The sequence below is a fragment of the Lynx rufus genome, unplaced genomic scaffold, assembly GCF_022079265.1.
Source record: "Lynx rufus isolate CCGP_SWC_20201006 ecotype Redwood Valley unplaced genomic scaffold, mLynRuf1.p SCAF_11, whole genome shotgun sequence".
Taxonomy (NCBI): domain Eukaryota; kingdom Metazoa; phylum Chordata; class Mammalia; order Carnivora; family Felidae; genus Lynx; species Lynx rufus.
This window is the reverse complement of record NW_025814825.1, coordinates 41578146-41865400: the sequence shown is the minus strand read 5'-3', so window position 1 is coordinate 41865400 and position 287255 is coordinate 41578146. Positions and strand designations below refer to the sequence as shown.

Sequence of the window (287255 nt, the reverse complement as noted above, 5' to 3'; positions counted from 1 at the left end):
TGTCTGTACTGTTCTTCTACTACATATGTAGTGATGTCTATTAGTTGAAGGTAGAAGATAATTCCAGAGCAATAACTAAAGAAATAACGGTATAATACACCAATAATGGAGACAAAATGGAATTATGAAAAATAGTCAATCCAAAGGAAAGCAGGGAGACAAGAACAAAGCAACAGAGGATATGGGACAATATGAATTTTTTTTTTTTTTTTTTTTTTTTTTTTAGAAAGAGAGAGAGTGCAAACAGGGAAAGGGGCAGAGGTCGGGGAGAGAGAGAGAGAGAGAGAGAGGGAGGAAGGGAGGGAGGGAGAGAATCTTAAGCAGGCCCCATGCTCAGCACGGCTCACAATTTGGGGCTCGATCCCATGACCCTGGGATCATGACCTGAGCCGAAATCAAGAGTTCAACGCTCAACCTACTGAGCCACCTAGGCACTCCGTTTGGCTTTTTAGTTGTGCTTTCTTTTATTATACTTCTAGTGATTACTGCAGAGATTATAATATGCATCACTCACTACACAAGCTTATCTCTATTTCCCCTACTTTGATATTCAATCCTAGCAGTTTGATGTATATCCTGCTACATCTTTTTTCCTTACTGTATTCATTTTAACAGCTGGGTCATATTCCATTGTATGTATATTATCTTAAGATTGTATTTTTAAGTAATCTCTGCACTCAACAAGAGGTTTGAACTTGAAACTCTGAAATCAAGAGTCACATGTTCAGGGTGCCTGGGAGGCTCAGTCAGTTAAGCATCTGACTCTTGATTTTTGGATCAGGTCATGATCTCACAGTTCATGAATTCGAGCCCTGCATCAGGCTCTGTGCCGGCAGGGCAGAGCCTGCTTGGGATTCTTTCTCTCTCTCCCTCTCTGTCTCTCCCTCCCCTGCTTGCGCTCTCTTTCTCTCTCTCAAAATAAATAAATAAACATCTAGAAAATTTTTAAAGAAAAAAAAAAGTCACATGTTCTACCGAGTGAGCCAGCCAGGAGCCCCTTAATGTTGCTGAAATAAACCACAATTCAAAAATTTTTGAAACATGACTTTTGGCATTTACTAAGACATCTGCATACAGAAAGAAGTGAGAGGAGCTTCTACCAGTAAGAATCCGGGTGGTATTTCACCTCAGTTCTTAACACATTGGTTTTATGGGTTCTCTTATACAGGAGTCAACTCAAGACCTGCTGCCTTCGCAATTTTTGCAGAAACCATTTTGGAATCTACAGGCAAAGAAGGCCCTTGTCCACACAATAAACACATTTCAAAATATTGAAAAGGTTGTATCTACTTTGAAAATGGCAGGGGGTACTAATACTAATTAAGATAAAATATATGTTTGAAAAATGCTCCAAATACACATTTTGAAAACAAGTGGAGTCACAGTAAGCAAGGCAAAGTATACATCTGAAAGGGATTCAAATATTTATTTGAAAACAAAGGGAGTAGTAGTCATACCGTACTCAGAGTGTTTAACCTTTTGGATATGTGACTTAGAGTTCCTTTGATTAAGGAACTGGTAGATTTCCCTCTCCAGAGACTGATATAGCCATAGGTTCCCCACCATCCACTTATGAGTCACATTTAGAACAACACCCAAATCTCCAAGCTTTGATTCCAGGATCTCCCTCTATTGTTATTTCTCTAAGGGTCCTTAGAGGTGGGGGTGGAGATATTTATTATTGAGACCATCAGAACAGCTGCCAACAGCTCTGCAAGCCATCAGCTTTCATTTCTACTGCTATTGAGGTCTGCTGGCTATTGCTCTGCTGGCTGCTGTCACCCTGTTGCCCACATTGCTGCCAATTAATCATGATGGAGCTTAGGCTGCTGCTGACCTTTTCTTTTCTTCAGTGTCATGGCTGCCTGCCTGGCCACTACCTCAGCAGCTGCAGTTGCAGCCAACCATTAGTGCTCAAAGTTCTCTGGACAAAGGGATCGTTCCTCTTTCACAACCAGAGGGGATTCTCACAGCAGAGATGTCGAGCTCCTAAGACTCAGGTCATTCCTTGACACTATAGATCCCTCCTTCACTGAAGAGACTTTCTGAGACTATCAGAAAGTGGTCAGGATTCCTGACCATCAGAGGCCCATAAAGTTTAGAAACACCAGTAAAGAGACATATCATCAAGGACATCTTGAATCATAAAATAAAAATACTGGGGCGCCTGGGTGGCGCAGTCGGTTAAGCGTCCGACTTCAGCCAGGTCACGATCTTGCGGTCCGTGAGTTCGAGCCCCGCGTCAGGCTCTGGGCTGATGGCTCAGAGCCTGGAGCCTGTTTCTGATTCTGTGTCTCCCTCTCTCTCTGCCCCTCCCCCGTTCATGCTCTGTCTCTCTCTGTCCCAAAAATAAATAAACGTTGAAAAAAAAATTTTTTTTTAAAAATACTATTATCTAGGGGCAACTGGGTGGCTCAGTCAGTTGCATGTCCAACTCTTTTTTTTTTTAGCTTATTTATTTTAGAGAGACACAGAAATCAGGGGAGGGGCAGAGAGAGAAGGAACCCCAAACAGGCTCCACACTGCCAACACGGAATCTGACACAAGGCTCAAACTCACGAATCATGGGATCATGACCTGAGCCAAAATCAAGAGTTGGATGTTTAACCGACGGAATCACCAGGCACCCGTGAGTGTCCGACTCTCGATCTTGGCTCAGGTCATGATCCCAGGGTCATGGGATCAAGCCCCATGTCAGGCTTGACACTGAGCATGGAACCTGCTTGATTCTCTCTCTCCTTTTGCCCCTCTCCCCCACCTGCGCTCGCTCTCTCTCTCTCTCTCTCTCTCAAAAAACCAAAACTATTATCTATGTTTCCAGACTTTGTGGATATTCTGTATACAGACTAGAACAACTGCTCTCAACAAAATCCAGGTATGCTGTTTGGTCCAGCCCACTCCAGCAGATTCTAGCTAATGGTCTATCTTTCAAGGTTTCCAATGATTCTGACATTTTCAGAAACCCTTAGGCCATATGGTAGCACACATTTTTAATTCTATTTTTTTTAAATTTTTTTTTAACGTTTTTTTATTTTTGAGACAGAGAGAGACAGAGCATGAACGGGGGAGGGTCAGAGAGAGGGAGACACAATCTGAAACAGGCTCCAGGCTCTGAGTTGTCAACACAGAGCCCGACGCGGGGCTTGAACTCATGGACTGCGAGATCATGACCCGAGCTGAAGTCGGCCACTCAACCTACTAAGCCACCCAGGCGTCCCACACATTTTGAATTCTAAATATGGGCCAAGTTCCAGTTTTTGCCTCACATGGACTCCTAGACCTCCTCCATACCTGTTTCAGTATCTGTCAATACATGACCCTTTATTTTTTTATTTATTTATTTTTTTTTTTAAATTTTTTTTTTCAACGTTTATTTATTTTTGGGACAGAGAGAGACAGAGCATGAACGGGGGAGGGGCAGAGAGAGAGGGAGACACAGAATCGGAAACAGGCTCCAGGCTCTGAGCCATCAGCCCAGAGCCCGACGCGGGGCTCGAACTCACGGACCGCGAGATCGTGACCTGGCTGAAGTCGGATGCTTAACCGACTGCGCCATCCAGGCGCCCCAATACATGACCCTTTAAAGTGCTATAGTATTGGGGTGCCTGGGTGGCTCAGTCGGTTAAGCGTCCAACTTCGGCTCAGGTCATGATCTTACAGTTGCTGAGTTCAGCCCCGCATAGGACTCTGCGCTGACAGCTGGAGCCTGGAGCCTGCTTCGGATTCTGTGTCTGCTTCTCTCTCTAACCCTCTCCCACTCGTGCTCTGTCTCTCTCTCTCAAAACTAAATAATAAACATTAAAAATTTTTTAAAAATTAAAAAAATGAAGCGCTATAGTATTGTTGAGAGTTGGTCTGCAGTAAGCACACTCTAGGGGGCAGTGTTGTATCGCTACACTCCAGCCTCATAATGTCTCCTCTTTAACCCAGCCAAAATATTATTGTAGTATTATTATACACATAAGTAAACTAATAATTAACAATAAACATTGTTTTAAAGATTGGCTTGAAAACCCTTCAGAAGCATTAAACACTGGAAATATTACAATGTTCCTTCCTATCCCTGTATAAAAAATAAAAATAAAAATAATACCAATGCTAAATTAAGTGTAAGAAATTCCAGCAAAGTTGATTTTTCTCGACGATTTACTCAATGCCATTTTAGAATACCAACTCTTAAGGAGTGTCCACCTGGCTCAGTCAGCAGAGCATGCGACTCTCGATCTCAGGGTTGTGGGTTCAAGCCCCATATTGGGTGTAGAGATTATTTAAAATAAAATCTTTTAAAAATGGAATACCAAATATCAAATTATTTCAAGAAAGATTTTATTTTTCTACTCTTACTCTGTTGGTATGCTAAGTAAGTACTTAGTGTCCCCTCTGTCAGTGTTGACTCTTGTAAATGTATAATTTTCCACTTGTGTAATTCTCTAGAATACCTCTCCCTAAAAATAGAATTATTCAAAGGGCATAACATTTAAAATTTCAAAAAATATTGCCAAATTGTCCTCCTTGAGAAGTGCACCAATTTGGGGGCGCCTGGGTGGCTCAGTCAGTTAAGTGTCTAACTTTGGCTCAGGTCATAATCTCACGGTTTGTGGGTTTGAGCCCCACATCAGGCTCTACACTGACAGCTCAGAGCTTGGAGCCTGCTTCAGACTCTGTGTCTCCCTCTCTCTCTGCCCCTCCCCTGCTTGCACTGTCTCTCTCTCTCAAAACTAAATATTAAAAAAAAAAAAAAAGTGCACCAATTTGTACATTTACCAACGATACGTAAAAATGCCTATTTCCTCACTCCCTTACTGGATTTCATTAATCTTCTATGTCTTTGCCAAATATTAGATAAACATGACCTCTGTCATATGTGTCAATTTATATTATTTAAGCATTAGTGTAGTTGACCTTCTTTCTATATTGGCTACTTTAATCTCATTTTCTGCAATCTATTCATGTCTTTCACCCAATTTTTTATAGGGTTGTTTTATTTTCTTTTTAAGATGTCTTTGTGTAATAGGGAAATTGCTCTTTGTCATATTTTGCACATATCCTTCTCATATGTCTTCTTCTCTCTTTTGAGTTTTTCCCCCTAGAAAGATGTGCTACATTTTTCTGTAGTAAAATATTTTTCCTTCTCGTGGCTTATGGGTTTGCTTAGAAAGGTTTTTTGCCATTCTAATATTATGAAAAGTATTTCATGTTTTATATCTAAACCTTAGCTCCATCTGAGGTGGTTTTGAGGGGTGTTTTGGGGGGTAATCCTTTTTTTTTCTTTTTTGGGTGAAAAAAAGTGAGGTGGTCCTTCGTACTTCACTGGTAGTTATATAAGATGGTGCAGCCACTTTGAAAAACAGTCTGGCAGTTCCTCAGTATGTTAAACAGAGAGTTACGATATGACCCAGCAATCTGACTCCTAAGTATATTACCATGATAAACGAAAACTTAACAATCTGATATGATCCAGCTACAGCACATCACTGCATAAATTATGAGGAATTACAAGAAAAAGAAAATATTCATTATCTTAATTGTGGTAATGGTTTCACAGGTGTAAACACTTGTCAAACCTCATAAAATTTACACCTAAAATACATGCAGTTCAAGGTGCCTGGGTGGTTCAGTCAGTTGGGCATCCAACTTCGGCTCAGGTCATGATCTCATGGTTCATGAGTTTGAGCCCCACATCAGGCTCTATGCTGACAGCCAGGAGCCTGGAGCTTGCTTCTGACTCTTTTTCTCCCTCACCTTCTCTGCCCCTCCCCCACTTGTGCTCTGTCTCTGTCTCTCAAAAACAAATAAGCATTAAAAATTTTTTTTAAATATGTGCAGTTCATTTTATGTCAATTATACCTTAATAAAACTGTGGGGAAAAGATAACTATTTAAAGCAAAGTAATAAGAATGTATTTTTGGTTTTATAATGTGTTGAAGTAAAATGTATGACAACAATAACAAAGAATGGAGTGTGAAAAATGGAAGGCTTTTATGTTACACATAAAGTGTTATATTGTTTAAAGGTAGACAGTGATCAGTTAAAGATGCATACTATATTGCTAGAACAAACATAAAAGTACAATGCAGAGCTATAACAAATAAGCCAATAGTGGAAGATAAAATGGAATAACAAAAAGAAGAAAAACAGATGCAGAAAACAGAAAATACAGTCAAATAATAGATTTTAACCTAATAATTCCATTAAATATAAATGGTCTAAACACTTCAGTTAAAAGGCAGATATTATCAGACTAGATTTTAAAAAACAAGGCTATGCTGCTTTTGAGAAATCTACTTTAAATATAACGACAGAAGTGAAAAGTAAAAGGATGGAAAGAGGTAATACTATTCAAATGCTAGTAAGAAAAAAGTTAGAATGGCTATACTGATAACAGAAAAAGCAGACTTCAGAACAAGCAATATTATCAAAGATAATGAGGCCTATTTCACAAACCATCTTAAATGTGTAGGTACCCAAGAAGTGAGCTTCAAAATACATGAAGAAAAAGCTAAGAGAACAGAAAGAAAAAAAAAAAATAGACAAACCCATCATCACAGTTGTTTTTTTAAGTTTATTTATTTATTTTGAGAGAGACAGAGTACAAGCAGGGGAAGGGCAGAGAGAGAAGGACAGAGGATCTGAAGCAGGCTCTGTGCTAACAGCAGAGATCCCGATGTGGGGCTCAAATCATGAACTGCGAGATCATGACCTGTGCCAAAGTCAGATGATTAACTGATTGAGCCACCCAGGTGCCCCTCAATAGTTATTTCAATATGCCTCTCTTGGTAATTGAACAAGTAGACAGTAAATCAGCAAAGATGTAGAAGACTTAAACAATCCTATCAACCAACTTTCCCTAGTTGACATTTATAGAACATTCCACTAACAACAGCAAAATACACATTCTTTTCAAATGCACATGCAACAGTCACCAAGACAGACCATATGCTGGGCCATAACACAATCTCTATAAATATAGAAGGACTAAAAAATCAAAATCATGTAAACTATACACCTAAACAAGGAAAACAAATAATAAAGCTCTTAGAAGATAATACAGAATATCTTTATTACCTCAGAATAAAGAAATTTTCTTGAACAAACAAAAAGCACTAATTTTAAAAGAAAATATTAATAAATATATCAGTTAGAAGTCCAACAAGAGGGGCGCCTGGCTGGCGCAGTCGGTTAAGCGTCCGACTTCAGCCAGGTCACGATCTCACGGTCCGTGAGTTCGAGCCCCGCGTCAGGCTCTGGGCTGATGGCTCGGAGCCTAGAGCCTGTTTCCCATTCTGTGTCTCCCTCTCTCTCTGCCCCTCCCCCGTTCATGCTCTGTCTCTCTCTGTCCCAAAAATAAAATAAACGTTGAAAAAAAAAAAAAATTAAAAAAAAAAAAAAAAAAAGAAGTCCAACAAGAACTGATGACACACTCATATTAAAATGGTCTGAGGGGGGCACCTGGGTGGCGCAGTCGGTTAAGCGTCCGACTTCAGCCAGGTCACGATCTCGCGGTCCGTGAGTTCGAGCCCCGCGTCAGGCTCTGGGCTGATGGCTCAGAGCCTGGAGCCTGTTTCCAATTCTGTGTCTCCCTCTCTCTCTGCCCCTCCCCCGTTCATGCTCTGTCTCTCTCTGTCCCAAAAATAAATAAACGTTGAAAAAAAAATTTTTTTAAATAAAAATGGTCTGAGGGGCACCTGGGTGGCTCAGTTGGTTGAGCGACCAACTCTTGATTTTGACTGGGGTCATGATCTCACAATTCATGAGACAAAGCCATGTGTTGGGCTCTGTACTGGCATCGTGGAGCCTGCTTGGGATTGTCTCTCCCCTAGTTCTCTGCTCTCCCCCCACCTCAAAATAAATAAACATTGAATAAAATAAAATAAAATAAAAATAAAACAAAATGGTCTCAGAAAAGGTCCTTTATATTTAAAAAGATTACTTAAAGTAGTGTAGGTATAGGAGAATTTAAGACAGTGCTTTGGGAGCTACAGGCAGCAGGATGTTACCACACTTGGGCAAAAGCAGTGAGCGTAAGGAGCAGATTCATGTTCCCTGAGGAAAAAGTATGCAGAAGAGACTGCCTAAAGGAAAGCAGTGATTTTTCATTTAGGACAAAGGAAGTTGGGGGTAGGAGAAATAAATACCTATTCTCATTTTCCACCTTCTTATGATATCCTGCTGGAACACTCCATTGGACCAAACTGAAACAGAAGCCAAAGGGCACAGAGCCCAATGATGTCGTTCCTAAAGGTCAACCTCCCCAGGCAGAGAGCCAGTGGAGAAAGGTGGAAAGTGTATATGGAGGGGCAAATGGAAGATTTTGACGAGTAAGAAAAAAAAGTAAGCTTTCTGTTAGACAAAAAATACAATAAAGAAAGTACAGCAAGACACAGAACTGGACAGGATAGTTACGCAGTATAAAAACAACAAAGGAATTGTATCCAAAATACATAAAGAACCTCTACAAATCAGAAAGAGACAGACAATGCAATTTTTAAAAATGGGCAAAAGACTTAAGCAGACACCTTCAGAAGAGGAAATCCAAACACTCAGGTGAATTTGAAAAGGTGTTCAACTTCATTAGTGGTCAGGAAAATCCAAATTAAAATTACAATAAGATAACATTCTATCCAGAAGCTGGGGCTGGGGCTTGATTTAAATAACTTACCTAGAGGGGAGAATGTGGAACAAGAATACTCCTGAGCTGCTGGCAGTAGTGTAAATTAGTAAATATCTTTGGAAAACTGGCATTATCTAGAAGATTGAAGATGCACTTTACGATCAGCACTTTCCCTTCTGGTTTTAAACTCAAGAGAACTCTCACACATGTACACCAGTAGACATTTATAAGACTGTTCAGAGCAGCACTGCATTGGATTGACAGGCAGCCTGAATGCCTGTCAATAAGTGAATAAACAAGTGAATTAATAAAGAAATGTAAGTATCCAGGGGACTATTATATACACATCAGTGAAATAAGCAAGTCACAGGAGAATAGAGTATGGTACATTTACATAAAAGTTTTAAGTGTATAAAAAAGACTATATATTCTTTAGAGATTGATATATATCAATATATACCTCTGTGTCAGGTGTTAACCCTTTATTTGTTGGATTATGGGACAGTCTGGGAGAGGTAGTGTGTGTGTGTGTCCCTAGATAAGGATATATCGAGAGCTCTAGAGAGGTAGTGAGTTGCCCAAAGTTACCTGTGAGTCCAAGACAGGGAGGAGCTAGAATCTAGGACTCCACGGTCCTGCTCCAATGCCCTTCTTACCACATTGCTGTCTCAAAACTATTCATTGATGAGCTTCAATTTTGTATCCTCAGCCCTGACCCCTCCACCAAGCTCTAGTAGCATAAATTTTCACTGACTTCTCAACGTTTCGCTTAGATGTGTCAAAAAAAAAAAAAAAAAACCCACTTTAAATTAACATATCCCCAAATAAACTTTTCCATTTTTTCCTATCCCAATGAATAGTGCCACCATTCATCCAGTTCTTGGGAAAAAAATGTCTAAAGAGTCACTCTTAATACCTTGCTCTTCCTCACTGCTCCCCTACCCCCACCCCACCAACCAAGTTTTAATTTTTTTTCTTTTTTTTTAATTTATTTTTTAAATCATTCTCAAATCCACCTACCTCTATCCATATTCTTTCTACCACTTCAATTCAGGTGACCAAAATGATCTCTCACCTGGCCTACTGTAGTAGCCTAACTGATCTCAAAATATCCACTCCAGACCCCTTCAGTCTATTCTCACAGCAGGCAGATAAAGTTTTGCAGCATGCAAATCTGATCATGTCACCAGCCTATAACAACATTCAGTGATACAGACAGGATATTTAATATCAACTGATTACTATACTGATAATTCTTTTAGATCCAGTAACAGAAATGCTTTTTTTGTTTGCTTTCTTTAAGGCTTTAAGCTTTGAGATACATATGTAAATTATTAATGGATGCAATTAAGGTCTTTTTTTTTTACTTCAAAACAGTCTAATGGGAAGTGGTAAGGAAAGGTATGGGTTTGGGTATTAGAGATTCAAAAAGACAGACCATGGATTGATAAGAGCTGAATGGGAAGATGGAGGTTTATTATACTATTCTCTCCACTTTGGTATTTGAAATTTTCCCTAATAAAAAGTTTTTATTTTTTTTATTTTCTGTAATATTTACTTATTTTTGAGAAAGAGAGAGTGTGCGCATGGGAGTGGGAGAGAAGCAGAGAGAGGAAGACAGAGAGGATCTGCAGTGGGCTCCACACTGACAGCAGAGAGCTGTGGGGCTTGAACTCATGAACGGTGAGATCGCGACCTGAGCTGAAGTCGAACGCTTAACCAACTGAGCCACCCAGGCTCCCCTCCCTAGTAAAAAAAAAAATTTTAACACATACATATATACAACTGCTCCATAACTGAATATGTCCCCCTAAAATTCATATGTTGAAGTCCAATAGTATGAGGAGGCAGGGCCTTTGGGAAGTATGAGGAGGCAGGGCCTTTAGAGGAGGTCGTTGAGAGTGGAGCCTCCATGATGGGATTAGTGTTCTTATAAGAAGACCAGAGAGCTTGTTCTCTCCCTCCCCACCATGAGAGGACACAGCAAAAAGCCATCTGCAAGCCCGGGAGAGAGCTCTCACGAGGAATCAAATACATCTTGATTTTGGCCTTCCCAGCCCAGAGAACTGTGAGAGATAAGTTTGTTGCTTAAGCAACCCAGTCTATGGTATTTTGTTACAGCAGCCAAGCTAAGACACATACTCTTCAATAGCTTCCTATTGTCTTCAGAATACAGACCAAAACCTTAAGTATGCCTTACAAAGGCTCTGCATGCTCTGATCCCCATGTACTTCTCTAGTCTCATCATCCACTGCTCTCCTCCTCATTCCGCATAGACCTTTCAGATTGGGGTCTCCATCATGCTCCCTCTCACCAAAAGGCCTTTACGTATGCTATTCCCTTTAACTGGAAAAAATATCCAGCCTTACTCATGCTACACTTCCACCTTCACCTAATTAACTCTCACCATCAAACCTTGACTGAAACATCACTTCCTCAGTAAAGATTTCTATTACTGTGTTGATACAGTTTATACCTTCTTATGTCAATCTAATTAATTGTTCTCCCTTTTACTCTCAAAAGCATCCCAGTTTAAATGATAAATTACATGGTCACCCTACCTGTGAGGAAGTCCCACCACCGCATGTGTCAGCTGTCCGTTGCATGGTCTCATAGCTCTTTGCACACTGCCTTCATTAGGTTTATATTTATACATTTACTTGTGATGATTAATATCTTTGCCCCTCATGAGCCTGGGTAACCTTTGGTCACTGGGACTGTGTCTTGTTTTTTTGTTCATTCGTGATCGTGTCCTCATCATCTCTCACACAGAATAATATATTATGTGCTTGGTACGTAGTAAGCACTCATAATTGCTGAATGGATGAATTTCTATGTCTGCAAGGTTAATTTATTGAAATATTCTGTACTCTACCCACCTTTCAACCCACTCACAAGGTGAAAGCCTGGCATTTGTTCTCCTCAATTCTGAGCTCCATAAGAGGATTATGCTAGGAGAGAAGGAGAGACAGGGGAGACAGAGGAAGAGTGCCAGGGCATCTGAGTTCTCAGGCCTAGGAAGGACATAGGTCTGAAGTTTCCATAAGCAGTGGGGACCTGTAGCTAGCATCCCTTTTGAAAACCTGAGGGGAAGGCTGAGGGCTTCACAGTGAACATCAGGGTTCCTTTATAAGCCATGTTGCCTGCTGCTAGCTTTAAGGTTAACAGGTAATCTCTCATAGATAACCAGAACGGACTAGAGACCAGAGAGCCTCCCCTCCCCACTCTCCAGAACCAAAGGTCTTCAAATGAGGGCCTGTCTCATTAATTTCTGTATCCAAAGGTTGACAGCAGGTCCTGAGTCTGTTGAATATAACTGGAATAAGGATACCAAGCTTCAGCTAATCTAGTCCAGCAGCCAACAGCAGGCAAGAGCCCCATCTACTGGCCTCTTTAGTAGCTGCAGACAGTTTAAGCAGACTCCGCAGGGAGCAGGGGATGAGAGCTCAGGGATCTGTCGGAACTTGGCTTTCCTGGCAGTTGTGCTAGTACCAGGAGCATTGCACTGAACTGTACCCATTCCCTAACATACACGGGTGGACCAAATAAAGTACTAACTCCTGATCTGGGTACAAAAAACCATTGCTGTTGAACCCTCCATCAGACTTAGCATTATCTACCCCCTACCTCCCACATACCCTACACTTGCTCCATCCTAAAGTCCCTCTTCTCCCACTAGAAAAATTTCTTCTTAGGAAGCCTGGGTGGCTCAGTCAGCTAAGCGTCCAACTCTTGATTTCAACTCAGGTCATGATCTTGAGGTTCGTGGGATCAAGCCCCACATCGGGCTCCGTGCGGACAGTGCAGAGTCTGCTTGGGGCTCTCTCTCTCTCTCCCTCTCCCCTGCTCACACTCTTTCTCTTTCAAGAATAAACCATAAAAAAAATTTCTTCTTTCTTACACGGCATGTGCCTTCCTTGCATCTGGCAAACTGCTACTCTCCTCCGAATCCTGGGCCAATGCCAGCAAAATCTTTCCTTGCTTGTCCCCTTTGGGGTGCTACTCTGGCCCTTGGTGACAGGACTCAGCATGGTGTGCAGAACTGTTCCTATATCCAACTTCCCCCATTAGACACTGAGCTCTAAAAGTATTCTATGGCTAGTAAAACATAGATACTCAAACAATGTTGAATACAGGTAGATATTCAGAAACACAGAGATCTGGGTTCTTAATGTGCCACAAGTTGCAGTTTTATCAACCCTAAGCAAATCACCTGATACTCAGCTGTTTCCTAGTGGTTCTCAACTAGGGGAAATTTTGTTTCCCAGGGGACATCTGGCAATATCAGGACCATTTTTGGTTGTCCAAAGTGGGAGATGCTACTGACATTTAGTGGGTAGAAGCCAGGGATGTTGCTACACATACTACAAAGCACAGGATATTCCTTCACAACACAGAATTATCTGGTCCAAAATGGTAAAGGTGCTGAAGCTGAAAAACCTTGATCTAACAAGGTTGGGTTGCAGTAAGGGTATAACCTGTAAAGCACAAACCTACAAGTTGTTGGAAAGTCTCCTACCTTTTGGCTATATGAAGTAAGTACACTGTAGAGGGGTGTAAACCATCACGTGTGTGATTCACTGAATTTATGGATTTCAGCAACAGCGACAGAACACATTAGCATTGGGTGGGAATTCTAGATCCCTCACAAAACTAAGGTTTCTAAGAAATAGGACCAATTCTGCATATCAATATTTGGCATCATGAATGAAGATACTAAACAGACAAACATCAAAGAACAAAAAAACATTGCCTGGATATAACCAATAACCTAAGAAATGATCCAAGACTTTGTTCAAATGGTATGTTGCACATCACAAAGACACCAAAGAATATCATTCCCCAAATACCCTTTTATTGTGCAAGTGGCAGTCAAAGAGTCCTTACAATGTGCCAGGGACTGTGCTAGGTGCTTTAGTTAAATCCTCAGTCCTTACAACAGTCCTCTAGGGTCATCAGATGTTATAGATGAGATGAGAAAATACTCTCATTTTTAAATATGAGAAAGTAGGGGCGCCTGGGTGGCTCAGTCAGTTGAGCGTCCGACTTCAGCCCAGGTCACGATCTCACAGTTTGTGGGTTCAAGCCCCACGTCGGGCTCTGTGCTGACAGCTTAGAGCCTGCAGCCTGCTTCGGATTCTGTGTCTCCCTCTCTCTCTGCCCCTCCCCAGCTCATGCTCGCACTCTGTCTCTGTCAAAAATAAACTTAAAAAAAAAAATTAAATATGAGAAAGTAGACTCAGAGAGGTTAAGCAGTCTTTCTTGTAAATGCTGTGTTAGACAATTTGCTAAACTGCCTCATTTGTGTAACACGTTAGCTGTACACACATACACACACACATCAGGTTGAGATTTGCATGGCCCTAAGGGGAAAGGAGGTCTACTAAGTTAAAAGAGCAAACAAGGCTAGGAAGGGTTGTATTTACAAAACGCAAAATAAATAAACCACAAATTTAAACAGTAAACAATAAGCTGGGGCACATGGCTGGCTCAGTCAGAAGAGCATGCAACTCCTGATCTCAGGGTCATGAGTTCAAGCCCCATGCTAGTATAGAAAATACTTAAATCAATAAAAACTTAAAAAAAAACCAATATACTTATAAATTATTCATCTATTTTAAGGAGAAAAATTAATGGATATATATTATATTATAAGATGAAAATACTTGAAAAAAATGTTTAATCTGTGATTAAGGGCCACTATCTTTAATATATCAAGGGCACTTACAAATCATTAAGAAAAAGATAAATAACCCAATTAAATCAGGAAACAGAGTTGGTCACACTTCATAGAAAAAAAATACAAATGACTGAATGTGTAAGACGAATGCAAAGTAAGTAATGGAACAAATAAATAAAATGTGGCATATACATATAATGAAATATCATGCAGCTTTGAAAAAAATCCTGTCATATGCTACAACATGGATAAACCTGGAGCACATTATACTAAGTGAAATAAGCCAGTCACAAAAAGAAAAATACTGAGACACCTGGGTGGCTCAGTCGGTTGAATATCTAACTTCAGCTCAGGTCATGATCTCATGGTTCGTGAGTTCGAGCCCCAGGTCAGGCTCTGTGCTGACAGCTTAGAGCCTGGAACCTGCTTTAGATTCTGTGTTTTTGTTTCTCTCTGCCCATCCCCTGCTCATGATCTGTTTCTCTCTCTCTCTCTCAAAGGTAAACACTTTTAAAAATTTTTTTTAAAAAAGAAAAAAAATACTGTATGATCCCACCCCTATGAATTATCTAAAGTAGTCAAAATCATAGAAGGTAGAAAGATGGTTACCAAAGGTTGCAAGAAATTAGTGTTTAATGGCTATAATTTCAGTTTTGCAAGATGAGTAAGTTCTAGACACCTGTTGCACAACAATATCAATATACTGAACACTACTAACTATTCACTTAAAAATGGTTAAGAGTGGGGGCACCTGGGTGGCTCAGTCAATGCGCATCCAACTTCAGCTCAGGTCACAGTCTCACAGCTTATGAGTTCGAGCCCCATGTCGGGCTCTGTGCTGATAGCTCAGAGCCTGGAGCCTGCTTCAGATTCTGTGTCTCCCTCTCCCTCTGCCCTTTCCCCACTTGTGCATTCTCTCTCCCTCCCTCTCTCTCAAGAATGAATAAACACTTAAAAAAGGTTAAGACTGGAGGCTAGCATTACCCTGATATCAAAACCAGACAAACACTACCAAAAAAAGGAAATTACAGGCTAATACCCCTGATGAACATAGATGTAAAAATCTTCAACAACATATCAGCAAACTGAATTCAGGAATACATTAAAAGGATCATATACCACGATCAATTGGGATTATTCCAGGATTGCAAAAATCATTCAATATCTGCAAAGCAATGAACATGATACAAATTAAAGAAATGAAGAATAAAAATCATACGATCATCTCCATAGATTCACAAAAATCATTTGAAAAAATTCAACATCAATTTATGATAAAAATTCTCCCCAAAGTGGGTAAAGTGGGAATATACCTAAAATAATAAAGGTCATATATGACAAATCAACAGCTAACATCATACTCAACGGTGAAAGGCTGAAAGTTTTTTCTCTAAGATCAGGAACTAGACAGTAATGTCCAGTCTTGCCACTTTTATTCAACATAGTACTGGAAGTCCAAGCTACAGCAATCAGAAAAGAAAACGATATAAAAGGCAACTATCATTAAGAAAAAGTAAAACTGTCACTATTTGCAGATGATATGATATTATATATAGAAAATCCTGAAGCTATCCAAGAAACTATTGGAACTAATAACTGAATTCAGTAAGTTGTAGAATACAAAATTAATACACAGAAATCTGTTGTATGTCTATACACTAATAACCAACACCCAGACAGAGAATTAGAAAACAATCCCATTTACTACCAAAAAGAATAAACTACCCAGGAATAAATTTAATTGAGGAGGTGAAAGGTATGTACTCTGAAAACTGTAAGACATTGATGAAAGAAACTGAAGATGACACAAATAAATGGAAAGATATACCATCTCATGGACTGGAAGAATACTTAAAATGTCCACACTACACAAAGCAATCTACAGATTCCAAAGCAATCCCAAAACACCAACAACAGGTTGTAGAGATTATTTCTTAAAAAGTCTTTTAAAAAAACACATCGGCAGTTGGGTGGATCAGTCAGTTAAGCGTCCTACTTCAGCTCAGGTCATGCTCTCATGGTTCATGAGTTCAAGCCTGACATTCGAGCTCCGAGCTGACAGTGTGGAGCTTGCTTGGGATTCTCTCTCTATCCCTCTCTCTCTGGCCCCTCACTCACTCGCACCCACCCTCTCAAAAACGAAACACACACACACACACACACACACACCCCAATATTTTTCACAGAAATAGAACAAATAATAAATAATCCTGGGGCGCTTGGGTGGCTCAGTCGGTTAAGCATCTGACTTCGTCATGATTCAGGTCATGCTCTCATGGTTCGTGAGTTCAAGTCCCATGTCAGGTTCTGTGCTGACAGCTCAGAGCCTGGAGCCTACTTCAGATTCTTTGTCTTCCCTCTCTCTGCCCCTCCCCTGCTCATGCTCTTTCTCTGTCTCTCAAAAATGAATAAACGTTAGAAAAAAAAATTTTTTTTTAAAGAACAATCCTAAAATTTGTATGAAACCACAAAAGACCCTGAGCAGCCAAAGCAATCTTGAAAAAGAAAAACAAAGTATGGAAGTAACACACTCCCAGATTCCAAAGCTACAATAATCAAAATAGTACAGCACTGGCACGAAAACAAATACATAGATCAATGGAAGAGAACTGAGATCCCAGAAATAAACCCACATTTCTATGGCAAATTAGCCTATGACAAAGGAGATAAGAATAGAAAATGAGGAAGAGAGTCTCTTCAATAAATGGTGCTGGGAAAACTGAACAGCTACAAGCAAAAGAATGAAACTGGGCCACTTTCTTATGCTACATAAAAAAATAAACCCTTAGTGGATTAAAAACCTAAATGTAGGGGCACATGGGTGGTCTGTCGGTTAAGCATCTGACTTTGGCTCAGGTCATAATCTCATGGTTCGTGGGTCTGAGCCCCACATTGGGCTCTGTGCTGACAGCTCAGAGCCTGGAGCCTGCTTCAGATTCTGTGTCTCCCTCTCTCTCTGCCCCTCCCCTGCTTGCACGTGCCCTCTCTCTCTCTCTCTCTCTCTCTCAAAAAAAAACATAAAAAACATTAAAAAAAAAAAAACCCACAAAACTAAATGTAAAACCTGAGACTATATAACTCCTGAAAGAAAACACAGGCAATAAATTCTTGGACTTTGGTCTTAACAATATAGATTTTTAAAAATTTTTTACATTTATTTATTTATTTTTGAGAGACAGAGCACAAGTGGGGGAGGGGCAGAGAGAGAGAGAGAGAGACAGACAGACAGACAGACAGAATCCGAAGCAGGCTCCAGGCTCTGAGCTGTGAGCACAGAGCCCAACGCAGGGCTTGAACTCACAAACCGTGAGATCATGACCTGAGCCGAAGTTGGACATTTAACCGATGGAGCCACCCAGGCGCCCCTGGTCTTAACAATATTTTTATGGGGGCTTGGTCTCCTCAGGCAAGGGCAACAAAAAGAAGGAAGGAAGGAAGGAAGGAAGGAAGGAAGGAAGGAAGGAAAGAAAGGGGAGGGAGGGAAGGAAGGGAGAAAGAAAGAAAAGAAAGAAAGAGGGAAAGAAAGAGAGAAGGAGTGAGAGAGGGAGAAAGAAAGAGTGAGAGAGGGAGAAAGGAAGGAAGGAAGGGAGGGAATGAGAGAGGGAGAAAGAAAGAAAGAAAGAAAGAAAGAAAGAAAGAAAGAAAGAAAGAAAGAAAAAGAAAGAAGACCTAAAAAGCTTTTGCACAGCAAAGAAAACCATCAACAAAACAAAAAGGCAACCTACTGAATGGGAGAAGATATTTGCAAATGATAAGCTCAATAAGGCGTTAATATCTAAAACATATAAAGAACTCATACAGCTCAACACCAAAAAAATCAAACAATGGGCAGAGGACCTGAACAGATATTCTTTCAAAAAAGACATACAAAGGGCCAACAGACACACGAAGATGCTCAACATCACTCATCAGGGAAATGCAAATCAAAACCACAATGAGGGATCACTCCACACTTGTCCAAATGGCTAGTATCAAAAATAACAACTGTTGAGGCGCCTGGGTGGCTCAGTCAGTTAAGTGTGATTCTTGATTTAGGCTCAGATCATGATTTCATGGTTTGTGGGTTCCAGCCCCATGTTGGAGCAGTATGGAGCCTGCCTGAAATTCTGTCTCCCTCTCTCTCCCCTTCCCCTGTTCTATTACTCTCTCTCAAAAATAAATAAACATTAAAAAAAAAACAAAAAAAACTGTTGGCAAGGATATGGAGAAGAGGGCACCCTCATGTACTGTTGATGGGAAGGTAATTAATTGGTGTAGCCACTATGGAAAACAGCATGGAGGTTCCTCAAAATATTCAAAACAGAAATTCCAGGGGCACCTGGCTGGCTGTCAGAAGAGCATGCGGCTCTTGATCTCAGGGTCAGGAGTTTGAGTCCCACATTGGGTAGAAAGAAAGATCACTCAGAAATAAAAAAAAATTTTAAGTGGCACCTGAGTGTCTCAGTCAGTTAAATACCCAACTCTTGATCTTGGCTCAGGTCACAATCTCACAGTTTGTGAGTTTGAGCCCTGCATCAAGCTCTGAGCCAACAGCACGGAGCCTGCTTGGAATTTTCTCCCCTCTCTCTGCTCTTACCCCACTTGTGCATGCTCTCTCTCTCTCTCAAGGCAAATAGATAAACTTCAAAAAAAAATTTTTTTTTCATAAATCTGGGGCGCCTGGGTGGCTCAGTCAGTTAAGTGTCTGACTCTTGGTTTCGGCTCAGGTCATGATCTCACAGGTCTCACGGGTTCAAGCCCTGCATCGGGTTCTGTGCTAGCAGCACAGAGCCTGCTTGGGATTCTCTGTCTTCCTCTCTCTCTATCCCTTCTCCACTTGCTCTGTCTCTCTCAAAATAAAATAAACTTAAAAAAAATAAATCCTAAAAAATAAAATCTAATATAGAAATTCCATTATGATCCAGCAATTCCACTTCTGGTATTTATGAAAAGAAAACAAGAACACTAATTCAAAAGGATACATGCACCCCATGTTTACTGCAAAAGTTACAATAGCCAAGATAGGAAACAACCCAAGTATTTGCTGACTAATGGATAAAGATGTAGCGTGTGTGTATATACACAATATGTGTATATACACTCAGTTGTAAGAAAAGAATATGATCTTGCTATTTGCAACAACATGGATTGACCTAGAGGATATTATGCTAAGTGAAATAAGTCACAGAGAGAAAGACAAACACTGTATGATTTCACTCACATGTAGAATCTAAAAAACAAGCCACAAAACAGGAAGACTCAAAAATACAGGGAACACTGGTGGCTGCCAGAATGAAGAGGAGTGGGGAGATGGGTGAAATAGGAAGGGGATTAAGTGGTACAAGCTTCCAGTTACAAGAATGTGAAGTATAGCATAAGGAATATAGCCAATAATACTATAATAAATGTATGGTGACAAATGGTAACTAGAGTTGTGATCGTTTCATAATGTATACAAATATAATGTATATAAACATCGAATCTCTATGTTGTACACCGGAAACTAATATTGTATGTTAACTATACTTCAATTAAAAAAACAATTAAGGGGCGCCCAAATGGCTCAGTTGGTTAAGCGTCTGGCTCTTGATTTCAGCTTGTCACGGTCTCGCAGTTTGTGGCATTGAGCCCTGCGCCCAGCTGAGCTCTGGAGTGAGCAGCCTGCTTGGGATTCTCTCTTCTGCCCCTCCTGTGTGTGCACATGCTCTCTCATAATAAATAAAAGCTTAAAATATATGTGTGTATGTATATATATAAAATGTGTGTGTGTATATACACACACACACACACACACACACACACACACACACACACACACACACACACACGTTATTCGTGTAGAGCAGCAGGTGCCATGGCTGGCCACAAATGTGGCAAGAAATCCCTGAAGCAGAAGAAGGTGCAGGAGATGGGAGGAAGATAAGGTTTGGAAGCAAAAACACAAAGAGAAGAAAACTTGAGCTAAAAGTGCAAGCTGTGGGGAAAGTCCTCCTGGCCATAGGTGGAATTAAGAAATGTGGCAAGAAGTAAGCTCTTCCTTGTGCCTGGGGCAATGGTGATCCTTAATTCCATTTGTCTTTCCTGTCATAGCATCTGTTGCTATCTATAGTTAGAATGAAGAGTTGTCTTAGATCCTGTTATACATTTAAGAATAAACTCTTGTAGGGGTGCCTGGGTGGCTCAGTCAATTGAGCCTTTGACTCTTGATTTCAACTCAGGTCATGATCCCAGGGTTGTGGGATCAAGCCCTGCAACCCTGTATCCAGCTCCACAATTAGCGTGGAGCTTGCTTAAGATTCTCTCTCCCACCCTCTCCCCTCTCCCTGGCTTGTGCACACTCTCTAAAATAGAATAAAATAGGGGCGCCTGGGTGGCTCAGTCGGTTAAATGTCCAAATTTGGCTCAGGTCATTATCTCATAGCTCGTGGGTTCAAGCCCCACATTGGGCTCTGTGCTGACAGCTGAAGAGCCTGGAGTATGCTTTGGGTTGTGTCTCCCTCTCTCTCTGCCCTCACTCTGCTCGGGCTCTTTCTCTTAAAAATAAAATAAACATTAAAAAAAATTTCTTTTTAATAGAATAAAATAAACTCTTGTAATATCCACTGTGTAGGGTCTCTGGCTGGCTCAGTCCATTGAGCATGTGGCTGTTGATCTTGGGGTCATGAATTCAAGTCCCACTTTGTGGGTAGAGTTTACTTAAAAAAAAAAAAAAAGAAAAAAGAAAAAAAAAGGCACCTGGTGGCTCAGATGGTTAAGCATCTGACATTGGCTCAGATCATGATCTCCTCATGGTTCATGAGTTCAAGTCCCGCACTGGGTGAGCATGAACCCTCACTTCAGGTGAACACAGCCCTGCTTTGGGTAAACAAGAGCCCTACTTCAGTTGAGCCCAGCTTCTCTCTCCCTCAAACAAACAAACAAAAACTACTGCGGGTCTATCTGTAATAGCAAATTACTGAAAAAATCTAAACATCTACCAGTAAGTTACCGGTTTGAATAGCATTCTATTTCCATACAATGGAGTACCATGCAGTCATTAAAAATGAGCTGTTATGAAATGAACTCCAAAGTTATGAAACACTGCATATAGCAAGCTACCCCATTTGTGTAAGGGAAAAAATGAGTGGATGCACGTAACAGTACATTCAGAGAAACTATGGAGAAGACACAGAATCAAGTCCCAAGAGCTAGGGCTAAGAGGGAAATTTAAACTTCACTTTATGCTATTAGATATAACAAGCATATTTGAAAATGGATGCATGAGAGGAATGAAAAAATACCAATTCTCTTAAACAGCTTAGAGTAGTGGTTTTCAATCTCAGCCGCTCATTAGCATCACCTATGAGTTTTAAAGAATATTCTAACACCCAGGCCCCACCAGAAAACACCAGGATCTCACTCAGCTAGTCTGGGATAAGCCCTTGAGTATCACTGTTAAAAGTCCCCAGATGATTCCAATTTTCAGCCACTGTTATGAAATCACGGATTTAGACCAGGAGTTAGCAAACTTTGTCCAGAGGACCAAACAGTAAATATCATAGGTTTTGTGGGCCATATAGAGTCAGCCTCATATTCTTTCAAGCACTTATAAAATGTAAAAATCATTCTTAGCACCTAAACATTACCAAAAAAGGCCATGGGCTGAACTCACCCATAGGCCATTTTGCCAACCCCCTATTAGACTATGCATAGCCTGGGCTATTTTGCCTGGAAAAGGCACCATGACACAAGGTATGGACAAAAGTGAACAATAAAAGTCACTGCCAAGAAGGTTCTACAATGAAGTCACAAGTCTTCATTCCAGCCCTCTAACTGGCCCCCAAATTCTGGTTTGAGTAGGTGGGAGGGCTCTGGACTCAATAAAAAACTCCCAAGACACATTATAAACCAGCCAGTTTATTATTTTGTAGTAAGATGTGTAACTTTTACCATGCAGACTGATGTACCTATGTCAGCATGAACAGCGTATGTTCTTCCTAGAGGCAGTTACAGGGAAAACCAAGTAATTATCAAGTTACTTGGCAAGTGTGGAATCCAAACAAGGGGAGGCTAAACTTAAAACCTACACCTCCCTCATCCACGAAGCTAGAGCACACTTTCCCACCAAAGGAACAGCTCAGACTCGTTTGCTGTTGTCTCTTTCCTCCCCATCCTGCTCTGGCTAATAAGCACGGTCATCTCCAACAGCTTTACGATAAGCTAGCTTGGCCTCGGGAGTCTTCTTTCTGCTCACTGGTTTTTATCATTCTCTCCACTGTTACTGACAGTTAAGGTTCTGAAAGGGGCACATCAATTGCTCCCATGTTCCAACTACAAGACACCATAATCTTGTTAGGATGCGTACCAACCAACCCCACCCCACGTTAAGTCTTACCACCTAATATGCTTTATAAAGGTTCATCCTAGTTCCATTAGCACATACACAGGTTACCTATAAATTCACCTGACTAATGTAACCTAATTCCTACTGAAGACTGAGAATTTTAATTATAGCTTTTATTCTTTCGTTTCGATCAGATTTCCAACCATGTAGGAGTTAATGAAATCAATTTTGTGTCACCACTGTTACCAAGACAGAAATACCAAGCGATGTGTACTTTTCAGATTAAATTAATGTCATTTTGTTCTGTAAAATGTAAAAACCAAGACGCACTCCTCAACTTAGTACTATTAAGGGTCATCAAAAAAAGCCTTTGAACAATAGAAAAGTTTTATGTTTTCAAATTGAAAAACTAAACATGTATTGCAAACATTAGGTAATGTTAAAATTACAGAAAACAAAATATTCAGACTAACCCCACAGCATTCACACTACAACAGAACTGTGTCTGCCAACAAAAGTGAATTTTACCCCAAAAAGTAGTTAAGTCCATGCTCGCTGAAAACATCAGTCCTAGACCCCATGAATGGGGATGAACTACACACTGCATGCTTACCAAACATATACACATTAATCATTCTTAACTGCCTCTTCCCAGAGCACTGAGGGGTAGGACGGATGAAATGTGGACCCGTGTACTCACACAGGCAGAATTCTTCAATTATAAAAACTCGTACATGTGACCCTCACTATGTTTTAGGCAATAGCTAAGATTTTATCTGTGGGAACCCACCTCTGAAAATCACAACAAAAATCTATAGGAAATGATTTAATATAAAATATACAAATTTCTCAGTATGAGGACTTCCAGAGAACAGGGAGAAGGGAATGACAACAAAAAAAATTTTTTTTTTCTTAAAAAAAAAACACTCCTCTTATGTTGTCCTTACTACTCAACACTCAAAAACAAATCTGTACAAAACTACAGACACAGAAAAGGACCAGAGAAGTTGTGACAATGCAAAGTCTTCGGACCTATTCTAAACTGCTGTCCTCACCAAGACCCTTCCTTAAGAGAGCTGATAGTTCCCAGGTCCACTGGGGAAAGCAAGTGGTCTCCAATCATCACCCTACTTCGCCACAAATGGCCCCAGGTCATTCGCTGTCAAACTTAATGGAATTGACCTGGACAGAGATGGAGCCTCCCCGGTAGCTGCCACGCTTCTTCTTGGTTTTTTCATGCCGAAACGATTTGCCTTTGGTGAACTTCAGAACCTGATTGGCTCGCTCCCCCCAGTCTCCAGCTGCACCCCGCTGGTAAGCAAAGAGAAGTGGTTAATACACAGAAGGACAATAACAAGGCCCTGTTACTTTCTTCTCTTTGCTCAAGGCAACCTGAACCCAGAGAGCTTCCCACCAACCTAAACCAAAATGCTGTCCTCTCTTCCACCCATTCCCCTCAAGAATAGCCAACACCTGCACCCCCCTCACCTTGGCATCAAAGGAGTTGTCTGCCACTCGAGCATCTACCTCGATTTCCTCCTCCCTGATCCTTCGGAATGGTGATGATGCCCTTTTTTCTCCCTGGAGAAGAATGAAGTAAGAAACTAAACATGTTCTGTCATGTAACAGAAAAGCCCTCCTCAGCTACACATAGGAGCATTTGGGGCAGGCCAGGCAGAGAGTTGTCAAGATGATCCCAGATTTTTCTTTCTACTCTTTAAAAGCGGACTCCTGAGAAAGAAATAAGATAACTTACTTTCTTCCTTTTTGGAAACGTGTTGGGGGTCTGGGGCTTTATCTTCTTGGCTTGAGGAGTCTCTGCCTCCTTGGCAGCCTCATTCTGCTTCCGCTTCTTTCCTGAACCTACAAAACAGCCAGACTCAGGAGACCAGTTTCCTATTCCTCCTCCCAAGTTCCCACGCACTTAATGCATACAACTGGAAGCCTGATCGTAGGCCTCCTCTCCCTGTCCCATCCCCCAAAAGTATATCCCACCCAATTCTTTGGATATGGACCTGGCTTAGAAACTGCAGTTGTCTTTTTCTTTTCTTCTTCCTCATTGCTGTCCTTGTCTGCTTTTCCATTCTGGGTAGTCAGTGCAGAGGTCCCATTGGTCTTCAGCACTTGTGGTCTTATACTGCCTTTGCCCTTAGGCTTCTCCTCCTCCTCCTCCTCACTGGAATCATCAGAGGAAGAGCTGCTACTCTCAGCCTTTGCTTTCTTTGTGGCGGCTGGCTTGGAAAAGACTACCACTCCCGCTGTCTTCTGTGGCTTCTTTTTAACTGGGGATTTTGATATCTTCTCTTCCTTCTCTTCCTCACTGCTAGAGCTGTCTGAATCAGAGCTGCTGTCCCTACCACCCTGAGAGGACTGTTTGGCAGCCGGAGATGGAGCTGCTTTGGCCATTGCCTTTGACTTGGGGGTGGCCACAGTCTTCTTCGTCTTCTCCTCTTCACTAGAACTGCTCTCCTCCTCACTGGAGCTGCTATCAGCCTTTCTGGTCAGAGGCTTCTGGACAGTGCCTGCAGCTTGCTTGGGAGCTGTGGCTAATTTAGCTGCAGGTTGCTTGGGAGTGGCAGCTGGCTTACTTGGGAGATTCTTGGTGGTACCAGTTGACTTGGGAGAAGCTTCATTCTCAGAACTGTCAGAGTCTAGACAGAGAAGACAGAATAAAGTCAAATCGAAGGGAGCCCCTGGAGTCCCCACTGCCCTGATGGCCTCCATATGCTTCACCTGAGCTGTCTGAAGAGCTCTCTGATGCCTTCTTTGCTGGAGCTGGCTTAATGGTTGCTTTAGAGATGACTGTCTTAGCTGGGGGTTTCTTTTCTTCTTCAGAACTCGAATCTGGAGAGAACCTATGGCATTAGGCTGGGACCGGAGTCCCGACCCAATCAAAGGCAATAAAAAGAAGGATGCAAAGACCCACACAGCCCTGTTTGTCCTGCTTCAGCGAAAAGCAAAAGAGACAGAGGTATTTTTGTCTTCCATATTCCTCATGTAGCTTCCCAGACCCAGTCTCCACAGGTGGGGACTCACCAGACTCATCACTGCTGTCCTCACTGCTCTCTACAGGCTCTTTCTTCTCTGCAGCTTTCTTGGGAGCCTGGGTTCCCAGGGACTTCTTGGATAGGGCAGCAGAAGGTGGGGGGACTGAACTATAGGGACCTGTTTAAGAAAGACAGTGTCATGGTTTTAATGTACATATAATAATTCTTTGATTCTGCTCCCTTCTAGAAATGGAGCTTAATTCCTCTTCCTTTGAGTGTGGGCTAAAATTAGTGAGTCATTTCTAACCAAAAGAATATGGCAGAGATGATGGCATATCGTTTCTGCATCTGGGTTGTAAAAAGCAATGCAGATTTCTCTGGGAGAAGCGAGCTGTCATGTCAAGCAGTTCTAAGGAGAGGTCCATGTGGTGACTGCAGAGATCCTCCTGCAGTTGGATCTGGTCACAGTCATGCAGCTTGAATCCCCAGGTCCAGTTACCTGGTTTTTTCTTTATGGGTTTTTTCTGCTCCTCCTCCTCTTCACTTGAGGAGTCCTCGCTACTGGAACTCTTTTGGGTAGGGGTGGCTGCTGCTTTCACTGGAGCCTTGACCACAACTTGCTTTTTAGGTACAGTCTGCATTATACAGAGAAAGTCAGTTACCACAGGAAAATGCTGGTCCAACCAATCCTGCCAGGAAATGGAGAAACCCCCACCCCCGTGCCCAGTCCTCTGGTAGAAGTTATGGCCCAAACCTTCTTAGGTATGGCTGCTGCCTCCTCCTCCTCTGAGTCATCACTACTGCTGCTGCTGCTGCTGCTGCTCTTACTACTGGCTGCTTTGCCATTGGCTATTTTAGGTGCCACCCGAGCTGGTGTACCTAAGAAGGGAAAAAAAAAAGCGTTAAGAAGTATCAAGCCTGGGGGCGCCTGGGTGGCTCAGTCGGTTGGGTGTCAGACTTCAGCTCAGGTCATGATCTCACAGTCCGGGAGCTTGAGCCCCACGTCAGGCTCTGTGCTGACAGCTCAGAGCCTGGAACCTGCTTCGGATTCTGTGTCTCCCTCTCTCTCTGCCCCTTCCCTCCTCATGCTATCTCAAAAATAAATAAAACCATTAAAAAAAAAGAAGAAGAAGTATCAAGCCTGTAAGGGACCACAGAAACCTGTAGCTCAGAACTTAGGAGTCTACCAGTCCTCTTGCCTTTAGAGCAGGCATGAGGGGGACTGCTGTGGCTAACTATCAAAGGATGACTTTCCTGACTAATTTCAAGAATAAAACTATCTTTAAGATAATGATATAATGTAAATAATTCAAATATGCTCTATGAGATCTTTCATTCCAACTTCCATTCAGAGAAGCTCCTATAAATCATAACCTGTCACCATGAGAGAACTACAGAAGTTTAAACTCTCACATGCCCTATGGAGTGAATGCACAGGAGAAATAACGGTAGTGAAAAGGACAAAGGATAGAGATAGAAATGGTCATTACAGAATGGGATCTATGAGAATATAAATCGTCTATGAAATCGACAAGAATGGCAAATGGATACCATTCTTAAAAAGTTTTCCTTACCGTAAGCTATCTCTAATACCTAACTCCTAATTACGTAATCTTCACTTATTAATAAAAAGCTTCTTAAAAAAAAGACACTAATTTTATACCTAATTGTAAACTTTGTCAGAAATCTTGTTTTCTACTTGTTAAGCTGAACATAATTTTTGGATAATGTTTAAACATTACTTTTCATACTTGAAATAAACATTTATTTAAAAAAAAAAAAAAGACACTAATCAATACCTCTAGTTCAACAACCACTACCATTTCACTCCTGTGCTGAATGAACAATTTTGAAAACATGCTTATTTTTTTTTTAATTTTTTTTTTTAATGCTTATTTATTTTTGAGAATGACAGGGAGCGCAAGCGGGGAAGGGGAAGAGAGAGAGGAGGAACAGAAGATCTGAGGCTCATGCTGACAGCAGTGAGCCCAATGTGGGGCTCGAACTCATGAACCATGAGGTCATGACCTGAGCTGAAGTCGGACACTTAACCAACTGAGCCACTCAGGTGCCCCCTGAATAAGCAATTTTAATACCAGTCCCCACAGCAACCCCAGACTGGGCTTTTGGGAACAGTAATAGTACCTGATTTGGCTGAGGCTTTAGCTTGAGCCTTAGCTGCCACAGGTGTTGTCTTTGGCTTCTGGTTCTTTGGTGCCTCATCTTCTGAGCTTGAGTCTGAATCAGAATCAGAGCTCTTGGCCTTCTTAGGAGGAGCTTTGACTGCCTTGGGTTGGGGCTTAACTCCCTTCTGTGAGAAAACACACAATAAGGGGGAGAATCAGCAAACTTCTGGTACCCAAAGTACATCCTAAGGTAGAAACCATCCTAGACTATTTTTTAGGGGCTAACAGAACAATAAAAGCAAGGGGAAGTTAAACAAGAAAGCATCTGGGAGTGGCTGGCTGGTTTAGTTGGTAGAGCATGCAACTCTTGATCTCAGGATCATGGGTTCGAGCACCATGTGTGGTACAGAGTTTACTTAGAGAAAGACAGAAACAGAAAAAAAAGAAAGAAAGCAAGCAAGCATCTGAGAAGAGCACCAAACTCTTCATAAGAAACAAAATATCAGCCCTGTCCCTGCCATTCCCTGCTTAGAGCTCCCAACACCTACCTACAAAACAGACTCTTACTCTTGGGAGTCTTAGTATCCCAGAGAAACCTAATATCACCTGGGAAAACAAAACGGGTTCCTCTAGATTAAGAGTACAATTTCAACCTCGCATATCCTTTCCAAACTTCATACTTCTATCACCTCTCTCAAAGTCCTCAGATTTTCTTCTCCATGGTCATTTGTTATATACCACTGCCATCCCTTGGTTCCAAGCTATAAGCCACTTTTTCTAATTCCTTAAGCAATCTCTTTCCTCCCCCAAGTTGCAAACCTGAACAGGCTTTTTCTTCTTGTCCTCCTCCTCCTCATCACTGGATTCTTCACTGCTGCTGCTCTCTGTTGCTTCAGCTGAAGCCTTTCCACCATGCTGAGGCAGACTGGCCCGCTTGGCAGGTACAACTGAACAAAAGCACAGACCCCAGTGAAAATCAGCCATGGGTACTGGCAGGCTACAAATCCCTTTCTGGGAACCACTAACCCCAACTACCTGCCCACCCTTACCAGCTTTCTTAGCTGGAGGCCCTTGGGTTTCTTCCTCCTCACTGCTGTCCTCACTGCTGTCACTGGATGAAGTCTTCTTCTTAGCCTTCTTAGTCACTGGTCCGTTTACCTGTAACTTCCGCTTTGGGGCCTTGGTGGACCTGCTGAAGTAGATGAGGCTAACCTTTGAGGGCTCAGGACCTTCTCACACCAAGGAACACAGCCCAACCCCTTGGGGGGAAAAATAGCCACAGTGGTACAGGGAAGACTTACTTGAGCCAGAAGCTGTAGATGTCCAAGAGGGAAGAGGCGTTGGCGTCCTGTTGGGTCTAGAGAAGAAAAAAGAAAGGTCAATAAGAAAATTTTATCCTGGTTGTTCTAGGGAAAATTAGATCTTATTTTATTCTCTCATTAAAAGTAGCCAGTTTTATGGGGCGCCTGGGTGGCGCAGTCGGTTAAGCGTCCGACTTCAGCCAGGTCACGATCTCGCGGTCTGTGAGTTCGAGCCCCGCGTCGGGCTCTGGGCTGATGGCTCGGAGCCTGGAGCCTGTTTCCGATTCTGTGTCTCCCTCTCTCTCTGCCCCTCCCCCGTTCATGCTCTGTCTCTCTCTGTCCCAAAAATAAAAATAAACGTTGGAAAAATAAAAAAATAAAAAAATAAATAAAAGTAGCCAGTTTTATATCTGCTACATTTGCTGTCAATGTTACACCTTTGGAAGACTTCTCCGACTTGCTTAAATTAAGAGAACAATAGCCTGTTTATGTACTCCCCCAATTTTTGACATCAAAAGCTTGGGTTACTCCTGTATATAGTTTTTGGCACCATCTATTCCCAGTCAGTCCTATTTATCACAGTTTTTAAGAAAATGTGCATTCCCTTTATTTTAGCAATGCATTGCCTAGAAATATATCCTTACCCATGAAACAAGAACACAAACATTAATACGAGAGAGGGTTTGCTGCAATGTGGTTTATAATACCAAATCACTGGAACCCAGCTTCCAAAACTGGTTAAAAAGCTAAGCTATATACTCAATACAAAATTCCATTCAGCTATTAATTACATTGATATAGATTATTAGTTGATGCAATAAAAAAAACATAATGGCAGGACATTACAGTATCAATTAAGAGTATAGGCTCAGAATCAGACGAGTACAGGTATGAAACTCACCTCTATCTGTTACTACTGTGTGACTCTGAGCAGATTATTTAATCTTTCTGAGACTGTTTTCTTCACTATAACATGAAGATAATACTATACATCTTATTAAGTGGTTTAGAGAATTAGAGATAGCATACGTAAAGGACTTAGTATCTGGAAACACCATGTAGCACTTAGTAAGCCATCCAACAAGGATTAGTTTTTGTCACATAAAAGAATCCTGATTCTCAAAGGCCCAATTCCACCCAGCCCCTTGTGGAAACACTTTCTGCAGCCTCCCTAACAGTCAATTCAAAAACTGTTCCAATATGAGGGGTGCCTGGGTGGCTCAGTCGGTTAAGCATCGGACTTCAGCTCAGGTCATGATCTCACAGTCTGTGAGTCCAAGCCCTGCATCGGGCTCTGTGCTGACAGCTCAAAGCCTGGAGCCTGCTTCAGATTCTTTGTCTTCCTCTCTCTCTGCCCCTCCCCCATGCTCTCACACTCTCCCAAAAATAAACACTAAAAAAATAAAATAAAATAAATTTTTTAAAAGTTCCAATATGAAAGCAGTTGTAGGAGATCACATGGCAGGCTGTCCCAGCTTAAAGAAGTCATTTCTAAAGCTGATTTGGTTCTGTTCTTGTGCAGCCTGATTCTGCCACAAAGAAACCTATCTTCTTAGTCAAAGGCTAAGAACACTATCAAAGACTACTACACTCTACTCTCATGTTTGCTCTTCTTGAAAAGGAGATTCCAAACCTTTCACCTCCCTAGCCACCTTCTCTTTACATGTGTTTAAAACATCCTTAATTAACGTAACTATCATAACAGCTTTCGCTCATTGATGCTTCCTGAGCATCAGGCACCTAGATTGTCACTTCATATTTATCATGTTACTAAAATTCACAAAAATCCTATAAAGTGGATGATGACATTCCCCATAGGAATAGAAACCGAATCAGAGAGATTGGGCAAGCTGCTCAGGTTATACATCCTAAAAAGTGACAGAGCCTGGTCCCAAATCTAAATGTGCCTGATTCCACAAGTCGAAGATCCAAGACCACTGCTTGCTAGGGCTTTGATGCTCAGTTCTGCTTCAATATACCTTAAAGCAGAACCATGCCTCTACTCTCATTTTGTTCTTTACTAACGAAAAATCCCATCCTTCATTTATATATAAAAGCAATTTTATCATGGAGTCCCGGGTAAATTCTGAGAGTTATGGTCAAGTCACGCTTTGCATCAGCCAGCGTAAAACCCAAAGGAGAAACCAAGAGCCCCCAATGCCTCCGGTAGGACACCACGCTCCCTCCTCGCCGCACTCCGCCAGCCACGTGACCTGGGCCACGAGGATCCCACGCTGCTGTCGTTGCACCGCTCACCAGAAAAAAGCAACAAGACTCTGCGCTATCTACTGAGACCTCGTGGGAGACCAGGTGCGGAGACTCTAGGCTCTAGGCTCTCGGCTCACCGCCAGGAGCTCAGCACAAAGGGTCCGCAGATACTGCACTGGCAGACCTCAGAGACCTCCGTACCCGGAAACCTGAACCTGTCAGGGCCCGAAGCCCTGTGGTCATCCCACCCCAGCCTTTGCCCCAAGCCCGCACTCACAGCGCCTGTTGCCTTGGCGAATTTATTGGCCACCTCCGTCAGCTGGTTATCGCGCAAAAAGCCGAGCACGAGCGGATACAGGTCGCTGGGAACCACGCGGCGCAAGCCGGCGTCCGCCATCCTCCGGGCAATACGCGTCACTACCGTTGCTGACGCGCACAACGCAGGAACTCGGGAACCCGGCGGAATGACGGCGGATCCGTTGTGACGTCATCGCGCGGCGCGGGGGCACAGCGGAAGGGGCGGGCACTCCCCACAGGGCAGTTCCGCCTCCACTTTGGAGGCAGGATCGAGGCGAAATCTGTAAGGTCTTTCCGGTGCCACAAGTGTCGCCATCTTGGTAAGGGCGGAGCCCTTCGTCCGCCACCTTGTGAGGCGGAGCCCTGACGTCACGTGTCCCGCCCTCGGTAGTGGCGGGAAATCTCCAGCCTTCCCGCGCTCTGCTAGAGACACTTTTTTTCAGAGCTTTGGTTTCCGGAGCCGCAGCTGGGATTCGCATTCCAGAGTGAGCCGGGAGGCTTGAGCGGTCCTTGGACTCTCTAGACTAGGGTCACAGGATCTCCCAATCACTACCGTTCGCACGGCCAGAGAATTCCCACCCTTCATCTTCCCTGTCTCCACTAAGCAGAAGAGGCCGTTAGATACCACCCCAGCCCCTGTACTCCCACCTCAAATACAGAGGATCCTTCATTTTATCCACGGTAATAGAGGGACGATTCCCCAAAAATGCCCCTACCTCATGATTTGCCCATGAGACAACCCCTTCCTCTCTTACATATTCATTCAGCATTAGGTCAGCTCCATGAAATGTAAAGCCATTGCACCAACCCTGAGCAATACAGCAGCAGCAATGTCTTCAAATCTATAATCCTGGAAATAATCCTCCTACCTCCCGAGTCACAGTTCACACCTGAACTCTCCCTGTGGGAGAACTAGAAAACCCTCCCAAGTGTCTGTCATGATATTCAAAAATCAATGCCCAGGCCGGCCAAGTTAATTCCAAGTTTTATCACATTTCAGTTCACATTAGCAGACATCAATCCCTTTACCCACTACCCTTTGACTACTTCCCATTAATAAACCTTCTGAAGGGTAAGGACCCACTTTCTCAGGGGACCCATGTCTCCTTTGCTTTTCTCAAAATAGGCACTCTGCTAACAGATATAACTCCTACAACTCCCTCTTTCCCAGAGGTCTGTCCACATGCATGTGTTCTTCTGAGTACCTCTTGTGTACCAAGCGTGCTCAAGCTAAAATGGTACATGTACACAGAAGTTTCTGTTTAGAGATCCTTCATTTGGAACAACTGCAAACTTCCTCCAGGTTCTTGATGGTGAAATCCCTTCCTTGAGACTGCAGCATCAGCATCCCTTTGTTTGAAATGCAGAATCTCAGGCTCCACCCCAGAAGTCAGAATCTACATTCTGAAGAGATCCCTTTTAAAGTTTGAGAAACACTGCCCTAGAAGACTGATTTCACAGACAACACAACCTGAGGAGACAAGTATCAAGTCCAATAGGATTCTGCATCAAACCAAAGAGGGGTCCTAGGAACTAAATGGAGGTAAGCACGTCCCTGATTGTATTCAGATTGGAAAAGTGAGTATGTCTGGCACTAGCACCATTGAAAGAAGCACAACAGCACTTGGAAATTGTTTGTAGTTCGTGTTTATTGGTCTGCATAGTGCCTTAGAACTTCCAAACACAGGGGAACCCCTCAGCCCCAAGTTAACTTGTTTCAATGCCTGTTATAAAAAAACAAATAACCCTTCAAAAATCTGATTTAACACATTTTTTATTTCACTTTTTTCCATTTCTTTATAAAACAGTCATCTCACTAGCAGCTCTCTCCCCTAAATTGGGGGAGGGGAGGGTGGAGGAGGTTGGACACCTCCAAAGAAAGAGGGAAGGGGGAGAAGGGCCCAGGGTTACCTCCTGAGGTTCTTCTGGGCCTGTTTCAACAATGTGTCAAAGTCAAGAGAATCAAATTTGCTCTTTACAGGAGCAGGGTCAAAGTCTTCCCGGTTGGAGTCTATAAAAATAGAGACAGACATCAAGGTCTCTGACAATACTTCCCAATCACAGGGTCCTCAAATGGCCAGCCTCCTCCCACCCCAATAATGGATGGAATAACATCAATCACCCTGGTTTTAAGTAAATAAGACTAAAGAGCCCCCATTTCTCCTCTCATCCCACCCCCTTTGTGTTCTTTGTGTGTCACATAGAGACAAGTCTACCTAGCTCCACTCTCAAAAGGTTGGAAACCCTTCTGGGGACAATATGAAGTATACCAAAGCCTCGGGGTCTCCTCCACTCACCAAGATCAGAATAGCTTCTCTTGCAGAACTGCCTGCGGCCCCCAAAGCAGAGATCAAAGGGCTGCTCATCTGCCTGCCTTAGCTTGTGGCCACTCTCGATGGCTGCAAATGCCTCTTCAGCATAGCGGTAAGTGACGAAGCCGTAGTTGTCACTGGTGAGGAAGGTGAGGCAGAGGCTGGGATGGCTATTTAGGCACTTGCCAAGGAGAAGAGATACTTCCCAGGGTAGAGAGAGACTCGGGTAGTTCTTCTTCCCCAAATGGCCAACCCTCTGACTAGGAGTGAAGGTGTCATCCTACATTGCCTAACACACCAGAGGAAGGAAGGGGGAAAGACAAAGCAGCATCAAGGTAGACAAATGGGGTGGAAAGGACATTCTGACCTATAGGTCCAACCTTACCCTTGGACACGGAAGTGGATAGTGCACTCCTCAATCTCTCCAAAAACAGAGAACCTCTGTTTCAATTCTGACCGAGTCATGCGGCCAGGTATCTTCCCAATGAAGACCACTCTTCTCTCCTCCTATGTTGAGACAAGGAAAATTGACACTCCATGAGCCAAGGCCACTGCTGCAGAAGGCTCTCCAAGCTCATGGCTCAGGGGCAAGCCCCATCCTCCCAGGACCTATTCCTCTACTCACTATTGCACGCTCCTTCTGCAGCACTCTCTGCCTTTGGTAATGGTCATGTGAACGATAAGAGCTGTACCTGACATGAAAAGAAGGTGCCATCAGCCCTCCAGACATTAGACAACTCAGGTCTCAGAACTCTCAAATTTGGGATTTGCATCCCAGATACACAGACTCCCTGATCACACACTCACCTCCGCCTCCTGTCACTTCTCCGGCGGGGGGATGGGGAGCGGGACCGGCTTCGGGAACTGGATGACGAAGATGAGGAAGATGAGGAAGATGAGGAGGAGGACGAGGAAGAGCATCTTCGGGAACGTCCAGAAGAACTGCAACTGGATCTAGAGAATAAAGAGGCATGCAGGAATGCTGGGAGTGGTGCAGATATATTCTGCTTACCTCACCTTGGCCCCAACCTTGCCTCCCTGTCCGGAAGCTCAGGACCAAAGGCAAAGCAGAGGAAAAGAGATCTAGAAGAACTCCACAGATGACCAAACTGAGCCCTCATGAATTTTAGGTGTTTTTGGAATGTTTTAGAGTGTTCTCACACAGATCATAGTTATTTTCAACTATGCAATTAACAACAAAAACGTTTAACAAGTCAAAGAAAAATAAATGGAGACTTGGGAATAAAGGGCTGGGTCCTAGGTCTAGCTGGGGATGCCAGGCCTGGGTCTCTGGGTTCCTGCTCCCCTAACATGTCTCATAGCAGTACTGTGACCAGGATGTAAAAAGGAGGTGACTTGCTAGACATGGAGTAGAGCTCATTTCTTAAGAGGTCATTCTGGCTCAGGGGCACCTGGGTGGCTCAGACGGTTAAGCGTCCCACTTCAGCCAGGTCATGATCTCACGGTTAGTGAGGCTGAGCGCCACATTGGGCTCTGTGCTGACAGCTCAGAGCCTGGAACCTGCTTTGGATTCTGTGTCTCCCTCTCTCTGCCCCTCCCCCACTCGTGCTCTGTCTTGGCTCTCAGAAAATGAATAAACATTAAAAAAAATTTTTTTTAAAAGAGATTATTCTGGTTTAAAAACAAAAAATTATTCATGGATTAAGTAGGAAAATCTTGGTCTTTAACTGAGAAAAAGGTATTGCCAGAAAACGTATGAGGCCACAGTGACAACCAAAGGAACTGCCCAGACTCTTTCCTGGACAGATGATTAGAAGAGCTGCCATTAACAAGCTACTTATCCCACCTTCCAACATCCCACAAGAAAAGAGCAGAAGTGAGGACTGATAAAGTATGTAAAGGATCAAATACGGGCGAGACGCAAGCCTAATGGTCTCCCCAAGGCAGGGGTCAAGGAAGCAGCAGACCTCGGTGATCCCCAAACTCAAACAGGGTATAGAAGCTAAATTCTCACAGCTTGCCTCCTTCAATAATCCAGTAAAGGGGGAGAAGACAAAAGCCAAGGACAGAAGTAGAAGCCTTAATGCCTGAAAGCATCAAGCTCAATGTGCAAAAGCTTTCTAAGTAAACCAGAGGAGAGCCCATGGACTTCCTAAATGAAGAGGACCTAACAGGCCATCAGAGCTCACCTTCGCCACCTCTTGTGTGGGGGGGAGAGGGACCGGGACCGGGACCGGGACCGGGATGAGGAAGACGACGATGAGGATGAGGAGGAAGATGCTTCGCTGGTCCGGTTGGACCCAGAGCTGATAGAACGGCTGCTGCGGCCACGGCAGCCCTGCCAGCCCCGGCTTGGGGGGCTAGCCGACCTGCAGGCTTTTCGGTAACAGCGCACCGACCGCTGCTTGGCTGAGGGCTCAGGGGGAGTCCTAGTGTTCATGTCATTCCGGCAAGGTGAGGCCTCAGGGGAGAGCAAGGCGGATGGGGCAAGGCAAGTTGCTGGGGCATCTGCCTGCTCACTGCTAGTCCTGTGATCAAGTGGCTCCTGGGAGGCAGCTGTGCGTGGGGGCAGGGGGGCGGCCAGGCCCAGGGACAAGACGGGTTTGATGGTGATGTCCTGATGGCGTTTGACGTTCCATCGGGAGCCCACCTCTGGAATGACTAAGGCAGGCGTCTTTTTGGGGGGAGTCCTGCTCCGGACACAATAGTCATGGTCCCCAGAGCCCACATGGACTGGACTAGGGCCATGGACCCCTTCTTGGAGGCAGGCTGCAGCTGGATGTTTGGCCTCTGTAACTCCTTCAGGCTTCAGGGTTCCCTCCTGGGCGGTGGACTTAGGAGATTTGGCTTTGGCCAGCAGTGAAACAGCAGCCAGGGGCTTCCATAATTGGTGGGGAGGGGTGGCTGGTGGGGTGAGCCCTGTGAGGGGAGGGAGGATGGAGATAGCAGGATGAGATCCGATTCTACACTTCCAGGGGCTCCAGAGACCCCCACCTCATGTCACAAAGTACACCAAAGGTCAACAGCCCAACTTCTCCCACTATTGCAACTATTCCTTCCCCCAAGTTCCCCATCTTGGGGACCAAGCAATATAAACCCAGACAGCTAGCGTCCTCCTGAACCCCTCAGCCTCTCACTGCCCAAACCTAGTTAGTGACCAGCTCCTATATGGTCTACCTCTCCATTCTTAGACCCAGCCCTCCCCCTACACTGCCTGGGCTGCATCTGCCTGGACTCCTGTAATCACCTTCCAATGATCTCCTGCCTGGGGCTTCATGCCCATCCACCTGTTTTCTACATTCCTGCTACAGGGAACACCCCATAACCAATTGCTTCTTCAATGCAAAGATAAAGTCCAAACAGCTTAACACGGCATTCAAAGTTCCCTTCATCTGACTTCCTACTTAACACTTCAGCTTTATCTCTTGCTTTAGTTCTGCCCACCACCCTCATCAGCCACTACACTCCAGTCAAACCAAACAACTCATAATTCCCCAAAACATACCAGGCTGGTTTCATTTCTTCAGTTCTCCAGCAGCTCCATCTCCCTAGAATGCCCCATCCCCTAAATCTAATTGGTATTAGTGATCTTCTCAAACCTCTGCCTCAGGGATAACACCAACTGTACATGACCCTCCCCTGACTGACCCATTTCAGATCCCACTATAAACCACAAAGGCTCCTTTAACATACGATCTCTGATACTCAACATGCTCGTTTATACATCTGCTCCCTGGACTGTGAGAATCTCAAGGATGAGGATCAGATCTCTGTATTCCCAACAACTACACACACCCAGTGCAGGGCAGACACTACAAACATTCGCTGCATAAACTAATCAAAGGCAGAATTCCCCACCCTGAACCCACCTGCCACGTTGGCCAGTTCTGGGGCTTGTAACCGGTCTAGGGGCCTCTTCTCCTGGGGAGTGTCAACGTTGCTGGCGGGGGAAAAGGGAAAGCCTGGTTCATTGCCTCCTCAACATCTTGTATGTTTTCCTCATAAAGCAACAGGAGAGGGGTGTGTGCAGAGAAGAATAGGATACACAAACTGCCCCTATCATTCTCCTCCAGCACAAATGCGATCTTACTGACTGAATGTAGTTTGGGTCTCAGCTCAGCTCTGTCCAATTCTAGGAGGCAGGCTGGCTATGACCTTAAATACCCCCCACCTCCTTTAAGCCAGGAGACTTGCCTGCCTAGCTCAAACCAACCCAAAATCAACATGGATGGGAATATGCTTGGCAGAACAGGATAGGGTACTATGAACATGAAAAATGAAAAAAGGCCTCTCAGTGCTGGAAGACTGAGGAACAAGGAGGTCCAGGGTACTTCGTCCAAGGAGTCAGGAGAGCCCTAGCCACCAACATCTTACCCCACTTGATCTTTTATCATCACTAGTGTTGAGCAAGCTTAACACTTGATAAAAGGAAGGAAAGAAATCCCCAAAGGCACAATTTGCCAGAAGACAAAAGGCAACTCCAGGACATCTGGAATCCCAGACTGGAATCAGCCAGAGGATGGTACACACCCTCCTACCTACCACCCAAGACAGTGCCCAGTAGTGATGAGCTGAGGAGGGGAGGGGGAAACAGGGAAAGACTCTAAAGCTGACTAAAAGCCCTGTAACAGAGGCATCCAGTTGACGGTCCTGAAGCACCGGCCGGCTGCTGACCAACAGCTGTAGGGTAACTCGCTCATATGTCTCCATACTCACCCTGAGTTTCCTACAGCCAAGCTGTCAGCAGGAGCCGGGGGAGGGCACTCCTTTTTGGCTGCAAAGAAACCAAATTAGTTAAAAGGCCAACCAGATGTTCCAGATTGAGGAGGCACAGAAGGGCTGGCTTTGAGACCCAAAGAAGAAAAATCCACTTTGTGTACATATTTCACTGGACTCTCCCCAGAGAGATCCATTCTCTTCTAGTAGGTACCCAGGTACTATTTTTAATCATGTTTCTGCTCAGAAGTATCTGTTAACTTCCCAATGAATCTGAGATAGAGTCCAAACTTCTAAGACTAGCGTTCAAGGTTCTATATGACCTAACTTCCCAGTCTTGGTCTATTCTGGTTCTACACTTATACCATATTACATTTTTCCTTGTATTGTAGATAACTTGTTACTAACTCAGGGGACATTTATGTAATTTTCCTCCCCTATTAGACCATAAGCTCCTTACAAACAGGACATAGTATCCTCCAGAGCACCTAGATCCTTGCTTTGTACTGAGTAAGCTCAGCTATCCACTGTCTTCCAAACATACAATCCTTATACTTCTGCCTTTATTCACTACACACGCATCCTGTATTTCAGAGCCCAGCCCAAGAGCCAGTTTTCTAGAAAAATGTCCCCAACCAACCCAACCCACCAGGACCTCCACATCCAACTACTCTTTATAATTCTTGCCATGCTTACTGCCACCTGTCCCTGGCTTAGACTGTATTGTCCATGAACCTGGTCTTCCCCTTGCAATCAGATTGAAAATACTTCTCTGGGACTGAGACCGCCCCTCCACCGTTCCCTTCCTTCCACCTAAGCAACTACAGGGCTGGGCCCAAATAAAGCATCAATAAAAAGGGGTTACAGCATAGCTACCTAGGTGCCCTCACCTTCAGATTTCTCAAACTGCTCCAGCAGACTGGACAGGTCCGATGCCTCAATTCCTGTGGAAGTACACAACACAGGATTGGAATCCAGCCCCTATCGACTGAGTGCCCAGGTCCTGGAATTCCCAAGTCATCTCCCAAATCAATTCCCTTGATGCTGTCCCTAACCACTGTACTAAGCAAACCAAGGCAGCAACACAAAGCAGAAATCAAACAAACCCAGAGCTCTGTCTCTCAAGAACCCTCCAAAAAAACAAAGAACCCTCCAAACAAATCTGACAAAGACCAGTCCCTATGAGAGTGGTTTATCGTGTTCTATGGAGGACACTCCCCATCCAACCCCCATGCCTTTCACATCAACTAAACCATGTGGCACTTACCAATCTCACTGATGAAAGCCTGTACCACGTCCTCAGGGCCTTGAGTCCGTGGGGTAGGCAGGAAGGAGAGTTTCCTTAGACGGGCTGGGTGGACAGCAGGCACCTTAGTTACAGTGCTCTGCTTTGGCGTGGGTGTAGGAACAACCTTGGTAACAGGAGAGGGGGGCTTCTCCCTGGGCCTTGTCTCCTGGATCTCAGGCTTTAGCCTCTCTGATGGAGGCTCCTCAACATCCACACTCTCAGCAGACAAACACGGTGGAGCCTTAATCTGGGGGCTTTGCATTGGGGAGGACACCTTAGGTTTCAGATGAGGAGACACAGGCACTGACTTGACTTCCACCTTGGTGGGCTCCACCTTGGTGGGCTCTATCTGCAAAGCTCCCTGGCCAGTTGACCCAAGACTGAGAGGAGGAGCCATTGGCACAGAAAGTACACTTTCAGGAGGGCCAGCTGGGATGCCACTGGGCTCCACCTTGGGTGGGAGAGCAGCTCTCCCAACAGATGCCAGAGGCAAAGGAGGTGGTGGCATAGAAGGCCAGAATGGAGGGTGTTGCAGCCCTGGGCCCCATCCCAAGGGCCCATAGGCACAGCTGGAGCTGTAAGGTGGGACTGGGGCTGGAGGGGGTACCCAAGGCACATTGCAAGTGGGGGGCACAGCATAGGTGCCAGGAGTACCAGATACTAGGGGCACTGTTGGTGGCGGGGGGAGGCATGGATAGCCAGAAGGGGACACAGGGGGATAACAAGGCCAGGGTGGCACAGGAGCATAATGAGTATAGGGATCAGGTGGCACTGGTCCCATAGACACTGGAAGACTGGGAGGCTGCAAGGGAGGTGGGGGCAGACTGGGGATCCCTTGCCCACCTGTAGGAAGGGGCATCATGGGAGTCATGCCTAGCCCACCTGGGGGAAAAGGCAAAGCAGTGGGCATTGTGGAGGGCATGGACTGCACAGTAGGAGGTGGAGGTCTTGCTGGTAGTGGCATCTCTTGGGATGGCACCTGTTCAGTGGGAGTTGAGGCCACAGGTTTGCTTGCAGGTGGCTCAGGACTAGGAGAAGCAGGGCTGGGACCCATAGGCACAAAGCAAGCCTCAGGAGGAACCTCAGGGCTTCTCTGCAGAGTTGTCTTCTTGGCTGGGGCTGGTGGGATGACAAGACAAGGGATGTCTGCCAGCCCTGTGGGGGTCTCTGGGAGACTAGGCCACTTCCCAGCTGGGGGCTGGGGACTCCTCTCTTCTGCATCTGCTTGGCGCTGCTGCCTTCGTCGCCGGTACTCTGATAGGCTAAGAGGCCGAGGTCTGGCTTCCTGGGTTGTGGCACTGGTACTACTTTCTACCTTCAAAGGACCCACAACCTCCCGGACTTCGGGGATGATGGCCTTTAGGGGGTCCAAGGACTCTGACTCCAGAAGTAACTGGGGAGCTGGACTCCCCTGGACTGAAGACACTGCACCACGTCTGGGATCAGATGGCCTAGATTTAACTAGCACAGGATCAACTGGAGCCAGGTCACTGGGAAGAGAGTCAACTGGTGCTGAGTCGGCTGGGACAGGGTCACCTGGTGGCAAGTCATCTGAGATGGGAACAACCACTGTAGGGTCAATTTCTGCTGAGTCAGCCAGGACTGGGTCAGCTGGGAGAGGGTCAACCAGCTCTGAGTTGGCTGAAGCAAAGTCAACCAATGCAGGATCAACAGGTACGGGGTCAGCTTGAACAGGGTTAACTGCAGTGGGATCAGTTTCAACAGAGTCAAGTGGCATGGGGTCAGCTGGAGCAGAATCAACCAGTGAGAGAGGAGTTGGAACAGGGTTAGCGTGGATGCTGTCTACCAGGTTGGAATAAAGGTCTAGAGGATCTTCTTTAGCAGCACTAGCTTGTCCAGCACTACTCTCCAAGTTCCCAGAGCTAGGTTTCTCCAAGGCAGCTGCCCAGGCCCGAGCCCAAGCCCGGGGCTTCCCTCTACTACGGGGAGGTGCGACCTCTCTTTTAAGTTCCTCCTGAGGCAAATTTCCTGCCTGTGAAGTTATCTCTGTGGCCACAGTAGATTGCCCACGAGAAGATGACCTCAGCCTCCTGGCATAGCCTTCTGTACAGGCTGCTGGCTGCTCTTTGCTCTTCTTCCTCCTGCCCTTTCGAGCTCTCTGGGAACTCAGCATTGTGTTGGCTGGTGGGTTCTGAGACTCCTTGGGCATCATTGGTTCCATGACCTCCTTGGGCTCTAACAAGCAGACTGACTCCAGCTTTTCCTCTGACAACCCCTCTTTCTGAGGGCAGAGGTTTTCCTTGGGCACAGCAGCCTCTGTCTCTGACTCTAGTGTAGGCATGAGTAGCTTCAAAGCTGGACTGGCCTCTAGTGAGTCATCCAGAAGCACAGGCTGGGGTCCAGTAGGAATCTTCCGTACCACAACTGGGATCTCCAGGTCATTGCCAGCTGTGGCTGCCTGGCCCACAATCTCTAGCACCACACAATCCTCAGGCAGTGTCAAATCATCCGGCTGCTCCTGAAGCTCATCCTCGAGTGATGTCAGGTGGGTGAGGTTGGGCAAGCAGTATGGATGCATGGCCCGCACCAGCTCACTCAAGGAGGAGATGCTCTCGTCGCCAGCTGCCTGCACTGCCATCTCTGCTGCTGCTGTTTTATCTTCCTCCTCCGGGCAGGCCAGGTGCATAGGGAAGTCTGGAATACTGCTCACAGAGTTGTCGAGCTCCCCAGCAAGCATCTGGCCACTAAAGCTGGCCACCTCCTCCTCTTCTTCCCCATCGCTACGCTGCTGGGGAGGAGGGGATTGGCCCCAGCGGGCTCTTGATCTTGAGGGTCTCCAGCTAGGAAGCTTAGGGAAGGAAGTCTCTAAGAAGGAGGGTGGGGAGAAGTCCCAAGGGGGATCTGAGAGGGACATCTCAACCTGCAGAAGAGAAAAGAAGCTACAGATGTTTTCGCCAAGGATATATTTTTCCAGGCCTGTCCCCACATACCTCTCCCTCCTGGGAGTCTCCGAGGCTCCCTAGGTCAGGCTTACCCCACTCACTCTATTACTGCCTGTGCTGGGCCCCAGTGGGTCAACTGGGGTGATGAGGTCACGTTCTGGAGGTGTCCGGGAGAGGGTGAGCAGCTTGTGCAGCTGACAGGGAGAAAAAGACCTGAGATGAGTTTGTGCTTCACAACTATTTAAGTAGGCCCACAGTCATGGTTCTAACATTTGCACCAACCACATACCCTCTTCCCCTGGTCCCACACTCACAGAGGAGCCCTCCCGAGGTGACACAAGCAGTTCTGAGTCAGGAATGCTGTCAAACGGAGACAGGTTCTCGGAATCTGCATTGTCCAAGATCTCTGTCAGAGCTGTGAGCAGTGACACTTCATTCTGGTCCTCCAGAGATAACCTGCTCTGCTCCAGAAAGACAAAAGGAAGTTCCTACCATTATTCCTAATGGCCTACTGGCCACTCAGAATGACTGCAAGCCAAGAGAATCAGCCTCTCAGGCTCAGTTCAGCTCAATTTGCTAGAGTGCCAGGAGGCATGGGCTCTAATCTCATTCATTACCATCTCCCACCCCTCTAATGCCAACAGAGGCCTGTCAGAATTGATACTTAGGCTTATGTTTCACATATTCCTTCCACCCCTAGATGTGGGATGCTCAGCAGACAACCCTCGGCTAGGCTGGAATTGAACTCAAAACACAGATGGGAACCCCCCTGGACATGTAAGTTGGGGGCCCATGCAGGACTACAGTCCAAGCCTGCCAGGGCATGTTCACATGGGATATAATCTGGCAGCTTGTAGCCCAATTCTCCTGGAGAAATGAGAAACACACTTCAAGGACTCAGTTTGGGTATCCAGGAGCCAAGATCCTGGGAAAGCAGAGCCACCGGGCCATAGCCTCCAATGCAAAGCTCCCACCTGAAGACCTCCAAACCCAGTCCCAGCTCACCTCCCCAAGGCTCCCAAAATCTTCAATGAGTGAGATGAGGGAGGCATCCATGTAGCTCTGCATGGTCCCCAGCAGTGTCTCATCCTGCAGTATCAGCTCCTCCATCTCCAGGTCCTTGTCCCTCAGACAGGGGCCAAGCCGAGACAGACTGACAAAACCAGAATCGTCCCCTTCTTCATGCAGCAGCACCTGAGGCAAACAGGACAGTCAGAAGGGTGTAAAGTCTGCAGAGCACGGGGCACCTAGGGCAGCTGAATGATATGCTCTGTAAACCAGGTGCCCAAGCTTCCACCAATGGCCCCAGACTCAGCAGGAGCCCCAACAAAGCCAAACCTCTGGACTTGCTGGGCAGAGAGAAGTACAACCCACGAAACAAAGCCCCAGTCAGGATGGCAGTGTTCATGGATCTTCTGGGCAAAAAAAAAAAAAAAAAAAAAAAAGTCTGGACTCCATCCAGAAACAGTTGGAGCCACTGAAGATCACTAAACCAGGGAGTAAAAACATCAGAAAGAACAAGATTTTTCAGAAGAGTCAAACAGTCTGAGGGGTACACCAAAAGAGTGGTGGTCAGCAAACAGGCAATTTCAGCTCCAACCACCTTCCCTCTCCCAAATCCTGCCTAGGCCTCTCTTCTCTGCTTAGCTCAAACCCTACCTTCTTCAAGATAACTCAGGCTTCCCCAATCCATGCTGATCTCTCCTCACACCCCTGAATTCATTCAGGTTTCTGTACCAGTGGCAATCACATCTTGTCCCCTCTCCACCGCATGATAGTCCTAGCATCATTACTAAAACTAAATTCTAAGTTCCTTTGGGGCAAAATAATCCTTTGTACGATACTAGCCTATATCCTTCTTTGATCTTGGAAGGGTTTAAACTGTTCTTATACTTCCTAATTATTCGTGATGCCTAGCACCATGTCTTATACACAGCTGTGATTCACACTTAATTCACACTTTTATTTTGAAGGCCCTACAGTGTGCCACTGAACCTCTCAATGGTAGTCCCAAAGGAAAAGTCTCCTCCCTACTCCTACCACGTGAGAGCATAAGAAGAGAAAGCTTGATTCCTTGAGTCAGTACATGGAAAAGCCGCACCCCACTACTTGCCTGGGAACCAGCAACATCTTCAGCCTTGTCAGGCAGGGAGCCACCCGCCCAGGCCTGTCAAGAGTGTGGGTGTGGGCAGAGCCAGAAGTAGCTGGAATGGGACTGGCAAGGCCAGAGGCCAAAGCCAGGGGTATCTCCACTATAGGAAACAGATGATGGAAAGACTGAATAGAAACAAATACAAGCCTCCCTCCCCCACTCAGCAAAGGGAAACTCTGCACCTCTTTCAAGAGAAAACAAAAAACAAAAACACAGGTGTGACTATACCCTCTAAACCCACCCCCCTAACCAAGGTGAGGAGTTCAAATGCCCAGAGAGGAAAGGCTAGATACACTTTAGGAGACCAAGTCCAGAGAGGAAGTGAAAGGTGGCAGGTTTTAGGCACTAACTCCTCCCAGACCTTCACAATCCTATAATTACAACCAACAGCTGAATAGCACCTGGCTCAGCAAACACTCCTCCTGGGTGAGCAAGGAGACTGCATCTCAACTTGCCCTGCCACCTACCTGACCCAGCCACCAGGCCAGAATCTTTAAGACAATGCCCAGCTCTGGGAACCACTCACCACCTCCATCAGGCAGGTACTAGAGCCCTAGTCAGAGACACCCCTCTCTTCACCTGACAGCACCTATCCCTCAATCCTCACACAGCACAGCTCCCAGATACCAAGATCATCTAGCAGAGAAACCCATCTGGCTTTCTCACATCCAGTCTTGTCCCTACAGGGTTCAAAAACAACTACAAGTTATTAAGAATACACATCTGATTACTTTGAGACTCTTCCTAAACCCTTCCAATAGCAGCTTACTGCTCTTAGCATTAGGTTTAAACTCCTTAATATGTCTTACAGGGGTCCTGATCTTCCCTACTAGGCTCTTCTCCAGTATGTCCTCTCTTACTACTGTGCCTCTCTCTCTATGCATCAGCCATACAGGTTTCTGTTTCTTTAATAAGCCATATTGAAGCCTCCCACTTCAAGGCCTTTCCATACTATTTCCTCTGATGAAAACTTCCCTCCCTCACCTCAACTTAAAATATCCCTTCCCAGACTTCACAATATAGATTACTACTGCTGGTTATATAATCCCAAATATGCTGCACTTTTCCTTTTGTGCCACTTATCATTTATTTATTGCCTATCACGATAAAACTGGATGATACTGGAGAACACGGGCCATGTGTGGTTTTACCACAGCATCCCTTGTGTCTGAATACAGTATCTCAATAAATAGTTGGTTGACTAGCTTTCACATGCCCATCTTTTGGGGGGAGGACGTAAGGGAAGAGATATACATAATCTCTCCATGAGACCATCTCCAACCACCAATAACCATCTAATTTGGACTACAGCTGGATCGTGGATCCTTCCTGCCTCTCCTCCAAAAGGTGGGCAGCTCCCAAGCTACGTCCCCAGAATCATGGGCCCGAACTGGTTGGCTGGAACTGACATTACCTGGTAGCCTGCGGCCCAATTCCCACCTAAAACCAAAACAAAAAAACCCAAAAGCTTTCAAGGACTCCACTTAATTGCTTAAGAGAGATAATAACCTTTCAGACTGAGTCCAGCCCACTGGCAACTTTTAAGAAGCCCTCTGCAGAGGAGTGTGATAACACTTTCTCAGTATGGAGAACTGAAGGCCAAGCCAATAGAATCTGACAGAAAGAAACCACCTTTGTCCAATAAATGTTCAACTAGTGGTGAATAGCTCTCAAACGGCCTCTAACTTTTCCCCATCCCCAGCAAAATTCCAAAGAGCCTTAAATACAGACCACCTCAATTTTTTGTGTGTCAATAAAAGAAGCAGGCCTTAGCCGCCGCCTCAAAAGAGACGCTGGAGGAAAAAGTGGGGGAAGGAGAAAGGATTCTCTTTACCTTACTTAGGCTTATCCCATGTATATGTTGACACTCCCCATGCCCCTTGTATCAGGAATGAAGCAGGTCCGAAAGCAACCAAAACGCCAGTGTCCATGACTCACAACCCACCACAAGCCGGTCAGACAGAAGCCGCCACAAGCTTACTTCACAGCCCTTCAACCTCAGCCTTCTACACTGCCCAACACACTCTAACATCCACAGGGAACTGACTCCCCGCACATCTGGAGAGTCCTTCACCATCCCCTGTCGAGAGGCGCCGTGGACCAATGCACGAGAAAAAAAACTCCTCCAAGGCTCTGAGCAAAGTTTACTCTAGCAGCCCCTACCTTCCTTCCCAGCCAGGGGCCCCCCCAGCCCCGCCGGAGATGGCGGGACGGGCTGAGACACACCCAGTTCCCAGCAGTGCGGCTCCAACGCCGATACGAGATGCCGGGCAGCCTGGAGCGGGAGCCACGTGGACATCCCCTCCCCGCCCCCACGTGGACCCGAGGGCCACCCCCCCACCAGAAGCCCAACCCACGTGGGTGCCAGGGCCGCCTAGAGGGGGAGGGGAAGCCGACAAGTTCTCCCGGGAAAATTGCTCCCCCCGCCATCCCACGTGGCTCCGAAAAGGCATTGCGGCGCGGTGCTAGGGGCACCCCCACTCGGCATCCTTAGAGGAAGGTCTTAGTCCACGATTCCAAGTCCGAATCCCTGACTCCCCACCACGGGCCGTTTCCAACACCCGACTATGCCCCTCCAGCATTCCGGAGGAATGGCCATGGGGACCCCGCCTCTGCCTGCATCCCTCCAGCAAACAGCCCAGGTCCATTCAGCCCAACCTGTCTTCCGCAGCCACCCGCATAGCCTCCCGAGCGCTTCCTCCCTTTCCTGTGGCGTCCACGTGTCATCGCCCGGCACACGCTGCTTTGCTGCCAGCCGCGGGCCGCCAGCCAGCCTCTCACCTGCTCCCCACCACTCACAGCGCCCACAGTCCCATACGGCGCTTGGCTTCGACTCCCCCAACTGCTGCCGCGCACTCCACCCCCGGGGTCGGGCCCGGGGCCCCCACTTGGTGACGGCGCGACTCCGTCTCTCCGTCCCCGGCGCGCCGCCATCTTGGCCCCTGAACACCCAGCGCAGCTCTGGTCGCCGGCACCGCCTCGCCCAGCAGATTGTGGGAAAGGAACTACAATTCCCGGAAGACACTGCAAGACTGCGGATCCCAAAAGGCCTTGCGGCAAGACCCACTCGCACCTGGGAAGAGGGCCCTGGCCTCGCAAGGGAGCCTGGGAGTAGTAGTTGCTTTAAGGGGAGCCCAGCGGCACGTGCTACAGACCTACTGTCATGCTTAATTTTGTGTTCCGCTGGGGGGAACCTAGTTGGGGAGCGCGAGGTAATAAGAGGAGAGTTACCATTTGCGCATCTCTTTATTGTCCTAATTTGTCCAACTGTCGGAACGCCGTCTTTATCTGACGTTCTATAATGCGGTACTTTCCTTTCCCCTTAGACCAAGTGGGCCTGTGTTTTGAAACAGCACCCTCTAGTGGGCACCCGCACTCCCGGAACTAATCTTCACCTAATCTGCGCCACTCCTGCTAGTTTAATCTTTTTTTTTTATTTTTAATTTCTGGTTTCATTAGGAAATGAAATAATTAACACACATCACTGTATAACTTTAAGGCATATGCTATATGATTGTTTGATTTACATGTACTGTGATTACCACCATACGTTCAGCTAACCCATCTTCGTATATAGATAAAATAAAAAAAATTTCCCCTTGTGATGAGATTTCCTTTTTAACAACTTTCCTATATACCATACAGCAGTGTTAGTTATGTAATGTTGCATATTACATACCTACTACTAATAACTGGAAGTTTGTAGAGTTTAATCTTAAAACACCGCGTTCGAGGGATCTCCTTAGGGCTTCTCAGAAACCCACACTGGCACCTCATTGCCAAATGTATTTCCCGCTGCTGCACTTTATCTTGTTGTCCTCCAAAGACAACTGGTGTTCTCCTACCTTTGTTTTTCTGTTTGGAATATTCGAACTTGGAAATATCTTTCATGCCCTCTTTTATCTAGGAAAGCTTTTTTGATCATTGCAATCAACCATGGTCCCTCTGTATATTTTCTACAGTCCATCACTATCACTGCTATTCATTCGTCATTTCAAAGATTTTTCTTATTGTTTTCTTTTTAAAAAAAAGTTTTCTACTCAAGTGTAAAAATAATTTCAAATAGTGCAAAACTATATATAAAATTATATTAAAAATTACACTTGGCAAATTCCAGTTCTCCCCAGATTTGACCCTTGTTGCTTTTGGTGTGTATTCATCCAGACTTTTTCTATGCATGTAAAAATATATATGGACACACACTGATCTTTTTTTGTTGTTGTTCAAAAATGTGACCCTTATGGGGCACTAGGGTGGATCAGTCGGTTGTGTCTGACTTTGGCTCAGGTCATGATCTCAGGATTCCTGAGTTTGAGCCCCATGTCAGGCTCTGTGCTGACAGCTCAGAGCCTGGAGCCTGCTTCGGATTCTGTGTCTCCTTTCTCTCTGCCCCTCTGCCGCTTGCACTCTTCTCTCTCTCCCTCTCAAAAATAAATAAACATTAAAAAAAAAAAAAGTGACATTTCTGGGAGCACCTGGGTAGCTTAGTCATTAAGCATATGACTTCGACTCAGGTCATGATCTCACGGTTCCTGAGTTCAAGCCCCATATGGGCCTCCCTGGGGACAGTGCAGAGCCTGCTGGAGATTCCCTCTCTTTCCCTCTCCCTCCCTGCCCTGCCCCTGCTCATTCTCTCTCTCAAAAATAAATAAAAATAAACATTAAAATGGGAATGCAAGCTGGTGCAACCACTCTGGAAAACAATATGGAGTTTCCTCAAAAAACTAAAAATAGAACTACCCTAGGACCCAGCAATTGCACTAATAGGCATTTATCCACGGGATACAGGTGTGCTGTTTTGAAGGGACACATGCACCCCCATGTTTATAGCAGCACTATCAACAATAGCCAAAGTATGGAAAGAGCCCAAATGTCCATCGATGGATAAATGGATAAAGAAGATGTGGTATATATATGCAATGGAGTATTATTCGGCAATCAAAAAGAATGAAATCTTGCCATTTGCAACTACATGGATGGAACTGGAGGGTATTATACTAAGTGAAATTAGTCAGAGAAAGACAAAAATCATATTACTTCACTCATGTGAGGACTTTAAGAGACAAAACAGATGAACATAAGGGAAGGGAAACAAAAATAATACAAAAACAGGGAGGAGGACAAAACAGAAAAGACTCATAAATATGGGGAACAAACGGGGTTACTGGAGGGGTTGTGGGAAGGGGGATTGGCTAAATGGGTAAGGGGCATTAAGGAATCTACTCCTGAAATCATTGTTTCACTATATGCTAACTAATTTGGATGTAAATTTTTAAAAATAAAAAATAAAATTAAAAAAATAATAATAAACATTAAAAAAAAAATGTGACCATTCTAGGGGCACCTGGCTGGCTCAGTCAGTAGAGCATATGACCCTTGGTCTCAGGGTTGAAAGTTTGAGCCCCACACTGGGTGTAGAGATTACTTAAAAATTAAAGAAAAAATCTCGGGGCACCTGGGTGGCCCAGTTGGTTAAACCTCTAACTTTGACACAGGTCATGATCTCAGGGTTCGTGGGTTCAAGCTCTGTGTAAGGCTCTGTGCTGACAGCTCAAAGCCTGGAGCCTGCTTTAGATTCTGTGTCTCCCTCTCTCTCTCCCCCTCCCCTGTTCACACTCTCTCTCACTCTCTCTCTCTCTGTCTCTCAAAAGTAAATAAACATTAAAAACAATTTTTTTTAAGAATAAATCTTTACAAAAAATGTGACCATTCCATACATATGGTTCTACAACTTGCTTTTTTTCATATAACACTATAATAGTCTTTACTGAGATCTTACTTACTGATACTTTAGTAAGTATCCATTCTATTATATGACTATACTAATATTTAAGTTATTTCCAATTTTTTACTATTAAAAATTAATTTTTTTTAATTTAAATCTTAGTTAATGTACAGTGCAATATTGGTTTCAGGAGTAGAATTCAGTGATTCATCATTTACATACAACACCCAGAGCTTGTTACAAGTGCCCTCCTTTGTACCCATCACCCATGTAGCCCACCTCCCACCCACCTCCCTCCATCAACTCATAGTTTGTTCTCTATCATTAAGAGTCTCTTGTGGTTTAGGGCACTGGGGTGGTTCAGTTGGTTAAGCATCCAACTCTTGGTTTGGGCTCAGGTCATGATCTCACAGTTCATGGGATCGGGTCCTGAGATGGGCTCTGCACTGACAAGGGTGGAACCTGCTTAGGATTCTCCCTCTCTGTCTCTCTCTCTCTCTCTCTCTCTCTCTCTCTGCCTCTCCCCACTCGCACTCTCTCTTTCCCTCTCAAAATAAATAAACATTAAAAAAATCATTAAAAAAGAGTCTCTTGTGGTTTATTTCCCTCTCTTCCCTCATTTCCCAATGTTCATCTGTTTTGTTTCTTAAATGCCACATACGAGTGAAGTCATATGGTATTTGCCTTTCTCTGACTGACTTATTTCGCTTAGTATAATACATTCTAGCTTCATCCATGTCATTGCAAATGGCAACATTTAATTATTTTTAATGACTAATAATTATATATATGTGTGTGTGTATATATGTGTGTGTGTGTGTGACATCTTCTTTATCCATTCATCAGTCAATGGACTTTTGGAAAAACTGAATTACAGTGAACAGGTGTACCTGGGTGGCTCAGTCAGTTAAGCATCCGACTTCAGCTCAGGTCATGATCTCAAAGTTTGTGAGTTCAAGCCCCGCATTGGGCTCTCCACTGTCAGTGTGGAGCCCACTTCAGATCCTCTGTCCCACTCTCTCTCTGCCCCTCCCCTGCTTGCATGTGCTCTCTCTCTCTCACACACAAAAATAAACAATAAAACATTTTTTAAAAAGTTATAGTGAACATTCTGGTACATGTGTACATGTATCTTTGCACTTTTTTACACTTTTCCTATGGGATAGTTTCCTTGAAATAAGATTGCTGAATTAAAGGAGGTATACATTTGCAATTTCAGTGGATAGTGCCAAACTGCCTTTTAGGAAGGCTGCATCAATATACATTCTCACACACACACACAGACACACACACACACACACACACACACACACACAAAATTCATGAGAGGGGAGGCCTCTGTTATAGGCTTTATTTTTTTTTTTAAGTTTATGTATTTATTTTGAGAGAGACAGAGAGAGAGAGAGAGAGAGGGAGAGAGAGAGAGAGAGATTGAGCATGAGTGGGGAGGGGCAGAGAGAGAGAGAGGGAGAGAAAGAGAATCCTAAGCAGGTTCTGAGCCATCAACACAGAGCCCATTGTGGGGCTTGAACTCATGAACCGTGAGATCATGGCCTGGGCCCAAACCAAGAGTCGGACACTTAACCCACTGAGCCACCCGAGTGCCCTTCCCATATAGGCTTTAAAAGCCATAAATTCATGGGGCGCTGATTTTGGCTCAGGTCATGATCTCATGGTTTGTGAGTTTGAGCCCTACATGGGCTGTCTGCTGTAGGCACAGAGCTTACTTTGGATCCTCTGTCCCTCTTTTGCTCTGCCCCTCCCCCACAATCTCTCCCTCTCTCTCTCTCTCTCCCCCTTCCCTCCCTCAAAAATAAACATTTTTAAAAGCCATAAACTCAGAAACTGAATCTTTTCACATTTTTTTCATAAAATAGTCAAATGAGGGCAACAATAAATTTTATTTGCAATAAATCTGGGAATAACTTGCCTATAAGAAATTATTAACAACCAATACAGGATGGTACAATACTTCCCCTATGGAAGAAACATATTCTAAGAGATGCCCTGCACATACTGGCCATTTGGGTTCTAATTATGGTTATTACTTCGGTGACTGGGCTTTGGGAAGAAGATGAATGTTAAAGCAGAAAATTGTGCCATTTTTGCTTTTTTACCATCTAATGAAACAATCTATTCATATAAGTATGATGTCTGCGTGGAATCTACTAAAAAAACAAGTATGTCTTTGGATCTCCAATGACACCTAGACGGGCATGTCATGGTTGATTCCTTGGCAGGTACATTTCTAAGAGCCATAAAAAACCTCAGGGGCACCTGGCTGGCTCAGTTGATAGGGCATACATAGGACCCTTGATCTTGGGGTTGTGTGCTCAATGAGCCCCATGCTGGAGGTATAGACAGTACTTCAAAAAATTTTGTTTATAAATTTAAAAAAAAAAAAAAAGGAAAATCTCAGAAACATAAGCCATCAAACTCTGGGCACCTCTAATCACGTATCCTTGCCTGACTCCATGCTCACCAAAGACTCACCTGGTAATAGTAACTGACTTCCCATATCATTTTCTATGTTGAGAAAGCGTGTTGATCAAGTGAGACAAAACGTCCAGTTTGCATGACGTATTTTTCAGTGAGAATTAACAAATCAGCACTCCGGTTTATTTATTATTGAGTGCCTACTATGTGCCAGGCACTGTTTTAGGCACTGGAGATACAGCAAGACAAAACAGACCAAATAAACAAAAACAAAAACCCTCCCTAGTGGTGCTCAAATTCTACTGGGGAGATAATCTGCAAGTAAATAAAGAATCAAAATAATATCGGCCATAAATGCTATCAGAAAATAAACAAGTTGGAGAGTGTAAACGGTAGTCGGAAACAATTTCATATGGTGTGAACAGGTAAGGCCTCCGAGGAGATGTTTGAAGTAAGACCAGAAGCACAGGGAGGACCTAGCAATTCAAAGAGTATATGTTGGGGCAGCTGGGTGGTTCAGTTAAGTGTCTAACTCTTAATTTTGGCTCAGATCATGATCTCACAGTTCTTGAAATCTAGCCCCACAATGGGCTCTGCGTTGAGCAAGGAGCCTACATGGGATTCTCTCCCCCACCCCGCCGCCCCTCCCCTGCTTGCACTCTCTCTGTCTCTCTCAAAATAAATAAATAAACTTAGAAAAATAAATAAAAGCAAAGAGCAGCAAAAAGAACAGTCAGTGCATAGGTTCTGAAGTGGAAATCCATTTGTTGTGTTCAAAAGGAAGACTAGTTTAACTAAAGTATTCCAGAGAAGAATGAGAGTAGTACCTAGAAAGTGTTTCTTATGTATTTAATTTGTATGATTCAGTCTCCTGAAACTGATGTATCCTGATTCACTGCCTAAATTGGATCTCTAGGTCTGCAACATTGAAGACCAGACCTCGTATGATCAGAAACCCTCACATGGCTCCCAATAATCTCTACCTCTTATTATTCGCACTCTTATTAGCCCCACCCCCAAATCCTAGCAGGCAGGGTTTATCTATGTGACCAATAACACAAAGCAGACATGATGATATATCACCTCTGAGATTAGGTAACAAAAAGACTGAGGCTTTCAAGCCAGGGGCTCTTGTCTGTCTCCCTCTCTTTCTCTTTCTCTCATCTCTTACTCTAGTAAAACTAATGTGCCATGTTGTGCCTATGGAGAGCCCGCATGGCAAAAAATTAAAGCTTCTGTCCAACAGCCGTCGAAGAACTGAGGCCTGCCAACAACCATCGCAGTGAACTTGGAAGCAGATTCTCCAGCCCCAGTCAAACCTTGCAGACATGGACAACAGCTTAACTTATCTTGTGAGAACCCCTAAGTCGAAACACCAACTAAGCCACTTCTGTGTTCCTGACCCTCAGACACTGAGTGAAATAGTAAAAGTCTATTGCCTTAAAATGTTAAACTTGAGGGTAACTTGTTACACAGCATTAGATAATTAATATACCTGGATTGCAGATATTCTGCTAGGGAGCCGCAACCCTTCAGGCACTATCTCTTTTAGCACTTAATTTTTAGTCCCCCAAACCCAGTTTTGAGGAATGGTTTACACTCTTTAGCTTGCTGTCACATATCACCTATCATCGAATCCTTGCAATATCCCCAGAAGAATTAGAAAAGCAAAGATTAGGGGCACTGTGGTGGCTCAGTTGGTTGAGCGTTGGACTTCAGCTCAGGTCACGATCTCACAGTTTGTGAGTTTGAGCCCCGCATCAGGCTCTGTGCTGACAGCTCAGAGCCTGGAGTCTGCATCAGATTCTGTGTGTGTGTGTCTCTCCCTGCCCCTTTCCTGCTTGTGCTCTGTCTCTCTCTCAAAAATAAATAAACATCGGGGCGCCTGGGTGGCTCAGTCGGTTAGGCGGCCGACTTCGGCTCAGGTAATGATCTCGCGGTCCGTGAGTTCAAGCCCCGCATCGGGCTCTGTGTTGACAGCTCTGAGCCTGGAGCCTGTTTCAGATTCTGTGTCTCCCTCTCTCTGACCCTCCCCCATTCATGCTCTGTCACTCTCTGTCTCAAAAATAAATAAACGTTAAAAAACAAACAAATAAATAAATAAACATTAAACAAAAAATTTAAGAAAAGCAAAGATTACTATCCCCCTTTCTACTGAGGAAGGAATTGAGGCTAAGGAAGGGTTGATTCATTTTCATAGAGACACACAGTGAGCAAATTATTGTTTTCTTTGCCTCATTGGTTCCATCACTGTACTAAGCAGTTGCTTATGGAAAGAGAAATAAATGAATAAGTTTCATCCACTTGGTGGGAATGTTCTGAAGGCCAGGGGCCCTTTTAGGAAAAAAAAAAAATTATTCCCAAATACTGGCATGCATAAGAATCACCAGAGAAACTTCTTTAAAATGCAGGCTCTCGTAGGGGCACCTGGGTGGTTAAGCACAGAGCCTGATGTAGGGCCCCAACTCAAGAACCTCAAGATCATGACCTGAGCCAAAATCGAGAGTTGGGTGCTTAACTGACTGAACCACCCAAGTGCCCTAAGATTTTACTTTTAAGTAGTCTCTACACCCAAATTGACCTTATAATCCCCAAATCAAGAGTTGTATACTCTAATGACTGGGGCAGCTAGGCGCCCCTTCCTGAGAGTTTTTTGCACACTTTAAGAAACTCCTTTGGCAGAGAAAGAAGTGGTGGTTGTACATGGTGATGGTGATAATGATGGTAAATGGAGAACAGGGAAAGGAGTCATGTGTTGGGGCAGGTAAATCCTGTCAAAATTCTTATAATCATTCAACAAAGTTATAGGACACACAGTAGGTTCTAGGCACTCTGTTTTAGATGCTAGGGCTATAGTCATCAATAAGATATATATCATCTACCATCTCAGTGGAAAGAGAAAATTCATCCTTGAAATAGAGTGATGCCAATAATATTTGTGGATGTTTCAGGGGTAAAGAAATGTGGGAGAAAATAGAGTAGGCCGAGGTCTGTTAGAAATAAGCCCGTCAACCCAATCAAAGAAGGGACACAGAGACTCAGAACACAGTGAAGGGGGGCTTTAATCAACATTCTTGCACGAGTGGGTGTCTGATGGACAGGCACATTCAGGGCAGTTACAGCAGACAATTTATCTCCTAGCATGCAAGTCCTTTCCCTGGTTCCTCATTGGCTGAGTACTACAGAGGTTACAGCCTTACCCAGATGTCACCTATGCCCATGTAAGGCAAAAAGTAGTCTGACTGGAACAAATGTGCATTCCCTGAGGTCACACAGAGACTTTCAGTCCCTCCTCCTTTTGGCGCATGCTCATTGCAAAGCCCATGAAAATAAGCCAGGGAAATGGAGAGGGGAAGAAAAACTAGGCAGTGAAGTGTTTAAGGGTTTGGGACTCCATCGTGGGGGGGAGGTGGGGGGTTTCGTACGTATTTCCAACAGGTGGTAAACCTATTAATTAGACAGCACAGTTTTTATTTGGTATTTCTGAAAATGAATCATCTCCTTTACTTCTCACCAGTCAAGGTCAGGAGAGGGACTTGCGTGGGACAGGTTCTAGGAGCCAGAAGAAGCAGAAGCCCACCTCTCTCTGGGAACAAGCTTACCCAGTTGCTTCTGCTGCTTGTCTCTCTGTGGGGCTCCTCTCCCCCTTTCCTCACCTCACCTCTCTCCTCAGTACCTCCTACTTCACTTCATCCCCTGTGTCTATAGTTCATCTTGCACTAATGACTGGTATTAAAAAATACTGGAATGCTACTGAATTGTTCACTTTAAAATGATTAATTTGTATCATGTAATTTCACCTCAAAAAAAAAAAAAAAAGTTAGGTGCTCATATTCATCCATCCAAATCAGCTAAGCCTGCCATCCTCCAGGACATGTCATTAAATTAAAGACCTTCCACAGCTATAACTTCTCTTCCTATTTTTGCCTTCACCACAGTTCCCAAAGCTGCTCCAAAGATGTTCTCTCCTTCCCCAGGTCTGGTCCATACTAGAAGACAGGAGGAAGAGCACTAGGTTGAGTACTTGTTGACTGTGTGACCTTGCACAAGATACTTAACCTACCTAAGCTTGGTTCCTCAAGGACTTAAACCATTTACTTTAATCACTCATTCAAAAGCACTGAGATGATATTTCCTTAAAGAAAACAGGGCCACTAGATCAGCTGGGATGGGAGTGGGAGGGGTTCCTTCCCAGGGGAGGTGAAGCTAGAAACTGAGGTTTAAAGGAGGCATTAATTAATTAGTAGGCAAAGAAGAGGGAGAAGAGTGTTTTACAGACAAGTTCAAATTTATAAATCTGAATTTCAGTTTTCTTGCTCGTCAATGGAGGTAATAACATCTTCCTCCAAAGGTCGTTATGAAAAGTAAATGAGATCTCAGGTTTGTGAAAAACTTAGCACGGTGCCTGTTACACTGTATGCTCAACAAATGCTGTTTTTGCTTCTTCCTTGACTTCCAACTTGCATTGTGTAATCTAGAAGGGAACCTCAGATTCAGAGGAGGCAAAGTCCCCTATAGGGTGGGTTGCAAGCCCCTTTGTCCACCCAAGTGATTGGTGATCACCTTGGAATCTGGTTAAGCTAGTTGTTTGGAATGAGTGGCCTCAGGGGTAAGTGGTCACAGGATTGGGGGAAGGCAACTTCATGGACAGTAGAGAATGAAAGGGGTCAAAGCAGACAGCCCCTCTTCTCCACACTAGCTCTAATCCTTCAGCCAATCCAGACCACTATTGACACTCTTGAAATAACAGATAACCTCATAGAAAGTAGGAAGGAGCTAACATATATTGAGAACTGACTACACGGCTGGCATGAGGCTAGGTGACTGGGCATACGTGTCTAGTGATTCTCACCAAGCTGCAGGTACCAATTACAGACGTTAAAGCCAGAGCTCAGAGTAGGGAAGTCAGTTGTCTCAGGTCATTTGCTCTGTAATTCAAATCTAGGTATCCCAAATTCCAGGCATGGGTTCTGTTGCTTTTGGTTCTCCTTAATCCTTCTAGTGCTGACCTCTGCCCGGGGGAATGTGAGGAGGAAGTGGACAGAGGCAGGGGATGATGCCAAACAAAATACCTGTATAAGTATGGATGGCTTCAGTCAGGTCCCCCTGCAGCCCCTGAGGTAAGGGAATACACAGCGTGGATGAGAATGCTGGAGTTAAGAGTGTGGCTGTGCTCCCAGCTCCCTTGCCCCATCTTCTCCTAAGCATATGGAGGGGGTCCAAGCATCTCTGGGTAGGCTGTCTTTTCAATCCCCAGACTATGCATCTGTCCATCATTTCGTGCTCCCTCAGCAAAAGCAAAGATAGAGAGAAGGGGTCTCACACTTAAACCTTAAACCTTCACATCTTAACAGCTGGTCAAGCCAGCTGTGCAAACTTTGGGCAGGAGTGGGGGCCATCAAGCCCCCCCCCGCCCCCACCAAGTAATGAAGAGGAGGGGGACCCCCTACCCAGTCTGGGCCAGATGCCCTAGAAAGGGGACACCAGCCCAGGTCCAGAGTGTCTACTCCTTGGAGCCAACCTTGAAACTTAAGCTGGCAGCTGGGGACCCCCCAGAAGGGAGAGGGGCCAGCTCTTTCTTCCAGACAGCTCCCTTCCCCTCCCTCTTCCCTGCTAATAGGTATTTCCTGTTTATGAGGCAGCTAAGGCTGGGCTTTTGGGAAGGGATGGTGATGGAGGCTCTCCCCGCCCCCCTCTCCTTCCTAGGGCTGGGCTGGGGAGTCCTTGAGGAGTGCCTGAAGGTTGGGAGGCTCCTCCCTGGGGAAGGAGTGTTCCTTACATTGACCATCCAGATCATCTTTCCTCCTACCCCCTACCAACCCCGCAGCCCCTACGGGTAGGGGGCACTGGAGGGGTCTGCTTCCTGTTGTCTCCAGTCTCGAGGCCCTCAAAGGAGAGAAGCTTGCATGCGAGGGGGAGTTGGGGGAGGCCGAGACTGGATGGAAAAAGGGGGAAGGGAGGAGAGCGTTTTGACTGATGAGTCAGAGCCCGCAAGGGGGAAGGATGGCCTGCAGATTACCCCCTCCCCAGACCAACCTGACGGTCATTCCACTGCCCTCCTCCCCCCAGCAAAACGCAGATCTCAGCCCTAGGGCAGGGGAGGGCGGGGACCATACTTAATTAACCCTTTTGGTTCTAGTTCTAACTGGTTTAGCAGGCAAGGGAGGGGTGGTTAATTTAGGGAGGAGGTGAGTTGGGTTGCTACGGGAATTAGGATAGTGCTTTCCCCGCCCAGGTTGGGGTGGGGGGCACATGATAAAGGCCCTCCGGAGTAAAACGGTAATCTCAGCAGAGAGCTTGGGCGGGGGTCGGCAGTCCCTTTTCCCTCCCAGAGCGTGGCCGGGGTGGAGGGAGAGCTACACCTCAGGCCCACCCTGGCTCCGCCTCCCCCAGTCCCAGCTCCCGCTCCCGCTCCGGCTCAGCTACGCTCCCAACTCGGAGGCACCCGGAGGACGGACACCGAGTGTGAGGCTTCGCCTCTCATTCCTCCCACCGCCCTCCCCCTCTGGGGTCTCTGCCTCCGTCTCCTTTTTTAAAAGCTGCGTCACATGCATGCCGTTCCACGAACGCTCCCGGCCCCTTGCCGCCCGCCCGCCGCGCGGCGCACGCACGTCGTCGCTCGCTGCGCGCTCGCCCGGGTCACTTTGACACGGCTCTCCCCTCCCACTAGCAGGCAATTAGCATATTAATAAAGCCCAGCCCAGCCCGGCTGGGGCTGGAGAGCGGGCGCCTACGAGAGCTAGTGCGCGAGCGAACGCGGGAGGGAAAGGGGGGCGAGCGGCGGCGGCGTTGGCGGCGGGGAGGGCGGCGGGAGCGCACAGACACGCACACGCACACGCGCACACACGGACACACACTCCGGGGACGCACACCCGCGCGCGCACACGCAGAGGCAGCTCGCCTTCCTGCCTGGCTTCCTTCCTGTCTGCTCCGCGCCTGACAGGCCCCTCGCTGCAGCCGGGGGCCGCCCGCACCGGGCCGAGGCCGGGCCGGGCCGGCGGCGAGGGCAGCGGGGCCGCGGGCGGCGGCGGCGGCTCATGCCCGGCCTGTCCCCGAGCGGGGCGGGCACCGTGACTCGGCTGGGCCCCCAGCGGCGGGCGATGTGAAGATGTCAGTGGGCTGTGCCTGTCCTGGTGAGTGGGGCGCGCGGTCGCCCGGCCCCTCCCTCCCTAGCCCTCTCGGCAGATCCCTCACCCCTTGTTTGGCATGAACTTGTGTGGGGGGCGTCGATGGCACGGCGGAGGTCGGGGGCTCTGAGGGGTATAGCGGGCCTTAGTCCGGGGGAGGGTTCTCCCCAACTGCAAATGCGCAGCAGCATAGAGGCAGGGGAGGGGGTGCTAGTGGAGGGGGGGAGAGAAAGAGAGCGAGAGAGTGTGAGTGTGAGTGTGTGTGTGTGTGTGTGTGTGTGTGTGTTTTGGTGGGGGAGGCTAATTGAGGAGGGGTTTGGGGGGCTGAAATTCCCAGAATTCCAGGGTGTTAGCCAATCAGAAGTGAGTTTGGACTTTTGACCCCCCCCCTCAGGTCACCATAGAGTTTTGATTGGCTGGTTTGGGTTGCCCCCCCCTTCTTGCTGCCTATTCGCTTTTACATATCCTGTGATACCCCCCTCAGGGCTCTTTCTGAGGACTGTTTTTGGGAGGAGGGGTTGGTTGGGGCCCATCTTGCTCCCCTCCAAATTTTCCTGCCTGTTGCCAGGGAAGGTTAGCCCTCCTGAGGGACGTGAGGTACTCTGGGGAGGGGGGGGGGCTCAGATAATTGGGCCCTCAGGTCTGGCGTCTCCACCGTAGTGGGAGGGGGAAATGTGGCAGCTCCAGCAAGTTAGGAAATAAAGTGGTTTGTGGGAATTGAGTTGAGGGGAGCAGTACTTGACCTAAAAGTGAGAACTTGGGACAGGACTTAGGCCCAGATCCCCATCTCCCCAAAACGTTTACCAGCTCTTGCTAGTGACAGCCTGGGTCTGAGTTCTTTCCTGGGGAAGGAGAAGGTTGTACCTCACTGCCAGGAGAAAAGAGGGAGGCTATGTGACTGGAGAGGTGGTCTTCAGAGGGCCCCCAAACACTGTCTATCCCCATTCTCAGGACTCTGGGTTCTTGCATTATGTTCAGGACCCCCTCTTGTCCCAGGCTGGAGTTAGCTTTATTCTGAAAGTCAGGTGTCCCAGGATCTAGCCTGGTTTGGATCCTTTGCTTCTCCACATGCCTTTTCTCTGGGAGCCTCATACTCCACAACTGAACCCTTGCCACACACACACACACACACACACACACACACACACACACACACACCCGTCCCCAAGGGAAGCTGCCAGTGCGGAAGCTTCCTTGAAAATCATGTGACACAGGCCAAGCTGGGCTGGGCACACATTTAAAGTGCCTGCTGAGGCTGATGTTTAAGGGGCATGGGGCCCAGAGGTAGGGCTAGTAGAGTCTGAGGATCCTGGAGTCTCTGGGTGTGGGAACCCCTGACTCCTGCTTGTAGAGGGTGGGGAGGGGAGGAAAGGGAAGAGCTTGCCAAGCTGGAATCCTGCCTGGCACCATCATTCCTTCTCATACCAGCTTGGTGTGGATGTTTGTATGTGTATTTTCTTTATAATTGCCCTATGCTGGGCACCCCTTCAGATCCTTCCATGCTCGGAGTCCTCCTCATGGCCTTCATCCTCCATTACCACACATAAACATAGCAGAAACTAAGGCTGTGAACAAGCTAGAGGCCTGAGTCTTAAATTTTGATTCTTAGTTCCTACAAATGGTGGGTAGGAGATGGGTATGGAAGGGTTGTCAGGTTGGAGGTAGATAAGAGGTTGTTCCTGAAGTTGGGGCAGGGTGCCTGGGTACAGTAGGAGAAAGGATAAAGTTTCTCCCTCATTTTCTTTGGGAGCGGCATGGGGACAGGAAGAGGACCCATGCACAGAGATGTGCGTGAGGAGGGACAGCTTCAATCAGTGCCTCAAAACACATGTTCCTTTTGTGTGTCTGGGTGGCGTGGCTAGAGGAGAGGGGGCAAAAGATGGTTAAGAGTGGGGTCTTTTTTCCTTAATATGAAGAAGTCTTATGGGTTAATGCCACTGAGAATGGATGGAGGTTAGACTTCAAGGAGAACCAAATGGGGAGGGGACTGAGAGTGGCCTGGGGGTGGGGAATGTTAGGAGTTGGGAGTGAGGGAGGGGACCAGACTGGATGGATGGGTGGGAGCACATGGTTGAATACAAGGGCATCCTGGCAGCATGTACAGTACAGGCCCAAAGATCCACCCCCCAACTTGAGCAGGCCTGGGGTGGGGGCCGAGGCGCCCTGGCAGGCCGCCTGCCTGCTGCCTGCCTGCCTGTCTGAGTCTCTCCTTTGTGCTCTGCTGTCTCCCGGCTCCTCCTCCTCCCCCAGCCCAGCAGAGACAGCACATGCCCCACACATGTGACTGAAGGAAGCCAGAGCATACGCAGACCCACACACATGCACACACGGAAGGAAACACCACAAGATACACACGCACACACACACACAGACACACACAGACACACACACACAGACACACACACATATATACCCCCAGCTCCCATAGTGCTCCTGGGGTAGGTAATAGCTCCTGAAGCTTTGGTCAGGAGCAGGGAGAACCTCTGCTAAGGGGCATCACCCAGGCACGGCAGGTTGCTGAGGGGACCAGGGCCTGTCTGGGGCAGCATGTGGCTCAGAAGGGTTAAGGCAGGGAGGAGTAGGGGGAGGGGAGGAGGCAGCAGTGGTGGCGGCTGGGAGCCAGGAGAGGAGGATGGCAGAGCGCCAGGCCAACGGGAGGCCGGGCACAGACAAAGGAAGGGGGGCAGGCACACTGGAGGCCTGGGTCAGGGAGCCCCAGGGGCCCGGGCAGGGGGCAGTGCTGGTACCTTATCCTGTGGGTTGGGGCAGGCTGCTGCCCTTCAGAGTTCCCACCTCCAGGAGGGGTACTCTTCCTCTTCGCTCTTTCATCACCTTTGTTATTCTTTGCTGCTCTGCTTTCTCCCCACTGCCCCCCCATCCCCTCCCCTCCCTGCTCCACCAATTTTAGGGCCATCTAACTCAGACTTGCTTTCTTTAGTTGTACCTCTTCTGCTCCTGTGCAAATGGAGGAATTAAGTCAGAAATGAGAGAGGAGCAGCCTTGCTAGAAAAGGGGAACCAGAAGAAGGGCCCCGTTTTGAATGATGTGCCAGAGTCTTGATACATCTTGGTATTTAGGGGCCCTTCCTTCTGAAATTTGAGGAGACAAACTGGGGGTTCTGAGCTCTAGACTGGGGGCAGAAGCCCGAGCACACGCCCATCCCTCTTTCCCGTGTAGACAGTCATTTGGGGCTTGGAGTGGCCATTCCTTGGAGGGGGAAGGGAGTAGGAATGGTTGCAGTGCCCCAGGGCTGGGCTTGTATGAGTGGGGTTAGAAGGCCAGGGTTCCAGCTCAGGCCCTCCTGTCTCACTATAATCTGTTCGAGTGAGCATAATATTTGGCCCTGTATTCAGTAAGAATCTCTTGAGGTATGGCCTACGAATGAACTTTGGAAAGTTTAAAGGCATGAAACAAACAACAGGAATTGTCCCGTAAGTGGAGGATAAGTGTAGTCATCCTAGAGTTGTGCTGTAAATTTGGGACTCAGTGGAATATTTCAGTTCCTGGTGGTTTCAATTCTGGGCAGAATGTTGCAGGGTCTGGCTGAATGTTATAGATTTCAGTATGTTTGTGAAAGCTGGAGCATATCATATGGCTAGACTGTGATGGAGAATGGTGTGCAGGTTTCAGGGAGGGTGGTTTATGGGGTTAGTCTCTGGGTAACAAATGGCCAGGGTGTGCACATAATAGTCTGTCACAGGTTCTGGAGGTATAATGCAGTTTGGGTGTGTGTATTGGGGTCCAAGGGCATGTGTCACAGGTCCCAGTGTGTAAAGAAGTCAAAGTATGTCATAGGCTATGTGTGTGTCCTGGGTTTGGGTTTATCTTGCATTTGAGGTATGTCGCAGGTTGAAGTGTGTATTAGGGACTGATTTATGTAAAAGTAAAATGAGTTTTTTACGTGAGGAGAATGTTCACAGAGCCAGATGCAATATTATTGCACAACCAGTGTGTCTATCATGAGAAACCTTGTCATGGGGCTGTGTGAATGTGGTTGGCATGGCAAGGTGGGGCATAGGGAACAGAGACTCAAATTGCAAAGAAGTAGGAAGGCTGTATGGCTGCACCCCCTCGTGTGTTGTGTGCTGTGGTGTGTGTGTGTTTCCTTTTTCCTATGTGTCCAGGTAGTAGACCTGGACCACTACCCAAGTTTTGGAAACACCTCCTCTCTTGGGAATTCCCCCCCTTGCATTGGAGAACATGCTTTACTTCAGTAACCACATACCTTTTTTTTTCCCCTGGGATGGTGGGAGGATTCAGCAGCAGACGAGGCCCTTTCTGGGGACCCTTGGATGGGCAAATTTGCCTTCCCCAGTTCTGACAGTGCCTCTTTCCCCTGCACCCACCTGACTCTTATGGTGGGGGTTAGGGAAGGGGGCTAGGAACTTAGCTGGGTTGAGGGCAGGGAGCCTGGAGTGCCCCCCTCCCTGCAATCACTGTTTACAGGTTGAAGCAGAGTGTGGCTCTGTCAAAAATAACCCCTTGGAGGTTTCCCCCAGCTGCTCTGGGATTTCACCAGGGGCTGAAGCCCAGGGTGGCAGCTCAGGCCAACCTTCAACCCCAGAGATCACAGGGGAGAGGAAGAGAGATTTGGGGGACATTGGGGAAGCAGTTTGAAGATACTGGGAGTCTCCAGGGAGGAGAGCACTCCTCTCCATCCCTGTCAGTGGCTCCAGCCCTCCTGCTCACCCCTGAGCACCAAGCTTGGGGCTGGGATGGGGGCATTTCAATTCCTGGCCCCACACACCTCCCCTCCATCCAGGTCTCTCCCCAGGCCCAATCTGTTCTGTCTCCATCTCTCCCTCCCTTCTCTCTCGATCTCTGTCTCTCTTTTGTTTTTCTCAGCAGTCCTCCCTGCCTGCCTCCGTCTCTCCCTCCCTCCCTCTCTCTCTCTCCCTCTTCCTCTTTCCTCGCAGGGAGGGGGCGGGGCCAGTGGGGGCAGCTCCACCCTCCGCCCGCCCTGGGGCCTCATTCTGAGAGAGGCTCGGAGAGCGGAGAGCGAGCGGGGAGGGAGGGCTAGAAAGGGAGAAAAGGCAGGGAGCCGGCGGGCGCTGCGTGTGTCTGTGCGTGTGCAAGTGTGAGTGAGTGTGAGTGCTGGGCCCTGTCTCTCCTGGTGCCCTGGCGGAGGGGCCTGGTGGCCTGGGGAGGGCGGGCGGGCTGCTTGGAGGCAGAGGCAGCGAGAGGCGGCGGCGGGGAGAGCCGAAGAGGAGGAGGAGGAGAGAGGAAAGAGCGGAGCAGCCATTGTTGAGGGAAACCTTGCAAACAAAGAAGGCTCCGGACTCCCCGCGGCCCCCCGCCCCCCAGGCCGGCCCCCTGGCCCCTAGCCCCCGGCCCAGTGGCCATTGTAACTTTCCCCCGGGGCTGTGGCCGCCGCGGGGCGGGCCGAGGCTGTGTGTGCGAGTCTTTGTGCGGCCCGCGGAGTGGAGCTCTCAGCCAGGCCTGCCTGTCCCACTTGGGACATGAGCGGCTGAAGTTGGCCCCCTCAGCCCTCACCCCTGCCAGGGCTCCGCTGGGCTTCCAGCCACTCCCCGCACCTCTCTTGGCCCCCTCAGTTCTCCCAGGTAAGTCTGGGCACCGTGCAAGCCTGTTGGGGGTGGGCGGAAGATCCTGGGTCTGGCCCAGGCCTGGTATGCTAGCTGGGGCAGAGGTGCCCCAGCTCAGAGAGGCCAGGGCTCTCAGGCTTGCTGACCTGTGGTCAGCCCCCAAAGGAAGGGGGCCTGCCCTCAGGTCAGGCTGGTTACCATGGAAATGCTCAGCTGGAGGTGCCCCCCTCAGCCCCAGGATGCAGCTTCCATCCTGAGAAACTTTACTAGTTCTGGGCTCTTCCTCTCTTCTCCCTCCTCCTAAGGGCTCCCAGATTGCTTGGGGATGGGGGGGTGTATGTGTGACTCCGAGGCTGATGACACATCCCCTTCACCCCCACCCCCACCTTGCTCTCTCTACCCCTGTTGCTGGGGACAGGCAGTAACAGGGACAGATGGTCTGGGTGATGTTCCCTCCCCTTCTCTTCTCACTCCCAAGCCCTTGTGCTGGGGCTACTGGGAGTTGCTATGGCTCTGGAGAGATGCTGAGTTTGTGTCCATTCACTGGAGGTATAAATAGAGGCCTCAGAGCTTCAGGCTTTAGCTCTTCAGAGCTGTTCCCCAGCCCCAGGCAATGTTTGTCAGGTCTCTGGTGAGAGAAATTGAAGCTCTGAAACTTTTTTCAGAATCAGAGAGGAACCCAGGTGTGCTTCCTCCCTTCTGAGGGTCCTGAGCTGACACATTTCTTCAGATAGCCCTGAGACTGTGGGGCAGGGCCAGTGATGCCTTTAGGGAAAGGATGGCTTCCTTAGGGGGCAAGGGCAAGGTCTGGTAATCTAGACTCTTGGGTTCATTGACTAGACCCAGCCTCTGGTAGACTTTGGGAGTTTGGGCTTCCTATGTGGCCTTAGTATACCTGTCTGTGGAGTGGGGAGACTTGGAGCTGGGTGGCACTGTCTCTTTCCTAAGGATACAGGCTCCTCAGTCCAAACTGGCATGTGAAGGTTGTGTGTGCTGTGCTGGGAGCATGTGGATGTGGCCTGCGAGAGAGCATGAACGGGGCAAGGGCCTGTTGCAGCCACCCTGATCTTGCCTGGGGCTGCTGGGTTCCAGCTCTTGGTAGGCATGTTGGAACGAGCTGAGGGTGGAAGCCTGCTAGGCAGGATGAGGCACACGCGTGTGCAGGCACACACAAGCTTTGAGTCTTGGCACCTTCAGGAACTGTGTAGTGTAAGCCCCTCTGGGACCCTCCGTTTGCCCATATTGTGAGGAGGGGGCCCTGGAGAGATAATTAAATGATGTGTGTTGGCACAGGGTCTTCCTTTGTCTCTTTCCCCTAAGGAACAAAATAGATTTTGTATTTAATTTGGGGAGGGGGCTTAGATACGGCCAATATGGCTGCCCTTCAAATGCAAACAAGTTTTGGGGTGGCTAGGAAGCACCTATGACTGGGTTTAGAACCTTTGGTGCTGTGTCTCAGTTTCCCTTCCTATCTGGTTGGGAGGGGGAAAATAGAATTGTAGGGGTGCCTGGCTCGTACCCAACTATGAATGTAATACTTCTTCTAGTCAGGAAATAGTATACCAGGAACAGTGTGCTGCTCATTGAGGTGGAGAGGTGACACATGTGCACATACACAGAGACACGTGAGCAGAGACCCCTGTCTAGTTAACCACTTGCCTCCTAGACTAAGCCCCCTGGAGCCTAGATTTCCTCCTTTCGAGACCTAGGTTTGTAAGTAGAGTGGAATCCATTGGAGGCCTGTCTATCTCCCTCCCCCACTGCAAGTCTCAGAAGTGAGAGGAGGTTGAGGCTTTGGGTTTCTGGTTTGGAGACAATACTAGACCCATGGTAGCTGTGGGGGAGGGGGCTGGGCTGATAAGGGAGTGGCCGTTGGTGGGGGAGGCAGAAGGCCCAACTGGTTATCTGGTGGGAGGCACCCAGCAGGCACCCACTCCCCTTTATCTTTCTATCCCCTGCCCTCCTGAGACCCTGGGGGTGGAGGAGGGGCAGGGAGTTGGCAAAATCCCGGTTCCGGTTCCGTTCCCCAAGCTTGGTCTCCAGAGGGCATTAGAGGGGTGGAAATACTATAGGATATGGGAATCAGATCTGGGCTCAAGTCCTAGCTCTGCCAATTGCTACCTCTGTGATCTTGGCAAGTCCCCTCGAGCTTTCCGTTGCCTCATCTGTAAAATGGGGATTTTATAGTTGACCCTGCTACCTCACAAGGTTGTTGTGATGAGTGAACAATACTAGGTGGATGTAAAGGGAATTTATCAAAATTAAATTCTAATGTTTGGATATTCATTTATTCTATGGTGTTGACATTTCTTTGCTGCTTCAATTCTATCATCCAGGGCTCAGCACATGAAGAAATGGGGTCTTGGGTATTAGGGCTGAGTACTTCTAGTTTCATAATAAAATAAAATTGGAGGCAGATTTAGAAGCAGAGGTAGGTGTTCCATAGGGTAGTCCCCCTCCCCTAGTCCACCCACTTTGGGTGCTCTGGAAGACCAGTCCCTTTCCACACAATCTAGTAGACTTCCAGGAAAGCTCCCTGGGACTCAGGGCACCACTTCTCTTTTTCCCTTCTAGGTTGTTCCTCAAAGTCATTCAAGCTGTACTCGCCGAAGGAGCCCCCGAACGGCAACGCCTTCCCTCCTTTCCATCCCGGCACCATGCTAGATCGGGATGTGGGGTGAGTCTTATCTACTTCCCATCCCTTCTCCAGATGGGATCCTGCCTGAAAGGGGGAGGGAGTGACACCCCCAATAATTCCTGTCTTCCACTCCCATTCTCATAGCCTCTTCCCTTACACAGCCCAACTCCCATGTACCCGCCTACATATCTGGAGCCCGGGATTGGGTAAGTGGAGTCCAGTGAGGAGGGAGGTGCTTTCCATTACATGGGGGAAGGCAGAAGTGGGGGTGGGGTGGAGTGGGGAGACCCTCTTTCTACTGACCTCCCTTCTTCACTTTTCCCAGGAGGCACACACCATATGGCAACCAAACTGACTACAGAATATTCGAGCTTAACAAACGGCTTCAAAACTGGACAGAGGTATGGCTAGGGGAAAGCGGCTGGGAAGGGGGAGGGCCGTCTGGGAACCCCTGGGATGTCTTCTGACATACACACACAAACACATCTTCCTGTGCTCCTTAGGAGTGTGACAATCTCTGGTGGGATGCTTTCACAACTGAGTTCTTTGAGGATGATGCCATGTTAACCATCACTTTCTGCCTGGAGGATGGACCAAAGAGATATAGTGAGTGGCCTTTGGGGGTCCTGCTGGTTCTGCTATGAGAGCATATACTTCCTATGTCCTTCTAAGGACTGGGAGTAGGTATTTGTCTCCGGGGATCTGTCTTGGCAGTTAGGGCATCTGCCTGACCCTCTTACAAGTCCTTCTGTTCTAATGAGTTTGTCCCATCTCTACAGCCATTGGCCGGACCTTGATCCCACGCTATTTCCGCAGCATCTTTGAAGGGGGTGCTACGGAACTGTACTATGTGCTTAAGCACCCCAAGGAGGCATTCCACAGCAACTTTGTGTCCCTTGACTGTGACCAAGGCAGCATGGTGACGCAGCATGGCAAACCCATGTTCACCCAGGTCAGCAACCCAGCTGGATGTGGAATACTGAAGCACCTGGGTTTGATTCCCCTCCTTTCTCCCAAAATGTACTCAGCTGTTCCCTAGGGAGGCAAAAGGGGAAGTGGCAAGACCAGAAGGGAGGGGCAGGCATGGTGCAACATCCATCAGATGCTTACTAAGTTTGTACATGACAGTTTTCTGGGCTGCAGGGGCACACCAGTGAATGAGAGCCTGCCCTCATAGAGTTTATAGCAGATGAGTGTATCACTAGCTACTTGGGAAGAGGACAAGGGTCTGTTAAGCATTTCCACTTTGTGTGTGTATGTGTGTAAGGGCCAGGGGTGTGACAGGTAGATGAGGGAATGGTCTTTGTCAGTTATGCACCCAGATTTATGTGCAAGTGGCAGAAGTGTGTTCAGTGGGAGAGTTGTGAGCAAACGGGAGAGCAGGTATATTTTCAGGCACGTGGGGAGAGGGCAGAGATGTGACAAGCTTGTCTCCAGGTGTGTGTGGAGGGCCGGTTGTACCTAGAGTTCATGTTTGACGACATGATGCGGATAAAGACGTGGCACTTCAGCATCCGGCAGCACCGAGAGCTCATCCCCCGCAGCATCCTTGCCATGCATGTGAGTTGTGGGCAAGACCCAAAATGCAAGGGTGAGGGCAGGCAGTGGGAAGAATGGATGGAATAAGGTCTGCCATTTCCTGACAGTGACCTCAGACAGAGGGTTAGAGTATCTCCATCTGAAAAATGGGTTTCATAACAGCCCCTCTTCTCTCTCTGGAGTGTCATGAGGCTCAGTGATAGGGCAGGTGAGCAGATGCAACCCAGGTTCTAGTCTTTTTCTCCCCATCTAGGCCCAGGACCCCCAGATGTTGGATCAGCTCTCCAAAAATATCACCCGGTGTGGGTTGTCCAATTCCACTCTCAACTACCTCCGAGTGAGTCCTTGATCACCCAGTTTCTGCCCCATCCCATTTGGAGTCAGCTCCATGTCTCTCTCCTGACAAGCCACCTCCTCATCTCCCCCCAGCTCTGTGTGATACTCGAGCCCATGCAGGAGCTCATGTCCCGCCACAAGACCTACAGCCTCAGCCCCCGTGACTGCCTCAAGACCTGCCTTTTCCAGAAGTGGCAGCGCATGGTAGCACCCCCCGGTGAGTGCCTTGCACCTGCACCTGCTCTAACCAGGATCTGATGAAGCTCCCCAACGCTCTCTCTCTGTCTCCTCATGAAGCCCCTTTCTCACTCCTGGGTCTGCAAGATTGGGATCAGGGTAGGCTCAGGCTCCTTAGGAGCCAGAATGGGGAACAAGGGACCCAGGGCCTTGCCCTTCCTGAGTCTCCTTTTCCTTGGCACAGCGGAGCCCGCGCGGCAGCAGCCCAGCAAACGGCGGAAACGAAAGATGTCAGGGGGCAGCACCATGAGCTCGGGGGGTGGCAACACCAACAACAGCAACAGCAAGAAGAAAAGCCCAGCCAGCACCTTCGCCCTCTCCAGCCAGGTACCTGTAAGCATCTCGGCTTTCTTCTCTCTTCTGGGCTGCCCTACTGCTGACCCCTGACCCCTGACCCTGTCCCAGCCTGAGCTCACTAGCAGGCATAGAAGCAAAAACAGTTTTTCCTGGTGTAATGTGCCAGCATGAGCTGGCTCCTGTCACTGATGAGAGTCCTTGTCAGTCAAATGCCATGGTTGTGATCACAGACTCAGACAGAACATAGGACATAAAGGGACAGAGACAGCCATGAGAACATTTGGGTGTTCAGGATAGACAGCTTAGGGGCACACATACCATCAGAGACCCACACACTCACACTGACAGAGGGACACAAATTTGAACGTGTGCGAATCTAGAATACACATATGTACATGCACACGCTTTCCCCATTGGTGTTTTTCTTTTTTTTTTCTTTTAATCTGCTCCCTCCCTATTATATGTGGACAGAAGTTTAGGAGCCCCCCTGAAGTTTGGGGGAGATGAACTAGGGAGCTAGGGGAGTAGATTGACTTCTAGAATCTAGTACGTGTGGGTCAAAGCCTGTGATGCTCTGCAGTCCTTCAGTGGGAAGGATTCCAGGGGCTGAGGGTGTCAGAGGATTTGGGGTTTTAAACTTGGGTATGAGAAGGGGTTGGGGGTGTTGAGTTTCCTGGGTGGGTATTGGGGCTCTGGGGGTATCTGCTGCCCTGGGCCGGGCGAGCCCCTGCCCCGATTATGTTTGGGGACCTCCGCCACTCTCAGGATGTGATGGTGGTGGGGGAGCCCACCCTGATGGGCGGGGAGTTCGGGGACGAGGACGAGAGGCTCATCACCCGGCTGGAGAACACCCAGTTTGACGCGGCCAACGGCATTGACGACGAGGACAGCTTTAACAACTCCCCCGCCCTGGGCGCCAACAGCCCCTGGAACAGCAAGCCTCCATCCAGCCAAGAAAGCAAATCGGAGAACCCCACGTCACAGGCCTCCCAGTAAAGGCCTTTCCATGGCCACCCAGCACTCTGCCTGCCTGCCCCACCCCTCGCAGCCCCAGGGAGCAGAAGACAGAATGAAGAGACTGAGCATCTAAAATGGGCAGCCTCCATCCACCCACTTCAGGGAGGAACTGGACTCGCTGGGGGCAGGTGCCAAGATTTGCCCCCCAGTGGCCCTGGGCTGGGCCTGGCCTCTGCAGAGCCTTTTTGGGGGAAGGGGGTACTCATGTGGATGCCTACATGGACCCTGGGCCTCTGAGAAATGTCCTGATCACCCCCCAGGGCATTTGCATCCATCCTCACCCCAGGTTCTGGGTTCCCAATCCTCCTGACTTCACCCCCTTCAAGCCTGGGGTTGTCTATTCCACAGCCCTTAGGGACTTAAAATTATGGGGCTTGGTTGAGTGCCCCTTTCCTAAACCTTCCCCTAGGTGGCTGGTAGTAGAGGGGTGAACCTCTGGCTCCTCCCTGCAGCCACCTATCCCAGCTCCCAAGTTTTTTAAAAAATAATATTATTAAAAATGTAAGTTTAAAAAAAAAAGTCACACATGTACCCCCTCTTCCCCTTATTGAAAGTCCAGCTACCTCCCTACTCCAGGCAAATCCGGGGCTTAGGGCCCACGTGGAGGTGAGTGTGGGGTGTGGGGGGGTATGCATTAACATTTTATACAGTTTGAGAGCTTCAGACCAAGGAGATACTTTGCCATCTCTCTTCCCTTTTCCTCTGGGTGACTGGAGTTGGGGAAGGCATGCCTTGGGGTAGGGGGCCGTTGATGGCCTCACCTTTGTGACAACCCCCTGCTGTTGTCTCTGTCTTCCCATCCTCCAGGACTCTGGCCTGCCCTCCTAGTGCTTGTGACTCCCTCCCAGCCCCATCCCCCTCCCCCATGGTGTGTATATTCTTTACAAGTCCTCCACTAGAGCAGCTGTCTTGGATGGGGGGAAGGGAGGCTCCCTCCCTTAGGAAGTGTGGAGGGAAGGGAGCAACCTTGTTTGTTGCTGTTTTTTTTGTTTTGTCTCAGTTGGGCAGGCATGGGATGGAGGGGGAGGGGCTCGTCCACTCTCTCCAGCACTCTCTTTCCCCAACTCCTCAAACTGTGTATCTGGTCCTCCCCTGTCCTCCACAGAGGGGAAGGAGCCACTGAGGATGGCCCAGCTCTAAGCCCACCTGGGAGCAATAGACCTGTGTCCCCCAGCTGAAGTAAAGGTCTTCATCTCCAATATCCCTTCCATCCCTTTCCTCATAGAAGGGAGTGGGGAAGCAGCCAGGATCCTCAGCTCTATTTCACAGTTGGACACACGGATGCTCTGGGCCCAGGGTGAGGCCAGGAGCAGGGTCCCGTGGGTCTGGGCCCAGCTCTGTGGCTTCGCTGCCTTTTCCTGTGGCCAGTTCCAGAAGTGTTAGCACCACCTCTCTCCCCACTCTTCCTTCTGGATTCTCGGGTCCCCCACACCCAGTTTCCTTAACTCCAGCTGCCACTGTTGGAAGGGTATTGTGTCAGGAGCTGAGGGGTGGGGTGGGGAAGATGGATGTCCCACCCCCAAATGTAATGCCTTTTTTTTTTTTTTTTTTTTTTTTTTTTTTTTTGGGCCATTTGAGTCATGTATGGTACCGATCAATAAAGAGACTTTTTGGTTTGAGAGTGTCTTGGTTGGTCATTGCTGCCTAATAACTACTAAGTTCCAGGCAGTCTTTTCTCCCTCCTTCATGCAGTCCCTTAGGGACCATGACTGGTCCCTAAGACCAGTCATTGGAAAGGAGGTAGGAATTAAGCTTGTGGATCCCCCTTCAGTCTCATCTCACAATGCCCCTCACTCTTCCACCGTTGCTCCTCCTGTCCCAGGCTGGCCCTGTCTCCCTCAAAAGTTGACTTTTCCACCTCTGGGGCTGTTGTTCCTTGCCCCTAACCGTCCTGGCTGCCAGACAGGTGGCCCTGAGGCAGGGTTCCTGGGATAGAAGGCCTTGGATCAGGCTTTTGGAGGGGGAGGGATCCTTGCGGAGGAGGGCGCTTGGGTTTGAGGAGCTTTGGGTGGTTAGAATGACTGGGAGACTTGGTCCTATTTTTGATAGATTCCTGCCCCTATCCAGCCTCCAGCCTCCTGCTCCTATCGGGCCCAGCCCAGCTGAGCTGTCTGAACTAGGATTCCCTGGTGTTAGGTCTTGGGTGGGGAAGTAAGAGTAGCTTGATTGATTGTACCCTTGCTGACTTTGGGTGGGGACACAGGAGGATGCCTGAAAACGGTTGCTAGGAGGCAGCCTGAAGTTCCTTAGGTGGAAGGAAGAATAGGGTGCTTTCCAGATTCCTTTCCAGGTGTTTACTCCCCCGGCCCCAAGTCCCCTCCTCTCCCACCACTAAAGAAGATTGGCAAGACAGGGAAACCCTGCTGTGGATTGGGGACGGGATCTTAGCACCTACCAAATCCCCCTATCCAGACTCCCATTTTCATCCCAGGGAGGGGAATTGGGCCTTTCAGACTATTCCCCCACTAAATTCTCTGGATTTGAAGCAAGTCCTCATAGATGTGTACCTCTACCCTCACCTCCCCAGCTGGCAGGAAGAAACCAGAGGAAAGGACTACATGGCCCATTCCACCCCTCTCCAATCCATATGGTTACCTTGGCCCTGCCCTGCTGCCAGCCCAGCTCCTCATTGCCCATTGCCTTAGGACCCCAAAGGCTTGCATTTGTGCACATGCCCACTTCACTCCTCTGCAGGCCTGACCTGATGGAAGGACATTGACCAGCCCGCTGCTACCACCAACTTACCCTGGGAGTGCTAGGTAACCCCTACCTGTGGTGTGTCTGCTTTTGTAACTAGGTGTACATCTGGCTTTCTTGCCTGAGTGTGTGCCAGGGTATGTATGTGACTGGGCTGGGAGAGGGCTTGGATATGGGTGTGTAAGGAAGCATTGCATGTGTGAATATGTATGTCGGCTTGTCTATGCATTTGTTTGTGGGATGTGTCTTGGTGGATTCATTAATTCAGCTAATATTCATTGAGCCCTCTCTAGGTGCAAGGCCAAACTTTAGGTACTAGAGAGATGGTGCTGAACAAAGCAGAAAGGTGTGACTACTGGGTGTGAATGAGAGGCTACAAGTACATAAATAAGAATATGTTGTTGAATGTGTGGCTTGGCGGTATTGTGTTGGGTTATGGGGTTGCTGGGCCAGGAATTGTGTGACAAGGTTCATATCCTGTATGTGTGGCGTGTGTGGGTGTGTGGGTGTTTGTGTTTTGGAAGAGGCAGTGTTCTAGCGAAAAGGTAGATTGTCAGGCCTGGACTCTGCCCTGCTTGGTGGAAGGGAGTGAGTCAGAGAGACAGGGGAACCCACTTTTTAAACTCAGGAAGCATAGTGGCCAGCGACTTCCTCTGGAGCCCCAGATCTGGCTCCTCCCTGTTTGCCTCAGCAGCCCCTCTGGGGAAGACCTTGGTCTGGAGGAATTGCTAGGGTTGGGGAAGGAAAAGGCCCTTTAAGGCCCAGCCTCAGGTCCCAGCATGATCCTGAAAAATTTGTTTCAGCCCAACTGTGTACCCCAGCCAGCCCCAATGCAGACACAGGCCCTCAACCCTGAGACCCCCTAGCTCAGCCTGAGCCCAGCTTCCTCCCCATGTTTCCTATTCTAACTCAATCCAACCTGACCTCCAGCCCCTTTGTTAGGAGTTCCAGCACAATCTCCAGTACCTCTTTTATACTCTTAGCCCAGTCCAGCCTGACCTCTAACCCCTTCCCCAAAGGTAAGATTCCAGCCCAGCCAGCCCTGTCTGGTTCCATCTAACCCCAGATCCCTTCCCATAAAGTGAAAAGCTCTTAAACTGTTCCCCTAGGGCCTTCCCTAACCTTTATTTCACAAAATAGGGCCTTATCTTAGGGACTGTAGAAGTTCAGGTGAGGGTACAGGATTGGAACTACAGCCTGGATGAAGAAGGGATGAGCAGGGAAAGCAGGCAAAGGAATTACAAAAAGTGCTGAGAATGGCCCAGGAGTGTTCTGGGCCAGGCTGAAAGGAAAGGGATATGTAAGAAGTTTTGATTCAGCAGCCCCCTAGTTCCAAGCTGAACTTCAACGATGCTGGGTTTGACCACTGATGGTCCCAGCTCCCCAGTATCCAGAATATTTACGACTCTCTACCGTGTGGCCACAGCCTCATCTCTCAGGACTCAATTCTGAGGCTCCTCCCCACCTCCCAACCCCACCCTGAGGTCTTTGACAAAGCAGAACAGGAAAGGAGTGGAAGCCTACTCACCTGCAGTTCTTAGACTGGGGAGTGGGGGAAGCTGGATAGGAATGGAAGCTGCCCCACATCTCTAGGTTCCTACTCCAGCCTTGGGAATGGTCCATTTTCCCACCAATTCCGGGACCCTTTTCCTGAAGTAGCCAAACCCTGGATTACTCCCCTCCCTGCTGCCCCACCGGCTCACTTCTGCAGGAGGAGAACCTAGAGACTGTCTCTGGAGAAAAGACCCCACAGAGAGGATTGAGGTAGAAGAATCTTTTCCCCATTGCTCCCAAACAAGTAAGTCTGTCTGGAGAAGGTAAGCATAATTTCTCCCCTTTTCCTTTAAAGATGTCAGATGCACAGAGTTAGATTAATCATGACTTTGGTTCATGACACATTCTTTTCATTTCTTCATGCACAAGACACATTTATTTATTTAGAACACTGTCCTCAAAACTCATCACACGAAAGTGAAGACCTTGGCAATAACTGAAATCTGTGGTCCATCCCCATCCCACTCCCCTCCCCTCCCATCATTCTGTCATTCTTTTATCCTTTTTATATATTTATCTTCACTATACATACAGATTTCCCCCACTATCTGAAAGTAGAGCATTCCTATGAAACCTGTAACATGAAATGGTGTAAAGCAAAGAAGCAATTACCATTAATTTATATGGAAAACATTTTGAGCATTCCCAGACTCAGAAAATAAGACTCACACTCAGGCTTTTCTGATACCCCAGGACACATCTTGCTAAGGGACGCACAAAATAGAGATAAAGCACAAATGCTCAGACACAGTTCAAACCTGTGGAGGTTTGGTGCAGAGATGCTGAGTGTCGTTCCCAGGAACCGAGCTTCTTGGTGGGGCCACTCTTGTTGCTCTGGGTGTGTGTTGCCTCTGTAATGGCTTACTGCAAAACAAACGCTGAACTCTCTTTTTTCCTTTTTTCATAAAAGTGAAAATCTTCTTCAGATTTTTTTGTTATTGAAAATAGGTCCTAATGTAGGTCTTTCATAAAAGCGAAGTGGTATAACATGAACTTTTTTTTTTAACATGAACTTTTGAAAATCGGGCAATACTTGTATTCCTAAAACTTTTTTTTTTTAATGTTAGGTTTTTTTTTTAACTTATTATAAGGAAATACTCCTATATATAATTTTTGGCAGCTTATTATTTTTACATAGTATTATATTGTAAGGTTCCTATTATGTATTGCTGCGGTTCGTCTTGAGGTCTGTGTAATATTCTATGGTAGGACTATACCACAGGTCTTCATTCTTCTGTCACTGGACATTTGGGTTGTTTCTAGGATTTTACTATCATGAAGAGCACTTCTATGAATGTTTTTGTTCCTATTTTCTTTTTTTTTTAATTTTTTCTAATATTTATTCATTTTTGAGAGAGAGAGAGAGAGAGAGCACAAGCAGGGGAGGGGCAGAGAGAGAGGGAGACACAGAGTCTGAAACAGACTCCAGCTCTGGGCTGTCAGCACAGAGCCCGACATGGGGCCTGAACCCACGAACCATGAGATTATGACCTGAGCTGAAGTCCAGATGCCCAACCAACTGAGCCACCCAGGTGCCCCTATTTTCTATTGTACATGTGAAGAGTTTTTCCTGGTTATATATTTAGATATGATCTCTGCAAACTCCTGTTTGCAACTCTGAAGCCTATGTCTGAGTGCTTTCACTATGGCAGAGGGTCTAAGGTTAACTTGGATTAAAGTTCAAGTATGTGTTGAGTACCTGCTATATAAACCACTTTGTCTATTTCTTCATTCAGCAGTCAAGATGCTGTTGAGCATCTACAACATGCCGGGAACTAGAGATAGAACAGTGAACAAGACAACTTAGCACATAAAGTTGAGCGAGGAAACATTTTTAAAAAATTTTTTAATATTTATTTATTTATTTATTTTATTTTTTTAATGTTTATTTATTTTTGAGACAGAGAGAGACAGAGCATGAATGGGGGAGGGGCAGAGAGAGAGGGAGACACAGAATCGGAAGCAGGCTCCAGGCTCTGAGCCATCAGCCCAGAGTCTGATGCGGGGCTCGAACTCACGAACCGTGAGATCGTGACCTGAGCTGAAGTCGGACGCTCAACCGATTGAGCCAGCCAGGTGCCCCATTATTTATTTATTTTTGAGAGAGAGATTGACAGAGCATGAGCAGGGGAGAGGCAAAGAGAGAGAGGGAGACATAGAATCCGAAGCAGGCTCCAGGCTCTGAGCTGCCAGCGCAGAGGCTGACACGGGCCTCGAACTCACACATCGCGAGATCATGACCTGAGCGAAGTCGGATGCTTAACCAACTGAACCACCCAAGCACTCCGAGTGAGGAAACATATTAAACAAAAGTTCACATATATATGCAGTTACAATTTATGATATAACTGAACAGAGCAGGATAAATACATAATAGGGAGGCCCGATTTAAACTGGTGTTAGGGAAGTCTTCTCCAAATTCTATCAGCTAATACGTGAAGGACGAGGAAGACTTCACCAGGTGAAGAGCGTAGGGAAGAGGATTTCAGATAGAGGAAACAGGTTCTGATGCTGAAAGTGCTTGGCAGGTTGGAAGAATAGAACACCAGTGGGTTCTGAGTCTAGTTAGCAAGGGGAAATGGTCACAAGAGAGAGGCTAGGGCCATATGGGACAATACCGTGGTGTCCACGACAATGATGATGACGACAACGACGACGACGATGATAGCAGTTAACGTCCATTGTGTACCAGGTATTGTGAGAAATCCCTTCTATCAGTGATCTCATTAAAAGCTAACCACAATTCTGTGTTTAGGCACTGTTGTTATCTCCCATTAACAGGAGAACTCTAAGAGCCAGAAACTAAGGGGGAAAACTAAGGGCCAGGAGAAGCCAATGAACTTGCCCAAGATCATAGAGTCAGCAAGGATTTTGAATTTCATCTAAATGTAATGGGAAGTGAATGTAAATGTCAGTGAAGGTCAGTAAAGCAGGTCATAATTAAGACCTGGTCCCTGCCCTCCAGAAACTCCCAGAGCAGGGGAAAGTTAGACCTTGCCATAATATGAGTAAAAAGCCCACATCAGGGAGCAGAATTACAAACCTACAAAGTGCTATAAAGACCTATAAGGAGAGAAATTTGTTTTGACCTAAGAGATCTGGAAAGACTTCTTGCTAAAGGCGAAATTGGTTGTGATTGTTGAAGGGAGGTGGACCTGTGGCAGGTGATTTTGGTGAGGACCTACAGACATTCTAAATTGAGGGAAGATACTGAAGCAGGAGGGTCTAGGGAGAAGACAACTAAGCAAGTTAAGTAGGTCTGTAGCAGCAAAGGAGGCACTGTGGCCGTTTGCAGTGTCGAGAAAAGGAGTAGTGTGTACTTTGGGGGATGGCAGAGAAGGCATCAGCAAGACTGCCCTCCAAGTCTTCTTAAATTGTAGAGAGTTTTGAATGACAGGCTGAGAAGTTTGACTTAATTTTATTGGAGTGGGAAGCCACCAACAGTTTTTGAGCAGAGAAGTGACCTAGTTAGATCTATTTTTTAAAAAGATTAGTTTGGGCATGGTGTATAGGACTAGAGAAGGGGAACCACTTAGGAGGCAATGAAGTCCATACAACTTAGAAACTTAGCTAGCAACTTAGAAAACCAAAACGAAAAGATCCCAACTTATCATAAAATTAAAGATTAAATAATTAAATGCAAGCAAATAAAATTAGAAGAAAATAGATGAAATGGTATTCATTAGCCTTCTAAGAGTATGTGTGGGGAGGATAAACTTGCAAGTTTAAATACCACAGAAATCAGAAAGGAAAAGAGTGAATTTCACCTCAATATAAAAAAGAAAAAACAAATGCACTCAAGAGTAATCAATTACAAATTTTTTAATTTATTAAAAAAAATTTTTTAATGTTTATTTTTGAGAGAGAGAGAGACAGACAGAGCACAAGCGGGGGAGGGGCAGAGAGAGAAGGAGATGCAAAATCCCAAGCAGGCTCCAGGCTCTGAGCTGTCAGCACAGAGCCTGACGTGGAGCTCAAACTCACAAGCTGTGAGATCATGACCTGAGCCAAAGTCGTACACTTAACTGACTGAGCCACCCAGGCGCCCCTGATTTATTTTTTTAAATAAACTCTACCACCAATATGGGGCTTGAACTCATGACCCCGAGACCAAGAGTCCAATGCTCCACTGACTGAGCCAGCCTGGCGTCCCAAGAGTGATCAATTTGACTACATACAGACTAAATTTACAACTTTGGTATGTGTGTGTATAAATAAAAAGCAAACTAGATTCCTTTCTCCCCCTCCTCCATGCAAAAAAAGCAGATACTCTGGAAAATCTATATTTATGCACTATTATACAAATTATACATATTTATGCATATTATGCAAACATGATGAGTTATAACTTTTTGTATAACTAATTAATGCAAAATAAGTTAAAGAAAAAGAGGCTTCTCAATAGATAAGTAGGTAAAGGACAATTTCAGAGGAGGAAGTATGAAGACTAAACCTCGTAGAAATATAGTAGAGACAGGATGCCTGCCTGAGTGGCTCGGTTGGTTGAGCATCCATTCTTGATTTTGGCTCAGGTCATGATCTCAGGGTCTTGGGATCCAGCCCTGTGTCAGTCTCCACACTGAGTGTGGAGCCCGCTTAAGATTCTCTCTCTCTCTCTCTCTCTCTCTCTCTCTCTCTCTCTTTGGGACGCCTGGGTGGTTCAGTTAAGTGTCTAACTCTGGATTTCGGCTCAGGTCACAATCTCATGGTTTATAAGTTCGGGCTCTGCTCTGACAGTATGGAGTCTGCTTGGGATGCTCTCTCCCCCTCTCTCTGCCCTTCCCTCCCTCCCTCTCTCTCAAAATAAATAAATAAGCTTAAAAATAAATATAGTACGGGCACCTGGCTGGCCTAGTCAGAAGAGCATGTGACTCTTGATCTCCGGGTCATGAATTCAAGCGCCACATAGAGTGTAGAGATTACTTAAATAAGTAAAATTAAAAAAAGAAGAAGAAATATAGCAATCAAATAAATGTGTATTAAAATAATATGGCTCTTTTTTGTCTATTAAACTAATGAAGGTGTTTTTCCTGGTACATTAAAACAAAGTATATCTGTATCTATATAGATATATATGTATATAACAGCTTTATTGAGACATAATTTAAAAAATTTTTTTCAATTTTTTTTTTACATTTATTTATTTTTGAGAGACAAAGAGACAGAGCACAAGTGGGGGAGGGGCAGAGAGAGAGAGAAGGAGACACAGAATCCGAAGCAGGCTCCAGGCTCTGAGCTGTCAGCACAGAGCCCAATGTGGGGCTGGAACTCACAAATCATGAGATCATGACTTGAGCTGAAGTCGGATGCCTAACCGACTGAGCTGTCCAGGTGCCCCTAAAAATATTTTTAATGTTTATTTATTTTTGAGACAGAGAGCATGAGCAAGGGAGAAGCAGAGAGAGAGGGAGACACAGAATCTGAAGCAGGTTCCAGGCTCTGAGCTGTCAGCACAGAGCCAGACGCAGGGCTCGAACTCATCAACTGCAAGATCATGACCTGAGCTGAAGTCAGACACTTAACCAACTGAGCCACCCAGGCACCCTATTTTTTGTTTTTTAAATGTTTCTTTATTTTTGAGAGAGAGAGAATATGCACAAGTGGGGGAGGTGCAGAGAGAGGGGGGCAGAGGATTTGAAGTAGGCTCCTCACTGACAGCAGAGAGCCCAACATGGGGTTCAAATTCACGAACTGTGAGATCATGACCTGAGCCGAAGTTGGACACTCAGCCAACTGAGCCACCCAGGCACCCCACGATTCACCGATTTAAAGTGTGTAATTCAGGGGCGCCTGGGTGGCTCAGTTGATTAAGTGTCCAACTCTTGATTTTGACTCAGGTCGTGATCTCATGGGTTCATGAGGTTGAGCCCCGCATTGGGCTCTGTGCTAACAGCCTGGAGCCTGCTTGCCATTCTCTCTCTCTCCCTCTCCCTCTACCCCTCTCCTGCACATGCTCTCTCGCTTTCAAAATAAATAAATAAACTTTAAAGTGTATAATTCAGTGGATTTTAGTATATTCATAGTGTTGTACAACCAGCACCACAGCGATATTTTAAAACATCTTCATCACTCCAAAAAGAAAACCATACCCATTAGTAGTCACTCAGCATATCCTGCCCACTATTCCAGCTGCAGGCAACTACTGATCTACTTTATGTCTTTATAAATTTGCCTATTCTGGTCGTGTCGTATAAGTGGAATTATACAATATATAGTCTTTTGTGACTAGCCTCCATCACTTAGCATGTTTTCAAGATTCACCCATATTGTAGCATGTACCAGAATTCCATTTCTTATTATTGCTGAGTAATATTCCATTGTATGGATATACTACATTTTATTTATCCATTTATCAGCTGATGGACATTTGGGTTGTTTTCACTTTTTGGCTACTATGAATAATGTTGCTGTGAACATCCATGTACACATATTTGTGTAGACACATATTTTGATTTCTCTTGAGCATATACCTAGGAGTGGAATTGCTGGGTCGTATGGTAAATCTATGTTTAACCTTTGAGTACCTGCCAGATTGCTTTCCGAAGTGGCTGTGCCATTTTACATTCCCATCAGCAACGTATGAAAGCTCAAATTTCTCTATATTCTCCTCAACACTTGTTAATTTTGTCTTTTTAATTATAGCCATCCTGGAGTGTGCTCAGTGGTATCTTACTGTACTTTTGATTTGCATTTCCCTGGGTGACTGATGATGCATCTATCTTGTCATTCTTGCTAGCCATAGGTACATCTTCTTTGGAGAAATATCTATTCATACCTTTTGCCCATTTTTAATTGAGTTGTTTTTCTATTATTGAGTTTTAAGAGTTCTTTATATAGTCTGGACACAAGTCTTTTTCAAGATATATGATTTACAAATATTTTCTCCCATTCTGGGGGTTGTCTTTTCACTTTTTTTTTCTCAATATTTTTCTTTATTTTTGGGAGAGCACAAGCGTGGGGGACGGCAGACAGAGGGGGACAGAGGATCAGAAGCAGGCTCTGCGCTGATAGGCTGACAGCAGACAGCCAGACACGGGGCTCAAACTCATGAACTGCAAGATCATGATCTGAGCTGAAGTCAGATGCTCAACAGGCTGAGCCACCCAGGTGCCCCTCGCTTTTTTGAGGGTGTCTTTTGAAGCACAAGTTGTATACCTTGATGAAATCCAAATGATCATTTTTTGTTTACTGTTGCTTGTGTTTTTGGTGTGCTTGGTAAATTTTGTATTGAAGTATAACATACAGAAAAGTACACATATCATACACGTACAATTTGACAATCTTCTCAAACTGCGCACACTCTGTAACCAGCGCTGAGAGCGAGAAGTAGAACATTACCGACACCCCAGAAGCCTTCCTCATGACCCTTCTCTTCCAAGGGTAACCACTGTACTGATTGTTAACCCCATGACTGGTTTTGCCTGTTTTTAAAGTACATAAATGGGATCATATGAAAGAAGAAAAGATGTTCAACAGTCTTAATGCTGGGAAAGATGTGAAGAGACTAGAATATCATACACTTTGAGTGAGCTAATCTCCCAGAAAAGCAACTTGTGTTAATGTGCACATCATTTGACCCATTAATTCCATTTCTGGGAACCACAGCATCACTTGTAATACAGAAAATTGGGAAACTTCAGACAGTGATGGGTAGGAGAATGGCTTGGTTAACTCAGACATCCTAATAGTGGAATGCAACACAGCCATCAGAATTATGTTTACCAATAGGTTAAAAGAATGTGAAAAAAAAAACCCCACTTATGATAAATGTTAACTGAAAAAGTAGGATAAAAACTAGTGGCTATAATTATGTAAAAAGGCCTATGCCTTGGAAAAACACATGGGAAGAATGTACAATGGTCGTAATAAGATGATTGGATTCTTTATTAAAAAATGTATTTTTTAATGTTTATTTATTTTGAGAGAGAGAGAGAGCACAAGCAGTAGAGGGGGAGAGAGAGAATCCCAAGCAGGTTCTGTGTTGTCAGCCCCCCAGGCACCCCACATGAACCAGGAGATCATGACCTAAGCCAAAATCAAGAGTTAGACACTTAACTGACTGAGATACCCAGGCACCCCAAGATGATTGGATTCTAGCTGAATTTTCCTTCTCTTTGCTGTTTTTCAAATTTCCTTTAATGTACTCATGCTACCTTTCTAACTACACTAACCACAAAAGAGACAGAATCCTGGTGGGAAGTAACAAAGACCTGATTAGAGCTGAATTAGGGCACCTGTGGTAGGACTGGGGCAAGAAGGAGGAGAATAGATACAGTGTGGCTGCTCACTAAATATGGGGAGTGATGAGTGGGAAGGATGGAAGGCAACTGTTGAGGTTTGGAGGAACTGAGAGGACACAGGTATCAGGAAGTAAAACAGGGATCCTTGGAGTAAACACACCACAGTGGTTCAGAGCATGGGCTTTTGCTATAGTTGCCGCTGTTTTGGATCCTTGCCCATCCACTTATAGGTAACCGAACTGAACAAGTTATTTAACCTCTTGGAGCCTGTTCCCTCATGTCTAAAATGGGCATCATAACAGCACCTCTTAGAGGATTGTTAGGGGGATGAATTGACAAGAGAGTTTAGAAAATGCCTGGTACACAGTAAGCTTTCAATAAAGATGAGCCATTTGATATGCCCAGAAGTCTGGGAGATTGGGGGTGAGGATGGGTGGGTAGTGGCTAGGACTTCTCTGTCCCCATCACCCGTCAGATCAGACATAGTCCCTCCACTTTCCCTCTCCCAGCTAGCTCATTGCCAGGAGGTTGCCCTAGAGGATGCTTCGAGGCCCACAGAAGTGGGAATGGATGGGACCCTGAAATGGGACACGTGGGAGGACTGGAATAGAGGATAGTAGAGTTGGGAACTAGGAAATTGTGAATTACATTGGATAGTCTAGCAACAAAGCAGCAGGGTTCTGGAGCACCCCACAATCCCATGTCAGGGCATTAGGATGCTTTCTGGATGGTGTAAGGAAGGAGCACGAGGCAGACTGTCCCCTCTTTCCTCAACAGGTGCTGGCTAATTGGGTCCATTCTGCCTCATCACTCTGCCTCCTCCCCCACCTAGACCTAAACTTGCTGACAGCATAAAAAACAAGGACAGCCAGTGGGACATCTACAGGAAGATAAAGGGAGCTCTGGCCTCCAGAGGCCTCCCCTGCCACCGCCCTTCCCTGCCCTGCACACACAGGACGTAGGACTATGAGGAGCTACCCAGATGTCTGGCTGAAGTCTCAGACCACATTCCCTCCTATCTTTCTCCCAGGTCTTGAAATCTGAGGCTGGCTACATAACTGGGCCTGGCATTTGCCTTCATCTCCAGTCGGGTGCTCTTCCTATCTGATTTCAGCTTGTCTGGCTGCTCTGTGAGTTCTGCAGGGCTGTTTGTTCTATCAGTCCCGTTCCCAGCACCACCTGCCTGCCTGCTTCCTGGTGGCCATGACCATACTCCTTTTGCTTGTTGCCCTTCCCTTACCCAGTGTCCACCTCTCCTATCCAAAAGCTGGTCCCTGAGGCCAGAAGCCACCTCTGGTCTCCTCAGAGAGATCCCATCCTAACCCGTGACTCTGCCATACCTTGTGCAATTTGCTCCTCACTTTGACTATCTGGGCCTCATTCCTCCAAGAACCACCCACTTTCATTACCCAGAGCTCCCCAAACCCAACTCCTGCCCATGCCCTGGTTCTTCTCATTTGCCCGTGACCCTTTTCCATTTTCCTTCATCCCTGACTCCCCATCTCCACCCTTCCCCTCCTAACTCCCTCACCTCCACCTATCTTCTACCCCATTCTCCTCTCCTGATTCTCTGAACCTCTCTGCATTATGACCTGGCCTTGAGTTCTCTTCCCCTTGTCCTCCTGCCTTATCTCCCCAGGGGCCAGAACATCTGCAGCTTCATAAGCAATAGGCAGCTGCATGAGGTCATTTCCTACGGTGGCTACTCCCTCAGAAATAACATGTAAAACCTTCCCTCCTCCCCAAGTCCATCCTCCAGACTCAACTCTCCCTCTCCCTCCATCCCTGAGAGTTTCCCTTGGTGTCCCAGACTCAGATCCCATCCCCATTCCAGAATCCCAGCCTCCTGGAGAGCCTCATCACACTCAGATTCCAGGCATCACAGTCACAGATGTAAGACCCCAGCCCATCCAATCTCATTTCTCTGTCCCTTTCCCCTAGGGATCATTTTTGGTCAGGGAAACGCTTTCCCTCAAACTTCTCCTTATTCTTGGTATCCTGATCTTACTCCTTTTACCTCCTAGGACATGGATATAAACACTTTCTATGGATGGGATCTCATCAGAAAAGTCCAATCCAACCTACTAGGCAAAGTGGAGGCAGCCTGCAGTGGAACTAGGAGGGTTGAGGAGTTCTAGTGGTGTGCTATCATCCTGTCGCCCCGAGACTTCAGGTCCTTGCTGGGGGATCAACATTAGATTACCCTCCATGGTCATCTTCATTAAGTGTTTTTTTGTTTTATTTTGTTTTGTTTTGTTTTGTTTGTTTTTCAACCCCACCAAGCAATTCTGACACCAGCTGGGTGTCCTACAGTTCAACTCAATTCCGATGCCATCTCGCTGAAGATAGTATCAGATCCCACAGATTAAGGGTTTGGTCCCACAAGACTGCCCCCCACTTCAGACACCAGGCAAAAGTCTAGGTTGTTAACCTGTGCTTCTGATGGACTGGCTATACTTAATGTATTTTATTTTATCTTAAAATAAGCTCTTCACCCAGCATGGGACTTGAACTCATAACCCTGAGATCAAGAGTTGTATGCTCTGTGGACTGAGCCAGCCAGGCCCTCCCATCCTTTTTTTTTTTTTTTTTTAATACCTAGAAGACTAAATATAAATTGGATATTCCCATGATCCTCTCTCCAGTTTGACTAATTTGCGAGAGTGGCACACAGGAAACCAGTTTACTTACTAGATTACCAGTTTATTGCAAAGGATATTAAAGGATATGAATGAACAGCCAGATAAAGAGACACATAGGACAAAGTCCAGAATAGTCTGGAACACAAGAACTCTGTCCCTGTGGAGTTTGGAGTACATCACCTTCCTGGCACAAAGATGCATTCCAGTTCACCAAACTAAAAGTAATGGAGGCTTCATTACTGAGGTGTGATTGATTAAATCATTGGCCATTGGTGACTGATTCAACCTCCAGTTCCTCATCCTCCTCTAGTGGTGGTGGTGGTGGTGGGGGGAGGTGGGGGGGGGAGACCGAAAGTGCCAACCTCCAGTCACTTGGCTGGTTCACCTGGCAACCAGCCCTCAGCCTTAGGTACTTTCCAGAAGTCACCGCATTAACATAAACTCAGGTGTAGTTGAAAGAGGTTTGTTATGAATCTCAAGACACATTTACTGCTCTTTATCACTTAGGAAATTCCAAGAGTTTTAGGAGCTCTGTGCCAGAAATGGGGACAAAGACCAACTATATATTTCTTTTTATATATTAGATTATCAGAGCATCAAAAGCTGGTGCTGGAATCCTTGTTTGAGCTGATTGAAAATGAGAGGGACGGGTTTGGGGAGTGGCTGTGAGTGGGTGAGTGACCCAAAGCAGACTCAGGAAAAAGAAGGCCCACACTGGTGACAGTCAGGACACCCTAGCTGGAAGAACAAATGCTTGGGAGGGAGGCATAGCTATTAGGTTTGAATCTTGCTGTAACCACAATGGAGCTGCACCATGGGCTTTAACTGAGGGCCAGTACAGCTATGTGCACTGAGCAGAGAGCCATTCCGTTTTATTTTAAATTAATTAATTAAAAATGTTTTCATTTATTTTTGAAAGAACGCTTGAGTGGGGGAGGGGCAGAGAGACAGGGGGACAGAGGATCCAAAGTGGGTGCTGCCCTCACAGCAGTGAGCCCAATGAGGGACTCACACTCATGAACTCATGAACTGTGAGATCATGACCTGAACTGAAGTTGGATGCTCAACCAACTGAGCCACCCAGGCACCCCATGAGCCATTCCATTTTAAATAACTGGCAGGGCGAGAAGGAAGATGGCATCATACTAAGTGTGAGTTCATTGATTCAAGCATTTTCCACACAATATGGACCCTAAAAGCAAGCCAAATTTCAAATCTGGTGCTTAAGCTTTGAAGCAGCAATTGGTTCCAAACTAGCTGAGGGGGACTTATTGAGAGGTTGGCTTTATTTTATGGATGATTTAAGGAATTTTCATGTTTTAACTATATTCAATTTTTGACCAATACATTGACTTTAGAACCTAACCCCTTTGTATGATACAATTCTGCTGTACTTTGTGAACTTTTCTCAGTCACTTAACCTCCAAGCCTCAGTTTCCTTCTGTGTAAAACAGAGTTAGAGAAATTGACCTTAGAGATCCCTGAGTTTCCTAACTATGAGTACCCTCCAAGTGCTATGTATAGAATTTACAATTTACAGTAGTTTTTGCCACATTCATTCTCTCTTTTAATCCTCAAAACTATCCTATAAGGCAGATACCATTACTTTTCCTATTTTGTGGCTGAGGAAGTTGAGGCTCAGAGAGGTTATAAAAGTTATTTAGGGTTACACACACAGGCAATAGGTGGTGAAGGCAGGATTAAATCCCTGTGAGTCTCCACAAGGAGACTCCAGGGAATCTCCAGGTACACTTCAAACAGTTAAGAGTGCATGAAAGGGTAGAGGAATGCCACAAATCTGAGTGGGCAGGCAGGCTCTCTTGAAGGTCAGGTCTAATTAAAATGGAGGGATGTAATTTTACATGTACCTGTTTTGGTTTGCATATCTCAATGCTCTTAGTCTTTTGTTCATACACCTTAGGGACTTCTTCCCCACGTCCAAAGTTAAAATTCTGCTGCTAGGGCATTCCACTCATGGCTGGGGGATCCTATCCTGGAGCTGAAAGGGGTTACCCACATCCCTGGGGGAAGAGGAAGGGCACTGGCCTAAAGCCTGCAGACCCGTCTCCTTTATAGTCCTGGCTCTTGCTTATTATCCAGGGATCCAGCTTGCCAGTTTTGCAGCTTAGTTTTCTCATCTGTAATGTGGGCACCATAACCCCTGTCCTGTGGGCTTTAGATGTTAGGGACATGAGATGAAGTGACTGATAGGGAGGTCCTTTGACACGTGAAATGCTCTCCCATTTTGTGTGTGTGTGTGTGTGTGTGTGTGTGTGTGTGTGTGTGTGTGTGTGTTTGCGCACTGGGAAGGGTGGAAGTTATCCAAGGAGTCCCCAGGATTGTGGCCTCAGCTTGGCCTGGCAGAGCAGTGCCTTCCTGGGCGGAGGTCAAAGCCAGGTCCTTTTCCCACGGTCAACACCAAGGCCTGGGTCCTCTTTGTTGTTCCTGGCTCCTCTCCTAGCAACCAAAGTTTCAAAGAAGGTTCTGCAGAGCAATGGGGACCTTGTCTCTTAGCTTCCTAAGAAGAGGGACCAGTTGGACTAAGAGTTCAGATCCTGGGCAGCAGCATTAGACCACCTTGGGCAAGTGCAGGGAGCAGCTCTGCCAGCAAGTCAAGTTCATGGCCTAAGGCTTGACCTCAGCCTTAGCCTGGTGAGGAGTCTCCTGCAATTATCTCCCTTTCTTGCTGTCATGATTCTGACACAAAAAGGATAGCCTCCACCCAAATTATACACCTCATCCTTAGGGAGACCTGATCTCATCCTTTGGATGTATATTAACTTTCTAGAGTTGCTGTAACAAATTCACCATAAACTTCGTTGCTTAAAACAACAGGAATTTATTCTCTCACAGTTCTAGAGGCCAGAAGTTCAAAATCAAGGTGTCCACAGGGTTGGTTTGTTCTGGAGGCTCTAAGGGAGAATCTGTCCCATGCCTCTTTCCTAGCTTCTGGTGGCTGGGAACAATCCTTGGTGTCCTTTGGCTTGTAGACCTATTACTCTGATCTCCGCATTTGTCTTCACATAGGCTTCTCCTTGTCTATCTCTGTGGTTTCTCCTTTTCTGTCTTAGAAGCCTACTTCCTCTTGGATTTAGGGCCTATCCTGGCCTAGGATGATCTCCTTTTGAGATCCTTACCTTAACTACATCTGCAAGGACACTTATTCCAAATAAGATCACATTCCGAGGTTCTCAATAGATGTATCTTTTGGGGACCAGGGTTCGACACAATGCAAGTGCCTCCAATTTAATTTCTCTGAAAGGAGAAATCTGTCTCTACTTTAAGAAGCTCCTTTATGATGGTAAAGACCTTTAATTCCCAGCCTGGTCCCCACAGAGCCTTTAAATTGAAACAGGTGTACAAATGCTGGTGGGCAGGGAAGGGTCAGCATCAGCGGAATCCAGACCGTTGTTCTCTATAGAACAGAATGAAGGCATTGTGTCCAGTTCATGTCAGGATTTGGAGTGGGGAGGGCAGAGGAGTTTCGGCCTCAAAGGCTAGTGAGGCAAGCAGGGTGCCTGGTTCCAGTTTTGCCTACTCCCGTTTGTCTTCTGCTAGCTCCCAGATGTTAATGAATAACATTGTTAAACACTTTTTTGAAAATGAACCCCCATATGATCATAAAGTGGGACTGAGAGGTGTTTCACTATGCTAGGGAAGCCATCAGGGTGAAGCCCCCAGAAGGGTCCTTTTTTGAATCCTAAGCTAGCTCTCTAAGCTCTGTATTCTCTTTTCTTGCAAGGGCCTAACAATTCAGATTCTCTCTCTCTCTCTCTCTCTCTCTCTCTCTCTCTCTCTCTCTCTCTCTCTCTCTCTCTCTCTCTCAGGATTCTCTTCCTGAACCAGGAGCCATGCAAGGCTTGTTCATCCTTCATGCCCACTTTCTTCCCTCCTACAGGCTGGAAGAGCCTCAGCCTGCCGACTGTCTACCCATTCTCCAGGCTTCTCACGCCTCTAGAGCGGACGCTGAGTGGGGCACCACACTCATTGCTTCCCCTGTTAACATCTCTCTAAAGACAATTGCACGGCATCTTCCTTCTAAATGTTGTATGGTTGATCCTGTGGGGAAAGAGACCCAATGCTACCAAGTTATCAGTCTGGGGAAGGTTTGAAACTTTCAGAAACCTGGAGAACTTCTCTAGCCCTGGTCCACAGAATGAAAGGGCAGCCAGCAGCCTGGCTCTGTCTCCTCTCCTCTTAGGTCAGCTTGAAGATATCGACCAGGGCAACCACTCCGTTTTCTCCTTACCTCTGAGATGGCTGAAACTGAGCATCTCCCAATTGTTATTCTCACTTCTGTTTCCTCAGTCTCATGCAGGAACAGCCCCCTTAGGGAAAGATTTTTAAAAGAGCCACTAAGCACAAGGGATCTCATTCTGAGGAGGTCCTAGTAGGGTCAACTCCTAATTCCCCCTTTCCTAGAATTAGTCACGTGGATTTGGAATCAGAGAAACTTGGAATACCGTTAGGGGACCCACAGTTTCTCTGTAGCATCCCAGAAATAGTGGACAAGGAGTCACAGACATTGTGGCAGATGTGGAATGGGCTACCCCCACTCCGGCTCCAGATCCTACTGTTGTACCACCACCCCATTTGTGAATACCCAGCTGGAGGATATTGGGACATCAACAGAGTTTATTATACAGAGGATTTACTGCATTCAATTTTGAAGAATTTCAGGGCGCTGGTGGAATCAGTGGGTTTGACCATCAGTATACACAAGCTTAAAATCCATGACTTTGAGAGACTGAGGAATGATGTGAGTGAGACATGTGAGGAACGGAAAGGGGTGGCCAGGGCTTGACAGGGTGGTGATGGAGAATAGAAGCTGGGGGACAGAGCTGGGAAGGACAGAGCAGACTTAGGACTGAGAGTTGCTCTCCTTTTGCTATCTTGATGGCTCCTTGGCTGTCCCCACCCACATGACCCCTTGAGCTCTGCTTCCAAAATACTGTTCACAGGAGAAGAAATGGATTGACCACAGATTCTCTTCCTGGCTTTCGCTCATGCCGAGCACAGGAACCCTGTTTGAGTTAAGGGTCTGACTGCTGATAATTAAGCGGATGATGGACAAGACTAACAGGAACAACAAATATGGAATCAAGAGCCTACTCCTACCTTCAGTTAAACTTGTCATTAAAACAAAACATACAACCCCTCAAGGTCTCAGAAATATCTAGGGTCACCTGAGAAGGTGCTGCATTCTGCAAGGAAAAACTTTCATTGGAGAAACCACAAAATTCTAGGAAATCCAACCCATGTTTGCCACGCTGTCTGAGTGTCCTCTAGTTTGATCCCTTTTGGCCATACACTTCCAAACTTTCTACTTTGGAGCCATTCCATCTCCTCTTCTGAAGCAGCCCTTCCCTTATACCCTGTAAAGGCCACCTTATGTCCTTCCCTTTCCCGACATTTACATGGGAGACCTACTTGCTGGGGAACTCTCTAGGGCCTGATCAGTATAATAGATGGGGAAAGTGGGTCACTGATGTATCCTTTCTCCCTCTGCTAAGCTCCTCATAAATTTTGTATCTCACACTAACCCTCCACTATCCCTAAAGGGGTCATGAGAACAGTGAGCCAATCTAGGTAGTGATGAGTGGTCACTTGATTTGGACAATGGTCCCCTTTGGACAATGATTTCAGTTACATCCAGGTCAGTGTCCTGGGCCAAGGCCAGCACACTGACCTGGCTCTGGATCCTGTCTGCCCCTCTAACTCCTCTCAGCCTTTCATTCCTTTCCCCCACTGTAGCCTTCCAATCCCAGCATCAAGGCTCTGTCCACCTCTGCTGGGGAAACCCTGTCCTTTCATTTCAAGGCTCCAGGCTGCTCCTGGAGCCAGCATAGGGCTGTTTCTGGAAGCAATGTCCACTTCTCCCCATTTTTCCTCACTACAAACCAAAGATAATAGAGACTTTGGGATCACTTCATGTCACTTTGGAATCAGGTTGCTGAAGCCTGAAGACCTGAGACTTATGAAAGACCTGGGCAGTCTGCTCCTCCAGAACCTTCAGCTGGGGGGCTGGGGGCGGGCAGGATGAGGTGGGCCATCCTCATTGGAGAAGGTCACCCTCTCATTCCCCTTCCCTGGCTCATCCCAGCCTCTCCCTTTTTCCTTTATTTACCAGATAATGGAAAACTCAGAGATCAGACCTAGACCAGCTGTCTTGCTGGCTCTACACTTTGGTTATAATTCTGGCAAGGGGCTCCAGGAGACGCCCCTAACTGCCTCTTCCTCAATCCTCACACCATTCACACTGAGAGCTTCCTCTGCTCCCCAGAGTAAGTGCATTTCCCTGCCTCTCCCAGGCCTCTTTCCTCATTCACATCTGTCTGTCTCCTGGTCCAATCCCATCCTCCAGTCCCACCCTCTTGCTCATCTCTCTGACTGTCTCTCCTTATCTTTGTTCTTGCTCCAAAGCAGAGACTTCAGAGCCAGACCCAGGCCTTCCCTCTGGCAATTAGAGGAAAAGCTGTTCCAAGACTTCTACCTACAACTGGTGAGTGACTCTGGCCACTCAGCCATGATCTCACGGCCTGATTCAGCCACCTTCCCCACCTGAATTTTGGTTACTGACAGAAATGGGGACCCATGGGGGTAACAATGTAAGTAAGTAAGCACAGTATGCAATTCACACCATCTATTAGCTATGAAATTGTGATTCTTGAAAAAGTTTTTATTTGGGGAGATTCACCTCCATTTCACATTTTGTGCATAAAGTAAAACTATTGATTCTGAATAAGGCCTGACATCTTATTCCTATATTTCAAATTCATATAAAATATAACCTTACTGTGCTTTCCCAGGAAACTCTGCTGTGTCTTCAACTTCCTCCCCAGTTGGACTAAATTATCCAGGTCAGGCTGGCAGTGTTCCAATCCTAGAGAGGAAGCATTCTGGCAACTCAGGACCTCTTCTGAATGATACTATCCTATTACAAGTCCAAGGTAGTCCTTTCTCCTTCCATGATTTTGCTCCCTGAATTCTACCCTGATCTTCTCGTCCTTCTCCTTCTTAATTTACCACCTCCAGAGGCTTCCTTAGTCCTTAGTCAACAAATGGGCAAGCGTGTGCATGTTTGAAGGTAATGAGGAGGAGATGGCGATGATAAGAGTAACCACCAGGGGGAGCCTGTGCCTAAGAAGACACTTGACTAGAGGCATAAGGGGGCCACTCAGGACTTTTCTTCCCTTTTTTCCAGAGCAGTAAAGCTGCCAGGCATTCCAGCTTGAGGGGAGGGGGTGGGGGGTGGGGGGGCTCCCTATGGACCTGGGGGTCCAGAGCTGCCCCCTTCTCATTCTCTGACTCCCTCTCTTTCCCTGACCACGCAGAGAATTGTGAACCAAATTCTGGTACATCTGCACATTTCCTAAGGACAAGTTCCCTGATGGCCATGTTCAATGTGGGAATTAATCCTCAGTTGTTGTTTTTTTTTTTTTTTTTTTTTTTACCTTACCCTACAACCCCCACCAGTCCCTGTCACCCATCCCTCCCTGAAAACCTCACTGACCCAGGCTTTCCCACTACCTTCCTTTCTTGGTTTAGGGATCAGGGGGCCCTGGGTAATACAGTGACGTCCATTCCTTCCACCTTCACCCCAACTCCCAAGATAGGCCTGGTTCAGTGACTCCCCCCACCCCCACCCCACACGGCCCTATTGCCCCAGGTAGTCTTATTCTTCCTTCAGATCCAGCTGACCTATTTCCATCAATTTCAGGTCTGGGTCAACCAAACAGTGAGTCTGGCCTATGGGAAGAAGGGAAGAAAGTCAGAGAATCCCTAAAGGCTATAAACTAATCCCTTCTCACCCTAGGCCATAGGGACCAGTCAGTTCCTGCATCTATAATCAAAGTTACTATGCCCCTGGTACTGTGATGCATGCTGAGGATACAAAAATACAAATAACCATGGTCTTGGCCTTCTAGGAACTTATATACTAATCAGGGAGACAAACAATTAACTAGGAAATCACAAGATAGTTTGATAAATGCTGTTTTAGAAGTATGTACCAAGAACTGTGGGGGAACAGGAGAAGGTGCAACTAAATCTATCAGGGGTAAGTAGAGAAGTCTTAGGAGATGGGGTGACATTCGAAGCATATGTTAAAGGGTTTAGGCGAGGCAGAGAAGAGAGTGAAAAACTTGGTAAGCACGAGACAGAGTGAAGGGGAATTTGGTGAGTTCAAGGAACTACAAATAGTTCAAAGCATAATATATTCTTCAGAGAGTGGGAGGAGGAAATGACTGGAGAGAAGGCTGGAAGGAGAGGCAAGGCCAGTTGTGAAGAAAGAGATGTGTTTGGCCTTTACATTGAATATTGAGCTTGATTAGATTTGCTTGTTATAGTACTCTGGACAAGCAAGGTTAGATTTGAGGAGACAGGGACACCACCTTGAAACCCACTGTTTTTTTTTTTTTTTTTTTTTAATTTTAAGTTTATTTATTTATTTTGAGAGAGAGAGAGGTGGAGAGAGAGGGAAAGGTAGAATCCCAAGCAAGCTCCACGCTGTCAGTGCAGAGCCCAACAACTCAGGGCTCGAACTCACCAATAGTAAGATTGTGACCTAAGCTGAAACCAAGAGTTGGACGCCTAACCAAGTGAGCCACCCAAGTGCCCCTGGAACCCACTGTTAACAGTCTCAGTGACAGGTGGCCAGGACCAGGCCTAGGGCTAGACTAGTATATGGGAGGAAAGCTGGAGTGGTTTGGACACTGGCTCACCCTAGACATGAGGTCCAATTTCCTACAGGTCACATGGAGAAGGAGGGGTGGGGCTCTGGTCTCTGGCTTTTGTTGGCTGGAGAAGACGATGGTCGCTCTAGTCCTGTGGTCCGTCATTGGTGGCATAGAACCTGTAGTCTGTGTTCAAACAGTGGATCCCCTGGTGAGGGAGGGGAGGTATGGGGCTGGGGCTGGGAATATGGGTAGGCAGTAGGGAGATGAACAAGGGATTGGTCCCCATACATAAACAGATAGAGGAGCCTGAGGCTTTGCTTTCTTTCCTTTGCCCAGACTGCATTCTGGTCTTGCTTACCTTTACCTTCACCTTCAATCTTTCTAGGGGCTACTGCCAAGTGAATGTCAGAGATCTCCAAAGGTGAGGCATCCCTGTGGAAATGCTCCTACCCTTGGTTTAGGGTCCTATCCCTCACCTACCCAGGGACCTCAGGCCCTCCTGCCTCCTCCTGTCTAGGGGCTATGGACCTGGGACCTTGTCCACTGCTCAAAACCTTTAGCCCTAGAACTACCCTCTTTACCTAGATGCCCAAGATCAAAGACTTCACTCTTAGATCTCCCATTTCCCCAGGTCCCAACATCCTGTTCAGGGATCTTCTCTATCTCTGGCCCTAGAACACTCCCTACCCACCAAAGACCTCAGACTTGGGATCTCCATGTACCTATTCAGAGTCCTCTTACTCAGGAAGACCACACTGGGTCGTCTCTCTGATGACCTTCTCACACACTCCACCAGAACCCACACGATGATATCTACATCCCTAAGCTATTCTCCAAAGTCCTGACACATGGTTTGGGATCACTTGCCCCTCCTACAAAGACAACAGCAAATAAGTGCCCGGTCTGTAAGAGCAGGTGAAATTTTCCATCTAAGCCTACTTTTCCCCTAGGAGTTTCCAGGCTGGGTAGTTCCCTACCTGAAGGCTCTTCTTGTGGGTGGCCCTGAGGAACTTCCTTGAGTCATACAACTCCAATGAAAAATCTGGTCCCCTTTTTCTGTCCATACCCCCAGGGGCCTACTAAGTATAATTCCTTCTCCTCTGAGCATGGATACCCAAGCCAAATCTTAAGCTGAGAAGAAACAACCATGAGTCAGCAGGATTGTGAATACAAAACAGATTCCCGCTTTTGTCCATTTCCAGCTTCTCTCTGGGGATCCAGAATGGGTCCGGCTTCAAAACGTAGAAGAGGAGGAGGAGCCCCTCCCAAGCAGGAAGGGGCTGAAGTAGAGGCCAAGGATGACCAGTCCCCAGTTCTGGGCCTCTGGGAAGAGCAGTGGCTTAAGGGCCAGTAGCTTGAGTCCTGATATTGGTAGACAACCTTGCTTGAGGGTTAGGACAAAGGCCATCCAAGTCCTTGGATGAGGCAAAGGTATTATTCCTAGGCTTTAATGAGGCTGAGGAGCCATCTCAGGACTTGGCCATGCAGATGCATCACCTCAGGACTTCCATGAAGCTGAAGAGTATCAGTAGCCCTGGATAAGCCTGAGGGGCTGACCCCTTCCCAGAGAGACTGGGGAACCGTCCTTAATCCCATATGAGCCTAAGAGCAGAATCTAAGCTGTAGGTCTCAGCTGAGGACAAAGCTGATGGCAGTCCTTACCTTGGTCCCAAGCCTTGGACAAGGGATGGCTGGGGGCCCAGGAATGATGGTGAGTAAGCACCCAGCACCCAGGGGCCTACCCTAAGCCCAGAACCAGGCTGAGGGGTCACTTGGGTTCAAGTGGGGTTGGGGCAAAGACCTCTAGGGAGGTGGTCTTACTGACTAAATCCAGATAACAGATATCTGTGCTGGAGATGCTCTTGTTTCTCTGCTTAGGGAGTCAGCACCAATGTGGGGCCCTCCAAGCAACCCCACTTCAATGCCTCTTGTTACTAGGCCAAAGGGCTCTGCAGGTAACTCTGTTGTCTGTGGCAAATCTTCCTCCCAACCAGGGGCTGCTCCAGGAATCCTGGGGGAGACAGGCATGGGCCCAGAGCCCATCACAGTTCCTACTTGGTTTCAGAAATCTTGGGGAAAGAAAGGGCACAGTTCTGCAGATCCCCGTCCTCACAACAGGTGAGACAGCTAGCATTGAGCCAAAAATGACAAGTGCATTCAAGCCCAAGCAGGTAGCAGCTACTGGATTGTATGGTGAGGTGATTCAAGTCTTAGAGTTGCTACTTTCTAGTTGACTGACCTTGGTCAAGTAATCTTTCTAAACCTTTATTTCTTCACTTGTAAAATGGGGTTACTATTAGTACTTTTCTGATGAGGTTATTAGAAGCATTAAATGAGGGACTTTTAAAATGTTTATTTATGTTGAGAGAGAGAGTGAAAGAGGGAGAAAGAAAGTGAGCAGGGGAGGGGCAGAGAGAGGGAGAGAGAGAATCCCAAGCAGGCTTCATGCTGTCAGTGCAGAGCCTGACCTGGGGCTCGATATCAGGAATTGTGAGACTATGACCTGGACTAAAATCAAGAGTCAGATGCTCAACTGACTGAGCCACCCACATGCCCCAAATGAGGGACTTTTTAAAGACCAATAGAGTGCCTGGCATATATTAAGTACTCATAAATGTTAATTACTTCCATTAATGGAAGTGACCAGTTTAGCCAACAAATTCAAATTCAACCACTCCCTCCATTACCCACAGCCCTCAGATATTCAAAAACATACAAACTGTGTGTATATTTCTAGAGTGTTTTCCAACACCAACAACAAATTCTCTGTGGACTCCAATTGGGTGTCCTACATGTCAATTCAATTCTGACACTAACTACCTGGAGTTAGCACAGAACCCACAGATTAAGGGCTTAGTCCCATAAGACTGCCCCCACTTCAAATGCCAGTTGCAAGTCACTGGTACTTTCCATGCTATAAATTGGTTTGACAATTTGCTACAATGGCTCACAGAATTCAGGGCAATACTTTAATTACGTTTACTAGTTTATTACAAAGGATACAACTCAGGGGTGCCTGGATGGCTGAGTTGGTTAAGCATCTGACTTTGGCTCAGGACACGATCTCACGTTTCGTGGGTTCAAGCCCCATGTCCGGCTCTGTGCTAACAGCTCAGAGCCTGGAGCCTGCTTTGGATTCTGTGTCTCCCTTTGTCTCTGTCCCTCCCCCACTCATGCTCTGTCTCTGCCTCTCAAAAATAAATAAACATAAAAAAAAAGAATAAAACTCCTCAAAACGCAAAGGATATAACTTAGGAATAGCCAGATGGAAGAGATGCATAGGGCAAAGTACAGGGTGGGAGTATGTGTGTGTGCAGCTCCCAGGCCCTCTCTGAGTAAGTCACCCTCCCAGCACCTTAATGTGCTTTACCAAATTTCCTCATTCAGGATTTTTATGGATTTCAATCTCTAGCCCCACTCCCCTCCCAGGATGTTGGGGATGGGGCTGAAAGTGCCAACCCTCTCATCACTTGGGTCTTTCAGGTGACCAGTCCCATCCTTAGGCTGGGTATCCCCACCCTAAATTACCTCATTAGCATATGTGCAGGTGTGATCTAAAAAGGCTCCTTATGAATAACAAAAGACTCTGCTATCACTTAGGAAATTCCAAGGGTCTTAGACGCTTAGACAATATTTAATACATATATATATTATGTATATATTTTTTAATTGTTCCAGAAGAGAAGAGTATTATTGCACGCAGAACTCCCACCCTGGTCCCCGCCAACTCCTAGGCACCTTCCCGACTGCTGTGTCCTAGAAATAATTTTTAGCCTGTGTCAGTCACACAGAGGCCCTGTCCAGATGGTGCCCAGGCCTCCAAGACTGGGTGGTCTGATGTCTGGAGGGTAGTCATGGGTCCCCGAGGTGGGGTGGGGGGTGGAGTGCCCGGGTCGCATAGGATGTCCTCATACAGGCTTAGAACCGGGCCCAAGGGCCGTCCTTGAGCCCCAGTCTGCTCCAGCAGGGCTCTGAGCAACCCCACAGTGAGAGGGGGCTCTGTCCCAGGCTTAGGGAATGGGGTGGGGGGCTCCAACTCATCTGGGAGGTGTGTCCGTATTAGAAGCAGGAGCTCTGCTGGAGTTAGGTCTGGTGGGCATAGGCGGCGAAGGTGGGGGAGATAAGCATCAAGTCGGCGGTGCCGGGCAAATTCGGCCAACAGCAGTTTGAAGATCTCGCTTCGAAGCAGGGGGCTGGAGGGGCCAAGGGCCAGGCCTGCCTCCAGGGCCCGCTGCCACTGCTCCTTTTGCACCAGCTGGCCCACAGCTTGGAGCACAGCTTTGGGCCGCCCACTGCCCAAGAGCAGCTCCAGCTCCAGGGCCTCAGACCTGGTCTCCTCCTCACCCAGTACTGCCAGGGCTCGGCGATACAGGGGCAACCCTGGGCCCCCTGCTCCCCAGCCCGGCCCACCCTGCTGCTGTGCCAACTCCACAAAGGGTGGCAGCCATCGAGGCTCCAGCCGGCAGAGGCACTGGCACAGGAGTTCAAAGAGGGGCAGTATCCCATTGGGGGGTTCCTTTCCAGCTGAAGTACCCCCCAGTACCTTCTTCCACACATCAGGGGGAGCATGGGACCTCAGCCTGCCATTCCCATCTGGCTGGAGCTGCAGGGCCCTGAGGACTGCACCCCAGGCTGCTGTAGGAAGGGCTTGGAAAACAGTGTTGAGCTGGACCAGCTGGTCTCCCATCAACTCGGTCCTCAGCAAACGTGCCACTTCGTGCTCTGCCAGCTCAGTCCAGCCAGCCTCCTCATCATCCCCAGCCACCAGGTGGGCTTTGAGCTGATCTAAGGCCCGGTAATCTCGAAGCTCAGCCCTCAGTGTGGTCACTAGTGTAGATGGGGACACATGTCCCTGGAGAATGGAGGCCAGGGCCTGAGGCGCCCGGAATGTGCTGTTGTGTTTCAGTTCCTCTGGGGTAAGCTGGGCACCCCGTAGGCTCCGCCGCTGGTAGTACTCGCAGGCCTCCTCAAACACCAGGTCTTCAGCTGAAGGCACTTCAAGGCCCTGTGGGGCTTCCCAGCCTACTCGAAACAAACCCAAGGCTGAAAGCAAACGAAGACCCCCTCGGGTCTCCAACTCTTCCTCATCCTCCATGCCAGGGGCTGGGGGTGCCAGTAAATGTACTCGGTCTGTACTTAGGACCTTTCTCTCCAGCAGCTGCCCGCTGCCCATGTCCAGCAGTTCCAACGTGGAGCCCAGCACACAGGCCAGAGTACCATGAAATGTTCCCAGTGCTGCAGACCCTGCCAGGCCTACAGGTGCCTCCTGCAGCGTGCCTACAGTCCGGGTACCACCATGGGTCTGCACCAGGCTCACAGTGCCCCTGAAGTCAAGCAATAGCAGGCCCTGGGGAGTTGGGGCCCAGGTATGTACAGTCAATGGCTTCATGGGAGACAGCAGCCCAGGAAGGCCTCGGAGCAGTGTCCGGAAGTCCCATGTGTCCCCTCGTACGGGATTCAGGCTCTTACAGTGGGAGAGGCCAAGACATGGGGCAACCACCATCACCTTGCCCTTGCCTGGGCTCCAAGTGAGCAGAATATGACCCACACCAGGCCAGGTGGTGGCAGTGGGCACCAGGAAGAGGTCCTTGCGGGAGGCCAGCAGCCCAAAAGAGGGGCAGTGGTGCAGCAAGACATGTGTGCGGCCCAGGTTGGTGCCGCCCTCTCCGTTGGGCTCCAGGGTTCGGAAGCACACGCAATGGCTGAAAGCAGCAGGCGGTCCCAGCTGGCCCTCCGCGCCAGCCTGACGCTCCTCGCACCACACCAGGCGGCCTCGGAGCACCGCTACGGCCACCACACAGGCTCCACCGGCTGGACACAGCTCGGTACTCCTCAGCAGCCGCCAGCCAGGCCCCACCCCGGCGCCCCACACCTCGGCTAGGCCACTCTCCCACACCAGGACCAGCGCCGGTCGCGCCGGCCACGGCAGGAAGAAGGCGTCTAGCGGTGAGGGGTGGCCAGCGGGCCAGGCACGCTCCAGCTCCGCGTCGGAGCCACGCACCGCCACCAGCAGCTGTGGGCACGGCGCCCCCGGGGATCGGAGGAGCAGCAGGTGGCGGCCGTCTGGGCTGCAGCGGACTTTTACGGCTGGGTCCGCGGCCAGCAACTCCCGGAGCCGGGCCGCGCCGCTAAAGTGGCTGAGATCCGAAAGCTGGCGCAGAGTCCCCATACGCTTCATGGTGCCGCCGGTGCCGGAGCACGCCCGGGCCTGGCCGCCCCGTGGGGCGAGGCTCGGCGCTCGGTCCGGGTTCCCGGGGGAGACAGAGCCGGGCTGAGACTTCCGTCCCCCGTCGATGAGGTGGGCCGACGCCAGGCCTGAGAGGCGGCTCCACACCGCCCCACCAGGCTAGCTCATGGCTCCACCCCGTTCACGCCCCGGCGGCGCGACCCCGCCCGCCAGGGGAGGAGCCACGGGAGTCTCGCGGGAGGGGGCGGGGGGGGGGGGGAATGAGGCTCCCGAGCACCCAAGGGTCTCAGTGCGTCCGTCCTTGTCAGCCCTACGCAAGCTCGTTGAGTCGGGATGTAGGCCCAATGCCCCAGGCCCCAAGAAGCCAAGAGCCTTACTCAGGAATCTCCCAGTCTGAGCCCTGAAGTGAACATGTCATACTCCCAAGGCTTTTCTTCCCCCCCAAGCCTCTCTCTCACCCCAACTCCTTAATTTAGTTAGTCATGAAATTTTTATTGAGCACCTACTAAGTGCCCAGCTGACTAGATAGCCTTGAACCAAACAAAACTCCAACCTCACGGAATTGACAATCTAGTGGAAAATAATAACAGTTTAATACTTCTATGGCACTTGCTGTGTAACTCCCCCACCAACCCCCACCCAGCAACAAGCCCCTAGCACAGATACGGAAAATGAAGCACAGAGAGATTAAGGAAACTGACCAAGCTCTCACAGCTATTCACTGGGTGGAGGTAAAGGTGGGATTTCAACCACAAGCAATCTGAATCCTGAGTCCTTGCACCATACCTCTTTACTATATCAACAATTTATCACCCAAACTAAGAATTTGCTAAAAATCAAAATTAAAATATACTTAAAAAATTTTTTTAATGTTTAATTTTGAGAGAGAGACCGAGCATGAGCGGGGGAGGGGCAGAGAGAGAGGGAGACACAGAATCCCAAGCAGGCTCCAGGCTCTGAGCTGTCAGCACAGAGTCGTAGGCGGGGCTCCACCTCACAAACCAGGTCATGAGATCATGACCTGAAGTTGGTCGCTTAATTGACCGAGCCACCCAGACGCCCCAAAACATACTTTAGAGGCACCGAGTGTATGTAATTTCTCTAGCAACACCTACACATTGATATGCAGGGGTCCTTTCCACCCCTGACTGCCTTCTCAGATGATGTGGTATTCCCCCTCCCTCCAAGTCCAGTCCCTCCTCATGAGTCTGCTTCTCCCTCCTTCCCCCAACAACTTCAGTGAGAATTTGCATCAGCCTCATTCTGTCCTCTTGCTCTCAGCATAGAAACACTCTCCAGTCTGCCCTGTCTTAGAACTCACTCTTTCATCCTCGTCTCCCCACTACCACTACCACAGTGGCTTCCTCTCCTTTTCCCTTCAATCAAGTTTCTTGCAAAGATCCTCTAGCATTTGCTGCCTCCACTCTCTCTCCTTCTATTCATTCCTCAAACCACTACTTATCTGAAGTAGATTTTCCTGATGTCTTCAAGGATATTTTTATTTCCTTTTCTAAGAAGCTTGACAACCTCCTTGATAGTCCCTCCTGTGATTTCCGTGGCATCTTTCTCCTGTTATTTTCCTCTTTTTTAGATAGTACTTGGTTCATCAATAAATGTTGGTATTTAAACTCTATTATGGGCCTGATCTCTCTCTCTCTCTCTTTTTTCTCTCTCATTCTTTCTTTTTGTTGTCCTCTTCTTAGCCCATTCCTTTCTCATGGTTTGAACAATTACTACTAAGTTAATGGCTCAAAAATATTTATCTACAGTAGATATGTCTGCTGAGCTCCAGTAAAGGGTACCCACATGTCTACTAAATATCTCTGGTTGAATGTCTCACGGCATTTCAATCTCAACATGTCATAAACATCACCTTCCTCCCCAATTTGTCCTCCTCCATTTGTTTCTAGTTGTCACAGGATTTATTTCATCTTTGTATCCTCACTTTTAGACATGAGCCTGGCACAGAGAAAGACTTCAATAGATGTTTGGTGAAGGAATGAATAAGCTTGAGTGGCCACATGTCTGTGTGTGTGATATCACTGAGGAAACTTTTGGCTAAGAGTTACAGAATAGTTACAGAATAGGCCCTCTTAAGAAAAGTGAAATTTATTCGAACATAAGGGAGGAGAAGGCTTGGAAAATGAGCAGGAAGCAAGATACTCTTTGAAGGCTGAGAAATAGGAAGCACGACTGTTTTTCAGCAGGAATCATCTGGCCAGGGTATACTTGTTATGAATAAATTTTGACCATCCCTTCATTTTTGCATCTTTTGGCCAAGAGTCAAAACCTTGGAGGCTGCACCTAGTGGTCAAAGTCAGGTCATATGAACTCACTTACTTTGGCTGCTCAAGGTCTGGTTTTCTACCAAGAATATACCCAAAGGAAGAGGCCCTCAGAATATGAGAGGAAGGGTTCAAGGCTGGATAATCAAAACAATATGACATAGGCCTTTTACTATCCCTGTTTTTTAGATAGGAAACAAAGGTTTATTTATTTATTTAAGTATATTTATTTTTAGTAATTGCTACACTCAATGTAGGGTTTGAACTCACCACCCAAGATCAAGAGTCTCATGCTCTTCCGACTGAGCCAGCCAGGCACCCTGTAACTAAGGTTTAAAGAGCTCAAGTAATTGTCCAAAGACATACAGCAAATAGGTAGCAGTTTTAGGATTCATTCTCACAGTATTCCAGAGGTTGTACTCTTACCTACTCAGTGTATGGCCTTCTAAACTTAACCCTTGTCTGAATCTGTATTTAAATTTTTTTTTCAACGTTTATTTATTTTTGGGACAGAGAGAGACAGAGCATGAACGGGGGAGGGGCAGAGAGAGAGGGAGACACAGGATCGGAAACAGGCTCCAGGCTCTGAGCAGTCAGCACAGAGCCCGACGCGGGGCTCGAACTCACGGACCGCGAGATCGTGACCTGGCTGAAGTCGGACGCTTAACCGACTGCGCCACCCAGGCGCCCCTGAATCTGTATTTAATTAACTTCTTTGACATAGGCATGGACAGTGTGTTATGTTGCTTCACCTTTATACCCTCTCCTCTAAGACTTGGCCCCATCTTCACCTTCCCCCAGGAAGCCTCCAGAGATTGACATGGAATTTTCCCTTCTCTGAATTTTCAGGGCATTTACAACTTGAGCCTTCCTAAGCCTGCCCTTGATAACTCACTGTCTGATTATTTTATTTATTTATTTATTTATTTATTTATTTATTTATTTATTTATTTAAAATGCTTATTTTTGAGAGAGCACAAGCAGGAGAGGGGCAGAGAAAGAGGGAGAGAGAGAGAATCCCAAGCAGGTTCTGTGTTATCAGCAGGCAGCCCAAAGCAAGGCTTGATCCTGGGAACCTTGAGATCATGACAAGGCTTGATCCTGGGAACCTTGAGATCATGACCTGAGCTGAAAGGAAGAGTCAGATGCTTAACCCACTGAGCCACCCAGGTGCCCCAGCAGCTATCTTTTTTTAAATTTTCCATTTTGTACAGAGAAAATTGAGACTCAGAGGAGTTACTTGCCCAGTTAACCCATGTTACTTTGAACACACTAGGCACAAAATACTGTTTGTTGAATGGATTTGTTTCCAATTTTTCATTTACAAACTTGCCATAACCATCTTGGAACATATATCTTTATTCCTATAAATGGAATTGCCGAGTTCAGAGTCCAATGTATTTAAAAAGTATGTATGTATATTTCTCCCATATTTGAAAATCTGCTATTGCAGCTTGTATCCAGTAGACTCTCAATAGATGTTTCTTTGGCTAATTTATTTCTCGCGGTGCATTTCGGGAGTTGTAGTCTTTGCGATGATTGCTGGGAACCATGGTCTGAGCCAGGCTCAGGAAACGGGCGTGGACGTACCTATCACACAGCGGGTTTTAGGACCCGGCGGGGCACCGTGGGCCGGGGGAAGGGTCGGGGGAGGTCGGGAGCGCGTCCGTGAGCCGAGAGTAACAGCGGCGTCGGTGGCGTCGGGAGCGAGCGGGTCCGGGAGCGGCGCGGGTGGTGGAGGAGGAGCCCGGGGCTCGGTAAGCGGCGCCGGCCCGGGCCGGTCCCCGAACCTGACCAACCCCTGCAGCTCCTGTCGGACTAGGCCTTGGCCCCGAGGCGGCTCTGGGGGCGGGGCCTGCGCTCGCCTTGGGGACGAAGGTGGTGGCGGGGGGCGGGTGGGAGGGGGAGGGCAGCTGCTGAGGCGGGCCGAGTTTGCGTGCGGCTAGGAGGCTGGGCCCGGGCGGCGGAGGGGGCTGGAAGCGGCTCGCTCCTCCAGCGGCTGGTCCCTCGGACCTTCCGGTGCCGGTCACGGCCCTCCCACTCCCTGCTGGGTCCTCCTAGCTGCCGAGATGCTGACCTTTGACCCGAGCGTGGGGCTGATCCTGCCGCCTCAAGCTGCCTCCAGAGCCTCTCCCACTCAGCTTGTCCCCACTCGAGGGAGGCCTTCTGCCCAGCCCAGCCTGGCCCTGGGATGAGGGCCCTTGGACAGGACCTCTGAGAAGGGTTAGAGGCAGGCCCGGTTGTCCTGGAAGGCCCCTCATCCTGCCCCTTTTTTCAGTCTCTGACGGGCTGCAGTCCACCTTACACCCAGAATCAATGAAGCGACCGTGTTTTCTCAGGGTTACTTGGTGCAGCCTGGGAGATGAACCTGTTCCCAGGCAGGCGTGGGGAAGAAATAAATAGAGGAAAAGAAGCAGGTTCTCTGAGGAAGGAGAGCTATCAGAAGCCAGGGAATGCTGCCTTTGGAGACTGGGGAAGTGCGAACTTGGGCCAGACTGAAAAATGTTTCTGGATCATCAGACCTTCCCCATTTCTTTCTCTCCAGAAAAAGTTTTGAGCTTAGTGAGGACGGTTTCTTTGCTATTCTGAGTTCCCAGTGACTTTGTAAACCAGGACAAGTATGGTTTGTGTTCCTGTCTTAAGCACAAGTTAATGGAATTATTTTGGGTGTGTCTTCAGCTGGATTTGTGTGCACAGTATTTTCCTAGGGGAAAGTTTTTGGGATATCAAGTCTATCAGTCTAGGGAAAGGTGGATCCTTCTTGTTAGGATTGTAAAGGGGGGATTCCCACTCTTCTTAGTCAATTGGGAAGCATTTATGACTTTTTTTTTTTTTTTTAAAGTAGGCTCCAGGCCCAGCTCAGAGCCAAAGCTGGGGCTTGAACTCAGGACCCTGAGATTGAGACCTGAGCTGAAATCAAGAGTCTGACCCTTAACTATCTGAGCCACCCAGGTGCCCCAAGACTATTTCATTGGATGTTTAGGCATTATAATTCACTCATTCATTCAACGTTTGTGTAATAGAATTTTTAAAAACCCTTGAAAACTCAAAGCAGTTGTGACAATTGGAATCTCACATAGAGTCAAGTTCAGAAAGCATAAAACTTGGGGAAAACAGCCAATCACAAATTGGTCCAGGATTTATGAAGGTGAACTGTTTATTCAACACACATTTATTGAGTAGATACTATGTAACTGGCCCTGTGGTTAGAAATAGGAGTATCTTTTCTCAAGGACATCAGAGAAACATTCATATGAAAATTATAGTGCACTGTTACATATCCATATAAAGAAATTTATACAGTGTGAGGGGAATATTGCCATTGTGTGGGAGAGTCAAGGATATTTTTGCAAGGAGGAGTTACTTTAGTTGGGTTTTGAAGGATGAGTAGGAGCTTGTACAAATAAGGTGTTCCAGTTCAAGAGCACAGCATGCACAAAGGCATGGTGAAAGTGTGACGACAAGAAATAACATGATGTTTAAGTATTAGAAATTTGTCCTAAGCGGGATGTTTGGTGGGGAACTTGCCATGAGGTAAGACTGAAAGGAGAGTAGGGAGCCATTGGAGTTATTTATGTTAGGGAGTGACAGATGTATGAATTAAAGTAATGAGAAATGTGTCCGTGAACTAGTTACCTAGAGTCTGAATAAAGTGTGGCATTGGGAACGAAGAGGAGAGGTATGGATTTTACAAATATTTCTGAGATATGCAACATAACTTAGTGACTAGGGAGAGAGTAGGCTAAGGTTTGTAATTTGAGAGATTGGGTGAATGGGCATTTCACTGACCAGGATGTGGATTAGAAAAAGTAGAGCAAATTTTTAAGGGTTGGGGTGACTATGGAAACAGGTATAGGGGGGATATCTGGTTTGTTGAGATCAAGTTGTTTGTGGGGTGTGCACACGGAAGTGTTAGGAGACAGCTGGAAGTAAGGAGGCCCGGCGAGCTTAATATCTTGGCCATAGCTCTCTGTAGGTGAGGCCATATATGAAAAAAATCCTGGGGAAAATGATGTCTATTTTGTTTGTTGATAAGGAAGAATTGGAATCTGCACTTCTTCCATTCAGCAGTGAGCTTCTCAAGGCAGGTACCATAACTTAGTAATTTTGGGTCCCCTTTTTGTCTCATACTTTACCTGTACCATTATTAGGTCTTGATAAATGTTAGTTATTAAGCCAGCAAGAAATCCGTTTACTGAGTAAGGTTGCAGTTACCTGTTGGGTTTTAAGAAGATTATGAGAGTCTGTCTTAGAATGTTCGTTTTATACTTAGGTGGTATTCATGAGGCTTGTATGGTTGAACAGGAAAGGAAATGAAGAAGATATGAGTGACGTGCTGCTTGAGGAGGTTCAGGGCTTGAACAGGAGATGGACAGTATTAATTTACAGGAGGCTCCAGCTCATTGAGAAGAGGTTCTTACAATGAATTCTCATTCTGGGAGATGTCAGAAAAATGTGATTTTCAGTCAAAGTTTCCCGAAAGCCTGTCAGTTTGGAGTTGGGTCCTCCTTATGAAGGTGCAAGCGTGTTCCTTCTTGTATAAAATAATTTGAAAGGGAACCTGAGGTAGTCATATTTATTTAAACCTCTTCATCTGTATTATTAGTTTGTGCAAGTAGGCAGACTCAGTAAATTCATTTGGGACCAGACTGAATTCTCTTCTGTGAAGCTACTTCTCACCTCTAGTGGATGCAGACAGTGGCTGATACCTAGAGTAAGGATTGGGAAATTCCTGTTTTTGCCATTTGCTGCTTAGTCTTAGGAAAGTCCCTGAATTACTTCCACTTTCCTTTTTCCTTTTCTTTTCTTTTAAACATTTTTTTAAATGTTCACTTATTTTTGAGGGAGAGACAGGGCGCAAGTGGGTGAGGGGCAGAGAAAGAGGGAAACACAGAATCTGAAGCAGGCTCCAGGCTCTGAGCTGTCAGGACAGAGCCCGATGTGGGGCTCGAACTCCCAAACTGCAAGATCATGACCTGAGCCGAAGTCAGATGCTCAACTGACTGAGCCACCCAGGTGCCCCCACCCCTTTATGTATGTATGTATGTATGTATGTATGTATGTATTTTTGAGAGAGAGAGAGAGCGCGCGCTCGAGAGAGCACGCATGAGCAGGGGAGGGGCAGGAGAGAGGGAGACACAATCTGAAGTAGGCTTCAGGCTCCGAACTGTCAGCATCGAGCCCAGTGCGGGGCTTGAACTCACCAACGGTGAGATCATGACCTGAGCCGAAGTTGGTCGCTTAACTGACTGAGCCACCCGGGCGCCCCTATTTCTACTTTCAAGTGTAAGCTAAACACCCATTCTGAGGTGAGCCCTGTAGAGCACATGCAAGATGTGAATGCTGCCCCATAGTGGCTCATGTACCTACTGAATCAGGCTGGTTCTTTCCTAGTAGAAAATAGGGATGATGCTTGTCAGACAATGTCCTGACTTGACTGACTTTTCTTGGATAAGGTGGGAACGTTGATATTATGGATATCAGTTTGGAGTTTCCGCAGAACTTTAACTGAATCTGGATTTTGAGTATTCCGTTAGTCAACACCTGATTTTTTGCACTACTGGGATATTCTGCTAGGACAAAGGACTACCAGAGAAGGATTTAGTGTCTTTACCACTTTCTATAGCTGTTTTACTTTGGCAAGTGAAATCTTCATTGTCAAATTATGGTAATTAAGTACCTACTACAATAGTACCTATCTACTTTAAGGGATTAAATAAAGTATATTTAAAGCACTGAGAACAGTGCCAACTATATAGTCAGTATTCAGTAGTGTTATTTATCATATATCACCTTGATTGGAAGGCTGTGCTCTGAAAGATTTGGAGGAATGAGTGATGAGTTCCCTCCCCAGGACTTCATAAAAGAAAAGTGATAGCCTGAGGGGATGGTGGCCTATCCTTTAGCTCTCCATGAAGAAATTCAAAGAGGTGGCTTCATGAGTGCAGACCTCACTCTGTTTCTGTTTTGGAGATAAGAGAGACTTGGAGTGACTAGCACTAAAAATCCATTAAAATGGAAAGGCATTATATGCTTCAGAGACAGTCTGTGGGGTGGAATTGGGGGAACCAGTGTCCCATGCTATGAGAGAAGCTGTGGCGAGGAACCACGTGGAACAGTAGGATGTGAATCCAGCAAGTGAACTAAATCCTCGGTCCTTCAGAAAGAAAGAGGCATGTTAGGAACTGGTTTGAGAAGGTAAGGGTTGGAGTTTGAAGTAGAAATCCTCTACATTTTCTTAAATGTTTATAGTGCTAGTATTTACCTTTAAGGAGTGTGGTATGCCTTTCGGAAGAATTTAGGGAGCAGATAACTTCTGCCTAGGGATTAGACACACACACATATACATACGCGTACACACACATGTATACCCATGCTTCTGGAGAAATTGTGGACTTTTAGGAGAGCCAGGGTGGGAGACTATATTTCTGGTTTTATAAACATACTGCTTCTTGTGTATTGAGTGAATGGCCAGTGATCAGACAATGATAATATTTGACTCAGCTAGCCACAGCTTCTGGGGAGACAGGATTTTTATCTCCTTCACTTGAAGCATTTTAGATTACTGTAGTCAGTGTGTCTTGTAGTGATCTATCACAGATGGACAAACTGGGGCTGAGGTCCTAAGGGAGGGGATGCCATTGGTGAGTTAGTGTGGGGAGAATGAGCTGGGAGTAGGTGAGGGCTGCTCCAGTGCCTTTTCTAGAGGTGACAAGTTTTATTCATCCTCTCAGAATGGTCCTATGTTTAGATGTTCCTTTCAAAGCATTTGATGAGTTTCAACGCTTTGATGAGTACTTCTCAAACTTTAGTGAGTATCAGAATTACTTGGGATAAAGTTTTTCAACCTTATTAACTTTCACATATTGAGCCAGATAATTCTTTGTTGTGAGGACTGTCCAGTGCGTTGTAGAATGTTAGCTTTCCCCTACCTAGTAGATGATAGTAGTATCTCCTTTCCCAGTTGTGACAGACAAAAATGTTTCCAGTCATTAATTTCCCCTGGAAGGCAAAATTGCCACAGTTGACAACCACTGACCTGGGGTGATAATTAAAAATGTAGACCCCCTTGGGGCGCCTGGGTGGCGCAGTCGGTTGGGCGTCCGACTTCGGCCAGGTCACGATCTCGCGGTCCGTGAGTTCGAGCCCCGCGTCGGGCTCTGGGCTGATGGCTCAGAGCCTGGAGCCTGTTTCCGATTCTGTGTCTCCCTCTCTCTCTGCCCCTCCCCCGTTCATGCTCTGTCTCTCTCTGTCCCAAAAATAAATAAACGTTGAAAAAAAAAAATGTAGACCCCTAGTGTCAACTGTACTAAAAAAAAAAAAAAAATCTAGACCCCTAGTCCTTATCTTGAAAAGTCTGTTTCAGTAGTGGGAAAAGGGAGCTTAGGGATCTACATTTTCAGGAGGCACCTCAGGAGGTTCTGAAACAAGTGATCACAGCTCAGTGGTAGCAAAGTATAATCTAATCGTTCCTAAGCTGAGAGCTGTATAGATTTATACTTGACTTGCTCTGCATTTCATCTTTCTGTCTTACCTTACTGTATCTTTCCGTTCATTATCAAATTTTGGTGGAGAATTATCCTTAGAGCACTGACTAAGCTCAATTAAAATTTTATCAGGGCGCCTGGGTGGCTCATTCAGTTACGTGTCCCAACTTCAGCTCAGGTCATGATCTTGCAGCTTGTGAGTTTGAGCCCCGAATTGAGCTCTGTGCTGACAGCTCAGAGCCTGGAGCCTGCTACCAATTCTGTGCCTCCCTCTTTCTCTCTCTGCCCCTTTCCCACTTGTGCTCTCTCTCTCTCTCTCTCAAAAATAAACATTAAAAAAGTTATTATCAATTAAATCTTTTTGTGGATATTACTGAGTTTTAGCTGTTTTTTTTTTCTATTACCATATTGGATACATCTATCAACTTTACTAGACAGATTCCTTTCCAGTGTTTTCTTCCAAGTTTTTCTACCATTCCATTCATTTGTATGTCTTTTTCACTTTACCATTATCAATATTTATATACAATATATATATATATATATATATATATATATGCATGTGTCAGACACATGCATATGTATCTTTTACTACTTACGGTGGCACTTCTACCCATTGGCAAACTAGAGTGTTGAAACTCAAGATATCTGGACATCCTAAAGTTTGTTCATTGAGAACTGGCCTGGAACCTCATCTCAGTTTCTCTGCAGATCCTCAGCTTTGTTTATATATAGGTTACACCACTTCTGCCCACTCTTCTGCCTTTTGAGAGACAGAGTAGCATAGTGTTTAAGAGCAGGGATTCTAACATGTGGCTGAGTTTGAGTCCCTACTCTCACACTGGCAAGTTTTTTTTTTTTTGTTATTTTGTTTGTTTGTTTGTTTGTTTTTGTAACCATTTTATGCTTTAGTTTTCTTATGGTAAAGTTCCAGGATCATAGGTCTGTGAGGATAAAACCAATTAATGTATACAAAGTGCTTATAACAGTGCCTGGTGCATAGTAAATGTTAAGCAAATGTTAATGTTTTGGTTGTTATTTTTGATTAGTGTCCTGAGTGTGCAAGTTGAGGTCCCTGCTAGTTCCAGTGTTTTGCATGGGTGCTGTTAATTTTCATATACATATGATCGCACAGACTTTTTAAAAAATTATTATATGTTTATTTTTAAAAAATATTTTTTAAAGTTTTTTAAAAATTTATTTTGAGAGAGAGAGAGAGAGAGAGAGAGTGCAAGTGCGTGGGGGAGGAACAGAGAGAGAGAGAGAGAGAGAGAGAGAGAGAGAGAGAGAGAATTCCAAGCAGGCTCTGTGCTGTCAGTGCAGAGCCTAATGTGGGGCTCCATCCCACAATTGTGAGATCATGACCTGAACTAAAGTCAAGAGTTGGGGGCATTTAACTGACTGAGCCAGCCAGGGGCCCCCAGACGTTTTTTTTTTAGCTCAAGGAATAGCTTACGTAATGGAAAGTGTACAACTTGATGATTTTCTTTCTTTTCTTTGTGTGACCTCCGCTCTGATCAAGATAGAGCACATTTTCTGGGGCGCCTGGGTGGCGCAGTCGGTTGAGCGTCCGACTTCAGCCAGGTCACGATCTCGCGGTCCGTGAGTAGGAGCCCCGCGTCGGGCTCTGGGCTGATGGCTCAGAGCCTGGAGCCTGTTTCCGATTCTGTGTCTCCCTCTCTCTCTGCCCCTCCCCCGTTCATGCTCTGTCTCTCTCTGTCCCAAAAATAAATAAAAACGTTGAAAAAAAAAAAAGAGCACATTTTCAGCACCTGAGTAGGCTTCCTTGTGCCACTTCCTCCCATTCATCTCCCCACTAGAGGTAACCACTGTTCTGACCTCTGTCACCATGGATTAATTTTGCTGTCTTTGAACTTCATATAAATAGAATCATTTGTTTGTACTCTTTTCTTTCAGAGGTTTTTATTCAACATCTGTGAAAGCGATCAATATTTTTTCAGTAATTTGTTCTTTTAAATTTCTGGGTAGTACCCTGTTCTACAAATAAATTATAATCTTCACATTCTGCTGATGGACATTTGAATTCTTTTTTATGTATGGAAAAAACTCACAAAAACACAAAATACCCACTTCAGAAACCTTTCAACATTTCAAAAAAGAAATGTTTATTATAATCTAGGCATTTTGGCTCTTCTGTTCCTCGAACACGCCAAGTATGTTCAAATCTTGGAGACTTTGCATTTGCCATTCCCTCTATGCCTTTCCCTCTAGCACTTTTGCCAAGACTTTCATGTGGCTGTTTCCTTCCTGTTATTTTGGTTCCAGCCCACATATTACTTGTCATAGAGGCCTTTAATCTCTCAGTCTAATGTAGTCCCCCTATATAGTTTGTCTTCAAGGTACTTATCACTTGTTTGTTATCTTTTCCCCACTCTAGAATGAAAACTCTGAAAGCAGAAATCTTGTCTGTCATGTTAACTTCTGTATCCCTAGTGCTTGGTACCAAAAAGGTGCTCAACAGATATTTGTAGAATGAATGAATGCCTGATCTGTGCATATGTTTTTTCTTTCTAGAAGATGGGCACATTGGTTTTTATTCATTTTTTTTCTCCTTTCCTTTTTCCTTTTCTCTCTCCTTTTTCTTTTCTTATGTACTGGTTGAAATGTTGTAGGATGTTTACCTCAGCATCTACCTATAGGTGGTGTTTTGGAGCTTCACTCACCAGTGAAGAGAGGGTGATACTTGCTAACAGTCCATTACCAGTATGAACCTAGAACCCCAGTCCATTAAATTTGGAAGCCTATAGAGAACTGTTCCATGGCCTCCCCCCGGCCCCCGGGTTTATTGAATTGAGATATAATTGATATATTATTGAGGTTATAATTAATATATAACATCGATATATAATTTTAAAGTGCACAGTGTGATGATTGGATACACATATACATTGTGAAATGATTGCCATGATAAGGTTAATTAAAACATTCATGCATAAGGCACCTGGATGGCCCAGTCAGTTGAGCGTCTGACTTCAGCTCAGGTTATGATTTCATGGCTCGTGAGTTCTAGCTCTGCGTTGGGCTCTGTGCTGCGAGCACAGAGCCTGGAGCCTGCTTCAGTTCCTGTGTCTCCATCTCTCTCTGCCCCTCTGCTGCTGCTGCTGCTGCTCTCTCTCTCTCTCTCTCAAAAGTAAATAAACATTAAAATTAAAAAAAAAGCACCATTCATCTATCATCTCACATAGGCATATTCATGTTGTTGCAAATGGCAGGATTTCCTTCCTTTTTTGTAGCTGAATGATATTCCATTTTATGTGTATACCACATTTTCTTTATCCATTCATTTATTGATAAGACTCTTAGGTTGTTTCCATAGCTTGACTATTGTGAATAATGCTGCAGTGAACATGGGGATGCCGGTATCTCTTTAATGACACAGTGATTTCATTTCCTTTGGATATATACACAGAAGTGTGATTGCTGGATCATATCATAGTTTTATTTTTAATATTTTGAGGAACCTCTATACTGTTTTCTGTAGTGGCTGCACTGATTTACATTCCCAACACTGTACAGAGGTTCCCTTTTCTGAACACACTTGCCAGTGCTGCTTTTTACAGATTGGCAAATTGAAGCCCAGGGAAGGAAAGGAAATTAAAGTTTATAGAATGAGTGTATAAGAATTGGGGCTAAAACTCAAGACATTTTGCTGTTATTTAGTATTTTTTAAACTTTTTTTTAATGTTTATTTTTGAGAGAGAGAGAGTGTGACAGAATGGGAGTGGGGTAGAGTGCCTTTCTCTCAGGCAGAGAAAGAGGGAGACACGGAATCTGAAGCAGGCTCCAGGCTCCGAGCTGTCAGCGCAGAGCCTGACGTGGGGCTCGAACTCACCAACTGCAAGATTATGACCAAGCCGAAGTCGGATGCCCATGCCCCAACCGACTGAGCCACCCAGGCGCCCCAAGCTGTTTTGTTTTTAGATTTTTTCCAGTTTTATTGAAAAATAACTGACATACATCAGTATAAAAGGCGTAACAGCATGATGGTTTAAAAAAAAATTTTTTTTTTAATCTTTATTTATTTTTGAAAGAGAGACGGAATGTGAGCAGGGGAGGAGCAGGGAGAGAGAGGGAGACACAGAATCCAAAGCAGGCTCCAGGCTCCGAGCTGTCAGTATAGAGCCCAACACGGGGCTCGAACTCATGAACTGTGAGATCATGACTTGAGCTGAAGTCAGACACTCAACCCTCAACCGACTGAGCCACCCAGGCACCCCTGTGGTTTTATTTACATGTATTGTGAATTGATTACCTCGGTTTCATTAGCCTCTGTCATCTCATGTAGATACAATACCAAGACTTTTGATAGATTAACTCTGGAAACTCTCTGGAAATTAGAGTGAATTTCTTTTAAATTAATTTTCTGCTACTAGAGTTGGCATGTATTGTGCTCAAGAAGACAGTAAAGTCAATGAATAACTAACTTGCTTAGTGTAACTAGCATTTCTTGTGTATTAGGCATTGGCAGAGTTTGGCTTTAGGTTTTAAAATCTTGATATTTGGTTGTTTTACCCTGAAGGGATATGAAATGATGTGCATTTAAGACAGTCGTGGCTGGATTGCCTTAAGATAGAATTCTTAAAAAGTTGTATGACTTGAGTCTTTCAGAGAGAAGTTGTTCTGTGGGTCATGGGATTGGCAGTCCCTGAGGTTTAGTAATAAAAGACTTCATTGATATACCATTTACTGTTGGGTTGGGGGATTTGAAACCATTCCTAAGTTTGATGGTAAGTGAAATTAGGATTGATATGTTGCCTTATTCTTTTTTATATTTTGCCTATTATATCTTATTTCTGAGAAACTATGTTAAAGCCTAAGATGGCATTTCTGTGGGATTACAGTGGCTTTGCTGTATTTACTGCTTTGCCAGAAATTTAAAAGCCCGGATCAACAGAGGTCATAGTGTAGTCGCAGAATGCTTTTATTCCTTCCTCATGATGCCATAGCATTTTCTTTGTACTTTTACTCTGTTTCGCATGATTCGCCTAGTGCTGTGGGGTTATCATGTGTCTGATGTGTCTGTCTCTGCCAATCGATTGAAAGATCCTAGAGGATCAGCTCTGTAGTTTCATTTTTGTAACCCCATAGTGCCTAAATTAGTGTCTTAACCACATTTAGATTTTTTTGTTGTTTTTTTTTTTTAAGTTTATTTATTTTGAGAGAGAGAAAAAACGCGAGTCAGGGAGGGGCAGAGAGGGAGAGGGAGGGAGAATCCAAGACAGGCTCCACGCTGTTAGCACAGAGCTTGACGTGGAGCTTGAACCCATGAATGGTGAGATCTTGACCTGAGCTGAAGTTGGATGCTTAACCGACTGAGCCACCCATGTGCCCCTAGGTGTTTCTTATGTGTTTGTGGTATTTCAGTGATGCTGAGAGAATTATTCAATGATATGTCTAGTCCAGGGCCTTGTTTTACTTGTAAGGAAACTGGGAAACACAGTGACTTGCTCCATTTCATCTAGGTGGTTGGAACCTAGCGTTCCAGTCTCAGTTTTGCTGGTTGGTTGGTCCATAATGCCTTGCTGCTCCTTAGCTGCTAGTGGTTTTCTACAAACAGGAGGGGTTTTCTACAAAAGGGAGAAAAACCCTGAGAAGACATAAATAAATTACACTCACATTACGGATGTGTTCTACCAGTCAGATATTTTACTTTCAAATTTAAGAGCAGAGGCTTAATTTCTGAAATCCCCCCCCCAAAAAAACTTTGTAATACAGAGTTCTACACTTCTCTCAGTCCTCAACCCTAGAAGCAATTTTTTTCTATGTTCCATGGGTTAGAAGTGCTGGCAGGAGAAGGAGACTCTTGTCAGTTTCCAGTCACACTTCAGGCACCTTGGGTGGTAAATTCCAATTGTCTGTGATGGTGACAGAGAGTAATGAGACAAGGCTCTTGGCTGAATTCTCCCCCCTGCTCCAAATGAGGAAGAGTGATGAAAAGAATTTAACTTCTTAGGAAATCTGGTACTTTGGATGGAATTGTTTTTCCCTCCTCTCCTATTCCCTTTTGCTTATTAGAAAGTATTGATTCTGAAATAGAGAAAGTGAGTTTATTAGATTTGGGGTGGACATTGATTAGCTGTAACCCAATTATAAATCCTCAGAGGGGCATGTTTGTAAACAGGTGCTTCTCACACCCAGAAACCAGTGGTTCCTGCTATTCCCGCTAATCAACTGGTTGAAGCTGAACACATGAAAGGTCTATATCTACTAAGTTTAGAATTGCATTGCTTTTGATTTATTTTAATAGGATCTTGCTGATTTCCAATTTATTTTCCCCCGATAAGGACATCTTCCTCTTGACAACCTATTTAAAAGACACAAGAATGTTTTGAACAGAGGCTGTATTTCATGCTTTAAGGTAAAGCCATGATCAATATAGTATAAATTGCCCCAAAGAATCTTCTCTCTCTCTCTTTTTTGGTTGTTGTTGTTGTTAGTTTTTTTTTTTTTCCTTCAGTTTTCTCTGGACCATAGTGCTTATAAAAAAAAGGATAAGATGTGCCAAAGATGCTGGATATCTAGTTGGAGAAATTTTCTGTGCCTTGTGTTTTTTGTGCTCAAAGGTAAATCTCCTTTTTGGCTATATATATTAGAGAAAGGCCATGTCTGAGATACAGTCTTTTAGGTGTTGGATGCATCTCTTCCTTAAATAAAATTTTGATTTTGATTTGAAACATAGCACATATTTTCCAAAAGTCACTGAACAAAATTAATTTTGTTCTGCTGCTTTGGGTTTGTCTGGAAGTAAAATCAGCCTTCTTGCTACTGCCCACACTTGCCATTGGATGAGATTAAGTTTCACAACTAGAGCCTAGAATTTAAGAGAGAGACAGGAATTTTGTCAACAGTAGAAAGAATCTGGGAAGTGAGGGGAAATGTGTAAATCCACAGTGGAGACCTGTGGGATTTCAAGTTCTCCCTTGTAAAAACTTGAAATTCCTTTAAACAAGATGGGGAAATTGGGCGTGATTCATGGAATTGCTTCTGTAAAAGAATTGAAAAATACTTTGAAGTTTGATCTGTAATAGTGTTATATATATAATTAGATTTGACAGAAGTAGATTGTTATATTTGGTTATTTTGAAATCAGATTTAATTTTTGTCCTTATAACTGCTATTTTCTGCCTTGGGTCTCTTTCCAGAGGAATTTCTGAAGACAGTCAAGTGCAGTGTGATTTATGAGGCAGTGAAGGCCAAGTACTTTGCAGTGCTGAGGACTTACTTACTTTGGGGAAATCAATGGAGCACATCAGTCTGCAGCACACTTCCTGCCTTAATGGTCCTGAGCTCAATCAATACTTGTAATTTAACTTCACCATCAGTCTGTGGGCAATGTGTGCTTTGTAGCCTTCCTTCCATCAACCTCAGATATATGGCCAGATCTATTCTAGTTGGAGCTAGTTACACTTTCTTTCCTGGTTTTGGATCTGGTGTAAGCCTTGTCCACTGGCAGGTTTTAAAGATGTAAAATGTGTTTTGCTGTAGGCCAAGCAATGATTTAAGCCTTGAAATTACCTGGTCAGGGGATGGGGTGTTGGACAGATGCACAAGATCTATTACATGGTTTATCATTTTTTTCTTTTTCTTAGAAAAGTTCCCATTGAGAGCTTTTCAACAGACCATCCAGCATCTTGGAGAGCATTTGAGCACTGACTGTGGCTTTCTTTTCACAGATTCTCTAACCATGGCACAGGTGGAGAAAAGAGGGGGTTTGCTCCGGAAATCTTCAGCTTCCAAAAAACCACTGAAGGAAAAAGTGGTGCTGATGTATGATGAGATCTTCATGGTAAGGCCTGGAGCTCTGACAATTCTGCACAGATTGACTCCTTACTTTCTTGTACCAAAATGAGAAATAAGCTCACCTCTGCCTGCTACCTTCTAGTTCTTTAGAGGGAGAATGAGGGTGAGGATGAGAGTGAGCTCTCTCCTGGTGGAGATTATGATCATGTATTAATTTATATGTATTGTTGTTATGTTGTTCTTACAGATTATTGCCATGAGCCAGGTAAAACAATTGAAAGGAGGGAGGAAACCTCGGGAACTTTTTTTTCTGAATATCTTTTTTTTTTTTAATGTTTATTTATTTTGAGAGAGAGAGTGTGTGAGTGGGGGAGGACCAGAGAGAGGGAGAGGGAGAATCCAAAGAAGGCTCCACGCTGTCAGTGTAGAGCCTGATGCGGGGCCTGAACCCACAAACCATGAGATCGTGACCTGAGCTGAAATCAAGAGTCAGACGCTTAACCGACTGAACCACCTAGGCACCCATTTTTTCTGAATATCTTTAAGAAACTTGTCACCCGTATGACCCAACTTACAGACTCTTCTATCCTAAATATTCCTTGAAGTTCCTTTTGGTCCTAGAATTCTATGATTCTAAAAGATGAACTGTTCTTTCTCTCTCAATCTCTCTCTCAAAATGAATAAACTTAAAAAAAAAAAGATGAACTGTTACATTTCATCTCAAGTACCTAGTGGACAGAACAATTGCTTAGTCTCTCTCATTGTCCAACTCTATAAGATAACTGATGAATTATTAGTGACTAGGTGGAAGATTTCTTTGGGTCTTCATAACTGCTGATTGACCATGATCCAAGCCTTTGTTTTAAAATTTACCCTGTCAGGGAAGGTGAGAGTAAATTAGATACTCTGCAGGGGTACTTACCTTCTGAAATTCTGATCATAGCTAGCATATGTAAAACAGAATAATACTTCTAAAAAGAGTTACTAAGTATTGAATTTTTACTATGTGCCTGGCATTATTCTAAGTGCATTACTAAGTTCATTATCTCTAATTCTGACAAGAATGCTGCAAGAGTGCTATGTTTTCACATATACTATGTAAAAGAGCATTTCACAGATGAGGAAACTAGGGGTCACAGCTGGAAGGTGATGGAGCCATGGTTTGAACCCTAGTGTTTGACTCTAGGGCCCTTACTTGTTCAACTTTGTCACATGGCCCAGAATAAATAATGTGATCAAGTAAAACATCTAACTCTTGGGAAACCTTAGAGACAGTTTGATATGCACAAAATTAATACAGAATTGCGCAGATCAGCACAGTATGGAGCAAATGAGTGGGTACTTGGGTCCTGTTAGAGCTCTCTCTATATGAAGTAGGGTTGGCATACATAGAATTGTTGATTGCGTGAGCTTTGAGGATGGGAAGTGCCAACACCATGAGTAGTCTGAGTTTCATATATAGATAGCAAAATGACATCACTGAAGTGTGAGAGGCAGTGTGTGACCCCTCCTAGGAGAAGGGGATGGAAAGAAATCACTAAATGAGAACCTTATGAGAATGCCAGAAATGTTGCTTCTCTGTGTCATTCTTAGTTAAAAGTCCAGAAGAGATTCCTGGTATGGTATTTTCTTAATAGATCAAGAGTTCGTAACTAATGAATATATTAGTTGGTAGTAATTTTAAAAGGTCAACTTATGGGTGATAGTGGGCGATTGATCTACTGGTTTTATGTCATTAGTTTTCCTTTAAAGTTGAGGTTCTCTTTTTCTTATTTTGCTCCTGAACCAGAAGCCTCTGACTCTTTAGAACTTCTGTTTGAAAATTATTGCTAAGAAATTTTGGATTTTAGCACTATACTTTTGTTAACCTTTTGGACCAATTTGAATTAAGGAAGACCATATTACAAGCTCTGTACAGTGGACTAAATGCATACAGGAGGGCAAGTAGAAGCAGTCAGCACAAGATGTTGTAAAACCATGTGGTATTGCTGATGTGATTCAGGTTCTGGATCCTGTATGGGTGTAAGTAACTTAACTTTGTGGATCCTCTTTTCTAAAAGGAGGATACAGATAGTATCTACTATACCTGGCTCTCTGGGCCATTGTGTTTCATTTATGTGAAAGGGCTTTGCAGAACATACAGATGCGATAGGGACATCATAATGTGACTATATTAATCAGTTGGTTAGGTTTACTTCTTGCTAGAAGAGAAAGATTTGGGGGGAGACTCTTTGAGCCATTATTTAACTTCTGGCACACAAATATATATCTATGCACAGTATCTTCCATTTGGGGGAAAAAAACCTCCAAAACTGTTGTTCCCTATTATAGCAGTTTAGAATGACCAAGCATTTTCAAAGTTAATTTTGAAAGATAAGGTTGATTATGTGTAAGTGACCCTTTCAGATGTGTTCTTAATGCTTTGGTGTTAGCTGGGGACATTGAACTGCTTATTTTCTGATTTCAGACAGAGGACCCCAGTAAGTGCAGTCCACGATTTTGGGAGGAGCTCTTCCTTATGAAGGTAAACTTGATGGTATCTCTGGATTTTCCTGCTAACGAAATTGCCTTCTCCTGTGTTCTACATGCGACACTAAAATGCACTCACATTAAATACAGTACACTGAAAACGTTACTAAAAATAATATCCCTGTTGTTCCCTTGGTAGGTGAATTTAGAGTACCTAGAAGGCAAGCTGGAATCTCTTGATGGTGAGGAGTTAATGAAGATCAAGGACAATATTAATTGCTTATTTCAACACTGTATCCAAGCTCTGGGAGAGGAACATCCAATTCGAGTTGTCAATGCACTACAGGTATATAGCTGGGTGACTGGGGAAGTCCTGTTTAATAGGGGAAAGGAGTTATAATACATCTGTTGGGACCTGAGGAACCTAAAATTGCCCTTAGGTATGAAGTTTTTTTTTTCCCCTTTAAATAATAAACATCTATGCCATGTTTGTTGAGCCAGCTTCCTGGCTAAACAAATTGACACTTATACTAGTCATCTTGTTCATTGTATGATTTGATCTAAAGCCAAGACAGATGGACAGAATTCTTGATTATTTGAGGAAAGGAAACTATGAGGTAGGGATAGTTAGTCTAGCAAAAATCAGAAGAGATTTAAAAAAAAATTTTTTTTTAATTTTCGAGAGAGCGAGAGAGCATGAACGGGGGGGAGGGGCAGGGAGAGAGAGAGAGAGAGAGAGAGAGAGAGAGAGAGAATTTTAAGCAGGCTCCACACTCAGCACAGAGCCTGATGAGGGGCTTGACTTCATGACCCTGGGATCACAACCTGAGCCAAAATCAAGAGTCGGACACTCAACTGACTGAGCCACCCAGGCACCCCCAGAAGAGATTATTCTTAAAACAGTATTTTCTCACTAGATCAGGAGTTCTTAATTTGAGGTGTCAGAGGGTCCTTAACCACTGAAGTTATATGTAATATTTTAGGTGTATGTGGCTATTTTTTTCTGAAAAGAGAGCTTCCATCAGATTCTCAAAAGGGTCTGTAACTCAGAAAACGTTAAGAATCATTGTTCTTAACCCTAAGTCACATATTCATGGGAAAGACGCACTGAGTAATTATTTCTTGAATGACTGTTATGTGCCAAGCATTGGGATAATGGGGATACATTACAGGTTTATTGAGACCAAAGACTTTGTTAGTTTCATTCAGTACTTTGTTCCTAGTGTATAGTACAGTGCCTGGCAAGTAGGACTTTAGAAGTAAATTTTTATTGAATGAATCATGGGCAAAATTTCTAAGTTTATAGTCCAGTAACTCCGGTGCATCTTAGATCAGGCTGAGTAGCTAGGGCAGTGATTGACAAGCTTAGAATATGAAGAATCCATGACAACATAAAGGATTTTATTGGAAATTTTGATATTATTTTTTTATTTTAGAGAAAGAGAGCATGCGGGTGGAGGAGAGAGGCAGAGTGAGAGAAAGAGAATCTTAAGCAGTCTCCCTACTAAGCACAGAGCCCGATGTGGGGCTCAATCCCATGACCCTGGGATCATGACCTGAGCTGAAATCAAGAGTTGGATGCTCAACCAACTAAGACACCCAGGCACCCCTGGAACTTTTGATAGATTGGGTTTAAGTTTCTAACTTTCTAGTTGGGCAAATCACTTTGTGAGCCCCAGTTTTCTCATCTGTAGATTGTAGAAATTACCTGTTGAGCTGATGTCCCAGAAAGAAGGGCCATGTTTACCCTGTAGTTGTGTTAACAAAGTTAACAGTAGATTCTGCATTTTGGGTATTGCAGTTGTAGGGGTTCACTGAAAGCTGAAATGAAAGTTGGAAATTGTACTTCCTATAATTACAGTAGCTCACTGTGGAGGCATGAATGGTAAACTGTTTTTAGTTCAGTGGAAGTAAATTGACATTAAGTCACTTGGTAACCCATAAAAATATAGTATATTATTAAAATGGCTGATACTTGTTGAGCTTTAAAAAGTTTCAGGCACTATTCTTAGAGCATTAATAAAGTTCCAGGGACTATTCCAAGTGTTTTAATTCTCATAGTTCTCACAACATCCCTATGAGATGGGTGCTATTATTGTCATTCCCATTTTATAGATGAGAAAACTGAGGCACTGAAAAGTTAACTAACTTGTCCAGGTTCACACAGCTAGTCAGTAGTGAATGGAGATTATAATGAATTTAAGATTTTTTTTTCATGTTTATTTATTTATTTTGAAAGAGAGAGCAAGCGAGCGAGCACGAGCAGGGGAGTGGCAGAGAGAGAGAGAGAGGGAGAGAATCCCAAGCAGGCTTCACGCTGTCAGCGCAGAGCTCAACGCGGGGCTCGATCTCACGAACTGCAAGATCATGACCTGAGCCAAAATCAAGAGCCAGTCGCTCAACTGACAGAGCCTCCCAGGCGCCCCATGAATTTAAGATTTGAAGCAACTGGTTATTATCATACGGACCAAAATAACTTTTGTAGTTATTAAAAAATACTAAGAATTATAAGCTAAAATGTAAATACGGTAATGAATTTTAAGTAAAGGAAAAAAGCTCCACCAATCCCATGACTCAAGCTCAAGAACTGTTGTTATTTTTGAATTCACCTTCCAGTCTTTGTCTGCAATGCAATTTTTGAAAAGAGGATGACTAAAGAACAACAACAAAAAAGATGGCAACAATTTCAAGTGCTGTTCCTCTTTTGATGTCTGGATTTTGCACGTAGTAAGACTCCGACTGTTTTGAAGCTTAGACTGATAGAGCAATTGAATGTCAGCTGTGTAAGGAGGAGGTTCTGAGGTGGCAATGTGAGGCGACAGATCCAGTGCCCTTCACGTTTTGAGACTTCCTTTCTACAAAAGAATTCTTTCTCTAATCTCTGCAGACCTTGTGTGCACTCATTCGAGGAGTCCATCAAAAGAATAAATCTACCTCTGGGTTTGACATCATCAACATGCTGATGGGCTTTGACAAGGCAGAGTTGTGCATGAAGGTGAGGCGTAAGTTGTAGATGTGCTTGTGGATGGCTGCTTCTGACAGCTGTTTGTGGATACCATCTGCAGACAGTTAATGTACTAGAAGATTTGCACTCAGGTGGATAGAAATGGTTGAATTTGTTCTTGAATTTGGATATTTTTGTTTTACAAATTTGTTTATCTGAATAGAGGAAGATTTGAAATTCAAATTTGAAGTATCCTTCCCCTGCAGGATAAAGACTGAGCAGTTTATTTTATGATTTGTATCATGTGCTCATACGTTCTTAAAAACACTTATGAACTCAAATAATATATAACAAGGGTAATGTAATATACAGGGGTAACTTTAGTTCTAAACTTAAGTTTTCTTATTTACATAATGGCTTTACCAGAATTTTTATTTCTACTGTTTGACACTTTTAAAGTAATAGCTTTATTGATAGATAGTTCACATATACAATTCACCCTTTTAAAGTATGTAATTCAGTGGTTTTTTGTTTTAAGATTTTATATTTAAGTAATCTCTATATCCAACACCATGGGGCTCAAACTCACAACCCTGAGATCAAGAGTCACATGCTTTACTGACTGAGCCAGCCAGGCACCCCTCATTGAGTGGTTTTTAGTATATTCACTGTTAATTTTGGAACATTTTTATCACTCCAAAAAGAATACATGTTCCCATTAGCAGTCATTCTCCATTCCCCGTTCTCTCTAGCCCCTGGCAACCATTAATCTGCTTTATGTCTTTATTGGTTTACCTATTCTGGACATCTCATCTAAATGGAATCATACGTGGTCTTCTGTGTCTAGCTTCTTGCACTTAGCATAATGTTTTCAGGGTCCAACCGTGTTGTGGCATGTGTCAGTGCTTCATTCCTTTTTATGGCTGATACTTCATTTTATGAATGTACCACATCAAATTTATTCATTCATCAGTTGATAGACGTGGGATATTTCAGTATTTTGGCTATTATCAATAATGCTGCTGTGAACATTCATGAACAAGATTTTGTGTGGATGTATGTTTTCAATTCTCTTGGGTATATACATAGGAGGAGAATTGTTGGGTCATATGGTAACTCTATGTTTAATATTTCAAGGAGCTTCCAAACTGTTTTCCAAAGTTAGTATACCATTTTACATTTCCATCAGCAGTGTATAAGCATTCCAGTTTTTCCACATCCTCATCAACAATTGTTTTTGTCTCTCATATATATATGTGTATATATATATGTATATATATATTTTTGGGGGGGGTAGAAATATTTATTCAAATCCTTTGCCCATTTCTAGATTGAGTTATTTGTTTTATATTGTTGAGTTGTAGGAGTTCTTTATATATTTTGGATAGAAGTCCCTTATCAGATATCTGATTTGTAATGTTTGACACTATCTTGAGTGAATGTTGTTTATAATATGAACTTTGAAGAACTAGTCTTCTGTCATTCTCTGAATTTGAAATAATCTATGTGACAAAGAATCCTTATAGCGATCAGATTATTTTTTACAAGTTATGAATATATAGTTGTAAGTACATGAAGACTTAGTACTTGGAGTCAGTTTTCCAAGCCTCTACTGCTCCTATGTATATATCATGGTAAAATCTCAGATCTCGCTCTCATTCTTGTAGTTCTCACTATTGTCTATATGCTGCCGATTACTAAGTCTCTATTGTTAGTCTTAACATCCCCTCATGAGGCTCAGAGTTGTATACTCTGTAAGCAGTTGCTGAATTTACCCACTCATACATCCCTAAAGTACCTCTTGCTTGACATCTACAAAATGGAACTCCTTATTTTCCCTTCATCTGTTCTTCCTCATTCATTCCCTGTTAGAATGGGCTCTCCTGTCATCTCAGTCACCCAAGCCAAAAGCTGGAGTCATCCTTGACTCTTCCTCTCATCTTTCATATCCAGATGATCACCATGTTCATCTAATTTTGCCTCAGTTCATATTTTTCATACCTGTCTTTGCTTTTTTTCCCCTACTGCCAGTGTCCCCATTATCTCTCACCAGAACCATTTCAGTGATGCCTTCATTCATTCTTTTGACAAATGTTGGTTAGGCTCCAATGTGCCAGGCACAGGGGATACACAGGCAAATAAGACATGGCAGCTTCTTCAGAAAATTGCTAGATTAGTCCTCATTTGTCTCCCTCCCTTCAGGCTTACCATCTTTAAATCTGTCATCCACACTGATACCACAGTGATGTATCTTACACTCAAATCTCTGCTGCTTAAAACCCTTCATTAGTTTCCCATCAATAACAGGATAAAGACCAAACTCCCTAGTTAGCTTTATATAGCTTTCATGACCTGCTCCCTATTTATTTCTCTAGTCTCTCTCACCACTGTGTTTCCCTCTGTACTTTCATAGTAATAAACTACTTGTGTTCCAACTCCACACCCAGGGCCGTTTCATTCCTCATGTGTCTTTGATCATGCTATTGCCTGTCTAGAATTCTTTTCCTCATCAAGTTTTAATTAACTCCTACTGATTTTCCAAAATATAACCCACCCCTTAGGAGTCTTGGAATAGGTGACTTCTGAGATAATTCCCCTTTTCCATGTATATTTCTGTCATAGTAACCATTCAATTAAAACTGCTTATTTTTCTCTTCCAGTAGACTAAAAATGCCTTGAGAGCAGAGGCCATTATCTAATTTTTCTTCTTGAATTCTTTGAAAGCACAATATTTAGCATATAGTAGACCTTCACCATATATTTGTTGAATTGAAGTAACTAATTTTGAACCTTCACTTGAGCTTTCAGCATGCTAAATCCTATTCTTCATTCATTCTCCTCCTTCATTTAATGTAAAATATTTCTTTTCTTATTCCTTCTGTTGTAGCGTGTGAGGGTTTCATCTTTTGATTACATTGGGTCTGAGAGCTGGTTGTTAGTACAAGTGATATACTCCAGTCACATTGTCTAGTAGAATCGACCAAGGTGGACACAGCTAGTTTTGTTGGATAGTGTATACGGCCAGTGATGGCTAGTAGTGATATTGTCTCTTTGTTGTTTATTCAGTGTGCCTCCATCAAATGATATATTTTATCAGATAGTGAAACTTATCTATAGTTATTTGACCATTATTAATCTTTTTTAACCATTATTGGTCTTTAACCACTTTTTTTAACCACTTATTTTTTCCTAATGTAATTGAATTAATTTAATTGAATTAGTTTATTGTTTTTAATTTATTATTCAACCACTGTTATTAGCCTTTAAAAAATTTACTTCTATTAAACATTTTTAAAAATTTTTAGATTATTTTTGAGAGAGAGAGAGAGAGAGAGAGAGAGAGAGAGAGAGAGACAGTGTGCAGGCAGGAGAGGGGCAGAGAAAGAGAGGGAAACAGAATCCGAAGCAGGCTCCAGGCTCTGAGCTGTCAGCACAGAGCCCAACACAGGGCTCAAACCCATCTACCATGAGATCATGACCTGAGCCAAAGCTGGATGCTTAACTACTGAGCCACTCAGGCACCCTTACTTCATTCTATTCTAAAGGTCGTGAGAATGATAGGTTGCAAACATTCTTTTGATGAAGTAGTGAATTCTTTATTATTCTGTGCTGTTGTTCTAAAGCATTTTTCCCCAAATAGCTACACTTTGAAGTCTTACTTTTCTTTGTCTGATCTTGCAAGGCCTAGGCCTGAAGGAGTGATATGGTTGCTTCATTGAATGTTGTACACATTACCCTGTGTAACATAAATCCAGAGTTGGACAGAGACACAGTAGAGACATTACTTGGTATGTTTTAATACTTAATGGATCTCTTTCTCAGAACTTGATGGAGAGTTTGGATTCATTGCTTTGTGCAGAAGGTTCTGAAAGTCTGAAGAGTTTATGTCTGAAACTTCTCCTTTGCTTAGTGACCGTAAGTGACCCATTTATATGTTTCTCTATCAAGGGTATTACAGTAGGAGCAAGCTTATTTGAATGCTTGAGCCCAAAGTTAGAAAGGAAAAGAGGAAAAAAAAATTCTCTGCTGGGGCATCATATCACTCCATTGCATGTGAATGTGTAGAAGGAAGTTAGATGAATGGGCTTTCACTTCCTGGAAGCTGCTCTTTGCAACCATTGGCATTTTTAGCCTATGGGATACATGATATTTCTCACTTTAGAGGTACTACCCCTGCAGAATTCTTGTCTTCTGAATTGTCAGATTTGCTCTTCTCATCAGGTCTCATTTGGAAACAGTTTTTGTGATTCTGAATAGTTATTTGTTCTGATTTTGACATAACTGGAAGCTGGCCCGTACCTTCTAGTGGGAGGAGGGTGGGGTGTTGTTCATTTACTTCAAGTAATTCCTTTTCCCTGCCATCACTCAAAGTCTTCTGGATCATAAACTTCTTTCTGTGCATTTGAGGAATGAAACCCCCCCCAAAACTGAAGTAAATGCTTAAGTGAGGGTGTGAGAGAAACAGTACATTCAGAGATTTGGGGAGTTTTAATTTGCTCATTTCTTACCCTTCTAGTGTCTGACTATTAAGGCTCTGGCAGCTTCAGAGGTGCTTATTAAAAGTCTACTAAGTATCTAGTAGAATGTTTTAACATTTCTGATTCTCTTAGCGGGGGAGGAGTTATACTTGAGATAGTAGAGTGCCTCAGTAATAGCCTTTTATTTATTTTTTTTAATTTTTTTTTCAACGTTTTTATTTATTTTTGGGACAGAGAGAGACAGAGCATGAACGGGGGAGGGGCAGAGAGAGAGGGAGACACAGAATCGGAAACAGGCTCCAGGCTCTGAGCCATCAGCCCAGAGCCCGACGCGGGGCTCGAACTCACGGACCGCGAGATCGTGACCTGGCTGAAGTCGGACGCTTAACCGACTGCGCCACCCAGGCGCCCCAGTAATAGCCTTTTAAAAAAATATTTATCTTAGAGAGAGAGAGAGAGAGAGAGAGAGAGAACCAACGTGGGAGGGGCAGAGGGAGGGGAGGACAGAGGATCTGAAACGGGCTCTATGCTGACAGCAGCGAGCAATGTGGAGCTTGAACCCCTGAATCATAAGATCATGACCTGAGCCAAAGTCAGATGCTTAACCGACTGAGCCATGCAGGCACCCCTAAAAAGCCTTTTATTGCATTTAGGTGACAGATAACATCAGCCAGAACACTATCCTAGAGTATGTGATGATCAACAGCATATTTGAAGCAATTTTACAGGTAGGTCATTTCCCCCATCCTCTCTTTCTCTTTTGGGTAAACCGCCTCCTCAAATCTTCTCTGTCAGCATTCCTAGGAACTAGGAGTTAGCACTCATGCATTTCTGGTTCATGTTACAGATACTCTCCCACCCCCCAAGTCGCAGGGAGCATGGGTATGATGCTGTTGTCCTCTTGGCTTTGTTGGTGAATTACAGAAAATATGAGGTGAGTGGACCCCTTAATGGACACTTAAAATCTTTCTATAATCTTCCTAAGTGTGGCCACTCCTAGAGGACTTTAACATAGAAGACATGTTCTTGGTAAATGGTATATAGATTAACTTTGATTAACCAAATTCTAAAACTTCTATATTAAATGCTTGGGGCAGAGGGTATAGCCATTTAAAGGAATCCCGTGGTACAACTTCTAATAAAGTGAGTGAATATCCCTTAATGTAGTGGTTCCCAAACCTAGTTTATCATTGGAATCACCTAGGAACTTTTCAAAAAGAAGTAATTTCTGGGCTTTACTCTGGACACACTGAATCCAAATCTCTTGGAGGTAGGAACTGGGAATCTGTTGTTGTTGTTGTTGTTCGTGGTGGTGGTGGTTGTTTTTTATTCTCCTGTTGAGTATGATGATTAGCCAGGATTGGGAACCACTGACCTAACACATCTGTTTTGAAAGATTGGACTTTTGTATGTTGGATTTCCTTAATGCGGTCCACTTGTGTAAGTATCACTGTTGGCCTGGGAACTCTTTTTGATTTTAATGGAGAATTGAAGACAGAGCCTTACTCATGTCAGTTCTGGAATTCTCTTTGTTCCTGAGTTAATCAGGGACAGATTTACAAGGTTTTGAGATGAAGAGCAGAACTCAGAGATTTGTATTTGATTTTATGCCTCTACTTGATTCTTCTTAAAAGGGAGAACACACAGAAAAGGAAGGTGGGGCTCACGGAAGACCAGGGGCCTCACTGGGGATTGCTGTGGAGGGATAGGGAGCATTAGGCACTGGGCTCTGGACACTAGGGGTTGAACCCAGAATCCAGGAGCTGCCTTGAAGTAACCTGACTTTCTTCACTTAGCGAGTAGCAGTGCTATGAGAAATGAGCCAGCTGGAGGGAGGCTTTTCATTTGTGAGCTGCTGGATCCTCAGTCAATGATTTTCTTTTAAGATTTCTTTTCTTGTAATTTAATTTTTAAAAATGTTAATTTTTAATTTATTTTTAATGTTTATTTTTGAGAGAAAGAGAGAGGGAGAGAGAGATAGAGCACAAATGGGGGAGGGGCAGAGAGAGAGGGAGACACAGAATCTGAAGCAGGCTCCAGGCCCTGAGCTATCAGCACAGAGCCCAACACGCGGCTCAAATCCACGGACCACGAGATCATGACTTGAGCCGAAGTTGGATGCCCAACTGACTGAGCCACCCAGGTGCCCCTTAAATGTTTGTTTATTTTTGAGAGAGAGAGTGTATGTACGGGAGAAAGGGAGAGGGGCAGAGGAGAGAGAATCTTAAGCAGGCTTCATGCTCAGTTCAGCACGGAGACTGAGGTGGGGCTTGATCCTCATGATTGGGAGATCATGATCTGAGCCGAAATCAAGAGTCAGACACTTAACTGACTGAGCCACCCAGGCGCCCTTAAAATTTTTTATTTTTAAGTAGTCTCTACCCCAGCGTGGGGCTCAAACTCACACCACTGAGATCAAGAGTCACATGCTTCATCAACTGAGCCAGCCATGTGCCCCACTTAGTGATTTCTGAGATGGTTCTTAGTCAAGTCAAGAGTGATGGGTAACAAAATCTGGAGCTTATTCTTATAAGGAGAAGTATGGAAGAAGGGGAGGCTGTGAGAAAGGAATACTTAAAGAGGGACTGGAATATGTGGAGCAATGTTGCTGTGTTAGGGATCCCAGGAGTTGATTGCTTTAATTTTCTTGGAGTAACTTACAAATGGTGTGTGGAGCTACTAATAAATATGTAATGTATCACCAACACCTGTTTTACTGGTGATCTGGGGGGGTTGGCATGGTAGCCATTTTGATCTCTGTCATGTGTAAAAGCCACTGTGGCCTTATTACAATAGCAAGAGAAGTAACTGAGGAAAAATGCTGGAGATAGTTAATGAAAGTTGAGTTGTACGTTATAGGAAAGTGCCCTCATCAGTAATGAATATTTTCCGAACATTCTGCTGGATGCAGGCCAATCTGAGGCAATGGCTTGGTTTCTCTAAATGTGAACTGAACCCTGGTTCAGCCCAGTAGGGCTCTTTGAAATGTCAGCCTGAAAAATTAGACAGGGACAAGGAACTAGAGAAAATCATATTTCTGGAGTGAGGTATGCATCTCTAGTCTGTCAGAAGCCTCAGAAGAATTAGTATAGTAGGCAAGGGCAAGCTAGTGGGCATAATTTATCTGGGCTTTGCAGCTTTTGATAGAAGTCACTCATCAGAAACCATTAAGGAAACCTAGTGACCATGGAGCAGGAAGGTTTTTGACAGGCACATGAGGAATTCCAGATGAACATAGCAAAACCAAAAGCTGGTAAAATTTTATGCAAACTAGTATGAGAGGATGCATGCTGGGGAGGACAGATTCTAGCTACCACCACAATCCATCCCATGATGGATAGGGAAAGTTGCAACCTTTTAGCAAGGTGCAGAGGGCTCCAGGGAGACTGGGCACCCACCTAAATGCAGAGAAGGCAGATAAGGTTGTTGGACTTAAGGAATGGAAGTGATGGAAAAGACATCATGTAGTAAATGTAAATAATTCTTCATCACCTGAAATAGTGCATTCCATTTTTGTTATTTCATCTAAGGGGATAGAAGAGATTCCTCCCCCCCCCCCCCACAAAAGCCAATGAAAAATGATGGGTATGGTTTAGATCAAATAAAGGCAGAATCCTATTAGAGTGATCCTGTATAGGCTCACAGAGTTTGTAATTCTGTCTTGTGGATGAGAAGTAGATTGCTTTCAGTTTAAAAAACGTGACCAGCACAACAGGCATATAGTGTTAAGGAAAATCAGTATCCGGTAGAATAGAAATTTTCACAGCATTAAGATCCTGGCCTTCTCAGTTTCCCCAGTCTCCTGTAATGACGTGACTCATTCCCCAGTTGGACATGATGTTTCCCAGAAATTACAGACTTGTTTATTGTCCAGTTGCAAATTGATCCTTCTTGTTTTCTTTTTTTTCTTAAAGAGTTTTCCTTCAAACATGATAAAAATGTTGAAGAAGCAAATACATAGTTACCGATCATGTAGCCCTCACCGTATGCTAGATACTATGCTAAGGATTTTACATGTCTTAATTCATTTTGAAGTCTTATGGCAACCCTGAGAAAGAAAATATTGTCCCCATTTTGAAGATGAGGAAGTTGAGCTTAGGTTAATAAAGGTGCCTAACTTGTCACAATTAGTAAGTAGAGGAGCTAGAACCCAAACCTTTGCTTTTAGCCACCTTCCCTTTTCCTCAACTGCTAAAGATAGGTTGTTCTTGGTAATCAGATGATCTTTATTATTACCTAAAACTGGACTTTTGGGATGGTGAGTGACAAGGACGTTTTAAAGATTATGCCAAGAAACAGTGGCCTGCTCCTTCTAGTGTTGTTCTCTTCATTGTGGCATCTCTAAGTCAGCCTACTGCCAATTTCTTTTCCAAGGACCCACTTGCATTGGACCTTGTCTGACATCTGCAGCATCAGCAGGATTTGACTACTGGTTATAGGAAGCAGTGTAGAGAGCCTTCCTCTTTCAGATCAAGTGGCAAATGGAGTGGATTTTACCTCCTTGGGTTGTGTTGTAGAAAACATTGTAAACATTTGGGCTCTTAAAAAAGTAAAGCTGTCTCTTTTTCTATTGCCAGTTGACATTCAAAAGATACCCTCAGAAACTTGATTAAATAAAGTCTATGTGGGGGGTTTCCAAGTTTCTTAGTGATGAGTTTTCTTGGGTGCTGTAGAAACTACCAATATTGTTCTTTGCTTCCCTTGGGTTAAAATTGGTGGCTGATCTAGGTGAGGTCTTTCCTTACATCCCTTGTGTGGGATGTTTTTAAGGTGAGCAGGTCATTGGTTTTCATTCCACTGGTAGGATATGGCCCAACTGCATAATGAGTTTAAATATATGTCCATTTCCATATGCTGCCCAGCTGAGATTGGGTCTGGGAAAACTCAAGAAATCTTCCAATGTTGTAAGTGATGGGACAATCATTAAATCCCAGTGTTCTGACCAGATTGTAGTTTGGGTAATTACATCTTTTTTTTCAGTTCCCCTGCAGTGTTATTTGGGTATCAGATCCATAAATGGCCTCTCTGGCTGTTAAGCAGCTGCCACTTTCCACCCCCAAGGTGGCTTTGTTCTACGGGTGGGTGAATCAGTCCTTGCATATAGTTTGTGGAATGGTTAGGGAGCCTTTGGGATGAGACTGTAAGTTAACAACTTATACATCTGTGCCTTATGGCAAAGAAGCTTTTATGTTCCCCCAAGACTGCTGTCCCTGTGGACTCAGATTATTGGTAGGATAGGACGAAATGAGTTTTGTGGAGTGTTCACTTCTTAGAAATAAGTAAGATGGAAAGATGGGAGAAGTGGCAGACATAGGCCTGGACCGATCCAGCCTAGAGGAAAATGCAAGTAGAACAGAACTGGTGTGTGTGTGTGTGTGTGTGTGTGTGTGTGTGTGTGTGGTGATTGCCCATGCACACAGAGAGATTTACTGGAAATGGGGGGAGTCAGTTGGCAGAATGGGTTTGATCTGGGTATTAGGAGCATCACTATAGAGAGAGGGCCTTATAGAACCATTTTTGTTAACACTTTGTTAAATAACTAATGGGTTATTAACTAAGTCAACTCACCTTGAATCTCTTCTCTTATTTAACAGTCTGTGAATCCTTATATTGTGAAGCTGTCTATTGTGGATGATGAGGCTACGCTCAATGTGAGTATCTAGATCCTTGTATGTTGTTTTAAGTACTTATGTTTGTTTAAGTACTTGATATTTAGAACAGAGAGCAGAGAGCTATTGTGTTAATTTCATCTGGCTATAAAGAGGGAATCGGTCTTTTCCTTTTAGAGCATCAGTGTGACTATTTTATTGTCTTTAATCTTCTCATCATGGAAGGAAGGTGTGAAGAGACATTTGTTTGCTAATCATGATGAAATGGTTGGTTATGTTTCATGTTACAGTGTGCTGAGGTTGATGATCCTATAGAGTCAGTAAGTTACATTCCCAAGAATAAGAAGGCTTAGATGATATATCAAATCACCACGATGTATATACTTTAGATATCTTACAATTTTGTATGTCAGTAAAGATGAAATAAAAAAAAAAAAAGACACGGTGAGGCTTAGAAGACTAACTGATGGGAGATCCCTTCTTGTAGAACTAGCTAGATGGCATTTGCAGCCCAACTTGGTGAAGCTGAAGCATGGAGGATGGTCTCTGTATCTGTTACATATGTCCTTGAAAGTTTGGGATCGAATATCTGATCTCTGACTAAGGGAGGAAGAAGATGACCAGGTGTCAGGCATATTGCCCTCTTCATTCTTCTAATTTATCTTATGAAAAAAAACACACATGATTCATCCCATGGCCTTACTTGATCTTTGTGTCATGTTTATTAGCGGGTTCTAAAGGGAAAGTGGGTAAGAAGATGGATGCATCTTCCTGGTACCTTCCTGTTTTCCTGTGGCCTGAAAGAGAGTGGCTTGTCTCTAAGCACCTTCATTTAGCGTGAGACTCATTGTCGCTCTTACTGTGACTGTTCTAGAGACATAAGAGCTTTTTGTTTGAAGATTCTAACTTTGTCTTATCTTTTGAGGTGAAAATGATCCCAGTGAAATTGTCAGTGATCTGGGCTGGTCTGTTTTGTGCCCCCCACCTCCTTGTTACTCTATTAAAGTAACATTAAGATAGTTAGATTAGGAAAATCTGGACCCCAGGACTGTATTTAGTGTTTTCCCTGGCCTGGCATCACCACCAGCTCCTTATTTCACCTGTGCTATCCTTTTTCTTTCTAGGGAATGGGACTTGTGATTGCCCAGGCTTTATCTGAGTATAATAGGTAAGTCCACTGTTCCAGAAGGGAAGGGTCTAATTTTCATTTGAATTGGTTGAGTAGAAAACAGGTTTGCTCCAGTGCTTGGGTGAATTTCCCTTACCTATCCTAGAAGAGTATTCTTAGATTTAGCTTCTGGTAGACATATTTGCTCTAAGCTCAGCGTGATGGCCTTAGCAAAGGTTGTTTCTTTTTCTTTCTTTCTTTCTTTCTTTCTTTCTTTCTTTCTTTCTTTCTTTCGTTCGTTCGTTCGTTCTTTCTTTCTTTCTTTTCTTTCTTTCTTTTCTTTCTTTCTTTTCTTTCTTTCTTTTCTTTCCTTCCTTCCTTCCTTCCTTCCTTCTTTCTTTCTCTTTCCCTCCCTCCTTCCCTCCCTCCCTTCCTCCCTCCCTCCCTCCCTCCCTTCCTTCCTTCCTCCCTCCCTTCCTCCCTTCCTCCCTCCCTTCCTTCCTTCCTTCCTTCCTTCCTTCCTTCCTTCCTTCTTTCTCTCTTTCTCTTTCCCTCCCTCCTTCCCTCCCTCCCTCCCTCCCTCCCTTCCTTCCTTCCTCCCTTCCTTCCTTCCTTCCTTCTTTTTGAGAGACAGAGCATGAGCAAGGGAGGGGCAGAGTGGGAAAGAGAGAGAATCCCAAGCAGGCTCTGCACTTCAGTCCAGAGCCTGACATGGGGCTCAAACTCACAAACCATGAGATAGTGACCTGAGTTGAGACCCAACACTCAGACGCTTAACTGACGAACCACTCAGGTGCCCCAGCAGGAGTTGTTTCTAATACCAGGGGGAAAGTAGCCACCAGGTTAGTGTCATCTTTTATTTAAGCAATTAGACACATTTCTTTTTTTTTTTTTGCAACCTTTGGTATTTTATTGCAGGGTATTTTAACTTGTTTTCCAGCCACAAGCAGGCTCTTCCATTTAGCGCGATGCATCATACAAGTCATTTTCTATGTAAAAAAGGTTACGAAGCACCACTTTTTTGTACACTTAAAAAACAAATAAAAGGAGAAAACATATTGAATTAGCTCTAGTTTGGTGGATACTTCTTTTTCATCAGGAATCAACCGCAGCTTCCCAGAGTCCCTGTCTTTTCTGAGGGCTCTCTTCATTGATGCTTGTTTTCCCTTTTGCTTTGGATGAAGAAGGATCTGGTATTCAGTGAATGGAAACCAGAAGTGTTCCTAATCCTGGCAAGGGCCAGGCAGTATCTTTCTTGTTCCTCTCCAGACTTTGCTCACACACAATTGGATGTGGAATTTCAAATCTGCCCCATCTCCACAAATAGTTTAGCTCACAGATTTCCCTCCTCTTCCTTCAAAAACAAACAAGATTTTCACTCTACAGCCTTAAAGTAATTTCACTGTTACACTTTTCAAGTAATAGTCTGTTTGGGAAATAACTGGATCAGCCATATGTTAGAGCAGTTTCACACGTTTGCAGCTTGCTTTCTGCCTCTCTCCCAAAGTAGCCAGGCATTTTGATACATTCTGCCTCAAGAGCAGAGGCATGCATGCCTCTTAGCTTGCAGGGGAGACTGGAGTGGCTACATTGTCATAATGCTTTTGTTTTCTGGAGTCACTGAATTCAAAGAGTGCCCTGCCCTGATTATCTAAAATGCCAAGGATGGAGACATACTTGATAAATAATACTAAAGTTGAATTTAGTTATTTTTGTTCAGGCAATATAAAGACAAGGAAGAAGAACACCAGAGTGGTTTTTTCTCTGCTTTAACAAATATGGTAAGTCCGACTTGTTTTTTCTGTCTTGCTCAGCAGTCTTAAGGCATCTGCAGGGGTAGACAAATCTGTACTTAGAAGTTCAAATGTTTGAGATGATGGCATGATGAGGGGAGAGTGGCTCAGAGCAGAGTTTTGAATGTTTATCTTTGAGAGAGAGAGAGCGGGTGCAAGCAGGGGGAGGGGCAGAAAAAGGAAAGAGAGAGAGAATCTTAAGCAGACTCGAAGCTGTCAGTGAGAAGCCTGTTGCGGGGCTTTATCCCATGAACCATGACATCATGACCTTAGTGGAAATCAAGAGTTGGACGCTTAACCAACTGAGCCACCCAGAAGTCCCAAAGAACAGATATTTTTGAGAGCTGTATCTCTTTTATTGATTCCTAAATCCAAGTGAGATAAGGAAAGGAGAGCTCCGATTGCTCTGGGATTGATTTTTTTCAAATTAATTAATTCAGTTTTATAAAAGCTAAAAAAGGGTACACATTAAGCCAGACTTTTGCTTCCTGAAGAGCTGGCTATGTTTGAGGACTGACCCTACAGAATATTGAATAGGAAAGTTTAGATCTGAGCCCAGCCCCGAGTGCCCCTTGGCTGTCTGCTGTGGCCACTTGATCCCTCATAGCTGGTCCTGGAGTTGAGGGATTGATGCAGTGGATTTGACCCACTTATCTAAAGATTTAATGGACTGAGAGGTCCATAGTTTTGGAAAGTTACTGGTCCATTTTGCAAGACTTCTGAATAAGGTTTCTCAACCTTGGCACCATAGTCATTTTGGGCCAGGTAACCTGGGACTAATATTTTTTTATTTTATTTTATTTTATTTTATTTTATTTTATTTTATTTTATTTTATTTTATTTTATTTTATTTTATTTATTTTATTTTATTTTTTAATTTACATCCAAGTTAGCATATAGTGCAACAATGATTTCAGGAGTAGATTCCTTAACGCCCCTTACCCATGTAGCCCATCCCCCTCTCCCACAACCCCTACAGCAACCCTCTGTTTGTTCTCTGTATTTAAGAGTCTCTTATGTTTTTGTCCCCCTCCCTGTTTTTATATTATTTTTGCTTCCCTTCCCTTATGTTCATCTGTTTTGTATCTTAAAGTACTCATGTGAGTGAAGTCATATGATATTTGTCTTTCTCTGACTGACTAATTTTGCTTAGCATAATACCCTCTAGTTCTATCCACATAATTGCGAATGGCTGGGACTAATTTTGTTTTTAAATTTTTTTTTAAATTAATTTATTTATTTTTGAGAGACAGAATGAGACTTATAGCACAAGGGAGGGAGGGGGCAGAGAGAGAAGGAGACACAGAATCTGAAGCAGGCTCCAGACTCCGAGCAAGTGCTCAGCACAGAGCCCGACACGGGGCTCAAACCCACGAACCATGAGATCATGACCTGAGCCGAAGTTGGTTACTTAACCTACTGAGCCACCCAGGTGCTCCTGCTGGGACTAATTTTTAAGAGATAAATCTCGCAGGTCTTAGAATCTAGGCAGATTTAGAAAGTCTTTCTTCTTGGACATTAGTATTCAAGTGATCAGCTGTAGGGCAAGACAGTTTTTGAGTTCACTGCAAAAAATAATCATCCATCTATCCCCGAAAAGGCAGCTTTTTCCCCTCAATGCCTGTCATCTTCCCTTCTTCTTTCTACTCTCAGAAAAGGATCTGGTAAGCTCTTTAACTCTGAAGCATAAGTGAATAAAGTTTCTCAGAGGTCAGAGCAATATGAGCACTGTGTTGGTATTTGGTTAAATGAATTGGATATAATTATACTGCTCCCAGGGATCCTGGCCTTTTAGCCAGGAAGGAAAAGTTTTGTATGAAACAAAGGAAGTTTGAGCTGCATAGTTTGGGAGCATCAGTAGGCAGATGGAAAAGTATTTTTAGAGGGATGGGCATCTTTCTCAGTGCCTCTGATATCACACATATTGGAGATAGCCTACTCCATTTACTTCTTTGGCTGCCCTGCCTACAACACAGACTAAAGATTTTATGATCTGAAAGTGGGTCTCACATAGACATTTCTGGTCTGAAACCCAAATATTCCTCCGAAGATGGCTCTATGTTGGATGAAATCAGTGTGCTTTCTGTGGTGTTCTTTATAAGTTAGTTTCTGACTTCAAATAAACAACTTTTGGGAAAGATGCAGTGTGACAAGGAGGTCTAGGTTACCATTTACTTGCTGTCAGCGGTTACTGAACTTACACATTGAAGAGAGAGCTGGACCAAAGTCCTGATTGTTCTGTTTTAAGGCCCCTTAAGGAAAGACAATTTAGTGGAGTTCTTGTGATTCTTTGAAGATCTTTAAAGTGGGCTGGTTTTCGTCTGTAGGATGGGTGGGCCAGTTCCCTGTTACCTCAGGCTGCAAGCAGCTTGTCCTTTCACTGATTTAAAGGCTTCACCGGCACAGAGCCCCTTTCACATTTCCCTGCTATAAATCTGCAATTCCTCTTTCCTTCCACAGGTGGGCAGCATGTTCATAGCAGATGCCCATGAGAAAATCTCAGTACAGTAAGTGGCTGACATTTCTTGTGCGGTGACTTGAACTCTAGTGTGGGCTATCTGGCTGGATAGGAGTGTGAAACGTTACCTCTTGTTAATCTTTTATGGATTCAAACTTTTATGGTGATTTATAAGATGTTTCTTGGGTTGTAAACAATAATGGACCCTTAGAAACCACTCCGTTGGACATGTCTGTTGAGCCCTAAGAAGCTGAAAAATGGTTCTCAGCTGTCTCTGGAATGAAATGAAGGGGGGCTAGGTGTCTGAGCCAGTTAAGGACTTAACTGAATTGGGGTAGAAAAATGAGAAGGAAAGTAGGGAATGAAGTGAATAAGAACTAGTCCTAAGGAATTAAAATTAAAGCCCTGACTCCTTGCCTCTATACCCTTTACATAAACCCAACAAGGAAATAAAGGGAACATTAGAAACTCAAAGGGATTGATAATGAGGAACTTGGGTGAAATTTCATCTTGTTGGTCATAGTGTTTTAACTCTTCCACTATAAGAGCCTCTCCAGTTTGTTCTCTTTGTTTTCTTTCTTTAGAACCAATGAGGCCATCCTTCTGGCACTTTATGAAGCTGTTCATTTAAATCGCAACTTCATCACAGTGTTAGCCCAGGTGGGTTATATTAAAAACTCCAATCCTTCTTCTCCCTGAATTTCATACAGATTCACTCCATTGAAAAGCCTCGCTGGCTCTGCCCGTTTAACCCCTGCTTTGTATTGGTAAGTGGTAGTAACAAAGAGTTGCATTAGTTGCCTCTGTATCGGGTTGTCCTCAATTATGTATGTTTCTATCTAGTGCTGAAGCGGGTCTGATAGTATGCAAAGTCAATGGTTTTGACCAGTCTACTAATTCATTTGACCAGTTTACTGATTCTGTTAACCAAGACAAGTTGAGATTACTTCATTTTGCTCACTGGCAATTCCCATATGGATTTTCATGTCAGGCTTTCTGCTTCCTAAACCACTGTGGAATTGCAACTAGAGATAAAAGAGGCCAAGTCACTTGTCTTATTATTTCACCAGTTTCCCGAGTACAAAAGTAAAAAGTATCGTATCTAGCATAAGGCTAGCTGTTAGGAGAAAAAATGGTCTATGCGTATTGAAAGCAGGAAGTCACAGGATCCTGAGTGCTAGGTCACTTCCTAGCTTGGGATGTCTTCGGTAGTTGGTAGAGAGGGACTAAAACAGGCCAGGAGCTCAAGTGCTGGCCATGAAAGGTGTCTTTAAAAATTGATAAAGTGTTTGTATCTTAGAGTCAGAATGTTTAAAATATGTATGCAGGTTTCTTTTAAAAGAACGTTTGTTTATGTTTATGCTTTTTTCTGTTTCAAAGGGCAGATGTGTATGGATGGAATCACTGATGGAGTTTTATTTAACAACAACAACAAAAAGAGGCCATGCTTAAAAAGTAGTGTGCTGGTTTAGGCTCTGCCTATGAGGACACTTATTATTTATCAAGACTGAGAACATGAGAGATTTTATCCACCATTCTCATTATGTTTGTCTGCTGTCTGGTGTCTGTCACTGATGTTAAAGGAGGGATGAGGAAGGTGAAAGGCTGGAAAAGCTGTTGGGGAGGAGAAGGGAATAGCTGCCACTCAGCTTAATTCTCAAGAGCTAATGTGACAGAGGTGGCTAAGGAAGGTCAGGGACAGAGGAGTCATCTGTTTGGGTCCCAGTGGATGTCTCCCCCATGTCTCTGCTTCCACACTGTACACTCTTATTGGTTGTGGAACAGGGAGACTGCTGTCTGCTAGCTCTTTTTATAACACCTCTTATCCACTTGCTTCGCCTGTACTTACTTGTCAACGGTGTGGTCATCAAGACAGCCTATGTATGTGTTTTAGGTTGATCTGATGAGAGGAGTCCTTTCCCAGGTTCAGTTAGGACTGTAGATGCCCTCTTTTTGGTAGAATAATCTCAGGTATTTGTTTACCCCAGTTTTTTATTTGCATGGTTCTGCAGAAAACTTATGTAATGGGAACTTAGTTGCTTTAAAGAAAACTTGCCCACAGAGCTTCTTATTAGAATTTAGCAAGCATCAACGGGAATCACGTTCTCACGGGAACTCAATGCAGACGCGGTCCCTCCTCAGTGAGCATTCCATCTAATTATGACGCCAGGAATACCAGAAAGACTGTTGTGGGGAGGCTACTCAGAACTAGGTTATGTCTTTTCTTACCTGCTTCTTTTCTCTTTCAGAGTCATCCAGAGATGGGCTTGGTGACAACCCCTGTCAGTCCTGCTCCGACAACCCCAGCCACACCACTTGGGACCACACCACCCTCCTCTGATGGTAAACCCACCACCTCATGTTTTCTTGATTAGTACGATCTTGAATCTTTCAGGGTGAGTGTAGCTGTGTTGAACAAAGAACACAGTTGTTAATTCTTTCACTTAAGAAATTGTCTGAGGTGATATCCTTTAGGACTTCTGAAGCTCCAGTGGAAATTTTGGAAAAGATAGTCAGGTGCTTTTCTCTGTGTTAGAAGCCTGTCCTCAGGAAATGGTTGTAGAATCATGGAGTGCTAGATCTGAAAGGGACCTCTGAGGTCAGTGATGCCTGTCTTGCCAAACTCTCAGGATACTTGTGAGGCTCTGATGAGATAGTTTATGAAGGTCTCTCTGAAATAAATGTAAGATAGTAATGTTATCTCATGTTACCATTGGTCAAATGAGGGAATTGAGGCCAGAGAAATAAATCGTTCACCTACTGTTAGTGAGAGTTGAGACTAAGATCCAGGACATGGGTCAGGGCAGGGACCATGTCTGTTTTGTTCACTATTGTCTGACCAGTGTAGTGCCTGGCATGGTCACTACGTAGTAAATATTAGTTGAATACATGCATGAGAAAGTGAACCCTCAGATATTACATACTGATATGTGTCTGCCAGCACTCACAGGGGGAAAATATCAAGTTTTGAGTGTATTATAATTGGAATTTGGTGGGTATTTAAGACTTCTACCCTTAACCCCCCCCACCCCCCACCCCACGCACGCACACAAATTTCCACTTTATAAATTTTATGGCTGGAACTTAAGAAAAAGGTAGCAGGAAAGAAGTCATGAATTTTGCCCAATAAGCTTTGTTGTCACCTGAGTGTGTTTGATAGAGTACATTAACCTAAAAATAATCTTTGTTTAATACTTGATGTTTTACCTGAAATGTTTACTGAATTTTGGGTAAAGAAATATAGGAAATCCAACTTTGATCCTTTCTCTGTGCCTCTCTACTGTCTGTACGAGAAATGATCTTGTTTGATCTGCCTTTTCTCCTTGAAATTTTCATATAGCACCTGTGGCAGTAGCATTTCAAGGTAGTAAAAGTGGTGTTGGTACAGAAGAGTGTCAGGAAGGTGCCATTCGTACTCAGGTCTATGGTAGCAAGTTGGATCTGTTTGGAACTGAAAGCCAAATTCCAAAATATCTTAGTGAGAAGGAGCAAGTAGTAAGGATTGCTTACTTGTCTTTGCTTTTTCAGGTCACTGAATAATCCAATGGAAATACTGTTCTTTCTCTTTAAGGACGAAGCCTGCCTGGTTACCATGGATATCAAAAGCCATATATATATATATATATATATATATATATATATATATATATATATATCCATATATCTGAATTCCATGTGATGTTGGGGTTTGGATGCTTCAGAGAACTGCCTTTCAAACTGTTCATTGTGAACATTCCACCCACACACTTGATTATGCAATGGCAGGATTTGTGCTTACTTACCTACAACCAGTTGAGCTTTTATTTTTTCTAGTGGGAAGATGGAGTCAGCCCACTTTCAAATGACTGTCTCCCTTGTCAGAGGCTGCTGGGAAGAATTATGAAGCCAAAGATCAAGGAATAACTCTTCCTTAAGAAGGGGATTTTAATTTATGAGGGATTTTATTCTATTTCTTCTATTTTGTCCTTTTTCCTCTCTCCTAACTCATTTCCTATCTATAGGGATCCTAAGCGTTATAACCTTGTTTCCAGGTTTTTGTCTTTAATTATGTATAGTGGTGCTCAGTGGCCCAGTTATATTTAAAGGTATGTCACTGAAGCCATTATTTTTAAAAGCCAGGAGTTTAGATGTAACATTTGTTCCCAGCTCAGACTTGACATTTGACAACTCAGCCTTGGCATGAGAGGACTTTCTGGTAAACTAAAAATACATATACTTCTATATTTCTGCATATTACATAAGACATTTTTCCAGTTACTGCTGTGTGTGAGTGGGGAAAAAAGTCCCACTTACCAGTTAGATTCCTCTTTGTATTGACAAAGGAATGATTATGGGCTCTGAGCTTCAAAATAGGCTTGTAGTAGTAGTCTCAGGTCATTAACCCATAACGTGAATTAAGACCTTTTAGTATTTGAACATAAAAATATATTTGTCTTTTATTAGTTTTGGGAGGCTGAACTGTGGGAAAACAGCCAAGGATTGGACATGCTAATTTCTTCTCATAAGGCTTTCTGTTGTGCTTGCTGTGTGTTATGGAACCATTATATGCAAATGTTTCCCATTGTTAATAAATGTTCTCAGCATACATCATAATAACTCCAGAAGGATCCACTATGGTTGTGAATACATATTATGAGTAATATCCCAAATTCAGCTGAGTCTTCACAGCTGAAAATACTGCAGAAAGCTATAGATTTTCTAGCTTGTCTGAGCCATCATGAGCCTCCTTTTGCTTTTATATTATGTCTTAGTGTAAAAACAGTTAACAAGATGTCTAAGTCTAATTTAAAGTCTTAGAAACTTGATATATCTGCATTAAGACTGTTCTCGGGCCATCTGACTGGCTCAGTTGATAGAGCATGAGACTCTTGATCTCAGGGTTTTGAGTTCAAGCCCCACATTGGATGTGGAGCCTACTTTAAAAAAAAAACAAAAAACAAAAACAGAAAGACGATTCTGTGTGGGTTAGCCCTGGTTTGGTCCCTCATTGTTCATTACATCTGTGGCTCAGAGAGTGGGGACAAGGGGTAATTTCTCTTGGAAATAATAAGTAGCTGGGTGTATAAGACTCAGTTTCCAGGCTATCCCAATCAATAGCGTCCACCTGTTTTCAGTATTTCAGTATTCCTTTTCAGGTTCCGTTTCGGGGGGCCGGGGCAGGGGAAGAGATTAAGGAGTAGAATTTGCATGTAATTCTGTCTTAACTTTTTTCCCTTCCATCTTGGGTATTTCTAGCCTAAAGTCTTATTCTTAAAACTGAGCAAGATTTCTCCTTATTAGGAATGAATTGTCATTTATTTTAAGCAGGAGACTCATCAAAGCAAGGCTCATTTATATTCAATACAGATCTTTCCCTTAGGTACAAATCAGAGTGCCTTTAAGAAGGGCCCTGAACACTTTTGGGTTACTTGATGCTAAAAGCAGAATCAAAAGACCCTTTTTAGGATGTTGGGAGAAAAGCACTGTTCCCGGAGACCTGCTCTCCTATATTACAGGAAAGGTATTGGTCTTGGGACCAATCATGGGAGTAGGAAGGGCCCTAGAGGCCTAGGAACAGTAGCTAAGGGTTTAATGCGAAACACTTGGTCCTCCCTCTTTTGTGGAAAAAGTTTATTTGGTGATTTTTTGTCTGCTGGCAAATTGGCTATGTAAGTAGAAGTCTTAGACTATGTTATAGGCTAAATACATTTCATCTCTTCTATTCCAGTTATAAGTTCTGTGGAACTCCCACTGGATGCAGATGTACAGACCAGTAATCTACTCATAACCTTCTTAAAGTACAGCTCGATTGTCATGCAGGACACCAAAGGTAAGGCAGGCTACTTCGGGGGCTCAGGAAGCAGGAGGTGTGGCAGGCAGCTACTTAGCTAGAATCAAGGGGCAGCATTAATACTTTGAAACTTTGGATGAACTGTTGGGGCCTCCTGTACAGGGTGATGGTCCTGATTACTGGAAAACAGTGATTTCTCACTGCCAGATGGCAATTAGGTGGTGTTGGGAAAACCTGGAGCTGGAGGGGGAGTACTTCAAAAATAGAACAGGAAAAAAAAATTGGTCTTTACAAAAACTAGCAAGTGATTTTAGCAGATTTTGGTAAGTAGATGCAAAGTCTATTGTGTGGGAAGGGGAGGGATTAGCATGCATCAGGGACTTCCCTTTTGAGGACAAGAATTGGAAGCATCAGCTTGTGGTGAGAATTCGTGGACTATTGTACTGAGTACCGTAGGAAGAGGTGAGATTGAGAAGGACAGTGTTCCTTAACACTTAAAACAGAAGTGTCCTTACCCATCTAGAGATGTAGAGTGGAAGCAGGAGGGGAGTGGCTGTTGGAAAAGTTTGAGTTTGTTGTCTCTGGTCTCCTGTTCTTCATCTGTTACATCTATAGTCTTTTAACTGGTAGTAGGGAAGGGTAATAGTTGGGCTAGGCGTGAGAGGAGATTGGGAGGAAACCCAGCAGATTCTATCCAGTATGTATCTCAGTCCGCTCTGAGCGGAGCGGCAGAGATGGTTGGTGGGCCTCTGAGACTCAGCAGGTGAGATATGGCAGGCCAGGATAACAAGATTTTTGTGTATTTATGTTTCCTGGGGCCCTGGCTTCTCCTTTGTAGAGGGAGATAACCTCTTCCTTTCTCTAGAAATGTCATAGCAACCACAGAAAAGACTGTATAGATGGGACCCTGCAAATGAACTTGTAGCTTTGCTTGCTATGTAACAGTGAACTGAGGCCTGTGGAACTTACTTTCAGCTCTAATGATTTTATAAACTTCTTTGTCCTGGTCACTTCGTCGTACATAAAATAGAAGGCAAAGTTGAGGGCAGATTAATGGTAGCATGGGTGGTCTCAGGCTGTCTCTCTGAACTCAGGCTGGGATTGGTCTTTGCCAACAGTCAGCCTAAATATGGCAAGGGGCAGTGTTAGGTATGGTGGAGAATTAACGTCAAACATGGCTCCTGTGAGGCTGAGGGAGTGAGGAACAGAAGAAGAAAAATGTCTCCTGTGCTACATTGGCCCAGCTCTTGCTATGTGTTAATCCCCTGACCTTCTGTATGCCCTGACTGATAGGATCTCATTATGATTTTAGGAGCAATAGAAGCAACTTTGTCTTGGCTCTGCTCTGTCCCCCTATCCAGATATTAGCTCTTTCTTCTTTATTATATATTATTTGATACCTATAAAAAGATACTTCTTATATGTATGAATATTAAATTATGAGGCTTATAGTAAGCATAACAAATAGCACAAGTTATGAAGCATAATAAAACAAACATATATAAACCTGCTACTCAACCTGAAGAAATCATGCTTTTGAAGCTACCTGTGTGTCCTCTACCCAGTTGTTCCTCTCCTCTCCATTCTCCAAAATTTTATCATCTTTGATTCAGCTCTGCTTTCAAAGCCTTTTTCTCCTGAGGTTCTTCTAATTTGGGGTATTGTTACCTTGAAGGAGTATCTGATTAATCTTAAAAATAGACGTTAGGCGGGGCATGCCAGGGTGGCTCAGTCAGTTGAGCATCCAACTCTTGATTTCGGCTCAGGTCATGGTCCCAGGGTTGTGGGATCGAGCCCCACCTTGGGGTCTGCACTGGGCATGGAGCCTGATTAAGATTCTGTCTCTCCCTCTGCCCCTCCCAATCGCCCTCTGCCCCCTGCCACCTTCCTTTGCCTCTCCCCTGCTCGTGCACATGTGCTCTTACTCTCTAAGATAAAAATAGACAGTAGGCAAAAATATTAAAAATATATATGTGTATCTAAAATGTATATGTGTATATATGTATATCTATGCAGACTTTAAAGTTGATTCACCAAAATTTTACCAGTTAGGACAAATGGGTGGGGTGATTAAACTTGTTTTTTGTTGTCCTTTTTTTGTGCTTTTCTGAGTTAAAAAAGTTTATAATGAAATATGCCTTCGTTTTGTATTCAGAAACACTTTTTTTTTCTTAAGTGGAGAGATAGCTGCAGGCTTTTTTTACAGGAGTTGCTTATCAGCTTTTGAGGAAAGGGAGGATAGTGCCAGAGAAATTGCAGATAAGTAGAAGAGTCTCATGAATCTAGTTTTGCACAGGCGGGGGCATTTCTCTTCTGGCTGCCTAGGAACTCTGATGTAAGCTCTGGGGAATGTCAGGTAAGTATTATTACTGTATTTGCATTGTCTATGAGAAGAGATGAATGTATTTCTGGACTACAACCCCCATTATGCCTTCTAATTGTCAGGTTTTTGTTGATTTTATCTTTGAGGCAGTAGCAGGTTAATGTCAGGGTGAGTTCTCTTAGCTCATTTCTATAGCACTGTAATCTGTTAATAGATCTTCTCTCGGAATGGACTTCAATCCGGGTCCTGTTAAAGCTAATTTGAGACATCATGAACCATTGTCCTTTTTGGATATTCTGGCATGAACCCTCTTTTTGCTTCCATTTCACCTCCTCACCCACAAAGATCTTGGAAAGTAAATAAGCTTTCATGGTTCTGGTAATTGGCAGTGATGGAGTAGCTCTTTCTTGGTCATTTGTGTGGGCCTAGAGCCCTGCTGTTGACGTTACCTTCTTTTTTATTTTTATTTTTATTTTTATTTAAAAAAAAAAATTTTTTTTAACGTTTATTTATTTTTGAGACAGGGAGAGACAGAGCATGAACGGGGGAGGGTCAGAGAGAGAGGGAGACACAGAATCTGAAACAGGCTCCAGGCTCTGAGCTGTCAGCACAGAGCCTGACGCGGGGCTTGAACTCACGGACCGTGAGATCATGACCTGAGCCGAAGTCGGACGCTAAACAGACCGAGCCACCCAGGCGCCCCAGTTACCTTCTTTTTTAATAACTAGAATGTGGGTCCTGGGAGACCAGGGACCTTTGTTTAGTTCAGTGCTGTATCTGTAATGCCTAGCACAGTGCCTGCCACATAGTAGGTACTAAGTAAATATTTGTAGAATGAATAACTTTGGCAGGAAGGAAAGAAAAGTGATGAAGAGTTCACAGCTTTTCTGGTCATAAATAGTGTGCACAGTACAAGGAAAGGCATGGGGTGGACCCTGTTCTTCAAGTAATTTGTTTCTGATTCCACTGCCAGTTTGCTATGTACAGTTATAAAACCTTTCCAGATTTTGTGGGAGGTGGATATAGATGGTGGTGCTTCTAGCTGGTAGGTGGGAGGGGTGGGGAAAGGACCTGACTATTTAGAAGCAAAGGGTTGATATGGAAACAAAGGGCATGGCCCTAATGTGGGCCATGACAGTAGGAACCATTATATTAAGTAGATGGCTCTCAGGAAGGTGGTTAGTGGTCCATCAGACTGCCAGGATATTTTAGAAAAAAAATCTTCTGGGGGAATTCTTTTGCCAAGTAGAAAAGCAAGAATTAACGCAAGTAGAGCCTTGATTTTCATTCAGGAATTTTGTGAAAGAGGGGGAAAGTAGAAATGTTCATTTTGATGATACATATCTTTTTCTGTATAGAAACATGGTTTGGATGATATGGAGAGAAGGGTTTATTTTTTCTTTACAGATGAGCACCGACTTCACAGTGGCAAACTCTGTTTGATTATACTTACGTGTATTGCAGAGGTAGGTGCTGCTAGCCTTCTGATAGTAGCCCATCTCTTACAGGGTGCTTTTTTCTGCCTTTTTCTTGTTCCTGACTTTTAGGTTCCTAAAGCTTGGGAGGGAAACTCTTTCCTCTTTGTTTGTCTCCCTACATTCCTCCCACTAGAATGTAAGCTCTGAGGGGCGCCTGGGTTGCTCAGTTGGTTAAGCCTCTAACTCTTGGTTTCGGCTCAGGTCACGATCTCAAGTTTTTTGGGTTTGAGCCCCATGTCAGGCTCTGTGCTGGCAGTGCAGAGCCTGCTTGGGATCCTCTCTCTCTCCCTTTCTTTCTGTCACTTCTCTCCTCGTGCTCTCTCTCTCTCTCTCTCTCTCTCACTCACTCACTCAAAATAAATAAAGTTAAAAAAAAAAGAATGTAAACTCTGATACCAAGTACTTTGTCTCCTTCACCAGTGTGTTCTCAGTATTCTCAGCATCTAGCATGTAATAGAGGCTCAATTAGTATTTACTGGATTAATTAATAATGAGTGGTGTTATAACTTCGATAATTTCAGACTAGAAGATGTGAGCTCTTAAGAGTTTTTTTTTTAATGTTTATTCATTTTTGAGAGAGAGAGTGAGTGAGCCAACATGAGTGGGGGAGGGGCAGAGAGCGATGGAGACGCAGAAACCAAAGCAGGCTCCAGGCTCTGAGCTGTCAACATAAAGCCCCATGTGGGGCTCGAACTGATGAACGTGTGAGAAGTTGGACACTTAACCAACTGAGCCACCCAGGTGCCCCCCCTTTTTAAAAATTTTTTTAATGTTTATTCATTTTTGACAGAGCATGAGTGGGGGAGGGGCAGAGAGAGAAGGAGAGCGAGGTCTTAAAGAGTTTTAAATAACAGACTTAAGCCTCTGTAGAAAAAATGATAATGCCCCTTTGAAGCTGCCCATGTTGGGTTTTTTGCATTTAGCAAAATGAAAAAAGGAGCCCAGGGTGCCTTGGTGGCTCAGTTGGTTAAGCGTTCGACTCTTGCTTCGGCTCAAGTCATGATCTCATGGTTCGTGAGTTCGAGCCCCACGTCTAGCTCTGAGCTGACAATGAGGAGCCTGCTTGGGATCCTCTCTCTCTGCCCACCGCACTCTCCCCACCACTTGCTCTCTCTCTCAAAATAAAAAACTTAAAAAAAAAAAAAAAATGGAGCTCAAGTTTCCTGTGGGGAGTTGGTGGAGAGAAAAGCCAAAGAGAGGAATTAGAACCTGAGTAAAGTTGGGCTGATTGCAGTTTGGTGAAGAACAAGAACCCAAGGGTAAAAATAAAAGGTGCTTTATAAGGAGGCTCTTTTGGTTGGATTAATTAGGCCTGAACTCACCCTGCATCTTGGTGGCAACAAAGGTGTAAAAAAAAAACCACAGGACCCAAATGGTTTCACTTAGGCTGATCCCTGGTTATGGGCAGGACTTGAGTCAATTTAGAGGCTAAATTTTCTCTTCAGTTTCCTCCTTTACTATTCCTTATTTTCATCTTTTCTCTCTTAAGAAAAATAGTAAAGGTGGTCCACATGGAGTAAAGATCTTGCTCATTTTTTCCCTTTTTATATTCTCTGTGAAAAGGTGACCTACTTTTCACCAGGTTATGGGTTGCTGGTTATAGAAGAGCTGCTTGTTATTATTTTTTTTTAGGTTTTATTTAAGTAATCTTGGGGTACCTGGGTGGCTTAGTCGGACGAGCATGTCCGACTCTTGATTCCGGCTCAAGTCATGATCCCAGGTCTTGAAATTGAGCCCTGAGTTGGGCTCCATGCTGAGTGTGGAGCTTGCTTAAGATTCTCTTTCTCTCTGTCTCTCTCTCTTCCTATGCCCCCTTCCCTGGCTTGTGCTCTTTCTCTCTCAGTCTCTCCATCCAGCATGAGGCTGGAACTCATGACCCAAGATCAAGAGTCGCATGTTCTTCTGACTGAGCCAGCCAGGTGCCGCTACAAGAGCTACTTATTAGCAGTGGGCTGGTTGTAATTGCTTTTCAGAAATCTTTCTATCTTTAAAGGAGTTGTTTTTCACAAATTGTAACAGTTCTTAGTAATTGGAGTCTGTCAGATCTTCAAAAACAGTGTTGGGAAAGGGCCAAGGGATATTTATTACCGATCCACGGGTGAGAAGTTTTTGATTTTCCGTCAGTCTTGAGCAAGGCCAGAGATAGACAGGGTCTTCCCTACTGCCTTGCTGCCAGCATAGCAGTTTTCTCCTGTTGTGCCAAGCCCATTCCCAGTGGAGTACAGACCTTTCTTCCTAATCGTGGCTCCTCATGTGGAGTCTGCACATGTATCCTGCAGCCCTGATGAAAACCTTCAAGCTGTCACAAATAGAGCAGGCTCCTTGGGCAGATGGAAAGGAAGAGAAAATAAGAAAACAGATTCCTCTCAGCATTCGCCTCAAGTCCCTGTGCCTTAATTTTTATTGTTTGTAATTTGCTGAGAGATTTTTGACCAGTTAGAGACACACTGTGGAATTATATCTAAGTAAAGTCTCCTGGCTTAAGTAGAGTTTGACATTAAGATTCTAGGCTCATCTCATTAGCTCTTCAACTGGTCCTTGAAAGTAGTAGTTCTTGAAGTCCAAGGATTTATAGCAAGTGTGATAGATTATAAACTGAGTTTCCTAAATATAGCTCTCATTCCTTACTTTTTCTCCTTATTTCTATTTTTTAAGGATCAGTATGCCAATGCATTTTTGCATGATGACAATATGAACTTTCGAGTAAACTTACATAGAATGGTAGGTGTGATTTTGTTTCTTGTTTTTCTTAGAGGAAATTTTTGGTGTGTTGGCAGGATTTGGGAGGATGAAATTGATCCTACTTAGAACAAATGTGGGTGGAATGTTGTACTAAAGAACTTTTGCTTAACTGCTGTTCAACAGGCCCATGCCTGTTGTTGGAATTTTTTTTTTTTTTTTTTTTTTTGCATGTCATGGAGCTCTTTCTTACTCAAGAGAGGATGAAAAGATCCACAACCATATTCTCATGGCAGTAATATTAGAATGTATCAGTAGAAGTATCAGAAATCAGTAGATTTCCACAAGGAGATGGGTCTAAGCCTTTCATTTGCAAAATGCCCTGTGACCTTTGATAGTTAAGACCACATGCTGCTTTATTTATCTGAGAGGTGGGGGAAATTGAATTTGGAAGATCAGGGAATTTCTTAGAACTTGGAGATATGTTTAAAAATATCATGTTGAGGTTTACATTTCAAACTTAACTTTTGTTTTTGCAACTGCTACTGTTGCTGCCTCTACACAGTTACCTGCTCCTTTTCTTTTTCTTAATTATTTTATCAAAGAAAAGATACCAGTATGTCTCTTTTGTTCTTAGTAATGTCCCTTGTATAGGTAAAATCAAGGTAAAAACAACAGCTTTCCCATTGTAGTATGCTCCAGTGTCCATTGGGGCTGTTGTCTTGCTGTGAATTGTGTTTTTGTCACAGGCCTGCATTGATAACTGAGAAGCATTTATAAGTCCTCCCTGCCCCACCCCACCCCCATCACTAGAAAAAGAAAGAAAAGGTAGCATGTCAGCAGAGTGATTTTATTTGCATGAAGAACATGATGATGAGCCATTGGATGTCAGTTCATGTGTCCACTAATTTCATTTCTTTTTTGTGTGCAGCCTATGAGACACAGGAAGAAGGCAGCAGACAAGAACCTTCCCTGCCGTCCCTTAGTATGTGCAGTACTGGGTGAGTCTTATCAAAATTGGCATTTTCCTGAGCCAGTGACGGATTTTCATGATTAAGAGGAGGAATAGATCCTGGTTGATGTGCTTCTCCCTCAAAGAAGTTACTAGTTACGTTTCTTCTCTGGTGTAAGAAACCATGTTTATTGTTCAGTTTGGTAAAACAACTCCGGTGACTAGATTGCTCAATTAAAGCGTTCTCTTGTTCAAAGAGAAAGATCTTTCCAGGGAGATAAATGGGTAAGTCTAAGCCTGGTACATGATTTAAATTTGTAAAATGTTTTATTCCTGATCGAGATTTCAAATTCTTCACTCTCTTCTTGGTTCATATTGATGTGTCAGCTGGCCAGGAGGCTTGAGGTTCAAGGTTCAGCTATACAAAAATTTCCTTTGAGTAAATTAAGCTGAGATGAGGCTGACAGAGCTGACAGTAGGGGGTTGTAACTTAGGGAATTTTGTCTGCCCAGAATTCTGCATTTTCCTCAGGGGAATAATATGAACTCTTAATCCCATTTCACTTGGATTTTCAGCCCTAGTTCCTAAATCTACCTGATTTTAGAAACAGTAATTAAGACTATATAATAAGCCTCCATTGACCCAAAGCCCCACAGACCATTTCAGTCAATATCTGTCAAACTGAGCGTGATTGTGAGATGAGATAGACTGACATCTCTTTAAAGTGGAGTCTCGAGTTGTACAAATGCGATCCATAATTTCTTCTCTACTTGCCTCATTGCTCGGTTCTCAGAATATGATTTCCCTCTGGCATTTTGCTTTAGTGCCATGGTACAAAATATCTGTGCAGTGAAATCTCTTGTGTACGTGAATTTATTGGCAGGTCAAGGTATCCTTCTGGAAGTAGGAGAGTGAGCTAATTGTTACTTTACAAGTGGCAGGTAGTGCAAGTGTTGTGAAAAGTGCCTTATATAAAATAAATTTCAGTGTATGTGAATAAAGACGTGGTTAGCGGTTGCCATTCAGCATGAGAGCAAGGTATACTCAGGTTTTTTTCCCAACTCAAAGGCATGGAATGCATTTCATTCTGATTCATCTAATTGTTATCCTTTTCCCATTCAGACCTGATGGTAGAGTTTATTGTAACACACATGATGAAGGAGTTTCCTATGGATCTGTATGTGTAAGTATCATGGTTTGCTTAATGTGTACAAATCTATTTTATAGAATTGAGTGATAGGAAATTTATAGTCACATTTCTATATACTTTGCTTGAGGAAAAACACACTTGTGTATGAGTGTCAGGGAGCATTTTATGGCCTGGATTTATACATCTTTCCAGAAGGGAGAAACTGTACAAACCACAGTTTGGATTCTGCACATATCTTCATTATCCCTTTAGGCACACTGCATGGAGAACAAGGTTGATGAACTGAAGTAGTGATCATGGGTGGCTGCTGTAATCCAAAGATACAGAATACCAGCAGGCCACTTAGTCATCCCTAGGCATTGGCATGAAAGTAGTCAGAAGTAGTTAGGATGTAGGAAAAGGCCAGAGAGATAGAGCTTCTTAGCCTACATTGTCCTCAGCAGCCTAGTCAGAACCATGTTAGCTAGGTAAATTACGTATGTAGTGTCCTGGTTGGGAGATTCCTGCCTCCTGAGATCAGATTGTTTATCCCATTTCTTTAAACCAACACAACTAGAGGCAACTGAAAATCATCCTATTTTAATAAAGTTTAAGCCTTTAGGCTTTCTCTCTCATTTGATGTTTCTTCATTCTTCTTTAGTGCCCAGGAACAGCTGTGCTACATTAGTGTGATCCCAAATATGTATATTATCTTTTTTCCTTAAAAAGTATCTAAATTGAGGGGTGCCTGGGTGGCTCAGTTGGTTAAGTGACTGACTTCGGCTCAGGTCATAATCTCACGGTTCATGAGTTCGAGCCCTGCGTTGGGCTCTGTGCTGACAGCTCAGAGCCTGAAGCCTGCTTCAGATTCTGTGTTTCCCTCTTCTCTCTGCCCCTCTCTTGCTCGTGCTTTTTCTCTTTCAAAAAGTAAATAAACATTAAAAAAAAAAATCTAAATTGAGTCTGACAACAGAATCAGTACTTCCATTTTTTTCAGGAGGAGAGTTGTTTCGTGAACAGCAAGGTCAGTGTACCTCACTCCAGTGCCAGGCCTGGGATCTAGGAGGTATAAAGGATTACTCTGAATAGAGTAGCCCTCCAGCTCTTTAGACCGTAGGTCATGTCATGTAGTCTTGGCTTCTTAGGTCTAAATTAATGCTACAAATTTCACGTTTAGGTTAAGTAGGTTGCAGTTTGCATTTTTCTATTTGCATTTTCTTTTGAAAATGAGGAAAGAAAGTGAGCCTGATTCTTTATTTTAATTGAAAGACCATGGAAGCTGCTTTTTTTTTTTTTTTTTTTTTTATGCTGATTAGATTAGTTTTTGGCTCATTTTAGGTGTATCTCTGAACCTTAGTACCTTAGGGGTCAGATTTATTATACTACAACTTTATTTGTTACTTGATTATCTTATGTTCTAGTTTTAGGATATGCTATTTACTTCGTAGTTTATTATTATAGTTGTTGTTTTCTCATTTTCCAGGTAAGGAAACTTAGACTCCAGAGATGGAGTGCTTTGCTCAGGGTTATTCTGTTAGTAAGCACCACTGCCTTTTCCTGAAGCCAGCTTTTCTTACTGTAAATTCTAGGCTATTGCTATCCCTTCTCTGGTGTATTAGTTAACCATTGCTGTGTACAAATGACCCCAAACCTAGTGGTTTAAAACAAATATTTGTTATCTCAGTATCTGTGGCTCAGGAATCCAGGAGCAGCTTAGCTGGGTAGTTTTGGCATAAGGTTTCTTACAAGGCTGCAAAGTGTTAGCTGGGCCTGTAGACATCCAAGACTCTAATGGGGCTTGAGAATTTGCTTCCAAGCTCACTTACATGGTTGGTGGCAAACCTCAGTTCCTTGCCATGTGGCCCTCTCAATAGGGTTGCTTGCCATGGCAGTTGGCCTCCCCCAACGCTAGTAGTAATCCAAGAGAGAAGAGTCTAGGATGGAAGCCATAGTGTCTTTTGTAACCTGATCTCAAATGACCCACCATTTCTATTGGGCACATAGACCAACCCTTTTACAGTGTGGGAAGGGACTACACAAGGATATGAATATGCCAGGAGGTGGGGACCACTGGGGCCATCTTGCAGGCCGACTACCATAGTCACACACCCAGTAAGTTGCATCACCAGGATTCAGACTCCAGTCTCTCCGACCCCAGAGACTGTACTCTTAACTACTACTGCGATAAGTAACAAAGGAAAGATTTGTACAGGGTGACTAATGCTGACTGGGGCATCAGAGAAGATAACAGAGAAGGTTGCATTTGACCTGAGTCATGAAGAAACAGTGGGAGTTTTCTATGTGGAGGAGTCAGGGAGGGACACACCAAGCAGGGTACCAGCATGTTCAGAGGCTTGAAAGTGTGGCATGTTTGGAGAGTAGAAAGTAATTCAGGATGATTAGAGTGTAGAGTGCATGGAGGAAGCATAGGAGAGTAGAAAGATGGCTGCCTAAGTGGCTGATGGTGGACAGTTGAAAATGGGATGACATAAGATTGGGTGTTCAGTATGTAGAATTACAGGTATGTAGCTGTCTACCCAAATCCTCACATCCCAGCCAATGACCCTGGTCTACATAAATATTTTAATTCCCTCCCTGCCCGCCTCCCCCCCCCCCCCCGCCCCCATTTCTAACTTTTTTGGTATTGCCTTGCTTTCTCAGTTGCTTTTTCCACCTGTTCCCTAATTGAATGTCCTGAGGTTAGGGAAGATGGAGGAAATAATGAGGCATCAAGCTGACAGCGGCTGGGCAGAAGGTCACACCCTCAGGCTGAATCCACTTTCTTCATTACTACCCGTGGGCATATTTCCAGATCTCCCCACCCCCTCCTCCAGCCCTCTTCCCAGCTTTTGGCATTTGGAGCATCAAGTCCTTTTTAGGTGAACTTCTCTGCTCCCAGCTGGGCATCAGGCCAGGTTGCTGTTCTCACTTCTCATTATGTACTGCTTTTCAGCATCGTACAGCAGAGTGAGAAATTGAAAGCAAAATGAATTTCTACCCTTTCAGATAAGTTTATAATCCTCCTGGTAAAATATGAAGAAATAGAGAGTGTGGAAAGCCTTAATACTCCAAACCAGAATCTGGGTCAAAAATGAAACAATTTCACATCTGTGTATGAATGCTGTAGGTGAAGTAATAATGGAGAAAGGTACTTATAAAAAAGGAGAGAGAGACAGAGAGAGAAAAGGCAAGTCTTGCCTGGAGCAGTAGGAGGTGGGGAAACTTAACCAATTAATTTCATTCCTGACTGTATTTCTTGATTCTTGCTGCCACCCCCACTGCTGCCACAGGATTTGGGAGGGAGGAGAAGTAGTCTCTGAGGAGAGTATGTTTCGTTTAAGCTTCTCTTACATGCAGGACTTTCTCAGTAAGAGATTCTCAAACCTGGGGGGAGGCTCTGGAAGACAGTAGAGACGTCAGTGGACCCCACAAGAAGACTTCAGGCTAGAGTGGAACTGTCTCATGTTGAAACAGGAAACAAAATGCCCCAGAGAAGCAGTACATTTAGAGTAATTCAGCCAGTATTTTTAAGGCTGTAACAGTTGTGAAAATTTTCATTCTGCTTGGTAAATAGTGTAAGTTATTGAGACCACCAGGCTGGTGTTGTCACCTGTTGGGTGGCTGCAGAAGCAGGAGCAGAGCTCAGGAACAGTGTCATAGCCTTTGAACCAGAGGGTGGTGGCAGAAGTGGGGGCACAGGTAGTATCTCCCTGCTGCTCTGCAGGGGCTCCATGTTGGGTGGCATTGTCAACAGAGCCGAGGTTCAGGCTGTCCAGATCCCCGGCCATGTGAGAGGTGCTGGTGTGCAGGAATGTACTGTGCATGGTTGATCCTTTCTCTGGCTGATTAATATTCCATTGTATGGATGTGTGACATCATTTTATTTATCCATTCATCAGTGGGTAGACATTTGTGTTGTTTATATCTTTGGCTATTATGAATAATACTACCACCAACATTCACTTACAAATTTTGTTTTTAAATGTTTATTTTGAGAGAGAGCATGTGCGTGTGCACACAAGCAGGTGAGGAGCAGAGAGAGAGAGAGAGAGAGAAGAGAATCCCAAGCAGACTCCACGCTCAGCACAGATCCTGACATAGGGCTCAATTCCACGACTGTGAGATCATGACCTGAGCCGAAATCAAGAGTTGGATGCTTAACCGACTGAGCCACCAAGTCAGCACTGCCCATCTTTCTTATTAGGGGCGTTATTATTTTTTCTTATCAATTTGTATAGACATACACATTAAGCATAGTAATGCTTTGGTATCTTTTGCTACAAGTATAATTTCCCATACGGTTTGGCTTTAATGTAATTAAAAAAATCACACAAGGTATTCATTTTTAGGAAGTAAATTTCATGAGTATTAAACTTTGGTACTTTCCTCCATGGCTTTTTATGCTTTCAAAACCGTCCCCCAGTCAGAGATGAAAAAACATTTTTTGTTAGGCTTATAATGTTTATTTAAAAAAAATTTTTTTTAACGTTTATTTATTTATTATTGAGAGACAGAGAGACACAGAGCGTGAGCAGGGGAGGGGTAGAGAGAGGGGGAGACACAGAATCTGAAGCAGGCTCCAGGCTCTGAGCTGTCAGCACAGAACCCGACGCTGGGCTCGAGCTCACAAACTGCGAGATCATGACCTGAGCCAAAGTCGGTCGCTCAACCAATGAGCCACCCAGGCGCCCCTAGGTTTATAATGTTTAAAAGTGTCTTTCCTATTTGCTGCCTATTTGGAGGTACTCCCCCAAACATATATGTTATCGTGATGTGAGTAATATTGAATATTCCAGTGATGTAGAATTGTATCATCCAGTAGAAGTTTTAGTGATGATAGAAAAGTTCTGTATATTTGTGCTGTCCAGTGTTGTTGCCGCCAGCCTCATGTGGCTGTTGAGTGTTTGATAATGTGGTTAGTGCAAGTGAAGAATGAATTTTTAATTTAACTCTTAATGTAAATACAATTTAAGTTAATTATGAATTAAGCCAAAATTTAATTTAAAATTTGAAAACAAATTTAAATAGATCTGAAGACTTAAGGTCTTTAATTTTTTATTTTTGTATCCTGTGTTTGCAACATCGAACGGAGTGGTCTAATTCTGCTTCACTGATAAATGCTTTCCTCTGGGGAAAGATAACTTAAGGGAATGGTATCCATAATGCCTAATGAATGGCTGACCTATATGTGATTATAGCCCCCTTTTCCTAGTGATAAAGGGAATTAGCACAAGCACTGTGCGCGGGTGGCTGGGGGAGAACAGTTTAAAAGCTGAAGTGTCTTTCTTTGACATGGTACAAATTCATATCCAGCGTCTTTAGTGGCCTTAGCAAAGCTGTCTTGCCAAAGTAAAGGGTATCTGCGGTGAGTTGCATCAGACTCTTAGGCTCATCCCAGTTTTCCTCTGTTACAGACGCTGCATTCAGGTAGTACATAAACTACTTTGCTACCAGAAGAAGTGTAGAGTACGCCTGCATTACACCTGGCGGGAACTCTGGTCAGGTAACTTTCTCTTCTGAATTCATCTTCTTTCTCTATATTTTTTATGAGCCTCTAGGGCTAGGCACAGATGAATTTTTTTTTTAACTTTTTAGTTTGTTTAGGATGCTTCTAATCGAGACCTGGGAATGCCACATATCTGTTCCATACTTTCTCTCAAATTCTTTCTCCCCCATATTTTTTTTTTATTAGCCAGTAGAAACAATTGAATATATCTGAGTTCTAATGATTCTTGCTTTGAGTAAGAGTGAGGTAGGAGGAGTCCGTACAAACTTGGATTCTCCCTCCATTCCATGTGGTAGCAGCATATGGACTATAGGGAGTCTTCTGTGTTTCCTCAGGATGAGTAATCTCAGGAGGAATGTCACAGGGAGAGGGGGCGGGGAGGGGGTGGAGAGATGGGGGGAATCCTGTTCTTTGTGTTACATCTGGCGTTATTACTGTTTACAGACAGTGTCATTTGTACCACTCCCCCTGTGCCAGAGACAAAAACAGCAAATTACAGTGTTTACTTTTGTCTTTGTATCCATTTGGTAGCCCAGTAAAGTCACAGCCACCCCTGCTGGCGGGAAGTGGTTCTTCTCTAAGGGTACAATTAATGCTGGCTTGCCACCCCTTTCTTTTGTGTAACTAAATTGGAGGTTTCAGGAAAGCAGAGGAGACATGCTCCCTGAGGCATTTGCTTGCTGATAGGTCCTGTGACTTTTGTGACCTGATGGTACAATAAAGTCTTTTTCAGATGATTACAGTGGATGAATGGTTGCCCCACCCATGAGAGCTTCTCTGTATTCTCAACAGAGGAGGGTGTGTTAGTGTCAGAGCCTTTATGAGAAACAGGCCAGTAACTCCACCCCCTCCCATGGAATTCATCTCACTTGTTGTGACACATGGTTTCCTCCCAACCCAATTTGGCTTTCTAAATTTAGTCCTCTATAATGGGAAGTAGAGATCTTTAATTAATGGATTAGCAAGTTCTTTGCAGTTATTGCCAATGGTAGTGAAGGGTGAACAGGAGAAAAACACTAAGTGGCAATAGTGGCATTTTTGTATTTTAGGAGAAAAGAGTATGATTGTGTGAAAGTTTGAGATTGAGGGAATATCACACGGTCTAAAGAGATCAAAAGAGATTGAAATGACTAAAAGGCGGTAGAATCTCCTGGGTAGAAACAATTCTTTTTAATATACAGGAGTATTGTGGTTGCCTATAGGATAGTTATATGACTGTTAGGTTCTAAAAAGTTAGGTTTAAAGAGAAAACACAAAAATGATACAAATCTATGGATGTTGGTACAGTTGTAGGACTTACAACGTGTACAAATGGCTTATGTCTGTAACTGGGGTTAAATTACCCATTGTAACATTAACGAGTTGGTGGCAATAGTTTTTGCCTGCTTTTGATTCTTTCCTGGTTTGATTTTCTCTTTTTCTGCTTTATTTTTTATCCTAGCCGTCTTGTCTCTGGTCCTTGGGATCTCTCTGGCTTTTCTCCCATCCTCATCACCTGTGGTCCTCTTCCTCATTGTTCGTTGCATTGCCTTTATCATGTTGCCTTTTACTGTTCACCCTAGTCTGTCTCCCTGGGGCCCGGGGCCTTCCATTACTCTCTTTCCTCCACCTTGTATCCTGTCCTTTGTGCCACTGCTGTCATACATTCTACTTGTACAGATGTTGTAAACCCCAAAATACATTGCCATCCTCTTTGTTTAAAGAGGCAATTATCAGGGCACCTGTGTGGCTCAGTCGGTTAAACGTCTGACTCTTAGTTTTGGCTCTGGCTCAAGTCATGATCTCATAGTTCGTGGGTCCGAGCCCACATCAGGCTCTGTGCTGACACTGTGGAGCCTGATTGAGATATTCTGTCTCCCTCTCTCTGTGCCCTTCCCCCACTTGACTGTGCACTCTTTCTCTCAAAAGTAAATAAACATTAAAAATAGAGGCAGCTATCTTTTAAAGAGATTAAAAATGTCTTTTGTACTTATCTTTTCTTGACCTTAGCATTTCCCCATTCTGGCTAGGAAATTGTGAGGCAGGAGACCACTTTTATTCTGTGTTGGTCAGTGACTTTAAGTCTTTGAGTACTTTGTCACGTGCAGCTCTGGTCCGAATTATGTGCTATCCCAGGACTGACTGATTGGCATTCTGTGGTCCTTGATAGGTTCAGAGGAGATGTTTATGAGGGTCATTGTAGTAATGCTTGGATGACTTCTTGTTCCTGAGGCATAGGACTTGTACTAGAGTTCTCTGCCAAATGAGGTTAGGTCCTTTTCCTATAGAGACTGGGTGAGCCTCCTGGAACCCTGGCTCCGTGTGTTCGTACACGGAGTGTACAGTGAGATGGAGAGCAGCAGGTGTTAAGGAAAGTTGCAAAATACTACACTAAATCTGAGGCATCAGAGCCCATAATAATGTATAATATTGCAATCAGTGAATATAAATGTGGCTGTGGTGGATCCACCCACTCCTTGGCTGGCAGTACCCCTCATATGTTGGTATGCCCATGCTTTACTCTTTCTTTGCCTTCTAGGTTTAGGGATTTGCTAGAGATGTTTGAACCTCACGCTGGAAAATATGCTGATGTGTATAGATGCTTGACATACATGTGCTGCAAACTTAAATGAATTTTATTTGTAAGTAAAACTGATAAGACATGTGTTGTTAGATTGGACACACAGAAGCCGTTGGGTGTCTCGGAAGCAGTTGGCTAGGGCCCAAAATGCCTTTTGTCATTTGGAATGTGGGTGTGTAGTATCACTGTGCTTAGAATCATGATTTTATCCCTATGCTGTTTGACTATAGTCAGTTGCTCTTTGTTATTGGGGAGGTGGCCAGAAGTCCCCTTCCAGATACCCATATGGAATTCCTAGGCTTGGTCTTGTTGACAAGAAGGCAGCTGTATTAGTTGGGGGTTTGATCCTGCCTGATATGTTGGTTTTGCATATATAAGCCCTGACCTACTCCGTGCTGCCATTGTCTATTTATATGGTGCCTGTCACCATGGTATTTGAGTATGTGGGGAAATATATTTAGGCTAACTTCAAATAGAATAGGGAAAGGGATAAGTCCTGCCTCTCTCATTGCCCTCTTTTTAGCAATCACTATTTTTCCCTAAGTTACAGAAAGTTCAAAAGCTCTTCCTTCTCTGACCTCTAGACTGCCTAGATCTCCTATTTTAGGTAAAAGATTAGGTCTTAAATCTATTCTCTATAGGGATAGAAAACTAGGTTTTATGATCAGATTCTAGGAGATAGGTCTTTACCTTTGAGAATATAATGAAAAATGATCTTTGTGTCCAGAAAAATGCCCATTTGTACATATGTATTTTGCATATAATTTTAGAGAATTCATGGCCCCCCTGAAGCCATCCATGATCCTTTGCTAAGAATCCCTGTCTTGGGGTGCCTGAGTAGCTCAGTCAGTTAAGCAGCAGACTCTTGGTCATGATCTCACAGTTTGTGAGTGCGAGCCCCGCCTTGGGCTCTGCTTGGGATTCTCCCTCTCTCTCTGTCTCCCTACTGCCCCCCCACCCCCAGCTGCTAGCACACTCCCTTTTCTCTCTCTCTCAAAATAAACAAACATTAAAAAAAAAAATTGAATCTCGGTCTTAATTTTAGGTTGCATGGCCTCCTAATTAATTCCGTTTTCACAGAACATCTTACTATCTGGTTTAATATTTTTCATTTACCGATCATACTGTATTCCTCCTGGGAACTTTACCTTTACAGTCTCCTCTCTGAACTTCTTAAGCTAAAGAGCACACTGGTCACTATATCTTAGTTTCTGTGTCTTCCTACAGCACTTTGGGTTTCTATTTTAGCATACTGTATTGTTTTGCTGTGTTTGCATAAGTCTGTATAATGATTTATTTAAATATCTTTCTTTCCTCTTAAAGTTCCTATAGTGCAAGGCCTGTGTTTTTATCATTGCTTTATCCTGAGCACACTACTTGGCTTATAATAGGCGTTCAGAAAACATTTGAATGAATAAATAAATGGGTAAGTGGACATGTGGAATTTCCATAATTGATGAATCAACATTCTCTTAAAGTAGCGTGGTGTTATGTCTCTGCCTGAAAACAACAACAACAATGATAACAATAATAGAACCCAGTAGGATGTTTGTTGTCATGTTTCTGTTGAGCTGATTTCATCACCTTTTTATTTGAATTGTTGATGTGACAGGGAGTGGTGGGTGATTTCACTTTCCTTTGTCTGTTTCTTCCTTACCTACAGATACATGGATTGCTTTTAACTAAGTAAAAATGGAAACTTTGTTGGTTTCTAAGCCATTAACCAAAGAATGAGCAGAATGTTTAGAGAGAAGCATGTAGTTGTTAGAGAGGAAAAGACCTGAACAAAGCTTCATGGGTGGAGTCAGCTTTTTTCACTTCCTCTGCAGGCAGAAGGGGCAGTGGGGAGGCAGTCTGCATTTAAACAGTGTAGCTTTCCATAGTCCTAAAACATGGGTCGATTTAAAGGCAGATTTATACTGACATTTTATACTCGACATTTATCTATGGATCACAGTCCTTCTTACCCTTTCACTTTGCCACATCCCTGGTGATGTCATTATTTTTATCACCATTTGTTGGGGAAGGGAGTGGAGGTGTAGAAGGGTAAGTGCCTTGCTAAGGATCATGGAACCAGATACTAAGCAGAGTCATGATTAGAACTTAGAGTTCCTGACTTCTATGCTCAGACGCAGATCACTAGGCAACATTTGCCTCCCTGCAGGAAGAAAGGCCCCTAAAGCCCCCAAAACAATCTGTTCAGCTTCACTGTGCTAAATAGCATCCAGAGCATTCACAGCTTTGTGAAAAAGAGAGAAATTGTACATGGCCTGACCTTTTAGATACCTACTGGGAGATATGGAAAACCCAGAGAGTGTCACAGCTTTGTGGATCCAGCTGGCTTTCTCATCGCTGGCAGAAGCCTGTGACTTCATGGTTAGGTATACCTTGAGACTGGGAATTGAGAGGCTTTTGTTGGAAGCTTGTTACATTGTAGGTGTTGTCATACAGGACTGAAAATTTTCAAGAGAAAGACTGACCTGAGCCTTAGGTAGATCTGTGCATTCTTGTATAAGTATAACTTTGACAGCTTGTCAGCCCTTCCTGATTTGGGGAAACTATCCTTTGAACTTTTAATTATCAGCTTTTTTTTTTTCTTGTTTAGTTTCTTTTTTAAACTTTCAATTTAAAAAAATTTTTAATTTTGATATAATTATAGAGTCAGGAAGTTGCAAAAATAGTATAGCGAGTTCTCGCACCCTTCACCCAGCTTCCTCCAATGGTGACATCTTATATAACTCTACAATATTGCCTCTTTTAGATTTGAAGAAGGTGTAGGGAGGAGGGAAGGACAAGCAGTAAACAGCTAGAGTAGATGGGAAGAGGAATTTTGGCAGCTGCTGTTGCTATTTTGTTTTTAAAATTGCTTTTTAAATTGTTCTTCCTCTTTCCCCCAAATTTTCTCTGATGTAGGAGAAGATGTTACAAGATGTATTCTAGGCTTGATGTGCCTAATTAAGAGTGCTCTAGCTTCCATGTGCAAAAAGATGGAGGCTTCTTTCTTCCTGTGGATAATCAATTCCTCTTAGAATGTTTTAATACAGGGTCATTAGAACGCATTTTTCTGTTTCCATAATTTGGTTACGAAAGATTCTGTACAGCAGCGTAGAAAGCCCCAGGACTGAAAAAGAATGCCAGGAAACTCTTTTTTTCCTTCAAATCACCACATTTGGCTAAATCTGAAATTTATACTATTTTGACTCTTTCTTTCATCCCCTCAGAAACTTGGCAGAAGCAAAAGATAAGAATTTCTAACAGGTTTAGCCTGTTAGAGGGAGAAAAAGATTCCCACCAGAAAGCCCCTAAAAAGAGTGAGAAATCTCTGTTCTTTTCTCTGCACATGAAGTCACTTCCTATCCAGAGAAATGTCAACTCTTACAGGCCCATTAGCATCTTGTCAACTAAAAGAGACAGAGGAAGGAGTAGCTGTGCTTTTGTTGCTTTGCCTGTACTAGTTCTAAAGGAACATATCATTTGGTTTCATGAGGTGCCATTGTTTCTAGATCTCCAGTGAGCAGGATAGGTCTGTGACTGGTTTCTGTCATTTTGGCAGGTAAAGTTCTAGGTTCCACATCACATGCCCCCACTGAGACACGGTCTCACTGACTATTAGATTTCTTAAAGGGTGATGATTTTGGCTACCTTTCAGCTAGGCAGTGCTGGAAAAAATAAGCAGGTGGTATAGGGCCCTAGAAGGCAGTGGCTTCTGAGCAAGGTTACAGGCGGCTGCACAGGAATGAGGTGGATGGGATCCTGCATTTCCCAGAGTCTGAGTTCCATCTGGGAACTTTCATGGTTCCCAGAGAAACAGAGAGCACAGGGCTCATTTTCATGGTAAAGAAGAGGGTGTGTGGTAACTGGAAGAATTGCAGTGTCCCCAAGTAAACGGAGACTTGGAGATAGCTGAGAACCTTATTTTCCCTTCTAAGCAGACTACACTTCAACAGCAAGGAAAATGTAAGATAGAACCTAATTTCCACTTCCAGAAAAGATTTGTAGGGGTGCCTGGCTGGCTTAGTCAGAAGAGCATGCCACTCTTGATCTCGGGGTCACGAGTGTGGAGATCTCGGGGTCCTGAGTGTAGAGCTTACTTAAATAAAAGTTTAAAAAAATGATAAAGAGAGGATTTGTTCTTTTTTCCAGTTCATCTGGAGGACTGTGGAGTCTTCAGCTGTGCAGCCTATTGATGTACTTTTTTTTTCTTATTGTGGTAAAGTCACATAATGCTTACCATCTTAACTTTTTTTTTTAATTTTTTTTTTTAACATTTATTTATTTTTGAGACAGAGAGAGACAGAGCATGAACGGGGGAGGGTCAGAGAGAGGGAGACACAGAATCTGAAACAGGCTCCAGGCTCTGAGCTGTCAGCACAGAGCCCGATGCGGGGCTCGAACTCACGGACCGCAAGATCATGACCTGAGCCAAAGTCGGCCGCCCAACCGACTGAGCCACCCAGGCGTCCCACCATCTTAACTTTTTAAATGTACAGTTCAGTGATGCTAAATGTTCACATTGTTGTGCAGCCATCACCACCATCTATTCCCATAACTCTTTTCATCTTGTAAAACGAAAACTCTACGCCTATTAAACCAGAACTCTCCATTCTTTCCTTTGCCAGCCCCTGGCAACCAGCGTTCTACTTTCTGTCTTTATGATTTTGATTACACTAAGCACCCCAACTAAGTGAAATCCTACAGTGTTTGTCTTTTTGTGACTGGCTTATTTCACTTACTGTAATGTCCTCAGGTTTAAGAAATCAGATTCTCCCTCAGACTTGGCATTTTTGGTTGTTACTATTTTTGTTTATTATTTTTATTTTTATTTTTGTAGGTTGCTTCTGCCCAGGATCAGCCCGAGTATAAACGTTATGTCTTCTTCACTCTCTTCTGAGACTTTTCTTGGGCGTGTGCAGTCACTTTTTAATTTTCCCTGTGTATGCAGTTGTTTTACTTTTTTAAGTTTATTTATTTATTTTGAGAGAGTGAGCGAGAGAGAGCATAAGCGGGGGAGGAGCAGGGAGAGAGGGAGTGAGAGAATCCCAGTCAGGCTACATGCTGAGCCTGATATGGGGCTCAGTCCCCTGAACCAAACCGTGAGATCATGACCTGAGCTGAAATCAAGAGTTGGACACTCAACTGACTGAGTCCCCCGTGTGCCCCTATGTGATTGTTTTTGAATGTTCTAGTCTTTAATGTCTGGCTCCCAAAAGGAGAAAGACAAAAGAAATGAAGGTGGAGAAAAAAGGGGCACTTGGCCCTTTAAATCTTGTGGATGTAATATATCTGCATGGGACAGGGCTTGCCCATCAGTGAGGGGAGGTACAACAATAATGGCTGCCTGCTTTCTCTGCATCTCTGTAATCAGAAGCAACAATCAGCTATCAGAGCACAGATCCCCAGTATTTGGAGGACAGGGTCCTTTTTGCCCACCTTAGCTCCTGTAGACTGCTGCAGGACCAAGTGCATAGCTGCTTGCCACATGGCTGGTGGGGAGCAAGTGGGGGATGGACAGCTGCTTCTGTGGTAAGAGCTCAGATTGCCCAAAATTAACCAAAACTTACCATCCAGGTCTTCCCCAGAAGTTGCCAACTTCTACCAGACTTCAGAGTTCCACAGTAGTTAACATCAGACAAATTCTGCTACTGCAGTTACTGTCTAGGTAGGGAGAGAGTTTCCTGGTACTTCCTACTGTGCTGTCTTCCCAGAGTCCTCCCACTGGATATACTAACTTTTGTGTTCTGTTCACCTGGAGAGGCTCATAATGCACAACCAAAGCCATTTCATTCTCTTGTTTGATTCATTGGCCTCTTTTAGTGAGGTGCTTGGGTTTGCAGCCAGACAGATGCCAATATTCTGAGAGGCCACCTGGTGTATCTTAAAATTATTCTGTTGGTAGGTATTGGCTTCTAAGTCCTTCCCGTGCCACTTTGCTCACTGACAGTGAGCCTGCTGATTCTTGGCAGTGTCCTTGGGTAATCGGTGATTTTGTCCAGAGATGGTGGAATTGGCTAGAGTTTATAGTGCCTCTGGGGTTTTGGAGGCATTGGCTTGTTACACTAGTGCTATTTCTAGCCTGTCCTTGGAGTTCCTCTGCCTTTCTTCTAAGCAAGTGAGATGCTAATATTGCTCTTTTATCAGTCACTGTGAAATTACCCATTTCCCCAAATGAACCTGGTTTGATTTGGATCTGTGGAGTCTCATCCTAACTCTAGGCCAGGCCAGAAAATGGGGCCTCGTTGAGTCTTGTCTTTGCTTTCTATCTCTTTTTTTATCATAGTATGTTTAAGCTATTCAAACAGGCAGAGAGCTCTCTGACCTGATTCTTTTGAGACATTTATTTGTACTCTGCTAGAGGCTCTCTGTCTCCTTCCTGTTTTTAATATTATTTAAATCTCATTCACTTGGTTTTGTGATTAAACCTCCCCTCTGCTTCTCTGAGGCAGGCATCTGAGCTACCACTTAATTGTGTCTTCCTGTAGTTGGCTTGTTCTCTGCATCTGGTTTACCTTAATGTGGGGGACAGGTTGTAGTCCTGGAGAAGTTCCCGTATCCATTATTCATTCTACTCTTCTACATGACAACACAGTTTGCTGCTACTCTCTCCTTGAATTCAAAGCAGTTTAGGGAAAAATCTGGGCAAGTCCTCATTATGTGGGGTACATTAATGTTAGGAGCAGCTCTGCAAACCAGGTTCCTTGTGGGGTGGGAGAGGCCTGTGTGCAGTGGCAGGATTCTCAGGTGGATAGTCCCAGAACCTGTACACTCTCCTATATTCCACATGTGTCTCATACAGAAGTCAGAACTTCAGTGCACTGTTGCCATACTTGATGCACAAGACTCCCCAAGGGAGGGAGCTTCGGCCAAACCTAAGTGTGAGACTGACAGGCCCCTCTAGTAGAGTTAAAAGAGGCAGCAGTTGCAGCCAATTTGTAGTTCCTGAAAAAGAGCCCAGAAACAAAGTTTTCAAAGTGCCTGGTGGAAAAGACTTTCCAATGAAGAAACAAGTGTGTATGGAGCACCCATTTCCCTACAGCTAAAACATATAGGATGTGTAATATAATACCTCAAGTATTTCACTGACGTAACTTCTCTATTTTTCCACTCTGTGTAGGTTAAGAGTTTTTGGAGCCAGGTATCTGGATCCTCCTTTTGTAGTGTTAGCAAAGATTAGGAGTCTAATCCAGGATTCCTGAGGATTTCCTAGAATATTGTTGGTACTTAAGTGCATTGGTAGCTTTGATTGTGAACTTTGATCATTATTCTGGAGACTGCCATAGTGTTATCTTGAAGGCTACTCAGGATTCATTTTGACTTTTCATTCCTGCCCAAGAGTCCATGGTTCTCTGTTGATTGTGTATATTTGGCTCTTTTTCTTTAACCCATCAAAGAGGAAACATCTTTGCATGCTTGGCTGGGTACTCCATACTATATATATGTATTGTGATGTAAAGTGTAGCTGGTCCCTTATGCTGAGTACATAGAAAGTTTTGATGGGTGTTTGTAGGGCTCATGCTTGTGTTGGTGGAAAGAAAAGCATTGACCTTTTATTTGCTTTTAATTAGTAAAACATACATAACATAAAATTTACCATTTTTAAGTGTATGATTCAGTGGCATTAAGTACATTCACATCATTGTTGCAAACATCTCCACCTTCCATCTCCAGAATTTTTTTCATCTTCCCAAACTGAAACTCTCTGTACCCATTAAATAATAACTCTATATTTCTCCCTCCCCGACTCCTGGCAACCACCATTCTACCTTCTGTCTCCGTAAATTACCCAACCTGGGTACCTCATATAAATTGAATCATTTAGTATTTATCTTTTTGTGACTGACTTTTTTTCACTTTGCATCCAAAAGCTGTGCCCTTCTGTTTTGTGGGGATGAGCAACCATTGCTCTTCAAATGGGCAAAACTATTTACACAGTGTTGAGTTATTATAACGTGGGCCCTTCTTCTTTGGAAATATCTTAGACTAAGGGTCAAGTCTTTGGTAAGGAAGAGTGGTGTAGTCTCTTCTCCCCCTTCAAAAACTATTTATTTAAAAAATGGAAACATGGGGGCACCTGGGTGACTCAGTTGGTTGAGTATCTGACTCTTGGTTTCAGCTCAGGTCATGATCTCATGGTTCACGGGTTCAAGCCCCACGTTGGGCTCTGCGCTGACAGCACGGAGCCTGCTTGGGATTCTGTCTTCCTCTCTTTCTGCCCCTCCCCTGCTGTCCCTCTCTCTCTCAAAATAAATAAATAAAAACCTTAAAAAGATGGAAACATGATAAACTAAAAGGTTAGATTTTTTTTAAGTACATCCTTCCCCTCTTATCTCCACAATGACTACAACATGTACTTGATACCAAACTCTTACAAAGACTAATTAACAACGCTATGTTTATACAACCAACACCTTATCTTTTATAGTTATCTTAACTCTTCTCTCTATGTACTACTACTTCTGTGACTGTCTGTGGAACAGTTTGGCTGGTCATGTGCCCAGACGACACCAAGTAGACAAGTGGATAGATATAAAGGGCAGTTTTCTAAAAATATGTGTATGTGTGTGAAGAGTGGTGAACCAGGAGCCAGCCAGCATGAGCTCTGTGCTACTTATGTGTTGGCACTGAGATCCCGAGTGCCAGTTCTCTACTGTCCTTGAACCTGTCCCTGGCTGACATCAAGCTGTTCTCTTCTTTGGTCTGCAGTTAAATCCTGTGCATAACTCTATACCATAACAGCTTATGAATAAGCCTGGCTGCTAATTATTTATACCAGTGTTTTTGTTTTGTTTTTGTTCTGATCTTGCATAAAGAAAGGGGATCTTGGCTCCCTTTAAAATCCAGATCCAATCACATTCCATGTTCAGTATTTAATTTTAAAGGGGGCAGAGCTGAGTGAGGAGTGAGGGGTATAGGCACAGTTTTAGTTGACAGTGATGTTTCTCCCTTTCCTCTCTCTCTTTCTCCTTCCCCTTCCGTCCCCCTGCATGCTGGCTTCCTTCCTTCTTTCCGTCTTTCCGTCTCTTTCTCTCTTTCTTTCTTTCTTTCTTTCTTTCTTTCTTTCTTTCTTTCTTTCTTTCTTTCTTTCTTTTTCAAGATACTACAAAGGAAGCAGAAACAGAGAAGAGGGGATAGAGGTGTGTGAGAGGTGAGCTGTAGAGAACAATGAGAGCAGATACAGAGGTCCTGCTAAGGCGTTTGATGCTGAGAGAAGCTGCTTGGGAGTCTTAGTGTTGCAAATGGACAGTAGAGAGGTAATAATGAGGTATTAAACACCTGTACTCTAATAAGTAGCTCAGGACCAAGAGAAAAAGTGGACCAAAAATGTGAAAATAACCTGGAATAGCGAGTAGGTAGAGAAAGTTATAAACTAGAGTCTAGAGAAGTGTTGGGAACAGTGTAGTCAGCAAATCTAAGCACACCATTTATAGCTAAGTGTCTTTTCCTTTAACATAAAACTCCATTTGGAGTTTATTTAATCCACCTTTATTTAATTTTAATGGAATGGCAGAAAGAACACTAAACCGCAGACCAGGTTTTAGTCCCAGCTTAGTCACCAGCTCCTTGGGGTGGGTGGGTGGGGAGGGGAGGAAGTGTTTTCTTATCCAAAACAAGGGAACTGGATTCATGATCTCCAGGGTCCTTTCTAGTTCCAAAAATCAACTATATTGAAAGCTCACAGGGGCACCTGGGCAGCTCAGTCGGTTAAGCATCTGACTTCAGCTCAGGTCATGATCTCACAGTCTGTGAATTCGAGCCCCGCGTCAGGCTCTGGGCTGACAGCTTGGGAGTCTGGAGCCTGCTTCAGATTCTGTGTCTCCCTTTCTCTCTGCCCCTCCCCTGCTCATGCTCTGTCTCTCTCTGTCTCAAAAATAAATAAAAACATTTAAAAAAAAAAAAAGAAACCTCACAGACTTAGAACTCCCACCACATCAGGTCAAAGGATAGCACACTATGTGTGTGTTGTAGGGGACACCACACAGTTGACAGAGTGAGTGCAAAGTCAGGGCGATGATGAAGGAGAAAGAAAGCACTATTCCACGGGAGGTTGGGGCATTCCCTCTTGAGGAATTGTGGTCCCTGATGTCAGAGGTTTGTGGGAGCCAATTTTAAGGTTGCTTTGTTCATTTTCTCTGCCTATTAAATTTCCTCTAGAGAATGACTACCTCCAGGTGAGAAGACCCTGGCCTTTTTGGGATGTGGGGGCAGGTCGGGGTCTGCTTGAATTATCAGGGGTAGAATGCGGGTTCTCCCTGGTGCTGACAGCATCGCAGTGCTGGATTCTCCTTCTCAGTGCTGTTTGGCTCCACTGATGTCTGTGGTAGTTGGGACACAGGGTGCCTCTTGGTCTGTGGCAGAATTGCTCTCTTCCTCCCCTTGTATTTATCACTTTGTCATCCCTGGCTCTGAATCCCAGAGATCAAGACTAGCTGTAGTCCAGCAGAGAAGCAATAAATCATTGTTCCCACTTCCTTTTCTCAGAATGCCCCTTAATTACCACATAACCACTGCTGAGGCTGCATCTTTTTGCTGTGTGTGCTGGGGACAAAAGTCCTCGTTGATTGGATGTGTGCAAAAGCTGCTTTGTCTCTCTCCAACCATTATGTTTTGTAGAGTGCCAGGTGCTCTACCCATCCTTTTCTCTTGTCTCTTGTGAATTTATAGAGTCTGATTGTCAGGTTATTTATCCATTAACAGGGCTTGTCCGAGCTCTGGGGGTAGGGAGTGGTGTGGGCAATCCTTAAATAACTCAGCAAGTTGATCTTCATTGAAGATAGATGTTTGGGCTAGCTTAGTCATTTTTATGTGGATTTCAGCTAGACCCCTTCATTCTCTGAGCTCCTGGTAGGAGTTAAGCAGGTTGTGTGATCTAGAATGGGCTCCTATGGAGCTTCTTTTGGGTCTAGTCCAACAGATTGCTTGTTAACAGACAACATCAAAAGGGCCACCTGCCTGTCATTTGCCTTTCCATTATGAAATCTCCGAGAACTGGAGTCAGTGTAAGGGTGAAGAGTTCATAAATGAGGATGCCTATCACCTTCATCTCTAGCAAGGCTTTTTTGCTATTTGAGGGGAAGATTCAGGCTTTAGAAACAGAACGTAGACAGGCTCTTGTACTTTTCCTTGCCTGCTGTTTCTTTACTGTACCTGTGATTTCAGAGGTTGAGAGTAAGGGGTGTTGTGTGGCAGGTGGCAAGTGTCTGGAGAGTCTTACTCCTACTCATCATTGCCTGCTGTTTCAAATCAAAGCTAACATCTTTTCTCGAGGGGTAGTAAACTTCACACAAAGCTCAGACAGCATGGGAGAATGGACTTCTTTGCTGGCAAAGAAGCAGGTATGGTCTTAGAAAAGGAGAGGTCAAGCCTTTTTTTGTATCTGTGGGAGTAGAGAGGCTTGAGGGGGAGAAGACAGAAGGACCGCCGATTGGTTGCAGCTGCTGAGCTCCTTCTGTAAGGTTTCCCATCAAGTAGGGGAGGTAGGTACAGGGACAGTAGTCATGATGGGCGCAGAAGTAGGATTTATTTCGTGATTACGGGTGAAAAAGTACAAGGCGACTGGTGATTTATGCTTAATATTTATTTGCAAAAATGTCTTTATACCTACATGTTAAGCTAGAGACTTAACAGTCAGTCTTTTAGCTGAGGTTGCTTGGGTTTTAATCCTCATTAAGAATTACCAGACAGAAAGGGGACCTTTTAGGTAAATGTTGTCATGGTTGAGAGAGGACAGAGCAAGTTGTACTTTTGTTTGAATAGTTAAGGGCTTTTTTTTTTCTCTTCACGAGCTGTTTTCCTGTCTAGAGCTGAAGTCCAATATCGTTGGAATTTCTGGTGACCGGTTAGAATTGAAAGATGTCCCTCTTAACCATGGTGTTTGAAACAAATGTATAACTAAAACTTAGTGACGTGACATGCTAGCCACGTAGGGTGAGAGGGGGTTCTTCATTTTAATCTATAAATTGAGCAAATGTGGTAAGTAAATCTGGAATACTAAGATGTCCTTTTTATAGTCAGATTTGCAAGCTTACTTGCTATTTAAGAAGTTGCACGAAGAGGTGGGACTGTGGGTCTCCTTGAGACGTGGCAGCTCCAGAGCAGAGTACGCACTGCGGTGCCCGGAGTCACAGCAGGACAGGCCTTTAGAAAGTTTCCTTCCCTTTGAGTTTTAGTTGAAAGGAGGGCAACCAAAGCTGTAACCAATGGAAGCATTATACTTCCAGAACAATCTCCAGGAGAAGTATTACAAGCAACAGTGGTAGCTGTTAGATCCGGCTCTAAAGGGAAGGCTGGAGAGATTCAACTAGTTAGAGATCCAACTAGGAAGTTGGAGACTAAGTTCTTTCAGAATGTGGAGGCACTAAAGTAGTTCTAGTTGACAAGGATTATTTCTTACTTAGAGATGGTAACGTTCTTGGAAAGTATGTAGACTGAAAAAAAATCATTTTTGAAATGGCATCAAGTGAAGCTGCCATTAAAGTTGTTAAATATTTCATCATGTAAATAATTTTCATGTTTCTGTTTTATAATAAATTAATGGTATCCAAAAAAAAAAGTGGCACAAAGAAGTAGATTTTTAGAAACCTTCTATGGGCAGATAAGCAGATATGTGCTTGGGAAGATCAGTGCTTGCTTCAAATATATCTCCCTTACCTGCTTTTATTTACTTCATTAAAGTTTATTTATTTATTTTGAGAGAGTATGTGTGTATGAGCAGGTGAGAGGCAGAGAGAGGAGAGAGAAAATCAAAAGCAGGCTCTGTGCTGTCAGCATAGAGCCTGACATGGGGTTTGATTTCATGAATCATGAGATCATGACCTGAACAGAAACCGAGATTCAGATGCTTAACCAACTGAGCCACCCAAGCACCCCTACCTTACCTGTTTTTAAAAAGTTCTTGGTAGCTGTGACTTACTCATTCTAGACCTATTTGGATTTCTTAGAATTAAGTGTATTTTCATTGCTTTCATTTAACTTTATTGATTATTCTTTGAATAGCTTGTTGATTTTTTTTTTTTTTTAAGCCTTGATAAATTTGCTGAAGTTCCTTATGTCAAATGAGACCGTACTTTTGGCCAAACACAACATTTTTACATTAGCCCTTATGGTGAGTAACAAAAAATATTTCTTAAGGGGAATGGGAGATACGGGCTTCTAGTTATGGAAAGATTAAGTCATGGAGATAAAAGGTACAGTATAGGGAATATAGTCGTTGGTGTTGTAATAGTGTTACATGGTGACAGGTGGTCACTACACTTGCAGTGAGCACAGCACAACATATAGACTTGTTGAATCCCTGTATTATACACCTGAAACTAATGTAATGTGTGTCAACTGTACTTAAAGTAAAAAAAATTTTTTTTCCTTTTTTCTGAAGCCACATCCTAAAATCGAGATGGGCCAGTTTGAAATAGGAGCTGGTATTATGGGGACTGAGCCACTGGCGGAGCCAGGCCTTTATTTTCCTTTTGGATTAGACTTTCTAGACTGGTGCTCCCCACTCTTCCCACTCTCACCTATGTCTTTGGAAAACTTGAGACTCTTTTTCATGAGAGTATATTGTCTGGCAGGGGCAGGTATGGGTCAGTCTCTGTGAGCCTTGGTCCCAGGTGAGAGACTACTAGACTGCTGTAGTCTCTGTGTTGGTACAGAGCAAAGCCTGGAGAGGTGTCCCAGCCAGATGAGTGGTTCCATCATGGCTGTACTTGGTTTCAGAGGAACATTACATATTCCTGTTTATCAGACTAGTTAATTTGGGGTAGAAGGAGGGCATTGTGCCTTTTGACTATCTTTTTAGGATATTATCCAGTGTGTTCATAAATGTTTAACATGTGGGCGGGGAGGAAGCCCTGATTTTTGTAGCATTTGTGGATTTCTATGGTAAAACTACTCTCACCATGGCCAATTTCAAGCTAACTATGTGACATTGTTGAATGCAGAGTTGGGGAGATGATCAATGATACACCATTCTATGATAGTCCTACCACACAGGTATAAGAGTTGTAAATGAATCTCAAGAACATAATACTAAAAGATAGAAAGTAATTAGGAAGTTGTGAGTTTGAGTATTACCTTCATTTTAATATAATTTATTGAAATGTAAGTTTATATGTTAATTTTTAATAATGGCTTTGTTAAACAACCAGCTCACAAAATTTCTGAAAATGTAACAGTCAGTTCTTGTTCTTACGAGCTAGTAAGAACTGACTACAGCATATTACTGATAATACCATTCTGGTCTTCATAGCTTGATGCCTGTGTATGGGCTTTTGCTTCTTTTTTAGATTGTGAACCTGTTTAATATGTTTATCACATACGGCGACACATTCCTGCCCACTCCCAGCAGCTATGATGAACTCTACTACGAGATTATCCGCATGCACCAGAGCTTTGACAACCTCTACTCTATGGGTAAGCTGTCTTTTCTTTTTGTTCTCCTCTCTCTGTCAGCTGTGGTTTTTGGCATGTAAGAGGAAAAAAAACTATCAAAGATTTTCTTCTGGTTGCTTGGTGCCCTGCTTGGCATAGAAATACAGAAGTCTTCTTTTCTCAGTAAATAGGAAGTTGTATGTGCAGTTCTTTGCTTTTAGGCACTCAAAGCTGATTGCAGTAGAAAGCTGGTTAGCAGCCCTGTAGCCCTTATGTTTATGAGAGAGAGAGAGGGAGAGAGAATAGGGACGCCTGTGGATTTAGTGACTGTTAGTGAGATGGGAGTGAAAGAGTGGGTGGAAATTGACAGCATAAATAGAAGAGCTTGAATCCCAAAGGAACATTGTGTGATTTGAGAAGGTACAGGATTTTAAAGAGTTTTAATGTACCTATGTATTTTTAGCATAACATACAAGAGGAAGTGGGCATTAGATAAAAATCGCTCTTGCAAACCTTTTGGTGATTGGCTCAATGAAAATTTACTCTGCGGCCATAGTAAATATAACTTATTTCTGAAAGAGGACTTGTATCCCTGTCAATTTGAGTGAAGAGTCTAGTCAGACCTACCTGGAGTTGGAAAGGTTAGGAAAGGTTTCTATAGATTACACAGAAGCAGAAAGCCCTTCACTAAAGCTATTTAAAAAAAAAAACCCAAAAACCTAATTTACTAGCTTTATTAAGGTAGAATTGATATATAATAAACTGCACGTGTTGAAAGTATACAATATTTGATGAGTTTTGACATACATATATGTACCTGAAGCTATCACTACAATCAAGATAAGGAACATATCTGGGGCACCTGGATGGCTCAGGCGGTTAAACGTCCAACTTTGGCTCAGGTCATGATCTTGCGGTTCATGAGTTTGAGTCCTGCATCGGGCCCTGTGCTGACAGCTCAGAGCCTGGAGCCTGCTTTATATTCTGTGTTTCCCTTTTTCTCTGCCCCTTCCCCTCTTGCACTCTATGTCTGTCTCTCTCTCGAAAAATAAATAAACATTAAAAAAAAGAAAAAAGGAAAAAACAAGATAATGAACATATCTGTCATTTACCAAAAGTTTCCCTATATCCCTGTATGTCCCTCCTGCCACCTCTTACCACCCTTATCCCTTGCTTTCTGTCTCTGTGCAACCACCGATCTGCTTCCTGTCACTACAGATTGGTTTGCTTTATCCCTTTTGTTGAGACTATTTGTGAAACCTCTCATATCTTGAGAAAACTAGAGGGGATTTGGAACAAGTACTAGGAGAAAGAGTAGAAGCAAACAGTAGAAAAGAATGATTGCCCAGGAGGAGCAAAATTTTTTGTAATATATTTTATTTTTTAGAGCAGTAGAGGAAAACTTTTGAGAGGCGTGTATAGCTTTGCTGTGATGTCTTTGGCATTGGAAGTAAGGCCTTGTATCAGTAGGATGTTTTCAACTGCAAGTATCAAAAACTGACTTAAACTACCTTAAACAATAGGAAGATTATTTCACCTGACAAGAATTCTAAGGAATAACAACTCCAGAAAGGTGTGATCCATTGCTCAGTGTTTGCAAGGACCAGGTGTTTTCTGTTTCTCCTCTCTTATTTTCAGAATAACAGCTTTAGCATCAGGTCAGTTCCCCTGAGGATAGCAAGTTCCAGTTGTCGCATCAAGACACATGGTTTTTTTTTTTTTAGGAGCTATTAAGTGTTCTATGAGAACCCTCTAGCAGACTTCCTATTGTCAAATGTGCTCAGTGTTCCTTGTGGGGTTTGCGTCCGCCCAGCTTTATCTATATCCTTGTTTTCAAGAATTTGGAATTTTCTGAGGGTGAAAAGCTGCCCCAGAGGTCTTAGCAACCATTAATAGATGAATAAAGATGTCTTTCAGTGAGGAAAGGAAGGAGAGTTGGAGTGGGGGAGATATTTTATAGAAGCCTGACATACCTACTCAGCTGGGCCATGTGCACAGTCAAATGAGGTAAGCCTTTGTAGCTACAGCAACAAGATAAGAGGAGATATCTGGGCATGCTCACATCTGACAAGGGAATTAAAATGTTAACCAGGTGAGCGCAAATAGGAAAATGAGAAATTTCACTAAATGAAATACAACAAACAGCACATTTCAGTGCTTTCCATTTTATGTAAAGTATGATGAAAAAACATTTAGTTTTTTAAGTCAGGTTTTTAAAGGTATACTTCCATATATAGTAAAATGCACCCTTTTTAATGTATAGTTCTGAGTTTTGACAACTGTGTGGAAGTATAATTATCACAAAAAAATGAAGATGTGAAAGAGTGTCATCATCCCAGAAAGTTCTCTTGTGCTCTTGTGAGGTCAGCTCCTTCACTCATCCTAAACCTGTAGTAGCCACTAACCTGTTCCCTGACCCCAGAGTTTTGTGGGGTTTTTTGTTTTTTGTTTTTTTTCCATAGTTTGGCTCTTTCAAAAAAACCCCAAAGATGAGGTCATATAGTCTTTTGGGTCTGGCTTCTTTTACACAGTAATTCATTTGAAATTCATCTATGTTGATGCATATATCAGTAGTTTATTCCTTTTTATCATAGAATAAATCCCATTGTTGTTTTTTTTTTTTAATTTTTTTTTTTCAACGTTTATTTATTTTGGGGACAGAGAGAGACAGAGCATGAACGGGGGAGGGGCAGAGAGAGAGGGAGACACAGAATCGGAAACAGGCTCCAGGCTCTGAGCCATCAGCCCAGAGCCTGACGCGGGGCTCGAACTCATGCACCGCGAGATCGTGACCTGGCTGAAGTCGGACGCTTAACCGACTGCACCACCCAGGCGCCCCACAGAATAAATCCCATTGTAAGACTATGCCAGCTTGATTTATCCATTTCTAGGTTGAAGGACATTGAGAGGTTCCAGATTTTAGCGATTATGAATAAAGCTCCTGTAAACATTATTGTACAGGGTTTTATATGAACACAAGCTTTTATTTCACTTGGTGACATACCTCTGAATGGATTTTTGGCTATCATGGTTAAGTATATGTTTCTTTTTTTTTTTTTAATGGGGTGCTCAACCCAGTTGGTTGGGCATCCTGACTTTTTTTTTTTTTTTTAATTTTTTAACGTTTGTTTGTCTTTGAGAGAGAGACAGAGTGCAAGCAGGGGAGGGGCATAGAGAGGGAGACACAGAATCCGAAGCAGGCTCCAGACTCTTAGCTGTCAGCACAGAGCCCAACGCAGGGCTTGCTCACGAGCAGTGAGATCATGACCTGAGCTGAAGTTGGACGCTCCACCGACTGAGCCACCCAGGCCCCAAGTATATGTTTCTTATAAAGAAAACACCAAACTGTTTTCCAAAGAGATGACCTATTTTACATTCCCCTCAGCAATATGCAAGAGTTACAGTCGTTCCATATCCTAATCAGTACTGGTTTGTGTGTTTGGTTGGTTGTTTTTGGCTTCTTACAGGTGTGTGGCAATATCTCTTTATGGTTTTAATTTGCATTTCCCTAATGAATAATGAGGTTGATCTTTCCTGTTTCTTTTTGCCATATTCTTTAGTTTTGAAGATCTTTTGTCCATTTAAAAAAACATTGCAGGGGCGCCTGGGTGGCGCAGTCGGTTAAGCGTCCGACTTCAGCCAGGTCACGATCTCGCGGTCCGGGAGTTCGAGCCCCGCGTCGGGCTCTGGGCTGATGGCTCGGAGCCTGGAGCCTGTTTCCGATTCTGTGTCTCCCTCTCTCTCTGCCCCTCCCCCGTTCATGCTCTGTCTCTCTCTGTCCCAAAAAATAAATAAACGTTGAAAAAAAAATTAAAAAAAAAAAAAAACATTGCATACCCATGTTCATAGCAGCACTAGTCACCATAGCCAAGAGATAAAAGCAACCCAGACATCCATTAATGGATGAATGGATAAATAAAATGTGGCATATACATTTAATGGAATACTGTGCACCCTTAAAAAGGAAAGAAATCTGTTACATTCTACAGTGTGGATGAGCATTGAGAACATCATGCTAAGTGAAACCAGCCAGTCACAAAAGGACAATACTGTATGCTCCCACTTATGTGAGATATCTAAGGTAGTCAAATTCATAGATACAGAAAGTAGAGGGGCACCTGGGTGGCTCAGTCGGTTGAGCATCTGACTCTGGATCTAGGCTCAGGTCATGATCTCACGATTCGTGGGTTCAAGCCCCACATTGGGCTCTGTGCTGACAGCACAGAGCCTGCTTGAAATTCTCTCTCTCTCCCTCTCTCTACCCTTCTTCCTCCCACGTTCTTTCTCTGTGTTTCAAAATAAATAAGTAAACTTGAAAAAAAAAAAAAAGAATGGTGGTTACCAAGGGATGGGGGAGGGTGCAAAAGGAGTTGTTAATAGGTATAGAGCTTCAGTTCTTCAAGATAAAAAGGTTCTGGAGACCTGTTTTGTAACAATGTAAGTATACTTAACACTATTGAACAATACATTTAAAAATGGTTAAGATGGTAAGTTTTATGATATGTGTTTTCTTAACACACACACACACACACACATACACACACACACACACTAAACCCTAGACTTTATTTGGATTCTAATTTTTCCTCTAATGTCCCTTTTGCATTCCAGGATTCCATCCATGTTACATTTAGTCCTAATGTCTCTTTAGTCTCTTCTTGTCTGATAGTTTCTTGGTGTTTCCTTGTTTTTCATGACCTTGACAGTTTTGAGGAGAATCTTCCTCAGTTTAGGTTTGTCTCATGATTTACTCAGGGTTGGACTGGGGTTCTAGGTTTTGAGGAAGAATGCCACAAAGTCAGAGTGGTCTTTTCATTACATTTGGGTGTATATTATCAACATGACTTATCACTGGTGATATTAACCTTTATCACTTGGTTAGGGTAGTGTTTGCAAAGTTTCTCTGGTGCATAGTTGTGGTTTTTCCTCCCTTTCTGTACTCTTTTCTTTGGAAGCAAGTCAGTAAATGCAGTTAGCACTACAGTTGGTATTAGCTGTGGGGAGGTTAAGCTCCACCTCCTTGAGGGGAGAGAGTATCTCCATAAATTATTTAGAGTTCTTTAAAAAAAATTTTTTTTAATGTTTTTTTATTTTTGAGAGAGGGAGAGAGTGCAAGTGGGGAAGGGGTAGAGAGAGAGGGAGACCCAGAATCTGAAGCAGGCTCCAGGCTCTGAGCTGTCAGCACAGAACCCGAGGCCAGGCTCAAACTTGTGAACCATGAGATTGTGACCTGGGCCGAAGTCGAATGCTTAACCGACTCAGCCACCTAGGCGCCCCTAGAGTTCTTCTATAAGGAGAATTGGTTGTTTTTTTTATTTTTGAGATGTGAGATTTCTTTGTATATTTTGCCTACTAGCCCTTTATCACTTATGTGGGTTTTATTTATTTATTAAAAAAAATTTTTATATATAATTTATTGTCAAGTTAGTTAACATACATTGTATGTATACAATGTGCTCTTGCCTTCAGGAGTACATTTCCATGATTCATCACTTGCATAAAACACCCAGTGCTCATCCCAACAAGTGCCCTCCTCAATGCCCATCACCCATTTTCCCTGCCCCCCACCCCCCCCACTCCCTTCCACCCTCAGTTTGTTCTGTGTATTTAAAAGTCTCCTATGGTTTGCATCCCTCTCTGTTTGTAACTATATATATTTTTTTCTTTCCCTTCCCCCATGGTCTTTGTTAAGTTTCTCAACTTCTGCATATGAGGGAAAACATATGATACCTGTCTTTCTCTGGCTGAATTATTTCACTTAGCATAATACCCTCCAGTTCCATCCACATTGCAAATGGCAAGATTTCATTCTTTTTCATTGCCAAGTAGTATTCCTGTGTGTGTGTGTGTGTGTGTGTGTGTGTATCACATCTCCTTATTCATTTACCAGTTGCTGGACGCTTGGTCTCTTTCCATAATTTGACTGTTGTTGATAGTGCTGCTGTAAACCTCGGGGTATATGTGCCCTTTTGAATTAGCACTCCTGTATCCTTTGGATAAATTCCTATTAGTGCTATTGCTGGGTCATAGGGTAATTCAATCTTTAATTTTTTGAGGAACCTCCACACTGTTTTCCAGAGTGGCTGTACCAGTTGCATTCCCACCAGCAATGCAAGAGGGTTTCCCTTTCTTCATATCCTTGCCAATATCTGTTGTTCCTGAGTTAATTTTAGCCACTCTGACTGGTGTGAGGTGGTATCTCAACGTAGTTTTGATGTATATTTCCCTGGTGATGAGCGGTGTTGAGCATCTTTTCATGTGTCTTTTAGCCATTTGGATGTCTTCTTTGGAAGAATATCTATTCATATCTTCTGCCCATTTCTTCACTGGATTATTCATTTTTCAGGTGTTGAGTTTGGTAAGTTCTTTATAGATTTTTGATACTAACCCTTTATCAGATATGTCATTTGCAAATATCTTCTTCCTTTCTGTCGGTTGCCTTTTAGTTTTGTTGACTGTTTCCTTTGCTGTGCAGAAGCTTTTTATCTTGATGAGGTCCCAATAGTTCATTTTTGCTTTTATTTCCCTTGCTTTTGGAAACATGTCAAGTAAGAAATTGCTGCAGCCAAGGTCAAAGAAGTTTTTGCCTTTTTTCTCCTCTAGGATTTTGATGGCTTCCTTTCTTACGTTTAGGTCTTTCATCCATTTTGAGTTTATTTTTGTGTATGATGTAAGAAAGTGGTCCAGGTTCATTTTTCTGCTTGTCCAGTTTTCCCAATACCTTTTGGTGAAGAGATTGTCTTTTTTCCATTGGATATTCTTTCCTGCTTTGTCAAAGATTAGTTGGCCATACGTTTGTAGGTCCATTTCTGGGTTCCCTATTCTGTTCTATTGATCTATCTATCTGTTTTTGTGCCAGTACCATACTGTCTTGATGATTACAGCTTTGTAGTACAGCTTGAAGTCTGGAATTGTGATGCTTCCAGATTGTGTTTTCTTTTTCAGGACTGCTTTGGCTATTTGGCGTCTTTTCTGGTTCCATACAAATTTTAGGATTGTTTGTTCTAGCTCTGTGAAGAATGCTGGTGTTATTTTGATAGGGATTTCATTGAATATGTATCTTGCTTTGGGTAGTATCAACATTTTAGCAATATTTGTTCTTCCGATCAATACTGCCTATATTTTCTTTTAGGAGTTTTATGGTTTTGGGTGTTCCATTTTGGTCTTGAATCCATTTTGAGTTTATTGTGTATGGTGTAAGGAAATGGTCCAGTTTCTTTTCTTTTCTTTTTTCTTTTCTTTTCTTTTCTTTTCTTTTCTTTTCTTTTCTTTTCTTTTCTTTCTTTTTTGCATTTAGCTATCCAGTTTTCCCAACACCGTTTATTAAAGAGACTGTCTCTTCTCCATTGTATATTTTGCCTCCATTGTCATAGATTAATTGGCCATATAGACATCAATTTATTTCTGAGTTCTCTACTCTGTTTCATTGATCTGTGTCTCTGTTTTGTGCTAGTACCATGCTGTTTTGGTCACTGTAGCTTTGTAGTAAAAGTTGAAATCTGGGGGGCAGGATACCTCCAGGTTTGCTCTTCTTTCTCAAGATTGCTTTGGCTATTCAGGGTCTTTAGTGGTTCCATACAAATTTTATGATTATTTGTTCTATTTCTGTGAAAAATGCTGTTGGTATTTGGATAGGGATTGCATTGAATCTGTAGATGGCTTTGGGTAGTATGGACATTTTAATAGATTTAATTCTTCCAGTCCATGAGCATGGTATATCTTTCCATTTATTTGTGTCCTCTTCAGTTTCTTTCATCAGTGTCTTAGAGTTCTTAGAGTACAGGTCTTTTACCTCCTAAGTCAAATTTATTCCTAGGTATTTTATTCTTTTTGATGCAATTGTAAATGAGATTGTTTTCTTAATTTCTATTTCTGATTGTTAGTTATTAGTGTATGAAAACACAGCATATTTCTGTATATTAATTTTGTATCTTGCTACTGTACTGAACTTATGTATTGGTTCTAGTAGTTTTTTGGTGGAGTCTTTAGTGTTTCTGTATATAGTATCATGTCTCTGCAAATAGTGATAGCTTTACTTCTTCCTTCCCAATTTAGATGCCTCTTCTGTATTTTTTAAATATGCCATTAATCTCAGTAATCTTAGTTCATTTTTTCCAGTGTAGTTTGCATTCCACAAGGTTTATTTCTTCCTTAAAAGTTCTGTTGGGACTTCTTTTTAATATGTCCATTACTTTCCTCATTGTATTTGTATTTTCTTCAATTTTCCTGAGAATATGGAGCATATTTACAATAGTTGTTTTAATGTCCTTATCTGCTAATTCTGCTATTTTTCTTCATGTTTAGATCTATTTCTATTAACTGATTTTTCTCTTTATGGTTTATGTTTTTCTGTTTCTTTGAATGCCCGGTCATTTTAAAATTGGATTTTGAACATTGTGATTTTAATGTTATGAGTGCTAGATTTTGTGACATATTTTTATATAATGTTAACCTTTGTTTTAGAATGGGCTTGTTTTGGGGCGCCTGAATGGCTCAGTCAGTTAAGCGTGCGACCTCAGCTCAGGTCATGATCTCGTGGTTCATGGGTTTGAGCCCTGCGTCGGCCTCTGCGCTGACATCTTGGAGCCTGGAGCTTGCTTCAGATTCTGTGTCTCCCTCTTTCTCTTGACCCTCCCCCACTCATGCTCTGTCTCTCTCCATCTCTCAAAAATGAATAAACGTTAAAAAAAATTTAGAGTGGGGTTGCGTTATGTGGAATCAGTTTTATCCTTTTAGGTTTGCATTTAAGGGTTGTCAGGGGAGGTTGAGAGCAATCTTTCATATGGACTAATTTGGCTCCATTACTAATGCAGTACTCATCTGCAGATTCTGTCTGACAACCCATGTATGAGTGGTGGTAAGACAAATTATTTTATTTGTGGTACCCTCCATGAGCTTTACAATTTCTTTTTCTTTCCACTGGTTCTTTGTGCCCAGCCTTGAGTATTTTCCTCTTCCATGTATGTGGATCAATATTCAGTTAAAGGTGAAAGAGGACCCTTCTGTAGACCTCCAGAGCTCTCTGTCAAACTCCCTCTTCTATAGTACTCTCACCCACAAATTCTAGGTGTCTTGGCCTCTCCAAATGTTGATCTCTATGTCCTCAGCTTGGCATGACTTATGGATTCTGTTTAGGTTCCTCCTCCCTGCCCCACAGGCTAGAAAACTTCTTCATGCAGGAAGCTGGGGTAATAGTGGGGCTCACCTTGTTGTTGTTTTTTTTTTTTCTTCAGGGATCACAGTTCTGTATGCCTGTTGTCCAGTGTCTGGTGATTGTTGTTTCATATATTTCATCTACTGTTCTGTTATTTAAGGTAGGAGGGTAGATGATGTCTTGTTCTCCTGTCATGCTAGAAGAGGAAGGCTCACTGAAACATTTTTGATAAAAGCACACACTTAATATTCCTATGATAATTTTCTGCAGTGAAGTCCACGGAATAGGAAGGCCCTCCACAGGAGCTGCTCTGAACCGTGAATGAATGATACCATATTTTGAACTTTTTTTTTTTATTAAAAAAGATTATTACAAATACTTAAGAAAAAGCAAGATGGAAAAACTAAAAACTTTTACAATCTCTTTTTTCTACTACTACCATTGTTTTCATAGTTATGTATTAGCCTACATGTATGCATAGTTTTACATAGTTGTAATCATGTTATCCTTCTATTTTATGTTTTTTAAAACTATATGTCATAAAATATTTTCCTTCTTTTGTTTTTTTTTTTTTTTTTTTTAATTTTTTTTTCAACGTTTTTATTTTATTTTTGGGACAGAGAGAGACAGAGCATGAACCGGGGAGGGGCAGAGGGAGAGGGAGACACAGAATCGGAAACAGGCTCCAGGCTCTGAGCCATCAGCCCAGAGCCCGACGCGGGGCTCGAACTCACGGACCGCGAGATCGTGACCTGGCTGAAGTCGGACGCTTAACCGACTGCGCCACCCAGGCGCCCCGTAATTCTCTTAAGTCTTTCTCTCTTTGTATAGTGTGGGTTTAGTTTATTTATTCTTTTCATGGAAATTATGGTTGTTTCCAGTTTTTACTATTACTTAACGTCTCTTTTTAAAATGGCTGTGTAATATGTTATTTTTGTGAACCATAATTTACAACATAAATGATTACCTTAGCTTGAGGCTTTTAGGGCATTTTGAAATAATTTTGTGTTTAAATTTGGTAACCTAGAAAAGAATATAAAAGCCTATGGCATTTCCAAAGGAAATGCATTGATGATGTCATCTGGCGCTTGTTCACTAAGGAACAGAGCTGACAGAATGTTACAGAGAAATAATCCATGTACAGAGTTAAATACCTCTCTGAAATAAAGAGTGGAAGATTCAGCTCAGTTCCATATATGTTTTGGTCCCCACCATCAGAGAATCTATGATCTAGTAGAGGATCTCGTGAAAAACAAAGCTATCTCATTAGTTCCACAGTTGAGTTGGAAAAGATACGTCTGACTTGCTGTAACAGTTGTGTTCATTACATGAATAAATTTGCATGTACACTGGGTGAAACTGGATTTCAGACTGAGGAGCTTTAACTTGGAACTATACCAACTTCCCCTGCACTAAATCTTGTAAATTAGAAAATCAGTGTTCTGATAATATGTTTTATTAAGGCTTCCATATTTTCTTTCATAAAACTGCATGAACTTATAAAAATGAGGTATTGCTGGAACAGATGCAGAGCAACAAGATGAGTTTCCTTTCCCTGCTACAGCCATAGGCCTTCCCTCCGATAGAGCTGCTGCTCTCCTTGCTGGAATCTTGGGCAGGAGTAGGTAGTGATGGTACTCAGGTATCAAGTTCCTGTGCTGGGGCGCCTGGGTGGCTCAGTTGGTTGAGCATCTGACCAGCTCAGGTCATGATCTCATGATTCGTGAGTCTGAGCCCTGCATCGGTCTTGCTGAAGCACACAGTCTGCTTTGGATCTTCTGTCCCCCCTTCTCTGCCCCTTCCCCACTTGTGCTCTCTCTCTCAAAAATAAATAAATCTTTAAAAAAAAAAAACAAAGTTCCTGGGCAAATTGATTACATATTTCTTAATGTTGTTAGGCTCCTCTTTCCTTCTTTTGGGAAAATCTCAGATATATTCATTCATTTGTTTGGGAGGCAGTTTATTTAAATAATAATAGCTAATACTTATAACATTTACTATGTGCCAGGCACTGATCTAAGGCTTTATATATATTAACTTATTTAATTTTCACAATAATCCTTCCCTGTAAGTATTGCTATAATTGTCTCATAAATGGCAGGGGCTGGAACTGGACTTTTGACAGTTAGCTTCAGGGTTAATACTCATAACCACTCACTATACACACATGCTCTAGAGTCATACCCTCCAGGTTTGAACTCTAGCTTGGTTACATACAAGTGAATGTACTTAGATCAATTGGCTCCTCTGAGTCTCCGTTTTCCTCATCTCTTTGCTATATTGCATATAACTTAAGTTGGTTCACTTCTTGACACATAGTAAACTTTAGCTCTTATTAGCTATTCCTTCATTAAACACATGTACGTGGAGTGCCCACCATGTGCTTGCCCTTTCAAGGTGCAGTTGTGCTGGTTTGTCTCTTTTCTAAAATTGTATCAGTACTGTACTGTATGGTCCTGAAGTTCAGCATGATAGAGGATGTTCTATATTTCCATCGTCTTTCCTCCTATTGGTAAGTGTGGAAAAGAGATAGAATCTGGTCAGAAAGGGAAGAATATTCCTGTTGATTCATGTTGCAGGTCACACAGTTAAATCAGAAGAGCTAAGACAGGTTACGTCTTTTTTTTTTTTAATTTTTTTTGAAGGTTTATTTATTTTTGAGAGAGAGAGAGAGAGAGAGCGAGCGAGCATGAGCAGTGGAGGGTCAGAGAGAGTTCTGGCTCCAGGCTCTGAGCTGTCAACACAGAGCCCAACGCGGGGCTTGAACTCCTGAACGGTGAGATCATGACCTGAGCTGAAGTCAGACACTTAACCAACTGAGCCACCCAGGTGCCCCAAACAGGTTACTCCTTGTTTGAAACATGACCATCCTCTATCTAGCAAGATTATTTGTTCTGTTTGGCCCAGCTTAGACCTTTGGGAGAAAGATATGTATGGAGCAGGAGGGGATACTTAATCAGCCAGCCACTTCCATTGAATCAGCCCCAGCAGATACGGAAATGATAACTGTGGCAGCCAGGTTAGCCTCATATTACCACCTCGGTGTATATTTTAAACGAATGTAAAAACCAAGTATGGAAACCTGTTAGTAGGGAGTAGATGGAGGGGAACCCAGTGTAGAAGAGGAGTATTTTGATAGAAAGTGAAAAAAATTTAGAGAAGAAAAAAATCCTGGTGAAGATAGTTGAGAATAAGCCCTTATATTTTTCTCTGAGATGAGGATGTTTTAATCAGAACCTTGGTATAGGCTCCATTTGGTTATTCTAATAGTATTCTTCTGAGATGTGTCTTTATCCCTCATATTTGTATTTTGTACCAGGAATCTGACAGATCTTTGTTCTTTTCTTCCTTACAGTTCTGAGGCTTTCTACCAATGCAGGCCAATGGAAAGAAGCAGCTAGCAAGGTGACGCATGCATTGGTTAATATCAGGTAAGGAATGAGAATTTACCCCTCTCAGAGCTCCTTGGCTCATCTTGAGGTTTATTGTACCTTTCTGAGTGGAGTGTGTTGAACACCACTGCTATTTTAAACCCTGATGCCTGTAGGAGTGGAAGAAATGTCGTACTTGATCAAGAAAAGCAGGAATGCGTGAGACTTTCATATTGTCATATTGAAATAACTCACAGTGCTGTACTATGAATTTTCTTACCAAGAGACGGTTGCAAGCCCTTTTCAAGCATCGCTGTTGCCAAAGTGTTTTCTGTGTATAGGCCATTTTCTCTGAAAAATTTTTTCTGCCATCCTCCGTGAGTTCAGTGAATGACTCATGGGGATCTGGAACTTTGACGTTTTGCTTTACATGGCTCTTTCTATTTGTGGTAAACAGAGGCAAATGGAGCTCATGGGGCTAAGTTATTTTAGTTTCCTTATGAAACAGCAAGGCAATTACAGAGTGCTATATGTATTGGGTAAAATTGATTCAGGCATGGAGTTTGGTTTAGGGTCTTGAGGAAATACCACATACTCATAAGAGTGAGCTGTTTGTAAATGGAGAGAATGTGCTTTCAGTATCATGAAATCTCAAGCTCACTTTCCTTACATTCCTCGTTCCCTTTGTGCCTATCATTTCCCATTTTCTCAACATTTATTAAATTGTTCTTGCAAACAATTGAAAAATTAACACTGAGTAGAAGAGGCAAACCCAACAGATGGGGAAACTTGATTTAGCTCCAGATGTAAGCCTTGCCAGACATTCCCAGCAATAGTAATGCACGTCTACAACTTGGTATAAATTCTTATATGTGACAGAGCTGGGATTTAGTGTTTATTTCTGTATCTTTCTTTTCTATTCTTTTTTCCTCTCTCTCTCTTTCCCTTTTTTAAAGGTAAAATGTCCCTTAGTGATTTACAGCAGTATTTGGCACGTCTGGGAACAAAAGGAAAAATGTGAAATGTGTGTGTTGGGAGAGCTGGAATGAGGGGGCATGGGGGTGAGATGTGCTAACAAGATTGCACTGAAGGTTGATCTGCCTTACCTGACCCCAGAGACATTTTGCCGCAAACACAGTTTTATAAATCTCACAAATGCATATCCGTACCTAGCAAATAAACCAGATACTGTAGTGAGGGCTTATGATAAATGTGATTTTCTGTAAGAATCAGGAATTACAAACTGTCTTCTCCCAAATATCCCTTTGTGACCCAAGGGCAGTATGACAAATGTGGGTGTTTGAAAGAAGCTCCAGATTCTGGGCTAGAGTATGAAGTTCATACCAGTATAATTTATGTTGTGTTTATTTATTCATGTATTTACTTAGGCTTTCCAGGCAGCTCCTTTTCATCTGGGACCTGTTTCCTTGATCACATTCCTTTATGCTTGCTTTATCTTCTACTTTGTTGCTTTCCCTTTCAGTGGCTTCTGGCTTGGCCACTGTCCTTATTCTTCCCAAGGGCCATCAAATAGCTGATTGAAGCTTTTGGCCTGTGCTTTTCTGAATAGCCCAGAAAGCATTGGGCTGAACTTTGAGCAGATGCCTATAACCATGACCTCTTTCTTTTCTTTGCAAGTGTCTGTCAGGCCTATACCTTGACTTTCATTCCTCACATTTCCTTGATGAACTTGCTGCAGAGAATAGTTACATCATTTTCACTGTTGCTAATGAATTTCACTTGGGAGTATATGTCAGAAGTATCAAGGATCCAGTCATTTTTCTCAAGAGAATACAGGAAAAATGCGTTTGGATGTCACTTATCACTAAGGCCAGATTAGGGCAAAATACCGGTGATGCTAAGCCAGCTAAAGTTTACTTTTTTTTCTTTCTGACATTTATTTTCACTTACCAAGTGCTAAACTTTGTGCTCTTTCATATACTGTCTTCTTCTTCGATATTCAAACTCTAAAGAGTATATTACAAACTTTTAAAAATACACTTTTTCCAATGAGGAAACTGAGTCTCAAAGATATTGTGAATTGCAGAAAGTCCCACAGTTGTTATTTGGCAAAGCTGAGAATCATAAGTCCTTTAACTCCCAAGTCCAGGACTCAGGGCTCTTTCTTCTGGAAGTTCTTCATGTTTAAGAAATCTCTGCACCCAACTTGGGTCTCAATCTCCCAATCCTGAGATCAAGAGCCATACACTCCACCAACAGAGCCGGCCTGGCGCTCCAGGGCTCTTTCTTCTGTACGGTAATGGTCCTATAGAGTTGCCATGGAGGTAAACAGAAAACTCAGTATGATGTATTGAAAGGAGCATGGAAATTTGAATTAGAGAAACTGGATTTAAAATTTTTGTGGCTACCACTTAATGTGTGACCTTGAGCAAGTTACTTATCTTCTCTGGACCTCTTTCTACTATCTGCAAAATGGAGGTCACATTTCACAGGGAAATAGTTGTGAGAATTATATAATGTATGTGAGAGCACTTTGTCAACTCTTAAGATACTGGCCATTTCACTTAGCATAATATATTTAAGATTCTTCTCCGTTGTAGCAAGTGTCAGAATTTCCTTCCTTTTTAAGGCTGAATAATATTCCAATTGCATGTATATGCCACATTTTGTTTATCCATTCATCCACTGATGAAATCCCAAGTGGGTTGCTTCCACCTTTTAGTTGTTTGTACATGGGTGTACAGTCCCTCCAGTCCCTGCTTTCACTTCTTCTGGGAATATATTTAGGGGTGGAGTTGGTGGATCATGTGATAATTCTGTGTTTAATTTTTTGAGGAATTGCATACTGTTTTTAGGTCTAGCATTTTGAGCCTTCCTTAGAATGTTTCCTAAGTATGTCTTCATTTGTCCCTTGTATAAAAAGTTAAGATGTTAACAACCTTAAAAGATGTTTTGCTTTTTTTTTTTGTGGGCAGACTTTTTTTTTGAGTTTATTATTATTATTTTTTAATGTTTATTTTTTACAGAGAGAGAGAGAGAGAGAGTGAGACAGAGCATGAGCGGAGGAGGGGCAGAGAGACAGGGAGACTCAGAATTGGAAGCAGGCTCCAGGCTCTGAGCGGTCAGCACAGAGCCCAATCTGGGGCTCGAACTCACAGACTGCGAGATCATGACCTGAGCCGAAGTCGGACTCTTAACCGACTGAGCCACCCAGGCGCCCCTTAAGTTTATTTTTTTAAGAGAGAGCATGTGCATGGACGTCTGCATGCAAGTGAGGGAGGGGTAGAGAGAGAGGGAGAAAGAATCCCAAGCAGGCTCTGTGCTATCAGCATGGAGCCCAACACATGTCAGAAAATTGGCCCCTTGGGTCTCCCAGGGATACTGTGGGATGTTTAACTATTGGCCACCAAGTTTATTATCAAGGGTATATAAAGGCTTAGCAGTAAAACTATGATAATATGTAACATTTACTTCTGTTGTCATAAAGATTGTTTGTGCTGATCCCATACCTGGAAGGGATTTCTAAGGAAGAGTGAATGAACTCTTAGCCACCTCTCCTGTAGTATGTTCTTTGATAACCAGGGGAAGGGTTTGGGCTGCATGTGAAATTTTCAGACATCTAACAGTTGAGAGGGTCTCAAACAGGTTTGGCGGTTGATGACAACTACAAGTTATGTCTTTGAGATCTTCTGGAATGCAATACATCTAACAGCAACATTAACATAGTATCTTACCAGCAGGTGAAAAGCAAGGCTGCAGACTTTTCTGTTCTTTGGAGTTTAGATTGTGACAGTGAAAATTAAAATTGCCTCCACATGCTTGGAGGCCTAAATTTGCTCAAGTGTCAGTCTGTTTGCTTTTCACTTGTCTTTCGTGGCTTAGTCATGCTAGTTCTTTAATTGTCAGAGTTATTTGTGTTTAAACAATTTGTCTCTCTCTTCCTGTTTGATCCTTCAGAGAGATTCTTAAAATGCAGCTGCTTAGAAACTGCTATTTTTTGAATTGAATTATAGTTGACATACAATGTTATATCAGTTTCAGGTATACAACATAGTGATTTGACAGTTCTGTTCATGGTGCAGGGCTCACCATGATAAGTGTAGTTACCGTCTGTTACCATACAAAGCTATTATAGTATTATTGATTGTATTGCCTGTGCTGTACTTTTCATCCTCGTGACTTACTTATTTTATAACTGGACATTTGTACCTCTTAATCTCCTTCACCTATACCATCAATCCCCCAACCCCACCCATCTGGCAACCACCAGTGTGTTGTCTGTATTTATTAGTCTATTTTTGTTATTTGCTTTTTGGTTTTGTTTTTTAGATTTCATATGTAAGTGAAATCATATGGTATTTGTCTTTCTCTGACTTATTTCACTTAGCATAATATCCTCTATGTTCATCTATGTTGTTGCCAATGACAAGATTTCATTCTTTTTTATGGCTGAGTAATATTCCATTGTGTGAGAGTGTATTTGTATATATACCACAAATTTATCCCTTTATCTCTTGAAGGACACTTGGGTTGCTTCTGTATCTTGGCCAACGTAAATAATGCTGCAGGAAACATAGGAGTGCATATATCTTTTCAAATTAGTATTTTTGAGAAACTACTGATTTTATTGGAACACCTGAGGTCATTAACATACAGAGCCCTGTGTTTGTTCCTTTCCATGGTCAGGTTGTTCTTTGCTTTGCTTCAAGAAAATAAAATATTATTGCTCCATCTTTAAAATACCACTTTGAAAAGAAAATCCACTTTGTATAATTGTTACTTCAAATGCCTTCACGCATCAGCTGGGCCACAAAGGAAAAATACTCTGAGGGGCCACATACAGGACTGGAAGGAAGGCATTTGGGAAGTTCTGCTTGGAGACACCTATGCTAAATATTTCCTGCCACCACTTAGCAGATTATCCCAGTGAGGTCATATACTTTAGGATGAGGTCTGCTGACTATTAACCTAATTAGCCAAAAGAGAAAAAGAAAAATGTGAGACTAAAATCTGACCTTCATCTAACCAACTTTCAAGGTAAGTAATTTGAAGCCCTTTAATGAATCTATTCAAGTTAACATCTTAATGCTTTTCACTTAATTAGCATTTTATTAGCACCAAGTTCACAATCCTATTCTCTGGTTGCTCACAGAAATAGTGGTTGAATCACTGCAAATAGGTTTTTCTTCTGATCTGTAATTTTCTTAAGGTGGATAAAGTTTTAACTCTATGATTAATATATTAACTTTTTCTTTTATTTGGAATGCATTAACCTAAAGTTTAGTTTTTCTTTGATGATGACCTTTTATCCATTAGGCTTCCAGGACTGGCAAGAATGACTTTTTAATTTGTTTTTTTAATGTTTATTTATTTTTGAGACAGAGACAGACAGAGCATGAATGGGGGAGGGTCAGAGAGAGAGGGAGACACAGGATCTGAAGCAGGCTCCAGGCTCTGAGCTGTCAGCACAGAGCCCGACGCGGGGCTCGAACTCAAGAACCGTGAGATCATGACCTGAACTGAAGTCGGAGGCTCAACCGACTGAGCCACCCAGGCACCCCAAGAATGACTTTTTAGATATTACTGTGTTTAGTAACAAGCTTGGGGTTTGGAATGAGAATTTATTGCATTTCTTTGTTAAGTCTCATAATTGTTCACCTTGTGAGTTTGCCTCTCGTCCCTCTGTTTGCTCCATGATCTTTTTGTTTCAATGCTGAAGCCGTCCTCCCCCTACTTCCTGCTTATGTGCTTATGTAGCTGTTTTCCTTCACCCTAAAAAATGTTCCCTCCAAAAAAAAAAAAAAAAAGGAGGAGGAGGAGGAAAGCTTTAAATGTACACTCTGCTAGGGAGGCTGGGGAACAAGAATAGCTCTCAGCAGTCTCTAGATAGGGGGGTTCATTGAGCATAACACCCTTTGGAGCAGGCTGCATATAGAATTCTGAATGTCATGGGAAAAAAGCCCTCAGGCAGTAATCAGGGAGAGCACATTCACTGTTGATGTCCAGAGTTAGGGTTGGAAAGGGAACGTAAGGTCTCGCTCAGCCAGGCAGAGTCCCCCCAAATCCTCTTGCCCGTGACCCTGTTTGAGCTACAGAATTTGCCTTAGTCACAGTTCTTTTATCAGAAAGGGTACTGATGAGTTGAGGGGAAGAATGGTTTGACACAAAGCACTTCAGCTGAAGGATGCAAGTTAGTCTAATGAAAAGTATATATGGACCGAAGCAATCAAATGATAGGAGCAGAGGCACTGGGCTGATGACTCTTGAGTAGCAAGAAGTACATGAAAATAAGCTTCTAGTCCAGTTGTCTGCTCAGAAGTGGCAGACCGGCAGGCTTACATTATCGCCTGCGTTAGAATTTATCAGTAATGACCTTTCTTGTGTTAATCAGACCCTGCTGATCCCCCATTACAGAGAATGAAAAGCATTATGCAGATTAAAACAAAGCACCAAAATGAGGCTGCTATAATATCGTTTCCCCAGTGACTGGGAGTATTACATATTATTCTAATAGTTGCTGTTCCCTAATCTCTTAAGACTACAGCTAGAAATAAAAAATCCAACACTGAATCCCATGTGGTTAATCATCTGTTTTGCCCTAACTTGGTTTGTGTTGCCAAGTGAGGTTTTGCATTAGGTCATAGCTGGGCTTGGTGAACTGCAATGCGGTAAGGAAGTCTTTGTTGAGCAGATTCAGATATTTGTAACGAAATATTAAGATTACTATTTGGGGCTGCTGTGATTTTAGGTAAGTGCGACTTTAGTGTATCAAACCCCTCCTTACCTCAATCTGAAATTTATTTGGGGTCTTTTTCCACTTTGCCTTTTTAAAGGAAAATTTCAAGATAATATACATAACATAAAATTTACCATTTTAACTATTTTTAAGTCTACGTTTCTGTGGCATTAAGTAAGCCCACATTGTTGTGCAACTATCACTATGAGCCATCTCTTTCATATTCTTCAATTGAAACTGAAACAGTAACTCGTTCCCTCCTCCCCTCAGCCCCTGGCAGTCACCATTCTGCTTTCTGTGTCTATGAGTTTGACTACTATAGGAACTTTATATAAGAGAAATTAAGCAATATTTGCGCTTTTATAACCAACTTATTTTACTTAGCATAATGTCCTCAAGGTTCTGTGTTATGTATCAGAATATCCTTTTTTCCTTTTTTTTCTTAAGTTATCTCTGTACTCAATGTGGGGCTCAAACTCAAAACCCTAAGATCAAGAGTCACATGCTCCACTGACTGAGCCAGCCAGGAGCTCCTCCTTCCTATTTTTTTTAAAGACTGAATAATATTCCATTGTATGTATGCCACATTTTATTTACCCACTTATCCATCGATGCACCCTTTGCTTCTACTCTTTGGCCATTGTGAATAATGCTTTTATGAACATTGGTGTACAATTATTTGAGAACCTGCTTTTTCTTCTTTTTTTAGTGTTCAGGTTTATTTTATTGTTTTTAAAGTTTATTTACTTATTTTGAAAGAGAGAGCAGGGGAGGGGCAGAGAGAGAGAGAATCCCAAGCAGGTTCCATGCTGTCAGCACAGAGCTTTACACAGGGCTTGAACTCACAAACTGTGAGACCTTGAAATCAAGAGTCCGAGGCTTTAACTGACTAAGCCTACCAGGTGCCCTAGCTTTTTCTTCTTTTCTTCTACCCAGAAGTAGAATTGCTGATCTATGGTAATTTAATTTTGGGGGGAATCACCATAACGCTTTTCTACAGTAGCTGCACCATTTTACATTCCCACCAACAATGCCTAAGGGTTCCAATTTCTCCGTATCATCGCCAACCCTTATTGTTTTCTATTATTATTATTATTTTTATTTTTATTTTTTTTAATATTTATTGGGTCACCTGGGTGGCTTAGCCCATTAGACATCTGACCCTTGATTTCATCTTGGCTCAGGCCATGATCTCATGGTTCATGGGTTTGGGTCCCACTTTATTTTTTTTTTTTTTGTTTTTTTTTTTTTTGTTTGTTTTTTATTTTTGGGACAGAGAGAGACAGAGCATGAACGGGGGAGGGGCAGAGAGAGAGGGAGACACAGAACCGGAAACAGGCTCCAGGCTCCGAGCCATCAGCCCAGAGCCTGACGCGGGGCTCGAACTCACGGACCGCGAGATCGTGACCACTTTAGCCTCTACGCTGGCAGTGGATCCTGATTGGGTTCTGTCGCTCCCTCTCTCTGCCCCTCCCCCTCTTGTGTGCGTGTGTGTGTGTGTGTGTGTGTGTGTGCTCTCTTTCTCTCTCTCTCTCTCTTTCAGAATAAATCAACTTAAAAAAAATTGATTTATTTTGTGAGAGAGTGTGCATGTGCACACATGCACCCATGCACACACATGTTGGGGGAGGGATAGAGAGGGGGGAGAGTGGGTGAGTGAACAAGGCAGCATGAAATGGGGAGGGACAGAGGGAGAGGAGACTGTCAGTCTGTCCCCTGCTGTGGGGCCCAGTGTGGGGCTGAATCCCACAAATCCTGAGATCATGACCTGAGCTGAAATCAAGAGTTGAATGCTTAATCAACTGAGCAATGCAGATGCTCGTGTATTTTTTTTTTTTAATGTTTGTTTGTTTTTGAGAGAGAGAGAGACAGAGACAGAGACTGAGTGTAAGTGGGCAAGGGGCAGAGAGAGAGGGAGACACAGAATCCAAAGCAGGCTCCAGGCTCTGAGCTGTCAGCATAGAGCCCGACGCTGGGCTCAAACACAAACTGGGATCATGACCTGAGCTGAAGTCAGGGCTTAATCGACTGAGCCACCCAGGAACCCTGGCCCTCTATTTTTTGATAATAGCTTTCCTAATGGATGTGAAGTAGTATTGAATTGCAGTTTTGGCTTGCATTTCCCTAATGACTAGTAGTATTGGTGATCTTTACATGTGCTTATAGGCTATTTGTCTATCTTCTTTGGAGAAATGTCTATTCCTATCCTTTACCAATTTTTAAATTGGGTTGTTTGGGTTTTTTGTTGTTGAGTTTTAGGAATTCTTTATATATTCTGGATACCAATCTCTTATGAGGTATATGATTTGCAAGTATTTTTTTCCCATGGATTGCCTTTTCATTCTGTTGATCATGTCCTTTGATGCACAAAAGTTTTTAATTTTGATGAAGTCCAGCTGATCGTTTTTTTTCTTTTGTTGACCATGCTTTTGGTGTTATATCCAATCAATCATAGTTAACTCAAGTCCTGCAGCTTTCCCATGTTTCCTCCTAAGAGTTTTATAGTTTTAGCTGTTACATTTAGGTCTTTGATACATTTTGAGGGAAGTTTTGTATATGGTGCAAGGTAAGGGTCCAACTTCATTTTTTTGCATGTGGGTATGGAGTCTACCCAGCACCCACTTTGCTTTTTTGATATAACACAGTTATGATTTCTTAATTTGAATCAGGCTGAATTAACTTGTAAGCACAGAAATGGAGACTCCACATTTTTTTCTGTATGCATCTGTTGTGTTTTGTGTTTTAGGTTTGCTCATTCCTCTGCTTGTTTAGAGATGGCATAACATAGTGATTAAGAGCAGGGTCTCTTAAGAGTTAAGTTGTCTGAGTTTGAGTCTAAGCTCTACCTCTTACTTTGGACAAATTCTTTAACCACTCTTTGCTTTTCCTCATGGAATGGGGGTCATTGTTGAGATGATTAAATGACAATATATGTAAAGCACTTGGAATAGTGCCTAGCATACCATCAGTGCTATATAAGTGTTCATTGTTATCATCTTCTTAAAAAGTTGTTCTTAAGGTGCAAGTCTGGAGGTCTTACCAACCTTGGTTCTAATGATCTGCATGGGACTTCATTCTAGACAAGTGACCCCCTTCCATATCCAACTGTATTCATTTCTCTTGGCTTTACTCATGTGGACTTAGAAGGGACCAGAAATATAGAATGATACCATTTACAACCCGACATCAGGGGCCCCATTGGAACTTAGGTTGTCAGTCTGTATCTTGGCATCATCATTGGGAAAATAGTTTGGACAGGGAGAGTTTATGTTTTCCCTCACTTCCAGCCCTTTGAGGAGATATTTGACCAAGAAACTTTGGCTTTACTATTTTAACACTTCCTTCTTCCCATTAATGTGGTTAAAGAGAATGTGCCCAAAAGGAATATGCTTATAACTGCAAAGATACTAATCAATGTGTTCTAATGTCTGATTGGAGGGATTATAGATATTTTAATTTTTTCTTACATTTTAATTTATTAAAAACATTTGGCTGTGGATTTTTTTTTTAGATGCCCTTTATTTGTAAGTTGAAAAAATTCCCTTCTATTCCTAATTTATTGAGTGGTTGTTTTTTTGTTTTTGTTTTTTTTTGTCATAAAAAGGTATTGGGTTTTGTCAGATGCTTTTTCTGTGTCTATTGAGATGATTTGTTTCTTATTCTATTGATACAACTATATACATTGATTTTCACATGTTAAACCAGCCTTGCATTCCTGGGATAAAGTCCACTTGGTTAAGGTGTATAATTCTTTTTATATGTTGTTGGATTCAGATTGCTAGTATTTGCTGCATTTTTGTACCCACATTCGTCAGAGAGATTGTTCTGTAGTTCTCTTTCCTTGTGGTCTTTGTCTGGTCTTGACACCAGGGTAATGGTGGCCTCATAGAATGAATTGGGGAAATGGTCCCTCTCTTCAGTTTTTTTTAGAAGACTTTAAAGGATTTAGAGATTCTTTAAATCTTTGGTATAGTTCATCCATGAAGCCATCAGAGCCTGGACTTGTATTCACAGGTAGTTTTTTAAAAATAGTAATTAAATCTTTTTGCTTGTTTTATAGGTATGTTCAGATTGCCTGTTTCTTTTTGAGTTAGTTTCAATAATTTTGGGTTTTTTTGTTTTTTGAAAAATATTTTAATGTTTATTTATTGATTTTGAGAGAGAGAGAGAGAGTTGAGCAGGAGAGGGGCAGAGAGAGAATCCCGTGCAGATTCTGCAGTGTCAGCACAGAGCCCAATGTGGGTTTCAAACTCACAAACTGTGACATCATGACCTGAGAGGAAATCAAGAGTCAGTTCTTTAACTAACTGAGCCACCCAGGCGCCCCTAGTTTCCGTATTTGTGTCTTCCTAAGAATTTGTCCATTTCATCTAAGTTGTCTAATTTATTGGCATACAGTTGTTTATAATGGTACTTTATAATACTTTAGTGTTTCTGTAAGGTGAGTAGTAATATTCTTTCATTTCTGATTCTAGGAATTTGAATTTCTTCTCTTTTATCAGTCTAACTAAAAGGCTTGTCACTTTTGTTGATCTTTTCAAAGAACCAGCTTTTGGTTTTATTGGTTTTCTTTTTTGTTTTTCTATTCCTTATTTCATTAATTTCTACTCTTTATTATTTTCTTCCTTCTGCTTATTTTAGGCTTAAACGTCATAAAAAAAAAAAAAACCCTCAATGTTACATTAGTTTCAGGTGTACAGTATAATGATTGACAAGTCTATACAACACGTCTATATGTTATGCTCAAATTTTACATGGTAGAAATAATATAGGGTGGGGATGCCTGGGTAGCTCAGTTGGTTAAGCATCTGACTCTTGATTTCAGCTTGGGTTATGAACTCAGGGTCATAGGATTGAGCTCCCCATTGACCTCTGTGCTGAGTGTGGAGCCTGCTTGAGACTCTCTCTCTCCATACCTCTCTGCCTTTCCCTCATGTTCTCTCTCTCTCTCAAAATAAATAAATTAAAAAAAAAATACAAGGTATATTCTCTGACCACAATAGAATGAAATTAAAAATCAACAACAAAAAGAAATTTGATCAGAGAATATATCTTGTATTATTTCTGTCATTTTAAATTTTTGAGGTTTATTTTATGGCCTAGCATATTATCTATCCTAGAAAATGTTCCATATGTCCTTGAGGAAAATATCTATTCTGCTGTTGTTGAGTGTACTCTTTTCTAGATGTCTGTTAGGTTTAACTGATTTTTAGTGGTGGTCAAGTTTTCTGTTTCTTTGTTGATCTTCTGCCTAGTTGTTCTAGCCATTATTAAGGAATGGGTATTAAAGTCTCCCAATTTTTATTAGGTTTTTATTTTATTTTATTTATAACTAACACATAACATTATTTACTTCACTGAAAGCCTTATGGTACATACCAGGTTTAATAGAATTGACCTCAGTTTTGTTCACACTGACTCCAGTGAGTTGTATTTGGGTTTTCTGTGCTTGAGACTGCTTGATTTCTGCTGTTGCTGTTGGTTTGTTTTCTTTCAGGATCAAGGTGGGTACTTTCATATAAAATCTTATTTTTAGTTCCTTCTCTGGCAATTCTTTTCTCGATTTTTAGCCTTGCATAATTATACTTAAAATGGAACCAGCTTCCTAAAGCCACCAAGATAAATCTTCCTACTCCAACATCACATGATCTTCTAATTCTACTAAAATGCCCAAGGCCAGCCACAGAAGATCCTAATGAACCATACAATATTGAATCCCATGCACAGGGAATGTTTTCCACATCTAAAATTCCTAGGAGCTTAAAGGGCTTCTGCTTTGCTGGTTTGCCAGGCAGTGGTGTGGCGGCCATGGGCTCTAGTACCCTATTTTTATTGTTGAATTGCCTCAGCTTTTATTTCTGTCGTGACATACCTTTTTTCATTCTTTTACTTTCAACCTATTTGTATCTTTGAATCTAAAATGCGTCTCTGGTGGATAGCATATAGTTGGATCTTGTTTACTTTAGTCTGACAGTCTCTGCCTTTTGATTGGGTTATTTATTCCACTCACATTTAGTGTTGTTGTTGATATAATTGAACTATGTCTGCCATTTCATTTCTAGTTTGCTGTGTGTTTCATGAATTTGTGTTCCTCTGTACCTTTATTTTTATTTTTTTAAATGTTTGTTTATATTTGAGGGAGAGAGAGAGAGTGAGAGTGCGAGTGGGGGAGGGGCAGAGAGAGAGGGAGACACAGAATCTGAATCAGGCTCCAGGCTCTGAGCTGTCAGCTGTCAGCACAGAGCCTGACGACGCAGGACTCCAACTCACGAGCTGTGAGATCATGACCAGAGCCAAAGTCCAGCGCTTAACTGACTGAGCCACCCAGGTGTCCCAACTTTTTTTTTTAATTAAAAAAAAACTTTTATAAAAAAAAATTTTTTTTTCAACGTTTATTTATTTTTGGGACAGAGAGAGACAGAGCATGAACGGGGGAGGGGCAGAGAGAGAGGGAGACACAGAATCGGAAACAGGCTCCAGGCTCTGAGCCATCAGCCCAGAGCCTGACGCGGGGCTCGAACTCACAGACCGCGAGATCGTGACCTGGCTGAAGTCGGACGCTTAACCGACTGCGCCACCCAGGCGCCCCCAAAAAAACTTTTATTTTAGAGAGAGCATGAGTGGGGGAGGGGCGGGGGGGGAGAGAGAGAGAGAGAGAGAAAGAAAGAAAGAAAGAAAGAGAGAGAGAGAGAGAGAGAGAGAGAGAGAGAGAGAGAAGAGAGAGAGAATTCTAAGCAGGCTCCATCCCATGGCCCTAGGATTATGATCTGAGCCAAAATTAAGAGTTGGACACTCAACAAACTGAGCCACCCAGGTGCCTTTTCTCTGCACCTTCTTAACTGCCTTCTTTTGCATTAAGTAAATATTTTTCAATGTAGCACTTTGATTTCTTTAATGATTTTTTTTCACTGTTTCTTTTAGTTACTTCGTTAGTGGTTGCTGTAGGGTTTACCATATACGTAAACATCTTAACTTATTGGAATCACAAACTGTTTAGATTATACTAAATTCCAGTGAGATACAGAAACATAACTCTTCTGTAGCTCTAAATAACATACACATGCAACACTCACTTCAGTGAACTTTATTTGCCAAAAGCACACTAAAAAGGAGAATTTCATGTATTTCCTGAGAAAGTAAGGATGCATTAGAAACAGGACCCTAATTTTATTTACTTTATCATGTCTGGAGCTAAGACTAGGTGAGAATGGGGAAATAGTCTGTTTAGAGTTTAGATACATTTTGTTTGTTAAGAGATTCTGTCACAGGTGGGTGTTAAACACAGCATTCTAGATCCTGCTCCATTCTTCGGTGAGCTGATAGCCTACGGCTCAAAATATATTGAGCTCATTGTCTCTTGATGCTTGCATGTTGAGCTTTGTAACAAATAAAGAGTATGGTGCAAAAGGAATAGCACTAATTGGTAAATGTAATTTTGAGAGAAGGACACAGTAGTTTGATGTGGAATGGATGAAGGTGTGTTCATTTATGTCTGGAGTCAGTATTGATTTGTGGAAAATCATCTTGTCCTGTGCTCCATCTTTTGCATTTCATTTTCTCCCACCAAGGTAGGGGCTGCTAATTGTGGCCTGTTTTTATTCACTCAGATAAGGGACTATTTCTGGCATACGACCCCCAAGAGAAAAGAAGCCAACCTTGAGCTCAGCCCTCTGTCCTGAATCAAGCTCTTGGACTGTAAAACAGGACCTCCTTAGTGGGCCCCAGGTGCATGTTCTGAGAGTGTCAATTGAGGCCTCCCAGGTGTGGGGCCTCAACTTTTGTAAACACTGGGTTTTATAGGAATGTGAATAGCCAACTTAAGGAACCTTGTAAATGGTGAGTTAGTTGGAAGAGATCTTATACATATCTGGTGACCTTATTTTGAATGCTCTTTTGGAAAACAATTAGTCTTTTTGCTTGTTAATTACATTGATGTTTTTCTCTTTCTTTTTTTTCTTCTTTTTAAAAAAAGTTTATTTATTTTGAGAGAGAGAGAGAGAGAGAAGGGTAGAGAAAGGGAGAGACAGAATCCCAAGCAGGCTTTGCTCTATTAGCGCAGAGCCTGACATGGGGCTTGAACCCACAAACCTTGAGATCATGACCTGAGCTGAGATTGAAAACTGGATTCTTAACAGATGAGCCACCCAGGCGCCACGATATTTTCCTTCCTTCCTTCCTTCCTTCCTTCCTTCCTTCCTTCCTTCCTTCCTTCCTGTTTATTTAATTTTGAGAGAGAGAGACAGAGAGTGTGAGCTGCAGAGCGGCAGAGAGGGAAGGAGACAGAGGAGCCAAAGCACGTTCCAAACTGTCAGCACAGAGCCTGACATGGGGCTCAAACCCACAAACTGTGAGATCATGACCTAGCTGAAGTTGGATGCTTAACTGACTGAGCCACCTAGGTGACCCTATTTTTCTCTTTCTTAATGAATTATGGCAAGTACTTAACTTGAACATTTTGGAGGTGGTTTGGAGGGACTGTTTTTGTGACTGAGCCGGTGATACTAGAGTAGCTGTTTCTGGGTGACTAGAGGTAATTAAGAGTCCTGGGCCTTGAGGTAAGTTGAAAGGGCTTGATTCTGAGCAGACAGTTGTAGGTGAAATTGGCAGTTTCTTCCAGAGTGTTCTAGCCCTTGGTCCCAGGTGTGTGAGTGAATGGCCCCCACGTGGTAGGAGAACAAATTCTCTCCTCTTTTTAGGTCCACAGTCCTTCAACATTCTGTTTCTCTAAATGTGTATATACACAGCAAAGTCCTGTTGTTTGTGCTTGTGCCACCGGTAGTTAATTGGATCTCCTTTCCTATAATTCTGTGGTGTGGTAAATTAACTTTAGGTTTTTAAACTTAGCATTAACTTTTTTATGGCTCTCGGAGATGAGCCATCTGACATATGTCCTTTATTCTGCTCGTCTTTTAATCAGCAGATCCTACCCTGTGCCTTTTCCAGTTTCTTATTACGTAAGCATCAAAAACCTGGGAAGAGAGAGATTCAGAGAGAGAAAGAATGAGTAAGCGAAAGGGTGGTATATTTGTGTGAGATAGACTTGAGATCCTTTCTTTAGAAGCCTCTGGTCTTAGGAACATTTCTTTATTCTTCTGTTTCTGTCACTGCTTCCTTGTCTTTACATCTGTTTCTAAATGCTAGAAGTTGAGAACCAGAGGGGCAGTCAAGATGACCTAGAATTACTGCTGTTTTAGTAGGTCAGGAAGAAAGGTATTTCCAGTTGATTCATTAGATAATTGGGTCAGAGGGTTGGGAAGGGGCTAGAGTCTATAGCAGTCCAAAGCCTATCTGTCACTCCTGGGCCTTTGCTCTTTCCCAGCCAGCTCTTCTCCTTCTCTGGCTCTCTGGAGATGGCCTGCTTCTGCTGGTACAACTGTCCTTGGTCCTTTAGGGATGTGCTGCTCCCTAATTGTCATTGATCCCAAGGTAAGACAAAAAGTTTCATTTTCACTTGAGAAAAGGTTGATTTTTTTTTCTTCTTGAAAAGGAACTCTCACTAGGTAGGAAGTATAGACACTTAATCATGACTTAGTTCACAAATGCTGGGGTTTTTAAAAATTTTTTTCATGTTTTTATTTATTTTTGAGAGAGAGAAAGACAGAATACTAGTGAGGGAGGGACAGAGAGAGAGGGAGACACAGAATCCAAAGCAAACTCCAGACTCTGAGCTGTCAGCACAGAGCCCAATGCAGGGTTTGAACTCCTGAACCGTGAGATCATGACCTGGGCCGAAGTCAGATGTTTGAGCCACCCAGGTGCTCCTCACAAATGCTGGTTTCTAATTGTAACTTCTATAAATCCTAGCCACAAATGGGATCAATAGGCGTAATTTAGATCCTTAATTCCTTTCCTTTTTCCATCCAACATCTAGGGCACTTAAAAAAGTCTTTTTAAAATTGTGGGCAGTTCTTTACCTTATCCCTTAATTTTCTCTCTCCATTTTTCTTTCCAAAAAATTGGGCTGGAACTCTGGTCATATAACTCAGATATTCCAACTCCGTAGAACACAGTAGATTGTTAATCTGTTAGTGGGTTCTAGAACCTATTACAATTGGGTAACAATATATCATCCTGGTCAGCAAACCCAACAGGCTTCTCTTCAGTAGGTGAAATTTTAGTTTTCTTTGGATTATTGTGAACAAAAAGAGGAGTGTTTTGGGCTCCGTAGGAGCGTGATCACTCTAATTAAATTCTCAGATTTATACCAGATACCGCATACCATACTTCGTCTTTTCTATGGGACTTTGATCTTACAGATTAGCGGTGCCAGGATCACAGAACCTTAAAAGCTAAAAGAACTGAAGAGGCCATCTACTCTGGTCTGCTTCCCAAAGCAGAAATCTCACTTATTGGGGTCACAGCCTGCCTCTCCTTGAATACTTAGTGAAAATAGTGCTTAATACTTTAGGATATAGACTATTCAGTTTTTTAAATAATGAGAATTGTAGGGCATCTGGCTGGCTCAGTTGGTGGAGCATGTGACTTGTGATCTTGGGGTTGTAAGTTCGAGTCCAACTTTGGGTGTAGAGATCACTTAAAAAAACAAAATCTTTGTAAAAATGATGAGAATCTTTTCCTCATGTTGGAATCTTCCTCTTTATAACCTGAACCTTTAGATGTAACACCAAAAAATGTACTCTGTCTTCTATATATTAACTTCTTCAAAGGGCTAAGATGTATACTACTGCCTTTCTGTACTATCCTTTCTTCCTTCAGTTGTTATTCATTTGTCATGGTTTTTAAAATAACTGGCATACTGTGATTGTCCTTTAGATATATATTAAAAAAAATTTTTTTTTACATTTATTTATCTTTTGAGAGACATAGAGCACAAGTTGGGGAGGGGCAGAGAGAGAAGGAGACACAGAATCCAAAGCTGGCTCCAGGCTCTGAGCTGTCAGCACAGAGCCCGACACGGGGCTCGAACTCACAAACCGTGAGATCATGACCTGAGCCGAAGTTGGACGCTTAACCGACTGAGCCACCCAGGCGCCCTGATAGTGAAAATCTTAAACAGGCTCCACGCCCATCTCAGACAGTGAGATCATGACCTGAGCTGAAATCAAGAGTTGGACATTTAACCAACTGAGCCACCCAGGCACCCCTGAACTTTTCTTTAACCTAAATGAAACTCTTTATCCTTACTGTATTGTTTTAACTTTATTTATTTTGAGAGAGCGAGAGCAAGCAGGGAAGGGGCAGAGAGAGAGAGACAATCCCAAGCAGGCTCTCTGCTGTCAGCGCAGAGCCCGACACAGGGCTGAGCCCACGAACCACAAGATCATGACCTGAGCCAAAATCAGGAGTCAGACACTTAATCAGCTGAGCCACCCAGGCGCTCCACTCTTTATCCTTATTAAATATATCTTGCTCATTGCAGCTCATCATTCTAGTTTATCAGGATATTTTTTGAGTCCTGATGATGTCATTCTGTGTATTGGTTTTCTTTTGCAGCTTTGTATCATCAGCACATTTGATAACTATGCCTTCTAAATTTTTGTCCAGATGCTTTGATCTAATCCTGACTCTGCTACTGATTTGGTGTATGATTTGGGAATATTTTCTCTCCTTTTTGGGTTTTGGCTTGCTGCTATTATATAAAATGGCCTCAAAAACTGGGGGAAAAAAAAAAACCTCCTTAAGAATCAACTGCAAAGCTCTTTGTAAAGAATAAATTTGTGAAGAAAAAACTGTGGGTGGGGAATCATCAGCCAGGGCCAGACTAGAAAAATAAAATCCTTTTATAGAAAAATCAGAGACAACAATCTTCATAGAATGGTTCAAGTCTTCCTCTGTCCTCCTACTCTCCCAAAACCCCAAGAGGGAATTTACCAGTTGAAATAAATTAAAAAATAATAACATAAAAAAGAGAAAAAAAGAAGGAAAAAAAGATTGTTGCAAGTGTTAGTTCTTATTATATTGAGAAATTAAAACCTAACAGAGAACATTGAAGAGGCGGTTTGGAGTGAGGGTAGGTGGGAAAGCTTTACTGAGAAAGAAGATGCTCTTTACTGTTTTCTCTTTTAATTAGTAGTAAGCTTGGTGGTCACAGTAAAGGCTCTTCTGAGTTGGGGTCCGTAGGGAGAGAAGGAAACTCACTGCTGCCTGCTATTTCTCCTCTAAACAAGCCTTGCCTTGTGCATTGCCTTTCCCCTGGGTTCTTAAAGAAGGTGTGTGATCATCTAAAACTGAAACTGAGGCAGCGTTTTAAGCAGGCAATTAATGACATGGTAAGAATTTTTAGCTTCAGTACATTAATTGTTAAATGAATTGTGTCTGCATTTTACTGTCATTTTACTGTGATATCAGCCTAATTACATATATAGTGTTACAGAGTGGAAGATAATAATAAGCAGAATTATGCACTCAGTGATCAGACTTCAGGAATTTCTAACACTGAAGAAAGATTTTCTTCTTAAACTGTCTCTTGCTGTTCTTTTTATGTGTAGGCTTTGATTAATTTTACCTCGATTATACATTTCTCCCTGGGGCCCAGATATTGTGCATGCTCTAGCAAAGTGGGCTTCTATTGTAAGAGGTTTAATGAGATTTTTTGTTCTAATTGGTTTCCATATAATTTCTTTTAAAACCAATAACATGTGAGGGGGATGTCAAACACAGGGTGCAATAATGTATTTTCACTGTCCTGAACACCAAAAAACATTAATTTCTCTCTCATTTGACATTATTTTCATATAATGAAAATTCTCGATCTCAAGGAAGTTCCAGAGACAGTGGTTCTCATTGATCTCCCCTTTCCTTTATTCATGTTGGTGACATCCCTGAAAAGGCAGCAGGATTGCTTACCTGTAGTTGGAACTCAGTCTGGGTAGAAGGGAGTGAAAGATTTCTGACTAGGGTTTTGACTGTGCATCATCTTCCTTATGGGATAATTTTCTAATTGGTTTTCTGAATTGGGATTCAGATAGGGATGGATTAAAGACCGTTCCTTTGCCCATTTAATCGGAATTAATTTCCTACTTGAAAAATGTGAACTATTTGATAAGTTCTAAAAAGTACTATATTAACGTGTATTTGTAATAAAGCTTGATCCTAAAATGAATATCTGTGAGCCACTCACGCTAATCAATAGAATGTTACCAACTCACTGAAAACCTTTCTATTTTAATTATACAAATAGTAAAATGTGCAAAATCGTAGGTGTGTAATTGGACAGCTTTTTACGTATGTATATACCTCTGTAATACCATCCAGTTCAAGACCTAGAGCCTTCCCATTGCTCCAGAAAGTGCCTCGTGACTCTCCTTTTCCCCAGAATTGTGCACTTTCTGACTTCTTTCACCATAAATTAGTTTTTCCTGTTTTTGAATTTCATGTAAACAGAATCATATAGAAGATCCTCTTTTGTGACTCTCTTCTCACACTCAATAAGTTTTTGAAATTCATCCACTCTGTTGTGTATATTATTTCATTCCTTTTTTAAAAATATAAACATTTTTATTATTTTTTTAAGTTTTATTTATTGAAGTAATCTCTGCACCCAACATAGGGCTCAAACTCACAACCCTGAGATCAAGAGTCACTTGCTCAAGCCAGCCAGGGCCCCCCAAATTTAAACAGTTTTGAACACTGGTAAAAAAAAGATACAAAATTTACAATCTTAAGTGTTTTTAGGTATACAGTTTAGTAGCATTAAGTGTTTTCACATTGTTCTACAATAGATCTCTAAGGCTTTTTCATCTACTCTATACCCATTTAAAAAACAGCCCCCCCCCCCATTTCCCCTCCTCCATGTCCCTGGCAACCACCGTTCTACTTTCTGTTTCTATGAATTTGACTACTTTAGATATCTCATATATGTGGAATCAACACAGTATTTGTCTTTTTGTGTCTGATTTATTTCACTTAGCATAATGACCTCAAAGTTCATTCATGTTGGATCATATAAAGGATTCTCTTCCTTTTTAAGGCTAAATAACATTCCATTGTATGTATAAACTGCATTCTGTTTATTTATCTGTTGGTGGACGTTTGGGTTGTTTCCACATTTTGGCTGTTATGAATAATGCTGCTATGAACATGGGTGTGCAAAGATCTAGTATATGTAGTTCATTCCTTTTTATTGCTGAGTAGTATTTTATTTTGTAAATATAACACAGTTTATTCTCCCCATTTCTTTATCAGTTGGATTCTCTAACCTTCTAGTCTTACTTGTTATCTTCTGTGCCTCTTTCTTTCTCTTGCTCTTTCCTGTGTTCATTCCCTTCACTGGCTCCCTTAATACCTGCAGAATAAAATTTAATCTCTGTAGCATGGCATACAGGTCCATTCTTTTTAAAAAAAATGTTTTTAAGTTTATTTATTTTTGAGAGCGAGAGAGCAAGCAGGCACAAGTGGGGGGGGGAGCAGAGAGAGAGAGAGAGAGAGAGAGAGAGAGAGAATCCAAAGCAGGCTCCAGGCTCTGAGCTGTCAGCACAGAACCCACGAACTGCAAGATCATGACCTGAGCTGAAGTCAATGCTCAATTGACTGAGCCACCCAGGCACCCCATAGTTCCATTCTTAATATGCTTTCTGGACTCTGTGTCCTCACCACAGCTATGCCAGACCACATAGAGTTCTCTGGACAAAACAATGACACTTATAGTTGTCTGGACAAACAGTTTCCTACTCCAGACCCTACACACACACACACACACACACACACACACACACACACACACACACGTACGTTTCCTCCCTGCCTTAGATGTCCTTCCCCAGCTTGTCAGCTTACCTCCTGAAATAGTACACGTTGAACATTGCTTTTAGAGCCAGATCTATCCATACTACAGTAATAACTATTTGTGTATCTTTTTTTACTAGGCTGTGAGCTCTTTGAAGGCAGGCAGCATCCATGTCTAACTCCATAACACAGTGCCTGTGTTCATTGAATGTCTGTTGAACATAGATCTATAAACAGAGTTCTGCTCTTTTAGACAAGTGGGTATTCAGGATACTGGCTGGGCCTGATGTGGAATGGGCTGGGAATAATATTAATTCCTTTACTGTTGGGCTGATGAATATTAATTCATTTACTGTTGGGAGGGAACCCATAGAACAATCCAGAGACCACATTTCAGAGAATCACTGAACAAAAGTGCCAGTCAGACTCTCCAAAAGAGAAATGGACTGAAGGCCAGAGTGAAAGAGTTCAGAAACAGGTCATAGGTGCAAGCCAGGGATAATAGAGCAAAAAGGTTTGGAGAGAAGGGTAAGGATTAAAATCTAGAGGAAAATGCCCTAGGCCAAATAGGGTGTCTACAACAGCTTTTCTCAAGTTGTGAGCATAGTCAGGGTGAAGTGTGAAAAGCATGACTTTCTCTGTACAGTTGAATAAGTGTTGAAAGTTTCATGGGATCCATCATTGGAGGTCAAGCAGGTCAGTAAAGAGAAAACCACTTTGATACAGCCAGCAGATGCCTGGGACTCTGTCACATGCTTTAACTTATAGGAGTTTGCTTAAAAAAAAAAAGAGAGAAAGAGAGCCCTTCAAGACTAGTAAATAAAGAAAAAAAAAAAAGCTAGAAATGGGAATATTAAGGGAAAGACTTAAAGTGCCGTGAGCTTCCTTTGCAAAGAAAAGGGCAGTTCTTTTGGTCTCAAATATGGCCAAGCAGAGAGGGTGGCTGGGAAGGAGGAAATAAGAAGATAACTTTCTTATACCTTCTTAGCTAGTGTATATCACTTTGTCTTTGAAAATTGAAGGCATTCAGAATTATCAGCCTGTTGGTATTCTTCAGACTGGTGAAGCTGTTGGGGCCTAGGGAAAATTGGTCATTGTTTAAAGAAGGAATGAAGAAAGGAGGGAGAGGAGAGAAGGGTGGAGTAAAGGTTTCTTTGAGCTAAGTTTCACTGCAGTGATACGTGCATCCCCCTCTACCCTTTGCTTATTCTGAAATCAGAAGCTTTCTTTGCCCCTGTTGTCAATTATTAAGGATCTTCTCCTTGGATTTTGGTAATATCTGTGACCCACAATTGTCACTCCTAGTGCTGTTTTCTTTTCATGAGTCATTTAGCAATTATTTATGGATTTCACTAAACTGACCTAGATTTAGAACTCTTGTGGTTAAGACCTCCGTGCCTATTGACATGTACCTCAGCCCCATAACCCTTAGCTCTTTGGGTGTTCAAGGGACTGTAATTTGATTTGAAAAGCTCAGTGTTCTTTTTCTTCAGAAATCAGTGTTCTACTAAAGCTGACAATTCATTGTCTCCTGGATAATTTTGAGTCAGGATAACAAATTAGAGTTTGGGATACATTACAGATGATAAATGCGACTTCCTTAAAGGGAAATCCATTTGTTTTGCTTAGTGTTTCTGTGATTAATTACTTGCCAGATTAAATTGCTCCATAAAAATGCATAGTATTTTATTCGATTGCTCTTCATGGTGATTAATTAGGCCATACTGTTGCTTTGTATGTTAATTATGCTGACATTTTTTTTTTCCTCTTCTCTAGTTTAATTAATATAGCATATACTTGAAAGATTGTTTTTGGGATGGGATACTATCTTAGGAAGAACGAAGCCCTGTGTAGCTTTTAGGCTGGTATTAAAGAGTAAGACCTCAAATTTTGTGTGCTCTCTACCGATCCTTGTCTGTATCTGTGACTTGCAGAAAGTGCACTAACTGCAAACGAGTCAGGAAGAGCTCTGCTTGGTTTCCCTGTAATTATTAAAGGTGATATACTGAAGATGCTTGGCTCAACTGAAAAGTGATTAAGAATATAGAGGAGAAGCTACTGATGCAATGTGTGGTGTAAAACAAGTGTAAAGCTAAATGCTAGTGTGTGGGGGTAGAAAGAGTTTGTTCCCTAGGCTGCTGCAGGGGGCCAGTGAGGAAATCAGGCATATTTAACATTTTTATTAATGATCCAGGGATGAAAGTATAAACACTGTTAATGAAGTTTGTAAGTGATCCTGATTTGGAGATATTTCCTGCACCCAGGAGGGTGGAGAAATGATATAGATGGACCCGGAAGAGAAGCATCACAGTTATTCTATTGGGAAAATGCATATCTGCTTTGTAGAAATGACATGCATAGAACCAGGCTGGTTTTTTTTTTTTTTTAAGTTTTATTTATTTTGAGAGAGAGAAAGTGTGGGCGATGCACATAAACTAGTGGGGAGGCGGGGCAGAGAGAGAGGAGGGTTGAGAGAATCCCAAGCAGCCTCTGCTCTGTTGCTGTCACTGCAGAGCCCGATGCAGGCTGTGTCTCATGAACCATGAGATCATGACCTGAGCTAAAATCAAGAGCTGAGCCACTCGGGTGCCCCCAGGGAGATGTTTTCAAAAGTAGATCTTCCAGCAGTCCACTCCCAGGTACTTACCCAAGTGAAATGAAGACTTGGATTGAACACATGTTTGCAGTGGCTTTATCCACACATTCTCTGGACACTGGAAACGACCCAAATGACCCTCTACTAGGGATTAAATAAATAAACTTGTCTACCCATATAATGAAATACTACTTAGCAATAAAAAGGAAAGAACTACTGATACATACAGCAATGTGTATGAATTCAGTTGCTTTATACAGTATGAAAGAAACTTGACTCAAAAGGCTACATAGCAGAGCCCTGGCTGGCTCAGTCAGTGGAGCTTGGGACTCTGGATCTCAGGGTTGTGAGCCTGAGATCATTTGAGCCCCATATTGGGTGTAGAGATTAGTTGAAAATAAAATCTTAAAAAAAGAAAAAAAGTCTACATAGTGTATGATTCCATATATATGACTTTCTGGAAATGGCAAAATTGTAGGGACAAAATTCAGATCAGCCAGGGGCTAGGGTTGGGACCAAGGGCACAGAGGAACTTTTTGGGTGATGAAATTGTTCTGTATCTTGATTGTGGTGTTTGATTACATGACTGTATGCATTTTTCAAGACTTGTAGATCAGACATTAAAAAGGGTAAATTTTACTGTATGCAAATTATACCTTAGTTTAAAAATTAGAAAAAAAAAAAGGGGCACCTGGGTGGCTTAGTCGGTTAAGTGTAGGACTTCAACTCAGGTCATGATCTTGCAGTTCAGGCTCAGAGCCTGGAGCCTGCAGCCTGCCTGCTTCAGATTCCGTGTCTCCCTCTCTCTCTTCCCTCTCCCCCGCTCATGCTTGCTCTCTCTCTGTCTCTCTGTCTCTCTCTCAAAAGTAGATAAATACTAAAAAAAATTGTTTTTAATTAGAAAAAAGATGTCTTCACAAGGAAGGGTAGGAAACTTAGCTTTTGACCATTGCTGCCATACTTTTCATGTGGCAACTTATTGAAAACAATTTGAGTAACAGGAGCTACAATTAGAGGACTTGGATTTTCTTCATGTTGCTTCCAAATTCCAAGAGTTTTTATTCATTTTTGAGTGGAAGCAGAGGGAGGGTGGGTTGTGGTGGTTTTCCTTGGATGTTAGCATAATTAAACATGTGCCCTGATAAGATTGTTTTGAAAAAGAAATCATAGATAAGGAGCTCTTGGACCTTGTTGATAGCCATGAGACATAGACAAGAGGATCATTTGCCCAATTTATGAGTTGAATCCAATTATTTGAGATTGTGTGGATTTAGTTTTAGGTTTTGTTTACTTGCTCTGTCTGGGCCCTCCCACTGTGGAATTGTTATTAGACCTACATAGTGCCCAGAGATATTTCTGTCCCACAGCTAATCTCCGAGACAACTTCCACGCCTCTCTGCTTTTGGACTGGAGCAAGAAGCTTTGTCATGCTATGAGTTTTGTAAAGCAGGTTTGTACAATGTCAGGGACCCAGGGATAGGTGAACCACAAATGCTGAGCCATTGCTGATAATTGCTATGCCTCTTTCCTCTCTTTCCCCCATGTCTCCAGTGATCTGAACTGTGTTTATCGTGCTTGCTTCTCATGTCCAACTTGGAGCACCTCCCTGAATGCCAGACTATTTGGTAATCTATTCACTGTCCCTAAAAATAGTCCAGTGGGGGAAATTATATAGTGGCAGAAATTATATGGTGGTAGACTTATTGCGCTACTTATAGCAGTAATACTCAGTACAGCTATGTGGCTGCAGCTTAGTGTGCTAACATGCTGACTACCCCCGAGCCGATGTGTGGCCATCATTCTGGCCGAGAGCAGGCAGATTACATTTAGCAAGCTGCTGATTCCCGGAGTGACTTGTTGAGCCAACATCGCTGGGTCTTTCAGTATTTTCAGCTAAATGATTTTCAGCACTGGACCTGAAGGGGCTGCTGTGCTCCCCCACCAGGACTGCATCTGTGGAAAACCTCATATTGATTTGTATCCCTATTTTTTAAAATCTGTCCTTTCTTCTCCTCCTAGTGTGATAAATAATGCAGATACACTAGATGAAGTCTGCTATTGGAGCAGAACTCTAATCATATTGCTTAGGGTTGAAATAAACTAATCAGAAATAGGACTTTCTCAAATCATCATCTATATCAAGTAGCATATTCTTATTCTGACTTGGCATGTTCACCAGTACTTGCAGGGTGTAGCAAGTAGCGATTTAAAAAGTTGTAACCTTGTAACAAAAGGAAAGCTTTTAGTAGGGAAAGAAATCATAAGACAACATATACAATTTTTGACTGGATAAATGAAACCTTATGAGATAAAGCTTATGGCAGCAGTGTATCATGCCTTAATACTGCATTTTTATGCCCTTTCTGTCCAAAAGGGACTTAAGGGGTAATTTACTGACGGTACAATAGTAGATACACAGCACTCCATCCAGGTGGGAAATGCAGGTCTGTTTTGGCCAACTCTTAATTAGTCCGTGATTACTTATTTTTTTTTTTTATTTTTTTTTTCAACGTTTATTTATTTTTGGGACAGAGAGAGACAGAGCATGAACGGGGGAGGGGCAGAGAGAGAGGGAGACACAGAATCGGAAACAGGCTCCAGGCTCTGAGCCATCAGCCCAGAGCCTGACGCGGGGCTCGAACTCCCGGACCGTGAGATCGTGACCTGGCTGAAGTCGGACGCCCAACCGACTACACCACCCAGGCGCCCCAGTCCGTGATTACTTATAATGTGTTTCCTGTGAACCATCTCTGTGCCTTTACCTCCTGACCTGCATTAATAGATAGTACCACATGACAAAACTTCATAGGGGGGATGGCATGGCAGTTAAGACTCTGGAAGAACATCTGAAGGCCCAGGTACAATCACGTTGTACGTGAGATAGAATGTGACCAGGGTAGCTGTGTTTCATTTGAAAAGCTCCAAGAGATGACAGACTACTGCTTACCATCCATTATTTGCTTCTGGAGAGTTTCTGAAGCATTCCCTCTCTCCTGTGCAGTCACGAAGGTCACTCCAGGAAGGAAGAGGCCACTCTCAGCACTAAACCAAACAGGAGTATTGAGCACATTTACCCACTAGAGTCTAGGGGCCATTGACTTTGGTCGAGACTGATGTTCTTCCTTCTGTCTGATCTTTCAAGCAAGGGCTTTATCCTAGATAAAAGAAACCCCATGTAGAAGTATGTTCTGTTTTGGGATTTTTGTTTGTTTATAGTCATTTGGGAAATACAGAATCTGACATCTAACCCTGATTCAAAATTCTCAGCATACTAGCAAGTGAAGAGAACTTCCTTAACCTGATAAAGAACATCTATGAAAAACCTAGAGCAATCATACTTTTTTTTTTTAATTTAATTTATTTTTTTTTTAACTTACATCCAAGTTAGCGTATAGGCCAACAATGATTTCAGGAGTAGATTCCTTAATGCCCCTTACCCATTTAGCCCATCCCTCCTCCCACGACCCCTGCAGTAACCCTCTGTTTGTTCTCCATATTTAAGAGTCTCTTATGTTTTGTCCCCCTCACTGTTTTTGTATTATTTTTGCTTCCCTTCCTTTATGTTCATCTGTTTTGTATCTTAAACTCCTCATATGAGCAAAGTCATATAATATTTGTCTTTCTCTGACTAATTTCGCTTAGCATAATACCCTCTAGTTCCATCCACGTAGCTGCAAATGGCCAGATTTCATTCTTTGTTATTGCCGAGTAATACTCCATTATATGTGTGTATATATATATATATATATATGTATGTATGTATGTATGTGTGTGTATATATATATATATATATATATATATACACACCACATCTTCTTTATCCATTCATCCATTGATGGACATTTGGGCTCTTTCCATACTTTGGCTATTGTTGATAGTATTGCTCTAAACATTGGGGTGCATGTGTCCCTTCGAAACTGCACATCTGTTTCCCTTGGATAAATACCTAGTAGTTCAGTTGCTGGGTCATAGGGTAGTTCTGTTTTTCATTTTTTGAGGAACCTCCATACTGTTTTCCTGCGTGGCTGCACCAGTTTGCATTCCTATCAGCAATGCATGAGAGATCCTCTTTCTCTGCATCCTTGCCAACATCTGTTGTTTCCTGAATTGTTAATGTTAGCCATTCTGATAGGTATGAGGTGGTATCTCATTGTGGTTTTGACTTACATTTCCCTGATGATGAGTGACGTTGAACATTTTTTCATGTGTCGGTTGGCCATCTGCATGTCTCTTTTGGAGAAGTGTCTATTCATGTCTTTTACCCATTTCTTCACTGGATTATTTGTTTTTTGGGTGTTGAGTTTGATAAGTTCTTTATAGATTTTGGATACTAACCCTTTATCTGATATGTTGTTTGCAAATTTGGATACTAACTCTTTATCTGATATGTTGTTTGCAAATTTGGATACTAACCCTTTATCTGATATGTCTCCCATTCCGTTGGTTGCCTTTTAGTTTTGCTGATTGTTTCCTTTGCTGAAGCTTTTTATTTTGATGAGGTCCCAATAGTTCATTTTTGCTTTTGTTTCCCTTGCCTCTGGAGATGTGTTAAGTAAGCAGTTGCTGCGGCCAAGGTCAAAGAGGTTTTTGCCTGCGTTCTCCTTGAAGATTTTGATGGCTTCCTGTCTTACATTTAGGTCTTTCATCCATTTTGAGTTTATTTTTGTGTATGGTGTAAGAAAGTGGTCCAGGTTCATCTTCCTCCATGTTGTGCAGTTTTCCCAGCACCACTTGCTAAAGAGACTGTCTTTATTCCATTGGATATTCTTTCCTGCTTTGTCAAAGATTAGTTAGCCATATGTTTGTGGGTCCATTTCTGGGTTCTCTATTCTGTTCCATTGATCTGAGTGTCTGTTTTTGTGCCAGTACCATACTGTCTTGATGATTACAGCTTTGTAATACAGCTTGAAGTCTGGTGTAGCGATCATACTTAATGGTGAAAGACTGAATGCTTTTTGCCTAAGATTGGGAACCAAGTGGGGATGTCTGCTCTCACCACCTCTATTCATCATTGTGTTGGAGGTTCTAGCCAAAAAAAGAAACATAAGGCATTTAGATTGGAAAGAAAGAGATAAATTGTCTTCACTCTCCAGCCACATGTCTGTCCAAGTAGAAAACCTGATGGACTTTACAAAAAGCTGCTAGAAGGGGCACTTAGGTGGCTCAGGCAGCTAAGCGTCCAACTTCAGCTCACATCATGATCTCACGGTTCATGGGTTGGAGCCCCACATCGGGCTTTGTGCTAATAGCTGAGAGCCTGGAGCCTTCTTTGGATTCTGTGTCTCCTCTCCCTCTCTCTCTGCCCCTCTTCCACTCATGCTCTGTCTCTCATAAATAAACCTTAAAAAACAAAAAAAAACAAAAAAAAACCACCTACTAAAATGAGTGAGTTTAGTGAGGTTGTTTTCCCTTGGTAGTAAATTCCAGAGATGATGCTCAGTTCAGTTTTTTTTTTTTTTAACATTTTCTTTTCTTTTCTTTTCTTTTCTTTTCTTTTCTTTTCTTTTCTTTTCTTTTCTTTTCTTTTCTTTTCTTTTTTTTATGTTTATTTATTTTTGAGAGAGAGCAGCAGAGAGCAAGAGAGACAGAGAATCCAAAGCAGGCTCCGTGCTGTTGCACAGAGCCCAGTACAGCGCTTGAACTCACGAACCCAACGAACCATGAGATCATGACCTGAGCCAAAGTCGGACGCTTAACTGACTAAGCCACCCAGGTGCCCCTCAGTTCAGTTTTAATTCTTCCTGTTAGTATCAGCAGCAATCTATCAAATACATAATTTCTTTATTCACTAAAGACTAAACATTTTGAAGGGAATTTCAGCCTTTAGTGTTTTTAATTTTCCAGGACCCCATTATTATAATGATTTTTTTTAAATTTAAATTCCAGTTAGTTAACATATAGTGTGATACTGGTTTCAGGAGTAGAATTTAGTGATTCATCACTTACATGTAACACCCAGTGCTCATCCCAACAATTACCCTCCTTAATGCCCATTAACCATTTAGCCCATCCCCCTACCGATCTCCCCTCCAGCAACCTCAGTTTGTTCTCTATATTTAAGAGTCTCTTATGGTTTGCCTCTCTCTCTGTTTTTATCTTCTTTTTCCTTCACCAGATATCATATAATATTTGTCTTTCTCTGACTGATTTATTTCACTTAGCACAATACACTCTGGTTCCATCTATGTTGTTGCAGATTGCAAGACTTCATTCTTTTTGATCACTGAGTAATATTCCAATGTGTGTGTGTGTGTGTGTGTGTGTGTGTGTGTGTGTGTATACCATATGAAATTTATTGACAAATTGGTTTCCATACAACACCCAGTGCTCATCCCAAAAGGTGCCCTCCTCAATACCCATCACCCACCCTCCCCTCCCTCCCACCCCCCATCAACCCTCAGTTTGTTCTCAGTTTTTAACAGTCTCTTATGCTTTGGCTCTCTCCCACTCTAACCTCTTTTTTTTTTTTTTTTTCCTTCCCCTCCCCCATGGGTTCCTGTTAAGTTTCTCAGGATCCACATAAGAGTGAAACCATATGGTATCTGTCTTTCTCTGTATGGCTTATTTCACTTAGCATCACACTCTCCAGTTCCATCCACGTTGCTACAAAAGGCCATATTTCATTTTTTCTCATTGCCACATAGTATTCCATTGTATATATATACCACAATTTCTTTATCCATTCATCAGTTGATGGACATTTAGGCTCTTTCCATAATTTGGCTATTGTTGAGAGTGCTGCTATGAACATTGGGGTACAAGTGCCCCTATGCATCAGTACTCCTGTATCCCTTGGATAAATTCCTAGCAGTGCTATTGCTGGGTCATAGGGTAGGTCTATTTTTAATTTTCTGAGGAACCTCCACACTGCTTTCCAGAGCGGCTGTACCAATTTGCATTCCCACCAACAGTGCAAGAGGGTTCCCGTTTCTCCACATCCTCTCCAGCATCTATAGTCTCCTGATTTGTTCATTTTGGCCACTCTGACTGGCGTGAGGTGATACCTGAGTGTGGTTTTGATTTGTATTTCCCTGATAAGGAGCGACGCTGAACATCTTTTCATGTGCCTGTTGGCCATCTGGATGTCTTCTTTAGAGAAGTGTCTATTCATGTTTTCTGCCCATTTCTTCACTGGGTTATTTGTTTTTCGGGTGTGGAGTTTGGTGAGCTCTTTATAGATTTTAGATACTAGCCCTTTGTCCGATATGTCATTTGCAAATATCTTTTCCCATTCTGTTGGTTGCCTTTTAGTTTTGTTGGTTGTTTCCTTTGCTGTGCAGAAGCTTTTTATCTTCATAAGGTCCCAGTAATTCACTTTTGCTTTTAATTCCCTTGCCTTTGGGGATGTGTCGAGTAAGAGATTGCTACGTCTGAGGTCAGAGAGGTCTTTTCCTGCTTTCTCCTCTAAGGTTCTGATGGTTTCCTGTCTCACATTTAGGTCCTTTATCCATTTTGAGTTTATTTTTGTAAATGGTGTGAGAAAGTGGTCTAGTTTCAACCTTCTGCATGTTGCTGTCCAGTTCTCCCAGCACCATTTGTTAAAGAGACTGTCTTTTTTCCATTGGATGTTCTTTCCTGCTTTGTCAAAGATGAGTTGGCCATACGTTTGTGGGTCTAGTTCTGGGGTTTCTATTCTATTCCATTGGTCTGTGTGTCTGTTTTTGTGCCAACCATATCGTCTTTTTAAAATTAATTTATTTTTAAATTTACATCCAAGTTAGCATACAGTGCACCAGTGATTTCAGTAGTAGATTCAGTGATTCATCCCCTATGTATAACACGCAGTGCTCATCCCAACAAGTGTCTTCCTTAATGCCCTTTACCCATTTAGCTCATCCCCCCTCTTGCAACCCCTCCAGCAACCCTCTTTGTTTTCTATATTTAAGAGTCTCTTATGTTTTGTCTTCCTCCCTGGTTTTATATTATTTTTGCTTCCTTTCCCTTATGTTCATCTGTTTTGTATCTTAGCTTCCTCATATAAGTGAAGTCATATGATACTTGTTTTTCTCTGATTAATTTTGCTTAGCATCATACTCTTTAGTTCCATCCACATAGTTGCATATGTCAAGATTTCATTCTTTTTGATTCCTGAGTAATACTCATTGTGTATAGATACCACATCTTCTTTATCCATTCATCTGTCAATGGACATTTGGGCTCTTTTCATACTTTGGCCATTGTCGATAATGCTGCTGTAAACATTGGAGTGCATGTGCCCCTTCGAAACTGCACATCTGTATCCCTTGGATAAATACCTAGTAGTTCAGTTGCTGGGTCATAGGGTAGTTCTATTTTTAATTTTTTGAGGAACCTCCATACTGTTTTCCAGAGTGGCTGCACCAGTTTGCATTCCCACCAGCAGTGCAAAAGAGATCCTCTTTCTCCACATCCTCACCAACATCTGTTAAGCCATATCTTCTTTATCCATTCATCAGTCAATGGAATCTGGGCTCTTTCATAATTTGGCTATTTTTGATAACACTGCTATAAACATTGGGGCGCATGTGACCCCTCCAATCAACATTTTTGTATCCTTTGGATAAATGCCTAGTACTGCAATTATTCGGTCATAGGGTAGTTCCATTTTTAATTTTTTTTTTTTTAATTTTTTTTTTTTCAACGTTTATTTTTTTGGGACAGAGAGAGACAGAGCATGAACGGGGGAGGGGCAGAGAGAGAGGGAGACACAGAATCGGAAACAGGCTCCAGGCTCCGAGCCATCAGCCCAGAGCCTGACGCGGGGCTCGAACTCACGGACCGCGAGATCGTGACCTGGCTGAAGTCGGACGCTTAACCGACTGCGCCACCCAGGTGCCCCTCCATTTTTAATTTTTTGAGGAACCTCCATACTGTTTTCCAGAGTGGCTGCACCAGTTTGCATTCCCTGTAATGATTTAAAAAAAAAAAAATTTTTTTTTTTTAACATTTATTTATTTTTGAGAGACAGAGCATGAGCAGGGGAGGGGCAGAGAGAGAAGGAGACAGAATCTGAAGCAGGCTCCAGGCTCTGGGCAAGCTGTCAGCACAGAGCCTGACTCAGGGCTAGAACCCACAAACCATGAGATCATGACCTGATCCGAAGTTGGTTGCTCAACCGACTGAGCCACCCAGGTGCCCATCCCTGTAATGATTTTTTACATTGAAGTATAGACCACAGAAAGAGCCAGTAGACCAGTAAGATGGGAAACATTTGCAGCAAGGTCTACACAGCTTGTCCAGTATAAGTATATTATAAGCTGTGTATAGCTTTATTTTCCAACAGGTGAAATTAATTTTAATAATGTTGTTTACCCAGTATACCCCAAAATTATTGTTGCAACCTATAATTAATATAAAAAATGGTTACTGGGGGGCGCCTGGGTGGCGCAGTCGGTTAAGCGTCCGACTTCAGCTCAGGTCACGATCTCACGGTCCGTGAGTTCGAGCCCCGCGTTGGGCTCTGGGCTGATGGCTCGGAGCCTGGAGCCTGTTTCCAATTCTGTGTCTCCCTCTCTCTCTGCCCCTCCCCCGTTCATGCTCTGTCTCTCTCTGTCTCAAAAATAAATAAACGTTAAAAAAAAAATTAAAAAAAAAAAGGTTACTGAGATATTTCGTACTCTCAGTATATTTTATATTTTAAAGTCTTTGAAGTTAGGTAGATATTTTACACTTACACATTTCAATTTAGATGATATATTTTCATTGGAAATATTTGACCTATATTTAGATTTCATAGAATTTACATTTGAAAAAGTAAGAGTCATATACCCAAGTTGTTCCATACATACCTAAAAGTTTTCCAATAACTGTATTGAGTACCTAAAAATCATTCCCCTTTAACATTTGCATCCACATTGATAAATCTGGTTCATCTTTTTTAGAATTTATTTAATTTCTAAGCTACATCTGTCCAGATTAAGGAAACTTGCTAACTCTGTGTTAATATCAAAATCAAAGAGGTATGGCATAAATAGTTAAGGAAATTGTACATTTATCAGTATCAACAAAGCATTTTCCAAAATTTTCTTGTAGTGTGTGAAGCTAGTTAGTGCTGTCAGTTACAATTAGAATCCACTCCGTATAGAGGTACCTGGGTGGCTCAGTCAGTTAAGGATCCTAGTCTTTGTTTTGGTTCAGGTGATGGTCTCATGGTTCGTGGCTCCATGCTGAAAGCGTGGGGCCTGCTTGGGATTCTTTCTCCCTCTCTCTCTGCCCCTTCCCTGCTTGCATGTGCATGCATGCATGCATGTCCTCTCTCTCTCAAAATAAATAAATAAACTTAAAAAAATCCATATTGATTCACATTAGAAAAATGTGTTAATGATATTATGGAAAGCTTCAATTTTAACGTAAATACCTGGCCAGGTAGGTCACACAATAAGCTTTTCCTTTTCTTGAAGTTTCAATTTTAACTCATTAATTAAAAGAAAAGTTTTGGGGGCACCTGAGTGGCTTAGTTGGTTAAGCGTCTGACTTTAGCTCAGGTCATGATCTCATGGTTCATGGGTTCAAGCCCTGCACGGGGCTCTGTGCTGACAGCTGGGAACCTGGAGCCTGCTTCGGAATCTGTGTCTCCCTCTCTCCCTGCCCCTCCTCCACTTACGCTCTGTCTCTCTTTGTCTCTCAAAAATGAATAAACGTTAAAAAAATTTTTTTTTTAGTTTTTAATTATTGAATACTTGAAGGCATTCCTTTAGGAAGATTTTGAGTTGAAAATAACAGTATAGTAAATTTTTTGTAAACCTCACCTGAACCAATGAGCACTGGCAAAGAATTCGTGATCATTACATTGTCTTTAAATTCTCTCAGCTGTTCCATAAACTGGTAATGTTCATAGTTTTTGCAGGTATATACTAAATGATTTTAGTACTGTATCCATGACATTTACAGAATCTGGTTTAGAAAACTGCACACATTTTTAATTTGTACCATACAGTAGAATGAAGCAGAGGGGAAATTTCAGTTTTGTTTAAAAATGACAGTAGGGGCACCTGCATGGCTCAGTTGATTGAATGTCTGACTCTCAATTTCAACTCAGGTCATGATCTCATGGTGGTAGGATAGAGCCCAGAATCAGGCTCTGCACTGGCAGTGTGGAACCTGCTTGGGATTTTCTCTCTCTCTCTCTTTCTCTCTCTCTCTCTCTCTCTCTCTCTGCCTCTGCACCTCCCCTGCTCACATTCTATAAATAAATAAACAGACAAACTTTTTAAAAAAAAGACCATAAGTGCTGGACCATATAGCTGGAGCACCATACATGTGATAGAATTTTTTTTTTAATATAGTCAGATTTGGGGTGCCTGCCTGGCTTAGTCGGTGGAGCATGTGACTCTTGATCTCAGGGTTGTAGGTTTGAGCCCCATGTTTGGTGTAAAGATTACTTTAAAAATCTTAAAAAAAAAATTTAGTCCAATTCTTCATTGACAGATGTAGAAGATAAAAAATATCGATGACATGAGTTCAGGTTTTCAGTCTGCAAATTGACAAAATTTCTTTGTATGTTTGCAAGTCTTTTGAGACAAAGTATACCCAGAGTATTAATTGAGCAATATCATCCAAATCTAAAGAAAAGTACTTGTATTTTTTTTTCTTGTTAATACTTGTCATTTACATTTGAATCACCTGACCCTTGATATCATTAGAAATGTCTTATATGCTACAGGCAAATTGATGGTTTAATTTGAAGATCTTTCACTTTTTATAAAGTGGTTCTTTTTTTAGTCTTTTCCTCATAATTTTCTGAGAGAATATCCATAGCTGAAATAGTAATTTCTTTTACCATACTTCCATCTAAAAAATGGTATAGTGACCAAAAATACAAGCTCAGATCCTATTAAAAATCATTAAAATTTTTTGTTGGATATTTATCTATTTATTTAAGATGTTTATTTATTTTTGAGAGAGAGAGAGAGTGAGAGTGGGGAGAGGCAGAAAGAGAGGGAGACAGTATCTGAAGTGGGCTCTGCACTGACAGCAGAGAGCCTGACATGGGACTCAAACCCACAAAACATGAGATCGTGACCTAAGTCAAAGTCGGACACCTAACCGACTAAGCCACCCAGGTGCCCCTTTTGTTGGAAATTCTGATTTCAGACAACCTATTTTGTTGATTCATTAGTTATTACATGTATATGTATATATATATATATATATACACACACATATATATGTATACACACACACACACACGTGTGTGTGTGTGTGTGTGTGTATATGTATGTATGTATGTATGGTTTTTTTTAAGATTTTATTTTATTCTTTATTTTTTTCAATATCTGAAGTTTATTGTTTAAAGCAGTCTTTCCACCCAACATGGGGCTTGAACTCACAACCCTTAGATCAAGAGTCACATGCTCTACCAACTGAGCCATCCAGGAGCCCCTATTCATTCATTTTTACTGTTCTAATGTTAAGAAGAAATTTCTTACTCACTTTATATACATTTGCCAACATTTCTTAATAGTGTTTCCTTCATTATCTTGAAAAGGGTTTTTACACAACAAACAGGTTTTTCATTTTGCCTTGCTGAAGCAAATTGCATTTGCTGTTGATCGTGAAACTAGCAATATACCTTTTTCCAGTCTCTCTCTCTCTTTTTTTTTAGTGTTCCAATACAGTACTGTCATTTGTATCTCCACTCAATTCTGAATCAGTAGTATGCCTTCACTTTATTTTATTATTTTATTCTATTTATTTTTTAAAACTGTTCATTTATTTTGAGAAAGAGAGAGTGTGAGCAGGGGTGGGGCAGAGAGAGGAGGAAAGCGAGAATCCCAAGCAGGCTCCACACTGCCAGCCCAGAGCCTGACATGGGACTCGAACCCACAAACTGTGAGATCATGACCTGAGCTGAAATCCAGAGTCTGTTGCTTAATCGACTAAGGCACGCAGGCGCCCCTGCCTTTGTTTTAAACTTAAAAGTCTATTCCTGTTTACTTCTTAAAACTAGAAATATAATCTAATTATAATTTCAAAAAAATAAATATATTACTCTAATTGCCAATTCTGATTTTATGGTATCACTGTAACTCCGTGGTTCTCAACTGTTATGATTTTGCCTTCCATGGGATATTTGGCATGTTTTAGTATTCACAACTTGGGGAAGTAGGGGAGTGCTTACTAGTGTCTGGTAGGTAGAGACCAGAGATGCTGCTCAACATTCTACAGTGCTCAGGACAGTCCCCCACAACAAATTACCCAGCCCCAGATATCAGTAGTGCTTAGGTAAAGGAACTCTGCTGTAACTCATGCTGTCTGCATAAAGTAAATAAATACATTACATTGTGAAATCCATAGATAGTAAGTCATTTGAACTGAATCAATCCATTGACATCAACCAGATTGGTAATGTGGTTTTTTTTTAAACTGTTTTTTTTTGTTTTTTTTTTTTTTTTTTTAATTTTTTTTTCAACGTTTATTTATTTTTTGGGACAGAGAGAGACAGAGCATGAATGGGGGAGGGGCAGAGAGAGAGAGAGACACAGAATCGGAAACAGGCTCCAGGCTCTGAGCCATCAGCCCAGAGCCTGACGCGGGGCTCGAACTCATGGACCGCGAGATCGTGACCTGGCTGAAGTCGGACGCTTAACCGACTGCGCCACCCAGGCGCCCCTTAAACTGTTTTTATTGTTATTATTTTTTAGAGAAAGAGTGCAGAGCATGTGTGCACACAAGTGAGCAGGGATGGGGCAGAGGGAAAGGGAGAGAGAAAATCTCAAGCATGCTACATGGCCAGTGCAGAGCCTGGTGTGGGGCTTGATCCCATGACCATGAGATCATGACCTGAGCCGAAATCAGGAGTCAGACACTTAACCAACTGGGCCACCCAGGCACCCTGTTAATGAGTTTATTTGTAGTACTAGAAACAGCACACATGCACTGTAATAACAGCAATAATATTTTATACAATACAATGGTTAAAGTGAAATGTAGTCCTTCCTAAACAACGTTGTATTTAATGGAATAATATTTTATCCTGCTTTAGTTTTTTTTTCCTTTTAAATTAATTAAAATAAAAATTCAGGGGGCGCCTGGGTGGCGCAGTCGGTTGGGCGTCCGACTTCAGCCAGGTCACGATCTCGCGGTCCGGGAGTTCGAGCCCCGCGTCGGGCTCTGGGCTGATGGCTCAGAGCCTGGAGCCTGTTTCCGATTCTGTGTCTCCCTCTCTCTCTGCCCCTCGCCCGTTCATGCTCTGTCTCTCTCTGTCCCAAAAATAAATAAACGTTGAAAAAAAAATTAAAAAAAAAAAAAATAAAATAAAATAAAAATTCAGTTCCTCAGTTGCATTAACCACATTTCAAGTACTAAATAGCTACATGTGAATCTTCGAGAACAGTTCTAGACATGATGCGTTGACTAACACTCATCCTCAGACTGTAGGGCAAGGAGTGGGGACACTTGACTCCTTACTCACCTTAGGGTTTGAAATGTATGTGGCATTTTAACCTGGCTTCTGTAGCCACTCTGTAGCTCTACTTTCTTTGTAAAAATAGACCAACATTGAACATTGTTTTATTAGAATACAACTCCAGGTTTTCAATCCTGCATTTTCCAAGGTCAGTTATTGCTGAAAAACAAGGCTGATACTAGTGGTATAATAGATTGCCAACTGTTCCTGTATCCTATAGATGAAACTACTGGTCCACAACTATTATCCCATTTCCTGAGCTTCTATTTACACTTTGTGAAATCAGGCAGAGAATGAAGTATTCATCATAACTTCTTACTAAATACTTCCTTCTTGCTTGAAAAGCACTTCCCCATAGATCGGGAAGAGCAAGGAGTTCAAAACAGAGCAAATTATAGAAATGCTCAAGTGTATCTGAGTAGGATACACTCAAAGGAGCTAAACCTTTTCTTCTTTGTCAAACAGGATGTCAGGTTGTCTCCCCTTTGGTAATAACATTTAAAGCACAGCTTGGTAGCTCTTTGAGGTCTAATGTTATGAAGCTGTCTTCTTTCATCCCTGCTTGTTCTACCTTAAGCTGAAGGGTTTAGTCTAGACAGGTGGAAATTCAGATATAGAATTAATTTAAGGGGAGGGTACCTACCTTGTATCATGGGGCATATAAATTGACTTTTTTTTCCTGGAATAGAGAAACCAGTGTTAAGTAGTAGAGAAAGTGCTGTTCTCTTTATTTATTTTTTTTCTTAACCTTTTTGAGCCTGGATATCTGATTTATGGTAGCTCCCTGGGTAAACAAGCTTCATAGTTTTTACTACCAGCATGGTCTTGCCTTTTGAACTTCATACCCTACCCAGAGATTTCACAAATACCTCAAACTTGACATTCCAAAGAATATGCCTTATTGCCTTCCCTCCACAATTTAAGAGCCATCTCCTACATTTATCATCTCAATGGTATCATCATCTGGTCATTTGCCTAAAGTAAAAATCTTGGGTGCCTGGGTGGCTTAGTCAGTTAAGCGTCCCACTGCAGCTCAGGTCATGATCTCATGGTTTGTGAGTTTGAGCCCTGCGTCAGGCTCTGTGCTGATAGCTTGGAGCCTGTAGCTTGCTTCAGATTCTGTGTCTCCCTCTCTCTCTCTGACCCTGCCCCGCTCATGCTCTGTCTCTCTCTTAAAAATAAACATTAAAAAAATTTTTAAGTAAAAATATTAAGTTTGCTTTAGTGTCTTCTCTCTCCTTCACCCGGTCAGTAGGTTCTTTCACCTTTACCTCCTAAATATTTCTCAAGTAAATTCTTCTCCATTTATACAACCACCATTTTAGTTCAAGTCCTCATAACAAGAGCATCCTAACTATTCTCTCTGCTCCTAGTCTTTCCCTCATAGCAGCCACTATTCATTTTATTCATTCAGTAGACTTCAATTTCAGAAGTGTGTGTCTTGACACTGCTCTTGGGAGTGTATATTGGTACCATCACTTTGAAGGCAGTTTGATAATATCTGGTAAAGTCCAACTTACCCAAACCTTATGATACAGTAATTTCATTCCTAGATATTGTTCCTTGAGGAACTTTCCCAAATGATCTCAAGGGTATATAAATAAAAACACTTATTATTTTGTTTTGAGAAAGAGCTTGAGCAGGGGAGGGGAGGGAGAGGGAAAGAGACAGTCTCAAGCAGGCTCCATGCCCAGCACGGAGCCCAACGTGGGGCTCGATCTCACCACTGTGAGATCATGGTCTGAGCCAAAATCCAGAGTCAGACGTTTAACTGACTGAACCCGACTCAGGCTCCCCTATTAAGTACTATTTTAATACCATGAAAATTGGGAGCCACCTACATTTCATTTCCATCAACAGAATGGATTGTGGTATATTTACACAATTAAATATTATTTAACACTGAGAATGGATTAGAGCTTCCCAAAGGAATAAAAATCTCAAATATAATATTGAATAAAAAAGTAAATTGCAGCATGTATGATAATATGCACATAATGTTTAAAAACACAAAAAAATATGTTATTTAGAGACACATTCATATTTAGTAAAAGAGTAAAGCAGTGTATAAGAATGATAAGTACCAAAATCAGCTGAGTGTTTACCTCTGGCAAGAGAGAGACCATATACAATGAAGAAGAGGTACATGGAAGTTTTGAAAGGTAATTATAATGCTTTTTAAGTTGGATATAGGGTACACAAACATTCACTATATTCTTTTCTGCACCTTTTGAAATATCTGAAATATTTTATTAGAAAAAATCACCAGATTAAAAAAAATTTTTTAATGTTTATTTATTTTTGAAGGAGAGAGAGACAGAGTCGGGGGGGAGGGGCAGAGAGAGAGGGAGACACAGAATCTGAAGCAGGCTGCAGGCTCTGAGCTGTCAGCACAGAGTCTGATGTAGGACTTGAACTTAATGAACCGTGAGATCACGACCTGAGCCGAAGTCGGATGCTTAACCAACTAAGCCACCCGGATGCCTATGAAAAATCACCAGATTTTATATCTTATGTGATTCCCCATCATTGATAGGGATCAGATCATGTCCAAACTTCTTCACATGACACCTTGACCCTAGCCTACCTTTCTGGCTCTGTTTACTATCACTGTCCCATGTATCTTAAGATCTGGCCAAATTAGACATAGTCACAGAGTCTCAAATTTCATACCTCTGTGCCTTTGCACAGTGCCTGTGCTTTTACCTAGAATGTCTTCCCATTCTTCTTTTTATCTAACAAAATCTTATTTATGCTTCAAAACTAAGCCTAGATGTCACCTTCCTTGAAAGCTTCCGGATTCTTTGAGGCCAAATGATTCATACCTGCATTGCCACAGGACTTTGTACATTTATTTCTCAGAGCAGTTATCACACTGTGGTAAGGCCGTTTACATGTATGTCCATCACTAGATGGTGAGCTCCTAAGACAGAGACCATGCTTTTCTTCTATAATCTCTGCCCCTAGCAAAGTACAGTATGGTACAATAAATACTGGTTGAGTGAGTGAAGGGATGCCTGGAATGAACGGTTCCATCTTCCAAGGACTTATATTGCCACCATTGTCTCCCAGAATTATCAGCTGACCTGAGGGTCCTAAGCTAGGAAGTGGATATTGAGATGCCTAAGAAGTGCTTATAAGGCTGTCCCTCTGATTGTGCTCCCCAGTTGCATCTGTGTAGCCCCGTTATAAAAGCCTGCTTCAGATCCTAATAGACAACAGGAAATACAGTCTTACCAGCCCCTGAACTGACCTGGTATAGCCAGGAAGTATGTTTTGAATTGTTGCCAAGAGAGATGGACCCCTTTCTCAATGATGAGCTGAATTGTTTATCCCAACACCATAGAATTTACTGACTTCTAGTTCCCTCCAGGGTAACAATAGGACAGCCAAAAGGTTTTAATTATATGAAATGGGGCTTTGAGACAACTAAAGCCACTTTGAAATGAATTATTGATAGCATTATGCATTGTTTTTCTTCCTTTTTTTTTAAGTAACAAGTCAAGGCAATTAATGCTATTTTTATGTTGCAGATTCACTGAATTTTAAAGATGATTTTAAGGATGCCTTAAAAAATCCTCTCACTGACTGAGTGATGGGCTGCTGTTCTTTATGTAAAACAGAGGACCTGCTGAAGGAATCTGTGTGTTCTGATGCTGTTTCACATGCCACTGTTTTAGGTGTTTGGATGCCTGCTGCCCTTGGCAGTAAGGTGTTTTTTCAAGCTCTTCATAAGGCTAAAAGTTCTCTTGTGTGTTTCTTACAGAGGACCTTCCCAAATGTATATTAATGTCTTATAAGCCAAAAGAGAGCTGAGGAAGCTGCTATAATTAACAGGCAGCTGCAAAGCAGAGCCATTTAGTCCCTTCAGTATGGTTTGGTGGAGATGAGAGAATAGATGCTTCAGTGTGGCTTTAAGTGAAGCAGCTGCATCACCAGCTGGAGACTGACACCCTGTCGAGGGTGGGCACACGCAGCTGAGATCCATTCACTCCCACGTGACACTGAAAGGCCTGCCTTCAGCTTAGTTGCTTTGTGTTTACATTTAATTTAGTGAAGAGGAGGTACAGAGCCTGCCATAGCCCATTGCCATGAGCGTCTTTGAGTCAGCACTGAGCAAAAACCGTGCAAACAGGACCCTGGCAGGCAAAGGTCTCATGACTTTCACAAAGATATCCTGCTGGAAAAGATTTAAAACACGCCCCTAGGAAAAGAATCTATAACTTTTCTCTTTGGTGTACTGGAAAAAATTGGCTGGATATTTTTTGAATGCATGAACGTAATGTAACTTATCTAGTAAGGTTTCTCTAGTCTGATTTAGTAAAAATTGGGTATGAGTCTCTGATCCTATAAGAAAATGTACCAGGATCTTCTCACCTTTACCTGCCTGATTAAATTAATATTTCAAGGCTCCCTTCATGCACCATCTCCTTTAAGATGCCTTTCCTAAGCCCCCAAGTTGGGCAGAATATCCCTCCTCAGTGCTCCCATGAGACATTTTGTTTGCTCTTTGTCTGTCTAGCCCTTAGCACATTGTAATTAAATTATCTGTCTGTAGTATGTGTCTTCCCACTAGTCCGTAAATCCCTTGCTATCTGGAATCAAATTTCATTCACCTCCCCCACTGCCTAGCATAGCATCTGCATGTAGTGGGTATTTAACTGTTTGTCAAACAAACTGAACTACTGAGTCACAGACTATGCTAGCAGACCCTTAGCTTCAGATACTATAGACTTTTCTTCTAGGGACAGAGTGGTCCTTCACTATGTGGGAAAGCAGTCAGTTTGACAGCTAAGGGAGGAGTAAATAGAATTTTCTTTCTAAAATGGTGCATGTATGGGGTACCTGAATGGCTCAGTTCATTGAGTGTGTGACTCTTGATTTTGGCTCAGGCCATGATCTCATGGTTCATGAGTTTGAGCCCTGCATAGGGCTCTGTGCTGACAGTGCAGAGCCTGCTTGGGATTCTGTCTCACTCCCTCTCTCTCTGCCTCCTGCCCCCCCCCCCCCGCCAAGATAAATAAATAAACTTTAAAGAAAAAAGTAATAAAAATTAAAAAATAAAATGTTGCGTATAGGGTAAACAAAATTCTCATCACTTTAAAAAAATTTTTTTTTGTGACATTAATTTACTTTTTGAGAGACGCAGACACAGAGTGTGAGCAGAGGAGGGGCAGAGAGAGAGAGGGAGACACAGAATCCGAGGCACGCTCCAGGCTTCGAGCTGTCAGCACAGAGTCCGACACGGGGCCTGAGCCCACAAAATGTGAGGTCATGACCTGAGCCGAAGTTGGAGGCTTAACCGACTGAGCCACCCAGGTGCCCCTCTAATCACTTTCAAACTAAAATTCTCCTTTTGGTAGCGTCACCTTTTCAGGAGGGGAAAAATCTTAGCACTATTTCTGGTGTATTAGAGAGAAAGCAGCTAATAACTTCTTTGTGAACATAAAACAATTATACCCAGCCTCCTGTAGAGACAATCTGCCAGAGCCAACCGCCTCACCCTCTCCACGCGGGCTTCATTTTCTTACTCTGGAATTTCATAGACTCTCCCCCAAAGACCGTCAACTCATTGCACTATTATGATGAATGTTTGGAGCTGGCTCTCACCCTGGCTCTCACTGCTTTACTAGCTATTACTGGAGGTGCTGTCAAAGAATCAGGCCCCAAATTTATCCTCCCATTAAGTCCTCTCCTGGGTAGCGCTGCTTGGGTCTGGGTAGTAGTCCTCTAGTCTCCCCTCCTCCTCCTGCCTCCCACTGCCTTTGAATGTAAAGAAGCCACAGGCCCTGTTGCAAACAAAGAGCTGTGGTAGAAAGTAAGGTTGCAAATAATTTTTTACCACAGCTCTTTGTTTGCTCTTGTCCTGGGCCTAGAGAGAAGCTCAAACCTGGGAGTGCCTGCTCAGGTGCTTTGAGATCTCCATCAATTTCAGTTCAAGCCCATTACATCTCGTTTCCTCAGTTGGCTGGTCATACCTGTCTCCCAGCAATGTCTTTCAGACCTCCTCTCCATAAATAGAGATTTGTTGGTTTCTGAACACAGGAGCCTTACCTACTTAGCTGTCCACTCTTATCCACTCCTTTTGAGTGACAGACACATGGCCTTTGATGAGTTTTGAAAATGTTATATGGTTTTTGAATTTGTCCTCACAGGTACTTTTAGGAGCCTTCTTCCCATGAGGTTTCTGTTGAAGAGAAGCTATCTGGGTCTCTGACATAGGAGGCTGCATTTAGTCAGCTTGGGGGCTTTCGTTTTGACTCTCACAATTATTTGCAGAAAGAAATAGGGCTAAAAGATGTACCAGGTGCCATTTGTAAATCTTAGGATAATTGGTAAATACTCATTTCCTCTAGCAAACAGTGAATTTTGTTCAATAACAGATCCTGATTAGGTTGTTGAGAAAATCTGGCTCTTTACCTATGGAGTTAACTCAGAGTAAAGCTGATTTCAAGGCTGCCGTTAACATTGCAAAAGCAGTGTTCCTTAGTAGCATTCCTTTTCCTGTGGAGAAAGTATTTTGCAGTGACATTTTAACTTTTTCTCTTTTCATTGAGAGAGATACTGTCAACTTCACTTGAGAAGAACGGCTGAATACTTTGAGCAGCTTGTTTATTCTTCTCTTCTTGATTAAACGATCTCATTCTCCTTACCTTACAACCGGACTGCTACCCAGCTCCCTTGCTTTCTCTCATACCTGTCCTCTCTCTCAGGGCTTCTTTCTTGAGCCAGTCCCATCTCCTGCCCCGACTCTTCACACCCCTGCTTCTTAATGGGAAACCACTTGTGCTAGGGCCTCTCCGAAGGCAACTTAAGTCACTGCCAGAGCCAGTGAAAGCAGCCTGCTTTTTCAGCCAAGAAAGGCAAAGCTCTCCTTCACAGTGGGCAGGCAAACAGACAGGGCCAAGTAACATGGTGTTTCAGTGGTTAGCACCTGCAGGCTCAGAGCTGACAGTGCACCGTAATAAGATTCATCTCTGTTCACTTAACTGATGTGGGCTTTATGGTAAATGTTCGCTTGCTTAATTACTTTGGCAGACTTGCTGATTGCCTTTCCTGAGGAGTTCTAAAAGGTCCCCCTGGGATGGAACATAAACCTCTTTCCATGTCTTTTAATTTCATTCTTTACTTGGAGTACTTGAAAACCAGTATGTGATCCATATGGCCACCATCCCCTCTCTCCTGTGCACAAACATCAGGACCACTCCTTTCTAGTATGGTGTCCATATGGCCCACACTGGACCACTCAGAAATCTTGACAGCCTTCTTCCTCCTCTGTCCGCATGAGATCCCCAATCCTCCTTCCCCATCACTGAGGTCTATGCACGACTCTTCTAACTTAGGGTTCCATGTGTGTCTTTTTCTCTAATTAGTATGGGATCCACAGAAAATTTCCCTCTCTCTTCTGTCTAGCATGTGATCCACGAAAACAATTTCCCTCTGTTTTTTGATGTGATAGGAAAAGAAGCTTAAGTTAGTCAATTGCTGATTTTTTTTTTCTTTGTCTTCCTGCTCCCTCCTCCCCTGTGCTTAAAATTAAAAGTTAAATATCTTTTGAGGCACCTGCCTGGCTCAGTGGGTGGAGCATGTGACTCGATCTCAGAGTCGTGAGTTTAGGCCCCATGTTGGGTGTAGAGATTAGTTAAAAATAGTCTTTAAAAAGAAAAGTTAAATATCTTGTAATTGATTAATTGGGCTAATGGAAATGATGTGTAATTAAAATATTTCAGGTTTTTGGCTCATGCCTGGTTTTTAAAAGTTCTTGAGTCACGTTCAAGGGATTGGAACTTTCACCGTTAATTAACATTAGATCACTTCTTGGAGTTTTAAGCTGATTCCCACTGCCTCAGAAGCCTTCCCAGGTACATATTAGGATTTTCTTATGTCCTGAAGTGAGATAGAAAATCTAATAGACCCTTTCACATGGCCTATTTTGTTTCCTTATATTTACTAAATGTTTCTGAGAATGTAGAGGGGCCTTGCCTCTCAACATAGGAAATCCAGGGCTAAAGTATTTGTAACTTCTATCAAGGTTTGCATTCTGTATCCCCAGGAACTCTGCCAGCAACTCCTGGCCTGCAGCTAGAGACAGTATAAAGGAATATGAAGCACAGAGTAATGGGATCTGAGCAGAGATTAGCTAATCTTGTAGGTGTTCTATCCCTCAGAAAGTTTTGGAGCCTCTGTTCATTTATTGAGAGAAAGGTTTAATAAACAGTAGACATTCCTAAGGGGAATGGATTAGGTGATGTCTTTTATGGAAATGTAGATGGTTCATTTTACTTTTGTGGTTCCTTCAACTCCTATGGTTCGTTCTTCTCCATTTACATTCAGTGTGATTGTAGAAACTGGAAAAATGTCAGGCTGGTATCTAAAGCAGGAAAGAATTCCATTCCTCTCTTACAACAGAGCTAGAGGAGATAATTTAGCCAAAGTGTACAGCCCATGGCATCTTACTTGGTTTAAATCTATGGTTTGGGGCCACAGTAAGTAGAAATTAGCTCATTTTTCAAGCAAAGTAGCTATAACCAATTGCTTAATTTCCAGCAGGTGATGAGGTGGAAATCTACATTGGGTAAAGTCATGCATCAAGGTAGAAAGCCCAAACTGCCAAAATGCATAGTCATGCACACAGCTTCAGAAAATGAGGCAGCTGCCCCTCAGGCCACGTGCACATACATTTCATACACATTAACTCTTTCTTGTTTCCCTCCAGTTAATGAATTGTGAATGTTCACTTGTTCAGTGCAGAGGCTGGATGAAAATGTAGTCCAGTAGGTGAATAACTTACCTTGTATGTCACTTGTTTTTCACCTAGAAATCAAGAGAAATGTTGACCCAAATCATTCCCTAAGTTGAAATATCAGGATTACCATGCTGTAGTCAATGATACACATTTCTTGTTCCACTCCCTTCAACTAATAAACTTGTGTACACAAATAAGTCAAGTTCTCCTTAGTAATTAAGAGGGCCAGTTTATGTAGTTGGATCATTGGGTAAAGTAAGCAACTCGGTGCAGTGACCAGTAGTAGCTCATCCTTCTTGGTGGTTGCCAAAATGCCTTCTTTGGTAAGGTTGAAATGAACCCACGTTTGTGTCTCTGGTCCTGAAAAGAATGGCCCCAGGAACAGCGGTATAAGAAAGGGGATAGACATGAAAGGGTTAAAGCCTAGTACATAGGAGATGAGTTAAAGGAACACTCTAAAGGGTCCGTTGCTGAAGTTTAGACTATATAGTTTCAAAGTGAAAAGGTTAGCAGGTATTCTTACTTTAGATTTTATTTTGCTTAATGTTAATCAGTAGAGTCTCTGAGGCTTGTAATGCACTGCTGTTAACAGGCATCAAGGGAAATTGAGTTTTTTTGTTGCTGTTGAACGGGATGGGCTGAAGATTCATTGACTCCATGAAGAAGGAAGCTTATTACTGCATGAAATGGGAGTATGGGAGACAATTCTGAAGGTGAAAAGAAATGATAGTTTAAAATTAAATATCTCGGGGTGCCTGGCTGGCTCAGTTGGAGGAGTGTATGACACTTGATCTCTGGGTTGTGAGTTCGAGCCCCACCTTGGGTAGAGATTACTTAAAAATAAATAAACTTAAAAAAAATTAAATAACTCAACCTCAGATGAACTATTTTATCTGCTGCCTCATACTATTCAGTCCTACCTTTACCCCTTCTCAGAAGCCAGCCTTTTACCTATACGAAGATTTCCTAGGTAGAAGCAATTATAAATATAGTTTTCTTGTCTTTAATCCCAGATATCTGAGAATATGCTCTGTAGTATAGATCACTGGACTGCTCTTTTAGGTCTAGGTAAGGGGAAGCTACTTGTGGGGAAAAAAAAAAAAGTTCCCTTTAGGTCAGGCTAGATGTTATATAGGAAAACACAGAGGAAAACTTTGGAAAGGAAATCCACCCAAATGGAGAAACTGGTACTAGAGAATATGGTCTCTTGCCCAAGGTCATACAACCTAGAAGTGGAAGAACCAGGATGTTTAACTTGGGTCTACTGCCTCTAAAGCCTTGCTTTTCATTTTATATATACCATGTTGTTCATAGAAGCAGTGGTATTTTAACTGGGCCATCAAGGGAAAAATAAGACTTACGCTTTTTAGGCGTAAAGAAAAATAGCATTCCCTGTGAAGAAAACCATGTAAGTAAAAGCATGACATCCAGATGTACATGTTTAGCAAGTATTTGAAAATACAGGACTATAGTTCTTATGATGTTGAGGCTTGAGATCCAAATTTATTTTTATCAGGCTTCAGATATGCACCCATGTTCAGACTCTTTAATATATATCTAGTAGCCTTATAGGAATAATTTTAGAGTGAAACTTCTAAGAATATTCTCAGTGTGTACCATCTTGAGTATACCAGTTATGTTTCCTCCTTCCTTGGAATGAGAGCTACGGAAACTTTTCCTGTAAGCAACCTTTGTCTGTTTTTCTCCTTTCTGCTTGAAGGATTTACATAGCAGCTTTTAGAGCTAGGCTGCTTGCTTCAAATATCTCAGTAAGGAAACAGTCACCATGTTCTGGGCTTCTGGTTGAAACTGTGATTTATCTATTGTTTCATAAAAGACCCTCAGATGCTGTGGGAGATAGCTGGGATTGTGAGAATTTGCATCTTTGGAGGATTTGCTTTAGATTCCCTCTGGATATGAGAAAGAATTTACATTTTCTCTTAAGCTACATTGCCTTCATGGTTAAGGTAACATTCCTGTGCATTTCTTGAGTAAGTTGGGCATTAACTGTGTGTCTCAGCCATCATCCACCCAGTACTAGGGAAAAGAAAGCTGCTTTGCAGAGTCATGAGTCAGAGAGAATAAGTTAAAAATGGAGCAAGAAATCCCTAGCCAGTTTGTGGCTCAGCCTTGCTGTTCCATCTGTCCGCTTCCTTTTGCTTCAGTTTGTATAAGTCACCCCTGTCTTTGACAGTCAGAAGTTGGCAATTGCATTAGAGGGTGGCCCAGATTCTTGCCTTTAAAGGTGCTTTGAGTGCAGAGCTATCTCTCTCTGGCTGACTTTAGCAATTTCCCATTACTATGACACTGTCTCTTTTGCCTTTCCTCTTTGGGACTTCCTAATTCAGTGGCATTAGGAGACCCAGTAACAGAGTATAACACACTCCCCTGCTCCTTTCCTACTCCGCTACCCCAGACAAAAACCTAGGCTTACTTTCAGAAGATATTAGATTACTTTAATAAGGATTGCCAGAAAGCTTTTCTCTGACCTCCTGGTATGATTTAAGAGGAAGAGAAAGCTTTACTGTCTTCAGTGATGACTTTTGTTCCTTCTTTGAAGGACAGTTGTTCATGTCCAAGTCACCTTTTCTCTTGGGATGGGCATAAAACATTGTTATTGTTATTTTCATACTTTTTGAGAGTAGCTGGTGATCACAGACCTCCTTACTTGTGGTAAGACTGAACAAAAACCTTCTTAGACTTTGGTTTATTCATTCACTTTTAAAAATTGAATCTCCCCAGTACACCAGGCATTTTGCTAAAGTTTGGAAATATAGTGGTGAGTAACATAAATTTGGTCCCTGCTCTCATAGAGCATTTAGTTCCAGTTTGAATAAAGCTGGGGGTTTGGTTAGAAATTATATTCCCTTTCCCCACAAAGTTCTACTTCCAGATTCCTTTCCCTTTCCTTGGGACTTATTTCTTTAAATCTTCTTCCTAGTCCTGGATGGATGGCTGTCTCTGAGTAATGTGGGCAGCTCCAGCCATTAAAAAAAAAAAAAAAAAAAAAAAGTGTTCAAGAGTGTTGAGAATAAGAGAGCCTTCCTTCTTCCCTACCAGTCTACCCCCAAAGTTTTATTCCAGGGAATTTTTTGTTCAGTAGCCAAAAGTTGACATTTGCCAAATGCAGGCCTTTTAATCTAAAGTTATCGAGGGGTGCCTGGGTGGCTCAATCAGTTGAGCATCCAACTTCTGCTCAGGTCATCTCATGGTTCATGAGTTCAAGCCCTGTGTCGGGCTTTGTGCTGACGGCTCAGAGCCTGGAGCCTGCTTCAGATTCTGTGTCTCCCTCCCTCTCTCTGCCCCCCTCCTCCTCCCTCTCTCTCTCAAAAATAAATAAACATTTAAAACTTAAGAATAAAATAAAGATCTCAAGCATATTACCAGGAGTTGAACTCTTCTTATCTCTCAGGAGAGTTGGTCCTCTCTTGCACATATGACTTCCACTGCCAGTCTCACTCACATCTCTGCTACTTCATGTGGCACTGCACCCACCACAGAGGCTTCTACAGAAGTTCCTCAAACTCTCTCTGCTTTGTAATGTGCAAACTAGTCAGTGACTCAGTGAGCTCCTTTTCCTCCTGCCACCAGCACTAGCGTATGTGAGCTCTAGGAAAGTTATCTTGGTGAGTGAAACACCTTGGGATCTGTGAATTCTGTGTAGACTTGGTTCCTGGGGAAAGCGGCTTACTTAAGAACTGCTGGAGTCAAGGTGGCCTTAATCTTAAAAACAACTTTATTCATATGTGTTACAACTCACCCATTTAACATATACGACTCATTATTTTAAAATAATCCCTACAATCTAATTTTAGAATATTTTGTTCCTACCACAAAGGTACTCCATACCCATTAGCAGACAGCCCCCATTCTTCCTCTAACCCTACCCTCAGCCCAAAATAACCACTAATTTATTTTCTGTCTTCATAAACTTGCCTCTTCTGTACCTTTCCTATAAATGGAATCATACAGGGGTACCTGGGTGGCTCAGTTGGTTAGACATCTGACTCTTGCTCTTGGCTCAGGTCATGATCTTGTGGTTGTGAGATCAAGCCCTGCATCAGGCTCTGCTCTGGCAGCACAGAGCCTGCTTGGGGTTCTCTCTCTCCCTCTCTCTCTGCCCCTCCCCTGCTCGCGTGCATGCACTCTCTCTGTCTCAAAATAAATGAATAAGCTTTGAAGGAAAAATATTAAAAAGAAAAAAAAGGAATCCTACAATATGTGGCCTTTTGTGTCTGGCTTCTTTCATTTAACATAATGCTTCTAAGGTTAGTCTATATTGTAGCATTGATCAGTACTTCATTCCTTTTTATGGCTGAATAATATTCTATTACAGCTATACCACATTTTGTTTATCCATTCTTCAGTTAATGGACATCTGGGTTGTTTCTGTGTTTTGGCTATTATGAATAATGCTACTGTGAACATTTGTGTACAAATTTTTGTGTAGACATAATGTCTTCATTCTTTTCAGTATAGAGAATGGGTCATATGGTAATTCTATGCATTAATATTTGAGGAACTGCCAAACCACTAAAGTAGCTGTACCATTTTACAATCCCACCGGCAGTATATGAGAGTTCTAATTTTTTCATGTCCTTGCCAACACTTATTACTGGTTTTTTGATTATTGCCATTTTAGTTGGTGTGAAATGGTATTTCATTGAGGTTTCTTGCCAGATGTATGATTTGCCAATATTTTCTCCCATCCTATGAGTTGTCTTTTCACTTTCTTGATGGTTTCATGTATGGCACAAAAATTTTTTAAACTTGAGCTAGTTTTTCTTTTTTCACTTCCACTTTTGGTATCCTAAGAAATCGTTGCTTAACCCAAGGTCACAAAGATTTATGTGTTCTTCTAAGGTTTTTGTAGTTTTTAGATCATACATTTAGATCTGTGATCCTTTCTATGTTAATTTTTGTATTTGGTGTGGAGTTGGGGGCCAACTTCAGTCTTTTGCATGTAGATATCCAGTTTTGCTAGCACTATTTCTTGAATAGACTATTCTTTTCCCATTTGTCTTGCCACTATGTCAAAGGGACATCTTTTTTGGTCATCTTTGTCATATGTTAATTTTTTCATAATGGCTATGCTTTCTCATTCTTTGCCCACTCAAACCTTCCTCTTCATGCTCCTTTTCTTCCTTTCAAGTCCTCTTTTCTAAAATACTTTTCAGCATATGGGGCGCCTGGGTGGCTTAGTCGGTTAAGCGTCCGACTTCGGCTCAGGTCATGATCTCACTGTCCGTGAGTTCAAACCCCGCGTTGACAGCTCAGAGCCTGGAGCCTGCTTCAGATTCTGTGTCTCCCTCTCTCTCTGACCCTCCCCCATTCATGCTCAGCCTCTATCTGTCTCAAAAATAAATAAACATTAAAAAAGTTTTTTTAAAAACTTTTCAGCATAAAAACTTTTAGCTGGCATAAGATTGGTTTTGTTTAAATACCTGAAAGGCTGTGATTAGATGAAAATCAATCTCCAGATGCAAATGAAAGGAAAAATGAACATCTCTTTCTTGGCCATGTATGGCCTAACCTACTATTTTTTCAGACACTGTATGTCTTCAGTCTGTGTGTGCCTTCTCTATGGTACAGGCCACTCAGACACCCCTGAAAGATCTTTCTTTATTGAAGTCTGTGTTTCTCACTTAGTAAAGGCTAAAGGGCCCAGCTCACTCTGCCTGGGAAACTGGTAACCCATGTAGCTACATGTGTGGCTTTTGTGACTGGAACTTTGTCACACAGGAACCTCAGGATCCTCTTCTAGAAGAGAAGGAAATAATAACCCACAATATGAAGGCTTCAGAGAGAGGAAGTAACCTGCAGAATGAGAAGCAGACTTTATCTACTCTACTACTTTGCTAAAGATTGACTCTGACGTGGAGTCTGCTTTGCCTGAATGCCAGGGTCCAGTGGAGAGTAGAATATCCATGTACAGTCTTCTCAATGGCCATAATAAAATATCATAGACCAGGTAGCTTAAAAAGCAGATGTTTGTTTTCTCACAGTTCTGGAGGCCAAAAGTACCAGATCAAGGTTCCGCAAGGGTCAGTTTCTGGTGAGGACTTTTTTCCTGGTTTGCTCACAGCTGCTTTCTGCCTTGTGCCTTTACATGGTGGAGGGAGGCAGAGAGGGAAGAAGAAGGAGACAGAGAGAAATTGCCATATCTTCTTTCTGGAACACTCAAATTTTAGACTTAAGCATTAGACAACTGCTATCTGTTAGGTTTTGGTCAGTAAAATGAGAAAGCTACTGTTAGAATGTATCAGAAGACCCCCCCCCCCCCCGCCACCTCCCCACCAAAAAATGTTCAGAGGAGATAGTATTAAATCCCTTTGGAGATGATACTGGTGGGAAGGGAAGCCTAAAGAAAAGAGAGGCTCCTCACTTATAAATGTAGTACCTCATCTTTCTCCCACTGAGAGCTACTCAGGCATAAATCCTATTCTAGGACCTAGCCAGGTGGGGCAGTGTGGAATCACAATCCAGGTGAGCCCTAGTAGGCTGCAAACTTGCTGGGGAAGGAGAAGCTAAGTATTTCAGTTACTGCAGAGGCATGTGTCACTCAGTGTGGGCGGACTTAGCCTGGTTTCAGTGTTTTGTCATCTCTTTGCTATCTCAGAAGAAATTTCCATTTCAGCAGTATGAAGTCCTGAGAACTTTAATAGGAAGTTTCCAAGCCCTCTCTGAAATTCCTTGCTCAAGAGCCTGGAAAGAGAACAGCCAGTGTCAGACTATTTTTCTTACCTCTTAGGCTTAGTGCCCTGCGCCTGGCATCTCCAGTAGATCAGATTAGCACTCAGATTTTACAGGTAACTGTCTCAAAGAGACAGCAAGAAAAGTAAAGCAGAGATATGTACTCTATGCTCTTTGTGGTTTACTGGCTTGGAGACTGCTAACTGAATTTACACTGTTCCACCTCTCAGGTTTTTTGTTTGTTTCTTTTTGAAGTTTTTATTTATTTATTTTGAGAGAGAGAGAGAGTGAGTGAGCGAGACAGGGGCAGAGAGAGAATCCCAAGCAGGCTCCATGCTGTCAGTGCAGAACCTGATGTGGCACTCAACTCATGAACCATGAGATCATGGCCTGAGCCGAAGTCAGGCACTTAACTGGTTGAGCCACCCAGGTTCCCCTTCTCTCAGGTTTCTAAATAGTCCCTCCCCATGCCTGGTGAGAGGCTTCAATTGCCTGCTGAGATCTGAGGCTCTGGGATGGCAGTGTCATGGGGAGGTTGGAGGATGATCTTATCCTCATTCCAAATTTCCAAAGTGGCATATCTGTCATACCCTCAGGATGAGTTTGCTCAGACAATATCAGCACATATGCCCTGATGATATAGACCATGCATAGACCCAGCTGACACTTGACAGGTATAACTTTGGGAAGGGAAGGAAATAAGTATACATTTTGAGAATGCCTTGCAGGTTTTTCGTTTCTCTCCCTCATTCCCTTTCTCTTCCCTTCCTCCCACTTCCCCTCTATCCCTTTCCTCCCCTGTCTTCTTCTTCCTTCTTTCCCTTTCTCCTTTCTCTTTTCCTTCTTTTCTTTTTCCTTACTTTCTTTCCTAGTGAGAGAATTCCTTAGGTGGGAAGGGAACAGAATTACAGCATCCCCATCAGTTTCATTCCCAGGGATTATTTCATTGTCCAGACCTTACCAGCTTCATTGGGTTGCCAACTGGGCCCCATGGCTGCTACTCTCCCACCGAGACGGACACTAGAATACTTTGGAGTTCTCTGTTCTGCAAACCTAGGCAAACAAAAACAAACAACCCTAGTTAGTTCAGTTGAGTCAGGATTTTTTTAAACATTTTTTCAAAAAAAATTTACTGAGAAATTTAAGGAAAACCTGAAGAAAAAAAAAGACCACTATAAAACCGTGAAATGAATGTATTTACAGAATTCAAATTCTTTTTCCTAAAATAACTAAGATTTAACAGTAGATTGATTTGGTTACCGTGTTTTATTTTCTTAATCCTTGTTTTATTTTCTTAATCCTAGCTTTTGGATGCTAGACCCTATGATCACACTCTACACTGGATTAACTTTAACTTGGTACTGCTGCTAGGTTTGGTGGGATTCTCAATTCTTCTCTAAACCTCCTCCCTTGTCTTCTCATTGCATTTAGGCTCCTGGTTTTCCTTTTCTGCTCCTGGACTGTTGTCATCCCTGCCAATATCCTCAAAATTTCACCTTCTGGATGAGAAAATTATTTGACCCCTACTTGGTCCAAATTCTTTCCCACTTTGTATTTAGACCAAGCTTCAACCTTAACTTGCACATAACATCTCTACCCTTTTTGGTAGTCTCTGGAAAAACAAGTTACCAGAATTTTACTCTGTTCCTGACCCATTACTGTCCTGTTTGATGTATTCATTCATTGAATATTTATTGAGTACCAGCTATGTGCCAGGCACTGTGGTAGATGTTTGACATTGCTTTATTATATAAATGTTGCAAGAATCCTCTTAAGATTTAGTCACTCTTTCGACAAACATTTATTTTATGCCTACAATGTACTATTCCTGGGTACTGTACTAAGTGCTAAGGTAGGTGTTATTCCCACTTTTTTTCCTCTGAGACATATAGCATCCCAAAAACCCAAAATAACAAATGGCCAAGCCATGATTTTTTTTATTTAAGCTTTGGCTTATACTTTCATTACCCGTATTAGATTAAATGGTTCAAGAATTTTATACTATCAGTAAATTATATTAAAAGAATATATTGATTTCAATTGTGCTACCATACATTCACATGCATGTTCAGGTGCAGATGCACACAAATTTTAATAAAGTTTTTATTTTGGAATAATTTTAGAATTATAGAAAAAGTACAAAGATAATACATAGAGTTCTTACATGCTCCTTAACCAGGTTTCCTGCATCTTCCATTACCATGGCACATTTATTCAACACTAAGAAACTGGCAATGGTACATTACTGTTAACTAAGCTCCGTATTTTATTTGGATTTCACCAGTTTATCCATTAATGTTCTCTTTCTGTTCCAGGGTCCAGTTTAGGGTATCATGTTGCATTTAGTTGTCATGTCTTCTCAAGATCCTCTGGTGTGTGACGATTCCTCAAGTATAGTTTTTCATGACCTTGACAGTCTTAAGGAGTACTGGCCAGGTATTCTGTAGAATGCCCCCAGCCTGGTTTTGTCTCATGTTTTTCTCATGATTAGATTGAGGTTATGGATTTTGGAAGTATATAACAGAAGCAAAGTGCCCTTCTCAAAAGATCATACCAAAGGTTATGTGAATACCAGATTCATGCCACATGAATGTTCACCGTCTTCACTTGGCTAATAAGACAGTATTTTCCAAGATTCTTTACTGTAAAGTTACCATTTTCCTCTCTTACTACTCTATTTTATTCTTTGGAAATAAGTCACTAAGTCTAGCCTACTCTCAGTGGGAATGGGAACCTAACTCCACCTCCTAAAGGGGAGTATCCACACATACTATTTGAAATTGTTCTGTTAGAAAGATTTGTCTCGGGTCATGATCCCAGGGTTGTGGGATCGAACCCTGTGTCGGGCTCTATGCTAAGTGTGGAGCCAGCTTAAGATTCGCTCTCTGTGTCTCTCTCCCTCCCCCTCTTCTCCTGCCCCTCTCCCCTGCTCATGCTCTCTCTCTAAAAAAAAAGAAGAAAGAAAGATTCATCTCTTCCCATTTATTTAATCATTGTGTATCAATTTGGACTTATGCTAAACTCTGATCTGAAACCTGTGCTTTTTCTGCCACACGAGATAAGAAGTGACAAGGACCTGTATATACACCGAAGTATTGGTTTCATGGAACTTTATTTATTTCAGATGGCAGACTTTTTTTTTTTTTTTTTTAAGAGAGAGCACTCATGGGGGAGAGAGGGGCAGGGGGAGAGAATCTTAAGCAAACTGCATACTCAGTGTGGAGCCCCATATGGGGCCCCAATGTGGGTCGTAATCCCACGACCCTGGGATCATGACTTGAGCTGAAATCAAGAGTCGGACACTAAACCGACTGAGCCTCCCAGGCGCCCCCAGATTTCAGAGATTTTTAAGAACTATATTTGATAAGACTTGGTGACCTTGAATGTGAGGGTGATAGGAAGTGTTTGAAAATGACACTCAGATTTTGAATGGCTGGAAATAACATTGTGGTTTGAAATTATTAACTAACAAGTATGAAAGTTCGCTCTAGGCTTTGATAAAGCTCAGCTTCTTCAGAGATTGTATTTAACCTACATGTTGGTCCAGCTTTACCAAGTGCCCTGTTCTCCTAAGTCAGAGCAGAGAAAACTACTTTTCTTTCTGACTGAAACATCAGGGCCCCCTAGTGGAGAGCCCCCTGGGTCTTGTTTCTTGCCTGAAGGAGGCTTGGTTTTGTTTTTTGTTTGGTTATGAGATTCTCCCCCTGGTTCATTTGCAGAACAGAGACACTTGATTCTCCTCTTTATCTAATAAATTTTAAACACTTCTCATTTCAGAGTTATCCATTCCCCACCATGTGACCTCATGGTCAATAAAAAGATAGTTACTCTCTGACAATCACTCCCATGTACTCACACTCTAAACCAGAGGGTACTTCGTACTTATTTTTAATGTATTTATCTGCTTCTTCCATCTGATGCCATATTAATGTTAATTCTTTTTTTCAGGGCCATCATCAATCACTTTAACCCCAAAATTGAATCCTATGCTGCTGTGAATCACATATCCCAACTGTCAGAGGAGCAGGTAAGCCACAACCCTCCCCAGAGTTGGTGGCAGGGATCAAGCAGTTGTCCTCTCTTTGATAGCAGAGGTATTCTGTGACTGAGCATCTGGTGGCAGGAGCCAGGCTGCTAAGAGCAATTAGTAAGGGATTTGTTGATAGTACTTTAAATAGAGTGCTGGCTTCTGCTTTTGTGCCATGTAAGGGGTTCATTAATTGTATAGAAGATATGTAGGTGAAAATTCGGTGAATTATTATTTTAGAGTGGGTGATAGGCATTTCTTTTTTTAATTTTAGGCAGAGAGTCATTTTTATTTTTAAAAATAAGAAATGAGAACTTAGAAATGGATAAAACTGCCAATTAGAAAAACCCTGAGTTCAGCTTAATTTGATGCTATTTGGCTTGTTAAAATATGAGCCCTCATTGGGGCAGATTTTCCTTAGTAATTGAGTTCTATTTGCCTTGAGCAGTTATTTCTGAGCAGGTTTTTCTGTGGTATGGACTGAGTCGGAGATGCAGATAGCATTATGTGTTTGTTTTCCTTGAGTCTGGCCTGATTTCCCCTTCTCCCTAAGTGCCTGCACTCGGCTCTGCATTATATAAAAGTACAGATGGGGCTTTAGCGTGGCATGGGATTGAACTTGATGTTTCAGAATGAGACTCTTGAGTTCTGTTTTTAAAAGCACCAACTGAGACATCCCATTTACACAATCTCCTTTCTTTCCTACCTGACTCCCCAGCTGGAGAGCCGGGGTAGTCATGAGTCGAGAGTAAAGGTATAAGTTCCAAACCAATAAAATATGCTCTCCCTTTTTTGCCAGTATATCGGTGAAACCCTTCTCTGAATCTTTTGCTAGAAGAGCCAACCAGCAGTGGTATGAGTGAGTGTTCCAGTGTTCCTAAAAGCTATTCAGCCAGCTCAGTGAGGCACCAGGCAAGCCTTTTCCCTAACAGGCCTCTCAGTATTCTCACCAGTGGCTCTTCCCTCAGCCAGATGGATAGGACTCTATTAGTCTGTTGTTCCCTTTGACATATTTGTTCTCTTTTGTGAGGCCAGCTGTGAGAATCCATCCTCTTATTTAAACTGCTTTTGTAAATAGCTTTCATTTTCTTTTTTCCCCAAGTCCTGTTCTTTGATGCCACTGCTTTCTGTGAGGTACTTCAAGATGCTACCTTTTCCCTGTTGGACCAGTTCAGATTGGTTTTACTATATCATTTTTATGCAAAAGAATTCAACATCCTGAGTTTTGTATAATAAGAGAAAGGGTGACTTTCCTACCACAGTGAGCTCTGGTTAGTCTAAAAGCTTTAAAAAAAAAAAGAAAAGAAAAGAAAAAAGGAAGGCACATTTTCCCTGTCAGCCACGTGCAGTATTCATTCCCCAGCAGCTTGGGAAGGTCGGGCTGAAATCTTTCTACAGCAGTAGCAGCCACAGACCAATAATAAAAATCCATTCTGGCGCATGAGGCAATCTGGAAAAGGATGATTAGCAAGCACGTGTCCTCACCCTCCTCCAACTTCTCTCAAAGTTAAATGAAGTGATGAAAGTGCCTCTCAGAAAGAGTCCACAAGCCAGAGATGAGGTGATTTCTGTGGGGAGGGAGAGTACACAGTCCTATTCAAGAATGGAGAAGAGATAACGGCTCTGAAAGATTTACTTAGTGAGCAAGTAATTACATGCCTGCCGTTTGCAAGGTGTGGTGCTGTGTAGTGAGGATCCATGGTGAATAATCTAAGTGTAGTCCTTGCTGTCACAGAGTTTTGTACACTAGCTCTCTTAGCAATCCTTTTCACTTTGGGAGTGGGGGAAGGGTGTTGCTATTCTAGGACCCTTTTCAAAACTGCCCTTAAAATAGTTGTTGCTTCTCTTCCCTAGCTGACTTTGAAGGGCTCTAAATGACAGCATTAGGGTGCACTTGGTTTTATTCTTAGCACTATCAGATTAGAAGTATTTGACCGCCTTGTTAATCTCCAACATGTGTTGGAGCACTTCTCCCCCTCCACTTCTGAACATAAATGGCTACTATCACTTAATGTTAAGTGTATTCACAGCTTCCCAAAGAGCTGGCTATGGGATCCATTTGGGCCCTGTAGTTGTTAGCAGCAAACTAAGTAGAGAGAAAAAAAGCAGGAACTTAATCCCCAAGTAGATTCTAAAGCACTCCTAGGGGCCACCTGGGTGGCTCAGTCGGTTGGGTAACCGACTTCAGCTCAGGTCGTCATCTCATGGTTTGTGAGTTCGAGCCCCACGTCAGGCTCTGTGCTGACAGCTCAGAGCCTGGAGCCTGCTTCAGATTCTGTCTCTTCTTCTCCCCCCTTGTGTTCTATCAAAAATAAATAAACATTAAGTAAGTAAGTAAATAAATAAAGTACCCCTAAAAAAAAAAAAAGAAACCCTGAAGACTATGGATAGGTGTTAACTGGAATTTATAGCACTTAGTAAGACAGCAGACAAGAGAAGGCTCTTTGCTAGATCTGCCTGCCCAGCCTGCCATTTTCTTCTGGCAAGAGATTTGTGAATTTTTGAGTTCCGACAGCATCCAGACACATTCCAGCCTCTGTTTGAGGCATTTCAAACTGATATTTGTAAATTCATTATTGCTTACTGAACAAAGCCCATTCTCTTACACTGGAGCTTCTTTTCAGATTTCCAGAAGATACATGACATTTTTCTGTTACTTCTCATTGGCTTCATGGAGGGCCGAGCTTTTTAATCAGTCAGTACCCTCAGTGTAACAGAATAGTTGTTCATTATCTAGTGTAATAAACTGCATGCATTGTTATAACTTTATACACATGTCACATTTGTCCAAGGTTAATGGTGAAGCTTGTTCATTTTGACTCCTTTTCATGTATATGATAAAATATACGTAAAATTTACCATTTTAACCATTTTTAAGTGTAGAGTTCAGTGGCACTAAGTACATTCACATCTTTGTGCAGCCATCACCACCGTCCACCTCCAGAACTTTTTCATCATTTCATACGGAAACCCCATGCCCATTAAACACCATCTGCCCGTTTCTCCTCCCCCCACCCCTGTAACCACTGTTTTACTTTCTCTCTCTATATATGTACTTTTTTTTTTTTTAATATCTGTTTATTTCTGGGAGAGCTCAAATGTGGAAATAGTAGAGAGGGGGACAGGGGATCCAAAGTGGGTTCTGCGCTGACAGGCTGACAGTTGCGAGCCCAATGTGGAGCTCAGACTCGGACCATGAGATCATGACCTGAGCCGAAGTAAGACGCTCAACCAACTGAGCCACCCAGGTGCCCCGGTTTTTTTTTTTTCTTAAAGAGGGTCCATTTTGGGGTGTCTGGCTGGCTCAGTTGGTGGAATGTGTGACTCTTGATCTTGGGGATTATAGGTTCGAGCCCCATGTGTAGAGATTACTTTTAAAAGTTTTTTTTTTTAATTAAATCTTTAAAAAAAAAAAAAAGTCCATCTTTCTTAAAATTCTTAACCAGTCTTTGACACCTCCCCACCGCCCTCCAAATTTTAAGAATCACTGGCATAGTTCCTTTAGTAGTAAGTACCTTATACTTTCCTTGTTCCTGATGCCATCAGACCTTTGAAAATGCCCATTGAGGATCTTGAGCTCTTTTTAAGCTATTCAGTATTTGTTTTGGTTTACAAATGCTGTGACATATTGATTTATATCAGCTCTGATTTCCTAATAGAAAAGAGAGGAAGGACTTCATGGTAGAATTTTACGGAAGATTCTCTAGAGCTCTGAATATCTAGAGTACGTAGTCACAATTTAGGATTCAAGTCAAAACCTTCTCTGAGTGCCTGATTCCTTAAGCTTCTAGTGACATTCATGACCAATTTTGTGACTTTGAAATATCCCATGGGAAAGCAAATAAATGGTTGGCCCACCCTTGCTTTCTTCAGCCTTCATTCACCTATCAGTATTTTAGCATTTAGCACCTGCTCTGTGCTTCAGATTATGCTAGGCATTTGAGGAATAGAGAAGTATGATAAAGGGCCTTTGTTCTCAAAGGATGGAATAAGTTCAAGAGATGGCTTAACACAGCTTATCGATAGCTGACCAGTACTAGCAGTGGGATCTGTGAACTCCTGTTAGAGGAAGACCTTTGCAGGTTGTGGTGGTCAGGAAAGGCCATATGGAGGAGAGAAGAATTGAGTTGAGCCTTGAAAGAGCAGGGATAGGAATTGGGTCAATAGAGAGGCATAGATTGTAAAATGTACTCAAAGCGAGGACCTGAAAAGGACAGAAAGAAAGGAGAAGAGTACCAGAGTTTCTGTAACCCTTGTCCTTGGATCACAGGATATCCAGAGGCTGGATGACTTAGAAATACAATTCTGTCATTTCAGTTGTTATCACAGACCCCATAACCCACAATGTACTGACTCTCCTCCCTGACCTAATTGTACTGCCTTTGATTCAATTCATAAGTGTTAATCAAAGGCCTAGTATGAGCCAGCCTCAGTGCTAGGCATGTGATAAGGCCTAACAAGCAAACCAAGCTTTAAAAAAAAATGGTAAAAAGTACATAACAAAATTTACCATGGTTTTTTTTTTTTTTTTCCCAACGTTTATTTATTTTTGGGACAGAGAGAGACAGAGCATGAACGGGGGAGGGGCAGAGAGAGAGGGAGACACAGAATCGGAAACAGGCTCCAGGCTCTGAGCCATCAGCCCAGAGCCTGACGCGGGGCTCGAACTCACGGACCGCGAGATCGTGACCTGGCTGAAGTCGGACGCTTAACTGACTGCGCCACCCAGGCGCCCCCAAAATTTACCATCTTAACCATTTAAGTGTACAGTACACCAGTGTTGATATGTGTGCATCATTGCACTGTTGATCTCTAGAACTTTTTCATCTTGCAAAACGAAACCCCTATCCATTGAACAACTTCCTTTCCCACCTCCTCCTCACCCCTGGCAACCACTATTCTACTTTGTTTTTCTGAGTGGGCAAACCTTTCTTGAAGCTGGTGTTCCTTTCATCCAAGTGGCTGAGGAGACTACCAGACATTTCTCTACAGGGAGGCTTAGCAATTTTCCAGGAGGATAAGCAAGGTGGTCTGCTGGCATCCCCATATGTCACAGGACCATAGGACAATGTAACCAGATTCTTAAGTTTTCTACTTTTGGAATTTTATGGAGTTTTACCTCCCATTATCTCTTTAAGTCTCCACTCTCACTGTGGGCTTTGGATTTTGGACTCAGAGGAGGCACGAATAATATTGTATATTGCAAGAGATATCTTTAAAAGTATCGTGACAAAACAAAGAATATAACTTATTTATAGGATTAGATTAAAGTAAATTAGGGAAAAGAGATGTTTCACATCTGAAGGTTACATTGGAAGCTAGTATACCTATTAGTAATCTTTCTAAACCTTTTTGATTTTCTCCTGATCCTAAGATAAGAGCCACTACAAATAAATGCTAGGCATTGAGAAATCCTAGTGAAATCTTGGGGTGCCGGTGGGGGCTCGGTTGGTTGAGCATCGACCTTGGCTCAGGTCATGATCTCACGGTTTATGTATGAGCCAGCTCTAGCACATTACTAGTTGTTGAGGAGCATTGGGAGAAGCAGGCTGTAAAGTTGTGAGGTGGGACTTTCTGAGCAGGGAGTGAGTGTAGCTCACTTTCCCCATGAGAGCCACTGATAGAAAGTTCTCCCTGGGACAGTTGAGATCTCTGAATATTCCACTCTGAGAGTCCCTGTGATGTTTTTTCATCTTAGAGTAGGGCCTTAACCACCATGGAAAGCAGCCTTGACAGAGACACCTGCTGGAGACCTAAGGTTTAGGATTCCTATGATGATAGCCATGACTCAGTTTCCTGTTGTTTTTCCACAACAGCCTGTAGTTTTGCACTGCCTCTCTATAACCCTGAGTGATGGTTGCTGTGTGAACTCTTATTGAGTGCAAACATGGGACACAGCATTGGCTGTCAGAGACCCTGCCTTCCTTGTTGCCTTTGCTTAGACTCCAGCTGAATGTTGACCTGTTTGGCAGAAAAAAAGTTCAATATGAGTTGTTTGTTAACTGGATTCACTAAAACAGGAAAGACAGAGTCAGTGGAAGAAGGATTTTCTTACAAGCTGCTTAACCTCGGAAATCAACTTTATGTTATATAGGGCATCTTAAGAAGGTCCAGATAAGAGGATAAGCTGATGATGTGCTGCCAGGATGGCCGTGGTCTCACTTGGACCAGGAGGTGGGCTTCACTGCCAGAGAAAGGGGAGTCCTCTTGGATTTTAAGAGGACACAAATAGATAAAAGGAAAGGAAAAGCTAGTAGTTCTTGAGCTGGGCACTTTTATATAGGTTATTTGCTTCATTGTTGTATCAACTATTTGGGATAGGTACAGCTATCTTATAGATGAGGATGCTAATGAGGCTAAGTAATTTGTCCATGGTCACACAGCTGTTAGTGCAAAGCCATAATGTGAACATAAGTCTGTCTGACACTGAAGTCTGAGCTCCTTCCACTTCATCAGGCCAAGGCATGTGTGACAGCTTGAGCTTGCCAGGTATTCTGAAGGAAGGTGGAGGGAGAAGCAGAGACAGTGCAGATAATAGGGCTCATTCCTGGGGGGGGGGGGGGTGGGAAAAGGCCCTGGTTTGGGAAGAGACTGTTCAGTTGAGGAAAGAAAGTACTGAACAGGGGCCTGGAGAGTTTGCCTGTCAGCCAGACAGAAATGCCTGAGTAGAGGCTTCTGGCACAGTATGATAACTTTATAAATGAGGAAAGAGTCTCTTTATTCCATCAAGCATGTCAGCAAAGTTACTGTGAGAAATAAAGCTTTTCCACAGACCAAAGGCGGCTTAAAAAAAATAAAAAGATTTTTTTGTAATAGACAATATATTTATATGGGTCAAAATCTAAAAGCATACTGAATTTTAATTGTTTTTAAAGTAGTAGTTCCATTTTGTTAAAACAACAACAAAACAAAGACTCTCAAAATTAATGTCCCACAGCCAAGCTAGATGAATGCAGAGGTCACTGGTGAAGAGCTCAGCTTATTATTCATCTCTGCCACTGACAGCATTTTCTCCAATTAAATATGAATTGTGAAATGTGCATTACATGAACTTCTGGTCTTCCTCAGTCAGGCTTCACTGCCACTGAAGCTTCATTGGCAGCGAATAGAGGAATAGTGTTGGAGCTTGTAGGAATTGCAGTATTTGTCGGCTTTTCCAGAGGTTACAGGGGACAGCAGCCCTTGCTTTCTTGGTTTAATCTAAGAAGGATCCTTTATTCCAATTATTAAATGAGAGTGTACAAGTAAGACTTTCCCCTTTGGTTTGTTTTTTGGTCACCTCTTTCCTCCCAAATAGATCTTCCGGGAACTTTTATTTCCACTGTAACCCTTTCCTTAGGAGGTAGCTGAAAACTCTATAAGGTGTGCTAGAAAGAGCACGGTTTGCCACTGTGGTAACATCAGAGGCCCCAAGTGTTGCCATGCAAACTTACCTCTTCTAAGTTGTGCTAACGGGAAATGTTTTTGCTGGGTACCATAACAGTACTTTGACTTTTCGCAGTGATAACTGCACAAAGGAGGTTGCAGTCTTAAAAATGACCCACTCAACTAGAAGGGAAACTGTGGATAGCTCACAACTAGGATTTCTGGTAAATAATTCTGTCTTTTAGGGAGGGATAGATCCGTGAGTCCTGGCAGGTAGGCAGAGACCCCATGTCACAGTGCTCGTGAGTTAGGAGCAGAGATGATGTTTTCTCTCTCCCTCCGTGATATGTTTCCAAAGAAAGACACCTCAGGTGGGGAGGACAGAGACACTTGCCTCTTGGGTTGAGCGGGGAGGAGTGGCCTGCCTATAATAAGCCACAGAGAAGGAGAACGCCTGATGCAATATTTGTGTGTCATGATTCCCCCACCTTCATTTCCTTGGCTGCCTCTTAGTGTGATTGCGTGCCTTGCTTGTGGAGGGAAAGGGCCTGGGCACTGGGCACACTGGATCTGTAATTAGTGCAAAGAAAAGCGTTACAAGGGCTGTCTAGGGCTTCAGCCAAATAAAGTCAGGGAGGTGGGGGCAACTGCCCAGGGAAATTAAAGAAAGTCACTGTCACCACTCCTTTAACCAGCTGATGGCCTCTCACTAATCACCACTGTGAGGTTCATTATCTGATCCACCTTGCTGAAGGGCAGAGCCAGTCTGTCAGATCAATAAATCTCAGGGTAGTGGAAAGCCCTTTGGTAGCAGGCTTGAAAGACATGGACGGACTGGGAGAATTGGCCAACTTATATTGGTTTTGAAATTGAGTTTAATCCTGAAGTATAGGAGATGAAAATAGGAAAAAAAGGGAGAAACTTCTACATATTATATGCAAGGTAGCTGTATAGAGGAAACTGTTACCTTTTAAAAGGCATCATCTTTTTTAGCCTAAGAGATTTGTTCACCTTTTGGATCCTTGTTTCCAAACAATTATATTGGATAATTGTGCCCTGGAGAGATATCCAGGTTATCCTGGATAGAAAGTCACTGTAAGCACACAGTAGAGGGAGAAGTGCTCACTCAATAGAGTCTGTGATTTTTGTTACCAGGCTGTTATTTGTTCTAGTTCCTGGGCTGTTGGCTTGTTTTCTTTTTTTCAGCCACTTTGAGCTAAAGTGTTTTAAAAAACAACCAATCCTTGCCTCTCAAGGAAACCCTCAAGAACCTCCTTTGGTCTAAGAATTCTCTGATTTGAGTGTCTTTGGTTAGAGCAATAAGACAAGGAATATGTGCCCTAGCCTCAAGTTCCCCAGAGTAATTTCCTTCGGTGCAACAAGTATAGAAGTATCTGCTATGTGCCAAGCCAGGGGCTATAAAAATGCAAAGATTGTGCCTGCCTTGCAGACTTCACAGTGTAAGAATCAGCATCACTACTTCTTGGTTAGACCTTTGCCTGTGTAGACCTCACTCAGCTGATGTATGCGGCATGCTTGCAGCAGCCCCACTTGACCCTGTATAAACCTAAGGACAGATAAAACCTCCCTGGTCTCCTTGTACCCTAGAGAAATATTGCCTCAGAAATCCATAAATGGTTGGCCAGTGACCCTTATTTAGAATGAGTTTCCACAAGGAGAGCCATGATCATTTCATATCTTTATCCTTGCCTCAGTTTCACTAAAAAGGCAAAAATCAGAACCTTCATTAGATTGGTAAAGACAGGAAGGACCCTATAAACCCCCAAGCTTGGCAAATTATTGAGTTTGTCAGAAGGTCCAGGTAAGTACAGCCACTTATAAAAACCTCATGTAGCTAGTGTCCACTTGAAAAGTATTCCAGACACTGTTGATTGCCACCCAGAGCCCATCTGTCTGTCTGTCTGTCTGTCTATTCTTTTTATTTTTTAGGGGGGAAGAGCATAGAGAAGGAGCAGAAAGAGGGAGAGAGAAAATCCTAGGCAAACTCCACATACAGCACAGAGCCCGACACAGGGCCCCTGAAATCATGACTTGAGCCAAAATCAAGAGTCAGAAATCAAGAGTTGAAATCAAGCCACACAGGTGCCCTTGCCCAGAGTCCATTGAATTTGTCAGGGAGGATTTCAAGGAGTGGAGGAGTGGAAAGGAGGAGCACAATGAGGAGAATCCTTGGCATTGTCAAAATACTGAGAATTCCTAACTTAGTTACTTGCCATCAGTCTGAATCATTCTTGCCCCAACCAAAAATGGAATAGTAATACCAAAAAAAAGACATAAGCTTACTGCCATAGTTGTACATCTTTTTTTTTTAATTAAATTTTTTTAAGAGAAAGAGAGCATACAAATGGGAGAGAAGGGCAGAAGAGGGAGAGAGATAGAAAGAGAGAGGGAGAATCTTAAGCAGGCTCCACCCTCAGTGTGGAGCCTGATGTGGGGCTCGATCCCACAACCCTAGGATCATGACCTGAGCTGAAATCAAGAGTTGGGCCCTCAACCAACTGAGCCACCCAGGTGCCCCCATCTTTTTTGTTTTTAATCTAGTCATGATTTACTGAATTTTTAAAAACTTTATTGAGGTATACTTGACATAATATATATCATGCAAATACATATATCCACTATCCACCCCACCCCCACCCCCACAACATGTAGAACATTTCCATCCCTGCAAAAAGTTCTCCTTTGTGGTCAGTCTTAACCATGAGTCTGGGCCCTAATCAACCACCATTGTCTTTTCTGTGTGCTCTTTTGTGTCTGAGATTCATCTATATTATGACACTCTTAGGTATTTACTGAAAGAGAAATGAAAATATGTCCACTCAAAGACTTTACACAAGTGTTTATAGTAGCATCATTCATAATAACTAAAAACTAGAAACAACCTAAATGTCCATTAGCAACTGAATAGATTAAAAAACGTGATACATCCATATAATGGAGTATTACTCCTCCATAAAACAGAATAAAGTACTGATACATGCTGCAATATGGATGACTCTTGAAAACATATGCTAAGTGAAAGAAGCCACACACAAAGACCCAAAGGATTCCATTTATTTGAAATGTCCAGAATAGACACATCTATAAAGACAGAAAATACATTAGTGGTTACCCATGGCTAGGGTTGGGAAACAGAATGGGGAATGGCTGCTAATGGGTACAAGGTTTTTTGAAGGGCTGATGAAAATGTTCTAAGTTTAGATCGTAGTGATAGTTGTACAACCATGTGAATACACTAAAAGTATTAAGGGGCGCCTGGGTGACTCAGTTGTTTGATTATCCGACTTCGGCTCAGGTCATGATCTCGCTGTTCGTGAGTTCGAGCCCTGTGTTGGGCTCTGTGCTGACAGCTCAGAGCCTGGAGCCTGCTTTGGATTCTGTGTCTCCCTCTCTCTCTGCCCCTCCCCTGCTCATGCCCTGTCTCTATCTCTCTCTCAAAAATAAATAAACATTAAAAAAAATTTTAAGCATTGAATTGTATACTTTAAATGAGTTGATTTTAGGGGCGCCTGGGTGGCTCAGTCGGCTAAGCGTCCGACTTCAGCTCAGGTCATGATCTCGCGGTCCGTGAGTTTGAGCCCCGCATCGGGCTCTGTGCTGACCGCTCAGAGCCTGGAGCCTGTTTCGGATTCTGTGTCTCCCTCTCTCTCTGACGCTCCCCCGTTCATGCTCTGTCTCTCTCTGTCTCAAAAATAAATAAACGTTAAAAAAAAATTAAAATAAATAAATAAATAAATAAATAAATAAATAAGTTAATTTTATGGTATATAAATTATATCTCAATAAAGATCTTTTTTTAAAAATGCCAAACTGTTTTCAAAAATGTACCATTTTTCATTCCAACTGACAATAAGTAAGAGTTTTAGCCACTCCATATATTTGTCACACTTGGAATTGTCTTTTTAATTTTACTTATTCTATGGGTATGCAGTGTTCTCATTATACTACATACATTACAATTTAAAAAATTAGTATTGTGTTTTGCCTTGTCACATGCAAGATGTGTCACATCCAAAATGGGTCACCAGCAGCTCTCCTAGAGCCATTTGAGGAAATTTGGCCAGGGTTCTCGTTCTGTTCAAACCCACATGGTCTGATCCAGAAACACAGCCTCGATATGTGCCGGCTGTATTTTCATCAGTGCACAAAGGATATAGGCTTCATTAAGTTGGATTAAGTGAACTTCCTTGAATGGGTCATCCAAGATACCTACCTGATGGTGGATATCTAAGAGACCTAGCTTAATGCTAACTCATTTTACATAAAATAAAAATACTTCAGTTATGGTTCTTAAAAAAAATAAATAACTTACTATCAATTGTATTTTGCATTATGACAAGTGATGTTGAGCAGTTGTCATTTGCTTACTGGCCATTATATATCTTTTGTGAAGTGTCCAGACTATTTGCTTATTTTAAAAATCGGTGGGTGCCTCAGTGGCCCAGTTAGTTAAAGTGTCAGACTCTTGATTTTGGCTCAAGTCATGATCCCACACGGTTAGTGAGATCGAGCCTGCCCGGTGTGAGTCTGTGCACTGACAGCACAGAGCCTGCTTGGGATTCTCTCCCCCCTCTCCGTCCTTCCCCCACGGTGCACACACTCTCTTTCTCAAAGTAAATAAATACTTGAATTTGAAAATCCGTTCATTTGTGTGTGTGTTATTTAAGAGTTTTTGTGTATTCTGGATGCAAGTTCTTTGTCATATATATTTATTGCGAATATTTTCTCCTAGTCTATGGCTTGCCTTTTGCATTGTCTTAATGATGTTTTTTAAAGTCCAGACATTTTAATGAAGACCTATCTATATCTATTTAGTTAGTTAGTATTTACTTAAAGTTTCTTTATTTTGAGAGAGAGAGAGAATGAGAGAGCAAACACAAGCAGGAGAGTGGCAGGGAGAGAGGGAGAAAGAGAATCCCAAGCACTGGGATCCACACTGTGAGCCCAGAGCCTGATGTGGGGCTCAAACACGCCAAGTGTGAGATCGTGACCTGAGCCAAAATCAAGAGTTGGATGCTTAACTTACTGAGCCACCCAGTCTCCCCTAATAACAACTAATTTTAATTTAATTCAACATTCATGAAGATAAATTTATTAATCTTTTTGTAATGATTTGTGCTTCTGTGTTTTATTTAGTAAATCTTTGCCTACTCCTAGCTGTGAAATTTTTCACCTATATTTTCCTCTGTAAGTTTTATACTTCTAGCTTTCACATTTAGTTCCACGATCCATTTCATGTTATTTTTTTAAAAAATAATCTCTGTGTTCAATGTGGGGCTCAAACTCAAGACCCCAAGATCAAGAGTCACATGCTCTACTGACTGAGACAGCCAGGCACTCCTCTGCCTTTTTTTTACATTGATGCTTTTGTATGGTGTGTGATGAGTAAATGTTCATTCTACCCCCCTCCACCCCCTACCTCACATATCCAGTTGTTCCACCGTTGTTGTTGAAAAGACTGTTCTCTCTCCTATTGAAGTGCCTTGGCACATTTGTAAAAAATCAATTGACCATATATATGTGGGTTCTGTTCCTTTGGTCTGCATGTCTAAATTTATGCCCTATATTGTTTAGATTATTGTAAGTCTGTAGTAAATCTTAAAGTCGGGTAATATTAGTCCTTTAATTTTGTTCTTTTTAAAACTTGTTTTGTGCTTGCTTTGGCAGCACACATGCTAAAATTGGAACGATACAGAGAAGATTAGCACAGCCCCTCCGCAAAGATGACACGCAAATTCAGGACGCATTCCATATTTTTACTAGAAAAAAAGTTGTTTTGGATATTCTAGGGTTCTTTGCCCTTCCATTTAAAGATGAGCTTGTTGGGGCGCCTGGGTGGCTCAGTCGGTTGAGTGTCTGACATGACATGGTCATGATCTCACAGCTCGTGAGTTCGAGCCCTGCGTCGGGCTCTGTGCTGGCAGCTCAGAGCCTGGAGCCTGCTTCGAATCCTGTGTCTCCCTCTCTCTCTGCTCCTCCCCGGCTCATGCTCTGTCTCTCTCTCCTTCAAAAATAAAAACATTAAAAAAAAAAAAAAAAAGATGAGCTTGTCCATTTCTACAGAAAAAGCCTGCTAAAATTTTGATTGGAATTGCATTGACTCTAGAACCCCAAGATCAAGAGTTGTATTCTCTACCACCAGCCAGCCAGGCGCCCCTGGATTTTCTCTTTATTCTGATATAGAATTACAGTGATTGATTTTTAATACTAACTTAACCTTACATTCCTGGGATAAACCCCTCTTGATCATGATAATAGTATTTATTTTATGTGTTACAGAACTTGAATTGCTAATATTTTGTAGATTATTTTTGCATCAGTGTTTATGAGGGGTGTTAGGTCCATAGTTTTCTTGTGATGTCTTTGTCTGGTTTTAATACTAGAGTAATGTTACCCTATAAAATAAGTTGGGGTGTAGCAGGATTCTCTCACAGAGAGTTGTGACACTGAGGCTTTTCTTTCCAGGAAGTAACTTTATTCCTGCTGGCACTGCTCAGTTGGGTTCCTACCTGAAGAACTGAGCCCCATATGTCACGTGGCATAGTTTTTAATGTATTTTTTACTTTTCTTAATGTATTTTTTACTTTTTTATCTCCCATATATGGTAACATATGATTAAGTGGTCTCATGTTACAAGGTCATGTTTGCGTTATCATGGGATGTTATCATGTTTGCGTATAACCAGGTTGCCTTGAGGTTTTTTTTTTTCCTTTTCCTTTTCTTTTTTTTCAGTAGGGAGGAGACCCTACCACAGGAGCATATTCTTTCCTTTCTCTATTTTTATTTTATTTTATTTTCATTTTCATTTTTATTTTATTTTATTTTATTTTATTTTATTTTATTTTATTTTATTTTTTCTTTCTCCATTTTTTAAAAAAGAGTTTGTGTAGGGAAAAAAAAGTTTATGTAGGATTGGTATTATTTCTTGCTTAATGATTAATAGAATTAACCATTGAGGGCATCCAGGCCTAGAGTTTTCCTTGTGAAGAATTTTTTTTTAATTAAAAAAAAATTTTTTTTAATGTTTATTCAATTTTTGAGAGTGAGAGAGACAGAGTGCAAGTTGGGGAGGGGCAGAGAGAGAGAGGGAGACACAGAATCTGAAGCAAACTTCAGGCTCAAGCTGTCAGCATAGAGACCATTGTGGGGCTCGAACTCCCGAACCATGAGATCATGACCTGAGCTAAAGTTCAGTGCCCCAAGTGCCCCAAGAATGTTTTTGTTAAGTTTATTTATTTATTTTGAGAAAGAGAGCAGGGGAGGGGCAGAGAGAGAGGGGGAGAGAGAGAGAATCCCAAGCAGGCTCCACGCTGTCAGCACAGACCCCGATGTGGAGCTCCACCCCATGAACCAAGAGACCATGACCTGAGCCGAAATTAAGAGTCAGATGTTCAACTGACTGAGCCACCCTAGGCACCCCTGTGAGAAGAATTTTTTACCTAAAATTTTATTATGAAAAATTTCAAACATACAGTAAAGATGAAAAATTACATAGCAAATACTGATAAAACCACCTAGATTCTGTCATTTACCATATTTTTTCACATATCTGATCCATAGGATGGCGCTCCATCAATCTATTTTATTTTTTTATGCGTTTCAAAGTAAAATTGCATATATCAGTATACTTCTGTGGGAAGCATTTTAATTAATTCAGCTTTTTTAATAGACTTAGGAATAGTCAAGTCTCCTACTTGTTCTTGGGCCTGTTTTAGTAATTTGTGTCTTCAGGAATATGGATTGTTAAGTTTATTGGTAAAATTTGTTCATGTATATCCTTTTTTCTTTTTTTTTTTAATGTTTATTTTATTTATTTTTGAGAGAGACAGTGAGAGCATCCAAGTGGGGAAGGAGCAGAGAGAGGGAGACAGAGAATACCAAGCAGTCTCCGTGTTGTCAGTGCAGAGTCCCATGTGGAGCTGAAACCCCCGAACCATGAGTTCATGACCCAAGCTGAGATCAAGAGTCAATGCTTAACCACCTGAGCCACCCTGGCGCCCCTATCCTTTTTTCTTTTAAATGCCTGTAAGATTTATCATTCATGATGAATAATGTATATGTTTCGTCTCTTATTCCTGACCAGTCTGGCTGTAGGTTTATCAATTTTATTAATCTTTCCAGAGAATTAGTTTTTAGTTTCATTCATTTTCTGTTATTTTTGGGTTTTCTATTTCTTTGATTTATATGATTATCTTTGTTATTTCCTTCTGTTTGGTTTAATTTGCTCTTCTTTTTCTAATTTCTTAAGGTAGAAACTTAGATAACTAATTTTAATTCTTTTTTTTTTCTAAGTTTATTTATTTTGAGAGATAGTGTAAGCGGGGAGGGACAGAGAGAGAGGGAGAAACCCATGCAGGCTCCTCACTGACAGTGCACAGACCATGCAGGGCTTGAGCTCATGAAACTGTGAGATCGTGACATGAGCTGAAACCAAGAGTCAGATGCTTAACCAACTGAGCCACCCAGGCACCCATCTTATTTTCTAATATAAAAATTTAGTGCTATAAATTTCCCCTCTGTTGGCAACATCCTACAAATTTTGGTTAGTTGTGTTTTCATTTTCATTCACTTCACAGTATTTTCTCATATCTTTAGTGATATTTAGAAATATGTTGTTTTGGGAGACCTAGGTGGCTCAGTTGGTTGAGCCTCTGACTTCAGCTCAGTCATGATCTTACAGTTCATGAGTTCGAGCCCTGTATCATGCTCCATGCTGACAATGTGGAGTCTGCTTGGGTTTCTCTGTCACCTTCTCTCTCTGCCCCTCCTCCACTCATGCTGTCTCTCTCTCAAAACAAATAAAAATAAATTAAATTAAAAAATAGAAATGTGTTGTTTTGTTTCTATTATTTGGGGATTTTTTTTTTTAATGTTCTTTTATTTTTGATAGAGAGAGAGAGAGAGAGAGACAGGGCACAAGAGCCGGGAAGGGGCAGAGAAGGGAGGGAGACAGAGGATCCAAAATGGGTTCTGCACTGACAGCAGAGTCTGATGCAGGACTCAAACTCACAAACTGTGAGATTATGACCTGAGCCAAAGTCAGACACTTAACCAACTGAGCCACCCAGGTGCCCCTATTTGGGGATTTTTTTTTTTAATTAAAAAAATTTTTTTTAATGTTGATTTATTTTTGAGACAGGGACAGATTGTGAGCTGGGAGGGGCAGAGAGAGAGGGAGACACAGAATCTGAAACAGGCTCCAGGCTCCAAGGCATCAGCACAGAGTCCGACGTGGGGCCCAAACTCACAAACCATAAGATCGTGACCTGTGACCTGAGCCAAAATGGGACGCTTAACCGACTGAGCTACTCAGGCGCCCCAGGGGATTTTTTTCTTTTTAATGTTTATTTATTTTTTAGAGAGAGAGAGACAGAGAGCCAGTGGGGGAGGGACAGAGAGAAAGGGTAACAAAGGATCCAAAATGGGTTCTGTGCTGACAGCAGAGAGCCTGATGCGGGGTTTGAACTTGCAAACTGGGAGATCATGACCTGAGCCGAAGTCAGATGCTTAACTCACTGAACCACCCAGGTGCCCCTGGGGATGTTTGTTGTTTTTTTTTTTTAATTTTTATTTATTTTGAGAGAGAGAGAAAGAGAGTACACATGCACACGAGTAGGGAAAGGGCAGTGAGACAGAGAAAATCCCAAGCGGGCTCCATGCTCAGTGGGGAGCCAGATTTGGTGCTCTATCTCATGGCCTTGAGATCACAACCTGAACCATAATAACCAAGAGTCGGTCCCTTAACCGACTGAGCTACCCAGGTTCCCCTTGGGGATTTTCCAGATAAATTTCTGTTACTGATTTCTTATTTTTAATATACTTTTTTTAATGTTTATTTTTGAGAGACAGAGACAGAGTGTGAGCGGGGCAGGGAGACGGAGGGAGACACAGAATCTGAAGCAGTCTCCAGCCTCTGAGCTGTCATCACAGAGCCAGATGCAGGGCTCAAACTGACTGACTTCAAGATTATGACCTGAGCCAAAGTCGGTTGCTCAACCCACTGAGCCCTCCGGGTGCCCCTCTGTTATTAATTTCTTACTTAATTCTTTGGTAGACAGAAAATATACTCCATGTGATTGATTTCAGTCCTTCTAAATTTATTGAGATTTGTTTTATGGTCTAGCATATGCTCTATGTTGTTGAATGTTCCTGTGTGCATTTTTTTATTTTTGAGAGAGATTGTGCACATGTCGGGGAGAGGGGCAGAGGGAGAGAGACAGAGAGAGAGAGAGAGAGAGAGAGAGAGAGAGAGAGAGAGAGAGAGAGAGAGAATCTTAAGCAGTCTCTATGTTCAGCACAGAGCCAGATTCGGGGCTTGATCTCACAACTCTGGAATCATGACTTGAGCTGAAATCAAGAGTTAGGTACTCAACCGACTGAGCCACTCAGGCTCCCCAATTCTGTGTGCATTTTAAAAGAATGTATACTTTGCTGTTATTGAATAGAATGTTCTATAAATGACTTTAGGTCAGTTTGGTTGGTAATGTTTAAATCTTCTGTCCTCACTGATTTTCAGTCTAATCGTTTTATCAGTTATGAGGAGTATTGAAACTTACAGCTGTAATAGTAGACTTTTCTATTTCTTCCTTTAGTTCTGTCAGTTATGCTTCATCCAGAATTTTGAAACTGTCTTATTAGGTGTGTGTGTGTGTATATATATATATATATATATATATGTATATATATATATATATATATATATATATATATATATATATATATCTCTGACCCCTTTATCATTACAAAATTTCTCTCTTTACTCCTGATAATATTCCTTGTTTTGAAGTCTCCTTTTTCACATGTTAGTATAGCAATTCTACTTTAATTAGTGTCTTCAGAAGCATATTTTTGTCTATCTTTTCACTTTCAGCCTGTGTCTTTGTATTTTAGGTGAATTTATTTTATTTTATTTTAAGTTTATTATTTTAAGAGAGATCAAGAATCCCAGCCAGGCCCTGAACTGAGGGTGCGGAGCCTGATGTGGGGCTTGAACTCATGGAACTGTGAGATCATGACCTGAGCTGAACTTAGGTGAATTTCTTTTATTTAAAAAAATTTTTTTTTAAGTTTCTTTATTTTTGAGAGAGAGAGAAGAGAGAGAGGGAAACAGAGTGTGAGTGGCAGAGGGGCAGAGAGAGAGGGAGACACAGAATCCAAAGCAGGCTCCGGGCTCTGAGCTGTTAGCACAGAGCCTGACATGGGGCTTGAACTCATGAACTGGAGATCATGACCTGAGCTAAAGTTGGATGCTTAACTGACTGAACCACCCAGGTGCCTCTAGGTGAATTTCTTTTAGACAACCCATAGTTGGGTCTTAATTTTATGTCTAGTCTGACAATCTTTGTCTTTTAATTGAAGTGTTACACTTAATTTATATGTTAATATAGCTATGTTAAAATCTCCTGTATTGGTTTTTTTTTTCTTCTTTTTCTCCCACCTGTTCTTTATTCATTTTTTTATGTTCTGCCTTCTTTTGGATTAACTGGATATCTTTTAGTATTACATTTTATGTCCACTATTGACTTTTTTTAGCTATACCTCTTCATTTTATTTTTTTAGTGGTTGCTTTTTAACCTATCACAATTTACCTTCAAAATAATGTCCTATGATTTCATATAACATGTAATAACCTTGCAATCATGTATTTCTATTTGTCCCCTCCTGTCCTTTGTACTAGTGTTGTCATACATTTTTCTTCTAGGTTTTATACATTTCACAATACATTGCTATTATTATTTAAGAAAAAAAAAATTTTAACATTAATTTATTTTTGAGAGACAGAGAGAAACAGGGGAGGGGCAGAGAGAGAGAGACACACAGAGTCCGAAGCAGGCTTCGGGCTCCAAGCTGTCAGCATAGAACCCAACCTGGGGCTCGAACTCACAGACCACAAGTTCATGACCTGAACTGAAGCCGGATGCATAACCGACTAAGACACCCAGGTGCCCCTATTATTATTTTTATTTAAACAGGAGAAGAAAACCAAGTTTAACGGTGGACATTAGGTATATGGGGGAGCCCACACAGACATGGAAATTCCCACATTACTATTATTTTTTGCTTTAAAGAGTCAGTTATCTTTTTCCTCATTTTTTTTTTTAATGCTTATTTATTTTTGAGGCAGAGAGAGACAGAGCATGAATGGGGGAGGGTCAGAGAGAGAGGGAGACACAGAATCTGAAGCAGGCTCCAGGCTCTGAGCTGTCAGCACAGAGCCCAATGCGGGGCTCAAACTCACAGACCGTGAGATCCATGACCAAAGCTGAAGTCGGACGCTCAACTGATGGAGCCACCCAGGCTCCCCTCTTTTTCCTCATTTTTAAATGTAGATAAAAATATTTTATGTTTATCAATGTGTTTACCATTCCTTCATTCCTATTTATAGATCCAGATAATGTAATTTTCCTTCTGCCAAAAGGACTTCTTTTAACATCTCTTGTAGTGCAGGACTGTTGGCAATACGTTCCCTCATATTGTTTGCTTGAAAAGGTCTTTATTTCACCCTCATTTCTGAGGGATGTGTTCTGGATATAGCATTCTAGGTTAATAGTAAATTTTGGGGAGGCACAGATAGCATTTTATTGTTTTCTGGTTTGTATAGGGTTTCTGACAAGAAATGTGCGTTCTTTTTTTTTTTCTTCTGTATCTATTTTCCCCCCTCTGCCTGCTTTTAATATTCTCTCACACGAATTTTCAGTGGTTTTATTATGGTGTGCATTATATCTTCCATTTTGCTCCTTATTATGTTTGTGGATGTTCTAAAATACTTGAACATATTTATAATAGCTCTTTAAATGTCCTTGTTTTTAATTCTGGTATCTCATTTCTGGGTCTGTTTATTTTGGCTATGAGTCACATTTTCCTGTTTTTTTACATTTCTGGCAATTTTTTATTGGATACTGGGCATTGTGAATGTTAGGTAGTTGAGTGCTAGATTATTAAACAGTGTTGGACTTTGTTCAGGAAGACAGGTAAATTCTTTCTGGAATAGCATGATCCACTTGAAACTTCCTTTTTTTTGGTCATGATCTCCACCTCCCCTCCCTCCCCAGTTTTATTGAGATACAGTTGCCGTGCACTACTTATAAGTTTTAAGGTTATAGCATAATGACATGACTTACGTATATTATGAAATGATTACCACAATAAGTTTAGTCAACATCCATCTCATATAGGTACCTAAGAAAGGGCAAAAATGTTTTTTTTTCCTTGTGATGAGAACTCTTAGGATTCACTCTTAACAACTTTCAAATATGCCATACAGCCATGTCAACTATAGTCAACATATTGTACATTACATCACCGGTACTTATTTTATAACTGGAAGTTTGTACCTTTTGACCAAACTCATACATGGAACTTCTTTTTAATCTTTCTTTGAATAGGTTCAGAATAGCCTTTACTCCAGGACTAGTTTAGTTCTACTACTGAGGTGTGACTGCTCTGGGGTCTCCCTGAATGCCCTAGGTGTTCCACAGGTGCTTTTCATTCTGGTCGGTCAAAATTCAAACACCTCTCAGTGGTGCAAGCTTACGGATTCTCAGTCTTTTTTTGTTCTGATCTGATTGAATTTTACCCTATACACGAGATCCTTAGTATTAGCAACAGATTCAGTGGGAACACTATGCAAATTTCTGAAGCTCTTTTCTTTGCCTCATTGCCTCCTCTGGTAGTCCGCCTACAAGTTCTAGTCGCCTCTCCCTCCTGAAATCCAGTGTGTCTGTTTAGCCTAGCAAGACCTTCATGCTCACCTTAATCTCTCCACATACCTGTCCTACACTTCCTGTTATCCAGTGTCTGAAGAGTTATCTTTCACAGTTCTCAGTTACTCCATCGTAACTGGAAGTGGAAGTCCTGAACTACTTTTAAAAATTACAGTATACCCAGAGTTACTCAGCTGATTTTTTAAAATTTCACTCACTTTTCAGAGAACCTTCCCTTGCATTAACTATTCATATATATTGTCCCATTTTACTTCATTCTCCTCCTTCCTCCTCTATCAGTCACTGGAGGGGAGAGTCTTGAATAGATATTGGAAACAATATATATAGTAAGCATTTTAATATTATTTTTAATACAATACACTAAAAGGTATCTCTTCCCTTTCCCCATTTTTCCATTCTATTCTTGGGCCCAGATCCCAGCCTTACACTGATCATTTACACAGGCTCACCCTCAAATCTCTCAAAACAGCATGGAGAATTGAAACATGAAGCTCTTGTGTAGCTGGTATTTTGTCCTTTTAACTGGGTGCTTGATCACTCTGTTCCTTTTTGGCCATGTTTAGATGGACAAGCTTTGTCTTGTATAAGAAGAGGTTAAGCAGGCAGTGTCTGAAGGAAGTAAACCCTGTCCTCTCTGGGTACCAGTTAGTCTTGGAGCCCCTGAACCTAATTGTTTCTTCTCATCTTCTGAGGTGCAAATCTCTTAGTTACTGTATGCAAAGAAGTGCCAAAAATAACTCAGCAAGACTTTGAACCTGGCTATTCAAAGATCACAGTGTGTATCTGCCTAGATTGTTTTGGACAGTTATCTAATGAGTACCCTGCATAGTTGAGCTGAATTTGTGCAGTTGAAATCCATTGCTAAATTGAACACACCTCGAAAGGACATTCTAGAATGGATCAAACCTGATTTCTGAGAAATTGAAATTGTAGATTGTATGATTGGGAAGTAAAGTGACACTCTTTCCTACCCTTTTAACCTTTGGCCCATCTTTTGTGCAGGACTTATTTTCTCAGCATCAAGGTTGAACCTGAGCAGTCTGTCCCTCACGTGATGGGACCTGACGGAGCCTAAGCTGTCAGTGCCAGTCACAGACCTATCAGAGCTAATGGCCCTTGCTGCGGCTGCTGTCTCAGGGGCCCTACTACACTGGTGGACAATTTTGTACTTAGAATTAACTGGTGGCAGTGATATAAAGTGGAGGAGGGGTGGACAAAATAGAAGAGATCTTGGATAACTTATTTTCCCTCTTTTAAAAGGTGTGACACTGTTTCAACCGGGCCACTCAATCTCTGCTCAGATATGTAGCTGATTCCAAATCACACTTAGCACTGCTGGCTCCACCCAGTATGCGCTTATGTCTGTGGATGTGTCCTTCCACTGTGGTTTATCTTGAGTCCCCATTTTGCTTATTAGCTCCTTAAAGGCAGGACTCGGCTCTGAGGGCTTTAGAAACCCTATGCGAATACTGAGAAGAGCGCTGGGTGTACTGTGATGGCCTGACTCTAATCTTACCATGTGACCTTAGGAAATTCCTTTCCTTTTTGGTTGGGCCTGAGTGCTACTAAATTAGTCCACAGGCGTGTTGAATGTTTCACTGCTTCTTAGGACTCTGTTAGGCATTGTGGAAAATCTATAATGTAACCCTGGGTCTCTTCCTCCAGGGTGCTAAGAATTCTGCTGTGACACAGTTTCCATAAGAAATCAGTGGTGGTAGTAGCATGTTTGCTTCTCCAGGAGAGGGCCTGCCACCCTACCTGTCTGCACCTACTAATGCATGAACTCTACAGCAGTGTGTTCTTTCCACCATAGGAAATCCCTCTTTGAGGAGCCTGTAGAAGACACATCCCTTCCAGAAAGCGGGGGAGGAAAGAGTTTGCTAATTTATGGCAAGCCTTGGAATTTCAGGTTCTAAAAAGCAGTTATTTGTGGAGTTACATTAAAATGAAAGAGAATAATAATAATGAAGCACTCTCTGTGTATCAAGAAGTATGCTGGGTGCTTTGTATCTGTTGCCTTATTCAATCTGCACAACTAGCTCTCTCTAAAGAACATTATTATAACTCCCATTTTACAGTTGAGGAAACTGAAACTCACCCAGCTCTACCCTGCTAGTAAGTGGTAGACCTAGGATGAGTCCAGGCAGGCTGACTCTAGAGCCATACTCTTTTAAATTAACATACAGTGTTATGTTAGTTTCAGGTGTATAATATAGTGATCCAACAATTCCATACATTACTCAGTGCTCATCAAGATAAGCACACTCTTTGGGGCGCCTGGGTGGCTCAGTTGGTTAAGTGCCTGACTTCAGCTTAGGTCACGATCTTGTGGTTTGTGGGTTCAAGCCCCGCGTCGGGCTCTGTGCTGCTGACAGCTCAGAGCCTGGAGCCTGTTTCAGATTCTGTGTCTCCCTCTCTTTCTGCCTCTCCCCCGCTCATGCTCTGGCTCTCTCACTCTCTCAAAAATAAACATTTAAATATGGCAATAATAAATAATAATAAAAAGATAAGTGCACTCTTTAATCTCCTTCACCTGTTTCACCCATCCGCCACCTCCCCTCTGGTAACCACTAGTTTGTTCTCTCTAGTTAAGAGTCTGTTTTGTGGTTTGTCTCTTTTCTTTTTTTCCTTTATCTGTTTCTTGTTTTGTTTCTTAAATTCCACATATGAGTGAAATAGAGCCATACTTCTAACTATGTTATTTTAAAAATTATTAGCTGTTGGTTGAAACTCTTTTTCAGGGCCTAAGCACAACTAGATCCAGTAGTGACCCGCCAAGGTCTTTACTTGGAGAACATCTATGCAGTGCTTCTTGCTTAGCTAGCCTTGATTTTGAAGACTAAATGTGGATTATGGAGGAGGAAGAATTGTCTTTTTGCTTCTTTATTATCAGAATTCCACTTCCATGCAGTCCAACACCTGAGCAGAGCACCGCTTAACTGTAAGAGTGCCTCTGTGGGTTGTCCTTACACTGGTGAAATTGCAAGGTTAGGGACAGACTTTTATTGCTTCTGGGAGAAGAGAGTGTTGTCCCTCATTGGGAGACATGTCATCAGTTCTGGGGAAAGTCTGGTTTGGAGAAAGTAGGGGAAGGATGGGAGGCTAGATTAGCTCCTTCCAGAGAAAAATGAAGGATGTGACCTCCGATTTCTTTTCAGTCTCTTGCCAAAATTTACAGAGCATTACAGCCCTATGACAAATTCAGAAAAGGGAGTTAGGCAATGCCTTGAGTCAGTCATTCTCATTTTTCGAGGAAAGGGTATCTTCCGTTGAGTTTGAGGAAATTTACTGAGTAGAAGGAGAAAGGTTTCAGCCTGCCTGGCTGAGAAGTACTGTGTTTGACTGTGTTGTTCTTCCATAGACAATGAGAGGGAGAGCTCAGTCTGCATCTATCATAAAAATTGCCTGCAGGGGGACCTGGGTGGCTCAGTTGGTTAGGTGCCCAACTCTTGATTTTAGCTCAGGTCATGATCTCACAATTGGTTGTGGGATCGAGTCCCCCTCTCCCCACCCCATCGGGCTCAGTGCTGAGCGTGGAGCCTACTTGGAGTTCTCTCTCTCTGCCCTTCCCCTGCTAGTGCGAGCACATGCATGTGTTCTCTCTCTCTCTCTCTCTCTCTCTCAAAATAAATAAATAAAATTAAAAGAAAAAACTGTCTGCAGCTACTTGGCAGTTGCTCTCCGCTCTAGCAGCCCATTTGCCGCTGAGTGTTGTTGAAGACCTACTCTGCTCAGCACCATTTCTTTAAAGATAAGACATTACAGTGGAGCAGGGAACAGTTTAGAGAGGTGGCATAGAGAGCAAACCTTTTTATTCAGACCTTCTTGGTTCTCTGAGCACCAAGATAGGTTTGTCCCAAGTCTGGAGCCATTGTGAAGGATGAACTTCATTTCCCAGTGGCTTGTGGTTCTTTCATTACTTCTCCATCATCAGCTCATATAATAAGCAGTACCTGGTCAACTCCCTCTAACCGATGGGAGAGAGAAGCAAAGGCAATATGCAGGCTTATGGGTGGTGATGCTCATGTTTGTGGCTTCAGAGCTTGGATCTCTCAAGCTGTCTTTTCCTGCTTTGTGGGGGAAAAAAAATGGAGACAAAAAAAATCATATTCTCTAACTAGTGAATAAACATCTGAAATAGAGGAAATGGCCAGAGTCCAGTGGGAGAGATAGATGGAGATTATCATGAAAATCCTCTAAAAAGCCTTTATCATCTTTCGTCCTTATAATTACTTTATCTGTTTCAAATCGTCCAGAGATTAATTATCACCCAGAGATTAATTTTCCTATGATTAGGGGGTTCGGCAGGGTTAAAGCAGAAGACATGGAAGTGGGAACAGAGTGGTTACAGTCTCAGAGAATGGAAGGTTGGCCTTGAGGTATGAGCATTCATTGTAGAGTGTATTCTGGGATGCCTGGCTGGCTCAGTCAGTGGAGCCTGCAACTCTTGATCTTGGGGTCATGAGTTCAACACCCATGTTGGATATAGAGTTTACTTTAAAAAAAAAAAAAGGTCACACAGTAGGAGGCATTCATCTCCAGCCACCCCAAGCCTGGAGACCACCTGACGGCTGCTGCCAAAGAAGCCCAGTGAAAAGGCCCCTGGGTAATCCAACTCTTGATTTTGACTCAGGTCATGATCTCATGGTTTGTGAATTTGAGTCCTGCATTGGGCTCCACTCTGTCAGCTTGGGATTCTTTCTCTCTCTTCCCCTCCCCTGCTTGTGCGCGTGCTCTCTCTCTCTCTCAAAATAAATAGATAAACTTTACAAAAAATAATAAAGACGTCCAGTTGAAGATTAAAGACCTTTGTATTTCAAGCTTCTCAATGAGTACTAAGTAATTAAAATAGCAACCAAATCTCGATTTTGCTGATAATGAGTTTGGAGTGGTCTGTACAGTTTTGGTGGTGGTTGACACCCAACTACAACAAGGCTGAGCAGGATCTTTGGCTTCTATTGGTGGAAATTGACATGCCCTGGAGCCCTGAGGGACCTAGTAATAATGAAAATTTAAACATCAAGCCAAGCTTTTCTCCAGGTTACAGCTCTCCACAGATCATGCTTCCCACTTCTTAGGAGTGAGCTTTGAATTCCTTGAATGCTCTCTGAAAGATTAAGTTTAGCCTGTAAACTAAGGAATGTGCCTCAGGTTAAACTAGCCTGCCAATACAGGAAGAACATTGGATTGGGAGTCAGAAAATTCTGTTGTCTAATCCCTGCTTTGTGTTTTTGGATAACTTACAATCTTTCTCGACATCTGTTTCTTCATCTGTGAAATGAGGGCCATGGATTAGGTAGGTGATTTCAAAGGTTCCTTCCAGAACTGTTATTTCTATGGTTCTGTCACCATGGTAACATTGGCAAAAAGCGGTAAGGTTGCCTTCCATATCACTATTCTTACATATTAATGATGATGCCAGACCTCCCAGCTGCCCTTCAGCCACCGCATTCATCTTATTTAAATACATCAAGTATTTTTTCTTTTTTTTAATTTTTTTTCAAGTTTATTTATTTTGAGAGAGAGAGGGAGAGCGCACGCACATACATGAGAGTACAAGCAGTAGAGGGGCAGAGAGAGAGAGAGAGAGAGAGAGAGAGAGAATCCCAAGCAGCTTTGTGCTGTGAGCACAGAGCAGGGCTTGATCCTACTAACCATGAGATCATGACCTGAGCTGAGATCAGGAGTCTGACGCTTAACTGACTGAGCCACCCAGATACCCCTACATCAAGTATTTTCTATTTCCATTTCTTGTTTTGTTTCCGTCTCAATAGCCTTCATTCTTCTATTGGTGAGATCCTATCATTTATATTTTTGTGTTTATTTTATATATTATCTCTAATCTTCATAATATTCTAAGAAAATAGTATGATGATGACTATTTTAAGATGAAGAACCTAAAGCTTAGGTCAAGGTCCTGTAAGTACTAAATGATGATGCCAAGATTTGACCCTAGGTTTCTATAATTCTGTAGCCTCTTTCTTCAACAAAACAAAACAAAACACCTTTTTTTTTTTTTTAAGCTTATTTATTTTGAGAGAGAGCATGGGAGGGGCAGAGAGAGAGGGAGAGAGAATCCCAAGCAGTCTCCACACTGTCAGAGCAAAGCCCTGTGCAGGGCTGAAACTCAACAAATGGTGAGATCATGACCTGAGCCGAAATTGAGCATCGGATACTTACCTGACTGAGCCACCCAGGCACCCTTCTGTAGCCTCTTTCTGTTATATCCCACTGCAATCTTGATAGGTTCCATGTTTATTTCCTATTCTATAAAAAGTCTCTAAGTTTCTCTATTTGGAGAGAATAGTTTCTCTGTTCTCTATTTGTGGTTTCAGGCCTCATTTGGCAGCCTGGCTTTAGGGAAGGCCTGCATGTTGCCCTGGCTGGAAGTGGGCTGGTGGCAGCCTTACATACTCTCCCCAAATAGGTTATACTGTAGATGTCAGTTCAAATTGAGAAAGCAGTGAATACAAGTTTGCTGTCAGGTCATATCCTATTACTTAGTTGTCTGCTAATTCTCCTTCTGGGAATTCAGTCCATCAGAGATTTGAGACTAAGCAATTTTTCAGGCACAAGGCAAAGCCCTCTGACATCTAGATAGGATGGCCATTTGCAAGAACTTTTCCATTGGTGATTCTCCTTTGCTGCTGTCTTTAGGCCAGAAGTTATTTCCCATTTCAAAGGCTCTGCTAAAAATATGGGGCACAGGCTACTGAATAGTCTTTAGGGAATGCCTATTGTACATGCTTGGAGAAGGGTGTGTATGTATGTCTAAAACCTCATCAATTTTGAACTAACTTTGTGCACTGGGATCTCTCTCCTTCCTGATCCTGACATGGCCAAGAGCTTCACAACCTGTGTTACGCAAAACTGGCCTCTGTGGGCATCTCTGCTCAGTTTTTCTTTAATATAACCTGTATCCCCTTGCACCACACCAGGACTGTTAAGCAGTGGATACTGGACATTCTCTGACTTTTGGCTGATACATTACCTGTTACACTCAGGATAGTGGGGTCATTATGGAAAGCCTGCTTCATATAGAATAGAGAAATTAGGTTTCTTCTTCACCAGAATCTGAATAAAGATGTGCAAGACCCTAGCTCCTGGTTTATGGTTAGAACTATCTGGGGATAAGAACTACCAAATGCCTATTGTCACCAGAAATAACTTTTCGTTGTAAAATTAGTAAGCACTTACTGACTATTCCTTATGTGCAAGACACTGGACAGTCATCTCATGTCATCCGTATATGAGCTTTATACAGTTATAGATAGGATAAGAAAACTGAGGCTCAAAGAGATTAAGTGATGTGTATCAGTTTACATAGCTTGCTAGTGGTTGATCTGGGACCAAAATGTCTCTCCGACCTTAAAGCCTATGTCAGGTGCTTTTCCTCCAGAGACTCCAGGGGAGGGGTTTAGGTTCACACCCCAGTCCCCAATCTGTTCTTCTCTCACCTGAGGCAGAGTGTTTCAAGGCAAAGAAGAGGCCATAGAATCTTTGAAACTGAGGCTGTTTGTGTCTTCCACTTAAATCCAGAAGATGTTCCTTTGTGGTGAAGAATTATTTATGCAGATAGGCTCTTTGGGTTAGTTCAAAATAGGTAAGTACTTCCTGGGCTGTGAAGACAGTTATTCTGGAGTCCCAGGAGCTGTCTAGGTAGCTGTATAGCTACTGGGATGACAGTGTTTCTGTCAGTTGTTATGTTACTTTCAGGAATCAAAATGTTTATTCCATGTCCTTTTAGGAAGGTGAGTTCAAATTCTATTTTATAGAGAGAGACGGGTTGAGGCTCATTAGGTAAATTGAGATCCATAGTAAGAGTGAGATTCCCAGTTCAGTTCTCTTTCTATTAGGTCCCTTGCCAGCACCCAGGCTCCTGTCTACTGAGGGCCATATGTGGGGGTGTAAGGACTCCTTAGAGAACATGTGGCTTATCAGTGCTTTTCTGACTTTGAACCTGCCTGGAGCTAAAGTGGTGGACATGGTTCTAGGAAGCCCACAAGCCCAGCAGCTGATGAAAGAAAGTGGGCTTGCACTTGGGAAATAGACTGTTACCTGATGGATTGGGGAGAGACCTCAGCCTAGGAGGTACCTTTGGAATGGCCAGGAGCCAGAGACTGAAGCTGCAAATTGTAAAACCTAAGGTCTTTAGACAGAAGCAGTCTGGGAGATTGTCTTCTGCCTCATTGCTGCCCTCTGCCACGTCCCAGGCCAGTGTGGAGTGTGAGGCCCAAATGGGACATGTTCCTAATGTCTGAAGCTCCAGAAAGCGAAGTAACAGAATAGGAAGTAGCCCTAATGTTCCAAAGTCCCAAATGGACTGGAGTCCAGACTTGAACTTAGAATATCTTCTTCTCTTGGAAATCTAAGAGAGGTGATGAGGGCAGGAGATGGCAGAGGCTGGGTGAACTGAAGGGCAGCTTGCCTTGAATAAAAAAGAAAGAAAGGAAGTAAGGTCTGGACAAGAGGAGAGCTGAGATCATGCACGGAGTCCAGCCAGGCCTTTGGTTTCCTTCCAAGGAGCTGATAGCTCCAAGGCCTTCTCTGTTTTGCCTTCCTTTAAGAAACAGAACTGAGTTCTTCTGCCAAAAGCCAACTTTGTTGGGAATGAAAAATATCTGTTTTTAGACCTTCCACTTGGCCATGGCAAGGGGAGAAAGCCCAGGGGTCAAGGCAGCATTGCCTGAGGCCTGAGAGGCTCTCAGGATGTAGCATCTCTGACAGGCTGCACCTTCTCAAAATTCGCTTTAGCATAGTATTTGTCTTACCTGATACCCCTTAGGGAAGACTGAGCCCAGGATACTGGCTCATAGGCATTGCTGAGGCTGCCCAGAGTTCAGGGTTAGAGAAAGCATGTAATACTCTGTTCCGCCTGGTTCCTGGGGGCCCAGTTCCATCTTGGAGTTTTGCTTTTTACGGGGTTTTGAGCCATTCACTTCTGAGCCAAGACCTTGTCTATAGATATTTTTGCTACAAGCACAGACCACATGCATGAGAGGGCTGGATTACTTTGTGAGTGACAGCCATTGCTGAGTACTGGTCCTCCTGCTGACAGAGCTGATAAATGGAATTAGAAGCAAAGGAGCCAGCCCCTACTAGGGTATGTGGGACACAGCCAGGCAGAGTGACCTTGAGGAGCTGGGTGTCTGGAGGGAAGGACACTGAGCCTGGAGCCTAGGCTAGACGTTTGCCCTAGCTGTCCCTCCCCCCACCAAACTTGAGGACACAAGCCCTCCTTGTGTTCTCCATCTGTACTCTCCCCTCAGAATTTGTTGGCAGGCAGAAGTGTTTTCTACCAAGTGACATGTGCCCTGGCACAAGATTGAATTGGTGAGAACTGCCCAGAGGTACTTTTGTCCCCCTCAGGAGGCCATCCTCAGTCCCTCTGACCAGTCCTGATTCTAGCTTATTCTCTTCACCCTGCCCTACCTTCTGTTAGAATTAAGTCTTGGGGCACCAGCGTGGCTCAGTTGGTTAAGCATCTGACTTTTGATCTAAGCTCAGGTCATGATCTCACTGTTTGGGAGATGAAGCCCCAAGTTGGGCTCTGTGTTGACAACACAGAGCCTGCTTAGGATTCTCTCTCTCTCTGTGTGTCTCTCTCTCTCTGTCTCTCTCTCAAAATAAATAAGTAAGTAAGTAAGTAAAAATAATTAAGCCTCACTCATTCCTCCCAAGCTCCTTACTGAGCTGGGAGCTCTTCATGATGTCATAGACTTCTGTCAGGTCAAGTTGCAAAATAGCTACCACCCAGATTACCACAGTGAACAGTCATTCCATCTCCTGGTCTCTCCTTTCTGCCCAGCTCCTTTCTAACTTAAATGGTGTGCCTTTCCCCCTGGTTGTCCTTGGCTTTGATTCATGGTCTTATCAACTGAAGTCCTACCAGAACTTCCTTTGGAAGCACTGAGATCCAAGGTTCCTGGAGTCCGTGGAGGTCTGAATCCACCCCACCCCCATAGAAAGTAAGAGAAAGGGGAGAGACCCCTCATCAGAACAAAACATGCGCTTAGCTCTAGCTTAGTCAAGAAAGTGTCCCCTACATCACAAGGCTGGGAGGCCCAAAAGTTCGATCCAGGCAGTGGATAGGAAGACAGTTGGCACTGAGAGATGAAAACAAGCGGCAGATGGTGCTGAGGAACATCCCGGGACTGAAGAAATGTGGTTCCCAGAAAGGGAAAAGGAAGGAGATATTGGCAAAATCTTACTCAGCAACTGTGACAGCCTAGCCAAAGAAAGCTGCAGGATATGGCTGAGAACACATTTATGGTTTGGGGATGTTGCTGAGCTCAGACACTCACTCTTCTGTCACTTCTTCTCGTGCTCTTTTACCATACCCAGAGTAAACAGCCCTGGTGTCCAGGCTGGATGGGTCAGGAAAAGCCAGGAATAGAAGAGGTTAGAAAATGGTCCCAGAAACCTGAGGAATTGCTCTGTGACCAGGCTTTTTTTCTGGGTGATAAGTAGTAAGCATGGTCTCTTGGAGGTGTCGCCCCAGCTTGAATCCAACCCAGCAGGGCAGCAAGAGGGGCCTGGGGACCAAGTGACCTAGGGTTTGAATGGCCTAAGCCCTGCCTGGCCTTTGACCTCCTGCAGGTGCTGGAGGTAGTACGAGCCAACTATGACACGCTCACACTGAAGCTGCAGGATGGCCTGGACCAGTATGAGCGCTATTCGGAGCAGCACAAGGAAGCTGCCTTCTTCAAGGAGCTGGTGAGTCTGCCCCGCCTCCACCTCTGCCTGTGTCTCCTGAGGGCCCTTTCCCAGCCGGTGCGTTGTACTGTGCAGGTGGGCATCTAAGGAAACAACCACAGTTTGCCAAAGGCTGATGAAATAAGACTTGAGGAGTCTGCTGGGATTGGGTGTGCGAATTGTCTCCTGAAGCAGCCCAGGACCAGGCAGTGAGAGAAGATATTCCCCAGGGTACTGGTGCCGGGTGGGGAAGTGTGAGAAGCCTGAGGCAGCATTGCCCATCTCTCTTCTGCAGCCATGGAGACGGCCCTTGCACAGCTCCAGCTGGGCCTGGGGTTTGACGTGTGTTCCCAGTGGCAGCTCTGGCTCATTACCCCGTATCCTGTCTTCCAGCAGCTAATGAGAGTCATTGATTCTTCTCCTCCTTATGCAATCACTTCTTCCTAAATTCCTAACTGGCTCCTGGTCTGAGTGCCCTCCCGATCTAGTTCTCCAGTCTTCACTCCTCACCCCACGCCCCCCTTTCCCATCACTCAGCCTCCTGCAGCCCCTACCCCTGGCCACCTGGAGTCAGTGAGCATTTGCTCTGCCTCCTACTAGTCTCCCAGTCAGCCCTGCCACAGAACTGGGCTCTCCCCGTTGATGGTCTCTCTGCTGCCCTGTGCTTAGAGCTGCTCTCAGGAAGAGCGAAGCCTGCCAATCTCAATCCTGCCGCACCCCCCCCCCCCCGCCCCTCCAGCCTGGGTGTACACGAATGTCGTGGCTGTGAGTTGAGACCAGAGCACGCTATACTTCTTCCCATTGCCTCAGCCCTCCCACTGCTGGGACAGAACTCACCTCAGCCCAGCTTTTACTTCCCTATGCCAAGTTTATGATGAAGGTGCTGGGTTGTAGATTATCTGTCTTATGCTGAACACAGCCCTGCTCTGACCCTGACATGAGATTCCTGAGATTTTGGACTTCCCCAGGGTGAGGGAGATCTGCTCTGGAAGTGAGTTGGGAGCAGGGAAACAATTGATATAAAGAGATAGCAGAGTCGAGTATGTTTATGGGGTCAAGTATATTTATGGCAAGTCTTTAAGTTGTTGTGGGGGGATTACTGGGGGCCCAGACTTCACAAAGAGTAAGTAATTGGAGAGGAAAAGATTGTGGAGGAGTTAGGGGAGCTCTCTTGGTACTAGCCTCTACCTGACTCAGTTCTCCTTATATCTCTACCTCTAGCACCAGGGAGCAAAGAGGGTCTGGTTGGGCTTGGAGGTAATGAGCTTGAGCCGCCCGCTGTTTGCTGTGCTGCCCTTGCCTCTGCCTCCTGCCTGATGACTTCATTATGTTTCCCATAGCTAAGCAGAAATTGAAGGAAAGCTCCCTGGTCTTTGGGGCCCAGGATAGATACACATGCTTTTTCTCCTCCTTCTCCCACTTTGTCTCTTAAACAACATTCACTTCTGTTGCCCATGAACAGCACTCCTTCCAGAGTGTGCTGGATTCCTCCCAGAACCCAGTCAGAGTAGAGAGTTTGGCCCTTTGACCCCTTCTCCACAGTCCTTTCCCCCACTGACAGAGGCAACACTTCCTGCAAGGCTCTCCATCTATGGGGAGAAAGCATGAAGGGAGTAGTGGGGACACAACAGGGCTATGCCCCAGACTTCCCTTTAAAGCAGGGGGCTTCTCTGTGGTATGGAAAGAGTTCTGGACTCAGAGTTGAGAAACCTGGGTCCTGCTTCCAAGCCTGGGACTCGCAAGCTGTATGACCTGCTCCTCTTCGTTGGCCTCTGGATCGTACTCCTGCCCTCTATGCCAGACAGGAGCTGTGTCTCCAGGTGTTCTTTCCAACCCAGGAAAGTAGATAAATACAGAGAGAGAGTGAGGAGATCAGAAATGCATTCCCTGGCCTCATTTTCTCCTCCTCTATCAGACCACTGACCAGACCAGTCTCCCACTGCATGGCCGAGGCAAGGACAAAGGCCTGCCCTCACCCTCCTTCCCTGTCTGTGCTTACTTCTGCCTCTTCAGGTGCCCACGTGTACTCTTCTCACATCTGCCTCTCAGCCCTGCTTTTCTTCCGCTTATCAGCTTATCACTGAACTATTTGCTCACTTGCCTGCAGGGATGATAGCTGTTAAGGGTTCATTTCCTAAGAGAGAAACTTCTAGCATTGCATCTCGGCCTTGTCCCTCAGGCACTGCCCTCTGTTGTTTGTAACCAACTCTCTCCTTGTTTTCTCTCTGCCTGTGCCCTCTTACCTTCCCCCACCCTTTCCCAGGTTCGATCCATTAGCACCAACGTCAGGAGAAATCTGGCCTTCCACACACTCAGCCAGGAAGTCCTGCTCAAGGAGTTCTCCACTATCTCCTGAGGCCACACGAATCTGAGCAGCTGCTGACTGCCCTTACCCATGAGGCTCCCGGGCTGGAGGGGGACTGAGGGGAGAGGGGCCGTCCCCTAGGTTGGAGAATTACACAGATACCGAGTACTCTCGGTGAAGGCCACGCTTCAGTGGAGCTTGGACAGCAGGGGCCAGGAGGGGCAAACCAGGGATAATCGAATCTTATTTGGGGAGGGATTGGGGGGGCACAGGGAGAAGCCTTCAAGAATGTGGGGACTTCCAGCATGGGCTCCCTGGACACCCCCTCACATTTTCAATTGAGATTACAAGTTGTGGCTGCTGACTGATTTTCAGGGGTTGTTGGGGCAAGTCTTAGGGTGAGGCCAGCATCCTGAGGATCAGTGGCTGTCCGAGGTTTCTGAAAACAGACTAACTCTCAGATGTAGATGGAGCCAGTTCTGCTTTCTTTGGGCCTGGAACTGAGCTGAGCTTGAAATCTGTGTCCCCTGCCCCTGATGGTGCACTGTCCAGTCGTGAGGACCCTTAGCTCAGCTCAAGGTAGGGTGGGAATTGAGGACCTTTTTCTACCTTCTCCATCTGGGAGACTGGAGATTAGAATCTGCCCAATACCCTGCTGTCCAGCCACCACTTTCTGGATTTGATTCTTGGCACCAAGAGTGCCTGTTAGCTTTCCCCTGCCTTCCAACCCGTTGACTCCTCAGCACTATAGGGTCACAACCTGAGCTTTTAATTTTCAATCTGGTTTAAACTGTCTTTAGGGTGTGTGTGTGAAATAAACATTGACAGGTTTTCTGGAGCCCTCAGGTGCCTACTTTGCTGGTTCCCTTTCCAGCAGCCTCCCCACCTCCCCAGTCACCTTCTCCTCTGGGAGCCTCTCCTGCCTCTGCTGAGCTCCCCTCCACGTGTTCCACCCCCTCACCCGGCTGTTGTTTACATCCAGCCTGCCTAAGAATTTCCTCTAGGGAGGAATCTGTTCCTGCTGTGGTCTGGTGCCTGGAAGGGAGAGAACTTGCTGGGGGGCAGGGTGCCCTCCATCTGAAAGGGGCCAGGTGCGCATCATGGAGAGGCCATTCTATCTATTCTGGGCGGAGCCACAGGCCAGTCTCCTGGCCTTTGGGAAGTTGGCCCATGGTTCCTCCTCTGGACAGACTCCATGGAACTTCTGTAGGCTTTCCCTACCCCACAGCTGCCTTCAAAGTAGCTGCTGGTCTGAGATTCCCCTCCCCACCCCCCCACTCCCACCTTCTAAAGCACTTTCTAAAGCTCTCAGGCTGGCAGGACACAAGCACCATAAGAAGACTCTGGGAGTAAGGGCATGAAACCAGCAGTGAGAGCAGGTCTGGGACCTCCCTGGCTGCTATTCCACTTAGCTTCAAATCTCTTTAGGATACTTGCCTTCCCTGGGCACAGAGTTCTGGCTCCAACATTGAGCAGATGTGCACTAGTTCCAGAGGATCCACCAGCATGCTGCCATGTATAGATGCAGATTCCTAAGAGATCAGGGGCTGGGTCATCTGATCACTAGATGGGTAGCTCAGCCTGGGGCATTTAGTGTTCTCCACAGTGATAAACCCCAGAGGAGCTGGAGCTGGAAGCTGGTAGCGAGTTGGAGTTATTAAAAATTGATTTGTATGGGAGTCTTTTTAGTGTCTTTTGTTTGTTTTTCTTCATCTCTGTTAACTCAGAACTCATTTCCCAAAGACGGGGTTAAGGTGATCTCCCAGGTGCTGCTCCCATTTGGCTAGGGGACCCTTACCTATCCTCACTCTCCTCCTAAGTCTCCTGGCTCTAGTAGAAGCCACTTAGGTTCAGACAGGTGTAGCCTCCCTTGCCTTCACTGCTTATGGATTCCTTGCCTATGAAATGAACAAGGGCATGAAGCAGTAGTGAAGGACTCCTTGCCTTCCATTGTAGAAGCCCATCTCTTGGCCCATTTACATATACCTGTTCTAAGAACTCCAAATGGGAATCCCATCATCTCCTAGAATTCAACCACAAAAGGAGCTGCCCATGTCTGTCCATGCCCCAGCAGCTATGCTGTGTCCTCCGGAGGACCCTCCGGAGCAGGAGAGAGCTAGAAGCAGGGCATTGCTCCCAAAGACCATCCTTCTTTTAGCTGCTTATCCCCCTCTCACGCCTGAACTCCTACCACAATTCCTGCTGAGTTAATTGAATCAAGTGCTTGGAAATTAAATCCGATTGAAGACATTAAACGTGCTGGGGTCACTTTAGCTGAAGCTTTCAGTCTCAGTAGGTCATCCCTCCAGAGGAGCCATTGGGCAGAGAGGAGGATACACGGGACACTGCCACCACACCACCCAGACCCACTAGACACTGTCCCTTCTTCCTTCCGGTGGGTTGGGGGCTCTTGGGCTAGGAGTCCAGTAACGAGCCTGGAAAAGGTCAAATAGGCTTAGTCACTCAGTTCCTGGAAGCTGGAGGCAGCCCAGCTCTGTGATGGCCCCCGGCTTCAGAAAAGGAGCTTATCCTTCTAAGGGAAGGAAGCCTAATAACAAAGGCATTTCTTACCCACGCTGTATCCTCACCTGGGTCCCCACACCCTTCAGTCACTCTTCAGATCTGGAAAACAGAAGGAATCTAGGACAGGGCAGGTGACAAGAGAAGGGCAGCAAAGTTGGAGGGGGGGGGGGTGGAACAAAAGAACCAGAAAAGTCTTGAAAAACCGGCCTGTTTTCCTGTTCTTTCCAGTGGGCCAATGAGGGTCATTAGATCCCAGAAGAAGGCACCCTCACAGTGAATGGGGCCCAGAGACAGGGTTCTGCAGTGGGTGAGGGTTGGGGTCTTTATGTAAAACCTTTAACCTGAGATGAGCCTGATAGAGGCTGGGTTGACCTTTGCTTTTCGTCCCTAACCCCCTCCGAGCAAAGCGGGCACTGGCAGGGGTCCACAGAGACCCACACATGGGAGGAGAACATAAAAAATAGGGGCTGACGTGGAGACTGACCCAGACAGGGCACTTACATACTTCCCCTGGCCCGTACTGATGGTGGGGGAAAGAGTGCCTGAAGGTTGGAGCAGGGGTTTCCTCACAGCGGGGCCTTTCGGGCCCTGCTCCATCTTCCACCATCAGGACCCACAGCTCCAGGTTTAGGGGGTAATGTTGCTGGAGAACCAGTCTCCCTCCCCGCCCTTCCCAGCTCACCCTTTCACCGGGATCCTCCCCCAAGCTGCTAAGAGGAGGGGGCGGGGGTAGGGGGAGCCAATCCCGGCAGCGCCAAAGGGGGGAGGCGGCGGTGACAGCCGCGGGGAGGGGGCGGGAGGAGAGAGGCGGCTTGGCTCCAGCTCTGTGCTTAGCTCGGCTCTGCCTCCGGCTCTGCGCTCACCTACTGCCCAAGCCTCCCGCTCCTGCCCCAGGACCCCAGGCGGGACCCCAGCCCATTCCAGACTCAGCCCCAGCCCAGGCAGCGTGCAACGCCGCCAGGGGGCGCCGTGTGAGCACCCTATCTTGGCTACCCGGCGCCCCCTCCCACGGCCCAAGCGGGACGGGACGGGGGCGCCGGGGGCCATGCGGGGCCAGGGCCGCAAGGAGAGTTTGTCCGATTCCCGAGACCTGGACGGATCCTATGACCAGCTCACAGGTGAGTCAGGGACTCAGGGGTTGCAGGAGGAAGGGTAGATTCCAACCCCAGACCGTATCTGACCCTGGCCAGGCCCTTGCTCACACTCTGCCCCATTCCCAGGCACCCTCCAGGCTGTTCTGGGCAGCAGGACACTGGGGGTTCAAAGCCTTGGGTCCCCTGGGGGTTGGGGGGGGGACTAGCGGGCAGGTGGGGAGAAGCAGCAGGTGTGGGCGTGTGTGACACAAAGCTAGGAGAGTGTCTGGAGTGGGAGGTGTTACGTGCGTGAGCGCCTGTCATTCTTTGTGTGTGTCTGTGTGTGTATATGTGTGTGCCTGCACGCACCGTCTCCTTCAGCTGGTTGCCATGTGCCCTAGGCTTGGTGACAGGGTGAGTGTGATTTTGTTGGCTGTGCGATTGTATGATCTTATCAGATGTTTGAGTGACGTTGTGTTAGGACCCTGTATAAATGAAGTTGTTTTGACCATGTGCCTCTGTTTTATGTGCAATTCTGTGCTTGGAGTGTGCGATTCTGTGTGAGACTATCAGAATGGTCAGGACTTCACTTCATGGTGTATGTCTCTTTGTAAGACTTATGACTCTGAACCTCCTGGGGCAAGCATTTGTTAAAGTAGATTGTATTGTGCTTTGTGATTGTGAGACTATGCACATTATATTTGGCCTTTCGTGCTGATTGTGTACTTTCATGTGGCAATATCTGCGAGTGTCTATGATGTGTCTTACCCTTGCTGCCTCTCTGGGTTCCCGGTGCAGAAGGAGGCCTTTACTGCCCACCACTTTCCCCCCAATTTTTTCACAAACTGACCAGGTGGACCCAAGGAGAGACTTCAGTGTCCAGCTGCCCAGCCTGGCTCCCAGGAACAGCACCTGGCCCTTGCGGGGAGGCTTTGGTTAGTGTTTGGTCACCGCCCTGCCCCCTGCAAAAGTACTCAGATCATTCTTTCAACTGAAGCTCCTTAAACCTTCAACAACCCTCCCAGAACTTCACCCAGTCTTGAAGGAAAACACCCCCTCTTGCTTCCACTCCAGACCCAGAGTTAGAAGCTCTTGACCTGGAAGGTGCCGTGTAGCCTCCCCAAACCACTTTGCTGCCTAGGCATGCTCTCTCTCCCACAGTGGGGAGTACATCTGTGCCCACACATATTCCTGGGTTTGGTAGGCAGACCCACGTGTTTGTGTGGGGGCCTGTGTCACCTTGTGTACATTTCCATGTGTGTGTGTGTTTTCTGTCTCATTGTGCAGCCTGCCCAGGAACTCCCAACAGTGAAAGGGAGGAGGGAGACTGTCTCCTTGTCAGAAACAAGCTGGGAAGGTGGAAGGAGCCCATGATCCTTGTCTGTCCAGAGGGGAGTGAGGTTAACACTTGGGGGTGGGGAAGAGAACTAGGATCTAATGCCTTGAGAAAGTGTCTCCCCTACTCATTGACCCTGGGGAAATCCTAGTTCCTATGCTGAGACTCCTAGAAGGGAGGGCCCTTCCTCTCAAGTAGGCTCCAGGTGTGCCCTAGATGTGGCTCCGCCTGGGATGGAATCCAAAGGTCCAGCTCTGCTTTGAACTGTGTTCTCACCAACTCAGGATCCTTGCTAGTAGTAAGGCCCCAGGGCACTCATTAGCATCACATTAGTCAGTGTTTGCTTCTGCTTTAATTGATTCTCTCTTTTAGTGGAATCATCCCCTCCCCACTTGGCTATTTAAATCAGAGATTGAGTGAAGGTGGGGAAGCACTGGTATTGGAAGGTGCAGGAATGGGCTTTCTATTACTTTTGGTCTCTGGGTCTTAGTTTTCTCATCTCTAAAATGGAGAATACTACTTCCTGCCTGCCTACCTCGCGAGGAAAAATAGTTCAAATGTTGACAAGCATCAAGAATGGTGTTCTTCAGCAGCAGCAACCTCGATCTAGAGAGCTCCACACAGGACTTGGAAAATAGAAATAGCACTACCAGGAGATCTCCTTTCAGAGGAGGGCTTGTCTTACAGCAAGAGACAAGAGGCTGGGACGCTCTGAAACGCGTGAGGGGAAGCCAAAAGGGGAGTCGTTGTCCGCGGTGCTGAAGAGAGGTCGGGGCGGAGGTACCATGGGGCCACCCTTGTGCCCAAAGTTCCTTCCCTGTGCAGTCGGGATTCCTGGGATGGACATGGGGGTAGTCTTTGGCTCCTATCTTTCTGGTCCATCAGGCTGACAGAGAGGGAGTCTTTAAGTCATACCTCAGGGCATCCTGGGTACCCCCGATCACTTTTCTTCCCCACTCCCCCGGACTCAA

The 287255-nt window shown here is 43.3% G+C and overlaps 5 protein-coding genes, 1 non-coding gene and 2 pseudogenes across 12 annotated transcripts; 4 read left to right on the top strand and 4 right to left on the bottom strand.

The window, feature by feature from the left end:
- Positions 1-22146: 22146 nt before the first annotated feature.
- On the bottom strand, positions 22147-31621 carry NOLC1 (nucleolar and coiled-body phosphoprotein 1). 2 transcript variants are annotated; one of them, XM_047073349.1, is made up of 13 exons: positions 31493-31621; positions 29008-29063; positions 28756-28898; positions 28526-28653; positions 27726-27891; positions 26335-26459; positions 26080-26215; positions 25630-25758; positions 25327-25437; positions 24609-25244; positions 24350-24456; positions 24082-24174; positions 22147-23904 (listed from the first exon to the last, which is right to left on the bottom strand). In XM_047073349.1, exons 1-13 carry the CDS (start codon positions 31610-31612, stop codon positions 23746-23748), a joined length of 2109 nt encoding a protein of 702 aa, XP_046929305.1. In that variant the 5' UTR covers positions 31613-31621; the 3' UTR covers positions 22147-23745. The 2 variants fall into 2 exon arrangements, with proteins under 2 accessions (XP_046929305.1, XP_046929306.1); XM_047073350.1 differs by having other exon boundaries at positions 28756-28895.
- A 1522-nt stretch (positions 31622-33143) lies between these two features.
- PPRC1 (PPARG related coactivator 1) lies at positions 33144-47792 on the bottom strand. 3 transcript variants are annotated; one of them, XM_047073346.1, is made up of 14 exons: positions 47626-47792; positions 43698-43886; positions 43007-43153; positions 42785-42886; positions 39769-42670; positions 39392-39445; positions 38502-38559; positions 37655-37725; positions 35975-36704; positions 34632-34778; positions 34450-34516; positions 34210-34331; positions 33810-33961; positions 33144-33523 (listed from the first exon to the last, which is right to left on the bottom strand). In XM_047073346.1, the coding sequence occupies exons 1-14, from the start codon at positions 47776-47778 to the stop codon at positions 33420-33422; spliced, it is 4998 nt and encodes a 1665-aa protein (XP_046929302.1). In that variant the 5' UTR covers positions 47779-47792; the 3' UTR covers positions 33144-33419. The 3 variants fall into 3 exon arrangements, with proteins under 3 accessions (XP_046929302.1, XP_046929303.1, XP_046929304.1); XM_047073347.1 differs by having other exon boundaries at positions 42794-42886; XM_047073348.1 differs by having other exon boundaries at positions 47644-47792.
- A 12127-nt stretch (positions 47793-59919) lies between these two features.
- On the top strand, positions 59920-73358 carry LDB1 (LIM domain binding 1). Of its 4 annotated transcripts, none has more exons than XM_047073342.1 (11): positions 59920-60138; positions 68250-68352; positions 68475-68519; positions 68639-68714; positions 68817-68919; positions 69093-69265; positions 69751-69873; positions 70106-70189; positions 70282-70405; positions 70610-70752; positions 71488-73358. In XM_047073342.1, exons 1-11 carry the CDS (start codon positions 60114-60116, stop codon positions 71716-71718), a joined length of 1230 nt encoding a protein of 409 aa, XP_046929298.1. In that variant the 5' UTR covers positions 59920-60113; the 3' UTR covers positions 71719-73358. The 4 variants fall into 4 exon arrangements, with proteins under 4 accessions (XP_046929298.1, XP_046929297.1, XP_046929300.1 ...); XM_047073341.1 differs by having other exon boundaries at positions 70610-70758; XM_047073344.1 differs by lacking the exon at positions 59920-60138 and adding an exon at positions 65381-65693 and having other exon boundaries at positions 70610-70758.
- Positions 73359-99200: 25842 nt separating this feature from the next.
- On the bottom strand, positions 99201-101885 carry HPS6 (HPS6 biogenesis of lysosomal organelles complex 2 subunit 3). Its single transcript, XM_047073340.1, has one exon. It carries the CDS (start codon positions 101726-101728, stop codon positions 99320-99322), a length of 2409 nt encoding a protein of 802 aa, XP_046929296.1. The 5' UTR covers positions 101729-101885; the 3' UTR covers positions 99201-99319.
- Positions 101886-105567: 3682 nt separating this feature from the next.
- Positions 105568-283026, top strand: ARMH3 (armadillo like helical domain containing 3). The gene is made up of 26 exons (XM_047073339.1): positions 105568-105779; positions 119204-119316; positions 121738-121794; positions 121939-122085; positions 124627-124734; positions 128506-128598; positions 129815-129889; positions 130009-130095; positions 134756-134812; positions 135895-135938; positions 137599-137659; positions 140132-140178; positions 140714-140789; positions 142379-142472; positions 145837-145938; positions 149630-149688; positions 152356-152421; positions 153311-153380; positions 154454-154514; positions 159875-159963; positions 175543-175625; positions 176803-176929; positions 189397-189472; positions 247164-247242; positions 278952-279068; positions 281311-283026. Exons 2-26 carry the CDS (start codon positions 119215-119217, stop codon positions 281401-281403), a joined length of 2070 nt encoding a protein of 689 aa, XP_046929295.1. The 5' UTR covers positions 105568-105779; positions 119204-119214; the 3' UTR covers positions 281404-283026.
- LOC124507082 (cytochrome c oxidase assembly protein COX20, mitochondrial-like) lies at positions 201739-201998 on the bottom strand (annotated as a pseudogene).
- On the top strand, positions 258645-258832 carry LOC124507083 (40S ribosomal protein S29-like; annotated as a pseudogene).
- On the top strand, positions 260280-260386 carry LOC124507326 (U6 spliceosomal RNA). The gene has a single exon (XR_006960981.1). It is a non-coding gene; the product is annotated as a U6 spliceosomal RNA (small nuclear RNA).
- Positions 283027-287255: the final 4229 nt, after the last annotated feature.

Excerpts from the sequence above, each read along its gene's own strand:
- HPS6 (XM_047073340.1), bottom strand. The coding sequence starts at position 101,728 with ATGAAGCGTATGGGGACTCTGCGCCAGCTTTCGGATCTCAGCCACTTT.
- ARMH3 (XM_047073339.1), top strand. The coding sequence starts at position 119,215 with ATGGCACAGGTGGAGAAAAGAGGGGGTTTGCTCCGGAAATCTTCAGCT. Across the intron at positions 130,096-134,755 it reads TGAATTACAGAAAATATGAG|TCTGTGAATCCTTATATTGT; the intron begins GTGAGTGGACCC and ends CTTATTTAACAG. Across the intron at positions 149,689-152,355 it reads TACTTACGTGTATTGCAGAG|GATCAGTATGCCAATGCATT; the intron begins GTAGGTGCTGCT and ends CTATTTTTTAAG.
- PPRC1 (XM_047073346.1), bottom strand. The coding sequence starts at position 47,778 with ATGGCGGCGCGCCGGGGACGGAGAGACGGAGTCGCGCCGTCACCAAGT. Across the intron at positions 39,446-39,768 it reads GGCTTTCATCAGTGAGATTG|GAATTGAGGCATCGGACCTG; the intron begins GTAAGTGCCACA and ends GTACTTCCACAG. Across the intron at positions 33,524-33,809 it reads GAGAAGCTATTCTGATCTTG|ACTCCAACCGGGAAGACTTT; the intron begins GTGAGTGGAGGA and ends CTATTTTTATAG.
- LDB1 (XM_047073341.1), top strand. The coding sequence starts at position 60,114 with ATGTCAGTGGGCTGTGCCTGTCCTG. Across the intron at positions 69,874-70,105 it reads GCAGCATCCTTGCCATGCAT|GCCCAGGACCCCCAGATGTT; the intron begins GTGAGTTGTGGG and ends CTCCCCATCTAG. Across the intron at positions 70,759-71,487 it reads CCCTCTCCAGCCAGGTACCT|GATGTGATGGTGGTGGGGGA; the intron begins GTAAGCATCTCG and ends CGCCACTCTCAG.
- NOLC1 (XM_047073349.1), bottom strand. The coding sequence starts at position 31,612 with ATGGCGGACGCCGGCTTGCGCCGCGTGGTTCCCAGCGACCTGTATCCG. Across the intron at positions 27,892-28,525 it reads AGAAGAAAAAGCCTGTTCAG|AAGGGAGTTAAGCCCCAACC; the intron begins GTTTGCAACTTG and ends GTTTTCTCACAG. Across the intron at positions 26,460-27,725 it reads TAAAGCCTCAGCCAAATCAG|GTACACCAGCTCGGGTGGCA; the intron begins GTACTATTACTG and ends TTCCCTTCTTAG.